We start from the raw sequence: 243,793 nt of genomic DNA, 5'->3' as shown, positions 1-243,793 counted from the left end.
TCAGCCTCCCTGGGATTGAAGAGGATTTTACTAAACTGAATCTAGGTATCCTAAACCAAATCTGAAGGTCAGGTTGCTTTGAATAAAATTGGCAGTCTCTCAAAGTCCTATAGTTGACAATAAGTATGGAAATTGAAAGTAAATGTTAGATACCAGATAAGACTGATGAATGTTTGATTTTAGAATCACCATTCCCAAATGGACAGATTATAAAAGCAAGTGCTAGTTTAAAGAGTAGCAAACATCTTGGGGGAAAAAGGCAATGGCGCCAACTTGGTGTTAACAGTGCTAATTGAGTATTACCCACGTTTATCAAGAACGTGACATACTATCCAGATTAAACAGAAATGGTAAGATGGTCAAAGCAATTTCAAAAAGCCACTAAAAAAAAAAATTGTCTTACGTGGGATGTCTATTGAAAGTGGGAAGAAAAATAACCAAGGCTGTGCTGCAGACTGAAGACTTGAATGTAATCTGATTTTAACTGAGACTCTCAAAAGACATTTTTAAATCCCTGTGAGTGTTTTTCCACAGTGACAAGAATACTATTAGTGTGAAGAAGTTGAACGAACAAACAAGAAAGAACTTACAAATAATGTTCTCCATGTAGGACCACTCTTAAAAATTTGAACTTAAATTTCATAGCTGATCAAGAAAGCCATGTGCAGAACATCTTGAAACTTTTTTAAGATTTTAAACTTGCACCAAAACACTTAAGACTATAAAAACATAAGCAAACATCTGTAATAAATTCCACATATTTTGAAATTACAAACTGACAACTCATCAAGAAGAAACAAGAAAAAGCAGAAATAAAAGGAAAGTGCAATACATTCATTTTCATTCTTGGTAAGTTACCGTTATAACCAACACTGTTTCTTCAGAAGGTAATAATTGACTAATTTATACATAATGTGTTTTTTTTTAAACTCAAGCAACAAACCAGAGGTGTTTTGTAACCAATGTGGTTCTATTAAAATCTATTTACGATCCTTGAACTACATAAGCATGGACAGAGAGCAGTACAGAGTTACATTTCACAAAATAACATGTATAAAAAAAGTCAGAAATTAACTATAAATTCCAATTGTTTTGTAATGCTAATGAATATAACACTCTCTTTACATATAATTAGCCAATAACATACATTTTTCTTTTCTAAATTCCCCTCTTAAAGGTAGTTGCTTCTTAAACAGGGCAAATTTCTTCTGAATTATTTTATTCAATTACCTTGCATACTTTCTATTTTGCATTCATATATAATAGGGTACTAAAAGAGCAATAAACACCTGTAAAAATAATATTACATTGTATTCTTCAGGACAGCATGTAATGAGCAACACATAAAAATCTTAAATGCAAATGCTTAACAAATAGAACAACTTCAGCAAGTACTGCATTACATTGTAACAGGGTACATTATATGTATATACACATTTAACTAATTGTTTTTACAAAAGTTTTTTTGTTCATTTTTCACAATTTTAGTTATACAACAAACACTTAACAAAATATATTACTGTGAATAACTTTTGAGAAATGTTACAGGTTAAAGGTTCTGATGTTGTCTACGTAGTTTTGCAAAGCAAAAAATAAAAAGCAGTCTGAAGCTGCAGGGGCTTCATCTTCAAAGAAAAGATGCTGTAGTCATCAAACTGGTCAGAACTCAGATTACAAATATTACTCTGATTTATCACAATAAAGTTCTTTCAAAGTTTTGAGTTCCTCGATTAGCTGCTTGTTTTGGGTTTCCAGCACTGCAACACGACTCTCCAGACACTTTACATATTCCTTTTTTCGACGTCGACATTCTTTGGCAGCCTCCCTGCAAACAGCAGAAGCAAAAAAGGAACGAGAAATACTTGATATACTATGCAACATCAGGGCTTCTGGAACAATTCCAGTATTATCGGTCAACATGATCTCCTTCCACCAACCCACAGCCCCTCCCTCCACCCGCCCCCCCTGCCCAAACTTGCAACTGAACTCGTAGGCTAGGTTAAAATGCAAAGCAAAATGGAGTACATCATGCTCAAAAGTGTCCCTGTCCCAACTCCACCTGGTAGTCCATGGAACTGCAACATCTCATGCCTGGGTCAGAGTTCAAAAAGTATGAAAGTGGCAGTTTGAAGCTGTTAATCTGTTTTATGGCAGTACAAGTCTTTTAGGGCCTTGAGCTCCTCGATAAGAGTCTTGTTTTGATTTTCAAGCACAGCGACTCGATTTTCAAGACACTTGACATACTCCTTCTTCTTTTTGCGACATTCACGAGCAGCCTCCCTGGAATTAACAGAAGGCATATCATAGCGACAGCCGAAAAAGGGCAGAAACCGACTAATCTGTACACTTTGCCTTTGTAATGCCATCCTTAGAGTGCCACTTGAGGATCCCCAGTCCTTGAGCTACGACCTGCACCAACCAAATCAGAAGCTGCTGGCTTTGCCGAATCCCTCACAACACTCCAACAATCTAAATCATATTTAGGGGATTATTTGCAGCCAACCAGTATGAATGTCAGGAATGGGATGTAGTTGACTCATCCCCATCGAACGGCTTTTGACAGGTGACGTACCACATCAAATTGAAGTACTGCATTCAGATGTAATTTTCTGTCTGGATTGAAGTATATAGCCACAGCAGTGAAACAAGTAATTCGACCACTGTTCCAGGAAGCACCATTTTGTTTTTGGTTTGTAACACACAAATATGTGCATAGTTATTTAACAGAATGAAAATAAACTATATTAAAATTTGTATCAGCCTAAACTTGTCAACTAAGACTTTTTTTTAAAGTAACAAGAAATGCTCTTGCGTCCAGTTATTTGAGATGACACAATCAAAAAGTGAGTGTCAAAATTCTATTAACCAGTTGTCCATATCAACAGTGAAGGAATTATTAGCTCAATATTCATTTTATTCATATTTTTCCTCAATCATTCTTTTATTAAAAACATAAAAAAGGATGACAAAATATTAAATACAAAAATGTAAAGGGAAAGTTAAAACAAAATATAAAACATTTGAAATTTCAGGGCAGTACTTTTTTTTTGTATTTTCATCTGTTTGCTAACTTTAGCAAAAAAAAGTGCCTGTCCAAATTCCATCAGGCAGGCAATATCTTATGCCTAGATCAGAGTTAAAAAAGTATGAAAACAGTTGTTTGAAGCTACTTCTGTACTTTTTGGACTCTGACAGAGGTGTAAAGAGCTTATACTCATGTATACTTTTTTTCTAAAATTAGCAAGAGGAAAATATAGTGTCTGATTAGCTGTTGAAATCTAAGACAAAACATCTTCAAAAAGTTTATAAACTACCACAGCAATCACATTACAATGAAAGTATCCACCAGCATGGTATCACTTTAAACACCCGTAACATATAAATGCAACATAAAAAGTTAAAAACTCAAGAGCATCATCTTTATAACCAATATAAAGCATTATAGCAGATACCCTAATACAATCTGTAAGTTGAAAGCCAACAATATATAATTTTATGAAAAAATGTTAAAACATTTTTACATTTTAAAAAATATCCTTAAATTTTTCAACAGTGTTTCCTCCTTATTGCTTGGAAACTGAAAACCTACAGAGGATAGATGAATGTAAATACATACTGATTATCCCTGAATGCTAATTTTTCAGGCTTATCCATTTTACTAACTAAATATTTGTGGAAATATTTTTGTAGTATTTCATACGGGTGATTATTTATTTATTACTAATCTTTCTACTATGGATAAAATTAGACCTTCATCAAACAGCCTCATTCAAAAAGACAAGTCAATTCTTGACTTTCTCAGCTTCCCTTTGCACTTGTCTTGCATATCCAACTGTACTTCTTGCATGATGGAGCAGCAGTGAAGAGTGTTCAAGCAGCAAATTTAAAATCAGTCCTGAATGCAGCTGCATGCAGTTTCTTTTGAAGGCAAGCTCAAGGATTTTTGTTGTTGTTCAGTCAGTTTACAAGAAATGACTTAAGGGGTTCAAGACACCTCTGTCATAATGGATTGGATCAATACAACCACAAAATTAGTGAAAAATTCATGCACGAGGAAATAACAGGAGGAATAACCATTGGTAGCAGTAAGATAATCTACCGACGCATGAGGATAAAGCAAAACCAGGGACATACCAGGGAGAGGGCATGCTACTGACCCACAGCTAGATTGCACGTAGCTGGCGTATGGCATGACCAGATAAGCAAACACCTACATTACAACCAGAGACCATTAATCTGTGCATATAAAACTCCTACCGATTTAACTTCACTTGCATTAATTTACTTTTGTAAAATACACTACATGAAATCCATGTTGGTGTCTGTAGCAAAATATGCTTATAATAACAAATTATCAAAAGAAAGCAAAGATGCAAAACAGCTTTATTTCATGAAACTGAGCACATATTCTGAATTTTCATCAGAACATTAAAATAGTGCACTACAAAGAGAAGCTTCAATTTATTGATGCCTAAAAGGAAATAAATACACAAGCGCTTGCCTATGTATATTTATAATATATGATATGCACATGGTAGATACCACCCAAAAACATTCTTTTAAGAAGTATATGCAAAATTCAGTCAGAATTTTCAACAATGATCACTATCACTGCAAACCAAATTACATTATGCAGTGAGAAGACAGGTTTCTAAATAGTCACATTAGAAGGCTGGTGCAAATGGTGACCAACAGACTGTAACTTCAGGTCATTTTGGCACAGTGTGAGAACATTTAGAAAAGGTTATATGTCAGCAACAGCTTATTTGAAGATACAACACTTAGATTAGTTCCTTGAATAAGAATATTAGGACTCTAAAGGCTGTTAAGTTGTCACAAGTCAGCTATACTGCTATGTGAGGTGCCAATTGGAGGATATACATTTCTCTTTAGGAGGCAGTGAAAAATCTAAGCCAGAGTCATGTCACAAGCAGAAAGAGCAGAACTGAAGAACTGAAGGAACCTGCTTCAGCCAAGTATTTTACACTATGGCAGTAATACACTGAAGCACGATCTCCAGATTGAGGTATCTTTAAAAATTCCTTCATTTTGCAGCGACGTGACCTTGGATCTTTTAGGTACTTTCTTGCATCAATGGGCCAGTATGGATAAGCTTGTTATTGCACTGACATTGACTGTAGTGTTAATGCAGCTTGCCAAAAAGCTTTACAAGGGTCAGTCTCAAACAGAAGTATGAAGTGACGATTTTCTTTTGGCGATGTGGCTGAAGGCACTGGTGAAAATTTAAGACAAGATTAAGAAGATTTAAAATAGGGTGAAATGTACCAAGAAAAAGGGACTTAGGAAGTTCCCGAGCATGGGAGCCAGTTGGCTGATGGTTCTTCCTCCAATGGTAGAGATGGGATGGGGATGGGAGGGGAGGTAAGACATGCAGCATGCAGAAGACTAGCAATGCAAGAGTCTAGAGTATGAGCAGGGATGTAAAGCTCAAGAAAGTTGCAAGGTAGCAAGGCCATGAAGAGATATGAAAATGAAGACAAGGATTTTGTAGTTGATGTACAAGGGAACACAGCATCAGTTTCCACATGTACATTGAAGATAACCAGCTCTACTTCACCTCCACTGTCTCTAACTTGTCAGACTGCTGTCCATTTCTGGGTGAACAAGAAATTTCCTCCAACTAAATACCGAAAGACAGAAGTCATTGTCTTCAGGCCCTGTCGCAAACTGCCACTGACTCCTTCCTTCTCCCTGCCAATTGTCTGAGGCTGAAACAGATGGTTTGCAACCTTGGCGTTATATTTACCCCGAGATGAGTTCCTACCATACATTCGCACCATCACGAAGACAGCCTATTTCCACCTTCATATCACCTGATTCCACCCTTGCCTCAGCTTATCTGCTGCTAAAATTCTCAGCCATGCCTTTGTTACCTCCAGACTTGACTATTCCAATGCACTTGTGTTTAGTCTCCACAAAGTTGTGGTCATTCAAAAGTCTGCTGTCGATGTTCTAACTCGCACCAAATCCCCCTCATACATCACAACTCACTGATTTACATTGACTCCTGGTTAAGCAATGCCTTGATTTTAAAACTCCTTCTTGTTTTCAAATTCCTCTATGGCCTTTCCCTCCCATCTCTATTGTTCTTCAGCCTTACAACACCCCCCTCCCCCCCCCACCCACCTCCCCTTAGATCTATGCATTTTGCCAATTCTGACCTCTTGAGCATTCCCAGTTTTATTCACTCCACCACTGGCAGATGTGCCTTCAGCTGCCTTGGCCCCAAGGTCTGCAATTCCCTCCCTAAATCTCTCTGCCTCTCCATCTCCCTTTCCTTTTTTAAGATGCTCCTTAAAACCTACCTCTTTGACCAAGCTTTTGGTCATCTGACCTAATATTTCCTTTTGTGGTTCAGTGTCAAATTTTGTTTAATAACACTCCTGTGAAATGCCTTAGGATGTTTTGTTTTAAAGGTGCTATATAATAGCAAATTGTTGTAGTTGTTGGAGGAACAGGATGCCAGTATGGGTCAACAAGAATCAGAATGTCAGGTAAGCAGGATTTTCTGCAGCATAGGATGGCGGTTGTAATGTTCTGAATGAATCTGTGGCAACTAAAGTAGTGGGATATGGCAACAGTCTCAAATCACCAGCTTGGCCAATCAGCTAACAACTTGCACTGGTATTAGTCCCAAGTACAATGCTAGGGACTTGATAACCAACGTCAGCTACTAACTGGTACTGATTAGAGTTGGTGTTGGCACAGAGTCTGCAGCAATTGGTGGTACAGCAGTCTCCTCAATGTCTGCAAAATTTTCTCCTCAGCACTACAAGCTTCCCCCAGAAAATTCGTTCAACTAATATATGATGTTCTCTCTTTCCTACAATAGTGACTACACTTCAAAAAGTACTTCATTGGCTGTAAAGCGCTTTGATAATGTCCAGTGGTCATGAAAAGCACTATATAAATGCAAGTCTTTCTTTCCTTCTTCTGAGCTAGGGATTGAAGCAAGCATTACCAAATTGGATTCAAAGGTCTTCCTCTCTCAAGGCATCTGAGATCGGATATTCACCTCCTGTAAACCCCTTCAGCTTAGATCTAACCATCAGTAAAGCACAATGGAAAGCCTACTTGAATAAAGGCAAGTTGGTGCTTTGGCAATACAATGAGGCCAGGAATCCATTCCAATGATTTTGGCAAACTCTAAGTTATAGAGCTCAGGTTTAAGTAGGTGTGATTTGCAGAAATCATCATTGAACGGAAAACACAAGAAATGAGATTTATGGTGGTGGTTGGCTCTAAACAAATGTAAAAACAGTGTACACTTGAACCAACGACAGAAATCTCTTTTTCAAAAAAAAGCTCCAAAATCAAGAATCAATAAAACTGGTTTAATTATTTTTATAAATAAAGTACCCCATTTTTCAGTTGCAGTACATACTCTCCATTACAGCATAATTTTTCAAAAATGTGCAATACAGCTGATTACCTAATTTCTGATATCTTACCTGTTTTTCATTAGCCTGAGCTCCCGTTTACGTGTAGCCTCTTCTGCTAACTGTTGTGGACTATGCAATGTCCCTGGTGAGGTCGCCATCACTACTCCCTGAGGTAAGGTGGTAGTTGGGGTTCGAATTTGGTAAGTTGGCATATCTCCAGTGGCAGCTGCAGGATAAAATGTTTAATTTTAATGAGATGTAGGCAGTAGCACCTTAAATCTTCATTCTACACATATATAATTACACTTCTTTTAAAGGTAAATCACCATATCATTTCTTACCCACATTTTTCTTCCGACATACAGAAACTGAATATGTGCCCACACATTATATCACTGAGGGACAGTATGCATATCAGGAAAAAGAGGAAGCCAAAAATGAATAGAAGATTAAATGGCATATTACGTCTGCAGAGAAGTGGAGGAGGAGAAGGGAAGATAACATGCCACCCCATTGCAGTTACAAAGAATATTTGATGAATGGCTAGGATGATCTTGATGCTGTGGATAGGACAAAACTGGTTGAGGGATTCAAAAAAACAAGTTATAGGAGAAGTAAGCACAGAGCTTGGTGGCATCAATGCATTAAAAGGAACGTGGAGAGGAAAAGGTTAGATATGGGATTCTAACGCTTCTGACCTGTCTGCTTGGAAATAAACACAGTAGCCCAATGAGAACTTTAAAAAGAAAAATTCCCTCAGCATCTGTGGGAAAATGTCTGGTCTTTGTGCAGTGCTGCCAATACTGGAAACACAACGGACTGGGAAAATCAAACTTGCATCACACCACTGCCTGGAGGCTTGCATCAGTGTTAACACATTGTGCTATTGTGCTGCCTAATGAACATTAGGATTAATATATTTTAGCAATTTAATCAATCATGATTAATCTCAATTAAATTTTTTAATCTCAGTTCATCTTAGTGGTAATAACATATTGAATTGATAGGACTGCTGAAAGGGTCAATTACTATTATTAAACAGTTAGAGCAGAACATAAGAACATAAAAACTGAAGGTAACAAAAGTAGGATAATTGTATCTTGGGATGCTGAAAGCAAGTACTAAGCTCATTGCCTCTCTCTCACTATGATGCACAGTGACTGATGTTACAGGGACCTTTTCACCTCCATTTTTGCTATAAATTGTAAAATTAAATATCATCTATTGAAAACTGTTCTATACCATGAGGTCAGGCAAAAGTCTACTGTATATTTAAATACAAGCATTCTTCCAGTTCAGCTAATTATATACCTATATGTAAGTTAGGACTGTTAATTGATACTAGTTAACGTCTGCGATTAACCCACATTTAAAATATTAATCTCCAAAAATATTAACATGTTAATCACAGGTTAATTGTGATAATTGACGGCCCTACTCCAAATGTGACTACTGGGCATTGTGTTTCTGAATCAAGGTACCTGATGTAAATTAGATCCAGTAGTGGTCCTAAAGATCCCTAGGGCATTCGACTCAGTTCTTCCCCACTCTACTCAGCATAAATCCTGAGGAGTACTTATTTTCTAGCCTTCAGCCTACTTCTTATCTACTCACACGATTTACGCTAAATCTGCAGTTTTGAGTTTAACCAAGAGCATTTTGCCTGCAACTTACTCCAAAGCCTTGGTTTCTCCAAAGTAAGTGATTTTAATTATAAATAACAGCATGACTTATTTTATAGTATTTTCACAGTTGTCCAATCCTAACTTAAAATTATACAAACGTAAGAGTTCATAGCACTTCACGCTTTTAACTTTAAGTATTTAATAATAAAATACTAAGTTAATTATTTTCCAGTTTCATCCTTTTGTGAGTCTTCAAAATGAATGGTCTTTAACTGAATTTAAAACCCTACCCAAGACATGTGTTGATATTTAATAGATGATCAATTATTACCTTGGAAATCAAAATACTGCTTTTTATGGTGGGATGGGGTTGGGGTGGAGAGGGAAGAAGGCTTAAAGTTTTGCGTTTATAAATTGCAGATTTCAATATGTTCTAGATTGAGCTCCAGACACACCACCGCATTTAATAATGGTGCCATTTTCTCTATAAAGGTAACTACCACTTTTATCCAATTAAAATGTGCCCTGTTATTGCTTTGACAACATGAGTTGTGTTGTTTTACCTCAAGTTACATGAGGTTATGATTATCATGGTTGGAGAAACACAATTATTTCCATTTCCATTAAAATTCCTTTCCATTAAAATTCACCTGTGGAGTTTGCTCTCCCCCGCCCATCTCTCAACCACAGGAATAGTGCACTTGAAAAAGCTTTATCAAGTGGCATTCTGTGCACTTTTCCAAGACAAAAAGGATGCAAGAATAACCCAAAACTAAAGGTCATCTTTTTTAAAAACAGATTTAATAATGGGATAATATTGCTTTAAGAAATACTTTGAAACCAATCATTTTTTTCTCACTCAATTCAGTTAACCATAGAAATTTGAAGAAGCTTACTCATAAATCGTAAACAAAAACAAAAAGTGCTGGACATACTCAGCAGGTCTGGCAGCATCTGTGGAGAGAGAAGCAAAGTTAACGTTTCAGGTCTGTGACCTTTCCTCAGAACACAGAACCCATTCTGATGAAAGGTCACAGACCTGAAACGTTAACTTTGCTGCCAGACCTGCTGAGTATTTCCAACATTTTTTGTTTTTGTTTCAGATTTCCAGCATCTGCAGTCTTTTGCTTTTATTTTACTCAGAAATCTTGTTCATTACATTATTACAAACGTACATTGAAGGAGCCTGACTTTTGTCCAGAGAAGTTCATATTTCATCAGGTATTTTGTTTCGAATACCTTTTAGTTTGCATTGTATGTCAATAACTCATCTCTGTGTAAGAAACAAACACCAAGTAATCCAGTTCTTAAGAAGTTTATTATGCGTTATAAAAATACTAGCCATTGCCAAGGCTCATAGGAAATTTGTTACACCCACATCTGAGCATAAAATATAATATTTTATTGTACAGGTACATTTTAAAGAGCTGTTCCTACCCACGATCAACTCACATCACGGCGATGAGACACACAGGCTGGAATTTTACCCTCGGCAGACGGGAACCGTCTGCCGACTGAAAAGTCGGTAGCAATCACGCCTCCACCTGGACTGGGGATCCAGACTGCATTTTGTGGTTCCCAGGCCCTTAATTGGTCAGATGTGGGACTTCCACCTCATTGAGGCAGATGTCCCGCCTAATGGAGCGGCTGGCCAATCAGCGGGCCGGCAGTTCTCTGTCCTAGCAGCACCACCGGGAGCAGCGGCCATTGCTGGGACTGCAACCTAGCTGAAGACAGAAGATGTTGGGGAGCCCCAGAGAACAGGTAAGTTTTTGGGGCCTCGCCGGGGGAACTCGGTCTGGCCCTGGTGAGGCAAGCGTGGTCGATTGGGGGGACAGGGAGGCCTGTTGGGCGTTGGGGTTGGATGGGGCATTTGGGGCAGCCCTTCATCAGGAATAGGGTGCCTGATCAAGAGGGCCCCCCCCCCCACCCCAAGCCGTCAGAAAGCCGCCTACTTTTAACAGGCGGCTTTTCTCAGGCCTGGGCCACCTGCCAGCCAAGGGTAAAGTCCTTGTGGCAGCAGGAGGAGGCCCTTGTGGCCGTTAACTGGCCACCTAATGGCCTTGATTGGCCTGGGGCGGGCGGGCCGTTTTTCACTGCCACTGCCCTGCATATAATGGCGGCAGAGGTGGGAGCGGGTTGGGAAAGGCCCCCTGAGCCTCCCGCTCCATTTTCCGCACCTCCCACCACCATCCCACTCTTTGGGGTGGGGGGGTAAAATTCCGGCCATATTTTCTTTTAAATATACTGAACAACCTTTATGGTTATAAGTTAAATATTCCCAGTGCCAACTAAATACTGAACTCCTTAAGAAAATCTCATATAAATTGGAGCTGTCAATTGATTACAGTTAACTTCTGCAATTATGTTTTAAAAAATTAATCTCCAAAATTGGGCCATTTAAATGTTTAAAGCAACAGCTGTTTAAAAAAATTAAAATAAAATTTTATTCACACTACCCATTCCCTCCCCCATACCCCCAGTGAATAACCATTTTATTATTTGTCCTATCCCCCCCAAAAAAAGTAAATTTTTGATCATGAACTTCCCCCCCCAAACTCTTTCCTTTAACCTTCAACCTCTTCCCACCATCTCCTCAACCAATCGCATTCGTTTTTTGCCGCTCCCCTCTCCCCTACTCTGAAAAATTCACTCCTCCCCTTTCCCATCAGTGTCACGCCTCGGATCCCCGTCCCGGCTATTTAAAGGAGCTGCCGCGATCCTAGTGCAGCCCACAAAGGTGGGCCATTGTTTTCGCCCGCCACCGTGTTGGCAGCGGCAGTATAAATTTCAGCCCAATGTGTGACTTGGGTGGGAAATTGCAAGCAGTGGTGTTCCCATATCATTACAGCTCTTATTCTTGCTCTTTGAGATGAAAGGTCATGTAACTGGAAGATGCTGTTAAAGTAAGCTTGATGAGTTGCTTCATTGCATCCTGTAGATAGTATATAATGTAGTGACAATGTGCCAGGGATGGAGGAAGTGGATTCTGAGTTCATCAGCAGGAATGCTGATCAAGCAGACTGCTTCACCATGAATGTTGTCAAATTTCTTGAATCTCAAGGTGAACATTCTTTCACATGCCTGGCTTGAACCTTGTAGATGGTGAAAAAGGATTGCGAAGGCAGGTGGTAAGCTACTTGTAAGAGCTGTAAGGCCATGGTGTTCACGTTGGTCAATGATGAGCCCCTCGGAATGATATTGGGTTTGTAGATGGTTAAGCCAGGAAAACCTGGCTTACTGCCTGGAACCTATGAGAAAATGTTACCTACCACTTATCAGCCAACTGTTGTTGCAGAAAATCAAGTAGCATATTCAGCAGTATAAATTGTAGTTGATTTCAGAGTTACCTTTGAAAAAGTTGTAAAGTTTGTGTTTTTCACAAAACAAAATTCCAGTATCTTACACTCCTCCTAAAAATGGTTTCCCTAGGGACTTGCATCTACAGTCATTTTCCTTCATTATTCAGGAGTGCAGATGGGTAGTCTTTAAAACAGCAAGTCACAGTACACTTTGAATGGCTAATCTTGTGCTCAAAATCATAAAAACAATTCTGCAAATTAAAGACACAAATGCATGCTGGGAGTAACAGGCTGGGAGTAACAGGCTACTACCTTGCTGAATATCCTTAACTCAAACTATACAATCCATTGTCCACTTCCTTAAATATCTACCCAACTCTCCACTGAATTCTTCCATAGTATTATCTGCCTTCTTGTATAGTCCAATCCAACTCTTCTACAACCTTCTGTATAAAGTAGTTATATCTAAACTGTCTATGCATCTTCCCTCTGTTTATTTATTTATTTTTTATTTATTTAGAGATACAGCACTGAAACAAGCCCTTCGGCCCACCGAGTCTGTGCCGACCAACAACCACCCATTTATACTAACTCTACAGTAATCCCATATTCCCCAACACCTACCTACACTAGGGACAATTTACAATGGCCAAATTACCTACCAGCTGCAAGTCTTTGGCTGTGGGAGGAAACCGGAGCACCCGGCGAAAACCCACGCGGTCACAGGGAGAACTTGCAAACTCCGCACAGGCAGTACCCAGAATTGAACCTGGTTCCCTGGAGCTGTGAGGCTGCGGTGCTAACCACTGCACCACTGTGCCGCCATAACCTGTGTGGAATTAATTACTTAGATGCCTTGACTGGACAATTTCTTTTTCTGGGAATTAAAAATTAATGTACTTCGTGGTAAATCAATTTTGTATGCACCCAATAATTGTTGAGGCCATTACCTGATCTGTGGCAATCTCTAACATTTTATTGAGGTTCAATTCATTTATTCTATTAAAAATCTTAATAAATCAAACAATCGCCTTTAAAATGTGTTATATTGGTGATAAATAAAACAATCTGGGAAGGAACAACATTTGTGCAGCACAAAGAAAAATGCTGCGAATGCTGGAAATCTGAAATAAAAACAGAAAATGCTGGCAATACTCAGCAGGTCTGGCAGCATCTGTGGACAAAGAACAGAGGTAATGCGTCAGGTGTCTGTCTTTTCACCAGAACTGGGAAATGTTAGAAATGTGTAGGTTTTAAGCAAGTGAAAGGGGGGAGGGTGAGAATAAGAACAAGAGGGAAGGTCTGTGATAGGGTGGTGGGCAGGAAGGATTAAATGACACAAGGGTGCCTTTTTGTAGGCATTTTTGTAGAACTCATAGTAAAATTGTAAGATATGGCATATGGAGATGTAAGAACAGAATATCAAGAAATGTTTAATTTTATATAGATGGATATATTATATATATAAATTTATATGTATAACTAAATCATATCAAACATATTTTTAAATTCCTGTTCTTGAACAATAGCATTGGTGATCAAGTGAAAAGGCTTAAATATCTTGGCACGAAACTAATCTCTGCTTTATCAGGTTTGTGTGGAATTAATTACTTAGATGCCTTGACTGGACAATTTCTTTTTCTGGGAATTAAAAATTAATGTACTTCGTGGTAAATCAATTTTGTATGCACCCAATAATTGTTACACATGAAATTGCAAAATCACAAATTTCCACGGAATCAAACAAATCCACCGACTTTGGCAAATAGCATATGTTAAAAAATGGGAGTGTGAGATTTTGGTATTGAAAATTGTATATGCATTATTAGGCATCACAGACACAAATGGTGTACACCTTCAGGCATGTGGGTAGAACTGTGGCCTGCTGGGTTACCATGGCACACAGGAATTGTAGCTCAGTTTCCATGATGAGCACTTCTGTATAATAGCCTGGAAATACTTCCAGCAAAAAGTACTCTCTATTATCTCACACAGTGCAAACCTGGAAAGCAGTGAGACAGAATATCAGAACACTATGGCAGATCTTGGAACTCTCAATCCTTCTGTCTGTTTCTGGATTGGTAGAACCACCCAACTCCACCAGAGTGACTGAAGGAGAAGACCAGGGTATGGCAAGATTATCTAATCAATTTGAGGATTGTGAAATTTATTCTGTTAGAGAGGAAAAAATAACTTATGCAGCACCTCTCAGACATTTACTAAGCATTTCACATCAAACTAATTGCTTTTAAGTGCAGTCACTGTTCATTGTGGGTTTTGCATGTAGCAAGGTCCACAAACAGCAATGAGATGATTGTTCAGTTTATTTTTGGTATTATTGATTAAGGGAACAATGTTGACCTGAATCCCAGAAAAACTTTCTGTTCATCTGTGAATAGTGCCATGGGGTCTTTAACATCTACCTGAACAGACAGACAAGCCCATCCATGGTTTAACGTTTCATCTGAAGGATAGCAGCTCTGACAATGCAACACACCCTCACTGCTACACTTAAGTATCAGCCCAAATTATGGGCTGAAATTCTAGAAAGAGACTTGAAACCATAAGGACCATAAGGACATGAATAAAAGATCTGAAGGCCAGAGGACAGCGACTACCCTAAAAATCAAGGCAGCATTCAACTGAGTATGGCACTAAGGAGACCTAGCAAAACTGAGATTAATGGGGGTCAAAGGGAAACCCCTTCAGTGCCTGGAATCATATCTGACACAAAAGGAAGATGGTCACGGTAAAAACGTCTTAAGTGTTTCGCTCCATTCGCATAGCTGACAAAATGCAGCCCATGCCAGCCAGAGAGAACTTTGACAATACTCAGGTTTGGGCTGTGAAGTGCTAAGTAATGTCAGTGTCACATAAGTGCCAGATAATGCCAACGACAAAGAAAAGAATGCCCAACCATCATCACCTGACCTTAAACAGCAACACCATCACTAACCCCACACAAACAGCTTGAGGGTCACTTGACCAGACGTTCAAGTGGACCAGCCAATATGAACACCATGACGTCAAAAGCAAGGAAGAGACTAGGTTCTGTGTAAAGTGACTCACCTCCTAACTCTTCAAAATCACTCGACCAGTGAGAAACACAAATTATGTGTGCAATGAAATATTCACTAATTGCTTTGATGGTTACGGCCATAACAGCGCTCACAAGTTCAACACCATCCAGACAGAACAGTTCATTTAATCAGTGCCCCTGCCATTGGAGTTCACCATCTCTATGACCTGCCCATTGTGGCTGCAGTGTGCACAATCTACAGGATGCACTGCAGCAACAGCACCTCCTTCCCTGCAACCTCTTCCGTCAAGAAGAGCAGCAATGCAACATCATTACCTCTAAATTTGTCTCCAAGTGGCAAGCATTCCAACATGGACATATATCACAGTTCTTTCACTTTTGCTGGATCAGTATCCTGGAATCTACTCTTAAAAACCATTGTGGGAGCACTATCATCACAAGGACTACAGCAGTTCAAGGTAGCCCACCTCCATTAACTTCAGAGTAGCTGAAGATCGGCAATAAATGTGGCCTTGCAAGTGTCACCCACCTCTCAAGAACAAATTAAAAAAATTCACCACAATGGAGGCTGAGGCCTGGAGATTGGCTGATGATTCAATCCCACTAAATTAAACCAAAATAGAAGGTTGCACAATGAATCCATGCAGGAAGATGGGTTGGAAGCAAAATTAGCTGTAGCCACTTGAGTCCATAATTTAGTGGTGAGGAATAAGGGAGGTACTGCCATATGCTAGGTAGTGCCTAGAAGATCCTAATTACTGTGCATCTATGGAAGAGTAAAGTCTGTTGGACAGGCAGTCTCAAGAGCAATTAGGAATGGATAACAAATGTTGGCCTTACCAGCAACACCCACATCCCTTGAAAGAATAAAAAAAAGGCAGGGGTTCCAGCACATTCAGTCTTAGCAGCCTTTAGGACTGTTTTGGGTTGCTACAAAATGAGCTAGCCAAGCCATGAAAATATTACTTCATCTACTTCCAGGAGAAAGGCACATGCAAGTATGGTCAATGCTTTGAATGAAAAGCATACAGCTCCAAAAATTAAGTGAGAGCAGGTGATCTGCAGGTGAAGAATAAAATTCTTGTGGCACCTCTCGCTGAAGAAACAAAGTGGCCTGACACACTTACAGTTCCCAGCAGCCCACTGTCTTGCTTCAATTGGGATCTGCAGTATTGCTGAGAGCGAGGCAAATGTCAGAATAGTGTCGAGAATACCTGCAGTGCTCCGTTATTTTTATTCTCCACCAGCAAATCTATTGACCACTAGTTGATTGTTTAGGTGATGAAAGCTCGTGCTGTACAGCAACTGAATTGTAAAAAAAAATACAAATTTCAAAGGAAATCCTGGAGTCATGTAGTAGTTTTATGATTGTAGACCATAACTTGAGCGACGAAAAGAAGAAAATTGCTTTCACCTTAACACTGCATTCATGAACTTATAGCAAGATCAAACCACAATTTGAAGTTTTGAGAGATCATACTAATAGCCTTACACTTTTAGGTATGCAGAATTAGAAAGATAATTTATTTTTTCTCATCTCGTGCACAAGCTCATCATATAATTTATATTGCACTTTTAGTTGGCTGCGAGAAAACCAAGTGTCTTGGGCTACCATATTTTGAAGAAACAGAAGAACTTCCATGCAACTTACAAAAACTTGTGCTCACAGACACAGAAAGGCTGAGGTATTGCTCTGAGAATTGTTCTCTCTCACTCATGCGAGCAGCTGTTTAGAGACTGTTGCGTTATATTGACTCTCTCAGGTAGAATTTAAAAACAAAACCAAAACTATCAAAGTTCTAGAATCGGGCACACTCGACAATTACAACAGCCTTTATTTTCAAACCTCTTGCCATTCCAAACTGAGATGACTGAGATTTATTGTTTCTGTCTAACATCTTGTTTGTTACTATGCAGGATTGAACATTTTCAATTTCATGTCTGACACAGTGGCCCGATATTTACGGTGAGGCAGGGTGGGTGTGGGAGTGTGTGTTTGCGCCGAGTTTAAGCAGCAGAACCTCATTATCATTTTTTCTTACTCTGTTTCCTGCCTAGCAATTGATAGTTTGAGGGGCTGGCCGTCTGCCAGGCGGGTAAGTCAATGGTAGAAAGCCGCAGACAGAATGGCTGGGGACAGTCCAGCAATCAGAAAAAATCAGGGCATAACTGGGTGGCACAGAGTGCAGCAGCAAAGATTGGGTGAGGGAAAGATCAGGCACAGTGATGGAGGTTGGCAGTCTGTGGGGAGGCTGTTTGAGGGGAGAGGGGCCAATCGCGAGGGAGTCAACACATCTTGCCAGAAGATTTGCTCGAGGGGCCGGAGTAAACACTCTTGCTCCTCCTGACCCATAAATAGTGCTCTAAAAAGCACTTACCCCCTGCTAGATCTGCCAGCTTCTGCCTCTTCCAGGTCTCCAGAGTCCAGAGAAATTCAACCTACAGTTGCTAAATTCAATAGCTCCCAAAATCTGAGGAACAGAGCCACATTAATATTTTACAATGAGGGATCTGCCTCCCCACAGCTGGTTACTCAGAGGTCTCCAAACCCTCCACAGTTAACTCGGAAGTAGGTGCATTCACAGCAGGTTGGGATCAGTTTCCACACATTACCAATTCAACATCCCTGCCCCTGATCCTCTACTGCCCGTCTAGAAGGTGAGTTAAAAGGACCCCCGATGCTTTAGGTTGTTTACTAGTGGATTATTGAAAGAATAAAATACAGAACTGCATTTATAGAGTACCTTATACGTCCTCCAGACATCCCAAAGTGCTTTACTACCAACGAAGTACTTTTGAAGTGTAGCCACAGGAACACAGCAGCCAATTTCCCACAGCAAACAAGCGCTGATCAACAAATTCAATTCACAGCAAAAAGACACCTTTATTTTCCAATAACAAACATCTGATAGGTTTATCAATTAAATTTTTAAATGCAGCAAGACCTGGACAACATTCAAGCTTGGGCTTTTAAGCGCCAGGCATTGACCATCTCCAACAAGGGAGAACCCTCGACATTCAACAGCATTACCATAACTGAATCCCTTACCATCAACATCCTGGGAGGTTACCATTGACCAGAAATGTAATTGCACCAGCCACATAAATACTGTGACTACAAAAGCAGGTCAGAGGCTAGGAATTTTGCGTGAGTATCTCACCTCTTGACTCCTAATACCTGTCCGCCATGCAAAAGGCACAAGTCAGGAGTGTGATGGAATACTCTCCACTTGCATGGATGAGTGCAGCTTCAACAACACTCAAGAATTCACCATCATCCAGGACAAAGCAGCCTGCTTGATTGGCACCCCATCCACAACCTTGAACATTCACACCATTCACCACAGGTCCACATGGCCGCAGTGTGTACCATCTACAAGATGTACTGAGGTAACTCGCCAAGACTCCTTCGACTGCACCTTCCAAAGCCGTGACCTCTACCACTTAGAAAGACAAGGCCAGCAGACACATGGGAACACCACCACCTGCAAGTTCCCCTCCAAGTCACACAGCACTCTGGCCTTGAAATAGATCACCGTAACCTCACTGTTGGTGGATCAAAATCCTGGGACTCCGTCCCTGACAACACTGTGTACCTACATCACACAGACTGTAACAATTCAAAAAGATAGCTCACCACTACCTTCTCAAAAGTAATTTGGGATGGGCAAAAAATGCTGGCCTTGCCAGCAACACCCACATCCCGTGAATGAATTTAAAAAACATTTAAGAATCATTTCTGAATTATAATTGGAGAATGGTTATAGTACTTTGATTCAGATATTCATCAATTTTAATTTAATATTAACGCTAAAATTCACTAAGAATCATAGAATGTTTATAACACAGTCGGCCATTTGGCCTGTCGTGTCCGTGACAGCTCTCTAAAAGAGCAACTAATTTCACTCCCCCATAGCCCTGCAAATTTTTTCTCTTCAGATAATTGTTCAATTCTTTCTTGAAAGCCATGATTTAATCTGCCTCCAACAAATTCTTAGGCAGTAGATTCCAGATCCCAACCACTCACTGCGTAAAAATGTTTTTCCACATCCCACCATTGACTCTTGCCAATCAACTTAAATCAGTGCCCTCTGGTTCCCAAACTTTCTGCCAAAGGAAACAGTTTCTCCCCATCTACTCTGTCCAGACTCCCTCATGATTTTGAGCAACTATATCAAATCTCCTCTTAATCTTCTCTTCTCCAAGAACTACAGCTCCAGCTTCTCCAATCTATGCACGTAACTGAAGTTCCTCATCCCTGGAACAATTCTCCCGAATCTGTTCTGCACCCTCTCTAATACCTTCACATCTTCCCTAAAGTGTGGTGCCTAGAAGAGGACACAATATTCCAGTTGAGGCCGAACTAGTATACTATACAGGTTTAGTAGAACCTTCTTGCTTTTGTACCCTGTGCCTCTACTTATAAAGCTCAGGATCCTGTATGCTATATTAAGCGCCTTCTCAACCTGCCCGTCCACCTCCAATGATTTCTGCACAGGTCCCTCTGCTCCTGCACTCCCTTCTGAATTGTACCCTTTATTTTAAATTGCCTCTCCTTGTTCTTCCGACCAAAATGAGTCACTTTACAATTCTTTGCACTAAATTTCATCTGCCATGTGTCCACCCATTCCACCAGCCTTCTATGTCCTTTTGAAGTTTATCACTATCCTCAATACTTCCAAGTTCTGCATCATCCCCAGATTTTGAAATTGTCATAGAGAGTGTCATAGAGAGATACAGCACTGAAACAGGCCCTTCGGCCCACCGGGTCTGTGCCGACCATCAACCACCCATTTATACTAATCCTACATTAATCCCATATTCTCTACCAACTACCCACACTAGGGGCAATTTACAATGGCCAATTTACCTATCAACCTGCAAGTCTTTGGCGGTGGGAGGAAACCGGAGCACCCAGTGGAAACCTACGCAGTCACGGGGAGAACTTGCAAACTCCACACAGGCAGTACCCAGAACCGAACCCGGGTTGCTGGAGCTGTGAGGCTGAGGTGCTAACCACTGCACCGCCCATTGTGCCCTGTGCACTCAGGTCTAGGACATTAAACCCCACTGTATACTTTCCTCCAGTCAGAAAAAATGTTCACCACTACTCTCTGTTTCCTGTCACTCAGTCAATTTTGTATCCAAACTGCTACTATCCCATTTATTCCATGAGCTCTAACTTTGCTCACAAGCCTGCTAAGTGGCACTTTATTAACTGCCTTTTGGAAGTCCATGTACGCCACATCAACCTCATTACTCTCATCAACCCTGTTACCTCATCAAAAAACTCAAGGAAGTTAGTTAGTTAAACACTATTTGCCCTTAACAAATTCATACTGGCTTTCCTTACTTAGTTCACATTTGTCCCAGTGACTGCGAATTTTGTCCTTAACTATTGTTTCAAAAAACTTTCCTACCACCAAGGTGAAACTGACTGGCTTGTAGCTGCTGGGCTCATCCTTACACACTTTCTTGAACAAGGGTGTAACATTTGCAATTCTCCTGTCCTCTATCACCACCCCTGTAGCTAGAGAGGTTTGGAAGAGTACGGCCAGTGCTCCCGCAATTTCCACCCTTACTTCCCCCAGTATCTTTGGATGCTTCTCTTCCAGTCTTGGTAATTTATCAACTTCAAGTATGTCCAGCCTATTTAATACCTCCTTTTTATCAATTTTTAGCCCATCCAGTGTCTCAACTATCTCCTCTTTCACTAAGACTTAGAGACATAGAGTGATACAGCACTGAAACAGGCCCTTCGGCCCAGCAGGTCTGTGCCGACCAACAACCACCCATTTATACTAATCCTACATTAATCCCTACCACATCCCCACCATTCTCCTACCACCTACCTACACTAGGGGCAATTTACAATGGCCAATTTACCTATCAAACTGCAAGTTTTTGGCTGTGGGAGGAAACCGGAGCACCCAGTGGAAACCCACGTGGTCACAGGGAGAACTTGCAAACTCCGCACAGGCAGTACCCAGAATCGAACCCGGGTCGCTGGAGCTATGAGGCTGCGGTGCTAACCACTGCGCCGCCCCAATATCTTCTTCCTTGGTAAAGACGGATGCAAAGAACTCATTTAGTACCTCAGCTATGCCCTCTGCCTCCATGCAAAGATCCCCTTTTAGGTCCTGAATAAGTCCCACTCCTCCTTTTACCACCCTTCTACTATTTATATGCCAATAGACTTTTGGATTCCCTTTTATGTTAGCTACCAGTTTCTTCAGATACTCTCTATTTGCTTCTCTTATTTGTTTTTTCACTTCCCCTCTAAACCTTCTATATTGAGCCTGGTTCTCACTTGTATTATCCACATGACATATGTCATATGCACCCTACTGCTGCTCCATTTTACTCTCTATCCCTTTTGTCATCCAGGGAGCTCTGGATTTATTTGCCCTACTTTTCTCCTTGGTGGGAATGTACCTTGACTGTACCCAAACTATCTCCTCTTTAAATGCAGCCCGTAGTTCCATTGCACTTTTGCCTGCCAATCATAGATTCCAATTTACTTGGGGCAGATCAGTCCTCACCCCATTGAAGTTAGCCCTTCCCCAATTAATTATCTTTACTCTGGATTGTTCCTTGTCCATTTCCATAGTGCACCTAAACCATCGTCACTGTCCCCTAAATGTTCCCCTACTGACACTTGATCAACTTGATTCTCCTGAATCAATTCTCCTGAAAACACTCTGGAAACTCTTGCTCCTCCCTGCCCTTTACACTATGACTATCCCAATCTATATTAGGATAATTAAAGTCCTCCATTATAACTACTCTATAGTTGGTGCGATACTCTAATTTTCTGGCAAATTTCTTCCTCTATATCCATAGAACCATAGAAAAATTACAGCACAGAAGGAGGCTATTCAGCCCGCCATGTCTATGCCAGTTGAAAACTAGCCGCCCAATCTAATTCCACCTTCCAGCACCTGGTCCATAGCCTTGCAGGTTACAGCACTTCATGTGCGTGTCCAGGTACCTTTCAAAAGAATTGAGGGTTTCTGCCTCCACCAGCATTCCTGGCAGTGAATTCCAGACACCCACCACCCTCTGGGTGAAAAAGTTTTCCTCATGTCCCCTCTAATCCTTCTACCAATCACCTTAAATCTGTGCCCCCTGGTAATTGACCTCTCTGCTAGAGGAAACAGGTTTTTCCTGTCTACTCTATCTAGGCCCCTCATAATTTTGTACACCTCAATTAAGTCACCCCTCAGCTGCCTCTGTTCTAAGGAAAACAACCCCAGCCTATCCAATCTTTCTTCAGAACTGCAACTTTCAAGCCCTGGCAACATTCTTGTAAATCTGCTCTGCATTCTCTCCAGAGGAACTATGTCCTTTCTGTAATGTGGCGACCAAAACTGTACGCAATACTCCAACTGTGGCCAAACCAGCATTTTATACAGTTCCAGCATTACATCCCTACTTTTGTATTCTATACTTCAGCCAATAAAGGAAAGCAGTCCATATGCCTTCTTCACCACTCTATCTACTTGTCCTGCCACCTTCAGGGACCTGTGGACATGCACTCCAAGGTCTCTCACTTCTTCTACCCTTCTAAAAATCCTGCCATTTATTGAGTATTCCCTCACTTTGTTTGTCCTCCCCAAATGCATTACCTCACACTTTTCTGGATTGAATTCTATTTGCCACTTTCCCGCCCACTCAACCAAACCATTGCTATCATTCTGGAGTCTAAGGCCATCCTCTTTACTATCAAATACACAACCAATTTTTGTGTCATCAGCAAATTTCCCAATCGTGCCTCCCACATTTAAGTCCAAATCATTAATATATACCACAAACAGCAAGGGATCCAACACTGAGCCCTGTGGAACGCCACTGGAAACAGTTTTCCATTCACAAAAACATCCGTTGACGACTACCCTTTGCTTCCCGTCACTGAGCCAACTTTGGATCCAACCTGCTACATTCCCCTGTATCCCATGGGCTGCCATTGTACTGACCAGTTTGCCATGCAGGACCTCGTCAAATGCCTTACTAAATTCCATATAGACCACATCCACTGCACTACCCTCATCAATCCTCCTTATTACTTCCTTGTATCTTTCCCACAAGATGGCCTATAGAATACACCCTGCAATATAATGGTACTTCTATTATTTATTAGCTCTAACAAAATAGATTCTGTCCTTGACCCCTCTCTGGCAATGTAATGTTCACCTTAATCAATACTGCTACCACTCCTCCTTTATCATCTTCCCTATCTTTCCTGTGCTGCTTGTATCCAGGAATATCTAGTACCCAGTTCTGCCCTTTTTTGAGCAAGGTCTCCGTTATCGCCACATCATAATTCCACATGGCCTTCTGCACCTGCAGCTCATCACACTCTGCAAATATCATGCAGAGTGAATCGAATTGGCTAAAGTCTGGCATCTGTGATGCTGGGGACTTCAGGAGGAGGCCGAAATGGATCATCAACTCGGCACTTCTGGCCGAAGATTATTGCACATACACCCCCAGGTCCCTCTGTTCCTGCACACTCTTTAGAACTGTTCCATTAAATATATGTTGCCTATCCCTATTCCTTCTGCCAAAATGCACCATCTCACACTTGTCAGTATTAAATTCCATCTGTCACCTCTCTGCCCATTCTGCTTGCCAATCTATATCGCGTTGCAGGCGGTTCACATCATCCTCACTGCCACACCTCCAAGTTTGGTGTCATCGGCAAGTTTTGAGATTCTACTCTGTATTCCAAGATCCACGTCATTTATATATAGCAAAAAAAAAAAGCTGTGGTCCCAGCACTAACCCTTGCGGAACACCACTGTCTACCATCCTCCAGTCTGGAAAAACAACCATTTACTACGACTCACTGTTTTCTGTCCTTAAGCCAATTTTTAAAAATCTAATTGGACACTGATCCTCCTATACCATGAATCTCAGTTTTGTTAACCAGCCTTTTATGTGGTACCATATCAAATACTTTCCTAAGATCCATATAAACATCCACCACATTCCCTTCATCAACCTTCTGTTACTTTATCAAAAAATTAAATTAGATTGATCTGCCTTTTACAGATCCATGCTGGCTATTCTTAATTAACTCGAATCACTCCAAGTGTGTTATTTTTTTCCTCCTGATTATTGTTTCTAAAACCTTACTCACCACTGATGTTAAACTAACTAGCTTGTAGTTGCTAGGACTGTCCTTACACCCATTCTGGAATCAGGGTGTCACACTTGCCACTCTTCAATCCTCTGGCACCTCCCCCATATCCAGGGAAGATTAGAATATTATGGCAAGCCCTTCGCTATCTCCAACCCTACTTCCTTTGGCAACCTGGAATGCAAGACATCAGACCAGGTGACTTATCTACCCGAAGCATAACCAGCCTTTTTAGTACCTCCCTCACTCTCAATTTTTACCCTATCCATTGCCTCTACTCTCTCCGCTTCTATCAATATTTTGTCAGATTCCACTTCCTAATACAAAGTACTCACTAAATATCTTAGCCTTGCCCTCTGCCTCGAAGCATATATTACCTTTTTTGTCCCTAACAGGCCCCACTCCACCTCTTACTATCAGCTTACCATTTACATGCCAGCAGAAGATCTTTGGGCTCCCTTTTATGTTGACTGCCATTCTATTCTCATATTCTCTCTTTGCCAGTCTTATTTTCCTCTTCACCTCCCCTCTAAACTTATTGTATATGTCCTGGATCTCACTTGGAAGTATTCACCTGACATGCATCATACACCCTCTTTTTTTTCATCATAATCTCTATCTCCCTCGTAATCCAAGGATCTCTGTTATTGATTCCCTTACCTTTTGCCCTCGTTGGAATGTACCTAGCCTGTACCTGAAGCATCTCTTCCTTAAAGATAACCCATTGTTCTGATACAGCTCTTCCTGTTAGTCTTTGATTCAATTCTACCATGGCTAGATCCCTTCTCATCACATTGATATTAGCCATCATCCTATCAAGACACTCTACCTTATTTTGTTCCTTGCTTTTCTGCATTACGAGTCTAAACTTTATGATACGATGGTTAATCTTACCCAAGTGCTCCCCGACAGACACACAGCCCACCTCATTTCCCAGCACAGCATCCAGCAATGCCTCCTTTCTCATTGGACAGACAACATATTTCAGAAATTCCTCCCCCTCCTTACCTTTTACTCTAAAATTATTCCGATCGATATTTGAATAATTAAAGTCTCCCAATGTCACCATTCTATAGTTCTTGCACATGTCTGATTTCCCTGCAGGTTTGCTCCTCTCTCTCTCACTATTTGGAGGCCTAAAGATTGTCCCTAGTAATATGATCATACCTGTTTTGCTTCTCAGTTCTAACCAAATACATCCACACTTTCCAACACTGCTAATCAGTACTGCCACCCCACCTCCCTTTTTCCCTCCTCTATCGTTTCTGAACAATTCATATCCTTGTATATTAAGTGCCCAGCCCTCACCATTTTTAAGCCAGGTTTCCGTTATTGCCACGACATCATATTCCCACAGTGCTATTTATGCTTGTAGCTCACCAACATTATTCACCACACGTTGTGCGTTTACACGTATGCATTGTAATCCCGTCTTTGAATTCCTCATTGTCCTGCTCAGTCCGCTCCCATCTAATACGGAACTACTCCCTTCTCTAGTACTGTCTAACACTCTCACCTTATGCACCTTATTCCTCATTTATGGTGTTGGTGTCATCCTCCTGCTAATTATTTAATTTTAACTTTAACTGATTGGTTTCAAAAGGAAATTGGATGGACACGTGAAGAAATTAACTTACAGGGCCTATCAAGATAGAACAGGGGAATGGAAATCACTGAATTGCTCTACGGAGAGCTGCATAGACTCGATGGGCCGAAGGACCTCCTTCTGTGACGTTATGACTTTACGATTAATTAAGCACTGATTTTAATTATGATAGATTATCAAATTAATTGATCAAGTCTTACTTTATAGTTGATCAATTTAGATTAAATTAAAAGCTTACCAGTGTACTCACCCCAAGTAATTCCATGTCCTGTGATCTCACTTGTCAATTATTTCTCTTTTTTTCTCCTCTCCTGTTTGGTTCAGACTCACAGACCACAGCCCCATCCACTCCTGACCTACTTCACACTGGTCCCAACTTATGTCACCTTCTTTGGGTTAAATGACAACAGCACAAACTTTTAATTTCTCTGTATGTTACCAAGGTTTATGTATTTTTAAACCTTTGAACAACTTCTTTTGCAAAGAAAATGTGGGTTGCCTCTAGACAATCATGTACAATGAATATTGCAGTTGAGCCTGATATCCAAAAAGGCACTCTACCCCTTACAGACCTGTGAATTCAACAATTAAAGTACCTACAAAATTTGCTGCTCGAAGCCACTAAATCATTAACCCATTTATTCAAACTTTAAATATGAAATGTTAGGATAAATATACTGCCCAGTTTTACCTAAGGACATAATTGCCCTAGAGGGAGTGCAACAAAGGTTTACTAGACTGGTTTCCTGGGACGAAGGGAATGTCCTATGGGAGTGTCATGCAGGCACTCTGGAATGAGAGTTGCTCCACCTTCAACATCTGGTGATCAAAAGTCCATTGTGGGTTGAATGTGTCAGGGAATAGCTGCTTTGTCCTTACAAACACTGTCTGTTAATATGAAAATGTCTTTCCAGCCAAGATCTGGCAATTTTTTAAAAAGCAAGTCCTTTCTTTAAGGACCTGTCAAGCATGAGGCATATTAATTTTGCCACATGGACATTAAAGTTCAAACTGTTGTTGAAGTGAAGAAAGGACTTGCTTAAAAAAAAAAATTGCCAGATCTTGGTTGGAAATACATTTGCATATTAACAGAGAGTGTTTGGAAGGACAAAGCAGCCATTCCCTGACGCATTCAACCCCAATGGACTTTTGATCACCAGACATTGAAGGTGAGGGAGCTCACATTCCAGGTTGACTGCTAAGATGGCTGAATACCCAAACAGACATGGTCAAACCAGCTAGTCAAATGACTAACCTGCTGGGCAACCTGAGTGTTTTCCAATTTGTACCAACAGTTTTGGGCAGAAAGCAGAATGCCCCTGGACTGAGAAGCTCTCTCCTGGATGGCTCGTCACAGCTTCCCGTCTGCCTGCTCCCATCTCTTTCTCACAAGCCTCTGAATCCACTGAAGATACATGAACCCCAAGAGAGAAAAGTCTCCTACAGTGAACAAGGTTTAAGAATAATACTGGGCCCCAATGAAAAGCAAGATCTACCTACAAAACAGGACACTACAGTGAGCTCTAAGAACAGTAACACAAAAAAGTTCCTCCGATATTGCCTCAAACTTTTCCACTTTATTTCTTCTGTTTTCCTTCTGTTTCTATCTGCATGTGTGCATCACGTAGGCATGCTAGAGTGGGCGCGTCGTGTATCCATAGGCGTCAACTGAAGTAGAGCTTAAGTTTAAGTTTAATAAATTTCAACTTTTCTTTTTCAAACCTGAGAAAGCCCGTTTGTGCTGGTTTCTTTGCCTTATAATTGGAAAGCAATGAGCAAGGATTCACCAAGGGGGAGCAAAAAACATAATGCATGTTTAAAATTAAACCCTGTTACAGTAAGACCAGGTGAAGGCTGAGAGGGGTCCCTTGACACCTTCCTCACCTGGTCATAATAGGAGAGATCGAGCATACCAGGCCAATTGTTTAGAAGAATGAGAGATGATCTAACTGAAACATATAAAATTGTTAAGGGGCTTAACAGTGCAGATGCTAAGAAAATGTTTCCCCTGGCTGGGGAATCTAGAACACAGGGTCATAGTCTCAGAATAAGGGGTCAGCCATTTAGGACTGAGATGAGGAGAAATTTCTTCACTCAAAGGGTTGTGAATCTTTGCAATTTTCTACCTCAGACAGCTTTGTCATTGAATATATTCAAGCTAGAGACTGATAGATTTTTGGGTACTAGGGGAATTAGGGGATTTGGGGCTAGTGCGGAAAGGTTGAATTGAGGTAGATCAGTCAAGATCTGGATGAATGGCAGAGCAGGCTTGAAAGGCCAAATAGCCTACTCCGGCTCCCCTCTCTCACGTTGTTACGAATACAACAATTAGAGTACCTATAAAATGTACTTTTTAAAGCCACTAAATAACTAATCCATTTATTCAACTTTTAAATATGTAATGTAATAAAGAGGCTGCCCAGTTTTATTTGAAGTGCTATGCAGACCAAGAGCTGGTAAGTGGGATTAGGCTGGATAGCTTTTTCCAGCTGCCAAGAACTTGATGGGCTGAATGGCCTTACTTCTGTGCTGTTAATTTCTATGAATCTATTTACCTTGGCATCTTATGGATTTAATTTTTGAAATATATCAGGCTTGATTGGCTAATGGCAAAATTCCAAGGAAAATAATAACTGTCTATTTATAATTGACTCAATTTGGTCATGCAATATAAATAAAGGGTACAAAATGATCCTTTGTGTTCAGTACATAACTCATTTGGCCTTTCAATCAGACTGAATGATAGCTTGTGTAAGACTGTCACTATGTTTTTACATTGCTTTAGTTTTAATAGAGACATAACTATATTATGGAAAGGATGTGTTAAAATGTCCTTGAGAAAGTCTGTTTCTCCCTGTCAAATTCACAAAACCCTTCTCAAAACTGCTGATAAAGAAGTGTTTGAAACACAGGCTTTTATCACAGCAAGGGGTGTCATGAGTGCATACACCAAGGGATCATTTACATTAGATTAGATTAGATTAAAGATACAGCACTGAAACAGGCCCTTCGGCCCACCGAGTCTGTGCCGAACATCAACCACCCATTTATACTAATCCTACACTAATCCCATATTCCTACCAAACATCCCCACCTGTCCCTATATTTCCCTACCACCTACCTATACTAGTGACAATTTATAATGGCCAATTTACCTATCAACCTGCAAGTCTTTTGGCTTGTGGGAGGAAACCGGAGCACCCGGAGAAAACCCACGCAGACACAGGGAGACCATGGGGGCAATAAATAAGTAATAATCTGATGTAAAAAGTGCATAAATAAGGGCTCTCATCTCTGGTAAACCATTTTGAACAAAAGGGCAGTAGTAAAACATGAGGTAAGGGTTGCATTTGGCAGGAAGAGAACTATAAACTAAAATTGTACAACACAGTTTTACTCAGCTAGAAAAAAGAAACGAAAGAAAACTGCATTGGAAACCCTGGGAGGTTTGGAGAAGCAATCTTTACGACTTCGCATCAACTCTACATACAGTAAATTTTGGGCGCAAGGCTAAGGTGCAATATTGTGGATGGCTGGTTAGGGTGTTTAAGATTAATACTTTGTCGGCTAGGGTGTTTCTTCTTAGGCAGACTCTTGGAACCAAGAATGATTTGCTTCCACTCTGGTTCAGTGAGCTCTAGCATGGCTAACAGGTCCAATACGCAAACTGCAGACCCTACCACATGTGGAGCAGGTGGTGTTTGAAGAATTGGATAAGCAACTTACTTGGGGGGCTGTGCGCTTCTTGCATCGCCTGGACTCGGCTTCCGCGTGCTCCCATCGAAATCTCACGAGGTGCTTGGTACCTTCCCGAATGCACCTTCGCCACCTTAAGTGGTCGAGGGACAAGGCCTCATGAGTCAGCGGTTATGTTGGATTTCTTCAGGGATGCCTTGTGAATGACCCGAAAGCATTTCCTTTGTCCTCCCGGGAGTCTTTTGCCACAGCGAAGCTCACAATAGAGCAGTTGCTTCGGGAGCCTGGTGTCAGGCACACGAGTGACGTGACCCACCCGTAAAGCTGGTTTTGGGTGATTGGGAATGTTGGCTTGGGAAAGAATGCTGACCTTAGACCATCTTTCCTGCCAACGAATGTGAAGGATGTTGCGGAGACAGCGTTGGTGGTATTTCTCCAGTGCCTTGAACTGCCTGCAGTATGGTGTTTAGGGTTAAGACTGTTAGCAGTGGCAGAGAAGTCCCTCTCCATGGACTTGAGCACAAAAATCTAGGCCGACACTCCAGTGCAGTACTTATAGTATGCTGCACTGTTGGAGGTGCCATCTTTCAGATGAGACGTTAAACTGCTGCTCTCCCAGGTGGACATAAAAGATCCCATTGTATTATTTCGAAGAAGAGCAGGGGAGTTATTCCCGATGTCGTGGCCAATATTTATCCCTCAATCAACATCACAAAAACAGATTATCTGGTTATCACATTGCCATCTGTGGGAGCTTGCTGTGTGCAAATTGACTGCAGCATTTCCTACATTACAACAGTGACTACATTTCAAAAGTATTTCATTGGCTGTAAAGTACTTTGGGACATCCTGTGGTCATGTAGGTGATATAAAATGCAAGTCTTTCTTTTAAGATTAAAGTTTGTTGGTAATAAATGAAGTGAATTATCAAATATATTACTGTCTCTAATTGTACAAATCTGTTAAAAAGGTAAGGAAAAATTATCTAACACAGCTTGTTCTTCTGCAAAGGATTTAGGTCTTGTATCTTTGCACGATGCATCAATGTAGTATCCATAATCAGACATACAAATTTACATGTTTGAATATAAAAATTAATATCAACTATTTACAATTTCTATCAATGACTTGGACAAAGGGACCAAATTTACAGTTGCTAAATTTGCAGATGACACAAAGATAGGTAAGAAAGTAAGTTGTGAAGAGGACATAAGGAGTCTGCAAAGGGATATAGATAGGTTAAGTGAGTGGGCAAAAAATTGGCAAATGGAGTATGATGTGGGAAAATGTGAACTTATCCACTTTGGCAGGAAGAATATTAAAGCAGCATACTATTTAAATGGAGAGAGATTGCAGAGCTCTGCGGTACGGAGGGATCTGGTGGTACATAAATCACAAAAGTTTGGTATGCAGATACTGCAAGTGATTAGGAAGGCAAATGGAATATTGTCATTTATTGCAAGGGGAATGGAATATAATCGTAGGGATGTTTTGCTACAGTTGTACAGGGTATTGGTAACACCACATCTGGAGTACTGTGTACAGTTTTGAGCTCCTTATTTAAGAACAGTTATAAACGCTTTAAAGGCAGTTCAGAGAAGGTTCATTCGACTGATATCTGGGATGGGGGAAGGGGGTTATCGTATGAAGAAAGGTTGGACAGGTTGTGTCTGTATCCATTGGAGTTCAGAAGAATGAGAGGTGATCTTATTGAAACATATAAGATCCTGAGAAGATTTGACAGGATAGATGCTGAAATGATGTTTCCCCTTGTGGGAGAGACTGGAACTAGGGGACAGAGTTTAAAAATATGGGGTCGCCCATTTAAGATGGAGATGAGGAGAAATTTTTTTCTAAGAGGGTTGTGAGTCTTTGGATCTCTCTTCCCCAGAGAGCGGTGGAGGCAGGGGCATTGAATATTTTTAAGGCAGAGGTAGATAAATTCTTGACTAACAAGGGAGTCTCAAAGGGTATCGGGGGTAGACGGGAAAGTGGAGTTGAAGCCATAATCAGATCAGCCTTGATCTTATTAAATGGTGGAGCAGGCCCGAAGGGGCAGAATAGCCTACTCCTGCTCCAAATATGGGTCATTTGTTGTTCAACAGGAAAGGAATGTTGAGAATGCAATGGACATTGTTCCGACGGCAGATCTTTGAAAGAGCTCCCAATTAGTCCCGACTCCCCTGCTTTCTCCCAAAACCTGGCAAACTTTCCTCTTAAGTAGAGATCCAATTCCCTTTTGAAAGTTACAATTGAATCTGCTTCCACCACCCTTTCAGGCAGTGTATTCCAGATCAGCTGAATTCCAGTTGAGAAAAAAAAACTACTCATAGCTCCCCTGGCACTTTTGCCAATAATTTTAAATTGGTGTCCTCTAGTTACCATTCATCCTGCCAGTGAAAATAGTTTCCCCCTATCTACTCTCTGAAAACCCCTCAAAATTCTGAATATTAAAACTCCCTGTAACGTTCTCTGCTTTAAGGAGAACAATCCCAGCTTCTCTAGTCCCTCCAGACAACTGAAACCCCTCATCCCTTAATGTTCCCTTATCTTTGACCCACGCAAACCATTCTAAATTTCTGACTGGCTAATTGTAAAAACATTGAGTTTAGGTTTTCTTCTGGCATTTGAATGGCTCATTGAGGCCATGTCACATTCTAGTAATTGGATTGAGACTGCACCATTTAAGTGCCTTACTCTTGTCGTGATGTGAACCATCTTACCTAGGAAGGACTTAATGGATTTCCTTTCTTCCAATAATTGCTGCTGTTACGCCATGCCTCTTCCCATTCCAGCTCTCATTGAAAGTTCAATGGTTGGAGACCACAGGTGTTCATTTTGGGACCGTGTCCACTGGTCACAGTCTCCTTACTTGGCCTCAGCTGAAAAGGGGTGGAAGTTGGTGCATTTTTGTTTACTGTAGCAGGTGCAACCAGTTTGTTACCTTTCATATTGGCATCCAAATTGAGTTCCCTTTCCCAGCAAATACGGAAGAGCTCATCTCCTGCTCTCCTTACACAAGTCAATCTCAGCAGCCAGGGTCTGTGGGGATTAAGTGCAGCCAAAGAACAGTAGAGAAAGTGGACTAATGGCCTCACCACATTCACTGGTGAACTGTACTAAATTGAGTGATACCTGTTTTTGATTATAATTGCTCTCGCCTTGTTATAACAATGCTTTCTCAAACTTTTCTTAACATTTGGCAACAGAAAGGCAAATGACTCAAAACACATCACACATCTCTTTTTAACATTCTGCACAAATGCAAATATTCAAATGTGTCTCACAGTGCTGGCAGTGCCTTCTGAATGCTCAACAGGTATTTCTACTTGTTCACCACAACAATTCATAGCTCAAGAGGTTATATAGTCTAAAACAGCAATGTTTTGATGCATTGATGCCCTGCACTATTTAGTGGAAAGACATAGTATGGCACTGCTCTTCTTCAAGTATCCCTGATCTAATGGTAAGGAATGAAAGCATTTCCTCACGTGGACAGAAAAAAATCAATGGAAGACATCTCTGTTTCCAGCTTCAAAGTATTATTAGCAGAAGCTTGAAATAAAACTAGCTATATTTTCCTCTCACTGTATGGCCTCAAGTAACAATGCAACAAGTCAATGAAAATTCATAAAATTCTACAATAAGGCAAACCAGTTGTAGGGATAGGAATCCCTTTGACTGAAACACAATCACCCAAGGATCTATCCTTGAACACCTGTTTTTTTCCATCTACATGCTGCCCCTTGGCAACATCATTCAAAAACACAATGTCAGTTTCCCCATGGACAATGATGACACTGAGCTCTACCTCACCACGCCCTCACCCACACAAGTGTTGATGTGCAAACAGACTTGGGTGTGCTTGTACAAGGAATGCAGAAAGTTAGCATGCAGGTACAGCAAGCAGTTAGGAAGGCAAATAGCAAGCTGGTCTTTATTGCAAGGGGATTAGAGTGCAGGAATAATTAAGTCTTGCTACAATTGTACAGGGTTTAGGTGAGAGCACATCTAGAATACTGAGTGCAGTTTTTGTCTCCACATTAAAGAAAGTATATACTTGCATTGGAGGTAGTACAGCGAAGGTTCAATAAATTGGTCCCTAAGATGAGGGAGTTGTCCTATGATAAGAGGCCGAGTATATTGTCGGGAGTTTAGAAGCAGAGGTGATCTCATTGAAACATACAAGATTCTGAAGGGGCTGGTTAGGGTAGACACAGAGACTGTTTCCGCTGGTCAGGGAATCTAAAACATGGGAGCACAGTCTCAGGATAAGGCGCTGATCATTTAGACTGAGATGAAGAAAAATTACTTCACTCAAAGGGTTGTGAATCTTTGGAATTCTCTTTCCCAGATGGTTGTGGATGCTCCATTGTTGAACACATTTAAGGTTGGGATAGACAGAATTTTAGTCTCTAAGGGAATCAAGGGATATGGCGAGTGGGTGGGAAAGTGGAGTTGAAGCCCAAGATCAGCCATGACCACACTGAATGGTGGAGCAGGCTCGATGGGCTATATGGTCTACTCCTGCTCCTATTTCTTGTGTTCTTGTGAAGTTTGCCGGGTGGATCACGATCCTGACGCCTGCCTCAATTCCAAGTTGGGAACCAGAAGTGGCCACAGCAGGGTGTCAGTCCCGATCTTCCTGGCGACGGCCAATTAAGAAGCCGTTTCCACGTACCCCGTCCAATTAAGGACTGCAGGAGGCCAAATAGGAGGGCCTGCAGTGATGTCAGGCTGCCAGATCCACCAGGAGAGGTGAACGTTGCTGGAAAAGAGAGATACCAAGGGTGCTTCAAAATGGAGGTGCTTTGAAGGCCTCCTTCATCATCTGAAATAAAAGAAGGCACAGTACTGTGAGGGGGCTCAGGGTGTTGGGATAACCTCTCTGGATGAATGCCTGTAGCTGCTCCTTGACCCCAGAGAGCCTTGCATCCTACTTATGCCTGCGCTGGCCTGCCAACTTCCTGGTGAGAGGCCACCCCCAAGGAGCTGGCGGGCTCCCTACTTGGCTGGGCGGGCCACTCAGACGGTGGAAAACTGTCACCTTCAGAAAATAGCCCCTTAGTGGGGCCTTACTTGGCTGCCCACCTCCTGCCTACCACTGGGAAATTTCAGCCTCCAAACCATCTCCACGAAAACAGGAAAATTCAGCCCTTGGTGTCATATTTGATCCCAAGATAAGCTTCCAACTACGCATCTGTGCCATTACCAAGTCCATCCATTTCCACGTCTGTAACATCACCGGACTCCACCCCTGAAACCCTCACTCATTCCCGTCACCTCCAGGCTTGACTATTCCAAACCATTCCTAGCCAGCCTCTCGTGTTCAATGCTCTGCAAACTTGAGGTCCAAAATTCTCTGCCCTTGTCCTAACTTGCATTAAATCTGTTCACCGATTACCCCTTTGCTCACTGAGGTGGCTAAGTAACACCTCGATATTAAAATTCTCATCCTCTTTTTCAAATCTCTTCATGGCATCAACCCCTTCCTATCTCTGTAATCTCCCCCAACCCTACAAGCCTCCAAGATATCTGGGCTTCCCCAATTCTGGCCCCTTGAGTATCGCTGATTTTAATTGTTCCATCATTGGTGGCTGCACTTTGAGCTGACAAAGCCCCAAGCTCTGGAATTACCTCCTTAAACATCTCCAATTCTCATCCCTTCTTTAAGACGCTTCTTAAAACGCACCTCGTTGACCAAACTTTTGGTCATGTGATCAGATATACCCTTATGTGGTTCACTGTCAAATTTTGTTCTACAACGCTTTTGTGAAAAGCCTTGGGACATTTTCTTTACATTAAAGGCACTATACATGTGTTGTTGCGGGTGTTAATTGGGAGTAAAGAAATTTTCCACTTTAAGATATGCTGCAGCCTATCACACAGCAAAATAAAATGGTCTTCCTGGCATGATGATTCCCTCTCCCAAATAAAACCTCACAGCTTGGCAACCATTAAAAGTTGGCTGATGGTCGATTCTCATTTATCAACTATTCCTCTGCTACGGACACCAGAAAGTGTGCAAGAGGAGTATGGACCGATGTGATCTTTATTCACTCCATGAAAGTAAGCTGTGACTAAATTTTAGTGCTCGTTTGCAAGAGGAACTGAATGCAGAGTTAGAATTACAATTCAACAGATTGTACTAAGTACCCAAGAGAACTTTTTCCATTCTTTTTCATGTTCCAATCTTCTACCTCAGTCAGTGGAGGTCTCCCTGATTACCACTGACTTCAGGTTTAACAGGGCTCCTTGATGTCACACTTGGTCAAATGCAGACTTGATTTCACTCACCTGACCTCTGGAATAAAGCCCTTTTGTTCATGTTTGGACCAAGGCTGTAATGAAGTCTAGAGCTGAGTGGCCCTGGTGGAACCCAAACTGACAATCAGTGTTGTTGGTGACTAAGTGCCATTTGACAGCACTGTCGACGGCACCTTCCATCACTTTGTTGATGACTGAGAGTAGACTGATGGGATGGTAATTGGCTTGATTAAATTTGTCCTGCTTTTTGTAGACAGAATTTAGTTGGGCGGTTTTACACTTTGTCAGGTAGATGGTTTAAACTAACTTGGCAGGGATGTGGCAACCAGGAGATAATACAAGAGAGAAACACCAAGGTACACAAAGACAGATAGCATGAGGGTAGGAAATAGCAAAGTATTAAGTGTGGTCAGAGTGAGAGTGGTTGACAGTAGAGAAGGGAGTAGTTCCATATTAGATGGCAGTGGACTGAGAAGGATGACGAGGAATGCAAAGACAGGATTAGAATGCATGTGTGCAAATACACAAAATGTGGCAAATAAAGCTGGTGAGCTACAAGCACAAATAGCAGTATGGGAATATGATGTAGTGGCAATAAGTGATGAGTGCATGTGATGAGCCTATTCACCTTAGCAGAGAGGCCAATGACGAAGGGGCATGCATTTAAAGTGATTGGTAGAAAGATTAGAGGGAAGATAAGGAAAAACCTTTTCACCCAGAGGATGGTGGGGGTCTGGAACTCACTGCCTGAAAGGGTAGTAGAGGCAGAAACCCTCAATTCATATAAAAAGAGTCTGGGTATATACCTCAAGTGCCGTAAACTGCAGGGCTACTGACCAAATGCTGGAATTTGGGATTAGGCTGGGTAACTTGTTTTTCAGCCAGCGCAGACATGATGGGCCAAGTGGCCTGTTTCTGTGCCGTAAACTTTCTATATTTTGGCTGAAGATGATTACAAACATTTCAACCTGGTCTTTTGCTTAGGCTACAGGTTGCAGGAAGGTGGCACAGTGGTTAGCACCGCAGCCTCACAGCTCCAGGGACCCAGGTTCAATGCTGGGTACTGCCTGTGCGGAGTTTGCAAGTTCTCCCTGTGACCGTGTGGGTTTTCGCCGGGTGCTCCGGTTTCCTCCCACTGCCAAAGACTTGCAGGTTGGGAGATAAATTGGCCATTGTAAATTGCCCCTAGTGTAGGTAGGTGGTAGGGACTAGGTTAGTATAAATGGGTGGTTGTTGGTCAGCACAGACTTGGTGGGCCGAAGGGCCTGTTTCAGTGCTGTATCTCTAAATAAAAATAAAAATAAATAAATCAGCAGGACTGAGATTGGAGGCAGGATATTGGATTAGTGGAAGAATGTTCTGAGTTTCTGACAGCTGGGGATGGAGCTGTTCCGCAAACATTAGGGTGCCCTAAGCAGAGCATTAAGGAAAGAGAGTGCAGGTGCATTGAGTGGAAGGGATGCTGCATTGGCACCAATGAGGCTTGTTGTAGGTTCAGACCCAAAAAGTGACCACCCCCCATTGAACCCCTGTTGAATCAGGAACAATCTGCTCGTAACGTCTCTCTTGAACTACCAGTTTGTCTCCTAATGCATACTTTGTCTTAAGGCAGGCATCTGTTTTAAGTTGCTTAAAGGACTTATGGCACTTTTACTCTTCGATGGGTAACCAATTCACAATGAAGGCATGGTTTTAGAAACATAAGCACTATTTCCCATAGGCACAACAACTGACATTGGACAGAATCATGCCTTGCCAAAGCTAGCTGAAACTAGCATTAGTTACTGCTAATAAACTAGCATTTATTGCTAGTAATAAATTGTTGCATTTATGTAGTGCCTTTAATGTAGGAAAATGTCCTGAGGAACTTCACAGGAGTGAATAAGACAAAAATTGACACTGAGCCAAAGAAGGAAATATTAGGACAGATGACTAAAAGCATGCTTAAAGGAGGTACATTTTAAGGATGGTCTTAAAGGAGTTGGAGAGGTTTATGGAGGGAATTTCAGAGCTTATGGCCTAGACAGCTGAAGGCCATCAACAATGGAGCTAAGGGATTGGGGGATAAACATGAGTCCAGAGTTAGAGGAAGTGAGAATTCTTGTAGGACTGAAGAAGGTTACAGACATAAAGCAGCAGGGGCATGGAGGGATTTGAACACACAGAAGAGAATTTTTTAAATGAGCCAATGGTGGACCAGGAGCCAATCTAGGTCAGCAAGTACAGGAGTGATGGGGCAGTTGGACTTAGTGGGCATTAGAATACAGGTAAGATGAGCTCAAGTTTGTGGAGGGTGGGAAGATCCAATGCCAGCAGAAGAGCACTGGAATAGTTGAGTCTAGAGATAACTATTTTTATATACATTTATTTATTTTCTGAACATTTGGTTATTTAATGATCAATTCAAATCTACAAAGGAAAAACTGCAAGGCTGTTCTGCTGGTTCTGCAGGATATAGAAATGGGAGCTCCAACATTTTAACCCTATCACCACCCTTTGTGTCTATTGAGACTTGTGTTGACAGCAAATACTTGTAATTTCTGCCTTACAATACTTCAAATAACTCAATGTCTTTCTTGTGCTTATAAAATTATCCAATATTTTACAGTTAACATAAGTAACACAATGAAGGGGAAATTTAGTGCTAGAGATGCACTCAAGAAGGAGTTAGATATAGCTCTTGGGTCTAAAGGGATCAAAGGGTATGGGGCGAAAGCAGGAACAGGCTACTGAGTTGGATGATCAGCCATGATCATAATGAATGGCGGAGCAGGCTCGAAGGACCGAATGGCCTACTCCTGCTCCGATTTTCTATGTTTCTATGTAAAAATTGAGTAATCGGAGAACTGAAGCAAGCAACTTTGAATTAAGAAAAAGTAGACTGGATATTTCTTGGTAATTTTTTTTTTAAAACATACACTACACATCCCATTATGGAAAGGATATTAAAACCATGGAAAAGTATAACAATCCTTGACTAGAATGATATCAGAAATAAGAAATCATAAAAAGGGCAAAGAATTAGGCTTTTTCATTGATATAAAGGGTGATGATATTGGCATCGCGCATATGCACAGACAAAGCAGTTCACGGAGTGCTGAAAGTATAGCAGGCTTGGCACTCTTGATTACCAAGAGACCAAGTGGGCCCACATCAGAAACACCATCAATGACTCAGCAATGACCACCTTTGGCAAACGTGAGAAGCAGAATGCAGACTGGTTTCAATCTCACTTTGAAGAGCTGGAACCTGTCATAGCCGCTGAGCGCATTGCACTGTTGAACTACAAGAAAGCCCCCAGCGAGTTTACTTCCGTAGCACTTAAAGTAGCCAGAAGTGCTGCACAAAGAACAGCCAGGCGCTCTGCAAATGACTACTGGCAACACCGATGCAGTCGTATTCAGCTGGCCTCAGACACCGGAAACATCAGAGGAATGTATGATGGCATCAAGAGAGCTTTTGGGCCAACCATCAAGAAGATTGCCCCCCTCAAGTCTAAATCAGGAAACACGATCACTGACCAAAGCAAGCAAATGGACCGCTGGGTGGAGCACTACCTAGAACTGTACTCCAGGGAAAATATTGTCACTGATACCGCCCTCAATGCAGCCCAGTCTCTGTCAGTCATAGATGAGCTGGACGAACAGCCAAAAAAATCGGAACTCAGTGATGCCATCGATTCTCTAACCAGTGGAAAAGCCCCGGGAAAGGACGGCATTACCCCTAAAATAATCAAGAGTGCCAAGCCTGCTATATTCTCAGCACTCCATAAACTGTATTGCCTGTGCTGGGATGAGTGAGCAGTACCACAGGACATGCGCGATGCCAATATCATCACACTCTATAAGAACGAGGGTGACCACAGTGACTGCAACAACTACCGTGGAATCTTCCTGCTCAGCATAGTGGGGAAAGTCTTCGCTCGAGTTGTTTCAAACAGACTCCAGAAGCTGGCCGAGCATGTCTACCTTGAGGCACAGTGCGGCTTTCGAGCAGAGAGATCCACCATTGACAATGATGTTCTCCCTTGGCCAGCTACAGGAGAAATGCCGTGAACAACAGATGCCCCTCTATGTTGCTTTCATAGATCTCACCAAAGCCTTTGACCTCGTCAGCAGACGTGGTCTCTTCAGACTACTAGCAAAGATCGGATGTCCAGCAAAGCTACTAAGTATCATCACCTCATTCCATGACAATATGAAAGGCACAATTCAGCATAGCGGTGCCTCATCAGACCTCTTTCCTATCCTGAGTGGCGTGAAACAGGGCTGTGTTCTCGCACCTACACTGTTTGGGATCTTCTTCTCACTGCTGCTCTCACATGCGTTCAAGTCTTCAGAAGAAGGAATTTTCCTCCACGCAAGATCAGGGGGGCAGGTTGTTCAACCTTGCCCGTCTTAGAGCGAAGACCAAAGTACGGAAGGTCCTCATCAGGAAACTCTTCTTTGCTGACGATGCGGCATTAACATCCCACACAGAAGAGCGTCTGCAGAGACTCATCGACAGTATTGCGGCTGCCTGCAACAAATTTGGCCTAACCATCAGCCTCAAGAAAATGAACATCATGGGACAGAACGTCAGAAATGCTCCATCCATCAATATTGGCGACCACGCTATGGAAGTGGTTCAAGAGTTCACCAACCTAGGCTCAACTATCACCAGTAACCTGTCCCTAGATGCAGAAATCAACAAGTGCATGGGAAAGGCGTCCGCTGCTATGTCCAGACTGGCCAAGAGGGTGTGGGAAAATGGCGCACTGACACGGAACACAAAAGTCCGAGTGTTTCAAGCCTGTGTCCTCAGTACCTTGCTCTGCGGCAGAGAGGCCTGGACAACCTATGTCAGCCAAGAGCGACGTCTCAACTCATTCCATCTTTGCTGCCTCCAGAGAATCCTTGGCACAGGTGGCAGGACCGTATCTCCAACACAGAAGTCCTTGAGGCAGCCAACATCCCCAGCATATACATCCTATGAGCCAGCGGCGTTTGAGATGGCTTGGCCATGTGAGCCGCATGTAAGATGGCAGGATCCCCAAGGATGCATTGTACAGCGAGCTCGTCACTGGTATCAAACCCACCAGCCGTCCATGTCTCTGCTTTAACGATGTCGGCAAATGTGACATGAAGTCCTGTGACATTGACCACAAGTCGTGGGAGTCAGTTGCCAGTGATCGCCAGAGCTGGCGGACAGCCATAAAGGCGGGGCGAAACAGTGGCGAGTCTGACAGACTTAGCAGTTGGCAGGAAAAAAGACAGATGCGCAAGGAGGGAGCCAACTGTGTAACAGCCCCGACAACCAATTTTATCTGCAGTGCCTGTGGAAGACTCCGTCACTCTTGAATTGGCCTTTAATGCCACTCCAGGCGCTGCTTCACAAACCACTGACCACCTCTAGGCACTTACCCATTGTCTCTCGAGACAAGGAGGCCAAAGAAGAAGAGTAGTTAAGACGGTATTTAATAAACATGAACATCTTGGAGCTCATCATTAATCAGAAGCTTAACTGGACCAGCCACATCGAGACTGTGGCTACAAGACCAAGGGAGAAGCTGGGAATCCTATGACAACTGGCTCACCTCCTGTCCCCTCTAAAAGCCTTTCAGCCTCTCCAACATCTAAAACTCAGGCAGGAGTGTGATAGATCACACACTAGCCAACAAAAGACTTAAGAAGTTTGATATCACTCAGGACACAGCACTTTGCTTGATCAGCTTCATGTGTCATTTAACCAAGTATCCTCTATGCTTAATATACTGTGGCTGCAGAATGTACAATTTACAGGATCCACTGCAGGAATTCGCCAAGATTACTTTGACAACACCTCCACCCCTTGCAAGCTGTACTACAGAGAAGGACAAGACCAGCAACGTCATGGGAACACCATCACTACCAAATTTACCTTTAAATCACAGACCATCCAGACTTGGACACATTGCCATTTCTCCATTGTCACTGAAATTCCCTTCCCAGCACCATCATGGGAGCACCATCACCATGAAGACTGAAGCAGTTCAAACAGAAGCCCTACAACCACCTTCCCAGAGACATCTAAGGACTGGAAATAAATGCAATTGCCATGAGAGCCCACAGTTCAAGAATAAATAGCCTAAAAATTGTGAAACATTTTGAAAGTGAAAGTAGTGAAAGATTGATACGCCAACCAATGGAAACAGTCATGAGGGCCATAAACTGAAGATTACTACAAGAATCATGAAAAAAATCACACACACACAAAATTATTAGAACATTGATTGCTTTATCATAAGTGACTATTAAGGAAGAGAAAATAGCACTATTTAAAAAAGAATTGGATAAATATTTCCCAAATATAAAAGTATATGGCAAAATGCAGAAATATTGAATTTTCAGTTTAATAGCACTGGAACAAGCACTATGGGCCTAAAGACCTCCTTTTTCTACTGCAATTTTTATGATTTTAAAACTTATCATGACAAACAGAATTTGGCACTAATAAAGCAACACATAAAATAGTTTTGTGATTCCATTCAGACGTCATTAAGCTTCTCCTATTCTACTGAATATTTACATTTCCCTGCTGATACCAAATTCCAGGAAATCTAATGATGTCAGCAAGCTAAACTCACTAGACTGTGGAATCTACCATCTAAAATACACAGAAAGGAGGGAAAATACATCAGCAAAGTCTTCATTAAAGCAACTGCATCGAGGGCACAGCTGGCATTTAGCTACCTCACAAGACAAACAAATCATAATTCCTTGAATTCATTTATGCCAAACATGTACAACTCATTTAATACAGTAACTTCCTCTTCCAGAATATATCATTTGTTCAAAAGTGGAAAATTTAAACAGGTGTAGCAGAAAGCCTTTATAATAAGATGCATGATACTGCATGAACTTTAAAGCTATCTTTTAAAGAACAAATAACAAGCAAACTTTGATACAAGACCAGGGACATTACCTTACTATACATTTGTACCTAACCAAAAGACTTTTTGCAACATTGAGAAATTATCAATAACGCTACAAAAATAAATTACATTCATTACTTTCACTTATTAATACTAGCCTGCTTTGCAACAAAATCATAATTTTTCAGCAGGCTGAATGGGAAATAATTTCAACTATGCTAATATTTTAATATTCTCAAAATGTAGCTACGCAGTGCCAGAACTGAAAACTGAATATTTAAGATTATCTATTTACTGAAGGATTCAAAAATAAGTTCCCCCTATCTTGCTGTTATTTTACCTGTTTCTGTTTCATCTTGTGTCACAGCCATGCCTAACCCTTACTTTGCAGACTGCTTCTTATCTCTCTCCTTCCAGTCTACATGAAAGGTTCTTAGGCAACAGGCTTTTATGGGATTACAGTAAGAAACAATGACATCAGAGTGACATCATTGCCTTTCAACAACAGGTTGCTAACTGGATCTTTTCTATGCTGCAAAGGTCAAAAATAATAAGTTGCCATTGTAAATGTAGGATGTAATAATTTTTATTGTAATGTTTTAATCATTTATATGGTTTCTCTGTTTTTTTGAAGATAAAACATGCCTCCTACACTGAACGACTTAGTTTTAAGAGGATAAATATTAGCGAATTGTACTCAGACAAAATTCCAGCTTGCAAAGAAAATGCTTTGAAGAAATCCTAACTATAATCAAGCAAAGCATTTGTTGAATGAATATTGCTTTTTAAAAAGGCCTCTAATTATTATAACAGCTTTCTACAATTTTTCCACAACAATAAATGCTTCCTGTATTTTCCCAATTTCTACAGGAAAAATACATTTGTTTAGGTTTGAAGAATATTTCTACATGGCACAAAATCTGTCACTTTGAGGCTCCTTCCACAACAGCTTTAATGTTGTTACCTGCAGCTTCATTCATTTTCATGTGGTGTAACTTAGGACCAGTTTGGAAGTCAATCAAGAGCCACCTGACCTAAGGAAAGTACACTTCCAGTTGAATATGCAGAAAGAAATTAGTGTATGGTAGCCTAGTAGTTGTGGTACTAAGCTAGTAGGCAGAGATTTTGAGTTGATATTTCAACAGGAGAGGTTGTGAAATTGAATTTAACATATCTGGTAATTTGTGGACTAGCAAAGGATTAATTACCATGTAAGATGCTGGATTTTTAAAAAATCTGTTCCTGGGATGTGAGTATCGCTGGCAAGACCAGCATTTGTTGCCCATCCCAAATTGCCCTGGAGAAGGTGGTGGTGAGTTGCCTTTTCAAACCACTTCAGTCGATGTGGTGCAGGTTCACCCATAGTGCTTTTTGGAAGGGAATTCCTGCTTTCTGAGTGAGCGATAGCCAAGTCAGGATGGTGTGTGGCTTGGAGGGGAGCTCGCAGGTGGTGGTGTTCCCACGTGTCTGCTGCCCTTGTCCTTCTGGATGGTAGAGGTTGCGGGTTTGGAAGGTTCTATCAAAGCAGCCTTGATGAGTTGCTGCAGCGCATCTTGTAGATGGCACACACTGCTGCCATTGTGCACCGGTGGTGGAGGGAGAGAATGATTAAGTTGGTGGACGGGGTGCCAATCAAGCGGGCAGCTTTGCCCTGGATGGTGTCGAGCTTCCTGAGTGTTGTTGGAGCTGCACTCATTCAAGCAAGTAAAGGGTATTCCATCACACTCCTGACTTGATGGATAGGCTTAGAGCAGTCAGGAGGTGAGTTACTCGCTGCAGAATTGCCAGCCTTTGACCTGTTTTTGTAGCCACAGTATTTATATGGCTGGTCAAGTTAAGTTTCTGATCAATGGTAATATCCAGGATGTTAATGGTGGAGTTTCAGCAAAGGTTTGACTGTTGAACTTGAAGGGTAGATGGCTAGATTCTCTCTTGTTGGAGATCGTCATTACCTGGCACTTGTGTGGCGTGAATGTTACTTGTCACTTATTAGCCCAAACCTGCATGCAGGCACTGTCTTCTTCAAGATCTGAAGAATCACGAATGGTACTGAGCACTGTGCAACCGTGAACATCCCCACTTCTGACTTTTTGATGGAGGGAAAGTCATTGATGAAGTAGCTGAAGAAATTTGGGCCTAGTGCACTTCCTTGAGGAAGTCCTGGGGCTGAGATGTGGTAAAATCCCAACTGGTTCACTAGCATGCTTCAAAGTAGGGAACCTGCACCCCCTATCCAGTCTGGATTTATTTATTTATTTAGAGATACAGCACTGAAACAGGCCCTTAGGCCCACCAAGTCTGTGCCGACCAAGAACCACCCATTTATACTAACCCTACAGTAATCCCATATTCCCTACCATCTACCTACACTAGGGGCAATTTACAATGGCCAATTTACCTATCACCTGCAAGTCTTTGGCGGTGGGAGGAAACCGGAGCACCCGGCGAAAACTCATGCAGTCACAGGGAGAACTTGCAAACTCTGCACAGGCATTACCCAGAATTGAACCCGGGTCCCTGGAGCTGTGAGGCTGCGGTGCTAACCACTGCGCCACTGTGCCTACTTGTCCACATAACATGATAGGCTCAATATCCTCTAAAGTGGCCTAGCCAGTCAACTATACAATCAATCACAAGAAGTTGCGATGGCCAATAATGGCTAAAATGCCATGCTATCTGCGTTAATTATAACAAACTTTTTTTTTAAACTACCTTTTTGGAGTCAGTCACCTCTAGATCCATGCCAGGCTGTTCAAGAATGTAGATGGTTTCTTCCAGTCAATGACAACACAAAACTGCATTTATATAGTGCCATAAGTGTAAAAGGAATGTCTTAAGGGCACTCCACATAGAGGTGCAAGGAAAATGTTACACGGCTCATCTTGTACTTAACTCTAGTCCATACTATGTGGTTGACGTACAGTGCTCTCAGAAAATAGCCTACAATCCACATTGTTATGAACAGGTGGGAAGTGATATGGGTGGCTTCCACTTTTCACCTCCCAACTAACTGCATTCGTATTTTGTTCAAAATGGTACGTTAGTCCCCGAGTGTTTTAGGTCAAATTAACAGACAAATAACAGGTTTTCTCGTAGGTTAAAAAAGAAAGATAACTATTTTTAAACAATTACCAAAATGGTCACAACCTTCACCCACTCACGCATTCATACACACATGCATACACAAGAATAGATAGACAGAGAGAAAGGATAGGATGCATTTATCGTCCAAGAAGATATAAGAGCTCATGGTTTACAGAATACTGTTGAAACTTCTCAGCAGGAAAGTTTTTTTTAAAAAGCAAAAAGGTGCAGGCCTGGATGTTTGCAGTCTTGAACTGCTGAGGTGTTGTAGAGTTCCAGTGGTTAAAACTCATCCCAAAGTTGGTGGTGTGAATTTGGTTCACCTTTACAAATGGAGACAGTCACTTTGTAATTTCTCTGATGCAACGGCTGTTCGGTTCTTGTTCAGCAGGGTTACTCTGGATCGCTCTCTCTGGCTGGAAACTGGCTTTCTGTGGTCTTGGCTTGATCTCCCTCTCTCTCTTCAGAGGTTTAACTTTTAAGGTAAAAATCCATCACATTTGAGTCTCTGTCAGGTGTCACAGGGACCTCTCCCCTGGTATGACCACACAATGGTCCAGGATATGGAAACCATGGCAATGTCTCAAAGGGGACCATTCTATTACAATGGTGCTACTTTACTCCTATTCAATCTGTCTCCAAACCCTTTGTTAGTTCATTCATGTAGATAGGAGTCATCAATATGCAATGGTGCTCCTTTCAATTTCAATGGGCTCTCCCCAAAGCGATTACAGGCGAACTCAACGAGTTTCATCCTCAACAGATGAAGCTGTGTATTGTCAATACAGGAGGGATCATGTAACCACTACTCCATTTTGTCTGTGGTACAAGTGTCCATGTTCTTGTGGTTCAGTTTAACAGTTGACTTTTTATTTCCATAATTCCTCCAATTCATTGTTTATTTCACCACGCTTCTTCCGAGCATAAAATAGTTGTTAAAAAATATATAACTAGGAAAAAAGAAATGAAAGCGAAATGGAGCCATTGGCAACAACCCACCAGTTGATCCTGTAGCTTCCTTCTCAATAACATCTGGAGACTGGTGCCCATTTGGAAAGTTGTCTCACAGGTAAGTAAACCACTACCTTGAGATAGTTCCACTTTCAGAGTTGCATCTATCAGACAACATCCCAAAGTCCTCTGTCGTTATTGCTAAATATGCCCCGCCCAGCAATTGGACACACCCACCAGAGATGGAGGCACCATGGTACACAGTCAAGTATGAGTCCTCTACAGCAATTCCAGCCCCTATTAAATACAAACAATTGAAGTATAACAAGGACTTAGAAACCTTTTACTGTTCAAAATCTACTATTCTTTTGAAGTGAAAATCAGTACTTCTCCCCACAGAGTATCAATGAAAGTAGAACTGAGGGACGCAAGGTGCATATAGATTGTAATTTGTGATGAATTGGCAGACTGGGCCTGTGTCAGGCATTGAGCTGACCTTGTCCTCACCAACCTACCTGTCACAGACAGACATTTACAACAGCACTGGTAGGACTATCCAAGTGCAGACAGTCTCATCTCCACAGTAAAGAAACCTCCATCAGATAGATGGATTTGCATCTGTTTGGAGACTGGTCACCAGTGCTGCCCTGCAGGGACCAGTTTCACTATTTCACTATTTCTATTAATGATCTAGATATAGACATTGGGGACACGATTTGCAAGTCTGCAGATGATTTTAAGATTTTAGATGAGGCTTGGCTGTTTTAGGCAGATCTTGAAGCATTGGGGAATTGGGCTCGTTGCTTCAGGTAAAAGCATTAAAGCAGGTGGAGAAAGATAGGATATCTGGACATATCCTAGTGCATAGATCTCTAAAGATTCATGAGCAATGCTGTGAGGTGATAGCTAAAGCGAATAGGGTGTAAAGGTGCATTTATAGAACAACTTGCATTCATATCTCATACTGTAGCATTCTTTCTTTCTCTTTTCTCTTCTTTTGGGCCTCCTTATCTCGAGAGACAATGGATACGCGCCTGGAGGTGGTCAGTGGTTTGTGAAGCAGCGCCTGGAGTGGCTATAAAGGCCAATTCTAGAGTGACAGGCTTTTCCACAGGTGCTGCAGAGAAATTTGTTTGTCGGGGCTGTTGCACAGTTGGCTCTCCCCTTGCGCCTCTGTCTTTTTTCCTGCTAACTACTAAGTCTCTTCGACGTGCCACAATTTAGCCCTGTCTTTATGGTTGCCCACCAGCTCTGGCGAACGCTGGCAACTGACTCCCACGACTTGTGATCAATGTCACAGGATTTCATGTCGCGTTTGCAGACGTCTTTAAAGCGGAGACGTGGACAGCCGGTGGGTCTGATACCAGTGGCAAGCTCGCTGTACAATGTGTCTTTGGGGATCCTGCCATCTTCCATGCGGCTCACATGATCAAGCCATCTCAAGCGCCGCTGACTCAGTAGTGTGTACAAGCTGGGGATGTTGGCCGCCTCGAGGACTTCTGTGTTGGAGATACGGTCCTGCCACCTGATGCCAAGTATTCTCCGGAGGCAGCGAAGATGGAATGAATTGAGACGTCGCTCTTGGCTGACATACGTTGTCCAGGCCTCGCTGCCATAGAGCAAGGTACTGAGGACACAGGCCTGATACACTCGGACTTTTGTGTTCCGTGTCAGTGCGCCATTTTCCCACACTCTCTTGGCCAGTCGGCACATAGCAGTGGAAGCCTTTCCCATGCACTTGTTGATTTCTGCATCTAGAGACAGGTTACTGGTGACAGTTGAGCCTAGGTAGGTGAACTCTTGAACCACTTCCAGAGCGTGGTCGCCAATATTGATGGATGGAGCATTTCTGACATCCTGCCCCATGATGTTTGTTTTCTTGAGGCTGATGGTTAGGCCAAATTCATTGCAGGCAGCCGCAAACCTGTCGATGAGACTCTGCAGGCACTCTTCAGTGTGAGATGTTAAAGCAACATCGTCAGCAAAGAGGAGTTCCCTGATGAGGACTTTCCGTACTTTGGACTTCGCTCTTAGACGGGCAAGGTTGAACAACCTGCCCCCTGATCTTGTGTGGAGGAAAATTCCTTCTTCAGAGGACTTGAACGCATGTGAAAGCAGCAGGGAGAAGAAAATCCCAAAAAGTGTGGGTGCGAGAACACAGCCCTGTTTCACGCCACTCAGGATAGGAAAGGGCTCTGAGGAGGAGCCACCATGTTGAACTGTGCCTTTCATATTGTCATGGAATGAGGTGATGATACTTAGTAGCTTTAGGAGATTCATATCTCATACTGTAGCATTATCAACATGTTAAGTGGTATAAATAAAGGACAGATCTAGAAGCCTAAAACCAGGCAACAATGAGGCGCTGTAGGACATCAGGAGACAAAGCTAAGTGATCACAAAATCAATAGATCAGAGAAAAGTTCTGTAGCTCAACCACATCCAGTTGAGAATGATAAAAGACAATGAGGCAACTAATAGGAGAAGCAAGCGACATGAACACTCCCATCCTCAAATGTAGCAGAGCCCAGCAGGAGTGAAAAAGATAAAGAATCATAGAGTCAAAGAATGATACAGCACAGGAGGAAGCCTTTTAGCCCATTGTGCCAGTGCCACTCATTGAAAGAGCTATCCAAATAATCCCACTTCCCAGTTCTTTTCCCACAGGGCTGCAAGTATTCCCATTCAAATGTTTATCCAATTCCATTTTGAAAGTTATTATTGAATCTGCTTCCACCATCCTTTCAGGCAATGTATTCCATATCATAGCACACTGCATAAAAAAAATTAATCCTCACCTCAACTTTGTTTTTTCTGCCAACTACCTTAAATCTGTTTCCTCTGGCTACTGACTCTTATGCCACTGGAAACAATTTCACCTTTTTTACTCTATCAAAGCCCTTCATGATTTTGAACACCTCTATTAAATTTCCCTTAAATCTGCTCTACTAAGTAAAACAAACCATTTTTAAAATTCATTTCATGGGATTTGGAATCACTGGCAAGGCCAGCATTTGTTGCCCATTCTCAATTGCCCTCGAGGTGGTGGTGGTGAGCCACCTTCTTGAACCACTGCAATCCATCTGGCATGGGTACACCCATAGTGCTATTCGGCAGTTTCAGGATTTTGACCAAGAGACAGTAAAGGAACGGCAATATATTTCCAAGTCAGGATGGCGTGTGGCTTGGAAGGGAACTTGCAAATGGTGCCATTTCTACACATCTGCTGCCCTTGTCCTTCTAGGAGGAAGAGGGCATGGTGAGTTGCTGCAGTGCATCTTGCAAATGATACACACTGCTGCCACTGTGCCTCAGTGGTGGAGGTGGTGGATGGGGTGCCGATCAAGCAGGCTGCTTTGTCCTGGATGGCGTCAAGCTTCCTGAGTGTTGTTGGAGCCGCACTCATGCAGGCAAGTACAAAATATTCCATCGCAGTCCTGACTTGTGCCTTGTAGATGGCCAACAGGCTGTGGGGAGTCAGGAGGTGGGTTACTCGTTGCAGAATTCCAAGCCTCTGACTTGCTCTTGTAGTCACAGTATTCATATGGCTGGTCCAGTTTAGTTTCTGGTCAATAGTAATCCCCAGGATGTTGATAGTGGGGGATTCAGCAATGGTAATGTTGTCGAATGTCAAGGGGAGATGGTTTGATTCTTGTTGGAGGTCGTCATTGCCTGGCACTTGTGTGGCACAAATGTTACTTGCCACCTATCGGCCCAAGCCTGAATATTGTCCAGGTCTTGCTGCATATGGACACAGACTGCTTCAGTATCTGAGGAGTTGCGAATGGTACTGAACATTATACAATCATCAGCGAACATGCCCAATTCTGACCTTATGATGGAGGGAAGGTCATTGATGAAACAGCTGAAGATGGTTTGGTCTAGGACACTACCCTGAGGAACTCCTGCAGCAATGTCCTGGTGCTGAGATGATTGGCCTTCAATAACCACAACCATCTTCCTTTGCGCTAGATATGACTCCAAGCAGTGGAGAGTTTATCCCGATTCCCAGTGACTCCAATTTGGATAGGGCTCCTTGATGCCACACTCGGTCAAATGCTGCCTCGATGTCAAGGGCAAACACTCATCTCTCCTCTGGAGTTCAACTCTTTTATCCATATTTGGACCAAGGCTGTAGTGAGGTCAGGAGCCGAGTGGTCCTCGCAGAACCCAAACTGAGCATCAGTGAGCAGGTTGTTGCTGTTTAAGTGGCACTTGATAGCACTGCCGACGACACTTCTATCACTTTGCTGATGATTGAGAGTAGACTGATGGGACAGTAATTGGCTGGATTGGATTTGTCCTGTTTTTGTGAACTGGGCATACCTGGGCAATATGCCACATAGGGTACATGTCAGTGATGTAGCTGTAGTGGAACAGCTTGGGTAGGGGCACAGCTAGTTCTGCAGCACAAGCCTTCAGTACTACAGCTGGGATGTTGTCAGGACCCATAGCCTTTGCAGTATCCAATGCCTTCAGCCGTTTTTTGATATCACGTGGAATGAATCGAATTGGCTGAAGACTGGCATCTGTGATGCTGGGGACCTCAGGAGTAGGCCGAGATGGATCATCCACTGGGCACTTTTGGCTGAAGGTGGTCGTAAATGCTTCAGCTTTTTCTTTTGCAGTGATGTGCTGAGCGCCTCCATTATTGAGGTTGGGGATAATTGTGGAGCCTCCTCCTCCTCCGGTTAGTTGTTTAATTGTCCACCACCATTCACAACTGGATGTGGCAAGACTGCAGAGCTTTGATCTGATCCATTGGTTGTGGAATTGCTTAGCTGTTTGTTGCATACTGTTTCTGCAATCTGATATGCAAATAGGACTGTGTTGTAGCTTCACCAGGTTGACCCTTTATTTTTAGATATGCCTGATGCTGCTCCTGCATGCTCTCTTGCACTTTTTACTGAACCAGAGTTGATCCCTTAGCTTGATGGCAATGGTAAAGTGGGGATATGCTGAGTCATGAGATTACAGATTATGTTTGAATACAATTCTGTTGCTGCTGATGGCCCACAGCGCCTCATGGATGCCCAGTTTTGAACTGCCAGATATGTTCTGAATCTATCCCATTTAGCACAGTAGTAGTGCCACACAACACAATGAAGGGTATCCTCAGCGTGAAGATGGGACCTCATTTTCACAAGGATTATGCAATGGTCACTCCTACCAATACTAATATGGACAGATGCATCTGCAACAGGTAGATTGTTGAGAACAAGGTCAAGTAGGCTTTCCCTCGCCACCTACTATAGGCCCAGTCTGGATGTACTTCAGGATTCAGCCAACTCAGTAAGTAGGGGTGCTACCAAGCCGCTGTGGTTTCAAGCTACTTCAGCCAAAAATGGTTTGACCTTACTCGGTCTTCAACGGAGTTCCCTACCAGCATAAATGCCAGTGCCCAGCAAATTCATTTCCCTCCATCTAACCTAGAAGCCACAGAATATGCTCCTTCTTCTCTCTGGTAATTTCATTTCTTTCCCTTCTCTCTCTGGTAATTTCACATATATCTCTCCCTCTCTGCTAATTTCATGTACATCTCTGACTCACTCCCTTCTGGAATTTCAGGGATCTGGCAAAAGAGCAGGGGAGAGGGACTAATTGGACTACTTTTCCCAAGAGCCAACTGGCTTCCTTCTCTGCCCACACCCCTTAAACGGAAGCTGCAATGTGGCTGGAGGTGATTTTTTTTGCCCAAATGTTCGACATGCCAGAATTTTGGTCAGATCCTTTGAGACGAGTAAAACTCCCGGAAGCGACAGCTCGTTGACTGCCGCAGAAACGCCTGACTATCGAATCCCCTTTCACTATTGCTCTTCCACTCTTCTTCCTCCCCTCCTGTGCAACTGAGCCACCCGTGGTGCCACGAACTTTGCTCTGGCTGCACTTCCCCGAGGAACCATCGCTCTCACCAGTATCCAAATGAAAAACCCATTAGCAAGCAAGACAGACTCAAGGGACTCCTGGTTCTCTTAGACTTGATTTGTATTGAGTTGTATTCAACTCTGTGGGACTGGAATGGCCCAGACCTGTTAGAAGCATATGAGAGTATGATCCTGACCGGCAGCATATCTGAATCCATGAGGAAAGGCACCATCACCCTCATCTACAAGTGGAAGGGGGAGAGGGAGGAAATCAGAAATTTGCAGCCCATCTCACTGCTCAATGTAGACTACAAAATTCTGTCCAAAGTCATCGCCAGTTGACTTTGGAGTTGGTGATTCACCCTGATTAGACCTGCACTGTACCCGGCAGGAAGATCTCAGATAGCCTTGCGCGACTCAGGGATACAATCGCCTATGTACAGGACAGCAGGGGTGGACACCTGTCTCATCAGCTTGGACCAAGAGAAGGCTGTTGACAGGATATCGCACACCTACAGAATGGACGTGCGCTCCAAAATGGGGTTTGGAGAGGGAATCCACAATTGGAGCAAACTGCTCCACACAAACATCAGTAGCGGAGTCTCAATAAATAGGTAGGAATGAGGAAGCTTCCCGATCAAATCTAGAGTCAGACAGGGCTGTCATCTCTCCCCTGTCTTGCTTGTTTGCTGTATTGAACCTTTTGCAGAGTCCATTAGGAAGGATGTGGGCATAAGAGGACTGACAATTCAGGGGACACTCGGTGCTGCTCGTCTGCACAGGAGGGCACAGAGTGTTAAGAAGGGAGATTGGTACTTGAGGGAGTTCGGTAAGGAGGGGAACTATAAATTAATAAGAAAATACATTTGAGTGCACAGAGTGCAAAGTGGGAGTTTGGTGCATGAGGGTGGGGCTCCTTTCTTCCTTCTACCTTTTCTCAGCCTCCAGTAGCTGCTTCTCTCTTCGGTACAGGGGAAGAAGTTGATTGGTGAGTAACTGGTAAGTTATTTTACTTCTCACTGTAATAAAAAAGTTTTTAAAGTTACGTTATGGCAGGCCAGCTCGGCCAAGTAGAATGTACGTCCTGCAGCATGTGGGAAGTCATGGACGCACCATGTGTCCTAGACGAACACATTTGCAGGAAGCGTCACCAGCTGCAGAAGCTTGAGCGCCGGGTTTCGGAACTCGGGCAGTGGCTGGAGTCACTGTTGCGCATCTGCGAGGCAGAGGACTGTGTGGATAGCACGTTTAGGGAGGTGGTCACACTGCAGGTTAGGAGCATGCAAGCAGAGAGGGAATGGGTGACCACCAGGATGTCTAAGAGAACCAGGCAGGCAGTGCAGGAGTCCCGAGTCTATCTTGCTTGCTAATCGGTTTTCCATTTTGGATACTGGTGAGGGCGATGGTTCCTCAGGGAGGTGCAGCCAGAGCAAAGTCCGTGGCAGCACGGGTTGTTCAGCTGCACAGGAGGGGAGGAAGAAGAGCAGAAGAGCAATAGTGAAAGGGGATTCGATAGTCAGGGGATCAGACAGGTGTTTCTGCGGCAATCAACGAGACTTCAGGATGGTGTGTTGCCTCCCTGGTGCCAGGGTCAAGGATGTCACAGACTGTGAAAAGCCAGAGGTCGTAGTCTACATCGGTATCAATGACATAGGTAGGAAGAGGGATGAGGTCCTGAAAACAGATTTTAGGGAGTAGGGAAGGAAATTAAAAGCAGGAACTCCAAAGCAGTAATCTCAGAATTACTCTGTGATCAGCGGTAGCGGTGATAGTGCGAGCCAGGGGGCAGCCGGGAAGGTGAGTTTCACTATAAAGGACTTACCTCATGATTCAGCGGACGCGGACACGGGGACTGCTGGGTAAGTGAACTTATATATTCGGGCAGTGGCTAAACCCGAAACATTACACATGTAGTGTCTCCCACCCATCCTCCTCCTCTAACCAAAAAAAAAAGGACTCTTGTGTGGAGGGTTTGGTAAGGTAAGGTTTTCCTTTTTTTTAAAATCTCTGTTGTCTATTTAGTGCAGGGGGGATGGAAGCTAGGGCAGTTGCATGCTCCTCTTGCAGGATGTGGGAGGTAAGAGTCACCACTTGTGTCCCTGCTGACTTCACCTGTGAGAAGTCCACCCAACTCCAGCTCCTCTAGGGAACTGGAGCTGGAGGAACTTCGGATCATGCGGGAGGCTGAGGGGGTGATAGAGAGCGGTTATAGGGAAGTACTGACATCTAAGTCACAGGATAAAGGTAGCTGGGTAACCGTTAGGGGAGGGAAAGGGAATAGGCGCACAGTGCAGGGATCCCCTGTGGTCGTTACCCTCAATAATAAGTATACCGTTTTGGATACGGTTGGTAGGGGATGATCGACCAGGGGAAAGCCACAGCGGCCAGGTCTCTGGCACTGAGCCTGGCTCTGCGGCTCAGAAGGGAAGGGGGGAGAATAGGAGAGCGATAGTGATAGGAGATTCAATGGTTAGAGGAACAGACAGGAGATTCTGTGGTCGCGAACGAGACTCCCGGATGGTATGTTGCCTCCCGGGTGCCAGGGTCAGGGATGTCTCGGATCGAGTCTACAGGATTCTTAAGGGGGAGGGGGAGCAGCCAGAAGTCGTGGTACACATCGGTACCAATGACATAGCTAGAAAAAGGGATGAGGACCTGAAAAGCGAATATAGGGAGTTAGGTTGGAAGCTAAAAGGCAGGACGAGCAGAGTAGTCATCTCAGGATTGATACCGGTGCCACGTGCTAGTGAGGCTAGAAACAGAGCGCGAGTGCAGCTTAACACGTGGCTACAGAGCTGGTGTAGGAGGCAGGGTTTCAGTAATGTGGATCATTGGGATACCTTCTGAGGAAGGTGGGACCTGTACAAGAAGGACGGGTTGCATCTGAACTGGAGGGGCACCAATATCCTGGGCGGGAGGTTTGCTAGAGCTCTTCGGGAGGGTTTAAACTAGTTTGGCAGGGGGATGGGAACCGGAGCCATGGATCAGTGGATGGGGTAGCTGTTGAACAGGCAGATACAGAGTGCAGAGAGTCTGTGAGGGTTAGACAGTTGACAGGGCAAAGTTGCAGCAAGTACGATGGGTTGAAGTGTGTCTATTTTAATGCAAGAAGTGTCAGGAATAAGGGTGATGAACTTAGAGCATGGATCAGTACTTGGAGCTACGATGTTGTGGCCATTACGGAGACTTGGATATCACAGGGGCAGGAATGGATGTTGGATGTTCCGGGGTTTAGATGTTTCAAAAGGAATAGGGAGGGAGGTAAAAGAGGTGGGGGAGTGGCATTGCTAATCAGGGATAGTATCACAGCTGCAGAAAGGGAGGTCGTCGAGGAGGGTTTGTCTACTGAGTCATTATGGGTGGAAGTCAGAAACAGGAAAGGAGCAGTCACTTTATTGGGAGTTTTCGATAGACCCCCCAATAGCAACAGAGACACGGAGGAACAGATTGGGAGGCAGATTTTGGAAAGGTGCAGAAGTAACAGGGTTGTTGTCATGGGTGACTTCAACTTCCCTAATATTGATTGGAACCTCCTTAGTGCAAATAGTTTGAATGGAGCAGTTTTTGTCAGGTGTCTCCAGGACGGTTTCCTGACTCAATATGTAGATAGGCCGACTAGAGGGGAGGCGATGTTGGATTTGGTGCTTGGCAACGAACCAGGCCAGGTGGCAGATGGGAGAGCATTTCGGTGATAGTGTTCACAACTCCCTGACCTTTACTATAGTCATGGAGAGGGATAGGAGCAGACGGGATGGGAAAATATTTAATTGGGGGAGGGGGAATTACAATGCTATTAGGCAGGAACTGGGGAGCATAAACTGGGAACAGATGGTCTCAGGGAAATGCACAACAGAAATGTGGAGGTTGTTTAGGGAGCACTTGCTGCGACTGCTGGATAGGTTTGTCCCGATGAGGCAAGGAAGGGATGGTAGGGTGAAGGAACCTTGGATGACAAGAGATGTGGAACAGCTAGTCAAGAGGAAGAAGGAAGCTTACTTAAGGTTGATGAAGCAAGGATCAGACAGGGCTCTAGAGGGTTACAAGGTAGCCAGGAAGGAACTGAAGAATGGACTTAGGAGAGTTAGAAGGGGACATGAAAAAGTCTTGGCGGGTAAGATTAAGGAAAATCCCAAGGCGTTCTACACTTATGTTAGGAACAAGAGGATGACCAGAGTGAGGGTAGGGCCGATCAGGGATAGTGGAGGGAATTTGTGCCTGGAGTCGGAGGAGGTAGGGGAGGTCCTTAATGAATACTTTGCTTCAGTATTCACTAGTGAGAGGGACCTTGTCGTTTGTGAGGACAGCGTGAAACAGGCTGATATGCTCGAACAGGTTGATGTTAAGAAGGAGGATGTGCTGGAAATTTTGAAAGACATGAGGATAGATAAGTCCCCGGGGCCAGACGGGATATACCCAAGGTTATTAACGGAAGCGAGGGAAGAGATTGCCGCGCCTTTGGCAATGATCTTTGCGTCCTCACTGTCCACTGGAGTAGTACCAGATGATTGGAGGGTGACAAATGTTATTCCCTTGTTCAAGAAAGGGAATGGGGATAACCCTGGGAATTACAGACCAGTCAGTCTTACGTCAGTGGTGGGCAAATTATTGGAGAGGATTCTGAGAGACAGGATTTATGATTATTTGGAAAAGCATGGTTTGATTAGAGATAGTCAGCATGGCTTTGTGAGGGGCAGGTCATGCCTCACAAGCCTTATTGAATTCTTTGAAGATGTGACAAAACACATTGATGAAGGAAGAGCAGCGGATGTGGTGTATATGGATTTTAGCAAGGCGTTTGATAAGGTTCCCTATGGTAGGCTCATTCAGAAAGTAAGGAGGCATGGGATACAGGGAAAGTTGGCTGTCTGGATACAAAATTGGCTGGCCCATAGAAGACAGAGGGTGGTAGTAGATGGAAAGTATTCAGCCTGGAGCTCGGCGACCAGTGGTGTTCCGCAGGGATCTGTTCTGGGACCTCTGCTCTTTGTGATTTTTATAAATGACTTGGATAAGGAAGTGGAAGGCTGGGTTAGCAAGTTTGCCGATGACACGAAGGTTGCTGGAGTTGTGGATAGTGTGGAAGGCTGTTGTCAGTTGCAACGGGACATTGACAGGATGCAGAGCTGGGCTGAGAAGTGGCAGATGGAGTTCAACCTGGAAAAGTGTGAAGTGATTCATTTTGGAAGGTCGAATTTGAATGCGGAATACAGGCTTAAAGACAGGATTCTTGGTAGTGTGGAGGAACAGAGAGATCTTGGGGTCCATGTCCATAGATCGCTCAAAGTTGCCACCCAAGTTGATAGGGTTGTTAAGAAGGCGTATGGTGTGTTGGCTTTCATTAACAGGGGGATTGAGTTTAAGAGCCGCGAGGTTATGCTGCAGCTCTATAAAGCCCTGGTTAGACCACACTTGGAATATTGTGTTCAGTTCTGGTCGCCTCATTATAGGAAGGATGTGGAAGCTTTAGAAAGGATGCAGAGGAGATTTACCAGGATGCTGCCTGGACTGGAGGGCATGTCTTACGAAGAAAGGTTGAGGGTGCTAGGGCTTTTCTCATTGGAACGAAGAAGGATGAGAGGTGACTTGATAGAGGGGTACAAGATGATGAGAGGCATAGATAGAGTGGATAGCCAGAGACTTTTTCCCCAGGGCGGAAAGGGCTATCACCAGGGGGCATAATTTTAAGGTGATTGGAGGAAGTTTTCGGGGAGATGTCAGAGGTAGGTTCTTTACACAGAGAGCGGTGGGTGCGTGGAATGCACTGCCAGCGGTGGTAGTAGAAGCAGATACATTAGAGACATTTAAGCGACTCTTGGATAGGTACATGGATGATAGTAGAATGAAGGTTATGCAGGTAGTTTGATCTTGGAGTAGGTTAAAGGTTCGGCACAACATCGTGGGCCGAAGGGCCTGTACTGTGCTGTACTGTTCTATGGTCTATGTACTCCCAGTGGCACATGCCAGTCAACATAGGATTAGAAGGATTGATCGATTTAACACATGGCTGGAGAATTGGTGTCGGAGGGAGGGCATCAGATTTCTGACGCATTGGGACCGCGTCTGGGGCAGGTGGGACCAGTACAAGATGGACGTGGTACACCTTAACAGGACTGGAACTAACATCCTCACAGGGAGATTTGCTAGTGCTGTTGGGGAGGGTTTAAACTAGCTTATCAGGGGGATGGGAAACTGAGGGGTAGCTCCAATTGGAAGGAAGTAAAGCTGGTAACAAGAGGTAGAAAAGTAGCAAGTGATATTAGAAAGCAGACAAAACAAAGGCGAGCACCAACCAGGCTTAGAAAACAGAATGTCAAGAAGACAAGGTTAAGGGCACTCTACCTGAATGGACACAGCATTCGCAACAAGGTAGATGACTTAAAGGCCCAAATAGAGGTAAATGGGTATGATCAAATTGCCATTAAGGAATGTGGCTACAAGGTGACCAAGACTGGGAACTAAAGATTCAAGGATATTCAACATTTAGGAAGGACAGGCAAAAAGAAAAATGGAAGTGGGGTTGCACTGATAATAAGGGATGAGATCAGTACATTAGTAAGGGAGGATCTCAGAATGGAAGAACAAAACGTGGAATTTGTTTGGGTGGAGCTAAGAAACAGCAAGGGGCAGCAAACAGTACTGGTAGTGTGGGGCATGACATTAATCAGGAGATTAGAGAAGCATGCAGCATGGGTAATACAGTAATCATGGGTGACCTCAATCTGCATATAGACTGGATAAACCTAATGCTGTGGAAGACGAGTTTCTGGAGTGTTAGGGATGGTTTTCCAGAGCAGTATGTTGAGGAACCGACTACAGAACAAGCTATTTTAGATCTAATATTACTTAATGAGAAAGGGTTAATTAATCATCTTGTAAAAGAACCTTGAGGGATGAGTGACCATAATATGATAGAATTTTACATTATGTCTGAAAGTGAGGTAGTTCAATCTGAAGCCAGGGTGTTAAATTTGAACAAAGGAAATTATGAAGGTATGAGGGGCAAATTGGCTGAGATGGATTGGGAAAATACATTAAAAGGTATTACAGTACATCGGCAATGAATACTCTTTAAAGAAAAAATACATAGTTTACAGCAACTATACATTTCTTCAAGGCACAAAAACCCCATAAGTAAAGGCAGTCAACCGTGGATAACAAACAGAAGTTAAGGATTGTATAAGATTAAAAGGAAAGTTCTATAAAGCTGCCAGAAATAGTTGTAAACCTGAGGATTGGGAGGATTTTAGAATACAGCAAAACAGGACCAAGAAACTGACAAAGAAAGGGAGAATAGATTATGAATGTAAGCTAGCAAAAGATATAAAAATAGACTGTAAAAGCTTCTATAGGTATGTAAAAAGGAAACGTTTGGCTAAGACAAATATGGGTCCATTACAGGCAGTCAGAAGAATTTATTATGGGGAAGAGAGAAATTATTACTTTGTGTCTGTCTTCACTGAGGAAGATACAAGAAATCTCCCAGAATTAAAGATCCAAGGGACTAGGGAGAATGAGGAATTGAAGAAAATCAGTATTAATAAGACGGCTGTATTGGAGAAATTAATGGGGCTGTTGGTTGATCAGTCCCCAGGATCTGATATTCTACATCCCAGAGTATTGAAAGAGTTAACTATGGAGATAGTGGATGCATTGGTGATCATCTTCCAAAATTCTATAGATTCTGGAGCGATTCCTGCAGATTGGAAGGTCGCAAATGTCACCCCACTATTTAAGAAGGGAGGGAGACAGAAATTACGGAATTACAGACCTGTTAGCCTTCCATCAGTCATTGGGAAAATGCTAGAATCTATTCTAAAGGATGTGATAAATGAACACTTGGTTAATAATGATCTGATTGAGCATAGTAAACATAGATTTATGAATGGGAAATCATGTCTGACGAACCTGTTGGGAGTTTTTTTGAGGATGTTACTAACAGAATTGATAAAGGGGAGTCGGGGAACATGGTATACTTGGATTATCAAAAGGCCTTTGATAATGTCCCCCACAGGAGGTTGGTTAGCAAAATTAAAGCACATGGGATTGGAGCTAATATACTGGCATGGATTAAGGATAGGTTGACAGGCAGAAAACAGAGTGTAGGAATAAACAGGTCATTCTCACCTTGGCAGGCTGTGACTAGTGGGGTACCGCAGGGATCAGTGCTTGGGCCACAGCTGTTCACAATATATATCGAGGATTTGGATGTGGAGACCAAATGTAGTATTTCCAAGTTTGCAGATGACACATAACTAGGTGGGAATGTGTATTGTAAGGAAGATGCAAAGCAGCTTCAAGCGGATTTGGAAAGACTTAGTGAGTGGGCAAGAACGTGGCAGGTTGAATATAATGTGGAAAAATGTGAGGTTATCCACTTTGGTAGGAGGAACAGATGTGCAGAGTATTTCTTAAATGGTAAGGGATTAGAAAGTGTAGATGCATAAAGGGATCTGGGTGTCCTTGTCAATAAGTCATTGAAAGCTAACAAGGCTTTTAAGAAGACTAATGGTATTGTTATGACCGACCGCTCCAGTCAAAGCCCCCAATCTAAACATACGATTCTGATTGTGGTGGGAGAAACGCACTGTTAATTCAATACCGTCGCTCCACAGATTGCCTAACATATCATTTAAAACTTTCCAAATGAAAGAAAGACCCAGCCAAATTGTACCATCTATTAACACCCGAATGAGGCTAACCAAACCAGGTGTCTTTAAATGAGCAAATTAACTGTTTAATTAAAAAAACTAAATTCTTAAACACTATGAAGAAATAAACAACAGTTAAAATAGAAAAAATTAGAGTCCTTGCAAATTTACAGTCCAATGTTGCTTGAAGTCATCATAGCTGTCCGATGGGGAAAAAAGGTTCTTCCACAGAAGAACAGTCCGTAGTCTAATACCAGCAGTAAGTGATGCTTTCCTTTGCCAGTGAATTTGAACAATTAACAACTTGCAAACACTTTCAATAGAATCAATCTGACTTTAGAGTTTTTGAGGGATAAAAGATTGTCACTGTCTAACTTCCCTTCCTTCAGTTTAAATTACCAGAGATCTATGTTTTGGCTTGACTTTTTTTTTGAAAGAATTTTGAGAGATAATAATTAAACAGACTAAAATTCTCTTCCTTCAGTTTGAATGGCTGAGAGCTCTTTTTCAGGTGCTAACACCACAGCGGTCTTTGTGTTCCCTGTTAGAACAAACTGTCTTCAACTAAAAAGCCAGTTCAAAATTGAATTGCAACAAATGTATCGCTTGATACTCACTCCAAGTGGCTGCATCTATGGTAACAAGAATGCACCTTTGAATCACAGTCTCCAGATGGTTGTATCCAACGGCAACCACAATTGTATGTTTTCCACCTCCTGAGGCTTGCTGGTTCTTAAAGCAGTACTGATCCTTTGCAAGCCTTAAAGGCAAACTGCATATTCCCGGGAAAAAAAACTACAGAACCATGACAGTATGTTAGCCATTATCGCAAGAGGATTTGACTACTGGAGTAGTGAAGTCTTACTTCAATTGTTTAGAACCTTGGTTCAACTGCACCTGGAGTACTGTGTGCCATTTTGGTCCCCTTATCTTAAGAAGGATATTGTTGCCATAGAGGGAGTGCAATGAACGTTCACCAGGCTTGTTCCCGGATGACGGGACAGTCCTATGAAGAGAGATTGGGGAAACAGGGCATAAAGCCTGGCTCGGGTATAAAATTAAAACCCGACCCGGGCCCAACCTGACAACAGCCAACCTGAACCTGACCCGGGCGCGGATCCTTTAATTTTTTTAAATGCCTGACCCGAAAATAACAAACATATTAACGAAAAAGAAAAAAAATCATAGATTAAAACAAAAAAAAACAAAACAAAACAAAACAGTACAGTCCACCTGACCCGACCTGAGACTGAATGCTGGATGCAGAATACAGACCTGACCCGACCCAAACCCGACACGTAATCGGGTTTGATCGGGTTCAGGTCAGGTAGCCAGGCTTTAACTGGGCCTGTATTCTCTAGCGCCCGCGGGAGATGGCTCGGAGAGCATCTGCAGCGCACTGTCGGCAATGCTGCATGCCTTTATTTAAACCACTGCAAAAAAAAAAAACCCTTAGCAAATGTAATCACCTCTAAGTCTGCCAAATGATGCTTCACCTCCCGAAGGACGTGGATGAGCTTTCCGGACGTCGATGGTGGGCACTGAGGAAATGGCTTATTACCTGCACCAGATTCCACCACCCCTCCCCCCACCCTTTACCCCCCCCCCCCACCCCCGTCCCCTTCCCTGCTCCACCCTCTCAGCTCACCCCCTCACAACCCCGTCCCAGCCCGCCCCCCCCTCGCACCATCTTCACCCCGCACCCCCTTCCCCTGCACCACCCCCCCACCCCCTCCCTCTACCCCTCCCCCTTGCATCCCCTCCTCCCACCGGCACCATCCTACACCTGTGTAGGGGCCCCAACAACCCCACTGCCTTGTGGGCGTCTCGGGAGAGACCAAGGCTAAGGGAGTAAACCCTAACAGAAAATCCGGAGCGGAACCCCGCAGGCGGTCATGTGTCACCTTTGGCATGTTTCCGGCAGTTCCTGCAGCCATACTGGTGCCAAACGTCGTGTCCTGCACTCCTTTGGACCCCACCAGAAAGGCCGAGAGGGGGGTTTTGACGACTGGGCAACTCTCAACCCCCATAAATTTGCCCAGGCATGCGCCATGGAGAGGTCACTCCATAGTTGCCTCACAGCGACTAAAACAACACGGAAGGCAGCAGTTACGGGTTATAAGTCCAGATAAATTGGCGTAGAAACTGGGCGCCACGGGTTGCCTTTGTCGGTGGGAGAGGTCATTGCATCTCACTGGACAGCTACCGCCCGCCTCAAACCGGGCAGCCCCCGGTCAATAAGGTTCTGTCCCGCCACAGTCTGCCTGCTTCAATGGGTGCTTGGAGCTCAGGGTCATTGCCCGAAAGGTGGACTGATACACCGCACCAAACAACATGAAAAAAGGAAAGAAGGTACCAGCCCTTCGCTTTGCAAGCTGGAACGTCAGAACTATGTGTCCTGGCCTGTCGGAAGACCTTACACAAATCAACGATTCTCGGAAGACCACCATCATTAACAACGAGCTCAGTAGATTCAATGTGGACATTGCAGCACTTCAGGAGACTCGCCTCCCCGCGAGTGGCTCTCTAGCAGAGCAAGACTACACCTTCTTCTGGCAGGGCAGGGATCCTGAAGAACCAAGACAGCATGGAGTGGGCTTCGCCATCAGAAACTCCTTGCTCAGCATGATAGAGCCTCCCTCAAATGGCTCGGAACGCATACTGTCCATCCGACTGCTCACCACCTCTGGTCCAGTACACCTACTCAGCATCTATGCTCCAACACTCTGCTCCGCACCTGAAGCTAAAGACCAGTTCTATGAACAACTCCATAACATCATTAGCAGCATCCCCAACACCGAACACCTATTCCTGCTGGGGGACTTTAATGCCAGGGTTGGGGCCGACCATGACTCATGGCCCTCCTGCCTTGGGTGCTATGGCGTTGGAAGGATGAATGAGAACGGGCAGAGACTGCTTGAGTTGTGTACCTATCATAACCTCTGCATCACCAACTCGTTCTTTCACACTAAACCCTGTCACCAGGTTTCATGGAGGCACCCAAGATCACGTCGTTGGCACCAGCTAGACCTCATTGTCACAAGGCGAGCCGCCTTAAACAGTGTTCAAATCACACGCAGCTTCCACAGTGCGGACTGCGACACCGACCACTCCCTGGTGTGCAGCAAGGTTAGACTCAGACCAAAGAAGTTGCATCATTCCAAGCAGAAGGGCCACCCGCGCATCAACACGAGCAGAATTTCTCACCCACAGCTGTTACAAAAATTTCTAAATTCACTTGTAACAGCCCTTCAAAACACTCCCACAGGGGATGCTGAGACCAAGTGGGCCCACATCAGAGACGCCATCTATGAGTCAGCTTTGACCACCTACGGCAAAAGTGCGAAGAGAAATGCAGACTGGTTTCAATCTCATAATGAAGAGCTGGAACCTGTCATAGCCGCTAAGCGCATTGCACTTTTGAACTACAAGAAAGCCCCCAGCGATTTAACATCCGCAGCACTTAAAGCAGCCAGAAGTACTGCACAAAGAACAGCTAGGCGTTGCGCAAACGACTACTGGCAACACCTATGCAGTCATATTCAGCTGGCCTCAGACACTGGAAACATCAGAGGAATGTATGATGGCATGAAGAGAGCTCTTGGGCCAACCATCAAGAAGATCACCCCCCTCAAATCTAAATCGGGGGACATAATCACTGACCAAAGCAAACAGATGGACCGCTGGGTTGAGCACTACCTAGAACTGTACTCCAGGGAGAATGCTGTCACTGAGACTGCCCTCAATGCAGCCCAGCCTCTACCAGTCATGGATGAGCTGGACATACAGCCAACCAAATCGGAACTCAGTGATGCCATTGATTCCCTAGCCAGCGGAAAAGCCCCTGGGAAGGACAGCATTACCCCTGAAATAATCAAGAGTGCCAAGCCTGCTATACTCTCAACACTACATGAACTGCTATGCCTGTGCTGGGACGAGGGAGCAGTACCCCAGGACATGCGCGATGCCAACATCATCACCCTCTATAAAAACAAAGGTGACCGCGGTGACTGCAACAACTACCGTGGAATCTCCCTGCTCAGCATAGTGGGGAAAGTCTTTGCTCGAGTCGCTCTGAACAGGCTCCAGAAGCTGGCCGAGCGCGTCTACCCTGAGGCACAGTGTGGCTTTCGTGCAGAGAGATCGACTATTAACATGCTGTTCTCCCTTCGTCAGATACAGGAGAAATGCCGTGAACAACAGATGCCCCTCTACATTGCTTTCATTGATCTCACCAAAGCCTTTGACCTCGTCAGCAGACGTGGTCTCTTCAGACTACTAGAAAAGATCGGATGTCCACCAAAGCTACTAAGTATCATCACCTCATTCCATGACAATATGAAAGGCACAATTCAACATGGTGGCTCCTCATCAGAGCCCTTTCCTATCCTGAGTGGTGTGAAACAGGGCTGTGTTCTCGCACCCACACTTTTTGGGATTTTCTTCTCCCTGCTGCTTTCACATGCGTTCAAATCCTCTGAAGAAGGAATTTTCCTCCACACAAGATCAGGGGGCAGGTTGTTCAACCTTGCCCGTCTAAGAGCGAAGTCCAAAGTACGGAAAGTCCTCATCAGAGAACTCCTCTTTGCTGACGATGCTGCTTTAACATCTCACACTGAAGAATGCCTGCAGAGTCTCATCGACAGGTTTGCGTCTGCCTGCAATGAATTTGGCCTAACCATCAGCCTCAAGAAAACGAACATCATGGGGCAGGATGTCAGAAATGCTCCATCCATCAATATTGGCGACCACGCTCTGGAAGTGGTTCAAGAGTTCACCTACCTAGGCTCAACTATCACCAGTAACCTGTCTCTAGATGCAGAAATCAACAAGCGCATGGGTAAGGCTTCCACTGCTATGTCCAGACTGGCCAAGAGAGTGTGGGAAAATGGCGCACTGACACGGAACACAAAAGTCCGAGTGTATCAGGCCTGTGTCCTCAGTACCTTGCTCTACGGCAGCGAGGCCTGGACAACGTATGCCAACCAAGAGCGACGTCTCAATTCATTCCATCTTCGCTGCCTTCGGAGAATACTTGGCATCAGGTGGCAGGACTATATCTCCAACACAGAAGTCCTTGAAGCGGCCAACACCCCCAGCTTATACACACTACTGAGTCAGCGGCGCTTGAGATGGCTTGGCCATGTGAGCCGCATGGAAGATGGCAGGATCCCCAAAGACACATTGTACAGCGAGCTCGCCACTGGTATCAGACCCACCGGCCGTCCATGTCTCCGTTATAAAGACGTCTGCAAACGCGACATGAAATCGTGTGACATTGATCACAAGTCGTGGGAGTCAGTTGCCAGCATTCGCCAGAGCTGGCGGGCAGCCATAAAGACAGGGCTAAATTGTGGCGAGTCGAAGAGACTTAGTAGTTGGCAGGAAAAAAGACAGAGGCGCAAGGGGAGAGCCAACTGTGCAACAGCCCCAACAAACAAATTTCTCTGCAGCACCTGTGGAAGAGCCTGTCACTCCAGAATTGGCCTTTATAGCCACTCCAGGCGCTGCTTCACAAACCACTGACCACCTCCAGGCGCGTATCCATTGTCTCTCGAGATAAGGAGGCCCAAAAGAAATTCTCTAGAGTTTCGAAGAATGAGAGATGATCTCATTGAAGCCTATAAAGTACTTAAAGGGACAGACAGGGCAGTTGCAGGTAAGATGTTTCCCCTGTTTGGGGAGTCTAGAACCAGGGGACACAATTTCAAAATAAGGGGATAGCCACTTAGGACAGAGATGAGGTGAAGTTTCTTTACTCAGAGGGTTGTGAATCTTTGGAATTCTCAACCTCAGAGGCCTGTGGAGGCTCAGTCATTGAGTATGTTCAAAGCAGAGATTGACAGATTTCTAAATACAAATGACATAAGGGGATATGAGGATAGTGTGGGAAAAGGCACTGAAGTGGATGATCATCCATGATCGTATTGAATGGCGAAACAGGCTTGATGGGCTGAATAGCCTACTCCTGCTCCTATGTTCCTATCCCAGGCAGCGGAGGCGCTCAAGTTAAAGCCTCCATGTACATGGACGACATCACTGTCTTCTGGTCAGATCCGCTTTCTGTTCACAAGCTGAACACCTGTGACCAGTTCAAACTGGCCTTGGAAGCCAAAGTAAATCGCGGCAAGAGCGAGACCATGTTCTTTGGGAACTGGGCTGACCAATCCTTTGTCCCCTTCTCCGTCAGGTCAGACTACCTGGAGGTGCTGGGGATATGGTTCAGAGGGGCCAAAGCGGATGCCAAAAACTTGAAGTAGTGAGTAGCCATGGTAAAACAGAAACTGGGCATGTGGGAGCAGCATTCTCTCTCCATTGCAGATAAGAACCTGGTTATCAGGTGCAAGGCGCTCACGCTGTTACTGTAGGTGGCGCAGGTCTGGCCCATGCCCTTCTCCGGCGCCGTGGCGATCACCCGAGCCATCTTCCACTTTGTCTGGAGATCAAAAATGGACCATGCCCGCAGCGACACGATGTTGAAACCTCTAGTTAAAGGGGGAAAAAAACGTACCCAATGTCACCCTCATCCTGATGGCCACCTTTGCCTGCGGCTGCATCAAGCTGTGCGTAGAACCCCAGTACGCAAACACCAACAATACGTGCTGAGGTTCTATGTGTCCCCGGTGTTGCGAAGGATGGGTCTGGTCACATTGCCGCGGAATGCTCCAATCAGTTGGACCGTGCCGTACCACCTATCCTTGGTGGAAAAGTCAGTATATAAAAACACCTTTGACCACAAATCCATCAGGCAGCAGTCTGCACGGAATGTCCTCAAGGCCCTCCGGAAAAGGAGATGATGGATCCGGTTGGATGGTTCCCCGAGCAGACTGCCAAAGTCATTTGACAGAATACCTCATCGCCAGAACTTTCAAAGAAGCATCAAGACATAGCCTGGCTGGTGTGAGAAGGGCCCTCCCTGTCAGAGCCTTCCTGCGTGCCCAGAGTCTCACTGCCTCCGCACGCTGCCCTTGAGGTGGCTATGGCAGGGAAGTGACTGTCATCCATCTCCTTCTGGAATGTGCCTTTGCAACGCAGGTCTGCAAAGAGATGCAGTGGTTTGTGTTGAGGTTCATCCCGAGCAGCTCTGTAACACAGGTCTCTGTGCTCTATGGGCAGTTCCCAGGGACACTGACCGACATAAACATTAACTGTTGCTGGAGGACCATCAACCCGGTGAAAGACCCTCTTTGGTCTGCCTGAAACCTGCTGGTCTTCCAGTGGAAAGAGTTGTCCACGACCGAGTTTTGCAGACTGGCACATTCCAAGGTCCAGGACGATGTGCTGAGGGTCGCACTAAAGCTTGGGGCAGCCGCCACAAAGGCTCAATGGGGAAAGGCCACTCTGTAAGGTCCTCCCACCATAGTATACCGTGTAAAACCCCTCGGCTGTATGCACCAAAATATGGTTTTGCTTTGTAAGGCAAATGTACATTGCCTCTAAAATGGAATGGAAAGAGTTGTGAGGCAACTCATGTTCTGTATCGACAGAATTTGACCGCTAATGTACTTCCCAAAATGTCAAATTTCAACTGTTTTGTAATGTATTTTTCACAAATTTTTAATAAAGTATATTTTTCAGAAAAAAAATTTAGTTGCCACAATTACCTGGCAGGGGAGAAGTCTTGATCACGAAAGAGGCTTTCCTGGGTGGAGAGTAAGTTCCGGTTTGAGAGTGTGAAGATCTTCAATGACAATGGCAGATTGAGGGCGGCAGCGGCGACGACGACTATGTTTGAGCTCTGCTGGGGTTGGCCTAAGGCCAATGTAATGACTCAATGTTTTGAACTATGGCTGCTGCAAGTACCCGAGCTCCAGGCCAAGGGGTGCAATACTGTCAGGATGACAGTGAAGACTTCGGAGAAAGGCGCGCCCTTGGACCGCATCTTTTTTGTGAAGCTGGCCCTTTGAGTGGTGTGGTTTTGAAGCTGCGGACATCTTCTGCCTGCAGGACCTCCCCAGCGGTGGATATTTCGACGTGACATTTAAAAACGTTGCAGGATGCGCCAAACTCCTTCACATCTTCAAGGAGAGAGAAAGCCAGGCACCACTGTCGATCCTCACCGCCAAGCCTTTGTTTACTCTGCGAATGCAAAGGAACTGGGTGGTGACCATTCACATGTACAACCCCCATATCCCTGTGGTGGATGTGCTCACCTTCCTCAGCAGGTATGTTGAATAGGCTGGAAACAGCACGGAGGTCAAGGACCCCTTTGGGATCTGGACAAGCAAAAGGCAGGTCAGGGTGACCTTGAAGGTGGATGCCAATGGAGCCAACCTCCACCCTCTTTCCAGCTTTGCTATTGGAGGAAGTCAAGGTTATTTAGTGTATGCGGGACAGCCCAAAGTGTGCCGCACCTGCGGCAAAACTGGTCACTTGGCAGTCAACTGCCAGAACTTCAAATAGCAAGGGATAGGTGGAAATGTGCAGTAATCAGTTCAGCCATGAACTTATTGAATGGCGGAGCAGGCTGAAAGGGCCGAGTGGCCTACTACTGCTCCTAATTCGTATGTTGGTATTTGACAAAGGATTGCAAATAAAGCAAGTGCTGCAACCTGTGTGGGGAGGGCAGTCATCTTTACAAGGCCTGCCCAAAACGCTGTGCTACCTATGCGCAGGTCATTAAAGCAGAAGCAACAATCAGGGCTGCTGCAAAGGAGATTCGCACCCCACCCTCCACCAACACCGTCAGTGCACAAGATAATGGGAAAGGGGGCATGACATCCAAACAAAACATGAAGGACACTTCAGAAATTAGCCAAACCACTCAGCCTCCTCCAGAGAAAGCAGAATTGATGGGAGAGGAGGCAGCACCAGAACAAGGAGAGAAGCAAATTGTGAAAAGTAAAAATACAAAGAAGAAAACAGAAAAGGGGAAAGCCACCCTGCAAACAAGCAGCAAGAAGCGGCTGATGTCCCAGACAGACACCAGTGGCTGATCCTCCTCGGATAAGGAAGGGCAAGAAAGCCGCCATCAATAAAAAAAGTGGCAAAGCGCCAAGGTGGTAGAGGAGACAAAGGGCCCTCAGCTGAGCAACATTGGAAGCAGCAAAGGGCCCAGGGAACATCTGCTTCAGGATGCCAGAAGCAGCAACGCAACCAGCGACCCCCCCAGCTCCGTGAAACGGGGAGCAGCAGCAGCCTCGATGAGGAACAAAGTGGAACAATGGCACCACCTGAGCACAAGGCAACCCCCACCACCCCCCCCAACCCAGACGTCACCCAGATGGCACAACGCTCCTGTGGCAAAGCAGGACTGGTTTCTCAGCCTTGCAAAAGTGCAACAATCTGCAAACACCACAGGTATGCAGGAGCAAACCCTGGAGCTGGAACATGCATAGACTTTCAGACTGGTTAAAATCTTTAAAATGGTTTTAAAAAATTGCTTCTATTAATGTGGGGGTTAATGTGGGTTACCTGGCCAAAGTCAAAGCTGACCTGCTATTTCTGCGGGAGTGTGCGATACCGCACCTCAGCAATTACAGGCAATGCTCAAGGTGGTGGTCCCATGGGCCATTGATCTGGTCCGGGGAAATGATTTCCGTTCCTCTGGCCTAGCTATTCTGCTGCAGGGAGGCAACTTCACCATCTCCAAAGTTAAGGAGGTGGTGGGCAGTCGCCTCCTCACAGCAGACATAACGTACAACAATGCTCTGCTCCGGTTAATTAGTGTGTACGCCCCAGCCCAAACAGCGAGCAGCTGATAGTCCTCCAGTAGCTCCCACTGCTGCTGGTGACGTCCATTATAGGCGGTGACTTGAACTGCATCATCGATGTAGCTGGACAATCCGGCAGAGACATCAGCAAACTGGACGCCACGTCCAGAGTCCTAATGGAAAAAGTAAAAGATGCCAAGCTGCATGACGTCTTCAGCAACCCTGCAGACAGAGCGCAGCATAGATACACCTGGTCAAGACCAGACGGGTCCGTCCGTTCCAGGGTTCACTTCCTGTTTGTATCCTGTGCATTCATGGTCAGATCCACCAACATCAAGCCGGTGTTCTTCTCTGATCACTACTTCCTACTGGCCAACTGTCACTTACAAGACGACCAGCGGGTTGGCAGGGGGACATGGAAGTTGAATGTAAAACTGCTGACCACAGAGAACATTGAGGAACTCAAAAGGGATTACAAAGGTTGGAGAACCGTGAAACCGCTCTTGGAGTCTCCGGTGCACCAGTGGGAGGTAATCAAGGTGAACATCAAGAGGTTCTTCATCGTCAAAGGTGTTCAGAGAGAGACAGAGAGAGAGAGAGAGAGAGAGAGAGATACGTCCAGAAAATAATGCAGAATCCGCTCCTGATGCAGTCGATGGGGGTCAAGGCCAAGGAGGATCTCCAAGAAGTGAAGAGCTAACAGGCCTCACTCTTTGCCACAGAGGCCTCCAAGATCATCTTCCGGTCCAGAGTCCATTCCGCTGAGTAGGATGAGATATGCTCGCGTTTCTTATTTCAAAAGGTGCAGAGAGAGAGCTCTGTGATCAGCAGCCTGAAGGAAGAGGACAGCCTGGTAATGTCATAGCAGTCTGACATACTAAGGATCAGCAAATCCTTTTATTTGGTGAAGCCCACGGACAGCACAGCCTCCTAGTCGTTCCTGTCATGCATCACAGAGGTCTTAGATGACAGTCTGCGAGACAGTCTGGACAAACTTCTAACTCTGGACGAGCTGACAAAGGCCGTCAGGTCCTTTGAGACAAGTAAAACTCCCAGAAGTGAAGGCTTACCGGTGGAATTGTATTCAACTCTGTGGGACAGGATCAGCCCAGACCTGCTGGAAGTGTAAAGAGTATGCTTCTGGCCGGCAGCAAGTTGGAATCCATGAGGAAAGGCATCATCACCCTCATCTAGAAGCGGAAGGGGGAAGAGGGAGGAAATCAGAAATTGGCAGCCTATCGCACTGCTTAATGTGGACTACAAAATTCTGTCCAAAGTCATCGCCAGTCGGGTCAAGTTTGCTCAGGAGTTGGCGATTCACACTGATCAGACCTGTACTGTACCCGGCAAGAAGATCTCAGATAGCCTTTTGCTACTTAGGGATACGATCGCCTATGTGCAGGACAGGGGGATGGACGCCTGCCTCAGGAGAAGGCTTTTGACAAGATATCACCGACATGATGGACGTGTTCTCCAAAATGGGATTTGGGGAGGGAATCCACAATTGGATTCAACTGTTCTACACAAACATTCGTAGCACAGTCTCAATCAATGGGTGGAAATCAAAGTTTTCCGATCAAATCTGGAGTCAGACAGGGATGTCCTCTCTCCCCTGGTCTTGTTTGTTTGCTGAATCGAACCTGCTACTGAGTCCATCAGGAAGGATGCGGGCATAAGAAGGGTGACAATCCCAGGCAGCAGAGACGCGCAGGTGAAAGCCTCCCTGTAAATGGACGACGTCGCCGTCTTCTGCTCGGATCTGCTCCATCCAGTTGGACCGTGCCGTAGCTCCCATCCTTCGTGGAAACGTTTGTGGAGAAAAACACCTACCACAACTCCATCAGGCAGTGGTCTGCACGTAATGTCCTCAATGCCGTGCGGGAAAAGGAGATGATGGATCCTGTCGGATGGTTACCCGAGCAGACCGACAAAGTCATTTGGCAGAATGCCTCATCACCAGAACTTTCAAACAAGCATCAAGATGTAGCTTGCTTGGTGATGAGAAGGGCGCTCCCCGTCAGATCCTTCCTGCACGCTGCCCTCGAGGTGGCTGTGGTGGGGAAGAGCCCGTCATCCACCTCCTTCTGGAATGTGCCTTTGCAAAGCAGGTGTGGAAAGAAATGCAGTGGTTTTTGTCAAGGTTCATCCCGAGCACCTCCGTAACACAGGACTCGGTGCTGTACGGGCTGTTCCCAGGACGCTCACCGAGATAAACATCTGGAGGACCATCAACTTCGTCAAAGATGCTCTTTGGTCTTCCCGAAACCTGCTGGTCTTGCAGTGCAAAGATTTGTCCATGACCGAGTGCTGTAGACTGGCACATTCCAAGGTCCAGGACAATATGCTGAGGGTCACACTAAAGCTTGGGGCAACCGCCGCAAAAGCTCAATGGGAATGGCCACTGTGTAAAGTTCTCCCGCCATAGTATACCGAGGGGCTGGAACCCGTGTAAAACCCCTTGGCTGTATGCACCAAAAATGTTTTTGCTATGTAATGCAAATGTACATTGCATATAAAATGGAATGGCAAGAGTTGTGAGGCAGCTCATGTTCTGTATCGAAGGAATCTGATCTCTATTGTACTTTCCAAAATGTCAAATTCCAACTGTTTTGTAATCTATTTTTTACAAATTTTTATGAATAAAGTATATTTTAGAAAAACAAGATTTTAGTTGCTACGATTATGACTTTGAAAATGCAATTCCTCAACTAGCACAAATCTAAAGATAAACTGAATTTGCAGATATTCTTCTTCAAACTTAATAGGTTTTACTTTAAATGCTGAAGTTTCATCCACCTATAACATGTCTCAACCCAATCCCCAATTACACAGCACAATCCTAATGAGAATGAGGGAAAGTTACATTTGGTCATAACCATATCATTAAAATGCATTATAATGTTACAATGAACCCCTAGCATTGTTTTCAATAAGACCGCCTAAGGCTCGCCTTAAAATTCAACTGGTGCAGACTGGACAGAATTCTTGTAAGCTGAATATCTGGCCTGTTCTTTGACCGCTGTGATATTAGTTGGAAATTTCCTCTATTATGTCAAAGTTTCTGTATTATTTAAGAATGGCAATTTACTCAACATTTTAACCACAAATCACAAGCTCCATGAGGACAACCATAAATGTTCATCTTTTTTGCTTTTGTTATCCAATTTATCTAAGTCATCCAAAATATCAAGACATATTCTGGAGGGAAGGAAATACAAGTTATCTTTACTACACCTGCTGGAAATTACCTGTACAGATACTGGATGAGGACATAACTGCTGTTATGCCTCTCCATGGTTAAGTAACTAGCTGATGTTCACTATATAAGCTTACATAAGAATAAATATTTTGGCAAGTTAGTAGGGAACTGGTAATGTGGTGCTCATGGGGCTGTGGAGGTAGTGTGCCAGAGTACCTACTTATGAGGAATCTGGCCCATTACCAATGCATTTTGGAAAATAGGGAAATGTCTGTGAATAAGGTGCTTTATATGTCATGCATCTGTGAAAATTGAAGGCTAATATCTCTACCTAACTTACTGTCTTCAGGAGAGGAGCAGAGAAAATATGATAAGCATTTTGCTTTAAAACTGTGATAATATCCTTTTGAAATTTTTGGTTAAAACGGCAGTATTGTTTATATGATATAAAGCCAAATTTTGTTTCTGTTAGCAAATACTGAACAATACAAATTCATATTATTGACAGTGAAATTGCAGAATTAAAAAATGTTTCTCCATTTTCTTCCAAGCAGTCACACAAAGCATGCTTGGCTGAAACATAACAGAGTTGCTTTAGACCAGATTTTCCTTCCTTTCCCAGTCCATCCCACTTAGACCAACAAACTTACCCTTAGGTAATCCTGTGCACAAAACACATGAAATTTAAATTCAGGTCTACTGGTCAAGAGCCCAGCGTTTCACTAGAGTAGCTGTTGGGTTGCCTTGAAGATTATATGGATGTCAGATCAAATAAATCATATGTCATCTGTTATTTTTCTAAATTACAGCCTTGCTGGATACTGCATAAAATACTATATATAAAACAAGTCCTTCCTTTTGTCAGAGCATCATCTCTCAACAGAACCTTTTATTCCTTCAATGTTTTTCTTCTAAAACACTGCTGCATTATCATTCTGTCAAATAAATCTACTTCTCATACCTTGAACCACAACTTGGCTGCCTGGAACAAAGAACTGTTGTGTCCCATCACTTGACTGTGTAGCATATTGCACAATGGTTGCCCCAGGCTGAGGCGCTCCAGCATTTGTCATTGTAAGTGTCTGTAGTCCCTGCACACCGTCAGCTCCTGGATTTGCAATCTGGATAGTTCCACCTTGAGCGATGGCAACTAAAAAGAACAAATCAAAGTAAATAAGTGAAAATGCCACACAAGGTACAGAACTTTTTTTTAAATTATCTTTGATGACATGGAAGAGAAATTGCAAAAAGAAACTGCCTTGACAAACTGAAATACTGAACTACATTGATTAACTTCAAAATGATCATAAAATCGAAGATGCTTTCAGAAAATATTTTTTAAAAATTCATATTGTGCTTCTCACTAAGGAAGGAATATGCTACAAGGACAACCTTTCATTTCAGCAATGCAGAATTAACGACAACCAGAGGCTTATTTGTGCCCCTATTTTAGTTTAGAAGTGAAACTAAAATGTTTACGAGATAAAGGTTTAACACTGAAATAGATTAAAAGGTTCAAACTGTGAATGTTTATACATATTAAAAATCACCAAAGAGACCGTGATTATTGATAGCAGATTTTATTTTGTTTAAGGACACCAGATGATTGACGTTAAAAGGTCAATGAAAGCATGAAGAACCAGATAGAATCTGACCAGTCAGACGAACATAGTTTAGGAAGCAAGCCAGTGATCAGCTAGCCAACTAAGAGGTGGAGCTAACCACATGATTAACTCTTCTGGTATTAAAAATATCAATTTGGAAAAAAATTTGAGAGTCTGAAATAACATAGAAAACATACTTTATTTGTAAGTTTGAGCAGTAGATTGCTGCATTCCATACCATGTTCTAGTTTTCTTTTTAAAGTTTTACCCCCCATTTTCTCCCTTCCTGAACTTTTGTAGCAGTATAGTGCTACTGACATTTACAGTTCCCCAAAACTCTTACAAATATGAGCCTAGACAGCAAAAGTCAGTAGATTACGACCAAGGAAAGCATAGAGCCCTGGCATTGTGTCAGCTGACTCGCACACACAAACTCTCCAGCAGGACACTGAACAGCAATCTGATTTTACCCCTCAATTGGCCAGGGCTTTGAACAGATTGTCCCTGAATTCAACTCATTATGCACAGAGCAAGACATAAGTACAGAAACTTTCTGTACTGTATGCCTTTTCACCCATTTAGATGATAGGAGGAGCTCCTAAATTCTCTAATTCCGACTAGATAATTTTAATCTATTAATATGCCTTGCTAATGCTGATGAAAAATTATATATTGTATCACTGTAAAATAGATAAGAAATAATATTAAGTAACTATTTAAGATCACCAATGCAAGCATCAGTACATCAATAAATATGTTAAGGTAAAAAGATAGTACATACTGTATTGGCCAGTACTTGTCTGGTAGATAGATGTTGGTACTGCCATTGTAGTGATAGCAGCTGTTGCTCCCTCTTCCTCAGATTTTTCTTCATCAATCTTTGGAACACCAGGTGCATCAGAAGATAATTCATTTAGGATTTTTCTGAAATAATATTATCCAAGTTCAGCTAATTGTGATATAAAGACTGTCACAAATGTGATTTTACTAATTTTTTAATCATAAAACCTGGCTCTTTTACAATATCTTCTATATACAATTCCACAGAATGAGAAGCTAAAACTAATTACCAAACGTACAGTCCACCAAATAAATAAGGGGTTAACCCACAGATTCCCAATATTTAATTGAGGGAGCAACTAGGAATTACACATTGAAAAATAAATCCCAAATTGTCTTGTTACCATCTAATTGTTCAGAGATTAAGAGAATTTTATCCACAAAATAAAAGTACTTTCAGAAAACAATTGCATCTAGAGGTTTCCATATGCACAATTGTTTTCATAACCATGTTTCGAACCAGCAGCTGTGAAAAATCTACATAAAATAAAGTGTATCGAGTCAGAACTAAACCAACTGGGCCCCGACGTCTATGTTGCTGGAAACCTCAGGAGAGGGCCATGTGAGATTGTCTACTGGCATTTTTGGGTTATAATATTTCAGCCTCATCTCTTGCACTTAAGTGCTGGCCTCCACTACAATTGAGAACGGGAATGTTGATGGAGTCTCCACTTCCCTTAATTGCCCAATTGTCTGCCAGTATTCTCAACTGGATGTAGCATGATTACAGAAGTTTACTGGGAAAGAAGACTGTCAAAAAAATAAATGGCCACCACTACCAGCCCAAATGCATCCTTACAGTTAAATAACACAACATTATGAATTTGATTTCTTTTGTTGCATACACACCACAGTTGGGGCAGAATTTTTTTGAAATTATTTTGAACAACTTTATTCCAACAAAGAAGCTATTTCAGTATTGCTGAAAACAGACATTTTATCGAAGCTTTTCGTCTTGCACTCATCAAGACAATCCGCAAGAATACCAATGTAAGGGAAGCAACAAATGAATACTATATGAGAAGAGAGTGCTGATTGGTTGGCAAGTGAACTCTGATTGATAGAGACATTGTCATGGAGAATGCACCAGTTTATGGGGACTGACAGTTAACTGCCATGCTTTGTTTGAAATTTAAACCAGGCAGCTTGACTCTGATTAGTCCAGGCATTGCCCTGAGGAATGAACCAGCGAATGGCTGTCATTTACTTTGTTTAGCTGAAATAGGTGCAATGTGTGTAGATGTTGTTTCTGTCTGCAAAAAAAGGACCCTGTGTATTAATACAGAGAAGCCATCTGAACAGTTTATGAATATAAATTACAGATCTCAGAATTACCTCAGTATCTAAAACATTACTCTATCAATGATCTTCCTTCCACCGTAGACTCACATAGGGGGCTGATCTCTGATGAATACACAGCGTTCATCACCATTCGCAATTCCTTGAATAATCAAGCAGTCCATGCCGGCATGCAGCAAGACCTGGACATCATCCAGGCTTGGACTGATAACAACAATTAACATAGTAAAACATCCCAAAGGCACTTCACAGGAGCATTATCAAACAAAAATTGACACTGAGCCACATTAGGAGATACATGAACAGGTGAAGAAGAGCTTAGTCAAAGAGGAAGGTTTTAAGGAGCTTTTTAAAGGAGGGCAGAGAGGTGGAGAAGTTTAGGGAAGGAATTCCATACTAGGCAGCTGAAGGCACGGCTGCCAATGGTAGAGTTTTGAAAAAGGGGATGTGCAAGAGGCTGTAATTGGAGAAGCACAGAGATCATGGAGGGTTGCAGGGCTTGAGGAGGTTGCAGAGTTAGGGAGAGATGTGGGCATGGGGTGGGGAAGTGGGGTGGAAATATGAAAACAAGGATAAGAATTTTAAAATCGTGGTGTAGCTTAACCGAAAGACACGAAAATGTCTGCGAGCATAGGAGTGATAAATGAACAGAATGGTGCGAGTTAGGATACGTGCAGAGATTTGGATGAGCTCAAGTTTATGGAGGGTGCAAAGTGGCTAGGAGAGCTTTGGAATAGTTCTTAAAGTTGGAAAGTAACACCCTTGCCACACAAGTGCTGGGCCATGGCCATCTCCAACAAAAGGCAGCCTAAACCTTCTTTACTGCATTATTATCACCGAATCATTCACCATCAATATCTTGGAGGTTACCATTGACAAGGAACTAAACTAGACCAGCCACATAAATGCCACGGCTACTACAACAGCTCAGAGCCTGAGTATTCTTAGCAGTAAGTATTTCACTTTCTGACTTCCCAAAATATCACTGCCACTTACAAGGCACAAGTCAGGAATGTGACTAAATACTGTCCACTTGACGGGATGGAGGCAGCTGCAACACAAAAGCTTGACACTATCCAGGATAAACCAGTTCATTTGATCAGCACCTCATCCACAAGTCTAAACTAATCCATCCCCAGCGTACCATCATTGCAGTGTGTACAATACAGGATGCACTGCTGTAACTTACCAATCCTACTTCAGCAGCACCTCCAAAACTGCAACCCCGACAATCAAGATAGACAAGGGCAGCAGATGCAATGGGAATACCATCACCTCATAGGTACAGTCCAAGTCATCCACTATCGTGACATGGCCATAGAATGCTGCTCTCCCTTCATTGCTGGGTCAGAATCTTGAAACATTTTGTGTAACAGCATTGTGGAAGCACTTTCACCTCATCGACTGCAACAGTTCAAGGTGGCCCAGTGCTGGCCTTGCCAACAACGCCCACATCCCAAAGCTAATTATTTTTTTCATGAATTTAGAACAGAACAGACTACAGCATAAACAAAAGCTGCACTACACCCTTAATGTAGAAATACAACTCTGAAGGTAATCCTCATAATAGTTTGAATAATCCACAGGCTATTCTTGATTACAATTTACATGCAAACGTTCAGTATTACTCGAACACCTGCAAGTTAAGTTCAACAGGCATCACTTTACAGTGACCAGACATAATTTTTATATTCTCATGAAACAGATTCATGATCTCCCTATTTTAGAATTCATTCAGAAAACATCAGTTGTAGCTTCACACCTCATGTAATGCAGATGAATCTCCTCTCGTCCTAGTCTAGTCCTGAAACACTGCAGACTGACTGTTGAGAATCTCTAATGTGGTTCAAACGATCAATTGTTTAACATCACCATTGTACACTGAAAGGTATTGTGAGGTCATCCAGAACATTTGCATGTACAACCCACCACATTACTTACTCCCTTTTAGCTAAGGGCATGACCCAATTTTCTCTTCCCCTCTCATTCATTTCAATGAACCTGGAGCATTTGTTTAAAGATAAAATGAAATATAACATATTATTTTTCTACATAATTCAATTTTTAAGCCAGAATTAATTGTGGGAGAAGGTGGTTTTTTTCTTATTCTTAGCTGTGTGAGACTCTGGCAATGTCATCATTATTGCAATTCCTTACTTGTCCTTGAGAAGGTATTGGTGAGCCACCTCCTTGAACTGCTGCTGTCCATGCCATGAAGGAACTCCTACAGTGCTATTCAGGATGGAGTTCCAGAATTTTGACCCAGCAACGATGAGGAATGGCATTATATTTCCAAGTGAGAATGGTGTGTGACATACAGAGGAACTTGAAGGTGGTGGTGCTCAGATGTGCCTGCTGCCCATGTCCAACTAGGTGCTAGAGGTCCTGGGTTTGGGAGGTACAGTTGAAGCAGCCTTGTCAAGTTGTTGCAGTGCATCTTGCAGATGGGTGCACACTGTAGCCACGGTGCACTAGTGGTGGAGGAAGTGAATGTTTAAGGTGGTGCATGGGGTGTCAATCAGGTAAGCTTCTTTGCCCTGGATGATGTTGAGCTTCTTGGAATCCTGGAACTCCCTGCCTTGATAGCACTGTGGGTGTAGCTACACCCAGATAGACTGTAGCAGTTCAAGAAGGCAGCTCACCACCACCTTCACAATGGCAATTATGGATGAGCAAAATAGCCAGCCTTGAGAGTGATGCCTACATCCCATGAAACAAATGAAAATAAAATTACAGCCTTGGTCCAAACGTGAACAAAAGAGCTGAATTCCAGAGGTGAGGTGAGGGTGACTGTGTCCTTAATATCAAGGCAAATTTGACTGTATGTGGCATCAGGGAGTCTTAATAAAATTGAAATCAATGGGAATTAGGAAGAAAACTTTCCGCTGATTGGTCATGCCTAGCACAAAGGAGGCCTATCTTCTCTACCTCAGGGCAGTGTTCTAGGCCCAACCATCTCAGCTCCTCCATCATAAGGTCAGAATTGGGGATGGTCGCTGATAATTGCAGTGTTCGGTACCATTCACAACTCCTCAAATAATGAAGCAGACCATGCGTACGTGCAGCAAGACCTGGACAACATTCAAGCTTAGGCTGATAAGTGGCAAATAACATTTGCACCAGGCAATGGCCATCTCCAACAATGACTTGTTACAATTGTCCAATTTCCCCCATCAACATCCTGGAGACCACCATTGACCAGAAACCTAACTGGACCAGCCACATAAATACTGTGGCGACAAGAGCAGGTGAAAGGTTGGGTTTTCTGTGGTGAGAGACTCACCACCTGCCTCTCCAAAGCCTGTCCATATTCTACAAGACACAAGTCAGGAATGTGATGGAATATTTTCCACTTGCCTGGATGAGGGCAGCTCCAACAAACCTCCAGAAGCTCAACATCATCCAGGACAAAGAAGCTTACCTGATTGACACCCCATGCACCACCTTAAACATTCACTTCCTCCACCACTAGTGCACCGTGGCTGCAGTGCGCACCATCTGCAAGATGCAGTGCAACAACTTGACAAGGCTGCTTCAACAGTACCTCCCAAACCCAGGACCTCTAGCACCTAGTAGGGCAAGGGCAGCAGGCACATCTGAGCACCACCACCTCCAAGTTCCCCTCTGTGTCACACACCATTCTCACTTGGAAATCTATTGCCATTCTTCATCGTTGCTGAGTCAAAATTCTGGAACTCCTTCCTGAACAGCACTGTAGGGGTTCCTTCACGGCATGGACAGCAGCAGTTCAAGGAGGTGGCTCACCAATACCTTCTCAAGGACAATTAGGGAACTGTAATAATACAGCGACAGTGAAGAAATGGAGATATAGTTCCAAGTCAGGATAATGTGCGACTTGGAGGGGAACTGGCAGATGGTGATGTTCCCACACAACTGCCACCCTTGTCTTTCTAGGTGGAAAAGGTCGTGGGTTTGGAAGGTGTTGTCGAAGGAGGTGTGGTGAGTTGCTGCAGTGCATCTTGCGTATTGTACACACTGCTGTCACTATGCATTGGTGGTGGAGGGTGTGAATGTTTAAGGTGGTGAATTGGGTGCCAATCAAGGGGACTGCTTTGTCCTGGATGGTGTCAAGCTTTCTGAGCATTGTTGGAGCTGCACTCATCCAGGCAAGTGCAGGGTATTCCATCATGCTCCTGAATTCTGCCTTCAAGATGGTCGACAGGCTTTGCGGAGTCACAAGGTCAGATACTCGCCACAGAATTCCCAGTCTCTGACCTGCTCTAGTAGCCACAGTAGTTACGTGCCTGGTCCAGTTCATTTTCTGGTCAATGGTAACCCCCAGGATGTTGATAGTGAGGGATTCAGCAATGGTAATGCCATTGAGTGCCATGGGGAGACGGTTAGATTCTCTCTGATTGGAGATCGGCATTGCCTGGCACTTGTGTGGTGTGTAAGTTCCTTGCCACTTATCAACCCAAGCCTGAATGTTTGGCTCCAGGTGTTCATAGCAGAACCCAACCCGAGCAGGCTGTTGATGAGTAATTACCTCTTGACAGCAGTGTTGAGAACCCCTTCAATCACTTTGCTGATATTGAAAGTAGATAGACAGGGCAGTAATTGACCGATTTAGTTTTGTCCTGCCTTTTGACAGGACTTAGCTGAGCAATTTATTGGGTAAGTGTCAATATTGCAGCTGTACTGGAATAGCCTGGCCAGAGGCTTTACTAGTTCTAGATTACAAATCTTCAGCTCTACAGCTGGGATACTTTTGGAGGCCATAGCCTTTACTGTATCCAGTGCACTCTGCCCCTTCTTCATATCACGTGGAATGAATTGAATAGAATTAATGGATATTTTTCGGGCTGGAGGAAGGTTTGTAGTGGAGTTCCCCAGGGATCAGTTTTGGGACCCTTGCTTTTGCTGATATATATTAATGACCTAGACCTTGGTGTACAGGGCACAATTTCAAAGTTTGCAGATGATGTGAAACTTGGAAGCATTGTGAACAGTGAGGAGGATAGTGTAGAACTTCAAAAGGACATAAACAAGTTGGCGGAATGGGCAGACGAAGTTCAATGCAGAGAAATGTGAAGTGATTCATTTTGGTAGGAAGAATACGGAGAGACAATATCGAATAAAGGGTACAATTCTAAAGGGGGTGCAAGAGCAGAGGGGCCTAGATGTATATGTACATAAGTCATTGAAGGTGGCAGGACAGGTTGAGAGAGGGATTAATAAAGTGTACAGTATCCTGCGTTTTATTAATAGGGGCATAGAGCACAAGAGCAAGGAACTTGTATAAGACACTAGTTCGACCTCAGCTGGAGTATTGTATCCAATTCTGAGCGCCGCACTTGAGGAAAGACGTGAAGGCATTGGAGAGAGTAGAGAAAAGATTCACGAGGATAGTTCCAGGGATGAAGAATTTCAGTTATGAAGCTAGATTGAAGAAATTAGGACTGTTTTCCTTGAAGAGAAGGCTGAGAGGTAATTGGTTAGAGGTATTCAAAATCATGAGGGGTCTGGACAAAGTAGATAGAGAGAAACTGTTCCCACTCATGAAAGGATCGAGAACAAGAGGGCACAGATTTAAAGTATTTGGTAAGAGAAGCAAAAGTGACATGAGGAAAAACTTTTTCATGCAGCGAGTGGTTCAGGTCTGAGAATATGGTGGAGGTAGGGTCAAAAGGGAATTAAACTGTTATATGAAAAGTAAGACTGTGCAGGGTTTTGGGGACAAGGCAGGGGAATGGAACTGAGGTAGTTGCTCTTTCAGAGAGCCGGTGCAGACACGATGGGCTGAATGGCCTCCTCCTGCACTGTAACATTCTGTGATTGGCTGAAGTCTTGCTTCGATGATGGTCAGAACCTCAGGAGGAGTCAGAGATGGATCACCCATGTAGCATTTCTGGTTGAAGATGGTTGCAAATGCTTCAGCCTTGTCGTTTGCACTCAAGCACTCGTCTCTGCCATCATTAAGGATGGGATGTTCATGGAATTTCCCACTCCTCCCATTAGACGTTTAGTTGTCCATCACTGTTCATGTCTGGATGTGGCACAATTGTGGACCTTTGATCTGATCTGTTAGTTGCGGGATCTCTTAGCTCATTCGATAGCATGCTGCTTCCACTGTTTAGTAGGCATGTAGTCCTATGCTGTAGCTTCACTAGGTTGGCACCTAATTTGTAGGTACATCTGGTGCTCCTTCTGGCCTGTTCTTCTACACTCCGCAACGAACGAAGGTTGATCCCCTGGCTTAATGGTAATAGTAGAGTGAGGGATAGGCCAGGCATGAGGTTACAGATTGTGGTGGAATATAATTCTGTTGCCAATGGTGGCCCACAGCACCTCATGGATGCCATTTTTAACCATTAGATTTGTTCTGAATCTACACCATTTCACACAGTGGTACTGCCACACAAGCGATAATGTCCTCAGTGTGAAGATCGGACTTCGTTGCCACAAGGATTGTACAGTGGTCACTCCTACCACTACTGGCATGGACAAATGCATCTGTGACATGAGGATGACATCAAGTAGTTTTTCCTTCACGTTGGTTCTCTCATCACCTGCCACAAGCTCATTCTGGCAGTGGCGTCTTCAGGACTCAGCCAGTTCGGTCAGTCGTGGTGTCTCTGAGCACTCTTGGTAATGGGCATTTAAGTCCCCCACCCAGAGTATATTCCTGTGTCAAAACTGTAAATCAACCATTGACCTTTATTTTTATATATTAGTGGACTGCCTATGGCATTGATTTTGGTTAGTTAGAGGTTAGGAGAGATATTGTTCATGGTGAGTTCGAGGGTAGAGAGGGGAAAGCGTTAGGCCCAATTAGGGGTACGGTGCATGAGTTGGTAAATTTAAGGATCTGAAGTGGAAGGACCTTTTTTTTTAAAACATTAATATATAAACTTTTGTGATATGCCATGGTGTTGCTAATTTTAAGTTGCAGAATATGATCTGTGTCTTGCGTGTCTCTGATTCCCTATCTTTCATCTTCTATTTTTCTGCATCTCTGTTTTTTCTAGTTGCCTGTGTGTCCTCTGTTGCTTCTTTTTTTGTTCTTGTTATGCAGTTCCATGTGTCCTGCTCTTTTCTCTTTAATCCATTGTCTTTTCTCCCTCTCTTTTGTCGTGGGAGGTGCAAGCACCAACTCGTGGGAGTTCTGAATAGCTGTTGGTAAGGATGCCTGATCAGGGTTGTAGGTACATTGGTATATGGGAATGAACTGGCCAAGACTAGTTTTAGGGTGATGGATCATAATGCAGAGGACAATGGCAGAAGGAAAACATAAAGTTGGAGGAGCCACTTGCACAGCTATACTTGTACATTTGTAGTCATGACACAATCAGTCCAATACACAACTGACTGCTATTGGTCCAAGCTGCTAAATTTAAAAAAAAATTCAATTTTAATCATTGGTCCCAATGTGGCTTAAACACTCCTATATTGAATAGTAAATCCTCGAGCCTACCATCAGTAATGTCTGAGGAGAATTACTCGTTAATAATTAACTACAGAAGAACAAGTAAATTCCTGAATTAATGGAATAGCAGGCACAACAACAAAAATTTTTGAGCAGCAGCCATCAATGGAATTAATAAATGAATACAGCAGCATGCACAAAAACAATAAATAAATTAATTTACCACCAGGTCCACTGAATTAATAACTAGCAAAAAAACATAGTCAATGTTCATCAGAGCTTCCCCAATTGCCTGAAAAGCTTTCATTTTTTTTATAATGGGAAATGGGAAAAGAGAAAAAAAATCAAATTACCATGAGAGAAATAGGATTTCTCAGCTTCACAATTTTGAAGTAATTAATAAATGTTAAAGTTTAGTCCAACTTGTATTCAAATCATAAAAAATTAAAAACAGACACAATTTAACTTTTTTTTTTAAAGTAAAGTAGCAGCAAATTGGAAACAAAGGGAATGTCTCATGCAAAAGTGGGACAATTGGCTAGAAAACTGCTGGTGAATACCCACTAAGCAATTATGCAAATATTCAGTTAGGAGCCCCTACTCACTTCAAAAAGTGGACTAAACACTTGGAATGCCTGAACCAAATTAAAACATTTAAAATTACAACAACATGATTGAATTTATTAATTGAACTGTCTTTTGTGTGTTTTAATGCCTTCAATCAAGTTTTACTTGAAGACCTGAGCCTCTCCAAAAAACCTGGGCTTGGATTTATATTTTCCAGAGCCCGCAGGTCCGACAGTCTTTTGCACTGTGCAAAATTATCAGGATGCATTATAAGCACTTTGTAAGCCCAACTTTGTAAAGCTAAAGGACAAATTTAAAAAGCTTGGTGTAGGTAAGGTTTATCATCAATGTTTGTTAAAATGAAAGCTGTGTCCCAGAAGAGATGAATGTGCTGAGGGTGGAAGTGAGGTCTGAAAGTCTAAGTGTTACCATTGCCACAAGGATGGACACCTTTGTGCAGAATGCTGGAAGTTGCAGGGTAAACCCATGGGATTTTTTGGCATGCACAAGGCCAATGCAGAAAAAGGGGCCCTGACTGGGAGTACGACAGATCAGGCTTTAGCTCTGACTGCAGCTGTAAGACCAAGTACAAAAATCCCGCTGTGAGTGCAGGGGATGCGACCAAGATACCAGAGGGTTAAAAGGAATGCTTGCCAAAAGGAAAAGTAACTCCTATTCCCTCAAGTTTTTTTAAATTCATTCATGGGATGTTGGCATTGTTGGCTAGGCCAGCATTTCCTGCCCATCCCTAATTGCCCTTGAGAAGGTGGTGGTGAGCTGCCTTCTTGAACCACTGTAGTCCATGGGAGGTAGGTACACCCACAGTGCTGTTAGGAAGGGAGTTCCAGGATTTTGACCCAGGGACAGTGAAGGAACAGCAATATAGTTCCAAGTCAGGATGGGATGTGACTTAGAAGGGAACTTGCAGGTGGTGGTGTTCTCATGCATTTGTTGCCCTTGACCTTCTAGTTGGTAGAGGTTGCGGGTTTGGAAGGTGCTGTCTAAGGATCCTTGGTGCATTGCTGCAGTGCATCTTGTAGATGGTACACACTGCTGTCACTGTGCGTCAGTGGTGGAGGGAGTGAATGTTTGTGGATGGGGTGCCAATCAAGTGGGCTGCTTTGTCCTGGATGGTGTCGAGCTTCTTGAGTGTTGTTGGAGCTGCACCCATCCAGGCAAGTGGAGAGCATTCCATCACACTCCTAACTTGTGCCTTGTAGATGGTGGACAGGCTTTGGGGAGTCAGGAGGTGAGTTACTTGCCGCAGGATTCCTAGCCTCTGACCTGCTCTTGAAGCCACAGTATTTATATGGCTACTCCAGTTCAGTTTCTGGTCAATGGTAGCCCCCAGGATGTTGATTTTGGGGGATTCAGCAATGGTAATGCCATTGAATGTCATGGGGCGATGGTAAGATTCTCTCTTGTTGGAGATGGTCATTGCCTGGCACTTGTGTGGCACAAATGTGACTTGCCACTTATCAGCCCAAGAGTGGATATTTTCCAGGTCTTGCTGCATTTCTACATGGACTGCTTCAGTAACTGAGGAGTCGCGAATGGTGCTGAACATTGTGCAATCATCAGCGGATATCCCCACTTCTGACCTTATGATTGAAGGAAGGTCATTGATGAAGCAGCTGAAGATGGTTGGGCCTAGGACACTACCCTGAGGAACTCCTGCAGTGATGTCCTGGAGCTCAGATGATTGACCTCCAACAACCACAACCATTTTCCTTTGCGTTAGGTATGACTCCAACCAGCGGAGAGTTTTCCCCCCGATTCCCATTGACTTCAGTTTTGCTAGGGCTCCTTGATGCCATACTCGGTCAAATGCTGCCTTGATGTCAAGGGCAGTCACTCTCACCTCTTGAGTTCAGCTCTTTTGTCCATGTTTGAACCAAGGCTGTAATGAGGTCAGGAGCTGAGTGCCCTGGAGGAACCCAAACTGAGCGTCACTGAGCAGGTTATTGCTAAGCAGGTGCGCTTGATGGCACTGTTGATGACACCTTCCATCACTTTACTGATGATTGAGAGTAGGCTGATGGGGCGGTAACGGGCCGGGTTGGACTTGTCCTGCTTTTTGTGTACAGGACATACCTGGGAAATTTTCCACATTGCAGGGTAGATGCCAGTGTTGTAGCTGTACTGGAACAGGTTAGGGGTGCGGCAAGTTCTGGAGCACAGGTCTTCAGTACTATTGCCAGAATATTGTCAGGGCCCATAGCCTTTACAGTATCCAGTGCCTTCAGTCGTTTCTTAATATCACACGGAGTGAATCGAATTGGCTGAAGTCTGGCAGCTGTGATGCTGCGGACTTCAGGAGGAGGCCATGATGGATCATTAACTCGGCACTTCTGTCTGAAGACTGCTGCAAATGCTTCAGCCTTATCGTTCGCACTGATGTGCTCGGCTCCCCCATCATTGATGATGGGGATATTTGTGGAGCCACCTCCTCCAGTTAGTTGTTTAATTGTCCACCACCATTCACTGGATGTGGCAGGACTGCACAGCTTAGATCTGATCTGTTGGTTATGGGATCGCTCAGCTCTGTCTATCGCATGCTGCTTACGCAGTTTGGCACGCAGGTAGCCCTCTGTTGTAGCTTCATCAGGTTGACATCTCATTTTGAGGTGTGCCTGGTGCTGCTCCTGGCATGCCCTCCTGTACTCTTCATTGAACCAGGGTTGGTCTCCTGGCTTGATGGTAATGGTAGAGTGAGGGATATGCCAGGCCATGAGATTATAGATTGTGGTCCAGAATAATTCTGCTGCTGCCGATGGCCCACAGCATCTCATGGATGCCCAGTTTTGCATTGCGAGATTTGTTCGAAATCTATCCCATTTAGCACGGTGATAGTGCCACACAACACAATGGATGGTATCCTCAATGTGAAGGCGGAACTTCATCTCCACAAGGACTGTGCGGTGGTCGCTCCTACCAACACGGTCATGGACAGATGCATCTGCGGCAGGCAGATTGGTGAGGATGAGGTCAAGTATGTTTTTCCCTCTTGTTGGCTCACTCACCACCTGCAGCATACCCAGTCTAGCAGCTATGTCCTTTAGGACTTGGCCAGCTCGGTCAGTAGTGGTGCGACCGAGCCGCTCTTGGTGATGGACATTGCAGTCCCTCACCCAGAGTACATTCTGTGCCCTTGCCACCCTCAGTGCTTCCTCCAAGTGGTGTTCAACATGGAAGAGTACTGACTCATCAGCTGAGGGAGGGCAGTAGGTGGTAATCAGCAGGAGGTTTCCTTGTCCATGTTTGACCTGATGCCATGAGACTTCATGGGGTCCGGAGTCGATGTTGAGGACTCCCAAGGCAACTCCCTCCCGACTGTATACCACTGTGCCGCCACCTCTGCTGGGTCTGTCCTGCCGGTGGGACAGGACATACCCGGGGATGGTGATGGCAGTGTCTGGGACATTGTCTGTCAGGTATGATGCCGTGAGTACGACTACGTCAGGCTGTTGCTTGGCTGTCAGTGGGACAGCTCTCCCAACTTTGGCACAAGCCCCCAGATGTTCGTAAGGAGGACTTTGCAAGGTTGACAGGGCTGTGTTTGCCATTGTCGTTTCCGGTGCCTAGGTCAATGCCGGGTGGTCCGTCTGGTTTCATTCTTTTTTATTGACTTCGTAGCGGTTAGATACAACTGAGTGGCTTGCTAGGCCATTTCAGAGGGCATGCAAGAGTCAACCAAATTGCTGTGGGTCTGGAGTGAGGCAGGTAAACCTATAGTTATACTTAGGAATACAGGAGCCACCCAAACTCTTTTGTTGGGGGAAGGCATAACTTTTCCACCAGAGAGTGCATTCAATGCCAAGCTTTTAGTGAATGGTATCAGCAGGGAGTATATACCCATAACTTTTTATCGGGCACATCTAGTGTGACCTAAGGTCTGGAACGGTAACTGTAGTTGATCATGGTGTACCAGTAGACAGAGTAGACCTGCTCCTGGGGAATAATTTGGCTGGAGCGAAGGTAGTCGCTTCTCCAGTAGTCACAGAAAAACCAAGAGAAGTTAAAGAGACAGTTGAAGGTAAAGGTTCCAGGAATTTTTCCTTCATGTGTAGTGATCCAAGCAATGGCTAAACAAGTTCCATCATCAGAGGTACGCAGAGACCACAGACCGATAGCCAAATATCTGAAACTTTCTTTGGTGATGTGGATAATCCAAAGGAAATGTTCAGTAAGTCTTCTCTGACCAAGCCTCAGCAAGCTGATCCAGAGTTAAATAAAGTGGCACAATCGGCTCTTACTGAAGATGAAGCACAGGGAGTTCCGGAAGGCTACTATATTAAAAATGGGATTCTGATGAGGAAGTGGAGACCTCTTCACAGACCTGCAGACGAGGAATGGACAACTGTCCATCAGATAGTCGTACCGCCCAAGTATCGCCTGGAAATATTAAGGATAGCCCATGAAATTCCTATCGTGGGACATGTGGGGATCCGGAAGACCCAATCACGTATAGATAAACGTTTTTACTGGCCAGGTCTTTTCAGGGATGTGGTACAGTTTTGTAAAACATGCCATAAGTGCCAGATTGTGGGAAAACCGCAACCTGCCATGAAACTGGCACTTCTAATTCCCATACCCATTTTTGGGGAACCATTTAGTAGGGTGTTGGCAGATTGCATAGGACCTTTACCAAAAACAAAAGCTGGACCCCAATATATACTTGCTATCATGGATATAGCTACTCTGTTACCAGAGGCCATTCTCTTGAGAACAATTTCTGCTAAAGTAGTGGTAGAGAAGTTAACCCAGTTCTCCACCAGATATGGATTACCCACTGAGATTCAGTCGGATCAAGGTTCCAATTTTATGTCTAAAGTTTTTCAGGAAGTTATGAATAATTTGGGTATAACACAGATTAAAGTCTTCAGCATACCACCCACAGACACAAGCAACTTTCGAACGGTACCATCAGACCCTCAAAATGATGATCAGGGCATACTGTCATGAATATCCCCATGATTGGGATGAAGGGCTAGAATTTCTTTTGTTTCCCACCAGGGATTCAACTAACGAGTCTACCGGTTTTAGTCCTTTTGAATTAGTTTAGGGACATGAGGTAAGGAGTGTTCTAAAACTAATTAAAGAAAAGTTTTTAGAACAGAAAGACGAATCTTCTGTGCTAGATTATGTATCCCTGTTCTGGAAGCGGCTCATGAGAGCCTGCAAAGTGGCTCAGGAGCACTTTAAAGCTTCCCAAACAACAATGAAGAAATGGGCAGACAAGCATGCCAGGATCCGAACATTTCAACCATGGGATTAGGTGTTAGTATTACTACCTTTACAGGGTGAACCACTGAAAGCACGGTTTTGTGGTCCAGATAAAATGGACAAAAGAATTGATGAAGTCAATTATTTGATTGACACCCTTGAATGCCAGAAAAAGAATTGGCTATATCAAATCAATATGTTGAAACAATATCATCGCTGGGAGGAGGATAAGTAAGAACAGGTATGTCAGGTAGTGGGGACAGTGAAGGATGAAAAGGTTGGTAAGGATGAGGCAGAAGGAAGCCTAGACAATTCTCAAATTAAACCTCCTACTATCCGGTTAGCTAATACTGAACTGTTAGGGAGATTGGACACTGTGCTTTCATATTTAGATGCAGAACAACGAGAAGACCTAACAAGGCTATTCACGGCATTTAAATAAATCTGTCGGGACAAGACAGGATGTACAACCTCAGCCACACATGATGTGGCTGTAGGGGAATCCTCTCCTATAAAAGAGCATGCTTATGGCTGAAGTCCAGGGAAACAGGCCAAGGTGAAAGAGGGAATCGATTAGATATTGGAAAACCACCTAACTGAACCCAGCCAAAGCAGCTGGAGTTCCCCAGTGGTGTTAACATCTAAACCTGATGGTTCAACTAGATTCTGCATAGACGACAGAAAGGATAATGTAATAACCAAGGCAGACTCCTACTCAGTTCCTCGCTTGAAACACTGTATTAACAGAGTGGGCAGTGTTTTTCTCGGTCGTAACATAGTCAAGTCAAGAGGTCACAAAGGCATGGATGATGGTTTCAGCAGCAGATGAGGGGAGGCAGGAGGGAAGTTAGGCCATGTTATGGAATTGGAAATAGGCATTCTTGATGAAAGTGCAGGAATGTATAGAGAAGCCATTGCAAGTGATTCTCTGGCTACCAGTCGATACATATGAATGGAACCAGGTGAATTCAGTCCCATCCAGTTGGAGAGAAATCCAATTGGAGGTTGGAGATGGGGTAGTAGTTTACAAGGATGGAGAGAGAGGTGATGACGGTAAAATTAAAGAAGAAAAGGACAGTATCCGAAGAGAGAGAACCATTCTCGTCAGCTAACACGAGAGCCAGGAAGCGAAGTTGGGTGGTCAGCAGTTTAATGGGAATAGGGTCGAGGGAGTAGGTGGTGGGTCCCATGAACAAGATGAGCTCAGAGAGGGAATAAGGGGAGATAGGAGAGAAACTGGAGAAAAGGGCAACTTCAGGGAAAGGGGGAACCTGCGAGGAAGTCTGACCCGGATGAAGGCTAAAGGTTACAGTTGGGATTTTGAAAGTGCAGTTGCAAGTGGTTTGGAAGAGAGTTTTTTTCTCAGGGGTGGACACAGAAGGAAGTAGCGTTGGGAGAGAGAATGGCAATGTTGATGGAGAGCAATACAAGGAAACGAACAGAGATGGCCTTACCTATGATTAACACGATATGAACAGGGAAGCCATGTGAGATAGCAAGATCAAGAAGGTGGCCATGAAAATAGGTTTCTATGGAGGGAGAGATTAAGGAAGGATAGGAGGGCAGTGAGCTCAAAGGAGAGACAGAATGAAGAATTGAGATGGAGGTTGAAATCACTGAGGATGAGAAGTTGATCAACACAGAGACTGAGGGTGGAACACATTACAGATATCTCAAATGAGAAAATTTTTGTGACTGTGGTTGGGCGGTACAGAACGAGGACTTTAAATAAGTGGTGTGAGGGGTAGAACAAGATGAGATGCTCAAAGGAGGAGAAATTGCCAGAGGAATAGAGGGACAGACCAAGGTGCGATTTGGTGATAAGAGCCACACCATCACCACTACGGTCTAAGCAGGGCAAGTGGTAGAAGGTATAGCCAGGCGGGGAGATTTCATTTAGGAGGAAGCTGTCATCACCCCTCAGCCAGATTTCTGTTAAGGCAATGATTGTGATGCAATCATCCACAATGAGCTCAACACGGCAAAGATCTTGTCCACAAGTGAATGAACATTTTGGAGGGAGTTGTGGAGAGGGGCTGTGATAGCTGATCCATTGGTAGAGTCCACAGAGTCAACACTGAGCAAGGCGAGTTTGATAGGGAGGATACTGGCAAGATTAGCCTCCAGGGGCAGTTGAGGTTGCTACTCGTAAGGAGGCAGCAATGAGTGCTTGAATGGGTCCATTGGAGGATGTCAAGCGAGGCACAGAGGGAAGCCGTAGACTTTTCCAAGTGGGGTTAAGCCTGGGACCGCAGCAGGAGAGTAGGAAGGCCAAGTATTGAAGGGTTGAGGCAGAGATTTTGGAAGGCAGAGTGTGCAAGAGGGGAGAAATAAAAGGAGGCATGATACAGGATGAGGGGTTTAGGAGGGATGAACAGAAAAATAACAAGGGGTAGAAAAGTTGTGGGAATAGAAGCAATGGGCTCAAGTCTGGTATAGCAGCCAAAACGTGCACACAAACGGATACAGGAAAAGCTCAAATTACACAGGTTTGGTTACGTAGCATATATCCTGTAATAAACAGAGAAGAGGGGAGACAACAGGAGGGGGTCCAGAGTTCAGGTCAGAGGTCCCATGGTGGGATAAAGTTGCCATTGTTAGGGTGGAGTCAGCATGGAGTATCAGCAAACTGTTGTCCAGGTTTGGAGACAGGTGTGTTGGATGAGTGAATTCCAGAAGCTATCTGAAGGGTAGAGTATCAGAGGACACACTGATGGAGGTATTTTCACGGGAGCGAGGAATAAAGATTTCATGCATCAGCAATCAACTCTCCGAAGTCAGGAGTAACACAGCTACATGTGAGGAAATGCTCCTCTACTCTGCCTGAACAAAAACCTCAGCCCTAATGCATACTGGGCTACATTAGAACAAAGAACAAAGAAAATTACAGCACAGGAACAGGCCCTTCGGCCCTCCAAGCCTGCGCCGATCCAGATCCTCTATCTAAACATGTCGCCTATTTTCTAAGGGTCTGTATCTCTTTGCTTCCTGCCCATCCATGTATCTGTCCAGATACATCTTAAAAGATGCTATCGTGCCCGCGTCTACCACCTCCGCTGGCAACGCGTTCCAGGCACCCACCACCCTCTGCGTGAAGAACTTTCCACGCATATCCCCCCTAAACTTTTCCCCTCTCACTTTGAACTCGTGACCCCTAGTAATTGAATCCCCCACTCTGGGAAAAAGCTTCTTGCTATCCACCCTGTCTATACCTCTCATGATTTTGTACACCTCAATCAGGTCCCCCCTCAACCTCCGTCTTTCTAATGAAAATAATCCTAATCTACTCAACCTCTCTTCATAGCTAGCGCCCTCCATACCAGGCAACATCCTGGTGAACCCTCCTCTGCACCCTCTCCAAAGCATCTACATCCTTTTGGTAATGTGGCGACCAGAACTGCACGCAGTATTCCAAATGTGGCCGAACCAAAGTCTTATACAACTGTAACATGACCTGCCAACTCTTGTACTCAATACCTCGTCCGATGAAGGAAAGCATGCCGTATGCCTTCTTGACCACTCTATTGACCTGCGTTGCCACCTTCAGGGAACAATGGACCTGAACACCCAAATCTCTCTGTACATCAATTTTCCCCAGGACTTTTCCATTTACTGTATAGTTCACTCTTGAATTGGATCTTCCAAAATGCATCACCTCGCATTTGCCCTGATTGAACTCCATCTGCCATTTCTCTGCCCAACTCTCCAATCTATTTATATTCTGCTGTATTCTCTGACAGTCCCCTTCACTATCTGCTACTCCACCAATCTTAGTGTCGTCTGCAAACTTGCTAATCAGACCACCTATACTTTCCTCCAAATCATTTATGTATATCACAAACAACAGTGGTCCCAGCACGGATCCCTGTGGAACACCACTGGCCACACGTCTCCATTTTGAGAAACTCCCTTCCACTGCTACTCTCTGTCTCCTGTTGCCCAGCCAGTTCTTTATCCATCTAGCTAGTACACCCTGGACCCCATGCGGCATTTTTTCATTTCTCATACATCCTTACAACTATAATTGCCAATAAATGCCAAATGGCCATGAAGAATGGGATCAAAACCACTTAAACTCATTTTGTTTCCTGTCAGAGGAGCCTGCCACTCCAGTAGTCTAACCCTCTGTGTGAACCAGTTCCTTTCCAAAACTAGTTTTTATCATCAACCCAAATTCTGACACAGGGATGTCATCAGCCTGGTCTTGTTTTCTATGACAGCTTCAGCGTTTTCTTGAAATGGTCAGACAGAAATGTAATTTTAAGTCACAAGGTTCTGACAGGAAGGCTACATCATTTTACTTATTGTCAGGCAAACCTCCCACCTACCAAGACTGAGGCACACATTATTTCGCCACATGAACATTAAAACTTAAAATTGCAAGCCCTGACCGGAAGGATATTTGCATAATACTTGCAGTGTTGGAACATTGGGGACCCAGTCATTGCTTCCCCAATACACAGAAGAAGTGGTCAGACCAGTTTTAGTCATATGATATGCTGTTGCAGGGAATTTGAACTTCCAACAAAGGATTTGACAAGACAAAGCCATGTGCTCATGGAGTAAATATCTTTCCTGGAACTGAAGCAAGAAGACCTCTCTCCTGCCTGCTCCATCTCCTTCTCATGGAACTGAATCTTGTGAAAACACATGAAACTCAAAGAGAGAAAGGTTTCCTACGTGAACCAGGTTTTAAGCCGACTACTGGGCCCCAACGAAAAGCAAGACTACTTACAAAAGGACTACAGTGAGCTCAAAGCACCGTAACATGATATTGCCTCAAACTGTTCCACCTTATCTTTTCTGTCCCTATTTGCATGTATGTATCGCCTGTGCATGCTAGCATGGGCGCGTCGTATATCCGTAGGCATGAACCGTATTAGAGTTTAAGTTTTAATAGAATTTCATCTTTCTTCTTTAAACCTGAGAAAGCCTGCGTGAATTGGTTTCTTTGTCTTATAATTAGAAAACTGTGAACAAGGATTCACAAAGGGGGAGCTCAAAACACAGTGTGTTTAAACTAAACCCTGTTACAATAAGACCAGGTGAAGATAGTAACAGACCCTGAGACACATTGCTCACCTGGTCATAACAGAAATTTGGGGGCTCGTCTGGGATTTTAACCACAGACAAATGAGTGAAATTGGAATTGGGAAGCCAAATTCTTCGCAATCAAAAAGAACAAACAATCAATACAGGTTTTCTTGCGGTTGTGTGTGATTGAGTACTAACATGTCTACAACTGAAGCAAGTAGCTCTCCGAGCCATTGTGAAGTGACTTGGGATAAGTTAAAAGCACTGTCTATGGAGGAGTTGAGAAAAATGGCTGAGCAGTGTGGGATCACTGTACGTGGCAAGGCGACGAAGTCTCAACTCCAAAGGCTAGTGGCCAACCACTTTTCCCTCGAATCTGAAGAAGCAGAAGCAGGGTTAGAAACAGACCCAGAGAGGGTACTGCTATCAAAGCTACAATTGAAACAAAGGAAACTTGAGATAGAGGAGAGGGAGAAAGAGAGGGCTTTCCAAAAGGAATGTGAAGAAAATGAAAGGCAGGAGAGAGAGAAAGAAATGTGAAGAGAGTTGAAGCGGCTTGAGTTATCTAAGGGGTGACAGAGTAAATCTAGTGAAAGCATGGTCAATATGGGAGGAGCAGAATTCATGACTGGGTTCAAGATTGCTAAAACTCGCTCAATTAATTCCAAAATTCAATGAGGAAGATGTGGAAGCGTTTTTCACGTCCTTTGAGAAACTGGCAATGCAGCTAAAATGGCCAGCTGAGACCTGGTCTCTTTTACTGCAAAGCAAACTAACCAGAAAAGCCCATGAGGTTTATTCCTTGTTGCCAGTTGAGAGTTCATCAAATTATGAACTGACCAAAAATCCTCGGGGCATATGAATTAGTACTCGAAGCCTACCGCCAAAAGTTTAGAACCCTCAAAAATCAAGCTAATCAAACTTATCTGGAGTTTGAAAGAAGCAAGCAGCTGCCTTTTGACGAGTCGCTGAGGGCTTTAAAAATACAACTCAGCTATGAGACTATCAGAGAAGTAATCCTGTTAGAGAAATTTAAAAACTCTCTCCCATTCTCAATAAAAACCCATGTGGAGGAGCAGCGGGTTCAGGGAGCCCAGCAAGCGGCCATTCCGGCTGATGCGTTTGCTTTAATTTATAAATTGGTTTCCCAGAGGAGAACCTTTCCTAATCATCCCACAAATCCGAAAAGGACAAAGGGTGGGAAGGTGATATCTTCCAGGCAGCCCTGGAAGAGAAAGGAAAGCAGGAGACATGGGAGCCCTTCTCCAGCCAAAAATGAAAGGTGCTGTGAGCAAGAGTGAGACACGGAAACCTGTGTGCTTCCATGGTAATAAGGCAGGGCATTTAAAAGCTGACTGCTGGAAACTAAAGGAGAAACCGGTAGGGTTAATCAGGGCGCACCCGCTCAGTGCAGACGGGACCCTGATGGAAAACACAGAACAAGCTGTGGCTTTAACTGCAGTAAGAGGGCAACCCAGGAAGCTTACTACCGCCAGTGCAGGAAAAGTTAATAGGATTCCTGAAGGTTATCAGGGTTTTGTGTTTGAAGGGAAAGTAACCCCATATCCCTCGAGTGGGGCAAGCAAGCCCACAGTAATTCCCAGGGACACAGGGGCCACCAGATCCTTTTTGCTGGGAAAAGGCCTGACCTTTTCTTCCAGAGAGAGCAGTGAACACCAAAATGGTGGTGAATGGTACTGGAGGGCAGTGTATGTCTGAACCTGTACACCGGGTGCACCTGGAATGCGACCTAGTTTCGGGACTAGTGATGGTAGAAATTGTTCCTAGTTTGCCTGTGGGCAGGGTTAACCTGCTCCTCGGTAATGATCTGGAAGGGATGAAGGTGGTAGACCCCAGTAGTGAAAGAAAGACCACAGGAGGTCAGAGTGACAGGGTAGTGGCAGGAGACGGTCCCCTGCAGTTCCCCTGGATGTGTAGTGAGACAAGCCATGATGAGACCAGCACCCCCAGAGGAGACTGCATAGGCACTGCAGGCACATGACCATGAGGTCTGCCTGTCCGAGACTTTCTTCGGAAAGTTAGGAGACCCAGGGAATGAATCAAATGGATTTTCCCTAGCTGAGGCTCAGTGAGCCGACCTAGTATTACCAAAGTTAGCACAGACTGCCCAATCTGAAAGTGAAGCAGAGGGAGTCCCTGACTGCTACTTTTTAAAGAATGTGGTACTGATGAGGTAATAGAGTCCTACTCACAGACCTGAGAGGAAGGAGTAGACAGTAGTTCACCAGTTAGTGGTGCCACAGAGGTACCGGGCAGAAATACTGAGAAGGGCCCATGAGACTACAGTAGCTGTACATGCCGGTATACAAAAGACCATAGCCTGCATAAGACAGCAGTTTGACTGGCCAAAACTCCACAAGGATGTGGAGGAGTACTGCAGGAGTTGTCACATGTGCCAGGTTGAGGGAAAACCCCCACCTAGTGAAACCTGCACCCCTACGTCCTGTACCGGTGTTAAGAGGACCCTCCAGCAGAGGGCTGGTGAACTGTAAGGGACCCCCGCCGATAACAAAAGGGGGCCGGCAGGCACGTGGCTTGCAAAAGTTTAGAAAGAAAAAGGGAAAAAAGTGACCAAAAGGGCTGGATGAAGAAGTCCGGGAAGGATCCCGAATGAAAACCCCTACTGTCTGGTCAACCAGAAAAATATGAAAAGTTAGACCCCACATCCTTCTATGTGAATGCACTCTCTAGAAGCACCCCACCAGAGTTGCTAACAGCATTTACAGGAACCTGCAGAGACAAAGAGAGACCTCAAGGGGGCCAGAGAAACAGTAAGGATGATGCCTCACCTAGCCGAAGTGCCACAGGAGAATGCACTCAAGTCTGCACAAATACCTGCAGGTAGGAGTGTCCCAGAGAACAAATGGGAGAGTAACAAAGACTCCTGCCCCACAGTCAGAGGAACCACCCATCCCCTGAAGTCAAAAGTTTTTGCAGGAATCAGGGAGTTGAAGACAGACCCGCCACACCCCATCCCCCCACTCCACCCCACTAACTCTCCGAAGGGGAAAAAAAAACAGAAAATTAAAACAGCCCTGGCACCCAGAACAGACCATTTAAAATATTTCTCTCAAACTCTGTAATGAAATGTGCCGTTTTCTTCAAATCGCATTTCATTCCCGAGTGTGGAGGTGTCAAGCAAACCCCCCACCTACCAAGACTGAGGCACACATTATTTCGCCACATGAACATTAAAACTTAAAATTGCAAGCCCTGACTGGAAGGACATTTGCATAGTACTAGCAGTGTTGGAAAATACGAACATACGAATTTGGAACAGGAGTAGGCCACTTGACCGCTTGAGCCTGCTCTGCCATTCAATAGGTTCAAGGCTGAACTGATTACTCCACATTTGCACCTACACCCGATAACCTTCCAGCCCCTTGCTTATCAAGAATCTATCTACCTCTGCCTTAAAAATATTCAAAGACTCTGCTTCCACTGCCTTTTGAGGAAGAGAATTCCAAAGACTCACGACCCTCTGAGAGAAAAAATTTCTCCTTATCACTGTCTTAAATGGGCGACCCTTTATTTTTAAACAGTGGCCCCTAGTTCGAGATTCTCCCACAAGGGGAAACATGCTTTCCACATCCACCCTGTCAAGACCCCTCAGGATCTTATATGTTTCAATCAAGTCGACTCTTACTCTTCTAAATTCCAGCAGATACAAGCCTAGCCTGTCCAATCTTTCCTCATAAGACAACCCACCCATTCCAGGTATTAGTCCAGTAAACCTTTTCTGTACTGCCTCCAACGCATTTATATCCTTCCTTAAATAAGAAGACCAGTACTGTACATTTTATTAGCTTTCCTAATTACGTTCTGTACCTGCATACTAACCTTTTGCAATTCATGCTCTAGGACACCCAGATCCCTCTGCATCTCAGAGCTCTGCAATCTCTCACCATTTAGATAATATGCTTCTTTTTTATTCTTCCTGCCAAAATGGACAATTTCACACTTTCCCGCATTATACTCCATTTGCCAGGTCTTTGCCCATTCACTTAACCTATCTAAATCCCTTTGTAGCCTCCTTATGTTCTCTTCACAACTTACTTTCCTACCCATCTTTGTGTCATCAGCAAATTTAGCAACCACACCTTCAGTCCCTTCATCTAAGTCATTTATATAAATTGTAGAAAGTTGAGGCCCCAGCACAGATCCCTGTGGCACACCACTCTTGCCAACCAGAAAACGACCCATTTATGCCTACTCTCTGTTTCCTGTTAGCTAGCCAATTTTCTACCCATGCCAATATATTACCCTCTACACCATAAGCTTTTATTTTCTGCAATAACTTTTGATGTGGCACCTTATCAAATGCCTTCTGGAAATCTAAGTATAATATAGCCACTGGCTCCCCTTTATCCACAGTACATGTAACTCCCTCAAAGAACTCCAATAAATTGGTTAAACATGATTACCCTTTCACAAAACCATGTTGACTCTGCCTGATTACCTTGAACTTTTTTAAATGCCCTGCCATAACATCTTTAATAAAAGCTTCTAACATTTTCCCTATGACAGATGAAAATCTAACTGCCTGTAGTTTCCTGCTTTCTGTCTCCCTCCCTTTTTGAATAAAGGAGTTACATTCGCTATTTTCCAATCTAAAAGAACCTTCCCCGAATCGAGGGAATTATGGAAAATTAAAACTAACGCATCAACTATCTCACTAGCCACCATAGGATGAAGTCTATCAGGACCCAGGGACTTGTCAGCCCGTAGCTCCAACAATTTGTTCAGTAGTACTTCCCTGGTGATTGTAATTTTGAGTTCCTCCCTCCATTCCATTTCCTGACTTACAGCTAATACTGGGATGTTACTTGTAAAATTCACTCAATAGTGAAGGCCGATGAAAAATATATGTTCAATTCATCTGCCATCTCCTTACTATCTATGATTAATTCCCCAGGCTCACTTTTAATAGGACCAACGCTCATTTTGTTAACTCTTTCTTTTTTAAAATATCTATAGAAACTCTTACTATCTGTCTTTATATTTCTAGCTAGCTTTTTCTCGTACTCTAATTTTACCTTCCTTATCGATCATTTAGTCATTCTTTGCTTTTTTTATATTCTATCCAATCTTCTGACCTGCCTCCCAGCTTTGCGCAATTATAGGCTTTTTCTTTAAATTTGATACTATCTTTAACTGTTTTAGTTAACCACGGATGGCGGGTTCCACCCTTGGAATTTTTCTTTCTCGTTGAAATGTATCTATTCTATGTATTCTGAAATATTCCCTTAAATATCTGCCACTGCATCTCTATTGACCTATCCCTTAACCGGATTTGCCAGTTCACTTTAGCTAGCTCTGCTTTCATGCCCTCATAATTGCCCTTATTTAATTTTAAAATACTAGTCTTGGACCAAATACTAGATTTCTCTCCCTCAAACTGAATGTAAAATTCAATCATATTATGATCGCTGGTACCTAGGGGCGCCTTAACTATGAGGTTATTAATTATTCCCATCACATTGCACAATACCAGATCTAGTTACGCCTGCTCTCTGGTTGGCTCCAGAACATATTGTTCCAAGAAATTATCCCGAAAACATTCTATGTCCTCCTCATCTAGGCTGCCTCTGCCCATCTGCTTTTTCCAGTCTATATGTAGGTTAAAATCCCCCATAATTATCGCTGTACCTTTCTGACAAGCTGCCATTATTTCTTCCTTTATACCCCGTCCCACAGTGTGGTTAATGTTAGGTGGCCTGCACTCCCACAAGTGACTTCTTGCCTTTATGATTTCTCATCGCTACCCCAACTGCATCTACATCCTGGTGTCTTGAACTTAGCTCATCCCTCTCTATGGCGCTAATACCATCATTAATTAACAGAGCTACCCCTCCACCTTTTCCTAGATTCCTGTCCTTCCTAAATGCCATGTATCTTTCAATATTCAGGTCCCAATCTAAGTCGTCCTGCAGCCATGTCTCTGTAATGGCTATCAGATCGTACTTATTTATTTCTATTTGCGCTCTCAATTCATCTGTTTTGTTTCGAATGCTACCTGCATTCAGATACAGCGCCTTTAGTTGTCTCCTTTTATTATTTTTGTAACCTCTAGCCTTATCTGTTGATTTACTCTTAAATTTGTATGCTCTGTCCCTTCTTGTCACAGTCTGTTTATCATTTCCCATATTAATACCTTTCTCTCTTGCCTTGTCACTACTCCTTGATTGACCATATCTTCCCAAATTTGACCCCTTGCCCCCACTATTCAGGAGCAATGGGGACCCAATCATTGCTTCCCCAATACACAGAAGAAATGGTCAGACCAGTTTTAGTCATAAGACTAACTGGCTGTTGCAGGGAATTTGAACTTCCAACAAAGGATTTGAAGTGACAAAGCCATGTGCTCATGGAGTAAAGATCTCTCCTGGAACGGAAGCAAGAAGATCTCTCGCCTAACTGCTTCCATCTCCTTCCCACAGAACTAAATCTTGTGAACATATGTGAAACTCAAAGAGAGAAAGGTTTCCTATGTGAAACAGGTTTTAAGACGACTACTGGGCCCCAACGAAAAGCAAGACTACTTACAAAAGGACTACAGTGAGCTCAAAGCACCATAACAAGATATTGCCTCAAACTGTTCCACCTTATCTTTTCTTCTCTATTCTGTCCCTATTTACATGTATGTATCGCATGTGCATGCTAGTATGGGCGCCTGATATATCCGTAAGCGTGAACCGTATTAGAGTTTAAGTTTTAAAAGAATTTCATCTTTCTTCTTTAAACCTGAGAAAGCCTGTGTGAATTGGTTTCTTTGTCTTATAATTGGAAAACTGTGAACAAGGATTCACAAAGATGGGAGCTCAAAACACAGTGTGTTTAAAATCAAACCCTGTTACAACAAGACCAGGTGAAGATAGTAACAGACCCCTAGACACATGACCTCACCTGGTCGTAACAGAAATATGTGCATCAGAACAAACTGCACTTTCAAAATCCCAACAGTAACCTTTAGCCTTCATCTGGGCCAAACTTCATCTCGGGTTCCCCCTTTCCCTGAAGTTGCATTTTTCTCCAGTTTGTCTCCTACCTCCCCTCATTCCCTCTCTGAGCTCATCTTGTTCATGGGACCCACCACCTGCTCCCTCGACCCTATCCCCATTAAACTGCTGACCACCCAACTTTGCTTCCTGGCACGCTACAGCCTGCCGGACTGAATACTGAATTCAATAATTTCAGAGCATGATGGGCCCCCCCCCCCTTTTTATGTTTAGTTATTTTTTTATTTTTACTTTTTTCTTTCTTATTTGGTTATTTTATTTTAGGTTTTTTAGTGTGTTTAGTTTTTTTCTACTGTGCCTATCCATTGTTTCTGTTTTTTTTTTAAATGTTTGTGCTTAGAGTGCTTTGTGCTGTACAGTCTATTCACACCCTCTCTGTACTAACACTTTGTCTTTCAGCACACCATTAACATACCATTTGCCTTTGTTCCATGACCTTCTGGTCGGTTATTCTCTGTGACCTTGTGCTATCAACACCTTCTCCTTTGTTATCTCTTGCTTCACCACCACCACCCACCCGCCCCCCCCCCCCCCCCCCCACCACTTTACTTGCTTAAAATCTTTTACATTTCTAATATTTGTCAGTTCTGAAGAAGGTTTCACTGACCTGAAACGTTAACTCTGCTTCTCTCTCCACAGATGCTGCCAGACCTGCGGAGTATTTCCAGCATTTGTATTTATTTGCTTCCTGGCTCTCGTGTTAACTGACAATAACGGTTCTCTCTCTTCGGATACTGTCCTTTTCTTCTTTAATTCTACTGCAATCACCCCTCTCCTCAAGAAACCAGTCCTTGACCCCTCCATCCTTGCAAACTACTACCAAATCTCCAACCTCCAATTGGATTTCTCTCCACCATTATCTAGCTGGATGGGACTGAACTCACCTGGATCCTTCATATGTATCTACTGGTAGCCAGAGAATCACCTGCAATGTCTTCTCTTTCAATTCCTGCACTATCAAGACTGCCTATTTCCACTTAAATAACATGGCCTAACTTCCCTCCTGCCTCACCTGATCTGCTGTTGAAACCCTCATCCACATATCTACACCAGGAAGCTGTCTAAGCTTTACATCCCAAGCTAGAAGATCATGAAAATGTAGAACAATTGATCCAGAGAGAAACAATGAGAAAATCAAAGTGGAAACAAATAGAAAATTCATTTCATACTCAAGTGATACAACACCATGCAACAGTTACCAGTGTGAATTATGGAACACTAAAACTCTCTTCAAAATGCAATTCACATTCTTTGACAAATTGCAGCTACATGTTTTGCTGTAATCTATGAATCGTAGTGTACAATTTAAAGATTCCAGTGGACTATCAGTTTATGACCTGCAATGGCTTCTCTTGCTGCTCCTGCATCGTTACCTCTGCAGTCCCCCAAGGATCTATACTTGGCCCCTTCCTATTTATCATCTGCATCACCCCAGGCCGATACAAACCTCGATAACTTCCCTGTCACTGGCCTAAATTGGCTCGCAGGCAATTTTAAAATTCTCATCCTTGTTTTCAAATCCCTCCAATGGCCTTGTCCTTCTCCACCTCTGTAACCTCTTCCAGCTCTACAACCCTCCGAGATCTTTCAATACTGACTTCTTGTTCATCTTCAGTTTAAAATCACTCCACCATTGACGGGTTGTGCCTTCAACTGCCTGGAAGCTCTGGAATTCTCTCTCTAAACCTCTCTACCTCTCTCTCCCCCTTTAAGAAGCTCCTTTAAACCCAGTTCTTTAACCAAGCTTTTGGTCACCTATCCTCATATCTCATATGGCTTGATGTCACATCTAGTCTGATAATCCTCCTATGAACTGCCCTGGGACATTTTACTACATTAAAGGTGCTGAATAAATACAAATTGTTGTTCGAGTCAGCAATTTAGTATTAGGAACAAATCTATAACCTTCCCTCAATGAATATATAAGCTGACCGTATAGTATTGCAAAGATTCCATTTTTACATTTACTCTGTTTTTCCAAAAAAACAGTTTTAATTCTTGATTGGAAGTTAGCAAATTTAACAATGCTATTCAAGAAAGGGAGACAGAAACCAGGGAACTACAGGCCAATTAGCCTGACATCAGTCGTCAGGAAAGTGCTGGAATTTATAATGAAGGAAGTCTTAACAATGCACTTCGGACATCATAGTATAATCAGGCAAAGTCAACATGGTTTTACAAAAGGAAAATAGCGTTTGAAAAATTTATTAGGATTTTTTGAGGATGTAACTAGTAGGGTAGATAAAGGGGAACCATTAAATATAATATACTTGGACTTCCAAAAGGCAATTGATAAGGTCACACACGAAATGTTAATAGGGAAGACAAGGACTCATGGAATTGGGGTAATATATTAGCATGAATAGAAGATTGGTTAACAGGCAGGAAGCAAAGAGTAGGCATAAATGGGGCATTTTCAAGTTGACAGGCTGTAACTAGTGGAGCGCCGCAAGGATCAGTGCCGGGGCCTCAGCTATTTACAATCTATATGAATGACTTAGACGAAGAGGCAGAGAGAAATGTATCTCAGTTTGCTGACAATACAAAGGTTGGTGGAAATGCAAGTTGTGAGGAGAGCACAGAGAGGCTGTGAAGAGATTAACTCAGGTTAACTGAGTGGGCAACAAGGTGGCAGATGGAGTGTAATGTGGGAAAGTGGGAGGTTATTCACTTTGGCCGTTGAACAGATGAGCAGAATATTTTTTAAAAGGCGTGAAATGGGTGATGCTCAGAGACACTTGGGTGTGCTCATACAAGGAACACAAAGTTAGCATGCAGGTACAGGAAGCAATTACGAAGACAACTGGCATGTTATTATTGCAAGGGATTTAGAGTACAAGAATAAGGAACACTTGCTACAATCGTACAGGGCGACACCCGGAATACTGAGTGTAGTTTTGGTCTCCATATTTAAGGAAGGATATACTTGCAGTGGAGGCAGTACATTGAAGGTTTACCAGATTGGTCCCTGGGATGAGAAGGTTGTCCTTTGATGAAAGGCTGAGTAAATTGGGTCTAGAATCAGAGCCGATCTCACTGAAATTTACAAGATTCTAAAGGGGCTTGACAGGGCAGACACAGAGTCTCAGGATAAAGGACCAATCACTTAGGACTGAGATAAGGAGAAACGTCTTCACTAAAAGGGTTGTGAATCTTTGGAATTCTCTACCCCAGAGGGTAGTGGATACACCATTGTTGAGTATATTTAAGGCTAGGATAGACAGATTTTTGATCTCTCAGGGAATCAAGGGGTATGGGGAGCAGGCAGGAAAGTGGAGTTGAAGCCCAAAATCAGCCATGATCATACTGGGCTCCACAGGCTGTATGATCTACTGCTATTTCTTATATAAAGTTGTATAAATATATTTTCTCAAAATGAAGAGAAATTTTAGATCAGTTAGAGAAGAAATAAACCAAGTTTCTTTGGGTCCAACATATAATTAATATGCTATAATTACATACTACAATGACAAGTTGTTAAGATCTGATCCAGCCAGAGGCCATCATTAACTCTGTGAAGAAGAAAAATATGCAATGTGTGGATTTTTCTCAAATTTTTAAAATCATACCTGTAAGAAGGTCGTCTAGATAGGATTTCTCTCCGTTTTTGAGAGTCTGTCACCACCTCAGCGGAATCTCCAGACTCGTCTGTTTCTGCTATAGTAGCTACCTATAAACACAAGTATGCAATACATTAAAAGTAATTGGTAAAATGAATTTTGAATGGTTATTAAAAACAGAGCCAGAATACAGTGGAACCTCATTATTTTAATTCCAGTTAATTGAGAAAAGACTCCCAGCACACCCAGTTCTAGGCAGTAGTTAAATTCTACACAGCAGAGAAGGCCAAACTTGAATAAAGGAGATTTTCTAAGACAACCTGGTTATCTTGAATGGTTTATATTTGTAATAACAAGGTTAAAGTACATACAAAATTGACAGTACATTATGGTAACACATACATCAAAACTATATTTTTTGCAAGGACTATATCAGGTACTCGACATAAAGTGCACAATGTATATAGGGAGCCAAACTGACTTTTATGTTTATGAGTTCCTGTCTAAGCCAGAAAAAAAAATTGTTGATTCAATTAAGGGGAGTTCTGGCAGAAATTATGCCTGCAAGAGACTTGCGAGTACTGTGCACAGTTCTGATCTCTATATTATAAAAAGGATATGGAGCACTGGAGAAGATACAAAAAGGAATGACAACAATGACACCAGAACTGAAAGGATACACTTAACACTAAACAGGTTGACCAGGCTCAGGCTCTTTTCTCTAGAAAAACTAACTATGAGGGGTGATAGAGGTCTTTAAGATTATGAAAGGTTTTGATAGGGTGAGATGTTGAGATGATTCTACTAGTTGGGGAGACCAAAACTAGGGAAATATAAGATAGTCATCAGTAAATATAATAGAGTTCAGGCAGAACTTCTAAAACAACCAAAGAGTGGTATAAATGCAGAACTTGCAAACCACAGGTGGTTGTTGAGATGAAGAGCATAGATGCATTTAAGGGGAAGCTGGATAAACACACAAGAGAGAAAGGTACAGAAAGATATCCTGATAGAGTTAGTTGTAGGGTTTTGTGCAGAGCATAGTTGGGATGATTGATGAGGGAAGGGTGGTGGATGTTGTCTATATGGACTTTAGTAAAGCCTTTGACAAGGTCCCGCATGGCAGACTGGTGCAAAAGGTGAAGTCACACGGGATCAGAGGTGAGCTGGCAAGATGGATACAGAACTGTCTCGGTCACAGAAGACAGAGGGTAACAGTGGATGGGTGTTCCGCAGGGATCAGTGCTGGGACCTTTGCTGTTTGTAGTATATATAAATGATTTGGAGGAAAATGTAGCTGGTCTGATTAGTAAGTTTGCGGACGACACAAAGGTTGGTGGAGTTGCGGATAATGATGAGGATTGTCAGAGGATACGGCAGGATATAGATCGGTTGGAGACTTGGGCGGTGAAATGGCAGATGGAGTTTAATCCGGACAAATGTGAGGTAATGCATTTTGGAAGGTATAATGCAAGTGGGAGGTATACAGTAAATGGCACAACCCTTAGGAGTATTGACAGGCAGAGAGATCTGGGCGTACAGGTCCACAGGTCACTGAAAGTGGCAACACAGGTGGATAAGGTAGTCAAGAAGGCATACGGCATGCTTGCCTTCATCGGTCGGGGCATAGAGTATAAAAATTGGCAAGTCATGTTGCAGCTGTACAGAACCTTAGTTAGGCCACACTTAGAATATTGCGTCCAATTCTGGTCGCCACACTACCAGAAGGACGTGGAGGCTTTGGAGAGGGTACAGAGGAGGTTTACCAGGATGTTGCCTGGTCTGGAGGGCATTAGCTATGAGGAGAGGTTGGATAAACTTGGATTGTTTTCACTGGAATGACGGAGGTGGAGGGGCGACATGATAGAGGTTTACAAAGTTATGAGTGGCATGGACAGAGTGGATAGTCAGAAGCTTTTTCCCAGGGTGGAAGAGTCAGTTACTAGGGGACATAGGTTTAAGGTGCGAGGGGCAAAGTTTAGAGGGGATGTGCGAGACAAGTTCTTTACACAGAGGGTGGTGAGTGCCTGGAACCTGCTGCCAGGGGAGGTGGTGGAAGCAGATACGATAGCGACGTTTAAGAGACATCTTGACAAATATATGAATAGGAAGGGAATAGAGGGATATGGGCCCCGGAAGTGCAGAAGGTGTTAGTTTCGGCAGGCATCAAGATCGGCGCAGGCTTGGAGGGCCGAATGGCCTGTTCCTGTGCTGTACTGTTCTTTGTTTCTGTGCTGTAGACATAACATAAAAATAGGAGCAGGACTGGCCATTTGGCCCCTTGAGCCGACTCCGCCATTCAATAAGATCATGGCTTATCTGATTGCGGCCTCAACTCCACTTTCCTGCCTGCCCCCCATAACATTCAACTCCCTTGCAGATCAAAAATCTGTCTAACTCAGCCTTGAATATATTCAATAACCAACCTTCCACTGCTTTCTGGGTTACAGCATTCCAAAGATTAGCGGCCATCTGAGGGAAGCAATTCCTCCTCATCTGTCTTAAATACGAGACTCCTTATTCTGAAACTGTGCCCCCTAGTTATAGATTCCCCCACGAGGGGAAACATCCTCTCAGCATTCATCCTGAATCTTCTATGTTTCAATAAGTTCAACCCTCATTCTTCTAAACTCCAATGAGTATAGGCCCAACCGGTTTTACCTTTCCTCATAAGGCAATCCCTTCATCCCAGAAATCAACCAAGTAAACCTTCGCTGAATTGCCTCCAATGCAAATATGTCCCTCCTTAAATAAGGAAGCCAAAATTGTAGCAGCACTCAAGGGTGGGCTCACCAGCACCCTGTACAGCTGCAGCAAGACTTCCCTATTTGTATACTCCATCCCCCTTGCAATAAAGGCCAACAATCCATTTGCCTTCCCTGTTACTTGCTGTACGTGCATGCTAACTTTTTGTCATTCATGAACAAGGACGCCCAGATTCCTCTATACCGCAGCATTCTGTAGTCTCTCTCCATTTAAATAATATTAAGCTTTTCTACTCTTCCTACGAAAGTGGGTAAGCTCACATTTTCCCACATTATACTTCATCTGCCTAATTTTTGCCCACTCACTTAACCTATCTATATCACTTTTCAGACTCTGTGTCCTCCTCACAACTTGCAACTATCCCACGATCTTCAGCATATGAGCAAATTTGGCTACAATACACTCGATCCCTTTATCCAAGCCATTAGATTGTAAATAGTTGAGGTCCCAGCCACTGATCCCTGTGGCACCCCACTAGTCACAGTTTGCCAACCTGAAAATGACCCATTTATCCCGACTCAGTTTCCTGTTAAGTTAGCTGGTCCACTATCTATGTTACTATATTACCCCCAACCATAAACTCTTGTGCAGTAACCTTTGATGTGCACCTTATCGAATGGTCTTTTGGAAATCCAAGTATACGACATCTACTGGTTCCCCTTTAACTACCCTACTAGTTACATCTTAAAAACTCTAAAAGATTTGTAAAACACTATTTTCCTCTCATAAAACCATGTTAACTTTGCTTGTGGTATTAGGATTTTCTAAATGTCCTGCTACTACTTCCTTAATAATGGATTCCAAAATTTTCCCAATGACAATGTTAGGCTAACTGGCCTATCATTGCTTGCTTACTGTCTCCCACCTTTCTTTAATAGGGGCAATCCATTTGCAATTTTCCAATTCATTGGGACTTTTCCAGAATCTAGGGAATTTTGGAAGATTACAACCAATGAATCATAGAACCATAAAAAAATTACGGCACAGAAGGCTGTTGTGTCTGCACAGGCCAAAAAAAAACTAGCCCCCCAATCTAATCCCACCTTCCAGCACCTGGTCCGTAGCCTTGCAGGTTACAGCACTTCAGGTGCATGTCCACGTACCCATTAAAAGAGTTGAGGGTTTATGCCTCCACCACCAGACACCCAGTGAATTCCAGACACCCACCACTCTCTGGGTGAAAATGTTTTTCCTCATGTCCCCTCTAATCCTTCTACCAATCACCTTAAATCTGTGCCCCTGGTAATTGACCTCTTCGCTTGGGGAAACATGTTCTTCCTGTCTACTCTCGCTAGGCCCCTCATAATTCTGTTCACTTCAATTAAGTCACCCCTCAGCCTCCTTTGTTCTGAGGAAAAAAACTCTACCCTGTCCAATCTTTCCTCATAGCTGCAACTTTCAATCTTGGCAGCATTCCTCTGTACTCTCTCCAGAGCAATTATGTCCTTCCTGTAATGTGGTGACCAAAGCTGTATGCAATATTCCAGCTGTGGCCTAACCAATGTTTTATACAGTTCCAGCATTATATCCCTGCTTTTGTATTCTATACCTCGGCCAATAAAGGAAAGCATTCCATATGCCTTCTTCATCACTCTAGCTATCTGTCCTGCCACCTTCAGTGACCTGTGGACATGCACTCCAAGGTCTCTCACTTCTTCTACCCCTCTCAATATCCTCCTGTTTATTGTGTATTCCCTTGCTCTGTTGCCCTCCCCAAATGGACTGAATTCCATTTGCCACATTTCCACCCACTCAATCAAATCATTGACATCATTCTGGAGTCTACAGCTATCCTCTTCACTATCAACTACACGGCCAACTTTTGTGTCATCAGCAAATTTCCCAATCATGCCTCCCACATTTAAATCCAAATTATTAATGTACACTACAAACAGCAAGGGACCTGACACTGAGCCCTGTGGAACGCTAATGGAAACCACTTTCCATTTGCAAAAACATCTGTCGATTACTGTCACTGAGCCAATTCTGGATCCAACCTGCCATATTCCCCTGTATCCCATGGGCTTTCATTTTTCCCACTAGTCTTCCATGTGGGATCTTGTCAAATGCCTTACTAAAATCCATGTAGACCACATCCACTGCACTACCCTCATCAATCCTCCTTGTTACTTCCTCAAAAAACTCAATCAAATTAGTGAGACATGACCTTCCCTTAACAAATCCACTCTGACTATCCCTGATTAATCCATGCCTTTCTAAGTGGCAGTTTATCCTGTCTCTCAGAATTAATTCTAATAATTTACCCACCACCAAGGTCAGACAGACCTATAATTATTTGGCCTATCCCTCGCACCCTTTTTAAATAATGGTACAATGTTCGCAGACTTCCAATCCTCCGGCACCTCGCCCGTAGCCAGTGAGGATTTGAAGATGATCCTCAGCGCATCTGCTATTTCCTCCCTGGCTTCCTTTAACAACCTGGGATACAATCCATCCAGCCCTGGCGATTTATCCACTTTCAAGGATGTCAGACTCTCTGGTACTTCCTCTCTCATTATGCATATCGTATCAAATATTTCGAACTCCTCCTCTTTTACTCCTATATTTGTATCATCCCTCTCTTTTGTGAAGACAAAGACAAAAAAACTCATTAAGAACCCTGCCCACATCTTCTGGATCCACGCACAAGTTCCCTTGTACATCTCTGAGTGGCCCTACCCTTTCCTTAGTTATCCTCTTGCTCTTAATGTACTAATAAAACACCTTTGGGTTTTCCTTGATTTTACCTGCCAATAATTTTTCATGTCCTCTCTTTGCTTTTCTAATTTCCTTTTTTACTTCACCCCTGCACTTTCTATACTCCTCTCGGCTTTCTAAAGTATTAAGTTTTTTGTGACCGTCATAAGCTTTCTAATGCATCTACTATCTATGCAGGCACTTCTTTTAAGACCCCAGGATGCAGGCCATCAGGTCCAGGGAAACTGTCAGCCTCATTAATTAATCCTGTCTCATCACACGTTACCAGGTCTAAAATAGCATCTATGTAACAGCAACAATTTGCATCTATCTAGCAACATTAACAAAGAAAAAATATCGCAAGGCTCTTCGCAGACACATAATGAGTAACAAATTGAGGAGCAGTGACAATACTTTTTAAAACCCAACTCTTTGACCAAGGTTATTCAAAAAGGAGAGGGATGTGATGAGGCAGAAGGTCCAGGGAGGAAATTCGAGAGCATTGTGCCAGTGCAACGGAGGGCATGGCTGTCAATGGTGGACAAAGGAAGGAAATTGCAGAACAGGGCACAGCAACTGGAAGGGTTGCAGGACTGGACTAAGTTAGATAGGGAGAAGCGAGGCCACCAAGTGACTTAAATTCAAGGATGAGAATTCTAAAGTTTAAGTATCAGGGGAATGGGAGCCTATGTAGATCAGCGGGGATAGGCCTTTGGATAAGCTGAACTTTACAGAGTGTGGAGTATGAGAGACTGATCAGACAGCCAATTGTCAGAATTTGAAAATATAAATGGTTAAAAATATCCCTGTTCAAAAAGGTAGATATGTTCAAATTTAGCATCACAGATTATACCTAACAGATTATACCAGAAGTTCTACTCCTAATTTTAAGGAAAAAAGGACTTGCATTTATATAATGCCTTTCATGACCTCAGGATGTTTCAAAGTGCTTTACGGCCAATGAAGTACTTTTGAAGTGTAGTCACTGTTGTAATGTAGGAAGCACAGCAGGCAATTTCCACGCAGCAAGGTCCCACAAACAGTGATAAATTGTGATAAAGACCAGATAATCTGATTTTTTATGGTGTTGGTTGAGGGATAAATATTAGCCAGGACACCAGGGAGAACTCCCCTGCTCTTGTTCAACAAGTGCCATGGCATCTTTTACATCCATTTGACAGCAGACAGGGCCTTGACATCATGCTAACAAGTCATAAAAAAGTTCCAATGTCAAAATAGGATTTTTCTTCTCTACATGCTCTTCAGCAATCATAAACCTATTGTGGATGTTGAGGGCTGCTTCATGACTGATACACAACTCATGATAAGGTGTCTTAAAAGTGCTTTGAGCAATTGACAGCTTGTGTACATTGTCATTAAAGCCCTGGAAACTACAAATTACAGCTATGCCTAATAAAATGGCTAGAGTACATAAACAGGCTCCAGATGCTCACTACCCATATAAAACAGACATTACAAGAGATGCTTCTTTCCTCATCTTGGATTTTTGCTGTCAAAGTGAACTGATGGTTTTGAAGCTAAATGTTTTGGAGTTTTGGAGTTAATGTCAGTATCTGTTGTATAATTTTGTGCCAATTTCACTTTTTCTTCACTGTTCAACTGCTTTGTTGCAAAAGAGACTGTCAGTTTCTTGAAGTTGCACTCCACCTGCTAACTTAGTTCATTTTTCTAGTGATATTTCGTAGCGTGCTACATAATGGCGGTCCTATGTATTTGCAGGCTTTGCTGAAAGAGAAGTTTTCAGGTTTTGGAGGATTGTTAGTATCTTATGTGTTCAGTTGGAATCAGGCCTTTGATAACCATCTTCGTTTGAGGCCTTACAACAGTACTTTGACATGTTTCAAAGCACCTGCATGCAAAGAGAATAATTTCTGAAGGAGGCCACCATTGAATTATGTACACTACGACAGTCAGATACTTCCAAGACAGGGCAGCTCTCTCAGTCGCTGTAGCCACCCCCGGGTTAGCACTATCAGGTGGTTTCTGACAAATCTCCAACCTGCAGTGCATAGTTCCAAAATGTTGGCCACAAATAACTTATTTACCCTGGTCAATCAATTCATTTACTTCCTCAAGAAAAACACAACAACCTGCAAGTACCTTGCATTTTACCATCTCGCTGCATTCAAAGTGCACATCATTATTGATGGCACACACAATACCCTATCAGCCCTAAACCCCTAATGCTGCCAACTTCATGAATAGACAAGGGTCCCAAGTCCATGAATATGCAGCTAATCTGTGACTATAGTTACAGAGTCATACACTTGACTGCCTAGCAGTTGCCATGATTCATTCATTTTATGTCAATCAATCAACAATATCACCAATATTTCAAGGGCTAGGAAGACTGGCTGGATTTCTGCTGACAAAGGTAATCCAGTGCAGCAATGGCAGTTCACCTCACTGAGGCACCCAAAAATAAGATCTGAACAGCCGCATAATGACATGTGCACCAATTTTACTGCAGTAGAGTGTCCAAGATTAATAGAATTCTTTGAGGAACTTAATAGAATTCTTTGAGGAAGTGGCAAAGTTGATTGATGAGGGAAGGGCTGTAGATGTCATATACATGGACTTCAGTAAGGCGTTTAATAAGGTTCCCCATGGTAGGCTGATGGAGAAAGTGAAGTCGCATGGGATCCAAGGTGTACTAGCTAGATGGATAAAGAACTGGCTGGGCAACAGGAGACAGAAAGTAGCAGTGGAAGGGAGTTTCTCAAAATGGAGACGTGTGACCAGTGGTGTTCCACAGGGATCCGTGCTGGGACCACTGTTGTTTGTGATATACATAAATGATTTGGAGGAAAGTATAGGTGGTCTGATTAGCAAGTTTGCAGACGACACTAAGATTGGTGGAGTAGCAGATAGTGAAGGGGACTGTCAGAGAATACAGCAGAATATAGATAGATTGGAGAGTTGGGCAGAGAAATGGCAGATGGAGTTCAATCAGGGCAAATGCGAGGTGATGCATTTTGGAAGATCCAATTCAAGAGTGAACTATACAGTAAATAGAAAAGTCCTGGGGAAAATTGATGTACAGAGAGATTTGGGTGTTCAGGTCCATTGTTCCCTGAAGGTGGCAACGCAGGTCAATAGAGTGGTCAAGAAGGCATACGGCATGCTTTCCTTCATCGGACGGGGTATTGAGTACAAGAGTTGGCAGGTCATGTTACAGTTGTATAAGACTTTGGTTCGGCCACATTTGGAATACTGCGTGCAGTTCTGGTCGCCACATTACCAAAAGGATGTGGATGCTTTGGAGAGGGTGCAGAGGAGGTTCACCAGGATGTTGCCTGGTATGGAGGGCACCAGCTATGAAGAGAGGTTGAGTAGATTAGGATTATTTTCATTAGAAAGACGGAGGTTGAGGGGGGACCTGATTGAGGTGTACAAAATCATGAGAGGTATAGACAGGGTGGATAGCAAGAAGCTTTTTCCCAGAGTGGGGGATTCAATTACTAGGGGTCACGAGTTCAAAGTGAGAGGGGAAAAGTTTAGGGGGGATATGTGTGGAAAGTTCTTTACACAGAGGGTGGTGGGTGCCTGGAATGCATTGCCAGCGGAGGTGGTAGACGCGGGCATGATAGCGTCTTTTAAGATGTATCTGGACAGATACATGAATGGGCAGGAAGCAAAGAGATACAGACCCTTAGAAAATAGGCGACATGTTTAGATAGAGGATCTGGATCGGCGCAGGCTTGGAGGGCCGAAGGGCCTGTTCCTGTGCTGTAATTTTCTTTGTTCTTTGTTCTTTATTACAATTCCCTGCTATGCCTTACATAAATTTGCATTGCAAAAGGGCCTTTCTGTGGTGCAGGCAAGCAGAAGGCAGCATCTTAAGGCCAAAGATGACCCCCAACCAAGAGACGGGAAATCTGCCTGCTTAACAAACCAGTCACTTATACCCATGAACCAGTCATTTATACCCATGAATTTTACAGCAGACTCCAATAGACATTATATTTAGTTAAGCATTAAATGTGAATTAAAGCAACTTTTTTTTCACACAACAGTATTAATCAGCATATCTGTCCACAACTCTGACCAAATAAAACAGCACTTCCATTAGCCCCATGTGTACAGAAGACCCATATATACCATTGCAATTCTCCACAAATACTTTATTCTGCCCCAACCCAAACTAACTCTCAGGACATGCTAAAATTCAATACAGTAACCATTTTCTACTTTTTAATCACATGCTGTTTCTAAGTGGTTCCATAGTGAGAGAAGAAATTAAGATAGATGGCTGCTGTATGTCAAGAACATAAGGAACAGAGTAGGCCATTCAATTCCTCAAGCCTAATCAGTCATTTATTTAGATCATGACTGATCTGCACCTCAACTCCATTTACCTACCGTTGCTCCATATCCCATAATATCTTTACCTAAAACTTTGAGGCTTACGTGTCTGCCTTAAAAGATGTAGGTGGTCCAGCACCTGCTTGTGCTGGATCAGAAGATGATCCTCAAGTGCAAATGCCATGGAGTTTGATGTCGTGCCTGCCTGGACCTATATGCTGTAGAAACATTGGTCGTCATTTAAACAGAGCAGTTGAGTGTTGTGGATGTAACATCATCCTGAAAGGTATTTTCATCATCTATGCCAACTCCTCATTATGAATGCTAGCAAGAAAGATTGCACCAAAATCTATTTTATGTTCAAATCTCCATTTTGTGATCAAAGAACAACTTTGCAGAATCAACTGAAGCAGGCAAAATCTACAGAATGTACTAAAACATCCAAGATCACCAAAGCTCATCTTCCAAGGCTGTAACTGCCATCATATAAAATAGCCTTGTTTTAATCAATACAGTGATCTGTTTGATGACTAGGGGGGAGGGGAATTTTAACCCCTAAAAGTGGGTGTGTTTGGGTCCAGTGGGACATTAAAATGTTAAAGATCTGAAACCAGACCACAACCCATCCACTTCTGGTTTTAACAAATGTGGGACAGGGGCAGGCAACCAACCCACTTGCCGGAGGCAGACTGATCATATAAATGTTATAATGAGGCCGTGTGCCACCATTTTAAATTTAACCCTGGTCAGCCAGGTTTGCCTGACCTCGGGAAACCAAGCAGCTAACAGGAGGCATGGGCTGCTGGATCCAGGAGGTAAGTGCCTTACCTACTGGATCAACTTTACCAGTTTCATCCATCCCATGCCAGATAACCCCGATCCCCCCGCCCCCACCCCTGACCCTTCCAATATCCAACACCATCATATACTTCACCATCAACTGCCAAACAATAGGTATCCATACCTTTTCTTAATTTTCTTTTTTGCTACATCAGCAAGTGGAGAAAATCACCTGCCTGTAACCATCCAAAACCAGGCCTACTTTTTAACATGGAGACCCATATTTCTAAGCATTTTCTGTCTGTTTCTATTCATCAGTTTCACTCACATTTCAACTACAACATGACAATTTTCAGACTGAATTTTGGCGCCCCACATCTTACATACCTGGTTTCTTCTTTTGGGCCTCCTTATCTCGGGAGACAATGGATACGCGCCTGGAGGTGGTCAGTGGTTTGTGAAGCAGCGCCTGGAGTGGCTATAAAGGCCAATTCTGGAGTGACAGGCTCTTCCACAGGTGCTGCAGAGAAATTTGTTTGTTGGGGCTGTTGCACAGTTGGCTCTCCCCTTGCGCCTCTGTCTTTTTTCCTGCCAACTACTAAGTCTCTTCGACTCGCCACAATTTAGCCCTGTCTTTATGGCTGCCCGCCAGCTCTGGCGAATGCTGGCAACTGACTCCCACGACTTCTAAGCATTTTCTGTCTGTTTCTATTCATCAGTTTCACTCACATTTCAACTACAACATGACAATTTTCAGACTGAATTTTGGCGCCCCACATCTTACATACCTGGTATGCTTCAGCTAAGTTTGCGATTCTTCTTCTGCTGACAGTAGTATCAAGCAGCACTTACTTAGGAATAACCTGCTTAACAATGCTCAGTTTGAGATCCAGCAGATGCACTCAGCTCCAGGTCTCATTACAGCCTTGATCCAAACATGGACAAAAGAGCTGAAGTACAGAGGTGAGGCGAGAGTGACTGCCCTTGACATCAAGGCAGCCTTTGATCAAGTGTGGCATCAAGGAGCCCGAGCAAAATTGAAGTCAATGGGAATCAGGAGAAAAAAACTCTCCACTGGTTGGAGTTATACCTAGCACTAAGGAAGATGGGTGTAGATGTTGGAGCCAATCATCTCAGCTGGAGTTCCTCAGGGCAGTGCCCTCGGCCCAAATATCTCCAACCGCTCCATCAATGACCTTCCCTCCATCGTGAGATCAAAGTGGGGATTGATTTTTGCTGATGATTGCAATGTTCGGTTCCATTCACAACTCCTCAGATAAGTCCGCGCCCATATACAGCAAGACCTGGACAACATATAGGCTGGACTGCTATGTGGCATGAATGTTACCTGCCACTTAAGTGGCAGGCAATGACCATCTCCAACAAGAAAGTCTAATCACCCATTTACATTTAATGGCCTTACCACAGCAGAATCTCCCACTAATATCCCTGGTGGTCAACATTGAGCTGAAACTTAACTGAGCCAGCCATATAGATACTGTGGTTACAACAGCAGGTAAGAGGCTGGGTACTATGTGGCAAGTGACTCACCTCCTGATTCCCCAAAGCCTGTCCACCACAAGGCACATAAAGCACAAGTCAGGAATGGATGAGTGCCGTTCCAATAACACTTAAGAAGCTCGACAACATCCAGGACAAAGCAGCCCACTTGATTGGCACCCCATCCACCACCTCGAACATTTAATCTCTCCACCACCAGCGCACTGTTTACCGTCTACAAGATGCGCTGTAAGCAACTGAAGGCTGCTTCAACAGCACATCTTAAACCCATGTCCTCTACCACCTAGAAGGACGAGGGCAGCAGGCGCATGGGAACGCCAGCTGCAAGTTTCCCTCCAAGTCACGCACCATCCTGACGTTGGAATATATCACTGTTTCTTCATCATCACTGGGTCAAAATTCTGGAACTTCCTACCGAACAGCACTTTGGGCGTACCTTCAACACACAGACTATGGTGGTTCAAAGCGGCAGCTCACCACCACCTTCTCAAGAGCAATTAGGGATGGGCAATAAACGCTGGCATTGCTAGTGACGCCCATATTCCGTGAACGAATAAAGAAAGACACCATAAAATTTAGCCTTCTTAGCTATTTTATGTAGTAATGCTGGATTTGCATTTACATTCTATCCAAGTTAGAGTAGTCTAAAACCATAGCTAACCTGTACAGTCTGTATCTGTGGTGATTGTATGACAGAGGGTTGTGCGGTTTGGATTACTCCCTGGACCTGCACAGTCTGGCCAGAAGGCAACTGCACAACAGTTACAGCTGGAGACCCTGAAGCAACTTGAGTACCAGCTACAGATACCTGCAACAAAGAAACAATAATACACAAATAGAATAATTGTTCAGCAAAACATTTATTTCTCACTTAAAAAATGCATTAAAATTATATACATAATTCGCATCTTTAATCTTCAAAATTAATTTATGATAAACAATTATCACCTTTAGATTACAACAGCAAAAAAGTTGTTTTACTTACTCGCAGCAAGTCCCATTCACCCATCACCCCTGTGCCCGCTGATCTACACTGGCTCCCAGGTAAGCAATGCCTTGGTTTTAAAATTTTCATCCTTGTTTTCAAATTGTGCCATGGCCTCACCCCTCCCAACTCTAACCTCCTCCAGCCCTACAACCCTCAGATCTCTGTGCTCTTCCAATTCTGACCTCTTAAGCATCCATGAGGAAAGATGTGTTCCGTTATTTTACAAACAGTCACTTACGATTAAGTAAAGAATGCAATAACTAAGTATTGTCAAAATAGTCAAGTAAACTTTTGGCAGTAATAGTTCAGGACAAATTCTCCTTGACATTTTCTTGGAAACAAATAAAACAAAAGATAAACTCTGAATACCATACTCATGCTAATGTCACATCAAGCACAGATCTCCGCCCTCAAAACAGCCAGTCAGTCTCAGAGTATCCAGTGCCATACGCCACTGCATCTGGTACTGAAAGTGTCCAGCCACAGTAAATCTGTTGGCAAGAAGGCTGATCAAATTTGAACCAAATTTTGAACAAGGCACCTAGACTTCCGCAGCACTTAAAAGGCCAATTTCCGCACTAATCCCTACCAAATTCTATGATACGGAAATACAGACTTAGCGATAAGTCTGTTCAGGGTTTGGGACATCGCAATCTCAATAGGCATCAGCCTTGAATCAGAGTATTCTCAGCTCAAAGTCAGGTCATGTTTCAAGCCCTACTCCAGGACTTGAGCATAGACCCCAGCATTGCACTTAGGTGCAGTATTGAGGGGGTTCTAAACTGCCTTAGGTACCATCTTGCAGATGAAATGTTAAATCAAGCCCTTGACTGCCTGCTCAAATGGATGTGAAAGATACCATGGCACCAGTGATGTTATGGAGTTTTCCCAATGTCCTGGATGACATTAATCCCTTAACCAACACCAACAAAACAGATTAACTGGTCATTTATCTTATTGTTTGTGGGAAATTGCTATCTCTTAGCCCACGTAACAGCAGTGACTGCATTTCAAAAGTTTTTCATTTACTGTGAACACTTCAAGACATCCTGAGGATTTGAAAGATCCTATGCAAATGAAGTTTTTTTTCTTTAATATATTTCAAATACAGTGACTTTTGCTAAGAAAATTTATGTCTTTTAATTCTTTAAAACAGTCTTTAAAAATGTGTTGAACTCAAGCCCCCCAAAAAGCTGCCTGAGGCTATAAAGCAGTCTCAACTGACTTTTCACTGGAACAGCTGTGTCACATGATAGCTAAGCATTTAGTAGTAACTATACCAATACCTGCTATTCTAATCTCCATGGAGTTGCCAGCTATTAATTTCCATGCGCTCAATCTCACACACTTGACCTACCAAACTCGATTTCTGTAAAACCAACTGCTTAAGGGGCCCAGATCAACTGCGCGATCATGATCCTATTTGCACATCTTAACGGCAAGTGAATTGTGCAAAGTGAAAAGCATGAAAATTCAATGGGGATTAGAAGAATCTGAAAAACAAGCATTACATTTTCTGAATCCATACCCTGACTCGCAAAACTGTCCCTATGATTTTTTTAATGCATAAATTAAAATATTAACAGAATTCACTACTGCTACTCAATATTCATAATGTTTTCTGCAAAATGTACAAATAGTAATGCACATTTGCATATTTTATATATTTTTATTGAAAACAATTAGATTTTCAAGTTAATTCCTTCAAGTTGAAAGAATTTTAAACCAAACGTGTAGGGATCCAGGGTTCAAACTTTAAAAATTAAAGCACAATAGTAGCTCCCTGATTGCTGAGTGCTAAGGGAGTAGCTGACCAGTCAAAGATTGACCCAGGTTCAATCCTTGGTTGATGCTAAGATAATTGATTGTAGTCACAACAAAAATAGAGATGTCACAATAAGCCCCTGAGTTAGAGGAAAAAATCAGTATGGAGCCTGATCCTGATGGAAGTTCATGTTGGGTGAGGACAAGTCTGAACTCTACTGTGATGCTTCCTCTGGTTGAAAACCTCCGTTTTGGGCTCACATATGAAGGGCTAGGTACTGGAGTGCAACCAAGCTCAATGTCTTTAGGAACTGGGTAAGAACTGACAGAAAAATATGAAAGAATGAAAATATTTGAATTGAAGTGACTCATTCCTGAAAACATTAAATCTCCTTCAAGAGGATGTGTATGCTTTTCAGATATGTGCATGGCTAATCAGATGTCAGCCATGAGTCAATGGTTACACCCTCGCCTGAGTCAGTGGGACCTAGGTTCAAGTCCCACTCCAGAGGCTTGAACACAAAGGCTAATACTCCAGTGCAGTGCTGAGAGTGTCGCATTGTCAGAAGTACTGTATTTCAGATGAGACAGTAGGCTGGATTTTAAAGCCCCTCCGCCAATCGGGAACATTGCCGGGAGGGGGTGGGGGGTGGGGAGGGGAGTAATGAAGATCGGTGTGGCAGAAGCCCACCATCGGCCCCGACGGCAGCAGGCCCCTTGTCGATCTCGGCGGCGAAGAGGCCTTGTGGTGGCTGCTCCGCCGCTCGGCAACGGGACCCCATTTCAATATGTAAACTAATTTACATACCTGATTTAATGAGGATCCTGTCATCACCTTAATCGCCGCACCGATCTTCATTCGGGTGGCGACAATGCCGCACCTTCGAATCCCTGTTCAGGGAAACGTGGCAAGACACCTGTGGGGGGGCGGGGGGGAGGGGGAAGAGGAGGATTTTTTTTTTCTCTGTGCAGGAAGAGGGGAGCGGGGTAGCAGCACTGCAGATTGGTTGGGGGAGGGGGGGGGTGTGATGGGCAAATGTGCCGAACTTTGGGGAGGGGGGGTTGCGGGGAACGGTCAAATTCTGAACAAACAATTTCCATGGGGGAAAGGGCAGGAATGTTTTGAAGTGCCATTGTGGGGGGAATGAATTTAAAGCTTTCTGCTTTTTGGTAATTCAACTGACCTGGCCCTTTAATTTTTAAATCACCATTAAGGGCTGTAAGCCCTTTAAAAATGGCACTGGCGCCATCGCGGGGGATGGTGCCGCGGCTATGCAAATAAGCCGTGAAATCGCAATGGCTCCGTGATGTAGTGCCCATGCGGACAGGGCACATTTCATTATGTCTGCAGCCTACATCAATGATGGACTCTTAAAATGCAGCCCATTAACTCAATGCCCCTTCTGTCCTTTCAGGTCATAAAAGATTCCATGGCATGAATTTAAAGATGAGCAGTGGAGTTCTAGAGTCATAGAGAGTTCGGTCCAGCATCCTGACCAATATTTATCCCTTAGCCAACAATATGAAAACAAGATTACCTGGTCATCAACACATTGCTGTTTATGCAATCTTGCTGTGCATAAATTGGCTGCTGTGTTTTCTTACATTACAAAAGTGACTACACTTCAAAAAGCAATTAATTGACTGTAAAGCACTTGAATGTCCTGAGCTTGTGAAAGGCATTATCTAAAATTGTTTCTTCCTTCTTTCTTTCCCTCTCTCTTTTTCAAGGCCACCAGGATTGATGGATCTTAATTAGTCTTAACATTGTTACTTTTTTTGGCTTTGAGGACCCTCAGGTACTCTATTTGAACAGTCCGTGTATGAAACCAAAACCTCCAAACTCAATGAGTTTGGATAGGAATCGAGCTGCTGGTGTCAAGTTTTGTGACTTATAGTTCTGTGTTTTGTTCTTACTTTTGAATGCCTTCAATATTATTGTTTATTGTTTCAGTTTGACGTTTTCCCCCTTACACGCTATTTATTTGAAGTAGCGCCCATCACGCTTGAAAGGGTTATTATCATTATCAGCAGGCATACATAAAAGATATATACCTCTGACAAACTGAAAATTCTACTTTCGTGACACTGCTCTCCCCAAGTCAGACAGCTATTCACAGGTGCCTCTTAATAAAAATAGACAGACAATACAAAACTCAAAAAGGTCATGTAGCCCAAACAGTCAGAGTAGGTGTTTGCCTTCCATGCAGGCAGAAGTCCTAATCATATTTATCTACCCAGTTCTCAGACCCTGTCATATGCCTATTTCCTTCTTCCATCTATCTAATTTGAAATGTTAAAAGAAGGAGGCAAAGAAGCAGAAAAATTTAGAGAGGGAATTCCAGAGCATAACTTAGGGGAGGACTGCCAACAGAGGGATAAAGGGAGCAGGGGATGCATAAAGGGCCAGTCAGAGGAGCAGAGAGTTCGGGGATGGGGGAGCAAAGCATTATTGGACTGGAGGCTACAGATATAGTGAAACCAAGAAATTATTTAAATCTAATCTTGAATACTGCCATCTTTTCTACCTCAAACACAGTCTTACAACTGAGTAAAGAAGTTTCTCTTGTTCTCCATTTTAAATCTCTTACATTTAATCTAAAGTACTGCATCCAATTCTCATCACCAAACTTTAGGAACGATGTGAGGGTCCTTGAGAAGGTCCAAAGGAGATTCACCAGAATGGTTCCAGGAATGAGGGATTTTAGGTACAAGGTTAGGTTGGAAAAGCTGGGGTTGTTCTCTTGGAGCAAAAGAGATTGAGTGGAGATTTGATAGAGGTGGACAAGATTATTACAGGCTTAGATAAAGTAGACAAAGAAAAGCTGTTCCCATTAGCTGATGCCACAAGGTCTAGGGGACACAGATTTAAGGTTTTAGGCAAGAGATGCAGAGGGATGGGACGGAGAACTTTTCATAACACAGCGAGTGGCAATGACCTGGAACTCGCTGCCTACAATGGTGGTGGAAGCAGAGATGATAAATTATTTCAAAAGGAAACTGGATGGGCACGAGGCAAATAAACTTGCAAGGCTATGGGAATGGAGCCGGGGAGTGGGATTGATTGGATTGCCCGACAGAAAGCAGATATGGACTCGATGGGCTGAATGGCCTACTGTGTCATTATGACCATCACCCTCAATATCCTTCCTATAGTGTGAAGTCCAATACTTCATACAATATTTGAACTGAGGTCTTAAGAATTTATACAGACTCATTATCAAGGTTCCTGCTAATCTTTTTTTTGGAAGTGCACAGGTGATGCCTTTTTTTTTTGTGCTGCCATGGATGTGTGGTAACTTAAAGGGACTGACTTATGCACAGCCTGCACAGAAGCTTTTATGTTGCTGTGTGGTCACACACCTTACAGGGAACATTTCTCATCATTATCGCTTGGCTTTTATATTCTCTACCTATTCTGATAACAAAGTATGGATAAAAGAATAATCAGAGAGAAATCAGAGTACAAGAGAAAGCTAGCTAGAAATATAAAAACAGACAGTTAGAATTTCTACAAGTATTTAAAAAGAAAAGGAGTAAGTCAAGTGAGTGTTGTTCCTCCAGAGAGTAAGTCTGGGGAATTGATAATGGAAAATAAGGAAATGGCAGAGGAATTGAACAGATTTTTTGCATTTGTCTTTACTGTCAAGGATACAAATAACATCCCAGAAATAATTGTGAATCAAGAGTTGAAAGGGAGGAAGGAACTTAAAACAATTACCATCACCAGAGAAAGGGTACTAAAAAAATTAATAGAACTAAAAGCTGACAAGTCCCCAGGTCCTGATGGGCTTCATCCTAGAGTCTTAAAAGAAGTGGCTGCTGAGATAGTAGATGCATTGGTTTTAATTTTCCAAAATTCCCCAGGTTCTGGAAAGGTCCCATCAGACTGGAAAACAGCAAATGTAACTCTGCTATTCAAGAAAAGAGGAAGACAGAAAGCAGGAAATTACAGGCCAGTTAGCTTAACATCTGTCATAGGGAAAAATCTGGAATCTATTATTAAAGAGGTTATAGCAGTACATTTAGAAAATCATAATGCAATCAGGCAGAGTCAACATGGTTTTGTGAAAGGGAAATGATGTTTAACTAATTGGAGTTCTTTGAGGAAGTAACAAACAACGTAGTTAAAGGGGAACCTGTGGATGTGGTGTACTTGGATTTCCAGAAGACATTTGACAAGGTGCCACATCAAAGGTTAATAAACAAAATAAGATCCCATGGTATAGGGGGTAACATATTAGCATGGACAGAGGATTGGTTAGCTAAGAGGAAACAGAGTAGGCATACACGGGTCATTTTCAGGTTGGCAAGCTGGAACTAGTGGAGTGCCACAGGAATCAGTGCTGGCACCTCAACTATTTACAATCCATATCACTGACTTGGATGAAAGGACAGAATATATGGTTGCTAAATTTGCTGATGACACAAATGATAAGTAGGTGAGTAAGTTCTGAAGAGGACATAAGAAGTCTGCAAAATGATATAGATAGGTTAAAGGGGTGGGCAAAGATTTGGCAGATGGAGCATAATGTGGGAAAGTGTGAATTTGTCCACTTTGGCTAGAAAAATAGAAAAACAACATATTTCAATGGAGAGAGATTGCAGAACTCTGAGATGCAGAGAGATCTGGGTGACCTAGTACACAAAACACAAAATTTTAGTATGCAGGTACAAGAAGTAATTAAGAAGGCAAATGCAATGTTGTCGTTTATTGCAAGGGGAATGAAATATAAAAGTAGAGATGTTTTGCTACGGTTGTACAGGGCATTGGCGAGACCACATCTAGAGTATTGTTTTGGTCGCCTTACTTAAGAAAGGTATTTCTGCATTGGAAGCAGTTCAGAGAAGGTTCACTCAATTGATTCCTGGGATGAGAGGGTTATCTTATGAGGAAAGATTGGACAGGTTGGGTCTGTATTCATTGGAGTTCAGATAGATGAGAGGTGATCTTATTGAAACATATAAGATCCTAAGGGAACTTGGCAGGGGGGATGTTGAAAGGAAGTTTCCCCTTGTGAGAAAGACTAAAACTATGGGGGCACAGTTTAAAAAATAAGTAGTCTCCTATTTAAGACAGATATGAGGAGATATTTTTCCTCTCAGAGGGTCGCAAGTCAAAGATAGAACAAAGATAATTACAGCACAGGAACAGGCCCTTCGGCCCTCCAAGCCTGCGCCGATCCAGATCCTCTCTCTAAACATGTCGCCTATTTTCTAAGGTTCTGTATCTCTTTTCTTTCTGCCCATTCATGTATCTGTCTAGATACATCTTAAAAGACTCCATCGTGCCCGCGTCTACCACCTCCGCTGGCAACGCGTTCCAGGTGCCCACAACCCTCTGCGTAAAGAACTTTCCACGCATATCCCCCCTAAACATTTCCCCTTTCACTTTGAACTCGTGTCCTCTAGTAATTGAAACCCCCACTCTGGGAAAAAGCCTCTTGCTGTCCACCCTGTCTATACCTCTCATGATTTTGTACACCTCAATCAGGTCCCCCCTCAACCTCCGTCTTTCTAATGAAAATAATCCTAATCTACTCAACCTCTCTTCATAGCTAGCGCCCTCCATACCAGGCAACATCCTGGTGAACCTCCTCTGCACCCTCTCCAAAGCATCCACATCCTTTTGATAATGTGGCGACCAGAACTGTACGCAGTATTCCAAATGTGGCCGAACCAAAGTCCTATACAACTGTAACATGACCTGCCAACTCTTGTACTCAATGCCCCGTCCGATGAAGGAATGCATGCCGTATGCCTTCTTGACCACTCTATTTACCTGCGTTGCTACCTTCAGGGAACAGTGGACCTGAACACCCAAATCTCTCTGGACATGAATTTTCCCCAGGACTTTTCCATTTACTGTATAGTTCACTCTTGAATTGGATCTTCCAAAATGCATCACCTCGCATTTGCCCTGATTGAACTCCATCTGCCATTTCTCTGCCCAACTCTCTAATCTATCTATATTCTGCTGTATTCTCTGACAGTCCCCTTCACTATCTGCTACTCCACCAATCTTAGTGTCGTCTGCAAACTTGCTAATCAGTCCACCTATACTTTCCTCCAAATCATTTATGTATATCACAAACAACAGTGGTCCCAGCACGGATCCCTGTGGAACACCACTGGTCACACGTCTCCATTTTGAGAAACTCCCCTCTACTGCTACTCTCTGTCTCCTGTTGCCCAGCCAGTTCTTTATCCATCTAGCTAGTACACCTTGGACCCCAAGCGCCTTCACTTTCTCCATCAGCCTGCCATGGGGAACCTTATCAAACGCCTTACTGAAGTCCATGTATATGACATCGACAGCCCTTCCCTCATCAATCAACTTTGTCACTTCCTCAAAGAATTCTATTAAGTTGGTAAGACATGACCTTCCCTGCACAAAACCATGTTGCCTATCACTGATGAGCCCATTTTCTTCCAAATGGGAATAGATCCTATCCCTCAGTATCTTCTCCAGCAGCTTCCCTACCACTGACGTCAGGCTCACCGGTCTATAATTACCTGGATTATCCCTGCTACCCTTCTTAAACAAGGGGACAACATTAGCAATTCTGTGGAACTCTCTTCCCCGGAGAGCAGTGGAGGCAGGGTCATTGAATATTCTTAAGGCAGAGGTACATGGATTCTTGACAGGGGTCAGGCAGCAAAGTGGAGTTGAGTCCACAAGCAGATCAGCCATGAACTTATAGAATGGTGGAGCAGGCTTGAGGGGCCCAAATAGCCTATTCCTGCTCCTAGTTTGTATGCTCTATTACGACCGAGGTGGGAGGAGTGCACTGTTTATTCTAGTATCACTTCTCCACAGGTCACAACATATATTTAAATTTTCCCACTTACCGATATGGTCAATCATATACTCTATCTTTTCCAAAATAAAACACACTAACCAGGTTTTTTTAATGAACAAAATGATCAGTTTATTGTAAAACAAGTCTTAACCAGTAATGAAGTAAAACATAAACACACAGATTGAAATTTTAAAGTTCCCCTTTTACCTTAGCCCCACACAATCACATACACACATACACAGGTTAACTGGAAAAAAAAGGGATTTGTGTTTTTGGAGCTCTATTACAGGAAAAAAAAAACACTTGCACTGAATACTTGCTCTTTCCTGAAGAAACAGCTGATGAGATATGTTGTGTTCCAAAACTGGCATACAGTCTGGCCTCCGAGTACACATAGACAGGTCACTGGGATCTTTTAGAACAGTTCTTTTCAGACGGTGTTGAGAATTAATTTAGTAGGCTTTTCTTCAAAAACAGGAGACAAGATGAGTTGACACATTGGACTTCTCAGGGTCTTTTAGAGAGGTGCTGGAAAGCTGAGCTGGGTTGTGGTCTTCTCTGCTTCCTTTAGAATTCTCTTCTCCTTCTGCAGGCTTTTTAAAGAGATGGAACAGACTGTACTGAGCTGGGGTTCTGTCCTGCAGTTTTTTTCAAAAAACTCCAACCCCTTTAAAACAGTTCATTTCCAGCTTCCAACAATTCAAAAGTCCACCTTCTGACCTGTCACTTCTCTGCACACATCTTCCCCCAGTTATCAAGGATTCTGTTCTAGTTTTAAGTTGAGTCATGTGACAACCAGTAAACATTGTTGCCAAACAAGTTCTTTCAGTGTCTTTTTGAAAAAAAAAGGTCCACATTTCTTTAATTTGACAATGAATTTTTAGAAGCACTTTCATAACAGTTCGTATGAAGTGGTGTTTTGTGAATCTATACCCCCATATCACTTTCATTCAGAACATAATTAGTGCTTTTTTTTAAAGGAAATTACATGAACTTACTAACATTGAATTTCATCTTCCCACTTTTTAGCCCATTCCCGACATTGGCTCCCAGTCCAGCAACACCACAAATTTATAATTCTCATCCTTCTGTTCAAATCCCTCCATTGCCTTGCCCCTCCCTAGCTCTGTAACCCCTCCAGGCCAACAACCCTCCTAGATCTCTGCACTTCTCCAATCCTGGCTTCCTGCACATTTTTAATTTCCATCTCCCCAACATTAATGGCCATCAATTCAGCTGCATAGGCCCTAAATTCTAGAATTCCTCCCTAAACCTCTCCACTTCTCTCTCCTCTAAGATGCTCCTTAAAACCTATCTTTTTGACAAACTTTTGGTCACCAATCCAGATATCTCTTTACATGACGCAATGTCAGATTGTTTGATAATTTTCTTGTGAAGTACCTTAGGATGTTTTGCATTAAAGATATTGTATAAATGCAAGTTTTTGTCATCAATATCCCTTTGCAGCTTCATTAGTCTTTTAAAGAATTAGCCATACTTTCTATAATTTTAACACCACTCCTTCTCGGCCTCTCTCCAGATCATCGATATACATGGTGAGCTTAACTGACCCCAGATCTGAACCTTCTACCTAATTTTTAATCCAGTTCTCTATCCTCCCTCAACTCCATACCCTTTCATCTTCTCTAGTAATTTCCTATAGGAAATCTTGTCAAAGGCTTTCCTCATGTCCAAGCACAATACAGTCACTGTATTTACCCCATCTCCTATGGCAGATACTTCTGCAAAAAATTATCTGCCGTTTGTCAAATATTGTGTCATGCTAGGCCCCCACCTGACAAGAATGAGGCGCATTAATTCTGTCATGAATTTTGATTTTAAACTATTACTGGAGTGAAGAAAGGACTTGTTAAACAGATCAGCCGTGGCTGGAAAAGACATTTGCATATTAACAGACAGTGATTGGAAGGACAAAGGACCATTCCCTGACACATTCAACCCACAATGGACCTTGATCACCAGGTATTGTGTGTAAGAGAAGCACTCCAGAGACTGCTAAGATAATACAGTCCAAGACATGGTCAGACCAGTTAGTCACATGACTAACCTGCTTGGCAACCTGGGGTTTTCTGAATTGTACAAACAGTTTGAACTCAAAGACTTTTGCTCCTGGGCTGAGAAGATCTTTCTTGTCTGCTCCCATCTCTTTCTCACTCAAGCCTCTGAATCCATTGACGACACATGAACCGCAAGAGAGAAAAGTCTCCTACAGTGAACAAGGTTTAAGAAGAATGCTGGGTCCCAAAGCAAGAACTACCTACAATCAAGCACTCTACAGTTAGCTTGAAGAACTGTAATAAAAACTCTTCAGATTTTGCCTCAAACTTTTCACTTTATTTCTTCTTCTGCTCTTTTCCGTCTCTATTTGCACGTGTGTATTGCGTATGCATGCTTGCATAGGCGCATCGTGTATCCGTTGGCGTCAACCTAATTAGAGTTTAAGTTTAATAAATTTCAATCTTCCTTCTTTAAACCGAAGAAACCCTATTTGTGCTAGTTACTTTGTCTTATAATTGGAAAGCAGTGAACAAGGATTCACCAAGGGGCAGCTAAAAACACAGTGTGCTTAAAAATAAAACCCTGTGACGATAAGACCTGGTGAAGGCTGAGAGGGACCATAGACACCTTTTTCACCTGGTCGTAACAATTGTCTTTCGGAATTCACACTGGCTACCTCTAACTATTTGCTCTTTACCTATGAATATGGTAACTGCATCCCTAATTAGGGATACTTACAATTTTCTCCCAACCATAAAATGTAAGTTAATTGGCCAGATTCGCCATTGCTCCCCTTTTAAAATTGGATGCTACATTGGTCACACTATTTGCGCTGCACAGATCCACATGGAACAGATCCCTGAAATTTAATTTCTAAGGCTGCAGAAATTTCCTCCCTCATCTTCCCGAGGATCATAGAATGCATATCATGCCTGAGGCTTTGTCTTCCTTCAACCTAACTAACTTATCTAAAGTTTCCTTTTATCCATCATAGTATCATTCATATAATAAAAGCAAAATACTGCAGATGCTGGAAATCTGAAATATAAACAAGAAATGCTGAAACTACTCAGCAGGTCTGGCAGCATCTGTGGAGAGAGAAGCAGAATTAACGTTTCAGGTCAGTGACCTTTCATCATTATTTATTATAGTATCATTCATCTCGTTCTCAACAACCTCAGGATTGAAACATTCCTTGCTAATATAAAAATTGTAAAAATCTGTCGAATAGGTGTGTCAGAATCATGTAAACCTGTTCTTTCTAATAAAGAAACACAAAGGGAAGTTCTGCCTAATTCTGTTATCTGCTGCATTTTATTTCTGTCGATGCCCGAGAAAAGATAAAGGATTCGGGTATTGCCCGTATCTGTTTCATGAATTGCTGTATACAGCTAAGTCCAAAGTTGCTGAAGGCTTTGCAATGCCTAATGCTGCTGTTTATTTAGATGCTAGAGCAAGTCCCTGAAGGAAATTACTCTGCTTTCAACAAAAACTAGTTATGTTGTTTGCTGCATCTTCCCCCTTAGACAGACACCGCACATAATATCAAAGTCATAGAGTCATAAGTATTGCATAAAAATAAGGACAGAATATATGACTTAAAAATGGATACTGAATTACATCTGCACACCATGTACTAATTATTCTCTCATTCTCTAACATCTCTTCACTTGAAGACTACATTTGGTCTGAACAGAATGCAACAGGGGAAAGGGGAAGGAGAGAACACAAGAATAATTCAGGACACAGCAGGGCAGGACAAGACAGGATTCAAAAGTCTCCTGTCTAATTCCTCCAACTGCTTCCAAGCATTTGCCTAGCTGCCCTGAAAACTGACAAGAGCATCCACCCATTCATCGCAAATGCTTTTCAGACCTCCCAAACTGGATCCGAGCGCACCACCTATCCATCTATGCGGAGTGCTTTCTAACATACCTGCACATCTCACTAGTGACAGTAATTCTTAGACAGCCAAGACATAGGTAAAAATGTTAGGCTGAGAAGTGAAAGAAAGCAAGAACTGAAGTAACAGAACAAAAGAGGGTCTTCAAAGGTTTGATGCGGAAGAGATAAAAAGCGAAATTGGAGTAAGAGTCAATCCATATTCTTGGAAATTTTAAGATAATGGCTCTTGCTCATTACATGGTCTTTGTCATCAACTGGATAAATTCCACATTTGGCATCTAAACAGCATTAACTTTTATATATGCAATATAACAACTAAAAAAAAAAATTCAATCTTCTTTACAGGCGGAGCAATTAGTACAGTTTTACCTGTGCAATGGTAGGGATTTGAGTCTGAGAATTCTGAGCTTGCAATTGGATAGATTCGCTATCTGTCGCAGAATCTGTTACACTGCCATCTTGATGAGATTCAACAACTGATTCCATGGTCATTTGTCTAAAAAAAAAGCAAGACACAAATGGTTCTCAGTTAAAACGTAAAGTAAATCATGTATATAGAAGACAATGAAGTTGATCCATGTGCATCAATTGCTTTTGCTGCAAAGCTACTTCACATATTCTACTTTGGGAGGCAGGGTGAGAAGACATGGGGAATGGAATTATGGTAATCTCCAGTTTACTGAAGGCTTGTATTATGTTTGTATTCTCTAGCCATGCACTCACAATCCAGAACATTACATAGAAATCATAACACCGGCAAGAAGTTCAGTTCAACCACTCCATGTTGCTTTTTAAAATATGAGCAACAGCCGTAATCCCATATGCTCATCCTGCTCTCATATCTCTTCATTTTCCTTTCCTTTAACCATTTGTCTCATCCATTCTTAGATACTGACAGCCTCACAACCTGTGTAAAAAAGGTTACTCTTGCTCCCTGTCCTAAATCTTCAATCTTGTATCTATGTCTCCTCATGCTAGACCACTCAACCTGGAATTGGGCTGTTTCAATCTACTTTGCCTTAATCGTCTCTGTTCTAACAAAACAACCACAATTTCTCAAGTCTTTCTTTGTATTGGTATTTGCTCCAATCAGGCAGTGTCCTAATGAATGTGCACTGTACACACTCTTGTCTCAAGACACTAATGGTGACACTAAAATAGGTGGGATAGTAGGTTGCAATAAAGAAATTTACAAATGGATATGGATAGGTTAGGTGAATGGGCCAAAATTTGGCAGATGGAGTTTAACGTGGATAAGGTTATCCATTTTGGTCAGAAGAATAGAAAGGCAAATTATCTAAATGGAGAGAAACTTCACAGTGCTTCGGTGCAGAGGGATCTGGGTGTCCTCGTGCATGAATCGCACAAAACTAGTATGCAGGTGTAGCAGGTAATAAGGAAAGCAAATGGAATTTTGGTATTTATTTCTAAAGGAATAGAGTATAAAAGTAGGGAAGTGTTGCTGCAACTGTACAAGGCATTAGTGAGACCGCACCTGGAGTATTGCGTACAGTTTTGGTCCCCTTACTTGAGGAGGGATGTAGTTGCGTTGGAGGCAGTTTAGAGGAGGTTCACTAGATTGATTCCAGAGATGAGGGGTTTGTCTTATGAAGAGAGATTGAGCAGTTTAGGCCTTTACTCTCTAGAATTTAGAAGAATGAGAGGAGATCTAATTGAGGTATATAAGATGATTAAGGGGATTGACAAAGTAGATGTAGAGAGGATGTTTCCTCTGGTGGGGCAATCTAGAACGAGAAGTCATAGTCTTAGGATAAGAGGTAGCAGATTCAAAACAGAGATGAGGAGAAATTACTTCTCTTAAAGGGTCGTGAGTCTGTGGAATTCACTACCCCAGAGTGCAGTGGATGCCGGGACACTGAGTAAGTTTAAGGAGGCGATAGACAGATTTTTAATTAGTAATGGGTTAAAGGGTTATGGAGAACAGCAAGAAAGTGGAATTGAAGCCAAGATGAGATAAGCCATGATTGTATTGAATGGCACAGCAGGCTTGAGGGGCTGAATTGCCTACTCCTGCTCCTAGTTCTTATGTTCTTATGTAATATGCTTCCTATGGCATGGAGCCTGAAACTGAAGTTTTATATAGATTTACCAGTATATTTAAATTTTATATTCTGTACCTTGCACTGTAAATCCCAGTATTCCACTAGCTTTCTTATGGTATTATCTACTCAAGATGGTCTTTTAATGTCTTGTGAAGCTAAACCCTCAAATCCATCTATTCTTCCACATTATCCAGCTTTAACTCCTTCACGTTAACTAACTTGCTGTCTATACCCCACTTTTCCCCAAGACAGATGCCTGAAGACCTTTCATACCTACTCTGTCCAGCTCCTGTACTAATGCATTTTACCAACCAGCCATTAGAAGAGCTTTGGAAATACTTCGCTCGGTAACAGTGATACCATAACACAAAAAATCTTACATTTTTCTATTGATCACATTACACATCATCGAAACCAAAAAGTTCTTTGCTGCAATTAGTATGCACATATTATAGGAGATTTATGATGCCTCAGTGGGCAAATATAGTGTGCTGGTAAAGCAGACAGACCAGAAAGACGCCAGTTTCAAACCTTCGATTATACCTATAGCTGATTTTAATCAATGAGGATACTACATCAGAAACTAATGTCCTCAGGCCAGGGAGGACTGCTATGCAGCAACTATAGCTATTATATATGGACAGTGTTAACCCATCTATGAAGGTCCATGGTTGAACAACCTGACATTCAATTCCTATGTTTAGGACTGAAGAATGGCCATTGGAGCAAGGCAGTAAAAGACGACAGTTACTTTGGAAACAATACAAAATTGTTATTCTACTTGAATATGCCTTTTCAAAATACAGTTAATCTTAAACCAATTGATAGGTTGAAATTATGACAACCTTACAAAAGAATCTTGAATAAAGTGTCCACTTGATCTCCTTTAAAGCTATTGTATCCTCAAAAAAGGTTGCATTTTTTTAAACTTTCAGAGAAGATACTCACCCTGCGTTTCCCAGATTGTTGTGTTTGTATGCAGTCACTAGCTATTTAGGAAATTGGATTTCACTTTCGAATTGCTTCAGAAATATTTTTGTATCAATTATGGAGACATCAGTGACATTCTGCCATCTTACAGCTTCAGGTTCATTCAGCTGCTTCCTTTATGAAAGAAAAATGCAGGGCATAAACTGGGAGAAAGCGTTGTTGGATAAGCAATTAAGATTAACCTCTAATAAACCTGTTTTGCAAAAAAACTGGGGTATTTATTAAAATATTGTTGCAGAATTCTTTGAATAGTGTGTTAGCATATATTTTGGTGATAAAGAATTTTTTTAAGAATAAAAATGCTTACGGTATTGAACATTTTAGCTTTAAGCCAATCAAATCTTCAATTTCAGTGTGCGAGTAAAATGTAGCAATTCAACAATCATATCTTCAAACTAAACTTCATGATTTTGCTTCCTAACCCATAACATATTTTATTAAGGTTACCATTCTATTGTACATCTGGGTTAAATGTGGGTAAATTGTAATGCTCAACATGATAGTTTCTGAATGAATTTTATGCTGTTAATCAAAAGTTGAATTTTACAAAGCAAAGCTGAAGTATTTTTCAGTTCCAGCTAGGAAACATTAAGTTCAAGTTCTGCTTCCAACCAATGTTACTAGTACTTTTTCCAGAGGTCAAAACTCATCAATCTCAAACAAGTTATCAATGAAGAGAAGATGCTCAAAGTGCCCATCATGCACCTGTGAGCATGCCTCCTGCCCCACCCTATCTTAACCAACAGATGCTGTCAGGCCTGCTGAGTATTTCCAGCATTTTCTGCTTTTATTTTGGCCCAAGCACATATGTGGAAAATTCACTCTGGGAAGGGAGGAGGAGAAACAGTGGCACAGTGGTTAGCACCGCAGTCTCACAGCGCAAGCGACCCGGGTTCAATTCTGTGTGGAGTTTGCAAGTTCTCCCTGTGTCTACGTGGGATTCCTCCGGTTTCCTCCCACAGCCAAAAGACTTGCAGGTTGATAGGTAAATTGGCCATTATAAATTGCCCCTAGTATAGGTAGGTGGTAGGGGAATATAGGGACAGGTGAGGATGTGGTAGGAATATGGGCTTAGTGTAGGATTAGTATAAATGGGTGGTTAATGGTCGGCACAGACTCGGTGGGCTGAAGGGCCTGTTTCAGTGCTGTACCTCTAAATCTAAAAGCAAAAAGTGGAATAGAACCATGGAAATTTCAGCATGAGAAACGGCCATTCAACCAATCGTGCTCATGTCAGTGCTTTCTATACATGAGAAATATTCTAATCTTATTTCCCTGCTCTTCCTCATATCACTTGGTGTTTTTAATGTTAAATTTAAGAGGCAGTTTCATTACTTGTAGTTAGCAGGTTTCTTGTAATGTTATCAGCTTGCATCTTGCGACATGGGAAAATATATGAAAGGTTGAGCGTGTGCTCTGTGCAGTCAAGGCGCCAGCCTTGATTCAGTGGCAGCATTGTTGTTTCTGCGTCAGAAGGTTGTGGGTTCAAGACCCACTTGAGATTTCAGCACATAATCTAGTGATACTTCAGTGCAATATTGCATTGTCAAAGAACTCTCACGCAAATACAAATCCTACTAATCAAAGAGCAGAGGAGTTCTCCTGGTGTCTTGGCCAACATATCCCTCAACTAACAGCATATCTGGTCATTTCTTTCATTGCTGTTTGTGGGGCAACTGTCACATTTCTGACATTACAACAGTGACTACACTTCAGAAGTATTTAATTGGCTGTAAAGCATCTTGGACGTCTTCTGGTCGTGAAAGGCGCAATATAAACCCGAGTGTTTATTCTAGTTTCATTGCGCAGTGTTATATATGCAGCAAGCAGAGTATTTCTAATCCTTCCTTAAATGCTGTGATTGATTTGACTTCAACAACTATTTGTGGTCATGCACCCATAGTCTAATAATCCTTTTTGAGTGGATTTGTTTCCCCAAGTTCCCTTCTAGTACTAGGCCCAAATTAATGCCCCCTTCTTCTCAATTCATCCCCTGTAAAAATAGTCTTTACTATTATCCTTTCAATTTTTTTCAAAATTTGAATACTTCGATTAGATTCCTCTTTAACCATCTCTGCTGCAGTCAATGCATCCAGTGAATTTAGGTTGTACCTTTTTTACAACTCCAATATTTTCCATCATGGGATGAGTAAAACTATATACAGTATTTCACTATGGCCCAAATAGTGTCTTTTGCACATTAACCCCTTGCTTTACACACAAACCCATTTCCATTTTTATGGCATCTTGCTGCTGTAATTTTGAAGACCTGTGTCTGAGTTAGGGAAGTGAAAAACCGACCAAAATTTCACACGTAGTTGCTAGACAGTGATCATGCTGGATGGGCAAGATTAGACACAGGTGTGATGTACTTAACTAACTGATACTCACCAAAGCTGCTGCTGCAATTACTACGACCATTTATATAACAACTTTGAAAGTAGTAAACTGTTGGAAGAACGCAGAGTTTTCAGAGGGTTGTCAAGCTGAAGAGTTTGCTCTCATACATGCTTTAGTTGCGACCAGACACGACTATTGACAGTGGACCAAAAACTTAGTCAAAGAGTGTCTTAAAGGACACAAGAGAGGAGAGGTTTAGGAAGGAAATGGTGGTATGATTAAACTCAAGAATGTTCAAGGGGCCAGAATTGGAGGAGTGCAGCTATCTCAGAGGATCGTAGGGCTGGAGAATACAGAAATAGGGAGGGGCGAGGCCACAGAAGAATTTGAAAACAAGGATGAGAATTTTAAACTCAAAGTGTTGCTTGACTGGGAGCCAATGTAGGTCAGCAAGCACATGGGGTTATGGGTGAATGGGACTTGGCACGAATTAGAATGTGGCGAGCAGAGTACTGGATTAGCTTGAGTTTATGGGGGTGTGGGTGGGAGAAAGAGGGGAGGCCAGCCAGGAGAGAATTGCAATAGTCTAGACTGGAGGTAATAAAGCACGAGTAAGTCTCAACAGCAGCTGGGCTGAGGGAGGAGCAGAAAAAGGTAATATTATGGATGTGAAAGTAGGCGGTCTTGGTGATGGAAAGGATCGGGATCAGAAACTCAGCCCCAGGGTGAAATAGGATACCAATGTTATGAAGAGTCTGGTTCAGCCTGAGATAGTGACCAGGCAAGGGGATGGAATCAGGAACTAGGGAATGGAATTTGTGAGAGGAGCCAAGAAAATGGCTTTGCTCTTCCCAGCGTTTAGTTGGAGGAAATTTCAGCCTATCCCAGATTTAACGTGGGACAAGCAATCCGACAACACAAAGGCAGTGGAGGGTTTAAGAGAGGTGGTAGTCAGTTTGAGCTGGGTATCATCAGCATACATGTGGAACCTGACATTGTGTCACCATAGGAAGCATGTAGATGAAAAATACAACAACTCGTATTTATATAACACCTTTAATGTAATAAAACATCCCAAGGCACTTCACAGGGGAATGATCAAATAAAATATGACACCGAGTCACATAAGGAGATATTAGGTCAGATAACCAAAAGTTTGGTCAAAGAAGTAAGTTTTAAAGGAGTATCATAAAGGAGGAAAGTGAGGTACAGAGGCAGAGAGGTGTAGGGAGGCAATTCCAGAGCTTAGGGCCGAGGCAACTGAAGGCACAGCCACCGATGGTGGAGCAATTATCTAAAAATAAAATCGGGTATGCTTAAGAGGCCAGAATTAGAAGAGCAGAGACATCTCGGAGGGTTGTGAGGCTGGAGAAAAGTACAAAGATATGGAGGGGTGAGGTCATGGACGGATTTGAAACAAAGGATGAGAATTTTAAAATGAAGATGTCACTTAAATCGGGAGCTAACAGAGGGTCAGCAAACACAGGAATGATAGGTGAATGGGATTTAGTATGAGTTAGAGCACAGGCAGCAAAATTTAAGATTGCCTCAAGTTTAGGGAGGTTAGGATGTGGGAGTCTAGCCACCAGTGCGTTGGAATATTCAAGTCTACAGGCAACAAAGACATGAATGAAGGTTTCAATAGCAGATGAGGTGGTTGGGGCGGGGTGGGGGGGGGGGGGGCGGGGGTTGGGAAGTCAGGTGTCACCACAGGCAGCATGCAGAGGTGGAAATATGCGGTCTTAGGGATGCCGCGAATGTGCGGTCGGAAGCTCATCGCGGGGTTAAATATGACACTAAGGTTGTGAACAATCTGGTTTAGTCTCGGACTGTTGCCAAGGAGAGGGAGGGAGTCAGTAGCTGGGAAACGAATTTTGGAGCAGGGTTTGAAAACAATGGCTTCGGTCCTCCCAATATTTAATTGAAGGAAATTTCTGCTCATCCAGTACTGGATGTTGGATAAGCAGTCTGATAATTTAGCAACAGTGGAGGAGTCGAGAGAAGTGGTGGTGAGGTAGAGCTGGTTGTTATCAGCATACATGTAAAAACTTACACTGTGCTTTCAGATGATGTCGCCAAGAGGCAGCATGTAGATGAGAAATAGGAGGGGGCCAAGGATAGATCCTTTGGAGACACCAGAGGTAATGGTGCAGAAGCAGGAAGAAAAGACATTGCAATTGATACGCTGGCTATGATCAGTTAGCTCATAGAACCAGGCCAAGTGCAGTCCCATCCAACTGGATGACATTAGAGAGGCATTGGGGGAGGATGGTGTGGTCAACCATGTCAAGGGTGGGGGGGAAAGGATGCAAAGAGAATAGAAACTGTAATGAAACACAATGATCAAAATCCTGAGGCTTTGAACAAGAGGTCTCTGGATCCAATTCGGTTTCCTACAACCTTAAATGGACCCTGTATGACAAAGGAAATAAAATTTAAAATAAAACAGAAAAATTAGGCTTACGGCTAATGTCAGAAGCAAAGGTCAGTTAATAACCAAGAAGATTAGGGAAAATACAGAAAGGAATTGAAAAAGTTAACACAGAAAGCAAAGAAAGGTTACGAGAAGATTAGTAGGCAACGTTAAACGTTGGGGGTGGCACAGTGGTTAGCACCGCAGCCTCACAGCTCCAGCGACCCGGGTTCAATTCTGGGTACTGCCTGTGTGGAGTTTGCAAATTCTCCCTGTGTCTGCGTGGGTTTCCTCCGGGTGCTCCGGTTTCCTCCCACAGCCGAAGACTTGCAGGTTGATAGGTAAATTGGCCATTATAAAATTGCCCCTAGTATAGGTAGGTGGTAGGGGAATATAGGAACAGGTGAGGATGTGGTAGGAATATGGGATTAGTGTGGGATTAGTATAAATGGGTGGTTGATGGTCGGCACAGACTCGGTGGGCCGAAGGGCCTGTTTCAGTGCTGTATCTCTAAATCAAAATCAAAAAATCAAATCTAAATCTAAATCAATAAACTGAACCTGAAAAAGTTTTATAAACGTATCACGTGTAAGAGGTATCTAAAGGAAAAATTGGACCTATAAGGATCCAAAGGGAAATCTTCATGTACAGGCAGAGGAAATCGCTAAAGTATTAAATGAGTACTTTGCATGTCTTTACAAAGGAACTGGATAATGTGAAGGTGACACTAAGAGGGGAGGGAAATTATGGACAGGATAGTAATAGAGGTGTACTAAAAAGGTTAGCATTACATCACATTCCCTTTTCTGTTTTATTTCAAAATTTCTTAAGGTAGTGCAGAAGATGTTGTATACATGGACTTTGTAAGGCATTTGACAAAGTGCCACACAGGAGGCTTAAGGGGATAGAAACCCACAGAATTAAGGGAAAAGTGGCCGCATGGATGCAAAATGGGTGCAATGACCGGAAGCAAAGGGTGGTGGTGGTGGATGGATGCTTTTCATGCCGGTGATTTGCATTGATGTTCTCCAAGGGCCAGTTTTGGGTTAGGGTTCATCAACCTGAAACGCTAACTCAGTTTCTCTCTCCACAGATGCTATCTGACTTGCTGAGTATTTCCAGCATTTTCTGTTTTATTACAGCAACAGTTAAGTTACGCTTCTAGCAAGCACCAGTCATATTCACAAGGCGTCTTCTTTCGATTTCAGTTTTCTCTGTCATACTGTAATGATATGCACTTTTAAAGGGGAATAAATAAAATATGCTCCAATATTTGTATCTCTTCATAGGTCAATAGACCTAACAGCACGAGAACAAAGCCACATCCTTTTGGTCACTGCCAAAATGTAAAACATTGGTGAGATAGCAAAACTGATATATGCTAGGGGACAAGACTTAAACTTTTTAATGATCTTAATAATACTATAATTACATTATCTAAAGAAGGGTTTATAAGCATTCATGTTTGTCTACTATACCTTTTAGTGTCATATATGTACCATAAGCGATGCAGATTATTGAGTAGGATTGTTTTGGCGTTAGAGTAAATAGACTACTCTTAATTCAAAGTCACCTACTTTCATTCGTCTAATAATTTAAGCACGCAATTACCACTTTGCTTTGTACAAAAAAGACTTGCATTTATATAGCACCTTTCATGACCACAGGTTATTCTAAAGCACTTTAGAGCCAATGAAGTACTTTTGAAGTGTAGTTTCTGTTGTAATGTTGGAAAGGCGACAGCAAGCTCCCACAAACATCAATATAATAATGACATCAATAATGACCAGATAATCTGTTTTTGTGATGTTGATTGAGGGATAAATAAACTCCCCTGATCTTATTTGAAATAGTGCCATGGGATCTTTTATGTGCACCAGACAAGGAAGACAGGCCTCACTTTAATGTCTCATTCAAAAGACGACATCTCCAACAGTACAGCACTCCCTCAGTACTACATTTGAATGTCAGCCTTGTATTTTTGCTCAAGTTCTGGAGTGGGACTTGATCCCACAACCTTCTGAGAGTGCCACCACTGAGCCATGGCTGATGACATTGCATGAATTGAATTATTAGCCAATATGAGTATTTTGTAAAGTGCAAATGAACAATTTCACTGTTTGCCTTTAATGCATCCCCCTGGGGGCTTTGGATGATATACCAAACTGCTGCATATCTAGAGTAAAATAAGTAAAGCTCACTATAACAAAACAAATTTCACATGATTATAGTTTGTATTGTATTGGTGCAACTTCAGGATCAGACTTTAAAAGAGCAGTCACAGTGAATCTTCATGCCAGATTTTTTAAAATATGTGCATAACATATGCATATTATTGTACGAGAATTGTATTTTTATTTTTTCATGGTGTCACTGGCTGGACCAGCATTTACTGCCCAACTATAATTGCCCTTGAGAAAGTGGTAGTGAGCCGCCTTCTTGAACTGCTGCAGTCCATGTGGGGTAGGTACACCCACAGTGCTGTAAGGGAGGGAGTTCCAGGATTTTGACCCAGCGACAGCGAAGTAACGGCAATATAGCTCCAAGTCAGGATCGCGTGTGGCTTGGAGGGGAAACTTGCAGGTGGTGGTGTTCCCATGCATCTGCTGCCCTTGTCCTTTGAGGCGAGAGAGGTCGTGGGTTTAGAAGGTGCTGTCAAAGGAGCCTGGGTGAGTTGCTGCAGTGCATCTTGTAGATGGCACACACTGCTGCCACTGTGCGTTAGTGGTAGAGGGAGCGAATGTTGGAGGTAGTGGATGGGGTGCCAATCAAGCAAGCTGCTTTATCCTGGATGGTATCGAGCTTCGAGTGTTGTTGGAGCCGCACTCATCCAGGCAAGTGGAGAGTATTCCATCACACTCCTGACTTGCACCTTGTAGATGGTGGACAAGCTTTGGGGAGTCAGGTGGTGAGTTACTTGCCACAGAATCATTACAGTGCAGAAGGCCATTCAGCCCATCATGTCTGTCTTCTCCTCGTAATCCTGCACATTCTTTCTTTTCATATAACTATCCAATTCCCTTTTGAATGCTTCAATTGAACCTGCCTCCACCACATTCTCAGGCAGCACAATTCAGACCTTAACCACTCATTGTGTGAAAAAGTTTTCCTCATGTCACTTTCATTTCTCTTATCAAATACTTTAAAGCTGTGCCCACTCGTTCTCGATCCTTTCACGTGTGGAAACAGTTTCTCTCTATCTACTCTGTCCAGACCCCTCATGATTTTGAATACCTCTCAAATCACATCTCAGCCATCTCTCCTCCAAGGAAAACAGCCCTAACTTCTCCAATCTATCTTCATAACTGAAATTCCTCATCCCTGGAACCATTCTCGTGAATCTTTTCTGTACTCTCTCCAAGGTCCTCATGTCTTTCCTAAAGTGCAGCGCCCAGAACTGAATGCAATACTCCAGCTTGTACTGTGCCCCTATTAATAAAGCCCAGGATACTATATGCTTTATTCACTGCTCTCTCAATCTGTCCTGCCACCTTCAATGACTTATGCACACATACACCTAGGTTCATCTGCTCCCGCACTCCCTTTACAATTGTATCCCTTATTTTATATTGTCTCTTCATGTTCTTCCTACCAAAATGAATCACTTCACATTTCTCTGCATTGAACTTCATCTATTACCTGTCTGCCCATTCCGCCAACTTGTCTATGTCCTTTTGAAGTTCTACACTATCCTCCTCACAGTTCACAATGCTACCAAGTTTCATATCATCTGCAAACTTTGAAATTGCGCCCTGTGCACCAAGGTCTAGGTCATTAATATACATCAGGAAAAGCAAGGGTCCCAAAACTGATCCCTGGGGAACACCACTACAAACCTTCCTCCTAAAGTCTGGCTCAGGTATGAAATTGAAACCAGACCACAGCCAACCAGAACCCGACCCGGGCCTGAGTCCTTTAATTTTTTTTGCGCCTGACCCAACACAAATATCGTTCATCCATTCCGGCAGCAAGCTATTCCTGCAGATGGAGTTGTGGGGAATCATGGGTACGCCTGATCCCTTGACTTCCCAGAAGCAGCACTGTCCAGCCTGACCCGACACATACAGTCGGGTCTCGTCAGGTTTGGGCCGGGTAGCCAGGCTTTACTTCCTCCAGCCCGAAAAACATCCATTAACCACTAGTCTTTGTTTCCTGTCACTCAGTCAATTTTGTATCCATGTTTCTACCGTCTCTTTTATTCCATAAGCTACAAGTTTGCTCACAAATCTGTTGTGTGACACTGTATCAAACGCCTTTTGAAAGTCCACGTACACCACATCAACAGCATTGCCCTCATCAAAAAACTCGAGCAGGTTAGTTAAACATGATTTTCCATTAAGAAATCAATACTGGTTTTTCTTAATTAACTCGCATTTGTCCACGTGACTATCAATTTTGTCCCGAATTATTTTTTCTTGACGTTTCCCCACCACCAAAGTTAAGCTGACTGGCCTGTAGTTGCTGGGCTTATCTTTACACCCTTTTTTGAACAAGGGTGTAACGTTTACAATTTTCCAGTCCTCCAACACCCGTGCCCCCCAACACCCCCAAACCCCAAGTCAAAGGAAGACTGAAAAATTATAGCCCATGCCTCTGCAATTTCCACCCTCACTTCCCTCAGTATCCTTGGATGCATCACATCTTGTCTTGGTGCTTCATCCACTTTAAGTAAAGGCAGCCAATCTAATACTTCCTCTTTATTAATTTGCAGCCTCGGACCTGCTCTTGTGGCCACAGTACTTAAATGGCTGGTCCAGTTCAGTTTCTGGTCAATGGTAAGCCCCAGGATGCTGATGGTTAGGAAAATCAATGATGGTCATACCACTGAATGTCATGGGAAGATGGTTGGATTCCCTCTTGTTGGAGATGGTCATTGGCTGGCACTTGTGTGGCATGAATGCAACTTGCCACTTACCAGCCCAAACCTGAATGTTGTTTAGGTCTTGCTGCTGTCATGCAGGCCCCCACCTGCCAAAAATGAGACATATTAATTTCGCCACATAAACACTGATTTTTAAACTGCTACTGGAGTAAAGAAAGAACTTGTTTTTTTTTTAAAAAAGCAGACCTTTGACTGGAAAGACATATGCATAGTAACAGACCATACTTGGAAAGGACAAAGGGGCCACTCCCTGCTCCAATTTATCCACAATGGACTTTTGATTACCAAGCATTGAAGGTGGATAGTCTAGCATTCCAGGTTAACTGCGAAGAAGGCCGAATACACAAACAAACGTGGTCAGACCAGTTTAGTCACATAACTAACTGGCTGTTGGAGTTTTTTGAATTTGAACTTGCCACAGAGAATTTGAAGTGAAAAAGCTGTTTGCTCCTGGACTGAAGAGACCTCTCTACTGTCTGCTCCCATCTCTTTCTCACGGAACTGAAGACCCATTGAAGACGCATGAACCCCAAGAGAGAAAAGTCTCCTGCAGTGAACAAGGTTTAAGAATACTGGGCCCTAACAAAAAGCAAGACTACCTACAAAAGGACGACAGTAAGCTCGAAGCACAGCAACAAGAAACTCTTCTGATATTGTCTCAAACCTCTCCACTTACTTTTTCTTCTGCTCTTTTCTGGCTCTATTTGCATGTGCAGGCTAGCGTGGCGCACGGCGTGTATTCGTAGTTGTTAACCAAATTTGAACTTAAGTTTAATAAAATTTCACTTTTCTTCTTTAAACCCAAGAAAGCCTGGTGTGTTGGTTTCTTTGCCTTATAATTGGAAAGCGCTGAACAAGGATTCACCAAGGGGAAGCTCAAAAGTGTGTATTAAAAATAAAACCCTGTTACAATAAGACCAGGTGAAAGCTAAAAGGGACCCCTAGACATCTTTCTCAACTGGTTGTAACACTGCATACAGACATGGACTACTTCAGTATCTGAGGAGTCACGAATGGTGCTGAACATTGTGCAATCAGCGAACATCCCCACTTCTGACCTTATGATGGAGGGAAGGTCATTGATGAAGCAGCTGATGATTGGGCCTAGGACACTAACTTGAGGAACTCCTGCAGTGATGTCCGGGGATTGAGATGATTGACCTCCAACAACAACCATCTTCCTTTGTGCTAGGTTTGACTCCAAACAGTGGCGAGTACGCACCCCCCTTCTGATTCCCATTGACTCGTTTTGCTAGGGCTCCTCGATACACACTCAGTCAAATGCTGCCTTGATGTCAAGGGCAGTCACTCTCACCTCACCTCTCGAGTTCAGCTCTTTTGTCCATGTTTGGACCAAGGCTGCAATGAGGTCAGGAGCTGAGTTACAACTAATTTATTATAACTAATATACAATCAACATGGCTTCCGAATCCCCAATACATGACAAAACTGGATGATTAGCAGTGAATTACAAGGCAATAATCCAATAAAGAGCATTTGGATATCACAAAATGATATATATGGAGTTTAAGGTTTGCAATTGTTTTTGTATTACAAGATTGGATTGCTGTCTGAAACTGCATTTATATCGCAGGACCACTTCCTAAGTCACAAGATACAGACGAGGAAGGCCATTCAGCTAATCTAAATTAGCTCAACCACTTAGAAAAACCTACAGCATCACATCAACTAACTTTCTCTTAAACAGCTAAAGATTTGCCTCCACTACACTGCCCAGAGGTCTATCCCTATTGTTTGAAGCTATTGAGCAGCTGAGGAAGCTCCGTATAGGTTAATAACTGAAGAACTTGACTATACAGGATAACCGTGACTGCTTCAGCTATTCAGACCATAAGCAGTCAAGAAAATGACTACCTTTTGAAAGCCCACTAGGTTTTTATTACTAGACACCCGATGAAACAACTCTTCGCAATGCCTAATTTACATGGCCAATTTTGCACAGCTGTAGAGTTCCCATTGACTGCAAACCAGTAATATAAATTCAGCAAATTCAGTGAAAACCGTTCCTCCAATGGCTCAGCAAGCCATTTATCAAGAGAATAGCACAATTTCAGCAGAGAAGAATCATATTTATTTTAGAAAGTCCCAGGGTCACTCTCGCCAGTTTGCACTTCTACCCACAAGGCACTGGGCAGAAACATATACAGTGAACTGGCTGCTTCTAAAAGCTATGATAAAGTAGAACACCATTGTTGTAGAACAAGGGAAGTCAACAACTCTATATTACTAATTGCAGCTGGCAGTGAAAGAACTGCACATTTTCTGTTGGCTCTGCAACCCCAACTAATGAATTATAGGCTCCTGCTTCTTTGTTGGCTACAAGATTTCCATATCAAATGAATTTGCACTGAACTACAATGGCCCAGGTTTTGAAGCAGTAATGGCAGCAAAACTGCCAGCATTTGCAGTCATCACTCCTCTGAAACTGACAGCAATTTCTGGAGTCTGCATATGCACATTTAATTGCAGAAGCCCAGAAGCTGTGGTCAGTGATCCTACACTTCTGCACAGGTGTGCTGTTGAATTCTCCTCAGTCTTCAATTAGAATCACTGAACTGACGAGAACTTTCCCTTTTACGCTATTAGTTATGCTGAGAGAACTTTTGAAAAAGCTACACCTTGTTGAATGACGTGTAACTGGGTTTTAAACTAAGTTCATAATTACTACCGAACAGCCCAATAGCCCTGATAAACTAATTATATTTGTTCAATAGCGAATTTCTCACGATTTTAAAAAATCCACTTTTTAAAATGTTTTTTTAAAAATTCAGTTTCTACCTTAATCCCATATTTATGTCCCAATCATTTAATTTACTCTAGAAAATTGAATTATAAGTAAAAGGTAATCAGTGCATTTTTCACTGTGGATCATTGTGGGTGAGAATACTTCAAAGTAACTGGCAGCTTACCCTGCTTATTGACATCACCATTGCTAGGCGCCTGGAACTCCCCTTGACTTGACACCAGATTCAAATTAACGTTGGGAAAAGGGAACTTCACAGAGAATGCTAGATCTTTGTGGGCAGCTTTCCTGGAGGTCAGCGGCGAGAACCGTTGCTTTGCCTCTGACCACGAAGTCCAGAAATAATTTTAAAATTCTCATCCTTCTTTTCAATATAAACTAACGGGTACAATTCTAAAACGGATGCAGAAACAGTGAAACTTTGGGGCATATGTGCACCAATCACTAAAAGTGGCAGGGCAAGTCGAGAAAGTGGTTGAAAAGGCATACAGCATCGTGGGCTTTATAAATGGAGAAATAGGGAACAAAAGAAAGTTATGATTAACTTATATAAAACACTATTCGGGCTCAACTGGATTATTGTGTCTAATTCTGGGCACTGAACCTTAGGAAGGATGTGAAGACTTTAGAGAGGGTGCAGAAAAGGTTTACGGGAATAGTTCCAGGGATAAAAGGCTTCAGTTAGGTAGAGAAGAAGCTGTTGTTGTTCTTCTTAGAGAAGGTCGAGAGATTTGATAGGGACGTTCAAAATCATGAGGTGTCTAGAGTAGATGGAAACTGTTATTGATGGAAGGGTCGAGAACCAGAGGCGGCTGATTTAAAGGTGATTGCCAAGAAAACAATTTTTACGCAGTGAATAGTTACTCTCTGGAATGCACTGCCAGAAAGGGTGGCGGAAGCAGAATCAATCGTGGCTTTCAAAAGGGAACAGGATCAAAACGGAAAAAATTTGCAGGCCTACGGTGAAAGGGCAGGGGAGTGGGCGAGCTGCATTTCTTTTGCAGAGGACCAGCACAGACTCAACAGGCCAAATGGCCTCCTTCTGTGCTATAACCATCCCGATTCTATTCTATACATCCTTCCATGGATTTACCCCTTCATACCTCTGTGATCTCCAGTCCTACAACCCTCCAAAATCTGTGCTCTCCTTCTGGCCTCTTGCACATGCCCAATTTTATTTGTTCCACCATTGGTTCTAGGCCTTAAGTTCTGGAATTCCCTCTCTAAGCCTCTCCACCCTCCTGAAAACCTACCTTTTTGTTATCAACCCTAACATTCCCTTATGTGGCACCGTGTCAAACTTTCTTTGATAATCACTGTTGTGAAGCATTTTAGTACATTTTACTACATTAAAGGTCCTTATAAAAATGAAGGTTATATAGCCTTAGACAAGTTGGGGCTCCTGTAAAAATCAATGTGCATTCAGTGACATCAATCCCTGTCAAGTGGTCCGAGTGCCTCATTTATATGGGAGTTGACTCACACTGCCCTATCTCGACTTGTACAATAGCATAATCCAGAGACCTAACAACAACATCTCCTTCTGTACGTATCTTTCATGTGCATTTCTTTAACCTTCAGGTCACAGTATTATGGCATAGTAACTGTATATTAATTGGGTGTTTATTTGTATTCAGGCAGTGGACATTAACTGGGAATTCACCTGTGCTCATATATAGGAGCAGGCTAAAACGGTGGTGGTTGAATTGGAGGTGTATTATATGTAATGTGTGTCTCAGTAAATAAAACTTTTTAAGTGTATGAAGACTAGGCTTCAGTTCTATCCTTCACCACCTGGCTGTGAGTTGTAACAAGGTGAGACTTGATATAAATAAGTTGCTTTACTGCACAGTATGAAAATACAGAGGTTATGATTGATGGACATAAGTGCAACAAATACGTTAGCCTTTACACAACATAAAAATAAATGAACATGTTTTGCAATGCCCTTTTCGCTCATTTCCTAATATCTGTGCTCCATCTTCATCACAGTCCTTTAGTCTTAATTTTTTAAATTCTGATGCCAGTGCCAGTTTTTAGTCAAAATTGACGACCCTGCTGCAGAGCACCAACCTAACTTGGTAATATAACCCAAGCCAAGTTCAAATAAATATTTCGGCAACATAGAGTACAAAGAATTGCTAGAACAACAGAAGCAAAATAATAAGGATGCTGGAAATCTGAAATAAAAACATAAAATGCTCGATCTGCTATCCAATCTAACCCTGCCAGCCCTGTGAATTTAACTGCTTGAGACAAGTTTAGCTCAATGTAGTTTTTAAAAAAAAAACATATATTGCACCAATGTCAACCTCATCATGGTGGCATGTCTGAAATCCTGATGCATGACAGTCTTTGAACACTTTTGCTCCCTCGACTGTTCCCACCCACTATGCTAAGTGTCACCAATCGACCAAATCCCTCTCCTGTATCATATCTAGTAATGACATTTTGCTTATATTACCACAATCCAATTTTGCCCAACTCATGTCATTTAACATGGGCACATGCAAAGTCATCAGGTATCAGTTTGTTCTGCAAATTATAGAGGTCTGTATTTATTTCATCAGGACTGTTGTAGTTGTTTAGTCCTTCATCTCTTGCTGTCCCCATTTTTAAGTCACTAGAGTACACAGTTTACAGCAACAGCTTATTAAAGATTAGAATCAGATATGTCAATAGTGTGACATAAGCTTTTTGATGTGAACAATAAATGTTCCAAGTGCACCAACAGCTCACACTTTTAAAGTTGCACAAATTCACAAAAAGTACTGCGGCACGACGGGATTATTTTCACTTTTTCATTACATTTTGCATGAAGTAAAAACAGTGCCTTGCTTTGGAAATTGTATTGTGAAGTTTTGTGGTCGCTTTCCATGTAGTCTTTTCTTCAGAATTCCTTATATTATTTGTTTAATTGCATATTCCAGTACTTTTTTATTACAGGTACAAAATTTCAAAAGTTGGGGGCGATTAAATTAACAATTACCGTAACAAAATATTTAAATTCACCAGATTATTTCAACCATAAAATACACTGTACCCCTATAACGGTTCACCGTTTGAGACTAAATCTGATTTTCTTAAATGTTATAAAAATAAATGCATCAAAATTCCCATGTACTAGATACAAGTTGTAGATAAAAGACTTTAAATAGACTTATTTACAATCACAAACAATGCTTGCTATACACAGGTTCGTCAGCAACTGTAAAAGAGAAAATACTTTTCAGTTCTGCCAAGATTACAAGCAAAATTTTACTTTCTAATTTCTTTTTACAAATACACAATACAAAAAAGTTGCAACATGGAAACAGGCCATTCCATGTCAGCATTTGTCCTTCACACAAGCAAATAGCTCTCATCACTTTTATCCTGTCCAATTACTCTTTAAATGTGGTCATCTGCTTGTGTAATTCCAGTACTTTGCACTTTTCTTTCATACTTACAGCATTTGCTGAGTATTTCCCTTTTTTATTTACAGCCAATTATAAATATTACAGTACGAGGAACAAGTGCAACCATCTGTTCTCAATTGCTAGTTTACCTTCTGCAGCAGTTAATAATGTGTTCATTCTGATCAATTCAAATATGAATTTAAAAATGATGGTAAGATGCCATTAATATGTATCTTGCAAGGTGATGCACTAGATATTAAAACAGACACAGCTGTTTAAAGTGGTCTGTGACAATTCAAGGAAAAGGCAGCACTTTTTTTGCTTGACTGTGGATTGCTTAAAATCATAGAATGATACAGCAGACTTAGCCTGTGCTAAGTCTTTGCTAGAGCTATACAACTCATCCCACTCTTTTCCAAGAGCCCCGCAAGTATTTATCCAATTCCCTTTTGAAAAGGACTATTGAATCTGCTTCCATCACCCTTTCAGGCAGTGCATTTCGCATCACAACAATTTGCAATGTAAAAAATGTTTCCTCATGTTGCCTTTTTTTTTTTGCCAATCACCTTAAATCTGTGCCCTCTGGTTAAAGACCCTTCTGGCACTAGAAACAGTTTCACAAAATCAAAATACTGATGCTGGAAATCAAATATAAACACAAAATGCTGGAACTACTCAGCAGGTCTGGCAGCATCTGTGGAGAGAGAAACAGAGTTAACATTTCAGGTCTGTGACCTTTCATCAGAACTGAGAAAAGTTAGAAATGTGATACGTTTTGAGCAAATGATTTCTGGCGGGCGGGTGGGGTGGTAGAAAAAAAAAGGGAAGGGCTATGATAGAGTGGAGGGCAGGAGAGATTAAATGACAAAATGTTTCATGGTGCAAAGCCAAAGGTAGCAGTAATGGGACAAGTAAAGAAACAAAAAGGCAAGTCTAGAGGAACTGTCAATGGCAAAATAGCAGCCGTCCAAACAATTAAGAGAAAAAAAAATCAAACCAGCAAATAAAACAACAAAATGGGAGCATAGGTCAGAATATAAAATTGTTCAACTCAATGTTGAGTGCAGAAGGCTTAAGGTTTCTCGTTATTTACTCTATCAAAATAGTGTATAATTTTCAAAGTCTGCATCAAATCTCCTTTTAACCTTCTCTGCTCTAAACAGAACAACTCCAGCTTCTCCAGTCTCCACATAACTGAAGACACTCATCCCTGGTACCATTCTAGCAAATCTCTCTTGCACCCTTCGCCAAGGCCTTGGAATCCTTCCTAAAATGTGATATCCACAATTAAACAATACTCCACCTACATAGTAGAGGCACTACATATGATACACAGGAATATGACTTTTATCACATTATAAACCTGAGCGAACCTTGTAACTACAGGCCAGTTTAAAGTCCGTGGTGGGAAAGCCACTAGAGACTTTCGTCAAGGGACAAAATTCTCACTTGGTAGAAGTATGAATTAACAACAGCCAGTAGAGATTTTTTAAAGATAAATAATGCCTGACAAAACTGATTGACTTCTTTGATGAAGAAACAGAAGGTTGATTAAAGTAGTGTAGTGGATGTTGTATATTGTTCTGGACTTTCATAGGGCATTTGATAAAATACCACATATCAGACTCTCAGAAAAAAGAACCACATGGGATTAATGGGACGATGGTAACTTGGACATGTAATTGGCTAAGAGATAGGGGGCAGTGAGTAGTGGTGAATGGATATTTTTCCTGATTGAAGAGAAATATTCAATATTTACAAGGCACTGATTAGGCCTCAGTTGTAGTATTGTGCACAATTCAATTCATCACACTTTAGGAAGGATGTCAAGGCTTGGGAGATGGTAGAGGAGATTACCAGGAATGAAGGACTAATCATGTCGAGAGATTGGGTTTATTCTTAGAGTACAGAAGGAAGGTTGAGAGATCGAATAAAGATATTCAATGTTGAGAGGTTTGGAGAGAGCAAGTAAGGAGAAATTGCTCTGGCAATTGGGTCAGTAACCAGAAGTAACTGATTTAAAATAATTGGCAGAAAACTGGAGGGGGAATAAGGAGACTTCCTCCCCACCTACCCCACACACAATAGACAGCAAAGATCTGGAACACTAACTGAAAGGATGGTGGAATCAGATTGCATCGGAACTTTAAAAAGGCAATTAGAATGGTTACAGCACTGCAGGAGCCCATAAGGCCCATCGTGTCTATGTCAGCTCTCCGCAAAAGCAATTCAGTGGTCCCATACCCCATAGCCCTGCAACTTTTGTCTCTTCACATACTTATCCGATACCCTTTTGACAGCCACAATTGAATCTGCCTCCACCGCACTCTCATGCAGTGCTTTCCAGATCCGAACCACTCACTATGCGCAAAAAGTTTCCCCTCATGTTGCCCTTGCTTCTTTTGTCATTCATATCCTCTGGTTCTCCATCCTTTCACCAATGAGAACAGTTTCTCCCGATCTACTCTGTGCAGACCCATGATTTTGAAAACCTCTATCTAATCTCTCAACCTTCTCTTCTCTAAAGAGAACAACCCCATCTATCCATGTATTGTGGTCAGAGGCTAGGAATTTTGCAGAGTAACTCACCTCCTGACTCCCCAATGCCTAGCCAGCGATGCCCACATCCCATAAGCGAATAAAAAAAATGTAACTGAAGTCCCTCATCCCTGGAACCATTCTGGCAAAAATTGTTTATGTATTTGAAGAGAAGTAATTTGCAGGGTATGGGGAAAAAGCTGGGGTGTGGGACTGAATTGGACAGCTCTTTCAAAGAACCAGCACAGGCTGATTGACCTACTATGTTAAAAGATTCTATTATTATAAACTGTCCCTGAAATGAAAACAACTTTTAGGTTGTCGTTAGAGCTGTTAGTCCATTTCAATGTTAAATATCTAAATCACGTTCAAATAAATGCCTAAAAGCTTTCCCCCCCACAAAAGTAAAAACAACAAATTTTATGGTACAAGAAAATTTAAAATGAATTTATAAAACTGGGTTAGAATAATCTTTCCTTTTTAATAAAAGGAGTGTGAAATCAATATTCTAATTGCTACAAAAAGCAAAGTGTGAAAAAAATACACAACGGTCAAATGTATAAGAGGTGGGCACTCCAATGCTTGGTTCTGTCCTAAAAACAGAGAAATTCACGGCAAAATATCAAATCATAAAATACATAATTTTTACTAGTGTCTGAAAATTTATGTAATATCCAGTACGATCATATTCTAAATTTTATTTCAGTATACATAGTGATTCCATCAATAAACATTAAATCATTTACTCATCCAATTCTAAATTCTGCATATGAATTCTAACACATGAACATAGCATTTACATAAACATTAGTTCACCTAATCATGATTAGGCCATTAAAAGGAGCAGAAGTCAGATGCCCAAAGAAATTACTTAAATATATACTCAAAACATAGTCAGTAGTGGGACTGAATTCGAGGAAAGAAAAGGGTTCATATTAATTTAACCATTGAGATCCGACAAACAAAACATTCATCAAAAGAGAAAGAAAGCCAAAGGCCAGGAGATGGCTCAAAGATGATAGACACACATTCTACCTTGTTGGGACCTGTGCAAGGTAAAGCGCTTTGCTGGCAAAGACACAAGTTGGGAGTAAACACGTGACCTAGCATAAACAGGTGTCAGTGCTTCAGATTTGGAGGGCATTAATACCAACAAAGCCATGTGGGACGCTTGAAACCAAAAGCGATGAATGTTTCAAATAAGTCACTTTGAATAGTCAATACAATTGTAGGGGGTTGGCTGGAAAGGGGAGGGGGGAGCTTTTGATGGAAAAGAAGGACATATAAGATTGTGCTGAACATCAGTGTCAAATAGGAGTTCAGTTCTAGTTTTTCTAGTAGTACTTTGTCCCGTATATGTAGATGGGTCGATATAAAAATCAGAAAGTACTTCTCCAACAGAGAAAAAGATAAAAGAAGTTAAGATTCTATGGCCATAAAAGTAGGCAAATGTTACTTAGATATACCAGTTTGAGATCAATGGGGACAAGATGTAAACAAGCTGATCCAGATTCAGTCACTAGCACAAAAGATTAATTTACCTAAGAACAGATTTAGGAAACCAATCCAGCTATACCATAGGAAAAGGAAGTCATTTTAAGTCCTGAAAACATAGCTAATTTATTGAATAAAGTCTTTATACTTGTAGTTGGCAATCTAATGCTGACAGGTTTAGATTAAGAGGGGTGGGAGGAGGCTCATGTGCCAGCATGGAGCAGTTGGACTGAATGGCCCATTTCTATGCTGTAAATTAAGTCATTCTAAAGCAGTTACCTTTAGCTCAGGGAAGCAAATTTGGATATCATTCACTCCTAGGCATAAACTGGATCGCAAAGCCCACAGTCCCATGACGAGGAGTTAAGATGAAGGGTTAAGGACTCATATGATGCCCTTGATAAATGTTGTCAAGCATATATATCCCAGTATTCCAACAATGCTTGCCTGTAGAAAGCTTGAGAAGGCCTGCCATCCTTAATCGCTAGAGGTTGAGTGAGCGACATCGACAGAAAGCATGAAAATGATTGCCTGTCTGCTGTAGTTAGGATTGATCGGGATTGCTAAAAATGCTATGTTAAAAAATTGCTGTGATCTGCTCACATCAATATCTCAAATCTTAAAATCATACAACAGAAATAGTGATAACAGCATTAGTGTATTGCAAGAGTACAACTCACGTCATGATGGTATAATTAACTTATGCTTGTGGTATTTGCAATTTATTCAGCTAATTTAAAAAAAAATTTTTTTCCCATACATCCACTCCAGTTAGGAAGTCATTCCCCTAACAAAGGTAGTTTATAGAAAAATTGAATGAGTTATAGTTAAATAAAGAGCTTGTGTTTATATAGTGCTTTTATGTATTCTGGATGGCATAAAACATTTCATAGCCACTGATGTACTTTCAGACGTAGTCACTATTGCTATATCGGCAAAAGCAGCAGCCAATTTGCACAGCAAGCACCTAAAACCAGCAAACAAGATACATCTGTTTTTGTGATATTGGTTCAGGGATAAATGATGGCTAAGACTCTGGGAAAGCTCCCCCGCTCTTCTTCAAATGATGAGCTGGATCATTTATATCCATTCGCACAAGAAAATGGGACTTTAGTTTCACATCTTTGAAAGACGGAGCCTCCAACAATCCAGCACTCCCTCCGTACTACACTTAAGTATCAGCCTTGATTGTGCTCAAGTCTGTTGGGGCAAGGGGCTTTCATGGCCACATTGGTCATTAAGACTGTCAGAGATAAGTACAAAAGAAAGAAAAGCTAGAATCAAAACCCAAAGCAATTTAATGCAGGAAGGAATGAAAATAGCTTGGATGCTCAAGATGACAAAACAGCAAGATAATTGCAAAGAATCTACATTTTTGTTCTCCCTATCTTACTTTTTTAGGGGGGGGCAGTGGTGTAGTGGTAATGTCACTGGACTAGTAACCCAGAGACCCAGGCTATTGTTCTGGGGACATGGGTTTGAATCCCACCATGGCAAATGGTGAAATTTGAATTCAATTAGTCTGGGAATTAAAAAGCTAGTCTAATGGTGACCATGAAACCACTGTAGTAAAAACCCATCTGGTTCACTAATGTTCTTGAGGGAAGGAAATTTTCTGTCCTTATCTGATCTGGCCTACATGTGACTCCAGACCCACAGCAATGTGTTTGACTCTTAAAATGCCATCTGAAATGGCCTAGCCAGTTTAAGGTCAATTAGGGATGGGCAATAAATGCTGGCCTAGCCAGCGACGCCCACAAAATGCTTTCTCATATCTACATATGTGCGCACACACATGAAAGATACCCATCTTTTTAAAAGGTCTTAATTGAATGTACAGAAAAATACTTCTGAAAGTTAATTTATTTTTCAGGACATCAGTACTGTATAAATTGACCTATGCCAGCAAATTTGAATCATAAATTAAGATTTGCACATTAGTTTGCACAAGATGCTGAAAATTCTCATCTGGAGTCATTTGAATTTTATCAAATTTCTCCCACACTCCACAAATAACTTTATAAAAGTATACAATTTAAAATACTTTAATTAACCAACTGCCATAATGTTTCTATTTATTTATTTATTTATTTATTTATTTATTTAGAGATACAGCATTGAAACAAGCCCTTCAGCCCACCGAGTTTGTGCCGACCATCAACCACCCATTTATACTAATCCTACATTAATCCCATATTCCTACCACCTACCTATACTAGGGGCAATTTATAATGGCCAATTTACCCATCAACCTGCAAGTCTTTGACTGTGGGAGGAAACCGGAGCACCCGGCAAAAACCCACGCAGTCACAGGGAGAACTTGCAAACTCCACACAGGCAGTACCCAGAATTGAACGCGGGTCGCTGGAGCTGTGAGGCTGCGGTGCTAACCACTGTGCCGCCCATTCTCCCTTCAATAAGCAGCAAATGTTGATTGGGTCAGGGAGGTCTGGCATTAAGCATTTTCATTTACAGAAATTTCAACAGTTCCTGTTTTCTTGCGATAAAATTATGAACACTCCCTTCTTAAAAACAAACTATACATACACATTTGAGAATAAACATTGGAAATGATCCATCGCTCTGTAATTAAGTGCCTGACAAAGTTACAACTAAGCCATATATTTGCACTGCAGAAAGTACATTTTGCAAAGACTGACATCTGTACCCCAGAACAGGATTACTGTGCAAGAAATAATCTTATTAAAAAAAATGAATAATGCCAGCTTAACGACATGCTCAGCAATAAAACTTAAAATTTATGTTTATAAAATCATACAGCACACAAGGCCAGACAGCCCATCATGCTTGTGCCAGCTCTTTGAAAAAACTATCCAGTTAGTTCCACTTCCCTGCTCTTTTCCCACATCCTTACTTTTCCCCCTTCAAGTATTTATTCAATTCCCTTTTGAAAGTTACTACTGAAACTGCTCCACCACCCTTTCAGGCAGTGCAATCCAGATCATAAAATGCAGCATTAAAACAAAATCCCATCTCCTCTACCAAATTATCTTAAATTTGTACGCTCTTTATCTAGCCACCCTGCCAATTAAGTTTCTTCCTACTTACTCAATCAAAACCCTCTAATTTTCCAACAGCTCTTAAATCTCCCCTTCACCGTTTCTGTTCCAAGGAGAACAATCGCAGCATACTGATTATTTTTATATTATATGTATAATTCACAAGATCTTCTTTGTAACGATGCAGATAGATAACATGGTAACCTCGATTACTCCAATACCATACGTTTTAAACTACTTTGGACAACATCTTGGGTACAAGTTTGTACTGCAAATTAAAAAATGCAGTAAATCCCTTGGGTACATCTGGGTTGGGGGGGTGGGGGCGAGATTGGTGCATATTAAAAGCCATCATGACTTTTTCTATCTGTAACAGAGTTCCCCAACATACATATGTACCCATCAATCGACCTGCTAATTTGTCTTTTGAGGCATCATTGGGGTTTGGGTTGAAGAAGTGGATGAATATGCCGCTCCAGCAGAAATGCAGTTCTGCCATATAGCTGAACCACCTCAGTACATCTCCACGTTGCAGTACCACAGACTGACGAGCGAAAAGACATTGCAGGCAAACCTCACTTAAGACACTACGCCATTTCTGGAACTTTCCACAGCGAATCAAGCCGCCGCCATTTTGTCAGTCTCCAGCAATAACTAGATGTTCTTTTTCTTAACATTTTTATAAATAAACTATACTTTTAAAAAGCGACAATCAAACGTTAAAGTGATTAACAGATCAAAAACGTCGACAAATTTACATCTGAATAGAAAAATAAAAGCCAAGACACCATCTTATTGGTCGGAGTTGCAGTTAGGTATTCGAAAATTTAAAAAACGCTCCTTATAAACCGCAGCCATGTATTTATTAATAAGGAGGCGATCAAATTTACGCCAACACAAATTGATTCACACATGAAAACCCCCGAATTTGGGATGACGGATCGTGCTTTTTTTTCTTTTTTAAAAAGGATTCACGGCGTTAAAACATTTTGTTGAACGGAGCTGAAAATGGGAGGGAGGGAGGGGGGGGAATGGGTTTCAACAATCTGCCTGCTTCATGCAAGATTGTCGACAGCTCCACACTCCAGCTGGTTTTAAAAAAACCATATCAGCAGCTCACCCCAACCCTGAGCTTCTGAGCATACGTCGGAAGCTTTTCAAAGAAAACATAACGATTTCTGGCGCATTTGTCGTTATATTCTACGGGGTTGTTTTAGAAGAAACACATTCAGCGCAAAATTACAAAATCGATTCAACAAGCGAGATGTTTTATAATTGAAAAAAAATCCCAAAATGAACAATCTGCTGAAATAATCTGTATCCAGGTGCCGAGTTTGTCCTGTTCTCCCTTTGCTCCGACATGTTGGCTTCGCCACGATGTGATAACCCCCGAGTCTCCTCAGTGCCAAAGCAAGACTGACGGCGATGAGACTTTTCTCTCTCGCCTTTAAACTCCCTCTAAGTAAATTTCCCCGTGTGTCTCTCTCTCTCTCTCCTCACTCACACACACGTTTACACACACAGTCTCGGTCGTATTTTCTGTGACAAAGTCTAACCAGATAACGTCATGTTGTTACACTGTAGCAGATCATGTTGTCGCAAGTGGACAAACGTCAGGAGCTTACATACAAAAAATGGGCGGCTAAAGTAACAGGAGACACGGCGAGCACCTCTCCTGTCATCTCAATAGGAGGGGGATACACACACACAATAGCAATGGGGGGGGGGGGGGGTGGGGGTGCAATGCAAACTGCAAGTGAAAAGAGCAATTCGGCACTTTCCCTGGGCTTCAAATCCACCAAGAAAAAAAAAATACACCCCCCATCGTCTGAACTACTCTCCCCCACCCCATGAGGCTAATGGCTCAAAATGTGTAAATTTTAATTTATTCTTCAATTGCAATCAATTTACACGAACTTGACAATAAAATCTCGTGTATTTTGTTCACAAAAAAAATGTTGATCGGTGGCGCCTTTGCCCAATACTTGTCGTTATCTGCTGCTATTTGAGGTATTTAAAAAACGCCAGAATGCAACTGGTCATGTTTCACTTGCAAATAGCAATTTAAAATTGATTTATAATAAAATGAATGCATGAAACTGACAATACCCATTTGAAGCTGTTACTGTAAAATAAAAATCAATTTCACGATCAACTCGCTCGCGCGATTGGAGTCTCTTTTATTATTATAGTCTTACATAAAGAGTGGTGGGAGGGTGTGGAAGCGGGTCACCTTACAAATTATACATTGAATTATACATCACTCCCAACAGAGTCTCAGTAATCGCACGACTCGGACAAAATCAAAGAGGTGCAGTTTTTTTTAAAATTAAACGTTTCCTCTCGCCCTGTCACTCTACCCACCCTGCTCTCTCTCTCTTGAAACATTTTAAACCCTCAAAAACGGGAGGGGGGGGAAATAGAGAGTTGCAACAAGAAAGTATACACCCCTCCTCCCTTCACCATCGCCACCATAAGGACCCAACAACCCTAGACCGATCCACTGCGCCTATATACAGGCTACAAACTATGATCTTGTCACCCAGTCGGCAGCTCCCCTTCTCTCCTTAAATCACCCCCTTCCTCTCTCCACCCCCCAACAAAAAAAAAGAGGAAGAGGAGAATAAGCAGAGAGGAGAAAGGAGGGAGCGGAACGGCTACCACCTTCTCCACCTTTCTCTATTCCCAGCCTTGCTTTCTTTTTTTTTCCCCCTCTTTGCATTAATGCTACGTGCATGCTGTACGTGTAACTGTTGGTGCCACCGTCTCTCAATTGAGTTCTTCCCTCCGTCTCTCTTACTTACCCCTTACGTAGTTTTACTCGTCACTGATTACGGTGCGCCAGGAGTGGATGGCTGTGCTGATACGTAGCCGCCACGTCAAAAAAATACACTGAGAGCGTCACCTCCAGTCCCCTCAAACCAGGCGAGGCCGCAGCACCCGGCTCGCGCGCACCCGCGATCGCTGCGCCGCCGCCGCCGCAACTCGACGCCGGATTGGACCCGGCTCCCAACGGACCGGCCTTCCAAACCTCGCGAGAGCCGAGCCCTACAACCATTGGCCCGCGCGGCCTTCTTCACGCGCTCCTGCCGTCTTCTCCGCCTTCCTCTGCGCTGAGCCCGGATCTCATTTCTTTGGTGCTTGGCTTTTTTCTGTTGTGGGAGGAATGGACGGTTGGTGGTGGGGGGGGTGTAAGGGGTAGTTTGGGCTTGGGAGGAGGAAAGGAGTGTGGAATAGCATTTTTGTTTTCAATGTGTGTTATCTAGCTGGCTGGTTTATTAAATGCTCATGTCACGGTTAGTCGGAGGTGAGATTTCTGGCTGTAAGTGGGAGTTAGTGTTTTCAAAAAGGCGGAGGTGTATGAAACATCTCGGGACGTTAATTTTAAAGTTATCCAAGGCAGTGATGGCTTTTCTCCCGTCTCAGCCCCCGGGAGGGAAGCTGTAGGAACTATCTAAGAATCACCAGTGTTTACAAACAACAATGGTTCTTACTGGAACTATTTGGAAGCACGCGTATTATAATAATTTGGTTAGTTCTGAGCCCGATCGGCCAGGATTCTGCTTCAACCGGTTTCGAGTTCCTCGTTAACTGAGCCTATTTTAAATATGTGACACAATTTAAACCGGGAGCAGTTGACGCAATGCGGAGTGTGGTCGCCTCCATGTGGTGATGGGCTGTTACTGTGGATACTGCAATTCCAGAACTTGTACTGCTTCAAAAAACAACACTCCTTTCCCTCTCTCGCCCCCATTTTCTCTTGTAAGGTTCCCAACGTATGGGCTATTTAAAAAATGATGACCTCTGTATCTCGCATATGACTTTTTAAAAAAAACTTAAAGCCCCATTAAAAATGAGGATGGGCATTCAATACATATCTAAGTCCCTTTGAACATAGAAAATAGGAGCAGGAGTAGGCCATTCGGCCCTTCGAGCCTGCTCCACCATTCATTATGATCATCAGCTGATCATCCAGCTCAGTAACCTGTTCCCGCTTTCTCCCCATATGCTTTGATCCCTTTCGCCCCAAGAGCTATATCTAACTCCTTGAAAACACAATGTTTTGGCCTCAACTGCTTTCTGTGGTAGTGAATTCCACAGGCTCACCACTCTCTGGGTGAAGAAATTTCTCCTCATCTCAGTCCTGAAAGGTTTACCCCATATCCTTAGATTATGACCCCTGGTTCTGGACTTCCCCCACCATCGGGAACATCTTTCCTGCATCTACCCTGTCAAGTCCTGTCAGAATTTTATAGGTTTCTATGAGATTCCCCCCTCTTCTGAACTCCAGCGAATATAATCCTAACCGACTCAATCTCTCCTCATACGTCAGACCCGCCATCCCAGGAATCAGTCTGGTAAACCTTCGCTGCACTCCCTCTATAGCAAGAACATCCTTCCTCAGATAAGGAGACCAAAACTGCACACAGTGTTCCAGGTGTGGCCTCACCAAGGCCCTGTATAATTGCAGCAAAACGTCCCTGCTCCTGTACTCCAATCCTCTCACTATGAGGGCCAACATACAATTTGAAAGAACTTACAGACCCATCACATCATCTGGTTCTTAAATGGTTATTTGATTTTTTTTTTAAACTTCCACTCATCTCCCCAGAATTCCTTGTGTGAAGACACAAACCTGAGAGGAGAATGTATGATTGAGAACCATCCCAGTGAAGCCTGTTCCATCTAGCATCCAATTTACATATGTTTATAATGAGGATTATGAAATGATGCGCAGGCACCATAACTGATACAAAAGCAAAATACTGTGGATGCTGGAAATCTGAACACAAGCTGCTGGAAACATGCAGCACAGTCAGGCAGTAATTGTGGAGAGAGAAACAGTTAATGTTTCAGGGTTAATAACCTTTCATCACCCTAACTGATACTATGTTCCCCTGTTTTGCTATCCAATGGTGCGTTGCTATACTGCTACACTGCAGTGCCTGATGAAATTGGTTAACTCATTTAAGACAATGTACGTTGATTTTCTGCCAGTATGTTGCAAGAAATAGTCGTCTGCAGAAAGAACACACTTTCACTTTGGAAAGCTAGTTAGTATAAAATACTTCTAGTTCAGGCATAGCACAGATGCTCAGTGAAGCTCACCACAAAGAGGAACCCTGTTCTGTGTTGGTTTTCTTGTGCAATAGAAGCTTAATTGTCTTAATGCTTCTCTGATTGACCACCTAGCCGTAAAAAAGACTTGAATTTATTTAGGGCCTTTCATAACCACAGGACTTCCCAAAGAGCTTTATAACCAATGAAGTGCAGTCACTATTCTAATGTCGGAAATGTAGCAGCCAGTTTGAGCAAAGCAAATGTCCACAAACAACAATGTAGTAATGACCAGAAAATTTGTTTTTGTGATGTTGATTGAGGGATAAATAGTGGCCAGGACATCAGGAATAATTTCCCTGCTCGTCTTCGAAATGGTACAATGGAATATTTTACATCCCCCTGAGAAGGCAGAAGGGCCCTCGGTTTAATGTTTCATCCGAAAGTTGACAGCTCCCACAGTGCAACACTCCCTCAGAACTGCACTGGAGTGTCAGCCTTGGTTTGTTTTTCTTTGCAGTCAAGTCCTGGAGTGGGACTAACCAACCTTCTGAATCAGATGACAGTCACAGAGTCATTTGTGGCACAGAAGGAGGCCATTTGGCCTGTCGAGTCCACGCTGACTCTATGTAGTCAGTACCACTCACCGGCTCGATCCCCATAGCCCTGCAAGTCTATTTCTCTCAGTTGGCCATCCAACTTCCTCTTGAGTCATTGATCGTCTCTGCTTCCACCACCCTTGTGGGCAGCAAGTTCCAGGTCATTACCACCTGCTGCGTTAAAAAATGCTTCCTCATATTCCCCCTGCATCTTTTGCCCAAAACTTTCAATCTGTGTTCCCGAGTCCTTGTACCATTTGTTAATGGGAACAGTTTTTCCTTGTCTAACTTATCTAAGAGTGCTACTAACTGAACCACAGATGGCACTGATCAGACTATAAATTGTTCTCATCAGAGTATCTATTTATGCAAGTAGTTTCATGCTATAAATCATAGACTCTGTAACTGGGGTTGTTTGTTTTCATCAGGTTCACTATGTTGTTTGTTCCACTTGGGAATCTTTTGAAATATGTATCGGCGGATTAATATTTCCTGGGTTGAGGAGGGAAAAAAATGATGTTGGTGTTTATCCCATGCAAAATATGTTGTCAATTTTAGTAAGTTTATTCTGAAATGAATTCAGCTTATTAAGGAAGAAACTTGCATTTATATAGTAACTTTATGTTCTCAGGATGTGCCAAGGAGCTTTGCAGCCCATGTGCTTTATGAAAGTGCAGTTGCTGTTGTAATGTTGGCAACTATTAGACTGTTCCTTTCCCCTGGTGACAAAATGGCCTTTTCAGGTGCTGTGAAAGAATTGAAACAATGTACACAATACAATGTCCCACTCTCTGTTATGTTATCAAGATGTATACTTTCAGTATGATGTTGATATTTCTGCTGGCTGTTTCTGGTTTTCTAAAGACATCTGAAAAGGCAAAGCTATTTACATCTTGTTGGTCTTCCTAAAACTTGCTGGTCTTCCAATGCAAAGCGCTCTCAACAACTGAGTGTTGCAGACTGGCACATTCCAAGGTCTACGTGTTGAGGGACGCACTAAAGCTTGGGGCAACTGCTGCAAAGGCTCAATGGGGAAAGACCACTGTGTAAGGCCCTCCTGCCAGAGTATACACAGGGGCTGGTAATCATGTAAAACCCCTCCGGCTGTTTGCACCAAAGATTGTTTGACATGAAATGTAAATGTACATTGTAAATTAATCTGTAATGGCAGATATAGTGAGGCACCTCATGTACTGTATTGAAAGATGCTGATCTGTATTGCACTTTATGTAATGTCAAATTTGAACTGTTATGTACTTTTACAAATTTTATGAATCAAGCATATTTTGGAAAAAAATAGTTTGTTCTACTTGATGTAACTCTCAGGAATATTGCATTAACAGAAATTCCCTTTTGATGGGAAAGGTACATTTGGAGGCCAATAAGATTTTATTGGCAAGAAATGCTGGAACCACTCAGCAGGTCTGGCAGCATCTGTGGAAAGAGAAGCAGAGTTTCGGGTCAGTGACCCTTCTTCAGATTTCCAGCATCCGCAGTATTTCGCTTTTATTTAAGATTTTATTGGCGTTCTTTAAAAGCATTCACAAAACTGTGACAGGGAAAGGCAATAAAGGTAGATACCCTATGAACATTGATTAAACATTCCATTCAGCAGAGTCTTGTACGGTATTTATTGCTCGGGTTGCAGGTGTTTCTTCACTGTCGCTGAGACAAAATCCTGGAACCCCTTGACATCAAGGCAGTATTCGATCAAGTATGGCAACAATGACCCCAAGCAAAAGTGGCCAATGGGGATTAAAGATGAAAATGGAGGCTAATGGATGGAGGAATACCTAATGCAAAATTAAGCCTCTAAAAAGGGGCATTTCTGTTAGATTTTTGTGTTGATGACAGAGGCAAACCTTAAGGGTTTTATAAAAGAGGCAGAACTGACGCAAAGGAAGATGGCTGTGGTTATTGAATGCTGATCATCACAATCCTAGGCCATCATTGCTGGAGTTCCTCAGCAGAACATCTTCAGCCCAACCATCATCACTTGCATCATCAATGACCTTCCCTTCATCACAACATCAGGAGTGGAACTGTTCACTGATGGTTCTACAGTGTTCAACTCCTGATAATGAAGCAGAATTCTACAGAGTCACAACTACGTAAAAACTTTCCTGCCCTCTATTCTGAATTTCTTATATTTAAGCTTGTATCTATGTGCTTCATTCTTGACCCATGAACTACTGGAAACAGACTACTTCTTCCTTTTGTTTCTTCCTTTCATAATTTTAAAAATAACTTCTTGCATGCATTTATAATAACCAGTTTTATGGTAAGTTTAATTTTTTTTTAAAGAATTTAATAATTTTTAATGTGTTTGTGTTCTAAAAGTTATTTCTAGCTGTAAATGCAGGTGATGAATAAGGAAGGCCCTATGAAGAAATTGGACAAATGGTCAGTTTGTTTTGTGGTGCTGGCTGATTAGTGAATGGCAACTTGAAAAAGATGAATGGTATCTTTGCTCAGTTTTCTGCTCATAACTGGTTCCTCATACTTAGTCAACCAGATATTCAATTTGATCTATCTCAATATTTTTTGCCCTGTGCACTTACAAAACTTTGGAAATGTGACACATCTGAGGCCACACTTTCAGGTTTGAAAGGTGTGGCTCAATGGATGCAGGCTGGAAGCAAGAGCTAGAATTTTAATTACGTAAAGAGGCTATGTGATAGGAATGATAGAGTAGGGAAAATATGGAAACTCTAGCTCAATTTCCTGTTGTTTACTATGTAGTGGAGAATTCCAGAAATCCTATCGTGATCAGTGTGTTGTAGAACATAGCAGCCCAGGCTGAGGCAAGATGAATTTCCAAAGACTCATTTTGCCTTTCTGCATAGTCTTCCCCATTAGGTCCGGTCCACTGAATCTTATCAGCAATATAGGTTGAGTAGGGTGAGCAGAACTAGGATATGAGGGACTTCCTCTCCCAGAAGCTGGTGATTTCGGAAACTGCCTCACTAATGACCTAACAAAGCCTTTTTTTAAATAATTTTCTTTCTCCCCCAAATTCCTCAATATCTTCGTTATGGGATCACCAACAGATAGTTGGGATGGCCTGACATTAGCCTCAGCCAGATAACTCTAAATTTATCCTGTACCCCGTATGACAGAATGAACGTGAAGGTTTCTTTTTATGTTCCATGCAGTTCTATTAAATATATAATTCTTCACACATGCTTGTGTGTTCTGTTTCAATCGTTCATTGCAAAATAGGATGGCAATTTTGTGGAAAGAAAAACATGGCCCGTACGGGGATCGAACCCGCGACCTTGGCGTTATTAGCACCACGCTCTAACCAACTGAGCTAACCGGCCAGTGTGCGAGCTTTGTTTAATCTGATATCACTTATCGGTAAATTTTCCGTATATTACTTACATAATTTCTAATTAAAAACCATTTAAATATAATTAGAATTTTAAAATACACAAACTTATATCTTAAAGTTTGCTGACTTACTCCATCTGGTGGTAATTGTGTGCATTCTTATATTGCATTTAACATATTTTAAATGTTTGTTCTTTCCGCTTTCTCTCCAGTGTGAGTGTATTTATAGCAGATTATCTGTGAATTTGCTGATTCTACTGGTTTTATTGATTATTACTCCGCATTGGTTGGACATGTTGTCTGCTAAGATTTCTAATTATTTTCCTTTTCATTCTTAGCTATTAGGAGACTCTCAGGTATTGGCGTACAGTTGGGAAAGTGAAAGGTCCTGAGGCCTGGGGCAATTGATAAAGGGTCATTGGATGTACAAGCTTATAGGGTTGGTAGTCATGCAGGGCAGAAGCACTGGAGTAGGGAAGCAAGGATTTGGCAAGATTTAGGGAGAGTGAAGGAGAGTGAAAACTGTTCATTAAGCCTTTATGAATTCCCCCTCAGAAACTTTAGAACAGTGGCTTCCTAGCACTCGTTTTAGGAACGGTCTCTTAATTATTTCAAATGCTTACTGCACTTAAACGATCTTCGTAAAAGTGCAGCAAACCCTTCAGTGAACTTAAAAAACATGCCTATCCCACGATCACACATAAACTGGTTGCAGAGATAGACGGTGCACTAGTTGCGGTCTTCCAAAATTCCCTAGATTCTGGAAGGTCTATTGGAAAATAGCTAATGTAAGTCCTCTATTCAAGAAAGGGAAACAGAAAGCAGGAAACTATAGGCCAGTTAGACTAACATCTGTCTAACAGGGAAAATGCTAGAATCCATTATTAAGGAGGTTAAAGCAGGACATTTAGAAAATCATAATGCGATAAGGCAGAGTCAACATGGTTTTGTGAAAGGGAAATTGAGTTGTACTAATTTATTGGAGTTATTTGAGGAAGTAAAAAGCAACGAGGATAAAGGGAAACCTGTACATGTGGTATACTTGGATTTCCAAAAGGCATTCAATAAGGTGTCACATCAACGGTTATTACGCAAAGTAAGAGCTTATGGTGTAGGGGGTAACATACTAGCATGGATAGAGGATTGGTTAGCTAACAGGGAGCGGAGAGTAGGGATAAAATAGTTATTTTCAGGTTGGCAGGATGTGACTAGTGGAGTGCCACTGGGGCCTCAACTATTTACAATCTACATCACTGACTTGGGTGAAGGCAATGAATGCATGGTAGCTAAATTTGCAGATGACACATAAGAACATAAGAAATAGGGGCAAGAGTAGGCCATTCAGCCCCTCAAGCCTGCCCCACCATTCAATAGGATCATGGATGATCTGCCCCAGACCTCAACTCCCCAATATTTCAAAAATCTATCTACCCCCTCTTTAAATACTTTCAGTGATCTAGCCTCCACAACTCTCTGGGGTAAAGAATTCCAGACATTCACTGCCCTCTGAGAGAAGGAATTCCTTCGCATCTCAGTTTTAAATGAGTGTCCCCTTATTCTGTAACTATGTCACCTAGTTTGAGATTACCCCACTAGCGGAAACATCTTCTCAACATCTACCCTGTCAAGCCCCCTCAGAATCTTGTATGTTTCAATAAGATCATCCCTCATTCTTCTAAACTCTAATGAATAAAGGCCTAACCTGTTTCACCGTTCTTGATAAGTCAGAACCTCTTGTGAACGGCCTCCAATGCCAGTATATCCTTTCTTAAATACGGGGACCAAAACTGTACACAGTACTCCAGGTGCGGCCTCACCAACACCCTGTACAGTTGTAACAAGACTTACCTATTTTTAAACTCCAGTCCCCGAGCAATAAAAGCCAAAATTCCATTTGCCTTCTTAGTTACTTGCTGCACCTGAATGCTAACTTTTTCTGTTTCATGCACAAGAACACCCAGATCCCTCTGTGCTGCACTTTTTTGAAGTCTCTCTCCATTTAAATAATAGTCTGCCTTTTGATTCTTCCTACCAAAGTGTATGACCTCACACTTCCCTACATTAAACTTCATCTGCCAAGTTTTTGCCCACTCATTCAACCTATCTATATCCCCTTGCAGATTCCTTATGTCCTCATCACAACATGCCCTCTCACCTATTTTTGTATCGTCAGCAAATTTGGATATATTACACTCTGCCCCCTCCTGCAAGTCATTAATGTAGATAGTAAATAATTGAGGCCCTAGGACTGATCCTTGTGGCACTCCACTAGTTACATCTTTCCAACGTGAAAAAGACCCATTAATCCCGACTCTCTGTCTTCTGTGAGTTAACCAATCCTCAATCCATGCTAATACATTACCTCAGATATCGTGAGCTCCTATCTTGTGCAATAATCTTTTGTGATTATTTTATTTTAGTTTGTTCAGTTTGTTTCTACTGTGTTTTTTTCATGTTTGTGTTCAGTTTTCAGTCCATTAACATCCTATCTGTACTAATGCTTTGTCTTTCAGCACAGCATTATCATATTGTTTGCCTTTGTTCCATGACCTTCTGGTCAGCTATTCAGTGACCTTGTTCTATCTACACCTTCTATTTTGTTATCTCTTGCCCCATCCCCGCTTTACTTGCTTAAAATTTTTTACATTTCTTATATCTGCCAGTTCTGAAGAAGGGTCACTGACCTGAAACGTTAACTCTGCTTCTCTCTCCACAGATGCTGCCAGACTTGCTGAGTTTTTCTGTTTTTATTTAAGATCCTGAGGGGACTTGACAGGGTGGATGCTGGAAGGATGTTTCCACTTATGGGTGAGACTAGAACAGGGAACAACATTTAAAAATAAGGGTCTCCTGTTTAAGGCAGAGTTGAGGAGAAATTCTTTCTCTCAGATGGTCGTTAGTCTGTGGAATTCCCTTCGTCAGAGAGCAGTAGAGGCTGCATCATTGAATATATTCAAGGCTGAGCAAGATAGATTCTTGATAGACAAGGGAATTAAGTGTTATGGGGGGCAGACAGGAAAGTGGAGTTGAGGCCACATTCAGATCAGCCACGATCTTATCAAATGGCAGAGCAGGTTCAAGGGGCTGAATGGCTACTCCTGCTCCTAATTCTTATGTTCGTATGTAACCAAGAAACAAACTCTTAAAAATCAAGAGATTTGGTATAAAAATTACAAGTTTCTACTTTTTCAAACATAAAGCAATATTTTTTCTTTTATATAGCAATATAGATTAACAGTTGGTTTATAAGCCTCAATAATGACTTGTTTAATCTCTAACAAGTCAGAGCTATTTTTAAAAATTGTATTACAGCATCTGAAAATGCTTTACAAAAAACTTTTTAAACAATCTACCTGGCACCCTCACACATATTTAAGAAAGATCCACCCTCCCACCACAGTCACTATTGGCTGGAACAGCTGCTTCCTTGTAGCATGAAAGCGAACCCATGTATCCCAGCTTAATGTGTTAATGCATTAAAAATACATTTATCTACAGTGGAGTAAATATTATCACATCCAAATTTGAGTTATCCAAAATATGATAGTGACTGTTACGTTAAGACAAACATATGAATAATAACTGACAAGCAAAAATCCTCTGGTACATCCAGCCTGTCTTGCACAATTGCGATGCCTTGTGTATCACTATATATATGCTCCCCACCCATTGTTTTAAAAGTCTTTTGTGGGATGTGAGCATCGCTGGCAAGGCCAGCATTTGTTGTCCATTCCGAGTTGCCCTTGAGAAGGTGGTGGTGAGCTGCCTTCTTGAACCACTGCAGTCCATCTGGTGCAGGTATACCCACAGTTTCCACTTTTCTGTAGCAGTTTGGTACAACTGAATGGCTTGCTAGGCCATTTCAGAGGGCAGTTAAGAGTCTTGCTGTGGGTCTGGAGTCACATGTAGGCCAGATCAGGTAAGGACGGTAGGTTTCCTTCCTTAAAGGATATTAGATGTAATACAGACAATGTAATACAGACAATGTAAAGATGTCAATTATCAGTTTCAATCATAATTTTCATTTAAGAAATCTTGAAATAATTTAATATAACAACTGGGCATGTAGAATAATAAATACTTAAATGAACAGTACAGTTGTACTTCTCTTTTGTTTGTGTTGTATGTTTGTTTGGTATGCCGTCACCTTTGTTAGTCTAACTGAGAGAGATTCTGTCGTCTAGAGTAGTTAGAACATTTATATTTATTGTAATAGAACTTTGTACATTTTCACACTAGGCTGAGTGACTTCTCCAAAGCCACACTGCATCTAGCTTCAAGTCTTGCTCACATGTGATCTCTTACATCATCATGCTAGGAGGTATTCCTTACACTCTCTCAAGATTAACCCTTTCAGACCCTTGTACTACAGTCCCATCAGACAACAATTTGGAATTCTGCAGTACTCCTTATGCAAGGGCACATCTGAAGTGCTTTACAATGAAGAGTGCAAAACTGAACGCTAAGAAGGAGGGGAAAGTCTAAAAATAAAGAGTAGGTTGGGAAATAAAAGGCACAATAGAAGTACATTGTTTTAGGAAGTTTTTTGTTAAAGCAGAGAGCGTGGAGGGAACAGAATAGATTTGAGGGCAGGAGTCTAGTGGCTAAATGTCGGGTCATGAATAGTGGAGTGAAGAAGTGAAAAACATGAAGAAGCTTGGTGTTATAGGAGTGGAGGGAGCATGCAGGAATTTGAAAATTAGGCCAAAAATTTAAGTTAACTCCCTCAGGCTCAGAAACCACTGGAGCTTGGAGAAGATGGGTGATGGGAGGACAAGTAAGGAGGTAGGTTACAAACTTTGAATGAGCTGAAGCTTGTAGAGGGGCGTGGAAAAGAGGCTAGCTGGGAGACAGTTAGTGAATTTTAAAACCTGAGGTGGTAGTAGCATGAATTAGAGTTTTAAGTGGAGGCAGGAACCAGAAAGGATTGCTCCTGTTTTGACAGTGTTAAAGAAGAGAAAATTTGTACAATTTCTCTCTCGATCATTATCTTAAACCAGATTATTATATTCCTCTGAGTATCAAGTTAAAGAAAAACATATTTATATTGAACTGCGATTGTTTCATGACAAAATCACAGAATCATAGAACAAGCCAGCATAGATGGAAGCCATTCAGCCCATCGTGCCAGTGCCAACCCCTTAGAAGAGTTATCCAATTAGTCCCACTCCCCTGTCATTTTCCCTTTAGCCCTGCAAAAGTTTCCCCTTAAAGAATTTATCCAAATCCCTTTGAAAGATATTATTGAATTTGGTGTGCAGTGTATTCCATAGCGTAACAACTTAGTGCATAAAGAGAAAATAATGTTACTTCATGTAGCCTTTGGTTCTTTTGACAATTATCATGACAAAATATCCATGGGTTGGTTGATGTGTGTCTCCTGTAGTGCGTGCCTCATCCAGTCCCTCAACACAGGGACATGGCCAGGGGTGGTCTGGACCAATCTCAAAGTAACTACAAACTATTTTAAAAAGGTTGATGGGGAGGGGGAATAAAAATGTGAAAGTAAAGAGAAATTAAAAAAATATATATATATAAAGTAAAAAATGGGGCTTTTCGAGTAGAACTCGGGCCTAAGCTGTTGGTTGCAGGGAGTTGGAGTTGTGTCACCTTGATAGGCTGCTTCCATAGGGCCCAAGCCAAGAGAGAGAAAGGCAGCACTGACACTCCAGCCCCCACCCCCCCACAGCTTACCATCTCCAGCCTTCCCCCCCTCCCCAAACCCCCATGACAAACCGACGCAAATTCAAACCCTATCCCCTTCTTCAGATTTAAACACCCCCACGACAAAAGGCATACTCCAGTTTTACTGCTGGATAAGCAAATAGTATGCATGCCTGAGCCAAGTGGTGAAGAAGCATTAGGTAGGAATAGTGGCAAGTCACAGACAGCTTATATTTTCAGTAAACTCTGTCCGATTGAGCTGAGCCCCGGAATCCAGTGTGCACAACGCACTGCAGCACCATCAACCTTAGGATCCTGTCTCATCAAGTGGCAAATCCCAGCCCTCTCCTGCTGCTGGGGGCCAGGGCCCCATTCTGGGCCATGGGTCTGTCCAAGCTGCTCAGCGACCATGGAAGCAGATATGAAGCTAACCTCATGTTTCTGGATAATGTGTCCCACTGCTGGCAGCACCAAGAGCTCCACTCGCACTGTTCCCTGGCACTGTGTGATGATCTTGAAGCAAAGGGCCAGCAATCGAACCCCCACCATTGACCCATTCTCGATGATTAATGCGATGAATCTCCGCTCCTCTCCAATCGCTCAGTGCTCGGACAGCCCACCTTATTAATAATTAGAGTGATTTGCAGCCACTTCTTTTTATCATTGGTCCACACAGTGTGGGAAAGGAACTGGATGGAGCAGCCTTCAAAAGGCCCACTTTAAATCTGCCTATGAGAAATCCTGAGATTTCAGAGCTCTATCATGAGTGAGACTTAATTTTATTTAGAAATCATGAGAATCGGCATTTTTGCTTAAAACCAGTCCTATGATCAGGACCAGCAATGAACTATCAGCTCTCAGGGTATGCAGGGTCGGAGCAACTACAGATGGCAGGAGGGAGCGCAGATCAGCCCACAGGCTATCAGGCAGCTTAGTTGCAGGCGAGATACCCATTTCAAAAACTTCACACAGATCGCCTTGGATGAACAGCATCACCTAACTTGGGAGGTGAAAATTAGGAGTGGAAGGGCTCAGAACAGAATTCAGTCAAGTGGGAAGAGTGAATCAATCAAGATATATACAACAAATTGTCTTGGAAATAAGAGGGTAGAGTTTCCACTAGTAATCAGCCAAGCCAGTGCAAAAGATTGCAGAATTTTTAACATAAGTGTGTTGCAGCTAAAAACACTTTTTTTCCAAAATATACTTTATTCATAAAAATCTGTAAAAAAAGAAATTACAAAACAGTCCAAAGCAGCACCAAGTTGACAATACAAAGTGTGCAAAGGAGATCAGTTTTCTTCAATACAGGAGTGAGTGCCACACAACCCTTCCATTTCATCTTACATGCCATGTACATTTTGCAGCAAACCCATATTTTCTGGATACAGCCCGAGGGGTTTCGCATGGATCCAGCCCCTCAGTTCACTTTGGTGGGGGGACCTTACACAGTGGTCTTTCCCCATTGAGCCTTTGCCACGGCTGTCCCAAGCTTTAGTGCGTCCCTCAGCACATACTCCTGGACCTTGGAATGTGCCAGTCAGCAACATTCGGTCATGGACAACTCTTTGCACTGGAAGACCAGCAAGTTTCAGGCAGACCAAAGAGCGTCTTTCACCAAATTGATGGTCCTCCAGCAGCAGCTGATGTTTATCTCGGTGTGTGACCCTGGGAACAGCCCATAGAGCACAGACTCCTGTGTTACAGTGTTACAGAGCTGCTTGGGATGAACCTCGACATGGATCTCTTTCCATACCTGCTTTGCAAAGACACATTCCAGAAAGAGGTGGGCAACAGTCTCTTGCCCACCACAGCCACCTCAAGGGCCGTGTGCGGAGGGGTTGAGACTCCGGGCGTGCAGGATGGATCTGATGGGGAAGGCTCTTCTCACCACCAGCCAAGCTACATCGTGCTGCTTGTTTGAAAGTTCTGGTGATGAGGCATGCTGCCAAATGACTTTGACAGTCTGCTCGGGGAACCATCCGACAGGATCCACCATCTCCTTGAGGACATTCCATGCAGACCACTGCCTGATGGATTGGTGGTCAAAGGCGTTTTTCCACAGAAAATTTTCCACGAAGGATAGCTGGTACGGCACGGTCCAACTGTATGGAGCATTCAGCGGCAATGTGACCAGGCCCATCCTTCGCCATACTGGGGACAGATGGAACCTCAGCACGTAGTGACACCTGGTGTTTGCGTACTGGGGCTCTATGCACAGCTTGATGCAGCCGCACACAAAAGTGGCCATCAGGATGAGGGCGACGTTGGGTACATTTTTCCCTCCCTTATCCAGAGGTTTGAACATCGTGTCCCTCCGGACCCCATCCATTTTGGATCCCCAGATGAAGTGGAAAATGGCTTGGGTGACCGCCACCGCGCAGGAGTGGGGTATGGGCCAGACCTGCGCCACATACAGCAACAACGTGAGCGCCTCGCACCTGATGACCAGGTTCTTGCCCACAATGGAGAGAGATCGCTGCTCCCACATACTCAGTTTGTGGTGTACCCTGGCTACTCGCTCCCTCCAGGTTTTGGTGCATGTCCCGTCCCTTCCAAACCATATACCCAGCACCTTCAGGTAGTCTGACCTGACGGTGAAGGGGACAAAGAATCGATCAGCCCAGTTCCCAAAGAACATGGCCTTGCTCTTGCCGTGGTTAACTTTGGCTCCCGAGGCCAGTTCGAACTGGTCGCAGATGCTCATCAGTCTGCGAATGGACAGGGGATCTGAGCAGAAGAGGGCGACGTCATCCATGTACAGGGAGGTTTTAACCTTAGTGTCTCCGCTGCCTGGGATTGTGAACCCTCTTATGCCCGCATCCTTCTTAATAGACTCAGCAAAGGGTTCAATACAGCAAACAAACAAGACAGGGGAGAGAGGACAGCCCTGTCTGACTCCAGATTGGATCGGGAAACTTTCTGATTCGCACCCATTGATTGAGACTGCGCTACTGATGTTTGTGTAGAGCAGTTTGATCCAATTGCAGATTCCCTCCCCAAACCCCATTTTGGACAGCACGTCCATCATGTAGGTGTGCGATATCCTGTCAAAAGCCTTCTCCTGGTCCAAGCTGATGAGGCAAGTGTCCACCCTCCTGTCCCGTACATAGGCGATTGTATCCCTGAGTAGCGCGAGACTATCAGAGATCTTCCTGCCAGGTACAGTGCAGGTCTGGTCAGGGTGAATCACCAACTCCAGAGCAGACGTGACTCGACTGGCGATAACTTTGGACAGAATCTTGTAGTCAACATTAAGCAGTGAGATAAGCCGCCAATTTCTGATTTCCGCCCTCTCCCCCTTCTGCTCGTAGATGAGGGTGATGATGCCTTTCCTCATGGATTCTGACATGCTGCCAGCCAGAAGCATACTCTCATACACTTCCAGCAGGTCTGGGCCGACCGAGTCCCACAGGCCCAATACAGCTCAACCGATAAGCCATCGCTTCCGGGAGTTCTACTCGTCTCGAAGGACCTGACGGCCTTTGTCAGCTCGTCCAGAGTTAGCGGCTTGTCCAGTCTCTCCCTCATGCTGTTATCTAAGACCTCTGTGATAGATGACAGGAAGGACTGGGAGGCTGTGCTGTCTGTGGGCTTCACATCGTACAGCCCAGCATAAAAGGATTTGCTGATCCTTAGTATGTCGGACTGCGAAGACGTTACCGAGCCATCCTCTTCCTTTAGGCTGCTGATCACAGAGCTCTCTGTGTGTACCTTTTGGAAGAAGTAACATGAGCACGTCTCATCCTGCTCAACGGAGTGGACTCTGGACTAGAAGAGGATCTTGGAGGCCTCCGTGGCGAACAGCGAGGCCCGCTGGCTCTTCACCTCATAGAGATCCTCCTTGACCTCGACCCCCATATACTGCAACCGGAGCAGATCTTGCATTCTTTTCTGGAGTCGGGACATTTCCCTCTGTCTCTCTCTCTCGCCCTCTGAACCCCTTTGAAGATAAAGAACCTCTTGATGTTCTCCTTGATCGCCTTCCACCAGTGAACTGGAGACTCAAAGAGGGGTTTCACGGTTCTCCAACCTTTGTAATCCCTTTTGAGTTCCTCAACATTCTCTGAGGTTAGCAGTGTAGCATTGAGCTTCCATGTCCCCCTGCCAACCTGCTGGTTATCCTGTAAGTGACAGTCAGCCAGTAAGAGACAATGGTCGGAGAACACTGGCTTGGCGTCGGTGGATCTGACCGTGACAGCACAGGACACAAACAGGAAGTCAATGCTGGAACGGGCAGGCCCATCCGATCTTGACCAGGTGTATCTATGCTGCGCTCCGTCTGCAGGTTTGCTGAAGACCTTGTGCAGCTTGGCATCTTTTACTGTTTCCATTAGGAATCTGGATGTAATGTCCAGTTTGCTGTCGTCACTGCCACATCGTCCAGCTGCATCGATGATGCAGTTGAAGTCACTGCCTAGAATGACTGGCCTGGACATCGCCAGCAGCAGTGGGAGCCGCTGGAAGACGGTCAGCCGCTTGCTGCATTGAACCGGGGTGTACACGTTGATCAACTGGAGCAGAGCATTGTTGTACATCTGCTACGAGGAGGCTTAACTTCGGAGATGGTGAAGTTACCTCCCCGCAGCAGAATACCCAGGTCGGAGGAACGGGAATCATTACACCTGACCAGATCGATGGCCCGTGGGACCACCATTGCAACCATTGCCTGTCGGTGCTGAGGTTAGTATTCCACACTCCTGCAGAAACAGTAGGTCGGCGTTGACCTTGGCAAGGTAGTCCAAGGTTGAAACACATCGTGTAGTGGATTTAATGCTATGCACGCTAATTGAAGCAATCTTTATACTCATTTTTAAGTTAGTTGTTGCTTCCCACACCATTTGTACTTGCTAGTCCCAGTCCTTTGGTATGTTCCTGCATACCCATAGTGTACACAAGCAGTTTCACGTTCGTTGGGCTCAGAAACCCCTCCTGGTTTCTCATGCAGGGTTTGTTCCGCTGGGATGACATCAGGGGGGTCTTGTAGGCAGCAAGGCTTGGGCTGTCCTCCGCTGTTGGTGTTTTTTCCCTCTGTTCCTCCTCGAAAACATCACTGCTCCCGGCTTCCCGGAGCTGGAGTGCGCCCAATGTTTCTTTGTTCTCGGTGTCCCAGAGCTGGGATGCGCTGGGCATGTCGCTAGGTTCGGCGTTTTGGGTTTGGGGCACGCTGGGCCCATCACAGCTTCCAGTGCCCCGGAGCTGGGGGGCTTTATCTTCCAGCTGCTCTGAGTTCTGCCGCTTCTTTTGCAGGTGCCGTCGTTCCGGCCCTTCCTCGTCCACTGAGGAGGAGCTGCTGTAGTCTGTTTCAGACGGTAGCCTCTTCTTGCCACTGGTTTAGGTGGTGGCCTGTTCCGTTTCTGGAGATTTTTTCTTTGTGGTTTTCCTTTGTACCACACTCCACTGTCCAGTTTGTCCATCTGTTGCCTCCTCCTCCATTGATTCTGTCTGTAGAGGTGGGGTTTCAGGGCACAGGGTAGGTGTTGGGTCACTGATTTCAGCTGCCTCCCCTTTCTTCTCCTTCTCAGGTAGACTTTCCTCGCTGCGCAGAGGGTTACTTGTCTCCTTCCCAGCACCAGCCACATTCGTCGTTCCTTCTCCTGGCCTTTCCTTGGACCTTGCCGCCTGAGCATAACTGAGGCAGCGTTTGGGGCAGGTTTTGTAGAGGTGGCCTGCCTCACCGCACAGGTTGCAGCTCTTACTCTGCTTACAGTCCTTGGCCTGATGGCCTTCCTTCTTGCAGTTCTTGCAGACGACTGTGCTGCAGTTAGCTGCCACATGACCAGATTTGCCACAAGTGTGACAAATTCTAGGCTGCCCTGCGTAGACCAAGAAGCCTCAACTTCCCCCGATAGCGAAGCTTGAGGGAGGATGGATGATGGCTCCGTTGGCATCGACCTTCAAGGTCACCTTGACCTGCTGGTCCAAATCCCAAATGGGTCCTTGACATCAGTGCTGCTGCCGGCCATCTCGATGTACCTGGCGAGGAAGGTGAGTACATCCACGACAGGAACGTTGTGATGGCAGCGTGAAGAGTGACTCCATGAGGATGGACAGTGGCGCCTGGTTTCCCTTCTCCTTGAACACCTTCAGGAACTTGATGCATCCACCACATTCTTGAAAGTCACGACGAAATATCCACTGCTGGGGAAGTCCTGCAGGCAGAAGATGTCCGCAGCTTGGAATCCACAGCAATCAATAAGGATTTTCTTGATGACGAAGGTACAGTCAACCAGTGCATCTCCTTCCTTATCCTTCACCACCTCCCGAACGGTGTTACGCATGCCCTGGCCTGAAGCTCTAGAATTGGTTACAGCCATTTTACTCAAAACCTACATGGAACAGGAGCAAAGGCCACTGATCATGGTCTCCCCCCTGCCTGGTAAGCTAAAAACACTTACATTTGTGTTTTCCATGATCGTTCCTGCAGTCTTATGATTCAATTTAGCTGGATTAGGCTCTTCCACAAAATTAGTACCACACTTAAGTCATAGTTGCGAGATTCCACCAATTGTGCTGGCTAGGGAAGGCTCTTAAATTGGGTTCATTTTCTTAGTACTTGGGGACCAGCAGGCAAATTTTAAAAGTTTTTTTCATATCAAAAATATTTAATTTACTAAGAAATGGAATAATTTACACCAATGAAGCTATTAAATTGATCAGAATTGTTTTTAAAAGTTGTTATGGACAGGTGGGAAATGGCATGGGTAGCTTCCACTTTTCAACTCTCAACTGACGACAGATACTGTTTTAAAAATAGTATTTTAGTCCATGAGTTTTTAAGGGTCAAATAAACAGACAAACAACTGTAGGTTTAACAACAAAGATAACTATTTATTAAAACAATACCCAAAAATGTTCGCAACCTCACCGATGCATGCATTCATACACATTCACACACACAAGAAAAAATAGAGTAGAGGGTAGTATGCAATTAGTGTTTGATTGTTCTAAAGATAGCTCACTTTGAAACCTTCTGAATTTTCTGGGAGGAATTTTTAACAGCACTGCAGGCCTGGATATGCCTTGTCTTGGAATTGAAGTAGTGTCGAACTCCTCGATTTAGAATTCAGTCTGAAGTTGGTGGTGGAAGTTCTGGTTCAATTTCGCAGATGGGGCATTTTCAAGGTCACCTTACAATCTCTGCAGTTGTTTAAAGTTGGTGCTGGCAGGGCTTGTTGCTTAGCTGGATCGATCTCAGACCTTCGATGTCTCTCTCTCTCTCCCAGAGCAGTTACTTCTTTTAAGGTAAAAACTTATCAGGTATTGGTTTTAGTCAGGTGACTCAGGACGCATCTCCGCTGGGGTGTTCATACAATGTCCCAGGATGGGGGAACCATTCTTACATAATGGCGTCTGAATGTGGTCCATTTTGATAAATAGGTGTTACCTCACACATATTATTTTGGCCTTGACTTCGAAGTCAGTTTGTCTGCAAAAGTCTTTGCTAGACCAGTTGTAATGTTGCTATGAAACTTGAATCCTAAACAAGGACTTTGTCATTGAAAAAGATTGGTAGATAGGAAGTTGTTTTCTTCAATGATAGATGCTGAAATTATAACAGGCAGATTTCAAAGGAATAGAGTGTTTATTCCTCAAATGAAATGAACATACGAACATATGAATTAGGAGCAGGAGCAGGCCAGTCAGCCCCTCGAGCCTGCTCGTAACCTCAACTCCACATTCCTGCCTACCCCCAATAACCTTTCACCTCCTTGCTTATTAAGAATCTATCTACCTCTGCCTTAAAAAAATTCAAAGACTCTGCTTCCACCGCCTTTTGAGGAAGAGAGTTCCAAAGATTCACAACCCTCTGAGAGAAAGAATTTCTCCTCATCTCTATCTTAAATGGGCGACCCAGTGTTTTTAAACAGTGACCCCTAGTTCTAGATTCTCCCACAAAAGGAAACATCCTTTCCACATCCAACCTATCAGAACCCCTCAGAATCTTATATGTTTATATCAAGTTGCCTCTTCCTCTTCTAAACTCCAGCAGATACAAACCTAGCCTGTCTAACCTTTCCTCATAAGACAACCTGCTCATTCCAGGTATTAGCCTAGTAAACCTTCTCTGAACTGCTTCCAATGCATTTACATCCTTCCTTAAATAAGGCGACCAATACTGTACACAATACTCCAGATGTGGTTTCACCAATGCCCTGTATAACTGTAGCATAACCTCCCTACTTTAGTATTCAATTCCCCTCGCAATAAACGATAACATTCTATTAGCTTTCCTAATGACTTGCTGTACCTGCATGCTAACCTTTTGCTATTCATGCACTATGACAACCAGATCCCACTGCATCTAGAGTTGAGGTCCGGTCCCCCAGTGGCGAGGTGGTGGTGGTGGGGGGGTGGGGGGAGGGGCACCACGGAGCGTCGCAATCTCTCACCATTTAGATAATATGCTTCTTTTTTATTCTTTCTACCAAAATGGACAATTTAACATTTTCCCACATGGCACTCCATATGTCACTTTGTTGCCCACTCACTTAACCTATCTATATCCCTTTGTAGCCCTCCTATGTCCTCTTCACAATTTACTTTCCTCTCTATCTTTGTGTCATCAGCAAATTTAGCAACCATACCTTTGGGCCCTTCATCCAAGTCATTTATATAAATTGTAAAAAGTTGAGGCCCAGCTCCGATCCCTGCGGCACACCACTCATTACATCTTGCCAACCAGAAAATGACCGATTTATGCCTACTCTCTGTTTCCTGTTAGCCAGCCAATATTCTATCCATGCCAAAATGTTACCCCCTACACCATGAGCTTTTATTTTCCGCAATAACCTTTGATGTGGCACCTTATCAAATGCCTTCTGGAAATCTAAGTACAGTACATCCACCAGTTCCCCTTTATCCACAGCACATGTTACTTCTTCAAAGAACTCCAATATATTGGTTAAAAATGATTTCCATGAATAATATTGAGCCCATCAGATGTCAACCTGTCTGATAAGCTCAGGAGAAAACAGTTCCCAAGTAGATTTTCATATTCTATGATGATAAACAAGTCACAAGGTCAGACTCTTGAAAATATTTGTATTTATATTCCTAGGCCTGCTTTACGTGGCTTTTTCCAGAGTGAGAAGTTTTGATTCTGTTAAAGTCTTTGGTGAAAAAATAACTAGAAATCCTATATTTAAAGAAGAACCATTGCAATAAAGATACTAATTTGTCTGCAAATATTTTGCAGGTCTCTGCTAATATTATAATAAATCATTCTTGAAACTGATGTATTGGTTTTTAGTTACACGTGGGCTTCCTTCCAATTTTCAATTAATAGTTCTTGCAGGCTATCTTGTGCAATTTGAGTCTTCATGATTTACACTGAACTTAGCAATTTTCACTGTTGTTAAATCAGATACATCCGCTTTCTTTTTTCTGCTGCAATGCGGACAAGGCAATCATGTTGCCCCAGACCACCCCATTATTTGCACAAAATCAATTATGTATTTTGGCGCACAATCTTCTATGAAGTGTTGCAAGGATTGAAAGTAACGTGCATAATCAGGATCTTGGTCGTCATGAGTTCCTCCAATAGATATTGCTGCTTGTTCTCCAGATCTAATTCCCAAAAGCCATGATTTTTAAATTTTTTTTAAATTTTATGACACAGCACTGAAACAGGCCCTTCGGCCCACTGAGTCTGTGCCGACCATCAACCACCCATTTATACTAATCCTGCACTAATCCCATATTCCTACAACAGCCCCACCTGTTCCTATATGTCCCTACCACCTACCTCTACTTGGGGCAATTTATAATGGCCAATTTACCTATCAACTGCAAGTCCTTTTGCTCCAATATTTTTGTTATAGAACTTAGAGCCACCGTGAGCTCAAACTGTTTAGACTTTCTGACTGTTACGACCTCAGTGAGACAATTAAAGTTCGAAATACAAGATATCAATCCCCAGACCAATTTAAAGAATCACACAAAAAGATTTCATGTTTTAACACTTTTATTATAACAACTAAACAAAAGAAATCCCCATTAACTAAATAGTACTTTGTGAAAGGGAGATCAGTCACCCTCCAATTTTGCGATAGACCATACGAGACTCAAGCTTCTTTGTTCACTGGTTTATTCAAGCATATGCAGGGGAGGCCACACCCATTCTAGATAGCGTGCGAACTCCCTGAGTAGTTTCAAAACATCATTCTTATACCATTTTACAGATAACAGTTCATTCAGTTACACATTCTTACTCTCTTATCTCTATCCAATTGTGTCTACTTGTACATAGCTAGGCTACCCTATTACGTTCTAAGCACATATACATTATACTGTCCAATCATATGTACACATGAAACTTTGACCCTTGTCTGGTTTTTGTAACTCATGACTACTTGTGGTTTATCAGGCCGTCTCCTTTGTTCACTGTTCTTGTCCTTTTCCCTTTCGCCTCCCCCTTCAGTCCCCCCCTTGTGGCCCTTGGCCCTGCCCAAGATGGCCAAATACCAGCATTGAGAATTCCTCCCCTTGTCCTTTGGATGGCCAGTCGTCTAGACATCTGGAGGAATCCTAAACTGCCAAACTGTATAGATTAGCCTTCCCTCTAATCCCTGTATCCCTTTCCCCTGTGTGCAGGGTGGATACCGGAGCATATCTTTGGAATGCCATTTTATATTCTCTTAGGGCTCGCCGCTGGTAGTGACAGAGACAAATGGTCCATACCAATACTGTCAAGCTAAAAATTGTCATTACCACGCGGAGGATTTCCCACCAATTTGTCAGTCGCCCTGCAGTAGAGTAAGCCGAGGCCGACCTAGCCAATTGTGTTGCTGATCTAGTGGCCAAGTCTATTTGGATGCGCCCTTGTGTGATTTGTTCTCTTGATGCCTGGGTATACTGATGTGCTATCTTTGTGGCCTGCTGCATGGCCAATCGCACTACCCTGCCTGGGGTTTCATCCGTAAACTCCGTATCATTCCACCAGTGGCTAAATACGTATCCCGTTGTTTGCCCTAATATAAGGGAGTCAGTCACTTGCATACAAAAACTGGTGTTAACTAAGCATCTCAATCCTCCAAAGACCATTTCAGCCTCTGAACTGAACTGCCTTGAATGCATCCTGGACGAGGAACATTTCGAGCGTGATTTTGCTGCGGTTGGTGGGGCTCTAGGGTATGACAAGTACATCCAATATAAATCTTTTTTTTTTTAGAGATACAGCACTGAAACAGGCCCTTCGGCCCACCGAGTCTGTGCCGACCAACAACCACCCATTTATACTAACCCTGCAGTAATCCCATATTCCCTACCACCTATCTACACTAGGGGCAATTTACAATGGCCAATTTACCTATCCCCTGCAAGTCTTTGGCTGTGGGAGGAAACCGGAGCACCCGGCGAAAACCCACGCGGTCACAGGGAGAACTTGCAAACTCCGCACAGGCAGTACCCAGAATTGAACCCGGGTCCCTGGAGCTGTGAGGCTGCGGTGCTAACCACTGCGCCACTGTGCCACCCTTTGATTCAGTACAACATTCCTTGGCACTCATCCAAATCGTGGAGTTAACGTAAGAGAGGTCCCCATGGGATCCTGCTCGATATACCCAACCATCCCTTTCTACTCCCAATGACTCAAAATGATAACTGTTGTTAAAGGAGTTTCCTGGGTGATACTGTTGAGATATTGTCACTAGGAGTTTAATAACCCTGTCCACACCACCACTCTGGAGTCAAGTGACTACTAGCTTTCGTCATTCCTGGTGTAGGTTTATGAGATTCAATTGGTATATCGATTCAAACATGTGTCCGGGGACGGTTCCAAACCTGATGTCTTCTATATCTGAGTTTATTCCCTCTATCAAATCTCAGGCTAACATGTCGCATGCCCTTCCCCTGCTTTGTGAGTCGACAGTATCAACTAGCCCTTGATTGGTAATACTTAGGGCTCTCACCAGTCCTTCGCCTTGTATCTCAGTAGCAGTCAGGACATACTCTGTCCCGTATGCATTATACCACAGTCCTTTGGCTGGTTCAGCAGTTACTCGTGACGTGTAATTGTTTATTTCACAGATCTGAGCAGAGTTAATTACTAAATTGTGCTCCCAAAGAGTCCCCCTACTTCTCCCATCAAGCTCCTTGTCCATTTTTCCTGCTTCCTGATTCCCGGGGTAATTCTAGCCTTGAAATCCCCAGTGAGCTGTCCTAACTGATATCTAGCCCATCTGAATGAACTCTGATAATCCCTACACGGTCCCTGTAATATAGCCACCAGCTTCGTAACATTGTAAGGCACTTCCAGGGATACTACGATAACGTCATGCCTTCCCTAACCTAACTATCCCAACTGGAGGAGGGTTTGTCATCCTAGGGCAGCGAGTCGGCCTTTGATACTCTCAAGTACTCAAATTACAACATTGTGTATCATAACAATCATGACTATCTATTATATATTTACGCACTTCCTGACAATACTGGCCATCAAGGCCCGGTTCCCAAACGAAGGGGGGCAGATCAATCCATCCAGCTGTGATGTTTACTTCATGAAGGATGGTGCTGGCTGCGTTATTTGTTCGACACCCATAATACCATTTACCCATCACATTATTATATATCCCAGTTATTGTTACTGCTCCTCTTTGCGTCCATACTGATCAGCAAGGAGGGGTGATTGGGATGTTGAGATTCGTTGGGAAAAATCCATACCTGGGGGCGCCCCTTCCCTACGAGGATTATATACCCAGCCCACGGGCTCCCATCCCCGAAGGAACAGAGGTTGTGTCAATCGGATTGGTTATCCTGGTGCTGATAGGTGTGGCTCTCCGTCGCAGCTGGGGTCCCAATACCTCTCGTTTATATTTCGGATACATTTACAGTTTGGTTCCCAGACTTTCGTCTGGTGTGTCTGAGTGGTGACTTGGTCCATAATCCAGGTATTTGGTTTCTTTACCCATTCCCCAATCCCTCCTCTGGGGAGCTGAGCATATTGCCCAGGGTGCAGGCAGGTGTCGTCATGCACATGTACCATCAGTGCCTCCCAATTCGTTACCAATCTGCTCAGGATAAGGAGACACCTGCAATGATATGAACATCGCTCCTGTCGCCTGGGTCGCCAAAAGATTTCTCGGTTTCTATATACAGTTTCAACTGTGTATAATGTTTCCATTTACTTCCCGTTTTCATATCTATGAGCACACATATCACCTGTCATAATTACGTCATGTGGTCCATGCCATTGGGGTTGAAGTCCGCCGCGTTCTGGTCCCATTCTGACCATTACCTTATCTCCTAACTGCGGAATCTTCTGTTTTTCCAACTGCTGATCCAATTCTATGTCCTTAGCTGCCTGTCTATCCTTAACCTCTTGTCTGAGCTTGTGTAGCTGTTTATTCATTTCTCTGACGTACTCTCGGATTCTGCCTTTAAGCGGGCCTGCATCCGTCCATCCGACCATTATTCCATCCGGTAACTGCATTGCCCGTCCTGCCATTAGCTCAAATGGAGTAAATCCTGTATTCTTATTCGGGGTGGCCCGTAGCCACATCAGAATGTTAGGTAAAACTGTTTCCCAGCTATTCCCTGTTTCTTGTATTGCTGTAGCTATAGAGGTCTTTAAAGTCCTGTTCATTCTTTCTACCATTCCAGAACTTTGAGGATAATAGGGGATGTGGAATTTCTGTTTTATTCCCATTTGTTTATATGCTTCTTTAATAACCTTCCCAGTAAAGTAAGTGAAACAAAAACAAGAAATGTTGGAATCACTCAGCAGGTCTGGCAGCATCTGTGGAAAGAGAAGCAGAGTTAACGTTTCGGGTCAGTGACCCTTCTTCGGAACTGACAAATATTAGAAAAGTCACAGATTATAAGCAAGTGAGGTGGGAGTGGGGCAAGAGATAACAAAGGAGAAGGTGCAGATTGGACCAGGCCACATAGCTGACCAAAAGGTCACGGAGCAAAGGCAAACAATATGTTAATGGTGTGTTGAAAGACAAAGCATTAGTACAGATTAGGTGTAAATACACTGAATATTGAACAGCAGCAAGTGCAAACCTGAAAAAAACCTGAAAAAAACAGTGGGTAAGCAAACTGAACAAACTAAGATGAAATGAAATAAATGCAAAAAAAGATTGTAAAAAATGTAAAAAAGAATGTAAAAAAAAAGGAAGAAAAAATAACTAAAAATGAAAGTAAAATGGAGGGCTGTCATGCTCTGAAATTATTGAACTCAATGTTCAGTCCGGCAGGCTGTAGTGTGCCTAATCGGTTGATGAGATGCTGCTCCTCGAGCTTGCGTTGATGTTCACTGGAACACTGCAGCAATCCCAGGACAGAGATGTGAGCATGAGAGCAGGGGGGAGTGTTGAAATGGCAAGCAACCGGAAGCTCAGGGACCTGCTTGCGGACTGAGCGGAGATGTTCCGCAAAGCGGTCACCCAGTCTGCGCTTGGTCTCCCCAATGTAGAGGAGACCACACTGTGAGCAGCGAATACAGTATACTACATTGAAAGAAGTACAAGTAAATTGCTGCTTCAACTGAAAGGAGTGTTTGGGGCCTGGGATAGTGAGGAGAGAGGAGGTAAATGGGCAGGTATTACACCTCCTGCGATTGGGACATGGACGAGGTGGTGGGAGTAATGGAGGAGTGGACCAGGGTGTCACGGAGGGAACGATCCCTTCGGAATGCTGACAGGGGAAGGGAGGGGAAGATGCGACTGGTAGTGGCATCACGCTGGAGGTGGTGAAAATGGCGGAGGATGATCCTTTGGATATGGAGGCTGGTGGGATGAAAAGTGAGGACAAGGGGAACCCTGTCACGGTTCTGGGAGGGAGGGGAAGGGGTGAGGGTAGAGGTGTGGGGAATGGGTCGGACACGGTTGAGGACCCTGTCAACCACAGTGGGGGGAAATCCTCGGTTGAGGAAAAAGGAGGTCATATCAGAAGCACCGTCATGGAAGGTAGCATCATCAGAGCAGATGCGTCGGAGACGGAGAAACTGGGAGAATGGAATGGAGTCCTTACGGGAGGTAGAGTGTGAAGAAGTGTAGTCGAGGTAGCTGTGGGAGTCGGTGGGCTTATAATGGATATTGGTAGACAACCTATCCCCAGAGATGGAGACAGTGAAGTCGAGGAAGGGAAGTAAAGTAAGTGCCCTGGTCCGAGCCCATCTAGGTTGGGAACCCCCATTGGGGTATAACCTCCTCGGCTACTATCTTGGCTACCGTTAGGGAGGAGCAGTCTTTAGTCGGGAATGCTTCCACCCATCTAGTAAACTGATCAATTATTACTAGGCAGTATCTCTTTCCCCGTGATGGGGGAAGTGGTCCTGTGAAATCAATCTGCACTTGTTCCCATGGTCCTCTGGGAAATGGTTGGTGATGGAGTCTGATTTTACCTGCCTTGCCTGGGTTGTGCTGTGCACATATGATGCACTGCTGGCAGTATTATGCAGCCTCCCTGCCCATTTCCCTCCACCACCAACACCGGCTTATAAGGTCCACCATATAATTTTGCCCGGCATGTTGCGTCCCATGGTAGATTTCTAATAATATCCGTCTAATACCCTGGGGAGCTATAACCCTTCCTTCCTTTCGCCAAACTCCGTCCTCATCTCTCTCTGCCCCCATCCTTCTTACTCTTCCCATTCTCCTTCTGTGGCGAGATGGAGATCCTTAACATTTATCTCGGGAATTTCTTCTCGGGCTGGCCTCATGGCAACTATCATCCCTTCTCCTAAATTGTCTGTCATGTCTCTTGCAGCTTTGTCTGCCTGGCTATTGCCCAGCTGATCTGGAGCGTCAATTTTCCGATGTGCCTTTATTTTTATTACTGCTATTTCCTTGGGTCCCTGCACCGCCTCTATTAATTCTCTAACCAATTTCTCATGCAGAATCGCTTGTCTGCTGGAGGTAACAAACCCCCTTCGACTCCATGGTCCAGCATAGTCATTGACCACCTCAAACGCATACCGACTATCCATATAGTTATTTACCTTCTTTCCCTCAGCTATTTTTAAGGCTTCTATCAGAGCCCTAAGTTATGCTACTTGTGCCGAATTATCTCCAGGCAACCATCCTTGAGCTCTTATCTCTCCTCCATCATCTACCACTGCCCATCCTATCCGTGGATCCCCATCTATCACTCTCCGGGATCCATCCACATAGAGGGTCATATCTGCCCCCTCCAGTGGCTCCTCCCCCACTCTATCTACATACTCGTTGCCTTCCTGTACATCACATACATGTTTCTGCCCCTCAATATTCATAAAGCCAGCTGGGTCACTACCTTCGTCCCTGCGATAGTTATCCACTCGTTTTTAGGGAGTAGTAAGCTTTCCCACTGTGCTCTCCTGGCATCTGATACCAACTTGAGTCTCCCCCTATTAAGTATTTGAACTAGTGTGTGTGATGTTTGCAAGATGATCTCTCCTAGCATGGTTATGGGTTCGCTCACTTTCAATGATCATGCTGCACAGTCCAGTGCCTGAATGCATCGGGTCAGTCCCGCCACTACCGGGGACTGCCTTTTAGAATAGTATGCCACTGGGCGCTGCCATCCCTATGTTGTTGGGTTACTACAGCGGTATAGTACCTCACGTTATTCTGGTAATAAATGTGGAAGGGGTGCATCAAATCAGGAAGTCCTAGCGCCAGGCTGTGGCTTGTAATTGCTGAATCTCGGTGAATGCTTTCACACATTCTGGGGTCCAATCCTCTGTCTCTAAACACTCCGTGGATGGTGACTCCCCTTTCTTCTGTCGCATCCCCATTATAATTCCCCAATACCTCACTTACTGAGTTCTTTAACATCTGTGCCTTCCATTCGTCTGGTCTTGGGTTCCCGTTATCCTGTATCACGGTCAAATATGTCCCCTCCCTCACCCTTGGTGATACCTTATCCCACGTCCCTCGGTCTATTTTCGTTTTTACCAGGACATGGCAATCTCCTGGGCTTCCCTTAACTCGTCTATCTTCTGCCAGAAATCTGTGTTCCCACTACTTTTCTTGGGAGTGGGTAATTCCTTCAGTAACATATGCCTCTCAGTGGTGCTAAACGGTATTACTACTGTGTCTTTAGCTGTTCGCCAGGGGTTCCTGCTATTCTTGTTGTTACTCTTATTTACTGTTTTATACAGGGCGATCCGCACCGGGGTTGGTGGTGCGGTGGACCCATTGTACGGGGCAGTCTGGTCCCTTTTTCCCAATCATCCCATTTGGCCGCCTCCTCATCTAAGTCCCAATCATCGTTAGCGTTTGCGTTACCCGGATGGAATTGATTTACCACCGCGATCGGCGCTGTTCATCCGATATGCTTTTGGATCATTTTCATTTGCTGTACGTACAGGCTTAGGATGAGTACCATAGCCTTTTCAGTCTTATCACTTGTCTTATGCACCTTCCACCACTTCTTAGAGCGTTGTGGTGAATCACTGGGCAGCCAGCTCTGTTTTTTCATCTTACTGATCAGTTTCCTAAATTTTTGGACGAGGTGCAGAGACATAGTCCCTTTACCTCCCCACTCCGTGACAAACTCGAGTTCCATTTTCTTGGCCATTGCCATTTTGAGCGCGCTCTACTTTTCAATCATCCCCCGGGACACGCTCGTCCCAACTTATTCGTGCACTCGGTGATCCAATCGTCCCCCCGGGATCCTAGTCCCACCCGCCTGAGTCTCAGGTCTAAATTTCAGACACACCCTGTGGACCTCCGTTCTAGTCTGACGCAAACAACAAGAGAGTATTCTTTCAAATGAAATAATACTCACCAGATCATTGTTTTCGCCTTTACAGAGGGCTGGGTGTAACCTGCCAACTCCGCCACTGAAAGGGAGTTCAGTCACCCTCCAATTTCGTGATAGACCAGATGAGACTGAAGCTTCTTTGTTCATTGGTTTATTCAAGCATATGCAGGGGAGGCCGCACCCATACAAGATGGCGTGTGAACTCCCTGAGTAGTTTCAAAACATCATTCTGATACCATTTTACAGATAACTGTTTGTTTGCATTTACCAATCATTCAGTTACGCATTCTTACTCTCTTATCTCTATCCAATTGTGTCTACTTGTACATAGCTAGGCTACCCTATTACGTTCTAAGCACATATACATTATACTGTCCAATCATTGGCAAGGCATGTACACATGAAACTTTGACCCTTGTCTGGTTTTAGTAACTCATGACTACTTGTGGTTTATCAGGCCTTCTCCTTTGTTCACTGTCCTTGTCCTTTTCCCTTTCGCCTCCCCTTTCACTTTGTATGTAGCTGATACACCAAATTACAAAGAAAGGTATTTTCTTTACTTAGTAAAATACTTGGAAATACTCACACCACACTTATACGTTACACAGTCTTCTTTGATGGCAAAACCTTTGGGGTTAAAAGTCCCAAACTCCTCCCAGGTGCAATGGGTTGGATCTCCCAGACCTTTCTCAAAGTCAGTGTCCTCTTCGTTCACTTTTCCAAGCACTTTCAACCTGGACGTCTGTGAATAAGGTGATTCCTGGTGATCCTGTTGGTCTTTTATTTCTCCGCAAACCTCAATTTAAAAAAAAACAGGTTCAAGACTTTGCAGCCTTTCGCTGTATCAGTATTCTCTGACAGCCGGTGTTCCCTCTATCTTCCCTGAGGCTGCCACTGCTGATTGTCTTCCTTTCTTACAGCCTGCTCTGCAACTGCCATCACTGGTTTCCTATCTTACAGCTTGTCTGCCTTCAGAAAATCTGTTAAATTTATCTAGAATCAAATGTCAATAGCTTATTGCCCTTTTCCAATATACAAAGTCCAAAAATCTGGGTTCAGCAGAGCCATCTGGGCCTTCCATTATTTCCAGGTATTAATAGCTGCCTGGTACATTTGCACCTTCAGAATCACTGTCTCCTTGTTTATGATCTGAAAGTCTGGTATCGGATGAGTTAATTTGACACCTGTTAGCTTTGACCATTTGTCCTTTGTCCTTGTCAGACAGTTTCAACACACAAAGGCCAAGATTTTTGGATACATTGTTCACTTCGTAAATTAAAGGCTGATTTTTTTCTGAAAGATAAAGATGGTTTCTAGAGCTCTTTGGAGTTTGTTCACGATTGTTGTATCATCGCAGTTGTGGTGTGCGTGACAACTCCATATGGATGTTGAACTGCAAGGGTGATTGCAATGTCCAAGGCCTTTCCAGTCCAAAGAGCTATTGCACTGCCATTGTATCCTGCATTGCAAGGTGCTGTCGCCGTGCAAGAGGTGATTGAATTACAAAGGGCTATTGCACTGTCATTGTACCAATGACATAGGTAGAACTAGAAAAGAGGTTCTGCTGAGGGACTATGAGCAGCTCAGGGTTAAATTAAAAAGCAGAACCTCAAAGATAATAATCTCCGGATTACTACCTGAGCCACGTGCAAATTGGCATAGGGTAAATAAGATTAGAGAGGTAAACGCGTGACTCAAAGATTGGTGTGGGAGAAATGGGTTCCGATTCATGGGGCACTGGCACCAGTACTGGGGAAGGAGAGAGCCGATCTGTTGGGACGGGCTTCATTTGAACCATGCTTAGACCAGTATCCTGGCGAATTGTATAACTAGGGTTGAAGATAAAACTTTAAACTAATTAGTTGGGGGGAGGATTCAATTGAAGGGAAGTTTAAAAAATCAAAAAGAAATGAGAGAGCAGAGGTGCAGGGTAGTGAAGAGGCAAACGGTAATCAAAGTGTGACAGGAAGGGGCAGAAAATATAAGCAGAAGAGTGCAGCAGAAATTAGAACCAGAAGGAGTTAATAATGGTAAAAAGTCAAAGCTTAAGGCTCTTTATCTGAATGCACGCAGCATTTGTAACAATATAGATGAGTTGATGGCACAAATACAAATTAATAAATATGACTTGACAGCTTTTACAGAGACGTGGTTGCAGGGTGACCAAGACTAGGAACTCAATATTCAAGGGTATTCGACTTTCCGGAAAAATAGATAAAAAAGAAAAGGAGGTGGGGTAGCTTTGTTCATAAAGGAAGGTATCAGTGCGGTGGTGAGTAGTGATATAGGTGCAATAGATCGTGATGTGACATCAGTTTGGGTGGAAATAAGAAATAGCAAGGGGAAGAATTCACGGGTGAGAGTCATCTATAGGCCCCCAAAGAGTTGCTTCACTGTAGGACAAAGTATAAATCGGGAAATAATGGAGGTGTGTAAGAAGGGCGCTACAATTGTCATGGATGATTTTAATCTGCATATAGACTGGACAAATCAGATTGGCAGAGGTAACATGGAGGACGAATTAGTAGAGTGCATCAGGGATTGTTACTTAGAGCAATACATTGCAGAACCTACCTGGGAGCAGGCTATTTTAGATCTAGTATTGTGTAATGAGGGAGGATTAATAAGAGATATCATAGTTAAGGATCCTCTAGGGGGTAGCAATCACAACATGGTAGAATTTCAAATTCAGTTTGAGGGTGAGCAACTCGGTTCTCAAACCATTGTCCTCAACTTAAACAAGGGCAATTTTGGAGGTATGAAGAAAGAGTTGTCTAAAGCAGGCTGGGAAAATAGACGAAGGGGAAGGTCAGTGGATGAGCAGTGGCAGACATTTAAGCAGATATTTCATAATGCTCAACAAAAATTTATTCCGGTCAAAAAGAAGGACTCGATGAGAAGGATGAATCACCCGTGGTTAACAAAGAGGAGAGTATCCAATCAAAGACTAAGGCATACAAAGTGGCGAAAACTAGTGGCAGGCAAGAGGATTGGGAATGTTTTAGGAACCAGCAGCGGATGACTATAAAGCTAATAAAGAGGGAGAAAATTGATTATGAAAGTAAATTGGCAAGAAATATAAAAACAAACAGCAAGAACTTCTACAGGTATGTGAAAAGAAAGACAGTAGCTAAAGTGAGTGTGGGACACTTGGAGGATGTGACTGGAGAATTGATAACGGGGAACAGGAAAATGGCACATAATTTAAACCAATATTTTGCATCGGTCTTCACAGTGGAGGACACTATAAACATCCCACAGATATCAGATAAGCAAGGAGTTAATGGGAGGAAAGATCTTGTAACAGTCTCTATCACAAGGGACAAAGTATTTGACAAACTAATGGGACTAAAAGCAGACAAATCGCCAGGACCTACATCCAAGGGTTTTAAAGGAAGTGGCTGCAGAGATAGAGGAGGCATTGGTCGAAATATTCCAGAACTCACTGGATTCCGGGAGCATCCCAGTGGTTTGGAAAACTGCTAATGTGACGCCCCTATTCAAGAAGGGAGGGAGACAAAAAGCAGGAAACTATAGGCCTGTCAGCCTAACATCGGTCATTGGGAAAATGCTAGAGTCCATTATTAAGGAAGAAATAGCAGGACATTTAGAAAAGCTTAACGCAATCAAACAGAGTCAACACGGTTTTGTGAAAGGGAAATCATGTTTGACAAATTTGCTAGAGTTCTTTGAGAATATAACAAGCAGAGTTGATAAAGGGGAACCAGTAGATGTAGTATATTTGGATTTCCAGAAGGCATTTGATAAGGTACCACATAAAAGATTATTGCACAAGATAGGAGCTCACGGTATTGGGGGTAATTTATTAGCATGGATTGAGGATTGGTTAATGCACAGAAGACAGAGAGTTGGGATTTATGGGTCTTTTTCAGGCTTTTTCAGGAAAGACATAACTGGTGGAGTGACACAAGGATCGGTCCTAGGGCTTCAATTATTTACTATCTATATCAATGACTTGCAGGAGGGGGCAGAGTGTAATATATCCAAATTTTCTGATGATACAAAAATAGGTGGGAGGACATGTTGTGACGAGGACATAAGGAATCTGCAAGGGGATATAGATAGGTTGAGTGAGTGGGCAAAAACTTGGCAGATGGAATTTAACGTAGGAAAGTGTGAGGTCATGCACCTTGGTAGGAAGAATCAAAAGGCAGACTATTATTTAAATGGAGAGAGACTTCAAAAAAGTGCAGCACAGAGGGATCTGGGTGTTCTTGTGCATGAAACATAAAAAGTTAGCATTCAGGTGCAGCAAGTAATTAAGAAGGCAAATGGAATTTTGGCCCTTATTGCTAGGGGGTTGGAATTTAAAAATAGGTAAGTCTTGTTACAACTGTACAGGGTGTTGGTGAGGCCGCACCTGGAGTACTGTGTACAGTTTTGGTCCCCATATTTAAGAAAGGATATACTGGCATTGGAGGCAATTCAGAAGAGATTCACTAGGCTGATTCCTGGGATGAAGGGGTTGACTTATCAAGGACGGCTAAACAGGTTAGGCCTTTATTCATGAAAGTTTAGAAGAATGAGGGGTGATCATATTGAAACGTACAAGATTCTGAGGGGGCTTGACATGGTAGATGTTGAGAAGATGTTTCCACTTTTGGGGGAATCTCAAACTAGGTGACATAGCTACAGAATAAGGGGACACTCATTTAAAACTGAGTTGCAAAGGAATTTCTTCTCTCAGAGGATAGTGAATGTCTGGAATTCACTACCCCAGAGAGTTGTGGAGGCTAGATCACTGAAAGTATTTAAAAAGGAGGTAGACAGATTTTTAAAATATCGGGCAGTTGAGGGCTATGAGGAGCTGGCACGAAGGAGGAGTTGAGTTCTGGGCCAGATCATCTCATTATCAAAAAGGAGGAGGTGTTGGGTGTCTTGCAAAGCATTAAGGTAGATAAGTCCCCAGGGCCTGATGGGATCTACCCTAGAATACTGAGGGAGGCAAGGGAAGAAATTGCTGGGGCCTTGACAGAAATCTTTGCATCCTCATTGGCCACAGGTGAGGTCCCAGAGGACTGGAGAATAGCCAATGTTGTGCCTTTGTTTAAGAAGGCTGGAAAGGATAATCCAGGAAATTATAGGCCGGTGAGCCTCACATCAGTGGTAGGGAAACTATTAGAGAGGATTATTTGGGACAGGATTTACTCCCATTTGGAAACAAACGAACTTATTAGCGAGAGACAGCATGGTTTTGTAAAGGGGAGGTCGTGTCTTACTAATTTGATTGAGTTTTTTGAGGAAGTGACGAAGATGATTGATGAAGGAAGGGCAGCGGATGTTATCTAAATGGACTTTAGTAAAGCCTTTGACAAGGTCCCGCATGGCAGACTGGTACAAAAGGTGAAGTCACATGGGATCAGAGGTTTGCTGGCAAGATGGATACAGAACTGGCTCGGTCATAGAAGACAGAGGGTATTAGTGGATGGGTGTTTTTCTGAATGGAGGAATGTGACTAGTGGTTTTCCGCAGGGATCAGTGCTGGGACCTTTGCTGTTTGTAGTATATATAAATGATTTGGAGGAAAATGTAGCTGGTCTGATTAGTAAGCTTGCGGACGACACAAAGGTTGATGGAGTTGCGGATAATGATGAGGATTGTCAGAGGATACAGCAGGATATAGATCGGTTGGAGACTTGGGCAGAGAAATGGCAGATGGAGTTTAATCCGGACAAATGTGAGGTAATGCATTTTGGAAGGTCTAATGCAGGTGGGAGGTATACAGTAAATGGCACATCCCTTAGGAGTATTGACAGGCAGAGAGATCTGGGCGTACAGGTCCACAGGTCACTGAAAGTGGCAACGCAGGTGGATAAGGTAGTCAAGAAGGCATACGGCATGCTTGCCTTCATTGGTTGGGGCATAGAGTATAAAAATTGGCAAGTCATGTTGCAGCTGTACAGAACCTTAGTTAGGCCACACTTAGAATATTGCGTGCAATTCTGGTCGCCACACTACCAGAAGGACGTGGAGGCTTTGGAGACGGTACAGAGGAGCTTTACCAGGATGTTGTCTGGTTTGGAAGGCATTAGCTATGAGGAGAGGTTGGAAAAACTCGGATTGTTTTCACTGGAATGACGGAGGTGGAGGGGCGACATGATAGAGGTTTACAAAGTTATGAGCGGCATGGACAGAGTGGATAGTCAGAAGCTTTTTCCCAGGGTGGAAGAGTCAGTTACTAGGGGACATAGGTTTAAGGTGCAAGGGGAAAAGTTTAGAGGGGATGTGCGAGGCAAGTTTTTTACACAGAGGGTGGTGAGTGTCTGGAACTTGCTGCCAGGGGAGGTGGTGGAAGCAGATACGATAGCGACGTTTAAGAGACATCTTGACAAATACATGAATCGGAAGGGAATAAAGGGATATGGGCCCCGGAAGTGCAGAAGGTGTTCGTTTAGGCAGGCATCAAGATCGGGGCAGGCTTGGAGGGCCGAATGGCCTGTTCCTGTGCTGTACTGTTCTTTGTTCTTTGTTCTTTGTTCTTTGTTCTTTGTTCTTTGTTCAGATCAGCCATGATCTTATTGAATGGCTGGACTGGCTTGAGGGGCCAAATGGTATTCTCATGTTCCCATATTCTTGTCACATCAAAAATACACAATAATGAATACATTTTAAATATTTCTTTTATAAAAACCTCAACAATTGTTTTGTAATACTAATTTAGTCAAGTATACTGGATAGTGTGATACTGAACCATAGACGTTCTCAGGTTTGATCCCCAACTCATTCTGAGTTAGTTGACTTCAGCTCAGGCAGCAGTAAAAGGATCAATATTGGCTCAAATGCCCATAGACTGGGAAGGGGAAAACCAGGGGTTACATTCCTGATTGCTATCCAATGACATGTAGAAAGTCCACTTGTAAAGAAAGGATTTACCTTTATATCGCACATTTCACAACCTCAGGACATCCAAAATCACTTCACAGCCAATGAAGTACTTTTGAAGTGTTGCCATCATTGTAACATAGGAAACACAGCAACCAATTTGCACGCAGCAAGGGCCAATGAAATACTTTTGAAGTAGACAGGATAGGGGCAGCACAGTGGTTAGCACTGCAGTCTCACAGCTCCAGCACAGTGGTTAGCACCGCAGCCTCACAGCTCCAGTGACCTGGGTTCAGTTCTGGGTACTGTCTGTGCAGAGATTGCAAGTTCTCCCTGTGACCGCGTGGGTTTCCACCGGGTGCTCTGGTTTCTGCACACAGCCAAAGACTTGCAGGTTGATAGGTAAACTGGCCATTATAAATTGCCCCTAGTGTAGGTAGGAGACTGGTGGGGATGTGGTAGGGAATATGGGATTAATGTAGCATTAGTATAAATGGGTGGTTGTTGGTCGGCACAGACTCGGTGGGCCGAAAGGCCTGTTACAGTGCTGTATCCCTCTATGTAGTCACTGTTACAACACAGGAAACGTGACAGCCAATTTGCACACAAGGTCCCACAAACAACAATATGATGAGCAGATAATCTGTGTTTTAGGTGTAGATTGAGATTAATTGTTGTCCAGCACAATGGCCTTTTTTAAAGTAGTGCCATGGGAACTTTTACGTTCATCCAAGTGGTTAAAATGGGCCTCGGGTTAACATCCTTTCCAAAGTTGGCACCTCTGACAGTGCAGCACTCCCTCAGCAATGTACTAAGAATGTTAACCCAGATTTTGTGCTCAAGTCTCTGGAATTGGACTTGGAATAGTACTAAATTTCTCAAAGTTAGTGAATTCTCTCTGATTTGGAGAGAAATGCAAGCATTTTTGTTTAAAAGCATAGTACCCACAGCTCCATTTGTTTTTATGTGCTTGAAATTGGTCTTACACTTTGATCACAAATTTAACTCATAACATTTCCCTGATGGTGACAGCTTTGTGGATAGGGAATTTGCTTAGATATGGTGTTCCCCTTCCCCACAAATAAACATCCTGGGGCTTACCATTGACCAGAATCTTAACTGCAGCAGCCATATATAATACTGTGGCTACAAGAGCAGATCAGAGGCTGGGAATTCTGTGGCAAGAAACTCACCTCCTGACTCCCCAAAGCCTGCCCACCATCTGCAACGCACAAGTCAGGAGTGTGATGGATTACTCTCCATGGGCCTGGATGAATACAGCTCCACCAATACTCAACACCATCCGGAACAAAGCTGCCTCCCTGATCAGCACCCCATCCACCACTTTAAACATTCACTCCCTCCATTACCCACGCACAGTGGCAGCAATGTGTACCCTCGACAAGATGTACTGCAGCAACTTGCCAAGTCTCCTTACACAGCACCTCCAAACAGTCACACACCTTCTGGACTTCAAACTATATCGCTGTTCCTTCACAGTCCCTGGGTCAAAATGCTGAAACTCTCTTCCTAACAGCACTGTGGAAGTTCCTTCACCACACAGACTGCAGCGGTTCAAAAAGGCAGCTCACCAGCACCTTCTCAAGAGCAAATGGGATGAGCAATAAATACTGGCCTAGCCAGCGACGCCCACATCCTATGAATGAATAAAAAAAGCAAACTCACACATGAAAAAAGGCAGTCCCTCCAAGCAAACCTGAGTTCAAGTCTACCAGCTTCAGAAGAATAGTAAGAGAAGAAAGCTGGGAGAAAAAATTGTTTATTTTTATTCAATTCTGTAAAGGGAGAACAATTACCATATTTGAACAGTTTAATGAAATATATTAAATATGGTGAAAACACTCTTTGGTTAATGTAACTAGTATCAGTGAAATTGCAGTGCGAGGATTTGACCAGTCAATATTAGCCATTTTGAACACATTAATAAAGTAGCCAATTATTCTGTTGATTGAAATACCACCTACCTGCTGTTTGAAAGGAAGTTTACCAGTAGTTTAATCAGAAAATATGAGATGGAGAACTTTGCACTCATTTGGGTTAAACAAAACCCTCAGGACAAAACTCTCATGTAACACTGCCATTTTCCAAACACTAGCCTCAAATACACAATATCACCAATACTTCTGATAATTTAAGTGAGATCTTAAGTATAGAAGTACTTGTGCATCTTAGAGGAATACGCTGTCACAGAAACATATGCAAGTACTATGACATTATAGAATAAAAACTTCTAGCCTTATTACATCGATTTGTTCAGGCAAAAACAATTGAACTGGATTTTGTCTAGATAATGCCACCTAGTGGGCAAGGGTAAGCCACTGATACATTTTAAATGCTTTTAACAATTAACATTTTGTACTATTTATCACTCACTGCCCAGAGCTTCCAGCCAAAAGTGGGTTGTACAAGAGTCGCAACTGTCCAACTCATAAATTGTCAAATTTGGAAGCTGGCAGACTTCTGGCACAAAATCATCATGGGCCGAAAATTCCTGGCTTAGGACAGAGTGGAAAATGGCAATTGCAGACATGGGGGAAGGGAAGAATTTTGACAAGGCCCTAGAACCTTGGATTATTGCTACCCCATTTGCACTCCATTGTAAATTCTGGCAGAAGTGAAGAAGCACCCAACATAAAGGTGCAGCCATGCAAATAGCGAATTCCATCATTTCTGTCTGTCTAACCTATCCCTCTAAATGAATGCCTGTGTAAAGCAGATAATTTTGCCATGATGAAGGTGAAAGTGATTTCTTAACAGTAAACTGGAGTAGTTTTGATTGAACAGGCAGTTTTAACCAAATGTTTGCATTTCTTGCAGTGATTTCAAAATTCTTTTGTTGTTTTCTCAATCTGACGCCATCATTACATTTTTGCTTCTGTGTCCAGAAAGTTATCTTCTCCACATGAGGCAAAAAGCTACTGTCCAAAATGAAGTTCTTATCTGTGTGTGATGTACATGTTAGATGAGGAGCTGCAGGAGACCGTATGTAAAGTCAAACTTATCAGGCAGCACCAGAGGAGAAACAAATTGTCCCAGGAGGATGTATTAAATCCAGCCACTCATTCCTAAATCTCTTTCAGGAGTGGTGTCTTGGAAGATCTGCCTTTGTTGCAGCGGGAAGGACTGATCTCACAGTAGCAGAAAAGATCACAACAGCACTGAACATGAATGCTACAAGCTCATTTCAGTGAGTGACTGGAGGCTTCAATTCAAGATCAGCCAATTCACAAGAGCCAGAGCTACAGAGTTTATACAGTTTAACAATGGTCCTAGGCAGAAGTTGCAGGATTTCCCAGGGTTAAGGGTCCATCAAATATAATTGTTTAGCAAAGCATGCCCAAATGTCAACACCCAGAATTACACCAATTAAAAGTTTTAATTCTCCAAATACACAGTTAATGCATAATCATAAACACAAATTCTTGCAAGTTAATGGTAGTTATGCTGGGAGCTGTCACAATATTTTATACTTTGGCAGTCTAAGGTTCCTGCTGTACTTCAAAATCAAGGCAGGATGACTGCGAAGTGACAAAAGCTATCCACTCCTCATATGCCTTATGACCCCACTTCATAGGACTGCCACTGCTGCAGAGAAGCACTACAACAAACATGCATTTGGAACAGAATTTGCTCTGAACTTGGATGCTGAAAGGAAAGTTCAAGTGCGAGGTAGATTAGAGGGTGCCCTACAATAAATGCCAAGCATAACTTCTTGAATTGTGGCGGCCTACCTTATCCTCCATAATCTCACTCTCCAAAAAAGGCCTCTTGGTAGAAATACCAGAGAATGATAAGAGAGGTAGATGTTGACAGCATTGCTGCTGAAGACCAGACCCATTAAAAATTGCAGTAGACTACAGACCACAACAGCTGGAGAACTGAGTTTCAGCCTCATTCTGGATATCTCAGATGTCTAATCAAATATTTGTTAACACTTTTCTTCCATCATATCCCCATCTCATCGTCTTTTGACAAATTGAAGCCATTCATCCTTACATCTAACTTAATAATTATTGCCAAAAAGTGAGCTACAATAACCATATCACATTCTTCGTGAATATAACCAAACAGATACCAGTCATTTCATCAACCATTCAGCTCATTTATTGCAACAAAATCCAAAAACAATATTTTGGATATTTACTGTATAATATTTCCCTTTCTGCCTATGTCATAACTTCAATGGCTTATTCTAATATTTCCAGGTGCCATCTGTGTGCCACTGAACTGAGATCTCGATGGCTGTTCTCAGGACTGCTAAGCCCTGGGATGGACCCGCAACAGGCTGCCATTGGCTCATTGAAGAAGACTGAATTTTATGACAACAGATGGAGATTTTTCACCGAAGAAGCCTTGGTGAATTGTTACAATGCATCCTGTAGATAGTGCACGCTGCAGCCACAGTATGCCGTTGGTGGAGAGAGTGGATGTTTAAGCCAGTGGATGGCATGCTGATCAAGTGGACTGCCTTGTCTGGAATAGTGCCAAGCTTCTTGAGTGTTATTGGAGCTGCACCCAATCAGGCTATTGGAGAGTATTCCATTGCACTTCTGACTTGTGCCTTGTAGGTACAGTAGAATATGCAGCCTCTGACCAGTGCTATTAGTCACGGTCCAGTTCAGCATTCTGGTCAATGGTGACCATCAGGATGTTGATGATGGTGGTCTCAGTGATGGTAATGCATTGAATGTCATGGGGAGCTGGTTATGCTATTCCCTTGCTGGAGTTGGTATAAAATTGGTTTTGCAACAAAGAAAAAGGTGATGAGAAATTGAAAATTCTCTGTTTGAGAACAATGAGTTATAAAGCTTTACAGAAGTCTGTTCTGCAGCCACAGTCTGTTGGCCACATTATACATAAATGATACCAAGGAAAATACTTCTCAAAGCTATAAAATTATAAAATTTTCTGATGATACCAAGTTTCACATTCAAGATTTGCACTTGATATTCTCTCAAGTTCAGTATCACTGATTACTCTCGTAAGTAAACCTCATGGCCGCAAAATTACACAGGTCCCGAAAACTGGCATGAATATCACAATGCATAATTAATCCGCACCTGTTGCTTCTGAGGAAGGCAGCACGCAAACTTTGTGCTGCCTGCTGATTTGCACAATAACTGCGTGCAGCCAGTGCTAAGCTCGCTCCTGAGTGGCTGCACGCCTCCGCAGGAGGCCCCCATTTGTGTAACGCTAGACTGCACCACTTAAAGATAGCCTGCAGCACTTAAAGCCAGCCAACGTCTCTTCAAGGGTAGGTGCATTCTGGCTGGAGCAGGTGCTTGAACTGGTTGCAGAAGAAGGTGCGAGCAGGAATAACACTATTATGGCTCAATGGGGAAAGACCACAGTGTAAGGTCCCCCCACCAAGCTGAACTGAGGGGCTGGACCCATGGGAAACCCCTCGAACTGTATCGGGAAAATTTTCATTTGCTGTAAATGTAAAAATGTAATTGGCATGACAAATGTGAAATGGAAGGGTTGTGAAACAACTCATGATTGTATTGAAGGAAACTGATCTCCCTTGCAATGTTTGTATTTTTTGGTGCTGTTTGAAACTGTTTGGCAATGTATTTTTCACAGATTTTTATGAATAAAGTATATTTTGGAAAAAAAAACAGAGCAGAAAGTGTGCTCCAAGGTTTATTGATGCTGCGCTGGACACCTTGGTGGAGGAGGTCTATCCACAGGGACCAGAAGGCCCTGCAGACAAACTGCAAAAGCAGTGGGAGCAGATAGCCATGATCAATACCAGGAGTCTAGCCCCAAGAACCTGAATGCAGTGCCGCAAGAAGGTCAATTGCCCTGCAAAAATGGTCAAGGTCATCTTCAACTGCCTTATCCCATCAACTGTACAACTCCCCTCACACACTGCTCAATACATGACACCCCCATCACTCACCTATCAACAACCTCTATCAGTCACAACTCATACATCATGCGCATACCTTCACCTCACCCTCGCACACTTAGCATTGCTGCAAGCCTCACACGGATATCTCACAGCTCGCACGCACTGCCATCTGTTCTACCATGACAGCCACATCACATCAACCAGTGCCCTTGTTGTTGCCTGACTGCCAGTTAGCCCAGACTGCTGCCGCCCATGCTGAGATGATGCAATACAAAACCAGGCCTTCACCGGCCAGAACCGCTCAAGGACATCAAAGAACAAAGAACAAAGAACAGTACAGCACACGAACAGGCCATTCGGCCCTCCAAGCCTGTGCCAATCTTGATACCTCCCTAAACTGAAACCTTCTGCACTTCCGGGGACCTTATCCCTCTATTCCCATCCTATTCATGTATTTGTCAAGATGCCTCTTAAACGTCGCTATCGTACCCGCTTCCACCACCTCCCCCGAGAGCAAGTTCCAGGCACTCACCACCCTCTGTATAAAGAACTTGCCTCGCACATCCCCTCTAAACTTTGCCCCTCGCACCTTAAACCTATGTCCCCTAGTAACTGACTCTTCCACCCTGGGAAAAAGCTTCTGACTGTGTCCATGCCGCTCATAACTTTGTAAACCTCTATCATATCACCCCTCCACCTCCGTCGTTCTAGTGAAAACAATCCGAGTTTATCCAACCTCTCCTCATAGCTAATGCCCTCCAGACCAGGCAACATCCTGGTAAACCTCTGCTGTACCCTCTCCAAAGCCTCCACGTCCTTCTGGTAGTGTGGCGACCAGAATTGCACGCAATATTCTAAGTGTGGCCTAACTAAAGTTCTGTACAGCTGCAGCATGACTTTGCCAATTTTTATACTCTATGCCCCGACCGATGAAGGCAAGCATGCCATATGCCTTCTTGACTGCCTTATCCACCTGCGTTGCCACTTTCAGTCACCTGTGGACCTGTACGCCCAGATCTCTCTGCCTGTCAATACTCCAAAGGGTTCTGCCATTTACTGTATACCTCCCACCTGCATTAGACCTTCCAAAATGCATTACCTCACATTTGTCCGGATTAAACTCCATCTGCCATTTCTCTGCCCAAGTCTCCAACCGATCTATATCCTGCTGTATCCTCTGACAATCCTCAACACTATCCACAACTGCACCAACCTTTGTGTCGTCCGCAAACTTACGAATCTGACTAGCTGCATTTTCCTCCAAATCATTTATATATACTACAAACAGCAAAGGTCCCAGCACTGATCCCTGCGGAACACCACTAGACACATCCCTCCATTCAGAAAAGCACCCTTCCACTGCTACCCTCTGTCTTCTCTGACTGAGCAGGTTCTGTATCCATCTTGCCAGCTCACCTCTGATCCCACGTGACTTCACCTTTTGTACCAGTCTACCATGAGGGACCTTGTCAAAGGCTTTACTGAAGTCCATATAGAAAACATCCACTGCCCTTCCTTCATCAATCATCCTCATCACTTCCTCAAAAGACTCAATCAAATTTGTGAGACATGATCTCCCCCTCACAAAATCATGCTGCCTCTCGCTAATAAGTTCATTTGTTTCCAAATGGGAGTAAATCCTGTCCCGAAGAATCCTCTCTAATAATTTCCCTACCACTGATGTAAGGCCCACCGGCCTATAATTTCCTAGATTATCCTTGCCACCCTTCTTAAACAAAGGAACAACATTGGCTATTCTCCAGTCCTCTGGGACCTCACCTGTAGCCAATGAGGATACAAAGATTTCTTCCCTTGCCTCCCATCAGGCCCTGGGGACTTATCTACCTTAATGCTTTGCAAGACACCCACACCTCCTCCTTTTTGATAGTGAGATGACTGAGACTATCTACACTCCCTTCCCTCGGCTCATCATCCACCAAGTCCTTCTCTTTGGTAAATACTGATGCAAAGTACTCATTTAGTACCTCGCCCATTTCCTCTGGCTCCACACGTAGATTCCCTTCTCTGTTCTTGAGTGGGCCAACCCTTTCCCTGGTTACCCTCTTGCTCTTTATATACGTATAAAAAGCCTTGGAATTTTCCTTAATCCTGTTTGCCAATGATTTTTCATGACCCCTTTTAGCCCTCCTGACTCCTTGCTTAAGTTCCTTCCTACTGTCTTTATATTCCTCAAGGGATTCGTCTGTTCCTAGCCTTCCAGCCCTTATGAATGCTTCCTTTTTCTTTTTGACTAGGCTCACAATATCCCGCGTTAGCCAGGGTTCCCGAAACTTGCCAAACTTATCCTTCTTCCTCACAGGAACATGCCGGTCCTGGATTCTAATCACCTGACGTTTGAAAGACTCCCACATGTCAGATGTTGATTTACCCTCAAACAGCCGCCCCCAATCTAAATTCTTCAGTTCCTGCCTCATATTGTTATAATTTGCCTTCCCCCAATTTAGCACCTTCACCCGAGGACTACTCTTATCCTTATCCACAAGTTCCTTAAAACTTACGGAATTATGGTCACTGTTCCCGAAATGCTCCCCTACTGAAACTTCGACCACCTGGCCGGGCTCATTCCCCAATACCAGGTCCAGTACAGCCCCATCCCTAATTGTACTATCTACATATTGTTTCAAGAAGTCCTCCTGGATGCTGCTTACAAACTCTGCCCCATCCAAGCCCCTAGCACTAAGTGAGTCCCAGTCAATATAGGGGAAGTTAAAATCACCCACCACTACAACCCTGTTACCTTTACATCTTTCCAAAATCTGTCTACATATCTGCTCCTCTACCTCCCGCTGGCTGTTGGGAGGCCTGTAGTAAACCCCCAACATAGTGACTGCACCCTTCCTATTCCTGAGCTCCACCCATATGCCTCGCTGCACAACCCCTCTGAGGTGTCCTCCCACAGTATAGTTGTGATATTCTCCTTAACAAGTAATGCAACACCCCCACCTCTTTTATATCCCCCTCTATCCCGCCTGAAGCTTCTAAATCCTGGAAGATTTAGCTGCCAATCCTGTCCTTCCCTCAATCAAGTCTCTGTAATAGCAACAACATCATAGTTCCAAGTACTAATCCAAGCTCTAAGTTCATCTGCCTTACCTGTTATACTTCTCGCATTGAAACAAATGCACTTCAGACCACCAGTCCCGCTGTGCTCCGCAACATCTCCCTGCCTGCTCTTCCTCTCAGTCTTACTGGCCTTATTTACTAGTTCCCCCTCATTTATTTCACTTGCTGTTCTACTGCTCTGGTTCCCATCCCCCTGCCACGCTAGATTAAACCCTCCTGAGTGACGCTAGCAAACCTCGCAGCCAGAATATTTGTGCCCTTCCAGTTTAGATGCAACCCGTCCTTCTTGTACAGGTCCCATCTGTCCCTGAAGAGATCCCAGTGGTCCAGATATCTGAAACCCTCCCTTCTACACCAGCTGTTCAGCCACGTGTTTAGCTGCACTATCCTCCTGTTTCTAGCCTCACTGGCACGTGGCACAGGGAGTAATCCCGAGATTACAACCCTGGAGGTCCTGTCTTTTAACTTTCTACCTAACTCCCTAAACTCCCCCTGCAGGACCTCGTCACTCTTCCTGCCTATGTCATTGGTACCATCCTGCAATTGAATGTCAGCAGCCTTCCACCAGCCATGCTGCAGCCGCCAAGGTACCACTGCGTACGAGTACTAGGACAGACACATGGGAGACAGGCACTAAGGGAATGCACAAGGGTGATTAGTTGACATTTGTATGCAATATGGTATGGTTTCATTTATAAAATTGGGTTGGGCTGCTTATTTTATGATGGCTTTTGTTTTTGCATTGTGGCCACCAGTGATGATCAGTAACAGCGGGAGTTAAGGTGTGGGACTGTTGGTGGGTGGGAAATAGGCTGCTTGCCAATAGCTGGTGGCAAGGGCTGTGCCCTCATGATGGAGAGGTTGTGCAACATGCAGACACCAAGAGCGGAAGGCTAACTGGGAGATGTTGCAAATATCTCAAGCTTCAGCCTGAAAGGAACAGAACGCATAAATGTTCATGGCATGGTCACCTTCACAACCACAGGCAATGCTGTCCTTGCCCTGCTCTGAGGCGGCAGTTATGGCTGCAGCAGGTGGCAGTTTACAGTGAGGACTTCCTTTGTAAAGCTAAGATATCTAACACACTGTTCCTCACTGATGTTCAGGTAGGAGAATTGCTCCCTGAACAGCCTGGGCAGAAATAGCTTCCTGCTGAGAGGCCTTCTCCCCTTGTTCCTCCTGTTTCTTCCAGCAACTTGTGATGCTCTGTGTCATCTCTGTCATGCTGTAGTCCAAAGTGGGGTACAAAATGGCAGTGCTGGCATCAAATCAGTCTTAGATGCTGATTGGCATCATGATCTGCCTACTCTACATATTTCCAGCGGACATTCCCTGCACACACTAAGTGGCATCTGGTCTCCACAGTCTCCCTATAGCCCTGTATCTTTGGCTGCTGAAAATACTTACCTAAATTTTCTCTTAATAAATTGAACAATCCCTGGCTCAACCTTTCCCTGTCATAAAGCATTCCATGCTTCAACAACCACAATGCAAACAAATTTCAGCTAATCTGTCTCCTTGTGATAATTTTAAATTGATACCTCCTAGTCACTGAATCCAATCAGAGGAAATAGGCTTTCCCAATTGATTCCAGTTCTGAAGAAGGGTCACTAACCTGAAACGTTAACTCTGCTTCTCTCTCCACAGATGCTGCCAGACCTGCTGAGTATTTCCAGCATTTCTTGTTTGTGATTCCATTGAAACTCTTCATGATTTTTAAAACCTTTATTAAATTTCCTTTTAGCCTGTGTCTCAAGTATGTCTTCATTAGAACTCGAGAACATAAGCAATATGAGCAGGGGTAGGCCATACAACCTCAGGAATAGGCCACTTCAACCTCAACTCTACTTTCCTACCCAATCCCTATATCCCTTGATTCCCTTAGATTCCAAGAATCATTCAATCTATCTGTCTATCCATCTCAGCCTTGAACATACTCAATGACTGAGCATCCACAACCCTCTGAGGTAGAGAATTCCAAAGAATCACAGCCCTGTGAGTGAATAAACTCTCCTTTTTTTTTGTCCTAAATGGCCAACCCCTTATCCTGAGACAATGCTTCTAAGTTCTAGACTTTCAAGCCGGGGGAAACAACATCTCAATATCTACCCCGGCAAGACCTTTCAGAACATTGTGGGCGAGAATTTCATTTGCGTAATACCACTTATCGGGTGCAGTCTGTGCTGCTGGCCACTCCCTGTGCTGCCTACACATTGTGAGGGGAGAAAGAATGGTGAATACAGATTCATCCCTTGTGTGAGCCGGAATGAACAAAGAACAAAGAACAGTACAGCACAGGAACAGGCCATTCGGCCCTCCAAGCCTGCGCCGATCTTGATGCCTGCCGAAACTAACACCTTCTGCACTTCCGGGACCCATATCCCTCTATTCCCTTCCTATTCATATATTTGTCAAGATGTCTCTTAAACGTCGCTATCGTATCTGCTTCCACCACCTCCCCTGGCAACAAGTTCCAGGCACTCACCACCCTCTGTGTAAAAAACTTGCCTCGCACATCCCCTCTAAACTTTGCCCCTCGCACCTTAAACCTATGTCCCCTAGTAACTGACTCTTCCACCCTGGGAAAAAGCTTCTGACTATCCACTCTGTCCATGCCGCTCATAACTTTGTAAACCTCTATCATGTTGCCCCTCCACCTCCATCGTTCCAGTGAAAACAATCCGAGTTTTTCCAACCTCTCCTCATAGCTAATGCCCTACAGACCAGGCAACATCCTGGTAAACCTCCTCTGTACCCTCTCCAAAGCCTCCATGTCCTTCTGGTAGTGTGGCGACCAGAATTGCATGCAATATTCTAAGTGTGGCCTAACTAAGGTTCTGTACGGCTGCAACATGACTTACCAATTTTTATACTCTATGCCCCGACCGATGAAGGCAAGCATGCAGTATGCCTTCTTGACTACCTTATCCACCTGCGTTGCCACTTTCAGTGACCTGTGGACCTGTACGCCCAGATCTCTCTGCCTGTCAATACTCCTAAGGGTTGTGCCATTTACTGTATACCTCCCACCTGCATTAGACCTTCCAAAATGCATTACCTCACATTTGTCCGGATTAAACTCCATCTGCCATTTCTCCGCCCAAGTCTCCAACCGATCTATATCCTGCTGTATCCTCTGACAATCCTCATCATTATCCGCAACTCCACCAACCTTTGTGTCGTCCGCAAACTTACTAATCAGACCAGCTACATTTTCCTCCAAATCATTTTAATATACTACAAACAGCAAAGGTCCCAGCACTGATCCCTGCGGAACACCAGTAGTCACAACCCTCCATTCAGAAAAACACCCATCCACTGTTACCCTCTGTCTTCTCTGACTGAGCCAGTTCTGTATCCATCTTGCCAGCTCACCTCTGATCCCGTGTGACTTCACCTTTTGTACCAGTCTGCCATGCGGGACCTTGTCAAAGGCTTTACTAAAGTCCATATAGACAACATCCACCGCCCTTCCCTCATCAATCATCTTCGTCACTTCCTCAAAAACCTCAATCAAATTAGTAAGACACGACCTCCCCTTCACAAAACCATGCTCTCTCTCGCTAATAAGTTCGTTTGTTTCCAAATGGGAGTAAATCCTGTCCCAAAGAATCCTCTCTAATAGTTTCCCTACCACTGACGTAAGGCCCACCGGCCTATAATTTCCTGGATTATCCTTACCACCCTTCTTAAACAAAGGAACAACATTGGCTATTCTCCAATCCTCTGGGACCTCACCTGTAGACAATGAGGATGCAAAGATTTCTGTCAAGGCCCCAGCAATTTCTTCCCTTGCCTCCCTCAGTATTCTGGGGTAGATCCCATCAGGCCCTGGGGACTTATCTACCTTAATGCTTTGCAAGACACCCAACACCTCCTCCTTTTTGATAATGAGATGACTGAGACTATCTGCACTCCCTTCCCCAGGCTCATCATCCACCAAGTCCTTCTCCTTGGTGAATACTGATACAAAGTACTCATTTAGCACCTCACCCATTTCCGCTGGCTCCACACATAGATTCCCATCTCTGTCCTTGAGTGGGCCAACCCTTTCCCTGGTTACCCTCTTGCTCTTTATATACGTATAAAAAGCCTTGGGATTTTCCTTAATCCTGTTTTTCAATGACTTTTCATGACCCCTTTTAGCCCTCCTAACTCCTTGCTTAAGTTCCTTCCTACTGTCTTTATATTCCTCAAGTGCTTCATCTGTTCCTAGCCTTCCAGCCCTTACAAATGCTTCCTTTTTCTTTTTGACTAGGCTCACAATATCCCGTGTTATCCAAGCTTCCCGAAACTTGCCAAACTTGTCTTTCTTCCTCACAGGAACATGCTGGTCCTGGATTCTAATCAGCTGACGTTTGAAAGACTCCCACATGTCAGATGTTGATTTACCCTCAAACAGCCGCCCCCAATCTAAATTCTTCAGTTCCTGCCTAATATTGTTATAATTAGCCCTCCCCCAATTTAGCACCTTCACCCGAGGACTACTCTTATCCTTATCCACAAGTACCTTAAAACTTATGGAATTATGGTTACTGCTCCCGAAATGCTCCCCCACTGAAACTTCGACCACCTGGCCAGGCTCATTCCCCAATACCAGGTCCAGAATGGCCCCATCCCTAGTTGGACTATTTACATACTGTTTCAAGAAGCCCTCCTGGATGCTCCTCACAAACTCCAAGCCCCTAGAACTAAGTGAGTCCCAGTCAATATCAGGGAAGTTAAAATCACCCACCACTACAACCCTGTTACCTTTACATCTTTCCAAAATCTGTCTACATATCTGCTCCTCTACCTCCCGCTGGCTGTTGGAAGGCCTGTCGTAAACCCCCAACATCGTGACTGCACTCTTCCTATTCCTGAGCTCCACCCATATTGCCTCGCTGCACGACCTCTCTGAGGTGTCCTCCCGCAGTACAGCTGTGATATTCTCCTTAACCAGTAATGCAACTCCCCCACCCCTTTTACATCCCCCTCTATCCTGCCTGAAGCTTCAAAAGCCTGGAACATTTAGCTGCCAATCCTGCCCTTCCCTCAACCAAGTCTCTGTAATAGCAACAACATCATATTTCCTAGTACTAATCCAAGCTCTAAGTTCTTCTGCCTTACCTGTTATACTTCTCGCATTGAAACAAATGCACTTCAGACCACCAGTCCCGCTGTGCTCAGCAACATCTCCCAGCCTGCTCTTCCTCTCAGTCTTACTGGCCTTATTTGCTATGTTCTCCTCATTTACTTCACTAGCTGTCCTACTGCTCTGGTTCCCACCCCCCTGCCACACTAGTTTAAACACTCCCGAGTGACGCTAGCAAACCTTGCAGCCAGGATATTAGTGCCCTTCCAGTTTAGATGCAACCCGTCCTTCTTGTACAGGTCCCATCTGTCCCTGAAGACAGCCCAATGATCCAGATATCTGAAACCCTCCCTTCGACACCAGCTGCTCAGCCACGTGTTTAGCTGCACTATCTTCCTAATTCTACCCTCACTGGCACGTGGCACAGGGAGTAATCCAGAGATTACAACCCTGGAGGTCCTGTTTTTTAACTTACTACCTAACTCCCCAAACTCCCCCTGCAGGACCTCATCACTCTTCCTGCCTATGTCATTGGTACCGATGTGTACCACAACCTCTGTCCGTTCAGAAACATTATCCTAAAGTCACACAGCCAAACTGGATGATGAACCGCCAGAATTGGAAACCTCATTCTCAAAAGTCCAGCCCATGAATTTTTTCATCATTCATCAAAGATCAGGCATGCAGCTGCAAGAAGGGACCTGAACCTATTCAACTTAAAGGGCCACTCCACAAGTTGCAGGTGAGGTGGTTTTTCAGTAACTTTTCCTTCAGCTGAGTTGGTAGTTCCTCTATATTGGGTTCCTGGAAATGTTTTATGTCTCTTTAGGATTGGTGTGAAGGATGACAGATGACTACCTGACTCAGGTATGGGGCATTTCTTTCATTGCCTTCTGTTCTCCAGCAGCTCCAGGGAATGGGATGGAGAAGGCAGAGAGATCAAGCTCTACTCAGAGGGAGGGAGAAGGGACTCTGTGTAACTGGACGGAATGTCACCCAGTGGATTGTTGGGTTCCACTTCCACTTCAAACAACTTCCCCTTCCCAACATGGAGGGACCAATCACCACCCTCACATCCATTTCACACTTAACATCACAATGTCCCCTTTCCCAACATTCAGCAATAACAGCCAGCAATTAAAACCTTCACAAAACATATTTATCCAGTAACACATCTACTTATAGATGCAACAATGAACTATTCTCTTTTGTGTACTCCCTAGAGCCTTTCTTGCGAGTGCCCTTGCCTGTCCGAGTGCTCCTTTGGAAAGCTACCCCAGTGGCTGCAGCATGGCTGGTGGAATGTTGCTGACTTTCACTGGAGGAGACTGTAGATGGCCTTGCAGGATGACCTCGAGTAGCCCTGGGTCTTGTTATGAATGCTGGACTTGGTAACAATATTGTGTTTTAAAAACTGTGATTTTTAAATGTTTAAGATGGAGTCAGAGAAGTCAGCTGACCATACATCAACTATGCTTAAAGGCAAGTCAGAAATCTTGGTTACCAGTACAACAAAGATCCCAGATCAAATACTTTTTTTTGAAAAACAGAGACTGCAGGGGTATAATACCTGAAGAACACCCTCCCAGACCATTGGATCATAAACAAGGAGTCAGTGATTCTGAAGATGCAAATGTGCATGGCAGCTGCTAACACCGGGAAACAATGGAAAGCCCGAGTGGCGCTGCTGAAAACCAGACTTCTGGACTTTGCAAATTGGAAATGGACAATGACTTTTGATTCCAGATAAATTTAACAGATTTTCTGAAGGCAGGCAGGCTGTAAGGAAGGCAACCAGCGGTGGCAGCCTCAAAGGAGAGAGAAGGAACACCTGCTCTCAGAGTAGACTGATACAGCAAAAGGCTGAGAAGACCTGAACCTGTTTTGAAAGTTGAAGTTTGTGGAGAAGAAAAGGCCAACAGGATCACCAAGGATCACCTTATTCACAACATCTAGGTTGCAAGTACTTGGAGAAGTGAGCAAAGGGGACATTTACGAACATACGAATTCGGAGTAGAAGTAGGCCATTCGGCCCCTCGAGCCTGCTCCGTCATTCAATAAGATCATGGTCGATCTGTTTGTGTCTCGAATTCCACACTTCCATCAAACCCGATAACCTTTGATTCCCTTGCCTAACAAGAATCTAACTACCTCCGCCTTAAAAATATTCAATGAGCCCGCCTCCACCACCTTCTAAGGCAGAGAGTTCCAAAGTCACACAACCCTCTGAGAGGAAAAATTTCTTCTCATCTCTGTCCTAAAAGGGCGTCCTCTAGTTCTGGACTCACCCACAAGAGGAAACATCCTTTCCACATCCACCTTGTCAAGACCATTCAGGATCTTATCTACTTCAATCAAGTCACCCCTCACTCTTCTAAACTCCAGTGAAAACAAGCCCAGTTTGTCCAACCTTTCCTCATAAGACAACCCGCTCATTCCAGGTATCAATCCAGTAAACCTCCTCTGAACTGCCTCCAATGCATTCACATCCTTCCTTAAATAAGGAGACTAAAACTGCATACAGTACTCGAGATGTGGTCTCACCAATGCCCTGTATAACTGAAGCATAACATCCTTACTTTTATTTTCAATTCCTTTTGTATTAAAGGATAGCATTCCATTAGCCTTCTTTATTACTTACTGTACCTGTATACTAACTTTTTGTAGCCCATGCACTGGAACACCTAGATCCCTCTGCACCCCGGAATTCTGCGGTCGTTGTCCGTTGAAGTAATACTCTGCCTTAAGTAAGGTCAGGGAGAGCCAACCCATTGCATCTGGGAGGAGTTAGGGACTTTTCACCGCAAAGATTTCGCCATCGAAGAGGACTGCATAACTTAGAAGTGCGGTGTGAGGTTTTCAAGTGTTTTAATAAGTAAAGAAAATTGTAATTTGGGATATCAGCTACTTCGAATGTACTTTTTAGTTAATGGAGATTTATTTTAGTTTAGTTGTTATAATAAAAATGAAATGTGAAATCTTGTCATGTAATTCTTTAAATTGGTCTGGAGCTTTATATCTCGTAACTTAATGTTAACAGTCTCACAGAGGTCATAACAGCTTAGAAGGCCCAGCTTCAGACTGCAATACTTCGGCATGGCCAGGAGGACCCTGGACTGGCTGGCTGAGACAACAGTAAGGACACTGGCAGAGTGGCAATGGTAGGAGCATGAATGCTGTCATCCTGAGCAAGAACAGCAGGCTCATCCTCCACGGGGCCACTGGAACTTCCACGGGGCATCACCTCAGCAATTCTAGTAATCAGTTAGAGCACAGATTGCTGGACTGCTGTGACAGCCTGCGTGCCCCTTTGAGGTCTGAGATCCATACCCACCATGGTAGCAGTCAGAGCTTGCATGGCACCAAGCATGGATTTCATGCCCTCCGTCTGAGCTTGCACTGCAGGGCTGAGACATCGAGAGGATTCCACCTGTGCTGCAGTGGAAGCTCAGACAGTGACCACCAGATGATCCATTCTGGGTTGGTCTGTCAGTGCCCTCATGGAGTTGAGCAGAGATGGACTTTGGAAAATCCTTGAAAAGTTTGGATGCCCGCCCAGGTTCCTGGACACGGTGAAGCAGTTTCATGAAAATCAGTACAGACAAGTCAAGCAAAACAGCGACCTCTCAAGTCCCTTCCGTATCTCCAATGGCGTGAAGCAAGAATGTGTGCTGGTCCCAACCCTATTCACCATCTTTTCCAACATGATACTGCAGCAGGCAATGGAAGACCTCAAGGAGGGAGTTGACATATGCTTCCGGACTGATGAAGGCCTTTTCAACCTCGGGCATTTTCAGGCTCACAACAAGACACAGGAAAATCTCATCCGTGAACTTCTTTTCACCGATGACTGCGCTCTCCTGGCCCCTGCAACATATAACAAAACGTTTTTCCACGACGTTTTGCATCAGCCAGCACCGCAAGAAGAATATAGGCCACCAAGTATTATCATCAAGGAAACCGAGCTGAATGCCATCAAGCAATTTACCTATTTGGGGAGCATCATCTCATTTGATGCCACCTAAGACAAGGAAGTGGACAATAGGCTTTCAAAAGCAAACAGTACATTCAGCAGACTCTACAAGCGAGTCTGAAACAACCACAGCCTCAGAGCACAAATAAAACTCAAAGTGTACAAAGCCATAGTCCTCACCACCCTTCTGTATGGCGCCAAGTCATGGGTCCTATACTGCCATCATGTACACCTTCTAGAGCGCTTCCATCAGCGCTGCCTCCACAGCATCCTCAAGATCCGCTAGCAGGGCTGCCTAACAAACATTGAAGTCCTAGAAACAGCCAACATCACCAGCACTGAGGCCATCCCCCTGTAAAGCCAACTGCGTTGGGCGGGTCACGTTACCCGGATGGATGACAGTCACCTGCCCAAGATCGTGTTGTATGGAGAGCTGACCACTGGTAAAAGGAACAGAGAGTCCCTACCCAAACGTTTCAAGGACTCCCTGAGGGAGTCCCTCTCTGTGTGCCACATTGACCATTGCCAGTGGGAAGCATTAGCCATGGATCGTGATGCCTGCAGATGCTACATCAGGAGAGCTACAGACACCTTTGAGACTGAGCAAAGAACCAGCATGAAAGAGAAAAGGAGGAGACGGATAGATCTATTTGCCCCCAGCAGCGACTACACCTTCACTTGCACCCGCTGTGGGAGAATCTGCTGGTCACGGATAGGCCTGACCAGCCACTAGCGGGTCTGTAACCAATGAGTACAACCTTCCCAAAATCATCGTCTGTGAAGAAATGCCAGGAGAGAGAGAGGGAAGCTCTTAAATCTGGTTCTCTATTTCTTGCCAGTTTACTCATATACTATTCTCTCTCTCTTCATCATTTTTGGTCAAACTTTGTTGGTATCTAAAACTCTCCAAATCCTCAGGCTTATTACTCTTCTTGGCAATATTATAAGCCTCTTCATTTAATCAAACCTTTCTGGTTAGCCACGGTTGGATCACATTTCACACAGAATTTTTGTTTCTCAATAGAATATATATTTGTTGAGAATTATGAAATACCTTTTCATCTATTTCCCAATCTACCTTAGCCAACTCACCCCTCATACCTATGTAATTGGCTTTATTAAATTTAATATTCTAGTTTCGGACTTAAGTATGTCACTCTCAAACTCAGTGTGAAATTCTATCATATTATGACCACATTTCCCCAGAGGAACTCTTACTATGAGATTATGAATTCACCCTGTCTCGTTACACAAGATAAGATCTTAAATAGCCTCTTTCCTGCATGGTTCTAGGAAACTGTTTCAAATGCATTCCATGAACTTGTCCTCCAAACAACTTTTTCTAATTTGAATTGTTCTATCTACATGAAGATTAAAGTTCCCCACGATTATTGCATTACCTTTGTCACAGGCTCCTCTTATTTCTTGATTAATACTCTAACAGTATAACTATTAAGGAGTCTATAAACTACTCCGAACAGTGTTTTCTGACCCTTGTTATTTCTTATCACACTGAATCTACTTTGTGTTCTTTCTTATGTATTTCTTTATTATCAGGACTACTCCGTTGTTTTCCATTTTCTCTCTCTTTTCGAAATGTCAAGTACCTAACTTGCTTGTTTGTTTTTTTGATGAGGTCACAGAGAGGATAATACAACTGATATGGTGTGCACGGACTTCCAAAAGGCATTTGATCAAGTGACACATAACAGGCTTGTCAGCAAATTTAGAGCCCATGGAATAAAAGGCATGGTAGCATGGTAGTGATGGGAAACAGAGAGTAGTGGTGAACAGTTGTTTTTCGGATGGAGGTAGGTATATAGTGGGTTCACCAGGGGTTGGTGTTCGAACCATAGCATTTCAAGATATATATTAATGACCTAGACTTGGATGTACAGGGCACAATTTCAAAATTTGCAGATGACACAGAATTTGGAAATATTGTGAACTGAGAGGAGGATAGTGTTAATCTTCAAAAGGACATAGACAGACTGGTGGAATGGGTGGACAAGTGGCACATGAAATTTAATGCAGAGAAGTGTGAAGTTATTTTGGTAGAAAGAATGAGGCATTATAAAATAAACAGTATAATTCTAAAAAGGGGTGAGGAGCAGAGGACCTGGGAGTATATGTGCACAAATCATTGAAGGTTGCAGGGCAGGTTGAGAAAACACTTTAAAAAGCATGTGGGATCCTGGGCTTTATAAATAAGGGAGTAGAGTACAAAAGCAAGGAAGCTATGATAAATGTTTATAAAACACTGGTTCAGTCTCTATTGGAGTATTTTGTCTAGTCTGAACACCACACTAGGGATGGGCAATAAATGCTGCCCACATCTCATGAATGAATTTAAAAAACGCTTTAGGGAGGATGCGAAGGCATTAGAGAGGGTACAGAAAAGATTCAAGAGAATGGTTCCAGGGATGAGGAAGTTCAGTTACATGGATAGATTGGAGAAGCTGGGGCTGTTCTACTTGGAGAAGAGAAGACTGAGAGGAGATTTGATAGAGGTGCTCAAAATGATGAGGGGTCTGGACTGAGCAGATAGGGAGAAACTGTTCCCATTGGTGGAAGGATCGAGAACCAGAGGACATCAATTTAAGGTGATTGGCAAAAGAAGCAACAGCAACACCAACAAAACATTTTTTACAGAGTGAGTAGTTAGGATCTGGAATGCACAGCTTGGGAGTGTGATGGAGGCAGATATGTGATGGAGGCAGATTCAGTCGTGGCTTTCAAAAGGGAATTGGATAATTACCTGAGGAGAAAAAATTTGCAGCACTATGGGGAAAAGTTGGAGGTGTGGGAAGTGAGTTACTCTTGCAGAGATCTGGCACAGACATATTGGGCCAAATGGTCTCCTTCTGTGCTATAACCATTCTATGATTCTACCTTGGAATGTTTACTTCCCAACTTTGGCTACCGTGCTACCACATTTCTGTAACGGCCATTACCCAAACCCATATGTGCCATGAATTCACCGATCTTGTTATGAATGCTTCTTGCATTCAGATAAAGCACCATTAATTTTAACATTTCAGCATTTTTTCTTGACTTGACCTTATTCACTGATGCGCCATTACTATTAAACTCTCTGCTAGTTCCTGTTAGATACGGTTATCTTTACCCAAATCTCGACATTGCTCAATGGCCTTAACTTTTCTATTTAGATTATGGTTGTGTTCTTGGCTTCATCTGACTAATCAAAGTTGTATATAGTGTCATGCAGACCCCCACATGCCAAGAATGAGGCATATTAATTTTGTCATATGAATATTGATTTTAAACTGTTGCTGGAGTGAAAAAATGACTTGTTTTAAGATCACCAGACACTGGGCTGGAAGGACATTTGCATGTTAAGAGACGCTGCTTCTGGAAACAAATGGCTATTCCCTGCTCCAATTAGCTCAAATGGATTTTGATCACCAGACATTGAAGGTTTAGTTTAGTTTAGTTTAGTTTAGAGATACAGCACTGAAACAGGCCCTTCGGCCCACTGAGTCTGTGCCGACCATTAACCACCCATACATATACTAATCCTACACTAATCCCATATTCCTACCACATCCCCATCTATCCCTATATTTCCCTACCACCTACCTATACTAGGGGCAATTTATAACGGCCAATTTACCTACCAACCTGAAAGTCTTTTGGCTTGTGGTAGGAAACCGGAGCACCCAGAGAAAACCCACGCAGACACAGGGAGAACTTGCAAACTCCACACAGGCAGTACCCAGAATTGAACCCGGGTCGCTGGAGCTGTGAGGCTGCAGTGCTAACCACTGCGCCACTGTGCCGCCCTGTAAGGAAGTGCATTCCAGACCCCGCTAAGATGATACAATCCACAGAGCCAGGACTGGTTAAACCAGCTGGTCACATAACTAACTGGCTGGTCCAGGTTTTTTGAACTAGCCACAGGACAGTTTGAATTCAGAAGGCGGTGTGCAACTGAAGCTGAAACAATCAAGTCTCTCGCCTGGCTGTCTCTCTCTCTCTCACTTTCTCCCCAAGCCACCGGACACACGGAAGACACATAAGCCTCAAGAGAGAAAAGACTCCTACATCGGAACAAGTTGAAGCATGCACTGGGCCTCAACAAATTGCAAGACCTACTGGCAACCAAAGACGCCACTTTGACCTTAAAGGACTGTAACTACCAGATATTGCCTCAGACTTTTCCCCTTTATTCCTTCTACTTTTTCTGTCTCTATCTGCATGTGTGTTTATCACGTGTGCATGCTAGCATGGTCGCGCCACATATTCGGAGTCATTAACCAGATTAGAGTTTAAGATTAATAAACTTCAACCTTTCTTGTTGAAATCTAACGAAACCTGTTTGATTTCTTTGCCTTGCAATTGGAGCAGTGAAGAAGGATTCACCAAGAGGGAGCTAAAAACAGTGTGTTTTCAAATTAAACCCTGTTACAGTTAAACCAGGCAAAGAGTGAGAGGGAACCCCCTAGACCCCTTCTCACCTGGTCATTACAGAAATTTGGGGGCGAGCGTCTGAGAGATTACCCACAGACAAACGAAAAGTTGGAAGTGGGAAGCCAAATTGATCCCAAACAAAAGAGAAAAGATTTCAATACAGATTTTCTTGTGGTTGTGTGAGCTAGAATACTAACATGTCTGCGACTGAAACTAGTAGCTCCCCAAGCCGGGGTGAAGTAACTTGGGATAAGTTAAAAGTATTGTCTATGGAGGAGTTGAGGGAATTGGCTGAGCAGTGTGGGATCACTGTACATGGCAAGGCTAGGAGGTCTGAACTCCTAAGACGAGTGGCCAACTATTTTTCCCTTTATTAGAGATACAGCACTGAAACAGGCCCTTCGGCCCACCGAGTCTGTGCCGACCAACAACCACCCATTTATACTAACCCTACAGTAATCCCATATTCCCTATCACCTACCTACACTAGGGGCAATTTACAACGGCCAATTTACCTATCACCTGCAAGTCTTTTGGCTGTGGGAGGAAACCGGAGCACCCGGGGAAAACCCACGCAGACACAGGGAGAACTTGCAAACTCCACACAGGCAGTACCCAGAATCGAACCCAGGTCCCTGGAGCTGTGATGCTGCGGTGCTAAACACTGCACCACTGTGCCGCCCTCGAATCAGGGTTAGAAGTAGATCCCAATAGGGTATTGTTAGCAAAGATACAAATGGAACAGAGGAAACTTAAATTAGAAGACAGGGAAAGAGAAAGAGAAAAAGTGAGAGAGGAGAGAGAAAGAGAAAGAACCTTCCAGAAAGAATGCAAACAAAGGGAGCTGAGACATCTTAAGTTAATTAGGGGGCGAAGGAGTAACCCCAGTGAAAGCATGGCCAATATGGGGGAACATAATTCAGGGCTGGGTACAGAATTGTTAAAACTTTTTTTTATTTATTCATGGGATGTGGGCGTCGCTGGCTAGGCCATCATTTATTGCCCATCCCTAATTGCCCTTGAAAAGGTGGTGGTGAGCTGCCTTCTTGAACCGCTGCAGTCCATGTGAGATAGGTACACCCACACTGCTAGGAAGGGAATTCCAGGATTTTGACCCAGTGACAGTGAAGGAATGGTGATATAGTTCCAAGTCAGGATGGTGTGTGACTTGGAGGGGAACTTGTAGGTGGTGGTGTTCCCATTCATTTCCTGCCCTTGTCCTTCTAGTTGGTAGAGGTCGCAGGTTTGGAAGGTGCTGTCTAAGGTGCCTTGGTGCGTTGCTGCAGTGCATCTTGTAGGTGGTACACACTGCTGCCATTGTGCGTCAGTGGTGGAGGGAGTGAATGTTTGTGCATGGGGTGCCAATCAAGCGGGCTGCTTTGTCCTGGATGGTGTTGAGCTTCTTGTGTGTTGAGCGCACCCATCCAGGCAAGTGAAGAGTATTCCATCACACTTCTGACTTGTGCCTTGTAGATGGTGGACAGGCTTTGGGGAGGCACCGCAGGATTCCTGGCCTCTGACCTGCTCTTGTAGCCACGGTATTTATATGGCTACTCCAGTTCAGATTCTGGTCAATGGTAACCCCGAGGATGTTGATAGTGGGGGATTCAGCAATCGTAATGCTATTGAATGTCAAGGGGAGATGGTTAGAGTCTCTCTTGTTGGAGATGGTCATTGCCTGGCACTTGTGTAGCGCGAATGTTACTTGCCACTTATCAGCCCAAGACTGGATGTTGTCCAGGTCTTGCTGCATTTCTACACTCACCCAACTGATCCCAAAATTCAATGAGGGAGACCTGGAAGCATTTTCTGTGTCTTTTGAAAAACTGACAAGGCAATTAAAGTGGCCAGCTGAGGCTTGGACTCTGTAGTTACAGAGCAAATTAACCGGAAAAGCCCATGAGATTTATTCCATTTTGCCAGATGAGAGGTCATCAAATAATGAACTGACAAAAATGAGGGGCATATGAGTTAGTACCAGATGCCTATCACCAAAATTTTAGAACCTGCAATAAACAAGCTGATCAAACTTACCTGGAGTTTGAGAGAAATAAGCAGCTGGCTTTTGCCCAGTTCTTAAAGTACAGCTCAGCTATGAAATTCTCAGAGTAGTAATTTTGTTGGAGGAATTTAAAAACTCTCTCCCACTCTCCATAAAGGCACATGTGGAAGAACAAAAGGCTCATAAAGCCCAGCAGGCAGCAGTTGTAGCCGATGAGTTTGCTCTCATTTATATGTCAGTTTCCCAGGGGAAAACCTTTCCTAATCACCCTGAATGGTGTCGAGCTTCTTGAGTATTGTTGGAGCTGCACCCATCCAGGCAAGTGGAGAGTATTCCATCACACTCCTGACTTGTGCGTTGTAGACGGTGGACAGAGGGTGGGAAGTGATAGAAGCCCATGCAGTCCTGGGAGGGGAAGTAAAGCAGGAGACACAGGGGGCCCTCCTCCAGCCAAAAAGAAAGGTGCTGTCAGCAGGAGTGAGACCCGGACACCAGTGTGCTGCCATTGTGATAAAGCAGGGTATCTAAGAGCTGACTGCTGGAAACTAAAGGGAAAACCTGTAGGGTTAATCAGGATACACTTGCTCAGGAAAGAGAAGGGACCCTGATGGAAAGCACAGCTGAACAAGCTGTGACTTTAACTGAAGCTGCCATAAGACCAGAGAAATTGCTCCTGTGAGTACAGGAAAATTTGATATGATTCCTGAAGGATATGAAGGTTTTGTGTCTGAAGGGAGAGTAACCTCATACCGCTCGAGTGGAACAGGCAAGCCCATAATTATCCTCCAGGACACAGGGGCCACCCAATCCCTTCAAAGGAAAAAAGGCCTGACCTTTCCCCTGAGAGTACTGTGAAGGTCAGGGTGTTACTGAATGGTATTAGAGGGCGGTAGCGACCATACCTTTACACCGGGTGCACCTGGAATGCGATCAATTTCGGGACTGGTGACCGCAGGGATAGTCCCTAGTTTACCCATGGACGGGGCTGACCTGCTTCTTGGTAATTATCTGGCAGGGGTGAAGGTAGTAGCTTCCCCAGTAGAGTTAGAAAGACCGAGAGAGGTCAGGGAGACTGAGCAATTGCAGGAGAAGGTCCCAGGCATCTTCCCTGACTGTGTGGTAACTTGGTCCAAGGCCAAATCAGCTCCCCCCAAGGAGACTGAACTGACGCTGCAGACAGATGACCCTGCCATCTGGTTGTCTGAAACATTCATTGGGAAATTAGATGACCCAAGGATGGACTAGACAGGCCTTCCCTAGTTGAGGCTCAATAACTGACCCTGTCTTAAAGAAATTAGCACAGACTGCCCAAACCGAAAATGAAGCAGAGGGAGTCCCTGAGTGCTACTATATGAAAAATGAGGTTCTGATGAGGAAATGGAGACCCCCCTCACAGACCAACCGATGAGGAGTGGGCAGTGGTTGATCAAATAGTGGTGCCCCCGAGGTACTGTAAAGAAATACTAAGTCAAGCCCACGAGCTTCCCATGGCAGGACATGTCGGAGTACGAAAAACCCAAGCTGGTATAAGGCGACATTTTGACTGACCAAAACTCCACAAAGATGTGGTGGAATTTTGTAAAACCTGCCACACGTGCCAGATGGGGGCGAAGCCCCAGTCTGTAATAAAACCTGCCCCCCCACCTAATTCCCATCCCAGCTTTTGGCGAACCCTTCAGCCGAGTGCTGGTGGACTGTGTAGGACTCCCTTCCAAAAACCAGAGGGGGCCACCAGTATCACCTCACCATCATGGATGTTGCTACCCGATTCCCAGATGCCATTGTCCTACAAATTATCTCTGCAAAGGTGCTGGTCGATGAGCTAACCCAATTCTTCACTCGCTATGGCCTGCCAGTTGAAATCCAGACAGATCAGGGCACTAATTTCATGTCTGGAGTCTTTCAAAAGGTCATGGGCAACTTGGGCATAACCCAACTAAAGTCCTCAGCCTACCACCCCCAATCCGAAGGGGTTTTAGAACGGTACCACCAGACCCTAAAGACAATGATCAGGACATAGTGCTATGAGTACCCCCATGACTGGGACAAAGGGCTGGGACTCCTTCTGTTTGCCACCAGGGACTTGCCAAATGAGTCAACCGGTTTTAGCCCCTCTGAACTAGTTTGTGGACAAGAGGTGAGAGGCCCCCTTAAACTAGTCAAAGAGAGGATTTTGGGGCACGGGGATGAGTCCTCCATGTTGGGCTACATTTCCACGTTCTGGGAGCAGCTCACAAGAGCCTGCGCGGTGGCTCAGGAGCACCTCAAGACCTCCCAGGCAGCTATGACAAGGCAAGCAGATAAACAGGCCAAAGCCAGCACTCTTCGGCCTGGGGAGCACGTATTGGTATTCCTCCCGATTCAGGGCAAACTTCAGTGGCCCATTATGGGTGGCAAAAAGAATCAGCCAGGTAAATTATTTAATCGAAACCCCAGATCAAAGGAAAAAAACAAGGCTGTGCCACATTAACACATTAAAGCAATATCACAGCCGGGAAGTGGACAGACAGACACAGGTCTGTCAGGCAGTCCAGGAGGAAGTGCTTGATCAGGATCATGGGGACGAGCTAGTGAAAGGCTTGGGGGACCCCGACATTGAACCTCCTCCTGCCCGGTTGACCAACACCGAAGTGTTAAACTACCTAGACACCACAGTCTCCTATTTAGAGGTGGAACAAAGAGGAGCCCTGGCCAGGCTGCTCACCACCTATAAAGAAGTCTGCAAGGACACACCAGGGTGTATGACATTAACCGTACATGATGTGGAGGTGGGAGACACCAACCTCCCACCGCCCCCCCTCCCCCCATTAAATGGAGCCCTTACCATTTAGGTCCCCAGAAACTGGCCCAAGTTTGGGAGGAAATGCAGTACAAGCTGGACAACCTGACTGAGCCCAGCCAAAGCAGTTGGAGTTCTCCTGTGGTGCTAGTGCCCAAGCCCGATGGCTCTACCCAGCCCTGCATTGATTACAGGAAGGTCAGTGTAGGGACCAGAGTGAACTCCTATCCCATTCCCTGCTTGGAGGACTGCATTGATAGAGTGGGGAATGCCACCTTCATCAGAAAAATAGACTTACTAAAGGGATATTGGCAAGGTCCCTTAACACCCCAAACTAAGGAGATATCCGTGTTTATCACCCCAGACGGCTGATTCCAGTGCCCGAGTAATGCCATTTGGGCTAAAGAATGCCCCAGTCACCTTCCAAAGGCTGATGACCCGGGTGATGGCTGTCCTGCCCAACTGTGTGGTATATCTAGATGGTCCGCTGGAATACAGCAAGACCTGCGGGGAATCACTTAGCCCAATTAGATGCCCTCTTCCAACAATTACAGGAGGCCCACTTGGTAGTAAACCTTGCCAAGAATGAGTCCGCTAAGGCCCAAGTGACCTAACTCGGGCATATGGTAGAACAGGGACGAGTGTTACCCAGGGCAGCAAAAGTACAAGCATTGGTGGACTTTCCTGCCACTATCTCGAAGCAGGAAATCATGCATTTCCTGGGGATGTGCAGGTTCTACCGCATGTTCGTTCCAAATTTCAGTACTATAGCTGCCCCATTAATGAACTTACTGCAGAAAAAGGCAAAGGTGGTGTGGTCAGAAAAGTGCCAAACTGCTTTCGAGGGGCTAGAGGCCATATTGACGAATGAACCGGTCCTGGCAGCTTCCGACTTCGATAAACCCTTCAAAATGGCAGTTGACGCCAATGACTTAGGGGTCGGTGCTGTCCTAACCATAACCCCCTAACTTTTGTGGAGAAACTCAAGGCCCAAAATGCCAGGTTGTTTCAATGGAGCTTGCTCCCAGAACCCTGCCATCTAAAAATTACCCACATCGCAGGGAAAAGCAACATAATCGTATTCTTAAAGCATCACTGCCACCAAGAAAAGACAGGCTGTAACAATTGTTAGGGGTTCTGAATGAATGACAGATGCATGTGTGCTTTCCTCTCCTTACCTTTTTTCTAGTCCCCTTTAATGAAATGGTCTTTTTTTTTAAATTGCAATTCATTCCGTTGGGTGTGGAGGTGTCCTGCAGACCCCCACATTTTTTAAAAATTCATTCATGGGATGTGGGTGTCACTGGCTAGGCCAGCATTTATTACCCATCCCTAATTGCCCTTGAGAAGGTGGTGGTGAGCTGCCGTCTTGAACCGCTGCAATCCATTTGGGGTAGGTATACCTTCAGTGCTGTTAGGAAGGGAGTTCCAGGAATTTGACCCAGCGACAGTGAAGGAACGGCGATATAGTTCCAAGTCAGGATGGTGTGTGACTTGGAGGGGAACTTGCAGGTGTATTTGCTGCCCTTGTCCTTCTAGTTGGTAGAGGTTGCGGGTTTGGAAATTGCTGTCTAAGGAGCCTTGGTGCATTGCTGCAGTGCATCTTGTACATGGTACACACTGCTGCCACTGTGCATCAATGGTGGAGGGAGTGAATGTTTGTAGATGGGGTGCCAATCAAGCGGGGCTGCTTTGTCCTGGATGGTGTCGAGCTTCTTGAGTGTTGTTGGAGCTGCACCCTTTCAGGCAAGTGGAGAGTATTCCATCACACTCCTGACTTGTGCCTTGTAGATGGTGGACATGCTTTCGGGAGTCAGGAGGTGAGTTACCCGCCTCAGGATTCCTAGCCTCTGACCTGCTCTTGTAGCCATGGTATTTATATGGCTACTCCAGTTCAGTTTCTGGTCAATGGTAACCCCAGGATGTTGATAGTGGGGGATTCAGCGATGGTAATGCTGTTGAATGTCAAGGGGAGATGGTTGGATTCTCTCTTGTTGGAGATGGTCACTGCCTGGCACTTGTGTGGTGCAAATGTTACTTGCCACTTATCAGCGCAAGCCTGGATATTGTCCAGGTCTTGCTGCATTTCTACACAGACTGCTTCAGTATCTGAGGAGTCACGAATGGTGTTGAACATTGTGCAATCTTCAGCGAACATCCTCACTTCTAACCTTATGATTGAAGGAAGGTCATTGATGAAGCAGCTGAAGATGGTTGGGCCTAGGACACTACCCTGAGGAACTCCTGCAGTGATGTCCTGGAGCTCAGATGATTGACCTCCAACAACCACAACCATCTTCTTTTGCGCTAGCTATGACTCCAGCCAGCGGAGGGTTTCCCCCCTGATTCCCATGCCATGAATGAGGCATATTAATTTTGTCATATTGATTTTGTAGCATTTGAACATTGATTTTAAACTGTTACTGGAGTAAAGAAATTACTTGTTTGAAGATCACCAGACACTCGGCTAGACGGATATTTGCATACTAAGAGATGCTGCTTGTGGAGACAAAGGGCTATTCCCTGTTCCAATTAACTCAAATGGATTTTGATCACCAGACATTGAGGATGTAAGGAAGCGCATTCCAGGCCCTGCTAAGATGATACAATCCACAGAGCCAGGACTGGTTAAACCAGCTGGTCACATGACTAACAGGCTGGTCCATTTTTTTGAACTAGCCACAGGACAGTTTGAATTCAGAAGGCAGTGTGCAATTGAAGCTGAAACAAGCAAATCTCTCACCTGGCTGTTTCTCTTTCTCTTGCTTTCTCCCCAAGCCACCGGACTCACGGAAGACACATAAACCTCAAGAGAGAAAAGACTCCTACATCAGAACAAGTTGAAGTGTGAACTGGGCCCCAACGAATTACAAGACTTACTGGCAACCAAAGACTTCACATTGAACTTAAAGGACTGTAACGACCAGATATTGTCTCAGACCTTTCCCCTGTATTCCTTCTACTTTTTCTGTCTCTATCTGCCTGTGCGTTTATCGTGTATGCATGCTAGCCTGGTCACGTCGCATGTTTGTAGTCGTTAACCAGATTAGAGTTTAAGATTCATAAACTTCAACCTTTCTTGTTTAAATCTAAGGAAACTTGTTTGATTTCTTTGCATTACAATTGGAGCAGTGAACAAGGATTCACGAAGGGGGACCTAAAAACAGGGTGTTTTCAAATTAAACCCTGTTACGGTTAAACCAGGCAAAGAGTGAGAGGGAACCCCTAGACCCCTTCTCACCCGGTTGGAACAATAGTCTATGGCCTTGAACGTCTTGACCTTTCTCTTTAGATTATGGTTCTATTCTTGGCTTCATCTTGCTAAGCTCAGCTGTATGCTGTCAATGGATTTATTGTCCTTTCTATAATGGGGTATTCAAAATGCTGTTGGTCATGTTATGACATTATTTACCTTCACTCACACTTTCAGAGAAGTATATCTTTAAACTCGCAGCGTCTCTGTTCATCCAGACCCCTAAGTATCTTTCCATTGAGTTTATACTATCATTCTTTGTTTTTCCTCCTCGCATTTTCCTACTCTAAATTGCATTTGCCACCTGTCTGTCAATTAGCTTATCTACGTCCTCCTGACGTATTTTAAATCCTCCGTGCTATTTGCCAAAAGTGGTTCCAGCACTAAACCGTGGGCTATATCGATTCCAACCTTTGTTCAATCTGATCAACACCTATTTACCCCTATTCTTTGATTCCTGCCCAGCAACCAACTTTCCAGTCATTTCCTCTAACACTAGATGCCTGAATTTTTCTAACAAGCCTCTTGTGAGACACTTTCTCAATCACCTTCTTAAAATCCATCTACACCGGTGGTTCTCAAAGTGCGATTCCTGGACCACTGGTGGTCTGCAAGGGTTCTCCACGTGGTCCGCAGATTGGTCCAGAATGCAAGTCACTGACATGCAATGTCATGGACAAGGCCATATGAAAGAACAGTACCCTCATCCCCACCACTCGTGTGACATCACACAACCAGACCGGTTCTCCTATGTGCGACATGAGTTGACATAAGTGCGAGAAACAACAATGCAGTTTTATTAGCAAGATTGATGCTGCTATTGATTTTGTTTGAGAAATATAGATGTAAGATAATTTGTGGTTTCTCAGAAGAAGATTATTGTGATGACGTTATAACACATATGAGAATGTTCCAAATCTACATGTTCCCTTGTAGTGCATTGTCAACTTCCATTTATGAAAGATGATGGACACACAGCAAACAATCCATTTAGGTGAGGTGTCTTCGCTTGGTGCACCTTTGCTGATGGCTGTGAAAGACAAACCTTGAGAGGCAGGTTCTGCCACAAGTGCTACACCTGAAGCTGCCAAGTGACGCTGTGAGTTGCTGTTTTTGGTGTTGGCGCCTGTTGCCAAGCTGCTGTAGCAACTGGTCATCATGGTAGTGCACACCAGTCCACAAGATATGTTGCCATTTCCCCCTTTCACCAGCTGGTGACTCCCAGATGCGATAGTCGACTTTTAGGGCCTTCATGTCACGCTTGCAAGCATCCTTAAAGAGGAGCTTTGGGTGCCCCACTGGTCGTCTGGCCCCGGCTACTTCACCATACAGAAGGTCCTTGGGTGTGTGACCGTCTTCCATCCTGCGGACGTGTCCGATCCACCGAAGCTGCCTCCGTTTGATTACTGTCAACACACCTGGCATCTCTGCCTTTGAGAGGACTGCCACATTTGTGATTTTGCCTTGTACTATTAATGCTTAGAATATGAAAATGCCTATACTTTTGTTTCTGCCATGAATTAATAATTTACTTGTGATATTTAATAAAAAAAATTAATGCACATAAATTTATTACATTTAGTAGTGAAAAAGCAGCAAAATATTTACAGTTCAGGAAATATTTCCCAGAACCAGAAACAGGATTTGAGGGGCAAAGTTTAGAGGGGATGTGCGAGGCAAGTTTTTTACACAGAGGGTGGTGAGTGCCTGGAACTTGCTGCCAGGGGAGGTGGTGGAAGCAGATACGATAGCGACATTTAAGAGACATCTTGACAAATACATGAATAGGAAGGGAATAGAGGGATATGGGCCCCGGAAGTGCAGAAGGTGGTAGTTTAGGCAGGCATCAAGATCGACGCAGGCTTGGAGGGCCGAATGGTCTGTTCCTGTGCTGTACTGTTCTTTGTTCTTTGTTCTTTGAAAGTGGAGTTAAGGTCACAATCAGATCAACCATGATCTTACTGAATGGCAGAGTAGGCACAAGGGGTCAAATGGCCTACACCTGCTCCTATTTCTTATGATCTTGTGGATCAGAAATCCAATTACAAACTTGGGCTGCATTGAAGAGCTCAATGTCAAACTTCCATCAAAAGGGGTAGCAATTTTGTGGAGCTTGTATTGGATGTTTTACTGAAGCTAGTATTCGGCGAGAAAAGTTTGACAGAGTTTTGGCTCAACGCAGGGTCTGATTATCCTGGACTCACCAACTCAGGTCTGAAGCACCTGCTGCCATTCCTAACAACATACAACTGCGAGATCGGATTTTCAACACTTGTGGGGCTGAATGCGGAGCCCGAAATGAGACTGAAGCTGTCCAGCCCGACCCCAGACATCACCTCATTGGTGTCTCATCAAAAACAGCGGCATTCTTCCCATTAATTCAGATGAAGTTTTTTGCGGTGACAAGCAAAAGTGGCTGGATTGGACTGGTAGGTGGCCCACGGGGTCTTTTGCCCTGCCTAAATGGTCCATGGAAAAAAAAGTTAGAGAACTACTGATCTACACACAACTACTGCATTCTCTTCATCTATCCAATTGGTCCCTTCTTCAAGAAGTTCTTACATTAGACTAACTGCTCTATAGTTACCAATGTCTTCAATAAAAGTGTTATATTGGCTACTGTACTGCCTCATCAGAGGAATGTATGATGGTATTAAGAGAGCTTTTGGGCCAACCATCAAGAAGATCGTCCCCCTCAAATCTAAATCAGGGGACACAATCACTGACCAACGCAAGCAAATGGACCGCTGGGTTGAGCACTACCTAGATCTGTACTCCAGGGAGAATATTGTCACTGAGACTGCCCTCAATGCAGCCCAGTCTCTGCCAGTCATGGATGAGCTGGACGTACAGCCAACAAAATCGGAACTCAGTGATGCCATTGATTCTCTAGCCAGCGGAAAGGCCCCTGGGAAGGACGGCATTACCCCTGAAATAATCAAAAGTGCTAAGCCTGCCATACTCTCAGCACTCTACGAACTGCTTTGCCTGTGCTGGGACGAGGGAGCAGTACCACAGGACATGCGCGATGCCAATATCATCACCCTCTATAAAAACAAAAGTGACCACGGTGGCTGCAACAACTACCGTGGAATCTCCCTGCTCAGCATAGTGGGGAAAGTCTTCGCTCGAGTCGCCTTAAACAGGCTCCAGAAGCTGGCCGAGTGTGTCTACCCTGAGGCACAGTGTGGCTTTCGAGCAGAGAGATCGACCATTGACATGCTGTTCTCCCTTCGTCAGCTACAGGAGAAATGCCACGAACAACAGATGCCCCTCTACGTTCCTTTCATTGATCTCACCAAAGCCTTTGACCTCGTCAGCAGACGTGGTCTCTTCAGACGACTAGAAAAGATCGGATGTCCACCAAAGCTACCAAGTATCATCACCTCATTCCATGACAATATGAAAGGCACAATTAAGCATAGCGGCACCCCATCAGACCCCTTTCCTATCCTGAGTGGTGTGAAACAGGGCTGTGTTCTCGCACCTGCACTGTTTGGGATTTTCTTCTCCCTGCTGCTCTCACACGCGTTCAAGTCTTCAGAAGAAGGAATTTCCCTCCACACAAGATCAGGTGGCAGGTTGTTCAACCTTGCCCGTCTAAGAGCGAAGACCAAAGTACGGAAAGTCCTCATCAGGGAACTCCTCTTTGCTGACGATGCTGCATTAACATCTCACACTGAAGAGTGCCTGCAGAGTCTCATCGACATGTTTGCGGCTGCCTGCAACAAATTTGGCCTAACCATCAGCCTCAGGAAAACGAACATCATGGGACAGGACATCAAAAATGCTCCATCCATCAATATCGGCGACCACGCTCTGGAAGTGGTTCAAGAGTTCACCTACCTAGGCTCAACTATCACCAGTAACCTGTCTCTCGATGCAGAAATCAACAAGCCCATGGGAAAGGCTTCCACTGCTATGTCTAGACTGGCCAAGAGAGTGTGGGAAAATGGCGCACTGACATGGAACACAAAAGTCCGAGTGTATCAAGCCTGTGTCCTCAGTACCTTGCTCTATGGCAGCGAGGCCTGGACAATGTATGTCAGCCAAGAGCGATGTCTCAATTCATTCCATCTTCGCTGCCTCCGGAGAATCCTTGGCATCAGGTGGCAGGACCGTATCTCCAACACAGAAGTCCTCGAGGCGGCCAACATCCCCAGCTTATACACACTACTGAGTCAGCGGCGCTTGAGATGGCTTGGCCATGTGAGCCGCATGGAAGATGGCAGGATCCCCAAGGACACATTGTACAGCGAGCTCGCCACTGGTATCAGACGTACCGGCCGTCCATGTCTCTGCTTTAAAGACGTCTGAAAATGCGACATGAAGTCCTGTGACATTGATCACAAGTCGTGGGAGTCAGTTGCCAGCGATCTCCAGAGCTGGTGGGCAACCATAAAGGTGGGGCTAAAGTGTGGCGAGTCAAAGAGACTTAGCAGTTGGCAGGAAAAAAGACAGAAGTGCAAAGGGAGAGCCAACTGTGTAACAGCCCCGACAACCAATTTTTTCTGCAGCACCTGTGGAAGAGTCTGTCACTCTAGTATTGGCCTTTATAGCCACTCCAGGCACTGCTCCACAAACCACTGACCACCTCCAGGCGCTTACCCATTGTCTCCTGAGACAAGGAGGCCAAAGAAGAAGAAGAAGAAGAAGAACTGCCTCACAATGAAATTTGTTATTTAAGGAGAACTGAAAATTGTGTCATAGTGTCATTGTGTCAATTGCTATCTTTTTGACTTTCTGACTTATTTCAACAGTCAGAGGATACATGCCATCAGGGACTGGTGACTTATCAACTTTAATAAATGGTGAAAAGCTAGAAACAGTGAAGGCCCAAAGAGTCTTGGGGATCCAGGTGCACAGATCATTAAAATGACATGAACATGTACAGAAAAGAATCAAAAAGGCTAATGAAATGCTGGCCTTTATATCTAGAGGAATAGAATACAAGGGGGTAGAAGTAATGCTTCAGCGATACATGGTTAGACCACACCTGGAGTACTGCAAGCAGTTCTGAACACCACACCTTCGAAAGGATATATTGGCCTTGCAGGAAGTGCAGCATAGACTTACTAGAGTGAAACCTTTATTCTTTCATGGGATGTGGGCGTCACTGACAAGGCCAGCATTTGGTTCCCATCCCTAACTCCCCTGGAGAAGGTGATGGTGAGTCGCCTTCTTGAACTGCTGCAGTCCATCTGGTGCAGGTACACCCATAATGATGTTAAGGAGGGAGTTCCAGGATTTTGATCCAGCAACAGTGAAGGAACAGTGATGTATTTCCTGGACAGGATGATGTGTGATTTGAAGGGGAACCTGCAGAAGATGGTGTTCCCATGTGTCTGCTGTCCTTGTCCTTCTAGGTGGAAGAGGTCGTGGGTTTGGAAGGTGCTGTCGAAGGAGGTATGGTGAGTTGCTGCAGTGCATAATGTAGAGGGCACACACTGTTGCCACTGTGCGTCCGTGGTGGAGGGAGTGAATATTTAAGGTGGTGGATGGGTTGCCATCAAGCAGGTTGCTTTGTCCTGGATGGTGTCGAGTGTTGGAGCTGCACTCATCCAGGTAAGTAGAGAGTATTCCATCATTCTACTGACTTGTGCCTTGTAGATGGTGGACAGGCTTTGGGAGTCAGGAGGTCGGTTAATAGCTTCAGAATTCCCAGCTTCTGACCTGGTCTTGTAGCCACTGTATTTATGTGGCTGGTCCAGTTCAGTTTCTGGTTAATGGCAACCCCTAGGATGTTGATAGTGGGGGATTTACAAATGGTAATGCCGTTGAATGTCAAGGGGAGATGGTTAGATTCTTGCTTATTGGAGATCGCCATTGCCCGCCACTTGTGTGGCGTGAATGTTACAAGCCTGCTTGTTGCTCAGGTCTTGCTGCATGTGAACACAGACTGCTTCAGTATCTGAGGAGTTGCAAATGATACTGAACATTGTACAATTATCAGTAAACATCCCCACTTTTGACCTTATGATGGAGGGAAGGTCATTGATGAAGCAGCTGAAGATGGTTGGGCCTGGGACACTACCCTGAGGAACTCCTGCAATGATGTCTTGGGGCTCAGATGATTGGCCTCCAACAACCACAACCATCTTCCTTTGTGTGAGGTATGACTCCAACCAGTGTAGAGTTTTCCCTTGATTCTTATTGGCTTTAGTTTGGCGAGGGCCCATAGATGCCACGCTCGTTCAAATGCTGCTTTGATATCCAGGGCAATCACTCTCACCTCAGTTGGACTGCAAGAGTTATGCTACAAGGAGAGAATAAACAAACTAGGGTTGCATTCCTGGAACTTAGATAGTTAAGGGGTGATTTGATCAAATATTTCAAATTATTCAGGGGAACAGATAGGTTATATAGAGAAAAACTATTTCTGCTAGTTCAGCTGTCTAGGACTAGGGGGCAGAGGCTAAAAATAAAAGCCAGGCCTTTCAGGAAAGAAATTAGGAAACAGCTTTTGACACAAAGTGTGGTAGAAGTTTGGCACTCTCTTCCGCAAAAGACCCTCCAAGTGATATCAAGAAATGGCCAAACGCACTGGATACAACAAAGGTAATGGGCCTTGACAACATCCCGGCTGTAGTCCTGAAGACTTACGCTCCAGCTTCCCTAGCCAAGCAGGTCCAGTAAAGCAACAACCATGGCATTTACCCAAAAATGTGGAAAATTGCCCAGGTATGTCCACCAAAAACAGGACAAATCCAAACTGGCCAATTACTGCCCCATCAGTCTACTCTTAATCATCAGCAAAGTCATCGCAGTGCTAACAAGCGGCAGTTACTCAGCAATAACCTGTTCAGTGTCGCTCAATTTGGGTTTCACCAGGACCACTCAATTCATCACAGCCTTAGTGCAAACATGGACAAAAGAGCTGAATTCCAGATGTGAGGTGAGAGTGACCGCCCTTGACATCAAGGCAGCATTTCACAGAGTGTGGCATCAAGGATGCCAATTTATTTAATTAAATTAAAGTCAATGGAAATCAAGGGGAAAACTCTACACTGGTTGCAGTCATACCTAGCACTAAGAAAGATAGTTATGTTTGTTGGAGGCCAATCATCTCTGTCCCAGGACATCAGTGCAGGAATTCCTCAGGTCAGTGTCCTAGGCCCAACCACCTTCAGCTGCTTTGTCAATGATCTTCCCTCCATCATAAGGTCAGAAGTAGGGATATTCACTGATGATTGCACAATGCTCAGTACCATTTGCAACTCCTCAGATACTGAAGCAGTCTGTGTTCGCATGCATCAACATCTTCACAACATTCAGACTGGGCTGAATAGTTGCAAGTAACATTCATGCCATGCAAATGCCAGATAATGATCATCTCCAACAGGAGAGAATCTAACCATCTCCCCTTGACATTCAACGGCATTACCATTGCTGAATTTCCCCACCATCAACATCCTTGGGGTTACCATTGGATTTTACGCCACAGAAACGGATGGCAATGGAGGCGGGTGGCTGTAAAATTGCATCAAATAATGTCAGCCCCCCCCCCCAAACGTCATCACGCTAGTCCAGAATTTTACGAGCTGTGGACGGGAAGCTGCGTGGGGACGCTGCTCGCGTCTTCAATATGTGCAATTGACTGCCATTTAATCTAGCTAACGAGGCCATAGATCTTAATTTTACAGGCTCCTCTGGATTTAACAATAAACACATGGGCGACACAGGGTGTTGGAGCCTCGGCAGGTTTTAAAGGGTGGCAACGGGGCGGCAGCTGTTGCCATTGCTGTATTTGTAGGCAGGAAGGAGTTGGGAAGCCATTGATCTGGGCTCAAGCCCCCCTTGATGCCATTGTGGTCTAGGCAGGGGGATCACTTGAGCGGGGTGGGGTGGGCCATGTTGCAGCAGCTGCTAGCAGGGTGGCCCAGTCAGACTGGCAGTGCCCATGTGCATGGGCATTGTTCATTCAGGAGGAGGTTCCTTCAGCAAGAAGGAGAGCCAGAGAGGGAGGGAGATGTGGATTTCTTCCAAGAATGCTGGCGGGTTCAATATTTGGATGATGTTTAGAGGATGATGGCGTGAAGGAATCTGGCCATAATGAGGGGTTATAAGGTTAAAACAGTTATTTTCCTGTGAATGAGGGATTAAAAAATTTTCAAAAGCGGCACAGTGGCGCAGTGGTTAGCACCGCAGCCTCACAGCTCCAGCGACCCGGGTTCAATTCCGGGTACTGCCTGTGTGGAGTTTGCAAGTTCTCCCTGTGTCTGCGTGGGTTTTCTCCGGGTGCTCCGGTTTCCTCCCACATGCCAAAGACTTGCGGGTTGGTAGGTAAATTGGCCATTATATATTGCCCTTAGTATAGGTAGGTGGTAGGGAAATATCGGGACAGGTGAGGATGTGGTAGGAATATGGAATTAGCGTAGGATTAGTATAAAAATGGGTGGTTGATGGTCGGCACAGACTCGGTGGGCCGAAGGGCCTGTTTCAGTGCTGTATCTCTAAAAAAAAATCTTCCTAAAAGGTTAAAAACATTCATCTCTATAATGCTAACTGAACTTGCCTCTGTGTTAAAAAGCTTGCCCCATCTTAGAACCATAAAAGCAGCTTCTGATAAGGAAAATTTCCCAATGTCACGAACCTCAACACACTGTAAAACATTGATAACATTCTTTTGCAAACTGTCACAAAAGCTACCACAGTGTAATAGTTGACAAGATGGTTCTACGCAACTAGCCCTAAACCACAGTTAACTGAATTTTTGACAAAGCTAGCCAAACCCAAAAACTGTATTATTATCTTGAAACACAGTTAGATAACTAATGAAAAATTGACCATCGCAAGGCTCACAGCTTAGCCTTTTTTAAGAATCAAAGAGGATGGATTTCACCTAATTAACAATTATACAGCCTTATTTTGGAAATAAAGGGGGACGAGCTTTTTTCTCCCCGGTCTAGTCTCTTCTCACCTTCATCCGTAGCTCTTCTGACACCCTACGTCATTTCGACAATTTCCAGTTCTCTGGGATAGGCTGTCCACTAATATTCATTATGAGCTCACCAACTCCCACAGCTACCTTGACTACACTTCCTCACACCCTGCCTCCTGTAAGGACTCAATTCCATTCTACCAGTTTCTCCATCTCCGACGCATCTGTTCTGATGATGCAACCTTCCACACCAGTGCCTCTGATATGTCTTTCTTTTGCCTCAATCGAGGATTTCCCCCTCTGTGGTTGACAGGGCCCTCGGTTGTATCTGACCCATTTCCCGCACCTCTACCCTCGCCTCTTCCCCTCCCTCCCAGAACTGCGACAGGTTTCCCCTTGTCCTTACTTTCCACCTCACCAGCCTCCACATTCAAAGGATCATCCTCCGCCATTTCCACCACCTCCAGTGTGATCCCCCCACCAAACACACCCTCCCCTCCCCTGTCAGCACTCTGAAGGGACATTCCCTCCCCGGCACCCTGGTCCACTCCTCCATCACCCCTGACACCTACTCCCCTTTCCACAGCACCTTCCCATGCAATCGCAGGAGGTGGAACAACTGCACTTTTACCTCCTCTCTCCTCATCATCCAAGGCCCCAAACATTCCTTTTAGATGAAGCAGTGATTTACTTGTACTTCTTTCAATTTAGTATACTGTATTCACTGCTCACAATGCGGTCTCCTCTACATTGGGGAGACCAAACGTAGATTGGGTGACTGCTTTGCGAAACACCTCCACTCAGTCTGCAAGCATGATCCCGAGCTTCCAGTTGCTTGCTATTTTAATTCACCCCACTGCTCTCATGCTCACATTTCTGTCCGTGGCCTGCTACAGTGTTTCAATGAAGCCCGACATAAGCTTGAGGAACAGCACCTCCTCTGATTAGGCACTGGACTCAACATTGAGTTAAAAAATTTCAGAGCATGACCGCCTTTTACATTTTTAAAATTTTTTTGTTATTTATTTATTATTTTATTTTATTTTTTAATCATGTGCCTGTTGTTACGGTCAAGTGAGGAGGAGTCGTAGGGCTTCCCTCTTTTCCCTCTCCTTGTTTGACCAGAACTGGTTTAATTCTTTCATAAAGTGGATGTACTGGCCAATTCAGTAGGTGTTTGATTACTTACTTGCTATGATAACAAGAACCAATGGGACAGGTTTTCTTGAGTTAACAAAGAAAGAGGTTAACTTTATTGCACCTAAGCTGAACTAATAAAATAATAAACAACGTGCCAACTTTCACTCTCACACACACACTCAAGATTTACACACACACACATAGGTAACAGAATGGGGAAAGGTAGACTGTTAGAGTCCATAGAAAAAAAGGGGTACATACTCTGTGGCATTTGGTGATTCGGCTGGCTTGCAGCTGAATTCGGTTGTCCTGAGGCTTTTAGCTTGAAGGGGTAGATTACTGGGTCGGTGGGTCTCTTGGAGACAGCAATGCGGATGATTTCCTCCAATGGGGTTTTGCTTGTAGTCGGAGTATGCAAAGGTGGTCAGTGAACAAGCAGGATTTGAAAGCTTTCAAGCTGGAATGGAGAAAGAGACAGAGGGACCCCCACGTGAGATTACATGTGTCAGAGTCCAGTTGTTTCTCTACTCTCTGCTGCAGAAAAACACAAGCTTGAAACCACAGATGGGGAGGGGCTTGTCACAAGATGTCAGTCAGTTATTCAAACATAGCAGTATTTCTCTCTTGCTAAAAAGAACAGGTAGTTCTTTAAACTTCCTGAGTCCTGGTTCTTGCTGGGGCATGAGCAGATATTTCGTCTCCTTCCACACAAGCATTGTACTGTAGGGTACAATGTTGCAACTTAGGTAGCCATCTTAAGCTGCCAGCAAAGTCATCCTTTTAGCTGGTCTTCTTAAAAATGTCTTTAAAAAATATATATATATTCAGATCTCCAGTCAGTGGATTAAAGAAAATTATCATTCAGAAAAGCACATTGGCGTAACACTTGTTAAACTTGTTTTTCATGTTTTTGCTTTCGGACAGAGTTGTTCATTATTCTGCCATGAACACTCTCTCTGGTTTCATGCTTTGTCTTTTACTACAACAATTATCACTCTCTTTGCTTTTTATTCTGTGACATCTCTGTCATTTAATCGCTCTTGCCTTCCACCCTATCACACACCTTCCCTTTTGTTCTTCTTGCCCCTCCCACCTTTCACTTGCTCAAAGCCTATTACATTTCTAAATTTTGCCAATTCTGCTGAAAGGACACAGATCTGAAACATTAATTCTCTCTCCACAGATGCTGCCAGACCTGCTGAGAATTTCCAGCACTTTAAAAGCTTCTATAAGTATGTAAAAAAGAAATGTTTGGCGAAGGCCATTACAGGCAGAGTAAGGAAAATTTATAGAGAAATGGCAGAGAAGCTAAATGATTACATTGTGTCTGTCTTCACTGAAGAAAATACAAGAAATCTCTCAGCATTAGATATCCAAGGGACGAGGGAGAATGAGGAATAGAAGGAAATTAGTATTAGTAAGAAGGTTGTATTGGAGAAATTATGGGCTGAAGGTTCATAAGTCCCCAGTGCCTGATATTCTACATCCCAGAGTGTTGAAAGAGGTAGCTATAGAGATAGTGCATGCATCGGTGATCATATTCCAAAATCCTAGAGATTCTGGAACGGCTCCTGCAGATTGGAAGGCAGCAAATGTCACCCCACTATTTAAGAAGGAAAAGAAAGAGAAAACAGGGAACTACAGACCTGTTAGCCTTACATCAGTAGTAGGGAAAATGTTAGAATCTATTCTAAAGGATGTGATAAATGGATAAGAATGATCTGATTGGGCATAGTCAACATGAATTTATGAATGGGAAATCATGTTTGACGAACCTGTTGGAGTTTTTTTTAGGATGTTACACACGGAATTGATAAAGGGGAGTCAGTGGGCGGAGTATACTTGGATTTTCAGATGGCTTTTGATAAAGTCTCACACAGGAGGTTGGTTAGCAAAACTAAAGCACATGAGATCGGAGGAAATATACTGGCATGGATTAAGGATTGGTTAACAGGCAGAAAACACAGAATAGGAATAAATGAGTCATTCTCGCATTGGCAGGCTGTGACTGGTGGGGTACCACAGGGATCAGCACTTAGGACCCAGCTGTTCACAATATATATCAAGGATTTGGATGTGGGGACCAAATGTAATATTTCCAAGTTCGCAGATGACACAAAACTAGGTGGGAATGTGTGTTGTGAGGAAGATGCAAAGCAGCTTCAAGGGGATTTGGACAGACTTAGTGAGTGGGCAAGAATTTGGGAGATGGAATATAATGTGGAAAAATGTGAGGTTATCCATTTTGGTAGGATGAATAGATGTGCAGAGTATTTCTTAAATGGTAAGCGATTAGAAAGTATAGATGTACAAAGAGTCCTGGGTGTCCTTGTCAATAAGTCACTGAAAGCGAACATGCAGGTGCAGCAAGCAATTAGGAAGGCTAATGGTATGTTAGCCTTTATCGCAAGAGGATTTCAGTGCAGGAGTAGTGATGTCTTGCTTCAATTGTATAGAACCTTAGTTAGACTGCACCTGGAGTACTGTGTGCAGTTTTGGTCCCCTTACCTTAGGAAGAATATTATTGCCATAGACCGAGTGCAACAAAGGTTCACCAGACTTGTTCCCGGGATGGCAGGACTGTCCTATGAAGAGAGATTGGGGAAACTGGGACTGTATTCTCTCGAGTTTCGAAACATGAGAGGTGATCTCATTGTAACCTACAAAATACTTAAAGGGATAGACAGGGTAGATGCAGGTAAGACTTTACCCCTGGTTGGGGAGTCTAGAACCAGGTGACACAATTTCAAGATAAGGGGGAAGCCACTTAAGACAGAGATGATGAGAAATTTCTTTATTTAGAGGGTTGTGAATCTTTGGAATTCTCTACCCCAGGGGGCTGTGGAAGCTCAGTCATTGAGTATGTTTAAAGTAGAGATTGACAGATTTCTAAATACCAATGACATAAAGGGACTGGGGATAATGTGGGAAAAAGACATTGAAGTGGATAATCAGCCATGATCATATTGAATGGTGGGGCAAGCTCGATGGGCTGAATGGCCTACTCCTGCTCCTGTGTTCCTATGTTCTAGGTTTGCTAGTGCTGTTGGGTATGGTTTAAACTAGATTGGCAGTGGGTGGGAACCTGAGGGCAGTTTCAGATAGGACAAATCCAGGGAAAGGAACAGGAGGCAGAAAATTAGTGAGTGACTCTGAAAGACAGAAGAAGCAAAGTTTAAAAAGTGTGTAGTACAGGAATTTGGCAGTTTAAAAGGTGTTTTTTTAAATACAAGGAGTATAACAAATAAAGCCGATGAGCTGTGGAAACAGATAGACACGTGGCAGCATGATATCATAGCTATAATGGAAACTTGGCTTAAAAAGGGGCAAAAATGGCAGCTCAACGTCCTTGGATATAGAGTTTTCAGGCAGGATAGAGAGGGGGATAAAAAAAGGAGGGGGAGTAACATTATTGGTTCAAGAATCAATTACAGCTGTGAGGAGGGTTGATATGCTAAATGAATTATCCAATGAGGCCATACGGGTTGAGCGAGATTCCAACTCTCCTAATATCAAATGGGATACTAGCAGTATGAAGGGCACAGAGGGCACAAAATTCTTGAACTGCATTCAAGAGAACGTTTTTAGCCAGCACATAACAAGCCCAACGAGAGGGGGCACAACTCTAGATTTAGTCTTAGGAAATGAAGCTGGGCAAGTGATGAAGTAGCAATGGGTGACCATTTTGGAGATAGTGATCATAATACAGTTAGATTAAACATTATTATGGAAAAGGACAAGGATAGAACAGGAGTAAAAGTTCTAAATTGGGGGAAGGCAAATTTTACGGAGCTGAGAGTGATCTGGCGAAAGTGGACTGGATACAGCTACTTGAAGGAAAATCAGTGGCAAACCAATGAGAGGCATTCAAAAGTAAGATTCTACAGGCACAGTGTAGACATGTCCCCAGAAAGAAAAAGGATGGTACTGCCAAATCTAGAGTCCCCTGGTTATTTAGAAGCTTACAGAGTAAGATAAAGCAGAAAAAGAAAGCTTATGATGGTCACAAAGAACTTCATACTTTAGAAAGCCTAGAGGAGTATAGAAAGTGCAGAGGCGAAGTGAAAAAAGAATTTAGGAAAGCAAAGAGAGGGCATGAAAAAATATTGGCAGGTAAAATCAAGGAAAACCCAAAGATGTTTTATCAGTTCATTAAGAGCAAGAGGGGAACTAAGGAAAGGATAAGGCTTATCAGAGCTGTACAAGGTAACTTATGCATGGATGCAGAAGATGTGGGCAGAGTTCCTCATGATTACTTTGTCTCTGTCTTCACAAAAGAGAGGGATGATGCAGACATTGTCGTAAAAGAAGAGGAGTGTGAAATATTAGATATGATAAGCTTAATGAGAGAGGAAGTACTGGAGGGTCTGACAACCTTGAGAGTGGATAAATCACCAGGGCCAGATGAATTGTATCCCAGGCTCTTAAAGGAAGCCATGGAGGAAATAGCAGATGCTCTGAGGATCATCTTCAAATCCTCACTAGATACAGGCAAGGTACAAGAGGATTGGAGGTCTGCAAACGTTGTACCATTGTTTGAAAAGGGTGCGAGGGATAGATCAAATAAGTATAGGCTGGTCAGTCTGACCTTGGTGGTGGACATATTATTAGAATCAATTCTGAGAGATAGGATAAACTGTCACAAAGAAAGAGATGGATTAATCAAGGATAGTCAGCATGGATTTGTTAAAGGAAGGTCGTGTCATACTAACTTAATTAAACGTTTTGAAGAAGTAACAAGGAGGATTGATGAGGGTAGTGCAGTGGATGTTGTCTACATGGATTTTAGTAAGGCATTTGACAAAGTCCCACGAGGCAGACTGGTCAGAAACGTAAAAGCCCATGGGATACAGGGGAATGTGGCAAGTTGCATCCAAAATTGGCACAGTGACAGGAAACAAAGGGTAATGGTTGACGGATGTTTTTGCGAATGAAAAGCGGTTTCCAGTGTCGTTCCACATGGTTCAGTGTTGGGTCCCTTGCTGTTCATGGTATCTATTAATAATTTGGACTTAAATGTGGGTGGCATGATTGGGAAATTTGCAGATGACACAACAATTGGTTGTGTAGTTGGTAAAGAAGAGGATAGCTGTAGACTCCAGAAAGCTATCAATGGTTTGATTGAGTGGGGGGAAAAGTGACAAATGGAATTCTATCCGGAGAAGTATGAGGTAATGCATTTGGGTAGGGCAAACAAAGCAAGGGAATACACAATGAACGGAAGGATATTGAGAAGGGTAGAGGAAGTGAGAAACCTTGGCGTGCATGTCCACAGGTCCCTGAAGGTGGCAAGACAGGTAGATAAAGTGGTGAAGAAGGCATATGGAATGCTTTCCTTTATTGGCCGAGGTATAGAATAAAAACATCCTTGGGGTTACCATTGACCAGAAACTGAACTGGAGTAGCCATATAAATACTGTGGCTACAAAAGCAGGTCAGAGGCTAGGAATCCTGCGGCGAGTAACTCACCTCCTGACTCCCGAAAGCCATCTACAAGGCACAAGTCAAGAGTGTGATGGAATACTCTCAACTTGCCTGGATGGGCGCAGCTACAACAACACTCAAGAAGCTCGACACCATCCAGAACAAAGCAGCCCGCTTGATTGGCACACCATGCACAAACGTTCACTCCTTCCACCACCAACGCACAGTGGCAGCAGTGTGTACCATCTACAAGATGCACTGCAGCAACGCACCAAGGCTCCTTAGA

At 43.5% G+C, this 243,793-nt stretch overlaps 1 protein-coding gene and 1 non-coding gene across 9 annotated transcripts; both read right to left on the bottom strand.

The window, feature by feature from the left end:
• Window positions 1-687: 687 nt before the first annotated feature.
• On the bottom strand, window positions 688-161,328 carry LOC137349254 (cAMP-responsive element modulator-like). Of its 8 annotated transcripts, XM_068014781.1 has the most exons (10): window positions 161,205-161,328; window positions 145,127-145,272; window positions 135,510-135,665; window positions 132,868-132,994; window positions 119,681-119,827; window positions 106,939-107,039; window positions 76,758-76,900; window positions 75,334-75,522; window positions 7,473-7,629; window positions 1,967-2,280 (listed from the first exon to the last, which is right to left on the bottom strand). In XM_068014781.1, the coding sequence occupies exons 4-10, from the start codon at window positions 132,988-132,990 to the stop codon at window positions 2,136-2,138; spliced, it is 1,005 nt and encodes a 334-aa protein (XP_067870882.1). In that variant the 5' UTR covers window positions 132,991-132,994; window positions 135,510-135,665; window positions 145,127-145,272; window positions 161,205-161,328; the 3' UTR covers window positions 1,967-2,135. The 8 variants fall into 8 exon arrangements, with proteins under 8 accessions (XP_067870924.1, XP_067870907.1, XP_067870874.1 ...); XM_068014773.1 differs by lacking the exons at window positions 1,967-2,280; window positions 145,127-145,272 and adding an exon at window positions 696-1,825 and having other exon boundaries at window positions 161,205-161,327; XM_068014766.1 differs by lacking the exon at window positions 145,127-145,272.
• Window positions 161,329-167,306: 5,978 nt separating this feature from the next.
• trnai-aau (transfer RNA isoleucine (anticodon AAU)) lies at window positions 167,307-167,380 on the bottom strand. Its single transcript has one exon. It is a non-coding gene; the product is annotated as a tRNA-Ile (tRNA).
• Window positions 167,381-243,793: the final 76,413 nt, after the last annotated feature.

This window comes from Heterodontus francisci, chromosome 2, assembly GCF_036365525.1.
Source record: "Heterodontus francisci isolate sHetFra1 chromosome 2, sHetFra1.hap1, whole genome shotgun sequence".
NCBI classification, from domain to species: Eukaryota; Metazoa; Chordata; class Chondrichthyes; order Heterodontiformes; family Heterodontidae; genus Heterodontus; species Heterodontus francisci.
This window is presented reverse-complemented; position numbering and strand designations above follow the sequence as displayed.

Coding starts and splice junctions, on each gene's coding strand:
- LOC137349254 (XM_068014781.1), bottom strand. CDS start 132,990: ATGACCATGGAATCAGTTGTTGAATCTCATCAAGATGGCAGTGTAACA. Junction 76,901..106,938: donor TCTAGACGACCTTCTTACAG/GTATGATTTTAA, acceptor ATATTATTTCAG/AAAAATCCTAAATGAATTAT. Junction 2,281..7,472: donor CTCAGGCTAATGAAAAACAG/GTAAGATATCAG, acceptor TGTTAATTCCAG/GGAGGCTGCTCGTGAATGTC.